The 272,582-nt window shown below is 39.8% G+C and overlaps 3 protein-coding genes and 1 non-coding gene across 6 annotated transcripts; 2 read left to right on the top strand and 2 right to left on the bottom strand.

The window, feature by feature from the left end:
* The first annotated feature begins 40,337 nt into the window (after positions 1–40,337).
* On the top strand, positions 40,338–131,339 carry LIMD1 (LIM domain containing 1). 3 transcript variants are annotated; one of them, XM_074195865.1, is made up of 9 exons: positions 68,724–76,346; positions 78,753–78,849; positions 87,392–87,493; positions 110,339–110,406; positions 114,433–114,495; positions 114,826–114,956; positions 116,238–116,289; positions 117,457–117,525; positions 119,496–131,334. In XM_074195865.1, the coding sequence occupies exons 3-9, from the start codon at positions 87,448–87,450 to the stop codon at positions 119,631–119,633; spliced, it is 567 nt and encodes a 188-aa protein (XP_074051966.1). In that variant the 5' UTR covers positions 68,724–76,346; positions 78,753–78,849; positions 87,392–87,447; the 3' UTR covers positions 119,634–131,334. The 3 variants fall into 3 exon arrangements, with proteins under 3 accessions (XP_074051964.1, XP_074051966.1, XP_074051965.1); XM_074195863.1 differs by lacking the exons at positions 68,724–76,346; positions 78,753–78,849 and adding an exon at positions 40,338–41,748 and having other exon boundaries at positions 119,496–131,339; XM_074195864.1 differs by having other exon boundaries at positions 68,724–78,849.
* Positions 131,340–131,543: 204 nt separating this feature from the next.
* On the bottom strand, positions 131,544–131,616 carry TRNAR-ACG (transfer RNA arginine (anticodon ACG)). The gene has a single exon. It is a non-coding gene; the product is annotated as a tRNA-Arg (tRNA).
* A 291-nt stretch (positions 131,617–131,907) lies between these two features.
* Positions 131,908–190,525, top strand: SACM1L (SAC1 like phosphatidylinositide phosphatase). Its single transcript, XM_074195862.1, has 20 exons — positions 131,908–132,009; positions 149,735–149,832; positions 155,725–155,799; positions 157,236–157,363; positions 163,180–163,329; positions 164,087–164,146; positions 166,739–166,772; positions 170,503–170,604; positions 172,554–172,639; positions 173,871–173,957; positions 174,796–174,864; positions 174,956–175,035; positions 180,045–180,143; positions 181,143–181,281; positions 181,630–181,699; positions 181,820–181,892; positions 182,439–182,532; positions 182,640–182,732; positions 184,985–185,042; positions 188,663–190,525. Exons 1-20 carry the CDS (start codon positions 131,981–131,983, stop codon positions 188,797–188,799), a joined length of 1,761 nt encoding a protein of 586 aa, XP_074051963.1. The 5' UTR covers positions 131,908–131,980; the 3' UTR covers positions 188,800–190,525.
* A 2,968-nt stretch (positions 190,526–193,493) lies between these two features.
* On the bottom strand, positions 193,494–251,048 carry SLC6A20 (solute carrier family 6 member 20). Its single transcript, XM_074195860.1, has 11 exons — positions 250,858–251,048; positions 236,343–236,483; positions 232,255–232,346; positions 217,732–217,959; positions 214,011–214,121; positions 211,005–211,246; positions 209,212–209,374; positions 207,882–208,086; positions 206,933–207,092; positions 204,329–204,494; positions 193,494–200,443 (listed from the first exon to the last, which is right to left on the bottom strand). Exons 1-11 carry the CDS (start codon positions 250,985–250,987, stop codon positions 200,294–200,296), a joined length of 1,788 nt encoding a protein of 595 aa, XP_074051961.1. The 5' UTR covers positions 250,988–251,048; the 3' UTR covers positions 193,494–200,293.
* Between the last annotated feature and the right edge of the window lie 21,534 nt (positions 251,049–272,582).

Here is a 272,582-nt window from a genome sequence, read left to right as displayed (position 1 = left end):
CCAAAGGGAAGACAATCAATCCCTGCCCTCCAGGAGCTTACATTCTAATAGAGGAAGATGGGCTCCAAAGGGAGTTGACCAGTGCTAGAGGAGGGATCAGATTAAGGTTCCCATGAAGGGGCATTGTTTTGAAATTTGGATAGCCAGAAACAGAGATAGGATGGGAATGAAGACTGGGCAGCCCGGGTCCCTCCACAAAATGGAGCTGGCAAGATAACAGCTTTGTGTCATGGAGGGATTGTCCACAATCCCTGTGAGAAGGGTACAGAAGTGACTGGATATTCCCAGGCAAGGATACCTCAGGCCTTGAAGGAAGTTTAGAATGAGACAGCTCTGAGGTCTGGTTTTAAAGAAGCAGAAGTAGGGTAACTCCCTTTTTTAAAGACCCATTGGATCACCAGCCCATCCTGCCCAAGGGATTGACTGGTCATCCCAAAGCACTGCCCTTAGCCCTGAGACTCACACACAAATGACTGGAAGCAAGGGGGGCAATTCTATTCTTACTCTCTTCAATCCCTGGCCATGAAAACACTTTTAACTGGTTATTTCTTTAGAACTTCACAACAGCCCTGTACAAAAGAACCACAGACATTATTATTCCCATTTCACAGGTGAGAAGTGGAGGCTGGCAATGTCATCTGACTTGCAAGGAGGATTCAACCAGTCTGTGTGGCCATTGCCTCAAACTGAGGGAGCTGTGTTCTGTTAGATACTGAATTCCTCTAATTCTATTAAACAATAAAGATTAACCCTGGGCCATGGGATTTTATCTGCAGAGGGGCCATCTGCTCCAGTACTGATCCGATTTAGACCTCAGTCTCCCATTTCAACTCATTATTGCCAGTTTGGATGGGAAGCTCCCCGAGGGCAGGAATTGTCATTTGTCTTTTTTTTTTTGGCAGCCAGATAGTGTAATACCTAGACCACCAAGCCTGAAGTCAGAAAGACTTATGTGACCTCAGACATTTACTAGCAGTGTGACCTTGGGCAAGTCTCTTCACCCTGTTTGCCTTAGTTTCCAATTCTATAAAATGAGCTGGAGAAGGAAATGGCAAACCCGTCCATCTTTGCTAAGAAAACCCCAAATGAAGTCACAAAAATCTGAAACAACTGAACAACAAACAGTACAAGACTTAGCACAATGTCTGTGACATAATTAATAAATGTTTGTTGATGGAGTTCCTACTGCTCCAGGGATGATGTACTCTTCTTGTCTTGAGCTTCTATAGAAATAAGTATAGAACGTGCAGTGCAAATCAGGAATGGTAGGATGCCCGTGCAGATGCTTCACATAAAATATGAACAAGTATCCACAGAAAGACTTATGCAAACTGAACGAACAGCAGTATTGATTATTAGTGGCCTCTGCTGAGAAAGTCAGACTTCAGTCTCCTGAGAGGAGCCAAGGAACTCTAGAATCAGCTAAATAGGCATGGCTACATATCACCTGGGCTCTGCACTGTCCCCACAAAGTCTGCCAACCATAAGGAAAGGACTGTTCAAGGAACCCACGAGAATTTATGAAAATCACCTAAGATGTGCCAACTGCTCTTCTAGGCCCTGCGAAGCCAAATGACTGAAACAGTTCCTACTGAAAAGGACTATATCCTATTGAAGGGGAGACATAAATATATTCAGAATAGACTTAAAGCGAATACATACAAATCAAGTTAAGTGCAAGGCAGTTTGAGAAGGTAGGTGCCGGGGGACCAGGGAAAGTTCACTGGAGATAGTAAGGTTTGAACTGCATCTTGGAGGAAAATTCAGAGTATGATAGAATTTGGAGATGGAAGAGCATCTAGTCCAATTCGTACCCCATCCCCAGTTTACAGATTGTGAATTTGTGATGAAGAGAAATTAATGGGATTATCTGAGGAAAAAGGACTTTTTCTCCAATCCTGGGGATCTTTTGCCTCTATCTAAGAACAGTGCCCTTTTCCCCCAATGTTCCCTCCTCTCTTCCCCACCTTAGACCTAGAATCTCCCTTGCTGCCTATCCTTCTAGTATTGATTTTGGAAGTATTTCATGACTTAAAGGTTTTCAAACATCAAGACCTCCCTACTCAAAAGAAGACAGCTCTAGGAATTCTTTTTTCTTTTAGATTTTTGCAAGACAATGGGGTTAAGTGGCTTGCCCAAGGCCACACAGCTAGGTAATTATTCAGTGTCTGAGGTCGAATTTGAACCCAGGTACTCCTGACTCCAGGACTGGTGCTCCATCCACTGCACTACTTAGCCGTCCCTAGGAATTAGTAGTTTGCACTTTAGCACAAGTAAGAGATCCAGTCATCGACTTCCTTCTTAGATATCATCTAACATCTGAGTCAACAGCCAGACCCTAGAGAAGTAAAGCTTGAAGTAGAAGGAAGGAGAGGAGGAGAAATACATTAAGATCTGGAATTGGGAGAGGTCAACCTTGGGGTCTCACAACCACAGCTAGTGCCCAGGTGGCAAATTTCTGATAGGGAAGGACTTTTCCTTCCTTGAGAGTCACAGAAGGGACATTTTCCTAGCACACAGAATCATGAATGTCAAAGCTCGAAGGACTTTATGGAATCATCTGTGGTAACCCCCTTATTTTACTGCTAACATTTCACAGCCTTCCGTTAAGGAGAGATAATGGTTCTAAGGAATAATTCATCTTAAGTGTGGTATGTGGGGAGCAAAGAGGAGCTGACAGATATATTCTAAGACAGGCTTCAAGATTTCAGATTGGATTTTAGGGGCATCGTCAAGCTGTTTCAGCTTTATATTCCCCCAAATTCCTTATTTAATGGCAGAAATAAATCCATATGCTTTACCTATGTCCCAACTGTTCTGTCCAGCTGCTAAAACTGCTAGTCATAAAACACAGATCTGACCATATTGCCAATTTTTCCTAAATTCTCTACTGGTTTCCTATTGCCACCAACTCCATTTGATGTGAGACTGTAGAACCAGTGGGTTTAGAGCTGGAAGAGAGCTTAGAAACCGATGAGTTTCCCCCTTTTATTTTACATATGAGGAAATTGAGGCTAGAAGGTTAAGAGAACCAGGGTCTCACACCTAGTAAAATATTTGCATTGGAATTTGAGTCCTGGCCTTCCTGACTCAAAGTCCTGGGCTCTAACTTCCTCTCAAAGCCCTCCCCAATTTGGCTCCAGCCTGCTTTATGGGCTCCTTCCATATTAACTCCTCTTTACAAACTATACATTCCAGCCAGCTCAACCCTTTTGTTCTTTGTCATACATGTCATTAGAATCCTCCCCCCCAAAATCACTTAGTATTCTCTCTCTCTCTCTCTGTCTCTCAGTCTGTCTCTCTGTCTCTCTGTCTCTGTCTCTGTTTCTCTGTGTGTATGTGTCTCTTTGTGTGTATCTCTCTCATCTCTCTATCTCTCTGTCTCTCTCACTGTCTGTCTCTCTGTCTCTCTCTGTTTCTCTGTGTGTGTGTGTGGGTCTCTCTATGTGTATCTCTCTCTCTCTCTGTTTCTGTCTCTCTCTTCTGTTTATCTCTCTGCCCCTCTCTCTGTCTTTCTCTCTGAATTTCCCTCTTCTCTCTTTCTCCATGTATATGTATTTATGTGTAGAATGTGTGTATATGTGTGTGTGACTTACTTATCTCTGAACCCTCCCCCAAATCAATCCACTTCTCCCTAGAAATGAGTGAGAGGCATCAGAGGCTAATGGAAGGCTCTAAGCCCATTGAAAAAGTGTTCTTTTCTTTATATCTCTAGTGATAATCAGAGTGCCGACATACAGCAGTCACTTAATAAATGCTTGCTTATTGACTCTTCTGGCTAAGCACCAAGCTCATTTGTTTCAGCAACGTGTGAAGAATAATCTAGCTCTGTTCTGCATAGAACAGTTTTGCTGCCCCCACCTCCCTTTTTAGTCCTTCCACCTCACCACCACCATCCCCTGAGTATATATAAACCACATAAAAAGAGACTCTAAGGTGGGGGTAAGGCAGATTGATCACATACACAAACACTCATTCCCTTGTTGATGCTGTTGGGGATACTGGGCTTGTTTTGAGGGTGTTGGGGGATATTTTGAAAGGTTGGACTTCTTTCAGTTCTAGCAATGAATGCCTACTCAGATGTCCTCCAGGAAACCAGGGAAATGCTTCAAATTCCTTCCACTGAAAGGGTCACATTTGTTCAGGCTCCAGTTTGAAATGGTGACATTCCCTGAGCTCTTCCTTGTGGTCTCATCCTGGAGAGTCTTCCCAGTCAGTCGGCTTCCTCTCCTGTCCACTGAGGGGGACTGAACCAGGCATCCTCGGAAAGAATCAGTGATGTCAAAACACCATGATACTCCTGAGGTCCCTCACCCATCTCTGCTCTCCAGGAAGAAATGGAATAGATTGCCAGGCAAAAGAAAATGCATTTGGAAAATCTTAGAAACTAGAGTGGGAGAATTTCCATATCTCTAAATGAGAGATGGAGACGGAGGCTTTGCTCAGTGATTTAAACTAAGGAGGACTGGGAGCAGCTAAGACTGGGTTGGAGCCCAGATCTCAAAATCTTAAGGGTTATTTGAAGATGTGAACTATTCTGGAGATCGTCCATAAGGGTCCCCAACTCACTAGAAGAATTCTCAGAGACCCCTCTATGGACCCCTTCATTTGCCAGAAATGACTAACTGCAGATTACAAGAGAGTAACCATTAGAGGTGCTATTTGAACCCAGGTCTTCCTGTTACAGAGTTGGACCAAAGAGCAATTCCAACAAAAGGCTTCTCTTAGAAACAAAGGCTCATTTTAAAAAGCAACAACAAAGAATAAGCGACAATATTCTCCCAGAGATGCCAGATGGTTGCAAGTCAAGAAATTGCAGCCTCTGAAAAATTAAAATTGAGAATCACCCAAAGGGCATTGGCGAGGCACATTACAAAAATGGGAGTAGGCAGCAACAAATTTCCTACCAAAATTTACTCAACCAGAATAAACCAAAGAGAGATCCACGACAAGAAGAATAAAAAGGCAGACCAGTTCTATGGATTAAGCAAGTTAGCAAATATTTTTTGATTGCCTACTGTGTTCCAGACATCACCCTAAGTAATATAAGGATGGAAGGAAACAATCATTTATTAAGCACCTACTATATACTAGACACTGTACTAAGTATTATAAATATTATCTCATTTGATCCTCTCAATCCTGGAAGATAGGTTCTAGCATTGTCCTCATTTTTTATAATTGGCGAAACTGAGATTAAGCGACTTGCCTGGTGCATGTGCAAATTTCTGAGTCTAGATTTAAATTCATTTTCCTTTCCTTTGTGCAAGGCTATGAGAGCTGAGTGACTTGCCCAACTACTTAGTGTCAAATGTCCGAGGCCAGATTTGACTTGTCTTCCTAACTCCAGGCTCAGTGATTTCTCCAGTGTCCCACCTAACTGTACCCTCTCAAATCACTTCCAGTCTCTCTTGTAGTTCCTTTCTTCAGTCACCTCAGCCCTGATGCAGCAGTGCCCCTCTAGCTCCCTGGCTCACAATATCTTTCATGCCAGGCCCCCTCCTTAGGCCATATTATCCATGTGGGCATAATTAGTCACATCAGCCTGGGGGCTTCAGTGTCTTTTCAAAGAACTAATATTCTGGGGGTTTTTTTGTTTTGTTTTGTTTTGGTTTTTTAGGTTTTTGCAAGGCAAATGGGGTTAAGTGGCTTGCCCAAGGCCACACAGCTAGGTCATTATTAAGTGTCTGAGACCGGATTTGAACCCAGGTACTCCTGACTCCAGGGCTGGTGCTCTATCCACTGCGCCACCTAGCCGCCCCAGAACTAACATTCTAACAAGGAATAATTCACTGATAGGATGAGTACACTAGTGTCCACACGATGTCAAGAGAGCCCTGCACATTGGTTTTACACCCCACACCCACACACATCCACATCCCCCCAACACACACACAGAGGATTTAAAAGAGTTCATAGACAAGAGGTGCACAGGTTGAATGGGTTGTGACTGCCATCATCTTAAGAGATGTCCACAAAAACAAAGTAAAGTCATTGTTTTGGACAGCTAGGTGGTGCAGTGGACCTAGCTATGTGACCTAGGCAGGTCACTTAACATCGTTGGCCTCGGTTTCCTCATCATAAAATGTTTTGCAGAAGGAAATAGCAAACTACTCCAACATCTCTGCCAAGCAAACCCCAAATGGAATCACAAAGAGTCCCATATAAGTAAAAAAGAGTCATTGTTTAGAAACATCCAAATATTTTGTTTTTAAAGCTTTTTTATAGATTTATATTTTACTTAATAATACTGCATCTCTTCAAGGATTGTTAAATGGATATTAAATTGTTCAGTCTTTTAGATAAAATGAATATTAACATATCTGATAGTATGGATATTAAATTACTTATTAAAGGACAGCACCTGTCCCCTACTATCCATTCACATTTTTCAGACCATCATCACCTCTCATCTAGACTAATGCAAAAACTCATAGTTGGGTTATCAAGAAAGGTAACATGGCACATTGACAAATATGATGTTTTTAAAATCATGGGCATGGATTTGAATTCTTATTCTACTACTCACTGACAAGGTGACATCTGAAAAATCATTTAATCTCTCTGGGTCTCTGTTTCCTAAAAATAAAGGGCCTAAATTAGACAATCTTCTGGGGTCTCTTTCAGTTCTAAAGCTAAGATGCTCTGATATCATTCTCCTCTCTATTCCTTCTTCTACTAGATTGTTATTACTCAGCTCAAGAAGCTCCAGGGACTCCCTAGTATCTTTAAGATTCAAAAACAAAAAGCAAAGAAAGTTCTCTGTTTTACTTAAAGCCCTTCACATTTTAGACCCTGATTACCTTCCCAGACTTATTACCCATCATTACTCTTCTGAATTTCAGCCAAATGGAACAAATTGCTGTTTCTTATACATGATGTATCATCTCCCATGTCTGTCCCTTTGCCCAAGCTGTCCCCATGCCTGAGATTCATTCTTTCCTCATCTCTTAGACACCCTAGCTTCCCTTAAATCTCATTTTTCTCAAGTGATACCTCCTGTGGTAAACCTTTTCCATACCTCCCACCATTGACCCCCCCCCCAAACTACTTTGCCTGTACTTTGTATTTACTTATATGTATACATAAAATTGAAGCTCACTGAGGGCAAGGATTGTCTCCCTATCACCAGTGCCTAGCCCTTTCTGGCACACAAATGCTCATTGCTAGGGGCTAGGAATTTGAAGAAATGAATAATCCTAACTCTTAAGAAACTTCTCTCCCTATTAGATATCTATAATGGCATTCTTTACAATGCTTTTCCTGTTTTCACAGATGATCTGTTGAATTTCATGCCCATGACCACTGACCCCTAAGTGCAATTCTTTGGGAAACTGGAATTCCATGACTTGGAGCCCATAACATGAGTTGGAGTTCATCATCCATCTTCAAGATCTGTTCAAAATAAATGGACAGAAAGACAAACTCTACGGGTTGTCCATTCAACTGAATTTCATCATTGGACCAATGGGCATTTTTCATCCATTTAAGGTTTTCCTTTAGTTAGTTTCCTCAAACCTAACTAAACACTGGCCTATGAAGCATCAATGTCTTTTATACATTCAAGCACATTTTAATCTTATGAATCTCTTCCCATGATTCCAGTCACTTCAAGATGGTAGCTGCTGGAAGGTAGAAGATGCTCCAACTGTTTGTGATTGGGTCATGTCAAGTCATTAATTGGAGGCCCGGCCTATTCTAAATTTCATACACTTGCCTATTTTCTTTCAGAAATGCAGAAACTAAAAGCATATCCTTAGATCGCAGCAGATTGTTACTCAAACATCTGTTGTTCACTATTGGAAATCTGCAAACAGCTTCCTTCCAAAGCCAAGTGATTTTGCAAATTGGTAAGAATTCCCACTCTGGGGACACCTTGCAGACACTTTCACTCTTCTCTGTTTCTGGTCTTAATCACTGCCTTATTTGTAACCTGAGAGGCCATGAAAGAGCCCTGAACCAGGAGTCAGGAAGACCTGGCTTCAAATTCTGCCTCCGATCCTTTTTAGCTAAGTGACCATAGACTGTTATACCTATCTGAGCCTCTATTTAAGTCTGCATGAGTTGCCACCAGCATTTGGGGAGGATGTTTCCATACCAATGGTCTCATGGATAAGTGACTTGGGCTAATTTGAGTAGAGTTCAATCTTGCATAATTAAAATACCCATGTTGGGGGGCGGGGAAGAATATGTGCTGTTTCAGTTTGTCACAGTCAGTTGTCATAATAATAGATATTTGAGCTTGATCAATTTTTTCCCTAAATTCATAACATTTTTTTCCTTAACATTCAGCCCTTCTAGTGGGGGACGGAAGGCAGCAAGAGATAGGGAAGGCAAGACTTCAAGCCATATCCAAAAGAAGGGTAATATGCCCAACATCTAGAATGTTCACAATTTTCTGGCATTAAAACAATTAACAAAGTCTCACCTCCCCCTACCTACCTCCTTCCCAAGGAAGAGTCTTCATATTGAAGCAAAGAATGCCCAAGATTATTCAGGAAAAGGCTGCATCTAGAGGCACAAAAAAGGAAGGTGGGGGCTAGAATTTCCATCATAACATGGAACCCAATTTCCACGAATTTATGCTCCTGTTCCCTTTTCCTTTTCCCTTCCCAGAAACAGGATGTCCCTTGGTGACCACAGGCAGGGAACAATGCTGCAAGGGGCCAGGAGGCCTAGTTCCCCATCTCACGTCAGCTCATACTCTGACTTGGCAGGGTTTCTGCTACAGGCTCACTTGGAAGTTGTGGTTGAGCCAAGCCATCAGGGTCTGGGTCTGGAGACCTGCATGGGGAAGATGACGATTTGTGTTTCCTCTTTTCAATGGGCAGTGGCCAATGTGACCCACATTCCTTGAGGACTTGCCAGTTGCTGGGTTTGGCTCCAAGCTAAGGTAAAAGTGTGGGTTGTGAGTGAGAGTTTGTCGGCTCTGGGGAACGCGGGTCTACTTCCTGTCTGAGCTGCGTCTTGCTGTCGTCACAGCCAACATGATGGACTGGTTACTTCTTCTCTACTTCATAAGGAAAGGTGGGGACTTTCAGTTCCATTGTCATAAAAAGCATGGCCATAAGGCATACTAGTCTAGATGGGGCTGCTCTGGGCAGAGTAAAGAGACCTCCAGCCTCCCTCAGCCTGAGCACTATTCTTTTATCAGAACAGCCTAGGAATGCATTAGTTTTTGGTTGCCCTATAGTCAAGTAAAGCCTCCAGATCTTTTTTTTTCAAATATCTTTCCAGGCTTCTTACCTGAGTTCAAATTTGATCTCAAGCCGTGTGACCTCGGACAAGTCACTTAGCCCCGACTGCCTCACGTCCAAGGCCATCTTCTATTGTCCTGATCTGCCCACTGGCCCCAGATGGCTCTGAAGAAGAAAGTAAGGCTAATGTCCTAGTGCAGCCCTGCCTCACTCAAATCCAATTCACTTGCATGTCATGGTATCATCTCCCTGATGTTATGGTCCACTTCCAGAATGACTGGTCATCACCCCACCATGTATTATTTAATCCAGTGGCACTGGTCTTCTCAGTGTCCCACAAACAAGACTCTCCATCTCTGGCCTCTGAGCATCTTCTTTGGCTGTCCCCCCAAATCTGAAATGTCCTTCTTCTTCATCTCCACCAACTATCTTTCCTAGCTTCCTTTAAGTCCCAACTAAAATTCCATCTTCTACAAAAAGCCTCTTAAGTCTAATGCCTTCCCTCTGTTGCTTATCTTCACTTTACCTTGTCTTGCTCATAACTTGTTTGTCCACAGCTGTTTTCATGTTGTCTCACATTAATAGACTGTAAGTTTCTTGAGGGCTTGCTTTTGCCTTTCTTATCCCCCAGCTCTTAGCACTATATCTGGGTTGATATTGTTGCTTGTTGTGATTCTTGTTCAGTCTTTTTAGTCATGTCCTACTCTTTTTTTTTGTCAAGGCAATGAGGTTAAGTGACTTGCCCAGGGTCACACAGTTAAGTAATTATTAAGAGTCTGAGACCAGATTTGAACTTAGGTCCTCCCAACTCCAGGACCGGTGCTCTATCCACTGTGCCTCCTAACTACCCACTCTTCTTGACCCCCTTTGGGGTTTTCTTGGCAAAGATACTGGAATGTTTTCTATTTCCTCCTTCAGCTCATTTTACAGATAAGAAACGGAGGTAAATTGGGGTAAAGTGACTTGCCCAAGATCACACAACTAATAAGTTTTTGAGGCTGGATTTGAGCTCATATCTAAGCCAAATGCTCAATCTATACACTACTCCACCTTGCTGATCCACTTGGCACATAGTACTTGCCTGATGACTTATTGCAATACTCCCGATCTTATACTTATGATACTGATTTTATTTTAAATCCAGGTATGACCTTTACATTTATCTCTATTAAATCTCAGCTCTTTCATAGATCAGAGCAGAGACTAGGGATAGAACAGAGCAAAAGAAAGTGAGAGCAAAGAGCCTAGTCATGAAGTCTGCAAAAGCATCAGTGGGGTCTTCCCCTCTTGCCCTTGATTTCCCCTATTCACTAGCCAAAAGGTTCCTGAGCACATTTTTGCTTAGGAACTTAGAAGTGGTGAGTGCAAATATTTTTAAATCACCAGGCTATCCCATTAACCTAAATTCTGACATTTCCTTCAGCCACTTCCAATGGTAGTCACACCCACAGGGGGTCTTGGAAGCTGATGCTGAGACCAGTCCAACTAAAATGTTCTCGGTGTGGATAAAATGACAAGTCAAAAAGCATCTGCCTTAGTGGAGAAGGCCCTCTCTCTGTCCATTCCTCTGTACATCAGCACCTCTCACATTGTAGGTACTCAGTGAGTGTTTGTTGGGGTGCAGTGAATTGGGAGGGTGGTCATTTGCTATGAGTTCTAATCCTTATTCTTCTAACATGTCTGAAACCTTGAACTGGTCATCTAGACCACTTCATAGATTTGGAGCCAGAAGGAAAATCAAAGTTCATCTAATCCAACCCTCTCTGTCTTCAAATGAGGAAACTGAGGCTCAAAAAGTGTCTTGTCCAAGATCATCCAGGCAATAAGTAACAGGGGCAGGTTCAAACTTGAATCCTCCTCTGACTCCAAATCCAGTGTTCTTTTCCCTGCAAAAGTTTGAGTTTCTTAGTTGGAAACTGACATTTTGCCAGTAGTACAGGGGGTCCTGGCTGAAAAGTAAAGCCTTCTGAAAATGGCTTTAAAGCATGTTATAAAAATAGACAAGTGCTGAAGATAGTGCTCAGTGACAAGCTAGGGACTTCTAGGAGCCAGGGAGCTGAGGCGGCAAGCCAAGGACCCAGTCCTTGTCAGCTCACCAGACCTCCTGCCTCTTCTCCTTTCGCTGATCTGGATAGACATGAAAGTCCCAGATCTGTTCCCTTTTCACAATACATACTCTGCTGTGGAAATGTTTATTGTTGCTAAATCCTTGAGGGGATACCCTCTGGGATGACAGCCTGTCGTAGATATATGAGGAGAGAGAAGAAAAAAGAGCCCCCACATACAAGGGCTTGGAATGGCATAGATGGATGGAAGACTGGAGAGAGCAACTGAAGGGAAGCAACATCTGGATACATCTGTGGAAGAGGGGAAAAAAAGAAGGGATTTGGTTGGGAGGCCACACGAAGGAAGGAGCACTTGGGATTTCACTTGAACCATGAAGAGGAAGCTGTGGGGAGCTGGTACTGGATGGAACCCAAGCAGCAGGGTAGATAATCACTTGGGAACCAGTCTGGGGTAGACTTGAAAGGTGAATGTCTAAGAGGGTCATCTAGTTCAGCTCCCTCATTTTAGGGTGAGGAAACTGAGGCATAAGCAGGTTCTTAGCTCCCTAAAGCTATGGAGAAAGTTAACATCATCATGAGTGAGAGTTAAACCCAGGTCCTTTGATTCTACACCAGAGGCTCTCTCTAGGGTACCAGTCTGCTACCCTATGTCATCTTCTTTGTCTTCCTGAGGAAGGGCAGCTTGGTGACTCAGTGTATAGAGCATTGACCCTGGATTCAAAAGGAAAGGAGTTCAAATTCGGCCTCCTCAGACACTTGCCACTTCCTAGCTGTGTGACCCTGGGCAAGTCACTTCACCCGGACTGCCTCCCATCCAGGGCCATCTCCAGTCATCCCGATTCATATCTGGCCACTGGACCCAGATGGCTCTGGAGGAGAAAGAGAGCTCACTCACTCAAATCAAATTAACATCACCTCCCTGATGTTGGGGTCTTTGAAAATGAAGGACAAAACCTTACCTTTCTGAGGATGGAAGTTGAGGAAGAAAGAGGGCAGTGAACAAAGAGGAAACAACACTTTCTAATCTACAATGGGGTGGTCCAGTGTGGGGATTGGGTCTTTATAGGATTTCATGGCAGTAACAAGTCTGATTGCAAGATTTTTGGGAAGAGAGCAAAGTGACCTAACTAGGGTGGGATGACTGGGATTTTGTCCCAGAATATTGAAATTTCAAAGGTAATGGTGAAATATATCTTTCAACAGATAGAAACAATTGTTTGGCATATGGACATAGCAAGAATAATTAGTTGAAATAGGAAACTTCAAAATAGTATTTTCCCTTTCCAAAGACTTGAAGTAATCCAGGGTGTCTAGTGTCCTTGTGTCTCTTCCCCTACAAGGATCTCTGACATGAGTTCTCTGCTCAAGGTCTCCTCAAGGTCTCTCTGCTCCATGCTCACTCAACGGAATTTTTCTTCAAAAACTGATCAAAGGGGACCTTTGTGCTGACCGAATTTTTAGCACTCTCTCTGGGTACTACGTTTTCTAGTTGAAGCTTTGGCTACCTAATGAATATTTGAGGAAGAAAAGATGAAAGGAGGGAAGGAGGGAAGGAAGGAAGGAAGGAAGGAAGGAAGGAAGGAAGGAAGGAAGGAAGGAAGGAGGGAAGGAAGGAGGGAAGGAGGGAAGGAGGCAGGGAGGGAGGGAGGGAAGGAAGGAAGGAGGGAAGGAAGGAAGGAAGGAGGGAAGGAAGGGAGGGAGGGAGGGAGGGAAGGAAGGAAGGAGGGAAGGAAGGAAGGGAGGGAGGGAGGGAAGGAAGGAAGGGAGGGAGGGAGGGAGGGAGGGAAGGAAGGAAGGAAGGAAGGAAGGAAGGAAGGAAGGAGAGAAGGAAGGAAGGAAGGAGGGAAGGAGGCAGGGAGGGAGGGAAGGAAGGAAGGAAGGAAGGAAGGAAGGAAGGAAGGAAGGAAGGGAGGGAGGGAGGGAGGGAAGGAAGGGAGGGAGGGAAGGAAGGAAGGAAGGGAGGAAGGAAGGAGGGAAGGAAGAAGGGAAGCAAGGAAGGAGAGAAGGAAGGAGGGAAGGAGGGAGGGAGGGAGGGAGGGAGGGAGGGAAGGAAGTAAGGAGAGAAGGAAGGAAGGAGGGAAGGAGGCAGGGAGGGAGGGAAGGAAGGAGGGAAGGAAGGAAGGAAGGAAGGAAGGAAGGAAGGAAGGAAGGAAGGAAGGAAGGAAGGAGGGAAGGAAGGAGGGAAGGAAGGAGAGAAGGAAGGAAGGAAGGAGAGAAAGAGGGAAGGAAGGAAGGTAGGAGGGAAGGAAGGAAGGAAGGGAGGGAGGGAGGGAGGGAGGGAAGGAAAGAAGGAAGGAGGGAGGGAGGGAGGGAAGGAAGGAAGGAAGGAAGGAGAGAAGGAAGAAAGGAAGGAAGGAAGGAAAGAGGGAGAGAAGGAAGGGAGAAAGGAAGGAGGAAGGGAAGGAGCGAGGAAAGGAGGAAAGAATAGAACTTAAACTTTCAATGCCTCAAACAAGTCTTTAAGAGTGTAAATTTTAGAGAAAGTGTATTAGTATTGAGGTTTTCTTCATTGGCAGCTCCAAGACAACCAAAACACTACTATGAATAATAGCCATTGACTTTGTTATTCTGAGGAATCTCAAAAATGCAAATAAACTTAATGATCCTACTATCCTCTCAGTTTTGCTCCATGTTGATCTTTCTGCCCCTTGCTTCCCCCCTTCAGCCCAATCAATATTGCCAAGTTCATCCACTGGCCTTAAATGGCCATAATGGGACCCAATGTTGGTGGAAAGGAAGTTGAAGAAGCTTCAAGGAGATGAACCTCACCCTCTGTGAGTCACCCATTTGCCCTCAAATCTTCCCTCCCATTTAGATTCAGAATCAGTAAGCAGGTGTTGGTGGAGGAGAGGGAAGCTTATTTGTTTCAGATATGTGAACAGTATTTTTAAAAAGCACAATGGAAGAAATTAATAAAGAATGACACCTTCTCCTCCCCCCCCAAAAAATCAACAGGAAAAAAAGACTAGAATGACGAAACAGGAGGGGAGAATCAGGAGACAATAAAGTACAACATAGTGAAAAAAGAGATAAAACCAAAGTAAAAAGACCTGGCTTTGAATCCAGAGTTTAACATTTCCAAGATGTAGGACCATGGGCAAGTTGCCTTACCTCTCTGGCCTACACAGTTTCTTTATCTTTAAAATAAAGAGAAATAAAAATTTTATAAAAATAAATAAATAAAATAAAAGAGTTGGACTAAATTATCTTAGAAGTTCATTCCAACTCTACCAATGTTATTGGAGCATCTGGTACAGAGCACTGACCCTGGTATGGGAACTAATATGACAGCAATAATAGACATGCATAACTATTTTCTATGTGAGATTTGAAGTCAACAACACAGAGAAATGAGTAAAGCTAAAGAAACAATGTCAGTCATTAAAATGGGAGTCAATCAAACTAAGGACATGGAATTGTCAGATGCATTTTTAAGTTTGATATCTCTTCCTCTGCCCCTGATGGGAGACTGTACACACCTAAAAATGTTGAGCTTTCCCTTTGCCTACAATCCCATGTTCTCACCTAGCAGAAAGTGCAAAGGAGACCAGAGAATAAGTGACTGTATTGAAGAATTTATCCTTTTGATGTTGGAAACCTCCCTGATCCTTCAGGTCCAACCCTTTGGAGCTGACTCAAGGTCTTCCAGCCCCATGCCACAGGCTGTACCCCACATTCAGTTCCCGTACTCTTAATTTTGTCCTTGGCTAATAATCCCTGCTCTGCCACTTCTCCTAACTGCAGTGAAGGGATTTAAGCACTACTGGCTAAGCATCTTATTTATAACCATGACTCTTCCAAGTCTCAAAACAATGAGTAGTCTGATGTCTGGCAACCTTCCCTGTTGTTGGCAATGCCTTTGGAATATGTTTGTACAGCAACAAAAAGAAAGATTCCTCTCCAATTGTTTCACAGCCATTTAAAAATGGAATTGGAATGAATCTCTGACTTTATTAAAAAGAAAATAGCCCTAGGTGTTGAAGTAGGGTAGAGAATGGGGTGCTGAACTTAGAGGTTTTAAATCCTGCCTTAAAAGCCATGTTGGTTGTTCAGTCATGTTTGACTCCTTGTGACTCCATTAGGGGTTTTCTTGGCAAAGATATGGGATGGGTTTGCCCATTTCCTTCTCTAGCTCATTTTACAGATAAGGAAACTAAGGCAAAAACATGGTAAAGTAACTTGCCCAGGGTCACACAGCTGGTGTCTGAGGCTGAATTTGAACTCACATATTCCTGACTCCAGGTCCAATGCTCCATATATTTTGCCACTTAACTGCCCTATCATGAGTAAATCACCTACCAACATCCTCCTCAGTATCCTCAACTAATCCAAAATAATACCTATCCAAAAGGATTATCGTGAAGTTTAGAACATGTATAAAAGGTTTTTGCATAAATTTTAAAATGTCTTATGTCAGCTACTTTGGGGGTTTGATGTGTGTATGTGTGTGTGGGGGGTATTGATAAGATTTTTCTTAACTAATCAAATTTGTGAAGTGTTATATATTTTTTGAAACTGCTTTCCCCAGAGTTACCAGTTCCAAAGCCAAAGGCCTTTTCTCAGTCCGAATTCTTGATCTTGATCTTCTCGATGGGGGTGGCTAGGTGGTGCAGTGGATAGAGCACCAGCCTTGGAGTCAGGAGGACCTGGGTTCAAATCCGGACTCAGACACTTAATAATGACCTAGCTGTGTGGCCTTGGGCAAGCCACTTAACCTCGTTTGCCTTGAAAAACTTAAAAAAAAATACGAAGTGTTGACCTTCTTGACGTTGAGCATGCTTTCCTCTTTTGATATCTTCTCTCTATCTGACCACTCCTTCCAAATGGAATCTTTTTAGTGCAACATTTATCCAGGCCGTGGCTGTTAATTGTGGGTATTTCCCAGGCTCTATTCTGGACCTCCTTCTCTTTTCCCTCTAGAACTAGACATCCCATAGACATCTTGAATTCAACATCTCCAAAACAGAAGTGATTATCATTCCCCCCCAAATTCTCCTTCTTCCAATATTCCCAATTATTGTCAAAGGCACCACCATCTTACTAGTCATCTAGGTGGGCAAACTGGGTATAATAATAATAATAATAATAATAATAATAATAATATTTGTCCTTCATTCTTGAAGAAGACCATGGCATCAAGGAGGTGGTGCCATGACAAGTAAGTGAATTGAATTTGAGTGAGGGGGTACTGTGCTAACTCCAGAGCCATCCTGGGAATCAAGATGACTGGAGATGGCCCTGGATGTAAGACAATAAGGATTAAGTGACTGAGGCTGGATTCAAACTCCTGTCCTCTTGACTCCGAGGTCAGTGCTCTATCCACTGCACCATCCAGCTGCCCTCCTTGGTATTTTACTCAACTCCTCACTATTGCTTACCCCCCATTTTCCTGCAATTGCCAAATCCTTCTTTTGTATATTCTCCCTTCTCTCTTAGGAGTCTACCCATGTCCTGGTACAGACCTGACTTATTACTGTGGCCTGCTGGTCAACCTCCCTGCCTCATGTCTTTCCACTTTAGTCCATTCTCCATTCAGCTACCAAAGTGATTTTCCAAAAGCAGAGGTCTGATCATGTCACCTCCCCCTAGCTAATTCAATCAATTCACCTCCCAATATCTCCATATGACTTTTATAAGATAGCACCTGGTTGCAATTTTGTTAAGACACCACTAATTTCTGGTATGCTGTCAATAGTTTGCCTTTTATATAACTACAATAGGACAATTCAGCTTCAGGACCTGTTGATATTACATTCAAGTAAAATGACTTAACATGGTTGGACAAGTTCAAAGTCCCAGAGAGGGCTTGAATTACTGTGATCTTCACAAAAGCGAAGTGTTCTTTCTGATTCAAGACACTACTGTCTAGTTTCTAGATTAAGACATGAAGAAAATTCCAAGCCAATTATAAAAAACTCTCTCTTTTTGCTGTTTCTTTTATAAAATAGGCAACTCACTCCTATTTGCCAGCATCTATACATAGAACAATACTGTGCAAGCTATAATAATTGCTAGCATTTATATGGCTCTTTTAGGTTTGCAAAGAGTTTTACAAAAAAAATTAGCTGTTAACTTGCAAAGTTCTTTAAGAATCTTAGAGAACTTTACAAATAACATTTCATTTTTATCCTCACAACAACCCTGGGAGACAGGTACTATTATTATTTCCAATTTACAGGGGAGTAGGGGCAGCTAGGTGACATAGTAGATAAAGCACCGGCCTTGGAATCAGGAGTACCTGGGTTCAAATCCGGTCTCAGACACTTAATAATTGCCTAGCTGTGTGGCCTTGAGCAAGCCACTTAACCTCGTTTGCCTTGCAAAAAAAAAACCTAAAAAAAATTTACAGGGGAGGAAACTGAGGAAAAGTTAACTTGTCCAGAGGTCACAGCTAAAAAGTTTCTGAGGCTAGATTTGAATTCAATCATTCCCGATTCTAGAGCCAATGGCTATTTACTGTGCCACCTAACTAGCTCAGTTAGGTATATATGAATCTACAAATATGTGCCTATATATTTATTTATAAATCTACACATGCATGTGTAAATACACATAACATGTAGACACATACATACATGTATGCATGCTTGAGACTATAGGTAAAAGAGTTGGCACTGGAGTCAGGAAGAAATCATGGGATTCTAGAGCCAGTTGGGATTGTAAATTTTGAACTGGTGAGGACCTGCAAGGCCATCTACCCAAAGCCTTCATTATATAGATGGAGCAAGAGAAACCCAGTTGAGTTAAATGGCTAGTCTGGGTCATAGAGGTGGCCAGTAGCAGAGTCAAGATTAAAACTCCTGTCCTGTGACTCTGAGTTGCACCCTCCTTTCACTGTCCTATGCTAACCAGTCTTCAAGGAATAGCTCTCCTACTAACCAGCTGCTGATTAAGCTAAGTCCTGGAACCTTCCAGTGCCCTCAGGCAACTCCCTAGGTTGATGAGATACAGAGGAGTTACTATTCTATATCAATGGGGGGGAATTTTCTCAACAACAGTTCTCTTTAGTAATAAAATCACAGACCTAAACCAAGAGACAAACAACGAACATATATGTCTCTGCTTCATCAATGATTATTTTACATGCACAAATGCTATTAAGGAATAGGAAAGAATTAAAGCCTTGCTATCTGGTATCACAACCAATTAGATTGGAGAAGCATCTCCTGAAGACAAAATAGATGCACAATGAATACCTCCAAAGTGTTCAGAAAATGCTATATAAAGGACAGCATGATTATGGTGGTGGGTGGTGGAAATAGATTTACCTTGCATAGGAAGGAAACTTGGGTGTGAGGACAAATGTGATAAAAAAAATAAAGCAGTTTGAACCTATCCATATTAAGCCAGGACATGATTGATATAAAATATATTGCCCAGAAGAGAGGAAAACAAATTCTTTGACTTCATTGTTTTCTTGTTAGCTACAGGCAGCTCTAAATGTTGGCTCTGGATGTGGATTTTAGGAAGAGAAATTGGCTATTTCTCAATAAACCATGCAGTAGCCCCTATTCCAGGTCTCACTTGGCAAACATTTTGAATAAGAAGCCTGGACTTGCACAAGAGTCAGATGTGGTACAAGCTTCTGTGGTAATGAACAAAGCTAGATGGATCATGTGGTCCATAGAAAGATGGCAGATGGGCCATCCATGTGCTCAATGAATGAGACCTAGGAAATGGAAAGTACCCACGTGGATTTCATGGTAGTCTGAAAGAAGAATGACCCCAACTGGTATTTGTTAAGAATAGGAAAAGGCAAATATATATATATAAATGAGACCTCTGGGTATGGGCCATCTATTTCTATTATTACTACTGCTAGCACTGCCCCCACTGCCATTACTACTATTACCAGCCCCATCACTCCTACTGCCTCTGTTGCTGCTACTACTACTACTAATGCCACCATATTATATTACTAACACTACTATTACTACCATTATTACTAGTAGTTGTAGTAATAGCTAGTTTTCCTAAATTACATTTAGTAATTTAATATAGTAGTTTTACAAATGTAATTGTATTTTATCTGTACAAAATCCCTGTTTAGGTATTTTGCAGTTAGGTAAACTGAGACAGAGGTGAAGTCACTTGCCAAGTGTCTAAATCAGAATTTGAACTCGGATCTTTCTGATTCCAAGTCCAGCAATCTGACCATGAGGCCACTCAGCTGCTACATCCATGGCATGTCTCCTTTCCTTTGAGAACTTCACTTGAAGATAGAGACAGACCTTTTGTCTCCAACATGCCATAATTCTGGAAGCCATGCCAATGGACTGATTCCCACATTCAAAAGCCTTTGTCCATTTCTCTCAATTGCCTCCTCTCACTGCTGGGGCAAAGAGAAGAGAAGGACAATGAGAAACTGGGGGCTTCCTTGCTTTTCTCCAGGCTCACTCTATTGCAGAAGGGATGTTACAGAAGTATAAAATTAGATGTTGCCCCTGAGGGACCACAGGTGTCCATCATCTGAGCTTGTTCTTCCTCTCCATGGGAAACAAGATTTCTCATTCCTTTTTTTTATTCTCAGTGGATGTATAACAAAGATGTCTCTCTCTCTCTCTCTCTCTCTCTCTCTCTCTCACACACACACACACACACACACACACACACACACACACACACACATACACACACATAAACATATATATATATATATATATATGAGCAGCTTGTGTGCAAAGATGGGACCCTAATCTATGCTACAGTCTTCATGGAAACATATTGCCAGAATCCAGAAGGATATATTTTCCCCGCTCTGTCTCCTGTAAGGAAAAATTCGATTTGGGGCTTATGAAACACTGAAGTTCACAGAGCTCTCACAGTTATACTCTGGAGTATGGAATTTCATGTTTTAGGAAATAAAAAAGTACAAAAGGTCCACCCTGCCAACTTCTGGTTTTTCTCATTTTCCTTTCAAAGTTGGAATCCAGATGTGGGACTAGGGTTTTTTTTTCCCTTTTTTTTTTAAATACAGCAATTGTGTTGCTCACAAATACATGCTGGAAAGGAGAGACAATGTCATCATACACACACCATGATTAAATCTTTTCCAGGAGAACAAGATGAGCTAATTTTGTCCAAAGGACAAGGAATTTCAGTTAAGAGACTATTGCTATGTGGCCTCATTCTGGATTATCCCTGACTTCCACTCTGCTCTTTAATCATAATATGTAGGAAATATTACCTGGAGTGAACATGAAAAAGAAAGGAGTCTCACACTTATTTGGGGACTTTGTGGTAGTGCAGAGGATGGAGCAAGGGGCATGGAGTCAGAAAGACTCATCTTTATGAGTTCAAATCTGACCTCAGACATTAGCTGTATAACCCTGGGCGAATCACTTAATCCTATTTGCCTCATTTTCCTTAACTATGAAATGGGCTGGGGAAGGAAATGGAAAATCACTCTCATATCTTTGCCAAGAAAGTCACTTAACCCTATTTGCCTCAGTTTCATTATTTGCAAAATGAGCTGGAGAAGAAAATGACATACCACTCCAATATCTTTGCCTAAAAAAATTCCAAATGGGACCATGGGGATTTGGACATGGCAGAAAAATGACTCAACAATAACAAAGACTTACATTCTTTTTTTTAAAAAAAATTCTTTTTTAAAATTTTTTAAAATTTTTTAAAGGTTTTTTTTACAAGGTAATGGGGTTAAATGACTTGCCCAAGGCCACACAATTAGGTCATTATTGAGTGTCTAAGGCTGGATTTGAACTCAGGTCCTCCTGATTCCAGGGCCAGTGCTCTATCCACTGTGCCACCTAGCTGCCCAAAGACTTATTTTCCATGGAATTGTATGTTCTAAGCATTTCCAAGGCAGTGAGTGGGCTCCATTCTCATCCTTTTTTATACCTAAAGATGCTAGTTAGGGGAGAAGGACATTATCTTCCCATACCACCATTACCCCTTTGTGGGATCAACTCTTAGGCTATATGGTGATAAAGGTATCTTAAAGGTAGAAGTGGCAGAGCAGAAATTGAAACCTTGGTCTTCTGATTCCATTCCAGTGCTCTTCCCATTGTACACTGCTGCCTTCATATATGTTGGCCTCCATTTCAGAGCTGCTCTCCCTTGAGCTCCCAAAGCAATCTCATTCTCACATCTACTATAAAGGATGGAATAAATACAAGTTTCACTAAGAATAATCATGTTTAAATGATTATTGGTGTATAATGGAATTATCTCTCCCATGAATAGGCACATTTTTATGGGGAACAAAGGAATCTGCAAAGTGAAGAGTTCAGATTCCTTGGACTCCAAGATCCATTCCAATTTGAAACCTATGTTTCCATGAATGAATCTCTCTCTCTTTTTTTTATTTTTGCTTTTTTGGGTTTTTTGCAAGGCAATGGGGTTCAGTGATTTGCCCAAGGTCACACAGCTAGGTAATTATTAAGTGTCTGAGGCCAAATTTGAACTCAGGTCATCCTGATTCCAAGGCCAGTGCTCTAACCATTGTGCAACCTAGCTGCCCCCAAGAATGAATCTCTAGCCTCTAATATAGAATTCTGGGCATTAGGGAGTCAATGAACACTGGATGAGTCTTTTCTAGGGCTCTTGAATTTATAATATGTAGCTAGATGACATCTGAGGTGTCTTCAAGCTCCATCTATGATCTAATGACCCTACAGTAAGTAAATTATCCTCCGTCTGTTTTGAGTCATACTTCTCTCTGGGACGTGAATCATGAATGGGCATAGGACATGACATTACTACTTGGCTATGTCACCTCACTGAATCATGGAATTTAAGAGTTTGTAGAGATCTCAGTGAACATCTAGACCATTCCATATGCAAAAGGAATCCCTGATATTACATAGTCAACAAATGGTCACCTAGCCTCTACCAGAAGACTTTGAAGGCTAAGGAAAACACCATCTCTCCTAGCATCAAATCCCACTTCTGGATAGTACTAATTGTTAGAAAGGGCTTTTTGGACATCAGGGACCACTTTGTACCTTCTACCCATTGTTCTTGATTATATCATCTGAAGTCGAATAATACTCACAGAAAACTATCATGTCCTTCTCAAGCTTTAATTTCTTTGGACTAATCATCACTACTTCCTTCGATCTATCTTCACATGACATTCTCAAGCATAATATATTCACCAAACTGGTTGCCCTCTTTTTGATACTCTCCAGCTTATCAGTCGATATCCTTCCTAAACTGTGGTACCCAGAATCCCATTAGGAGGGTTGGTGATAGAAAGAGGAGGCATGTCCCTCTCCACCAATGAGTTGGGGTAATATAGGATATCCTTACCTATTCTCCTGATAACCTACTGCTTCAACAACTCACCCTCACTTAAATCCAGTTCACTTGCAATGTCATGGCATCACCTCCCTGATATTATGGTCCTCTTCAAGAACAAAGGACAAACAAAAACTACAGCTTTTCCAGCATATTATAGAGCCATGGCATCATCTAAGCCATTCATCTTCACCATGTATATTTCCCCTAGAAATGCCAGATTCTGGCCCATCTTATGTGACTTGGATTCATGTCTTTCTGTAAACATTCCATGGAAGATTCATCCAATACACTGGGGACATTTCTCCATTTCTTTTCATATTGAAAAGGATACAAGTGTGCCCTTCAGAATGTCCGACCTTTGTCTCTCATTCTTGATATGAGAACTACCTACCTTCTTTTCTAATCTACATACATCTCCAGCGATGTGTCTAATGTCATTTCCTATGGTTTATCTGTCATCCCTGGAAACATGCCAAACACTCCTTCAATCTGCCACAAATCTTTCTGCCAATAATATTTCATTTAAGTCTGTGAAAATATTTAAACTTCTCAGAGGAAGGGGGCCTGTGAAAAGAGGAAACCAAACCGTGAAACAGATTTCAGCAGAAAATAGACATTTATTGTGACAAGGGGAAAAATAGAGGACTCAAATTGGACCCTCAGATGTGGCAGACTTCCCGTTGGATGACTGTTTATACTTTGTGGTTCTTCTCAAACTTTTAACTGCCTTGAGGCATCCGGCCATTCAGTTTGGAATTGCTAACTTTTTGAGAGTAAAGATTCATGGCAGTTTTTTTCCAAGCACTTTGTGGGGATTTTTATAATTTTATTTTTTTTAATGATGCAAACTGTGAGTCAGTGTCACAATCCTGCAATGTGACAGGATTGCAGAAATTTTCTAAAATACAGAATATTTAAATTATGAACAGGCTATTAACTGCAGGGTAACAGCAGTGGGGTGTTACTCAATATTTAACAACTGATTCTTTATATAACCATGATATACTTTTAGATTTAATCTATAATATTTCTATTTTTCTCCATTACTATCTTAAGTCTAAACAATCAAGAAAACTGTAAATCAAGTCCTGATTTAAGGCACTTGCTAATTTCTGAGATGTAAACAAATACTTTGAAAATTTAACAATGAGCTTATGAGCTTGTTTGAGCGAGCTGGCTCCAGTACAACCCTGACTGGCAGCTATTTCCAATTATACCTCATCACCTCAGGAGCAAAATTACTGATCTGGATTTAAGGGTGGGCAGCAGAGCTTTAAATCCAGGTGCTAATCAATCTGGGTTCTGGTTTCAACTTCATTTTCAAACAATTTCTCCAAAAGACCAATACTATTGGAAAAGGATTTGATTTCTTGTTTTCTTTCATTAAGAAGTAACCCTCTCCTTGAAATCTCTAGAACAGAGGTTCTTAACCTGGTGTGTGAACAATAAAAACAATTTTCCTAACAGTAAAATGATAATTGGCTTCCTTGAGGTTTACGATATATTTTATAAATATTTTATAAATATTATTTTATACTCATAGCAACCCTGGGAGGTACATGTGATTATCATTCCAATGAAGAAACTGAACCAAAGTGATTTGCCCAGAATCACAAAGCTAGTGAGTAGAATTTGAATTCAGATCTTCCTGACTCCATGTTCAGAGTTCTAGCCATTGTTCCATTTGAATGCCTCTAATTCTTTTTTTAAATGATGTTTTATTCTATTATTCTAATTACATTATGAAAGTTTTTCAGCATTTAATTATTTGCATATTTATAAGTTATACATTTTTCTGCTACCGTCCCTTCCGACCCCCCTTTCCTTAGTGAACATTCTGGTAAAAGTTGTAAACTGTACATTTGTGTTTTAACATGTTTTACATATTAGTCATTTTATGTATGAGGAATTAAGACCTAAGGGGGGGGGAAGAAAGCCACAGAATAGGAAGGAAGATTATAAAAGAAGTTTTTAAAAAGTGAACATATAGCCATTCAGATTCTCTGGGTTTTTGTTTGTTTTTTCCTATGAATGTGGATGGCCTATGGATTTTATTTTTTCCAATGAATATGGATTGTCCATGACAGGTCTCCCAAAGTTGCCCTAGATCTCTGAACTGTTGAGGAGTTGCATCAACTCACAAAGTTGTTGCTAATGTGTACAGTGTTCTCTTGGTTCTGCTCCATTCACTCAGCATCAGTTCATGTAATTCTTTCTATGATTCTCTAAAGTTCGACCATTCATGGTTTTTTATAGAACAATAGTACTCCATAATATTCATATATCATAACTTATTCAGTTATTCCCCTATTGATGGTCATCCCCTCAATTTCCATTTCTTTGCCATTATAAAAAAGAAGCTATAAATATATTTTGATCATTTTCCCCCATTTTTCCCCATTTTTATGATTTCTTTTAGATAGTGGCCTGGTATTTGTATTACTGGGGTCAAAGGGTATGATCAGTTTTATTGCTCTTTGGGCATAGTTCCATATGCTCTCTGGAATGGATAGATTAGATCACAACTTCATCAGCAGTGCGTTAATGTCCCAATCTTCCTAAATTCTCTCCAACATTGATTATTTTCCCTTTTTAGCATCTTAGCCAATTTGATCAGTGTGAGGTGATACCTAACAGCTGTTTTAATCTGCATTTCTCTATATGATTTGGAGCATTTTTTCTTATGATTATATATAGCTTTATTTGAAAACTGCCTATTCACATACTTTGACATTTATTAATTAAGAAATGACATAATTTTATAAAATTTGATTCAATTCTCTATATATTTTAGAGATGAGATCTTTATCAGAAACACTAGCTGTGAAAATTGTTCCCCATCTTTCTGTTTTCTGTCTAATCTTGAATGCATTGGTTTTATTAATATAAAACCTTTAGTCAAAATCATGCATTTTAAAATTTATAGTGTACTCTATTTCTTGTTTGTACCCTTTCCATAAACCCAAAAGATAGAGGATCCCTTGATCTGTTCATTGGTCTATGGTATTGCCCTTATGTCTAATTCCTATACTCATTTTGACCTTATTTTGGTTTAGGGTGTGAGATGTGGGTTTATGCCTTAATTTCTACCATACTATTTTCCATTTTTCCCAAATATTTTTGTCAAATAGAGTGTTCTTATGCCAGAAGTTAATGTCTTTGGGTTTGTCAAACAGTAGATTCCTATAGTCATTTACTGCTTTTTCTTTTATACCTTTCCTAATCTACTGGTCCATTGTTCTCTTTCTTAACTGGTACCAGGCAGTTCTAATGGCTTCCACTTGTATACTTTCAGATCTGGTATAGCTAGACTATCTTCCCTTGCATTTTTTTCATCGATTCTCTAGATATTCTTGACCCTTTGTTGCTCCAAATGATTTTTGCCCCTTTTTTTTAGCTCTGTAAAATAGTTTTTTGGTAGTTTAATTGTTATGGCACTAAGTAAGTAATTTAATTTGAGTAGAATTGTCATTGTTATTATATTAGCTTAGCCCAACCATGAGCAATTGACATTTTTCAGTTATTTAGATCTGATTTTATTTGTGTGAAAAGTACTTTGTAATTGTTCATAAAATTTCTGGGTTTGTTTTGAGCGGTGGATTCCCAAATATTATATATTGTCTACAGATACTTTAAATGGAATATCTCTTTCTATCTCCTGCTCTTGCTCTTTGTTGTTCACATATAGAAATGCTGACAACTTATGTGGATTTATTTTATATGCTGCTACTTTGGTGAAGTTGATTGTTTTAAGTAGGTTTTAGTTGATTTTCTAAGTATACCATCATATCATCTGAAAAGAGTGAAAGTTTTGCTTTCTCATCACCAATACTAATTCCTTCAATTTCTTTTCCTTCTCTTATTGCTAATGCTAACATTTCTAACACTATATCGAATAGCAGTGATGATGATTTTAGATGCCTCTAATTCAATATAGGGGCAGCTAAGTGGTTCAATGGATAGCTTGCCAGACCTGGAATCAGGAATACTCATCTTCCTGAGTTTAAATCCAGCTTCAAACATTTACTAGTTATGTGACCCTAGGCAAGTCACTTAACCCAGTTTGCCTGTTTCCTTAATTATATAATAGACTGGAGAAGGAAATAGCAAACCATTCCAGTATCTTTGCTAAGAAAGCCCCAAATGGTATCATGAAGGAGCAGATATAAGTAAATAGCAACAACAAAAACAATTCAATAGAATTGATTTCCTTTGTAATCCTGTATTTTTTTTGGGGGGGGGGGTATTTAAAGACATTATCCTGAGGCGGGGGCAGGGTACTCTAGGCTTCACAAGACTCTACCCAAGGGTTCCATGATCCAAGAAAGGTTAAGAATACCTACACTAACAGATGTATTTTGCTTAGGCCGAACATAGCAAGCCCAATTTGGATCTTCGAGTTTTACTTTCTAAGAGGTGAAGCTCCATTTAAGGAAGGGGAAGAAAAAGGGTGGAAAGACATTTGCAAATGAGAAATCAAACAGACAAAAATAAACCAGGCAGGTTTTTCTTCCCCATTTTGAAAAATCAAACGCTTAAAGAGAGCCTCACTGTATTGGGGACCAACTGGGAAATGCTTCACTTTTGGAATCACACATCATTCAAGGTCTGTTAGGTTTTCCTCAACTCCTCAAGGCTATAGATTTTTTAAACTATATTCTGATCCCCAAATTCTACCAAATGGCTGGATGAAGAAAAATTCAATTGGGGGAGAAATTTTTTGTTTACATAGGTTCCTCAGTTTGTAGTGATACAGTCACCTGTTTCATCTCCTTTCAGACTGTTGCTTTAGTAGAGTAAGTTTTAGTTTTCAACATGTTTATTAATTAATTAGCACATTAGTGGTTTTCAACTAAGATTCATATAACACCTACTGCTAGATTCTGAGCTCAATGTTTTATAAATAGTATCTCTTTTAACCCTAAAAACCACCCTGAGAGACAGGTATTATCATCATCCCCATTTTCAGAAGAAGAAATTGAGATTAATTAAACAGAGATTAATGACTTGCCCAAGGTGTCTGTGACTAAATTTAAACTCAGATCTTCCTAACTCCAGGCCCAAATTCTCTAGTTATCGCGTACTAGTTCACTATTTCCAACAAATCACCAACATTTGACACCTTTTTCTCATGACCAAGTCAAATGAATAATTTATAGAATGTTTGTAAGTATAAGATCATGAATATAAACCTCAAAGTGCTATTGAATGTTAACTGTAATTATGTTCCCTAAATTTGAGCCAACAACAAATAGGAGTCAGAACCCTATTCATAGACCTAGATCTTGAAAGTCAGCTTCTTCATTTTATAGATGAGAAAACTGAGGTTCAAAGTCATATAAGTAGCAGTTGTTGGAGGTAGCATTTGAACCTGAGTCTTCTGACTCCTAAAACAGTAATCTTTTCCAGTGCAATGAAACCTTTTAAAAACATTGTTGGGAGGAAGTGGAAGTGGAGAGACAAGGAGTAGATAAGCTTTGCTAAGGTTCCTTGTACCCAATGCTCCATCTCTCATCTCTGAACCTTGCTTTGCCCAGACTGTCTGCCAAGCCTAGAGGGCCTTGTCCCCTTACTCTGCCTTTCCACTTCCTCAACTTGGCTAGACTCAGTTCAGATCCTGCTGGTTCCTTCCTCATCTCAGATTCTTAGAAAAAAGCACATGACACAATATTAATCCCTCATAGGTAATACTAAATACAAAAAAAGAACTAAAAATGGGAAGTAGTAAAAAGAAAAATGAAATTAGGAGAGAGGAGACAGTAATAGCCAACTTTTTCTTCTCCCTCATCTCCTTCCCTGTTCAAGAGTCACCTTCTAGATGAAGTCTTTCCTGATTCCCTCAGCTCCTTGAGCTCTCTGCCCTTCCCCCCATCCCCAAATTGGGGCTTATATTTGTTTAGTACATATTTCAAATATATAAACACATGTTGCTTTTCCCCATAGAATGCAAATACCTTAGGAGTTTCCATTTTTGTCTTATAACCCCAGAGCCTAGCACCATGTCTGATATATAGAGGTGCTTAATAATTATTAATTAATTGTTTAATTGATGGACCTATAGATAATATGCAAGGGAGCAGAATGAAGGACACTTTTAATACTGTTCTTTATAAGTACAAAAGGACAACAAGGTGATGCAGTGTCAGGCCTGGAGGAAGCTGAAATCTAGCCTCAGACATTTACTAGATGTGTGACCCTGGGCAAGTCACTTAACACTGTTTGCCTCTATTTTCTTAACTGTAAATGAGCTGGAAAAGGAAATGGCAAACCACTCCCATATCTTTGACAAGAAACCCCCAAATGGGGTCACAAAAACTTGGACATGACTGAAAAAAATATGCCTTTCCACTTCCTCAACTTGGCTAGACTCAGTTCAGATCCTGCTGGTTCATTCCTCATCTCAGATTCTTAGAAATAGCACATGACACAATTTTAATCCCTAATAGGTAATACTAAATACATAAATATGCATATTTTTAATGCTAGAAAATTCTATTTTCCATGGCATAGATATTTATTTTAAGTCAAGACACATGGTGAAGGTGCAAAATCTCCTGTAGACAGTGATCTATCTAGAAGGAGCACAATTTTCAGCCATCATCCAAGATACCCCAATGCCTAACTGGTAAAAATTCATGTTAAGAGGCAGCAAGTTGGTTCAGTGGATAAAGTTCTGGATCCTGTGGTCAGGAAGACCTGCATTCAAATCTAGTCCTAAACACTTACTAGTTGGGTGAGCCTGGGCATAAGTTCTCTCTGCCTCACTTATCTCAATTGTCAAAAAATGATATTAGTAGCATCTGCCTCCCAGAGCTGATGTGAAGATCAAATGACATAATATTAACACAATGCCATATATATATATATATATATATATATATATATATATATATAAGAGCATAATGAATTCTGATTTCCTCCATTTCCTATGACCATTGAAGTCACAATTCTAGTCCCAATCCCCTGTGAAATAGACCCTGCTAGACTATTAAATCCGTGGCCTATCCAAATCAATGTAATTGGTTCCATACCATATTGGCTTCTAGCGTATAACAAAATGCCATTGGTGTGTAATATCATTTTCATGGAAATATTAGTTTCCCAAAATAAAAGTGATGGCTTTAAGTCTGGATGATATTTATACATCCTTTGTGTCTATTTTTAAATTGAGTTTAAAGAATTGGATTCATTAATAAAAGGCAAAAGGAAGGACATGAACAATTTTCAGTTTCCCATCATTATTTAAACACTAACAATGCCTCTAAAAGAAAATAGTTTGATACTACTGAAGGAGTGCCAAACTTGACCATAGAGGACCCAAGTGCAAACTATCCATGTGATCTTTGTTTTGTACTCCTTTTCCAATTTTATTTTTTTAATTATAAAGATTTTATTTATTTTGAGTTTTACAAATTTTCCCCTAATCTTACTTCCCTCCCTCTCCCCCCACAGAAGGCAATTTGCCAGTCTTTACATTGTTTCCATGGTATACACTGATCCAAATTGAATGTGATGAGAGAAATCATATCCTTAAGGAAGAAACATAAAGTATAAGAGATAGCAAGATCAAACAATAAGATATTGATTTTTTTTTTCTAAATTAAAGGTAATAGTCCTTGGTCTTTGTTCAAACTCCGCAGTTCTTTCTCTGGATACAGATGGTATTCTCCATTGCAGACAGCTACGAACTGTCCCTGATTGTTGCACTGATGGAATGAGTGAGCCCATCAAGGTTGATCATTGCCCTCATGTTGCTGTTAGGGTGTACAGTGTTTTTCTGGTTTGGCTCATCTCCCATGTGATCTTTCGACTAAAATTCAGGGTCTCACTTCCTTCATTTCTAAGATAAGGAGGTTCACCTAGATCACTTGTAAAGTCTTTCCCCATTCAGATCTATGATTCTGGGATCCTATTACATTTCTCCCTTCCTCGAATATCTCTTCTTGAGTTATTCAATAAAAATGAGACTTCAGCTCTATTTATATAGGCCCTCAAAACTATTTGTTTGGACAACTCCATTTTTAAATTTACTCTTGCCATCCTTGGTGTCAATACTCCTTTTTTTCTTAATTTGGCACTCTATTCCATGAATGAAGACCCTTACTTACCATCAACAAAGAGCAACAGAATCAAAATAACTCTTCCTCTTCCGACTAAGTACCATATTCTGCTCAGTCTGAGTAGGGGAATTCAAAGTCAAACTTTCTTCCATGTCACTTTAAGTAGTAATAGAAACAGAAGAAATCATTCCCACTGTAGATTGAACAGCCACACCAACAAGAAACAGCTTCAGTGAAGTAGGTATCCCCATTTTGAAAATGGACAAATACAATGGAAGTCCAATAGGTTTCTGAAGATATTATGCCAGATATCATTAATATTCACAAAATGCTTATATATATATATGCATATATATACATATATATATATATATCACTTGATTACTGGCCCTTTGAGGCAGATATTAATGTTTGGTAGTATATGTAGTGTTTCATATATATATATGCATATATATGTTTATAGGTATGTATATATGCATATACACATATATATTTTTATAGGTATGTGTATATATATATATATATATATAATATACAACTCATAAATATTCTTGGGATCATAGATATAGACCTGGAAGAGAACTTAGAATCTCTCAAATTCAAATCTTTCATTTTATGAATTAGGAAACTGAGGCCCAGAGAGGTTAAGTCACTTACCCCAGCCATGCAGAAAGTAAATAGGGTCTTAGACTTCAAGCTGGAAGGGACCTTAGGAGTCATCTGTCCCAATCCTGTCATGTTATAGATTAGGAAACTGAGGGCAGAGAGAGAAAATGATTTGCTCTGCTATGCAGGTTCTAAGTGGAAAAGCCAGAAGAAGAGTTGATGTCCTCTGATGCTTAATCTAGGATTCTTTCCACTACATTCCACTGCTCCTGAGACTATTTGGGGGTATGTCGAATGAAGGTTGTAAGTTTAGATTCTAGACAGCCATGAAAACATTTTACTAAGAGTGTTTTTCAGTCTGTTGCCGTGTGCATGAGTATTTGGATTAAACCTGTGATTCTGTTCTAGACTAGAGCTATGAAGGACTGTTGTAGATGCTTGAATCCAATCCCCTCCTTTTACAAATGAGAAAAATGAAACCCCAAGAAGTTAAGTGACTTGCTCAAGGTCATATAGGTAATGACAGGACCAAGACTTGGACAAAGGTCCTGTGTCTCCCAATTCAATGTCCTTCCGTTATGCTATGCTTATCATGCCTTCTTTTCAGTGATTAAATAAATAAGAACCTAGTACAGGATTTGGAATCAGAGTCACAGCATACTTTTCATCTTTAGGGCCTGGATCCATGTCTTCTTTTGGCTTCTAGGGTCTCAAAGGCAAGAGACCAAAGATCTATTTGTTTGTATTTATACCTGTGCATAGCTACAAGCCTTTTACAGCCTCCTTCTCTCCTTGCAGGCCACAAGGGATACCAAGTCAAGACTGTGTGACCAAATAAAAGTAGGAACTTCAGTTTTTCTAACTTGAGTCAGTTTTGGTGATTGACTGGCATTGAGCCTAGGCCCCAGTTGGCCTGATCAGACTGTGAAATCTGCAGAGTATTGAGTTTCAGAGGGATGGAAGGCCCAGCCTGAAATTCGAGGTCATAGCTTGGCTTCAGGCAGCCTTCCAGAGCAGAAATAGCAAAAGAAAGTCAGGAATAGGTTGAGAAGTTTCAGGCTTCAGAAAATTTTGCCTGTGTCTTCTCACCTTCTTCCTGAAACAAAAAGCCTTTCCAGAAATGGGCATCCTGATAACTTTCAAAAAATATAGCAAAAAAATATTATTGAAGCCATAAAGTCAGCACTTAATAAATGTTTGATAATGTGGCCAGAAGATGAGATAAATTGATCAGGTAGCAATAATTATTATCCTTGACATTTATATTATGTTTTAAAGTTTGAAATCATGTGAGAAAGATATTACCTCTGTCTTACAAATGAGGAAACTGAGATTCATAGAATTTAAGCAATTTGCCCATGATCATACAACCAGGAAGTGGCTAAGGCAGGATTTGAACTCAGTTCTTAGTAACTGCACATCCAGGACTCTATTCACTGACCCATGTTGTCTTTCTTTTAAGAATGAAAGATATGAGGTGGCTAGGTGTTGCAGTGGATAGAGCACTGGCCCTGGAGTCAAGAGTACCTGAGTTCAAATCCGACCTCAGACACTTAATAATTACCTGGCTGTGTGGCCTTGGGCAAGCCACTTAACCCCATTTGCCTTGCAAAATCCTAAAAAATAAAAAAATAAAAGAATAACAGATAACTGATGAATGGGCCAAATGTGGCATCAATATCTATGAAGTGGTAAAAGAAGCCAAAGATGTAGATTTATGGAATGATGTGGAAGAAAGCACAGCATATCAGAAAGTATTAAGGAGCTGTGATCTCCATAGAATAAGATCCGAGGTCTGTTAAGTATTCAAGAATAAGGTGTGGTTATACTTGTAATAAAGTTTACCAAAAGTATGATATAAGCTGCTAACCGCTGGGTCAGCATTATACAGAGCGTAAGTTATTACTGTTTTTTAGAAGGGGGAAAAAACCCTTCTAGTCTAGAATTTTCAAAAGCTCAGATTGATTTTCACAAACTTATCGTGAATAAGATTTTTTTATATGAAAGAAAAATTTTATAGAAAAAATTGAACTCTGAACTACAGATTAAAATAATATTTTACCCCCCAAAAGAAATTAGGATTCTTCTATAAACAGTCATCTTAACACTTTTTTGCAGATAACATTAATTCATTATGCATTTTCTTAAGTACCTTCTAAATGCCAGATACTTTGTTAGGCAGGGATATAAAGAACAACACAGCAAACAAGCCATTCCTACAGGGAGCTTCCATTCAACTAGAATATTATGATATTTTTGGAAGAATCTATGGAACAATAACCGTGGGGTACAGTGAATGGAGCATAGGGTTCGGAGTCAGGAAGCTCTCAGTTCAAATTCTGTCTCAGACATTCCTTCGTGCCTCACTTTCCTCATCTGTAAGATAGAGATGCTAATAATAGCCTTGTATGCTTCACAGGGCGGTTGTGAGGGCCAGATGAGTTAACATACAAAATGCTTTACAAACCGTAAGGCTCTCTTTAAACGCTAGTTATTATTGTAGTTAGTCATCACAAATTGCCTATCTGTGTTATTTTATTTAATCAACAACCCTATGAGGTAAGTATTTATATTCTGTTATGTGTGTATGTATTCTTTATAGTATGTATATATGTGTGTATACTATAGACTATATCATAACATATACAATATCGTATACATATATATACACACCCATACATCTATATACAAATATATCATATATATAGTATATGCTGTGTATACTACATAACATTTATGAATGTATACAGTATACTATATAGTAACATACTATATATTTGTGTATGTTTATAATTACATACACAAATATCTATTTTAAATAGTGTATCTATACTACATGGTACATATGTATGTATACTATATAAGATAGAGCAATATAGTCTATATTATATGGTACATATGTATGTCACACCAATATATATTCTATATATAGCAATATGTCACATATTATGGATAAATAGATATATACATATATGTAGATACAATTATGTGTTTATACACACATACATATTTGTGTGTATACTCTGGTTCTTGTCCTTTTTCATCAAAGAAGACCAAAATTACATCACAACATTAGTGACAAATTGCAGGTGTCTGACTGTGACTGATCAGACCCATGTGAACTTGGAATACCCACAGGTGGGGCACAAATAGTCCATGGGAACACCTGGTATATCATACATTTCCTCTAAGCTGCTTCAATTTGGTCACGTTCATACATCATAACACTCTCTCTGAGGAAGACATGCCATGCTAGGTGGTCCTGTGCCAGGGTGTCCCATGCTGCATGAGCAATTCTAAGATTCTTCAGAGAGACCTTCAGGGTATCCCAACATCATTTCTTCTGACCCCGTGGTGAGTGCTCGCCTTGTGTGAGTTCTCCATAAAATAGTCTTTTTTGCAAATGCATACATTCTAACAACATGGCCAGCCCATTGTAGTAGTGCTCTATGTATTAATGTTTGAATGCTTGGCAGTTTACCTCAAGAAAGACAAAAGTGTGTATGTGTGTGTGTGTGTGTGTGTGTGTGTGTGTATACATATAAAGAAAGTAATATACTATATATTATGTCTGTATACTATATATATAGCACATTTGTATGCATAAATATGTGTCTATTCTTTTTTAGGACATATAGTATATGTGTACTATATAGTATATGCAGCAATAGATTATATATATTCTTATATATACACACATAAATATGTATTCTAAGCTGTATACATACTATATAATATATAACAGTATATAATTTATAATAATAAAATATATACTATATTGTATATGTATATACACAAACTATAAATATTCTTGAGATCATAGACATAGAGTTGGAAGAAACCTTTGAAGCGTTCACATACAAACCTTTCTTTTTGTGGAGCAGAAAACTAAGACCCAATGAGGCTAAGTCTCTTGCCCTGGCCCTGTAGAAAGTAAGTAGGATCATAGGGTTCAAACTAGAAGGGACTTGAAGAGTCATTTGGGGGAACAGCTAGGGGGTGCAGTGGGTAGAGCACCAGCCCTGAAATCTGGAAGACCTGAGCTCAAATCTGAATTCAGACACTTAATAATTGCCTAGTGAGCTCGGGCAAGTCATTTTACCCCATTGCTTTAAATAAATAAAATTTTAAAAAAAAGAGTCATTTGGTTCAGCCCCCCTCTTATTACAGATGAGGAAACTGAGGCTCAGAGAGAGGAAGTGGTTTGTTTCACTATATTGGCAGTAAAAGGAATTGAACTCAGGTCCTCTGACTCCAAATCTAGGATTCTTTTCACTCTATCACAATCTCTGGTGACTACATAGTACAAAGAGTGAAGGTTGTGAGTTTAAATTCTGGACACCCATGGAAACATTTTACAAAGTGTTTCCTTTGATCTGTTGGTGTGTGCAGGGTTATTTGGGCTGCACCTGGGATTTTGCTGATGTAAGGGTCTCCTCCGGGCAAACTCCCTTTAACCACACACATCAAGATCTCCTATGTAATTTCAAGCTTAGAGAGGTGCCCAAGGCTCAGAGAGATAAGTGGCAATACAGTAATTATAGGCACAATCCATTCTAGTGTGTGTGTGTGTGTGTGTGTGTGAGTGTGTGTGTGTGTGTGCAATTTCATTTTTGCTGTTGTTGTTCATCCTTCGGTGACATTTTTAGATGTCTCTTTAACTCACCTCTGTAAAAATCAAATCTATTTGACGGTTTACTTAAAAGTAGAAACTTTAAATGACTTAATTTTTGGTAAGGTTCTTGACCAGATCAGAGGAAAAATGCTTTACCATAGGCTCAATGGGGGTGGGGTTAGGGACATATAATTTTAAAACATCAAGCTAAAGTAGGAAAGATAATATCATTATTTTCCAACTTAGAAAAACCCTCAAAAAATCCTAACAAAACCTGCATAAAACCCTAAGGAATGTTGTGTTGTTGTGGGTTTCTTTTTCAAATTTTCACTCACTAATGAGTGTGGCAGATAAGTGATTCAGTGGATACATGGAGTGCAATGCCAGAAGTCAAGAAGACTCATCTTCCTGAGTTCAAATGTGACCTCAGACACTTACTAATTGTGTGACCTTGGGCAAGCTATTGGACGCTGTTTGCTTCAGTTTCCTCTTCTGGAAAATGAGCTGGAGAAGGAAATGGCAAACCTCTTTTAGCATATTTGTTAAGAAAGTCTCAAATGCAATCATGAACAGTCAGGCATGACTGAACAATAAAAGTCATGTGCAGGGCAGAGAAACTTAGTGGTGTAGTGAATAAAGAGCTGAACTTGGAGTCAGAAAGACCTGTGTCCAAATCCAGCCTCAGATCCATACTGGCTGAATGGACCTAGGCAGGTCATTGAATCTCTTGGTGACCCAGGTAACAAGTTAGAAAACTGAGACCCACTGAGGCTAAGTCTCTCTCCCTTGGCCATGTAGAAAGTAAGTAGGATCATAGGCTTCAAACTAGAAGGGACTTGAAGAGTCATCTGGCTCAGCCCCCTCATGTTACAAATGAGAAAACTGTGGCTCCGAGAGAGGAAGTGGTCCATTTTACTACATAGGCTGTAAGAAGAATTGAACTCAGGTCTTCTGACTCCAGATCTTCAGATGGTAGCTGGTGACACAATAGATGGAGAACTGGTGCTGGACTAAGAAAGTCCTGAGTTCAAATTGAATTTAGACACTAGCTATATGACCCTGAACATTTATCTTTCTACCTCAGTTTCTTCAGCTGTAAAATGAGGATCATTTCCCCTTTCCTTCTCTCCCCTCTCTTCCCCTTCCCTTCCCTTTCCATTCCTTTCCATTCCTTTCTTTCAGTTTCCCTTCCCTTCCCTTTCTTTTCTTTCTCTTATTGTCCCTTCCCTTCCTTTTGATTACTTCCCTTCTTCCCTCCCTTCTTCCCTCCCTCCTTCCCTCCCTCCCTCCCTCCCTCCCTCCCTCCTTCCTTCCTTCCTTCCTTCCTTCCTTCCTTCCTTCCTTCCTTCCTTCCTTCCTTCCTTCCTCCCCTCCCCTCCCTTCCTTTCCGGAGTTCTTTATGCCAATCAAAACATAGGTTGAGTCCCATTCCCATATACATGTCACTGTGCAGAATGCTGGGAACATAAAACCCTGCTATCAAAAAGCTTGTAATCTAAAGAGAGTTGGAGGAGGTCACAGAGGTAACAAAGGCACCAATAACTATTTACCAGGAAGGCCTTGGTGCAAAAAGAGGTTCAGACAAAGGCCCCAAAGAAATTTAGGGAATGAAAGAATACTAGTAGCTAGAGCCATCATGGAGTAGTATTCAAGTCATGACTTGAATAGAAGGGCTTTAACAGATGAATGTCCACTTAAAAACCAGCCCATTTATTAATATATAAGAATTCAGATTTGTTATGTTAAGATTTATTTTGCTTTTAATAACTAGTTAATGAATCAGTCTTTTTTTTATAAGCTATAGTCTTTGTACATCTGGCTTACTCAGAAACCTTCATACAGTAATCTTTAATAGCACTCTATGTTCTATTATATAGAGTCCTAAAATTGCAACACTAGCTTCAATAGCCCATACTACAAGTTAAGAGAAATCAAGTCAACGAATATTTAACAAGTATTAGTAATAATAAGGAAGGAGGAAGGAAAGGAAGAAGAAAAAGGAAGGAAGGAAGGAATGGAGGGAAAGAAGGGAGGAAGAAAGGGAGGAAGGAAGGGAAAGAAAGAGAAAAGAATGAAGATTGGAAGAGAGGGATGAAGGGAAGCAGGAAGGGAGGGGGATAGGAGGGAAGGAAGGGAGGAGAGAAGGAAGCAAAGGATGGAGGGAAGACAGTCCCTGCCCTCAAGGAACTTCCATTCTAATAAAGGAGGACAATGCATAAAAAGGAACTGAAAGACCCTTGGAGTTGGGGACTACAGAGAAGGGAGAGAAGCTGTGCTACAGGGAAGGTAACCAGATAGGGCATGATAGTGAAAGTACAGGGAGTCAGAGGGGATCCTGCAGAGGTATGACATTTGGTTGGCCTACGCAGTCACCTTAAAATAGAGATTCTGGGAAGAGCCAATCAGTCAGAGAAAAGAGTCCCGGGGGCCAGGGGAAACTTGCAGTAGAAGACCATTGTCTGTGGATTCCTACGCTTGGTGGATTGTTTGAGATGATGGCCATCTTTTTGGTGGTGACTTTTGCATCTAACGGGGGTGGTCCTGTCGTGAAGTCCTTGAGCAGCTAAGCTATTGGGGGCCTCCCGGGAATGAGCTGGGTTGTTCCTCCCACAACCTGCACACTGAGATGTTTTTGTTGGTTTGCTTGTTTTTTAGTTTCTTAGTTCTCAGGTTCTGGAGAGGCGTCAGGGCCTAGTGTTCCAGACTTAGAAAACCTGGCTGCGTGGGAGCCAGGGGGAGTCATGGAACTTCTCAGGGAGCCAGGAACCTCGGGGACTAGACATTCCATTCACTTCCAATGTGCACAAGGCGCGGGAATTTCTTTTTCAGGAGTTCCCTAAGCCGAGGGAATCGTGGATCTTGAGTTCTTATATCTAGAGCTGTAGGAGATCTCAGAGAGGTGGCTCAGGGTGTGTGTGTGTGTGTGTGTGTGTGTGTGTGTGTGTGTGTGTGTGTGCGTGCGTACGTGTGTGTGCGCGTGTATATGTATGTGTGTATATATGTACGTGTGTGTACGTGTGCGTGTGTGTACGTGTGTGTGCGCGTATATGTATGTGTGGATATATGTACGTGTGTGTATGTGTGCGTGTGTGTGTGTGTGTGTGTGTGTGTGTAAACATTTCCTCTGCAGACACAATCTGGCTCCGGGGCGGCAGACTTCAGGCTGCAGCGGCTGCCCCGGGTGCTGGCCGGGAGTGACTGGTGACTTGCCCGGGACGCCACCGGCCAGGGGTGCCCCGAGGTTAGAGTGGCGGGGTGTAGCTGCGCACGTGTGTGAGTGTGAGTGTGAGTGTGTCCGCGTGGGCCTGTGTGCTTGTATGTACGGGAGCGTGTGAGTGTGTCCGCGTGGGTCTGTGTGCTTGTATGTACGGGAGCGTGTGTGTGTCCGCGTGGGCCTGTGTGCTTGTATGTACGGGAGCGTGTGTGAGTGTGTCCGCGTGGGTCTGTGTGCTTGTATGTACGGGAGCGTGTGAGTGTGTCCGCGTGGGTCTGTGTGCTTGTATGTACGGGAGCGTGTGAGTGTGTCCGCGTGGGCCTGTGTACTTGTATGTACGGGAGCGTGTGTGAGTGTGTCCGCGTGGGCCTGTGTGCTTGTATGTACGGGAGCGTGTGTGTGTCCGCGTGGGCCTGTGTGCTTGTATGTACGGGAGCGTGTGTGAGTGTGTCCGTGTGGGCCTGTGTGCTTGTATGTACGGGAGCGTGTGTGAGTGTGTCCGCGTGGGTCTGTGTGCTTGTATGTGACTGCGCGCGTGAGGCTCCCGGCCCCGCCCCGGCCCCGCCCCCGAGCTAGGCCCCCTGGCCCGCGGCCAACCAGGAAACTTTCCTGGGCCCCGGGGGCGGGGCCGGGCCGGGGGAGGCCGGGGCCCCGCCCCCTCCCAGGATCACCCCCCCCTTCCGAGAGGGCCGCGGGCCTTGTAAAAGTTTAGAAAGCCAGGTGGGGGCGGGGCCTCGGGGCGGGGCCTCGGGGCGGGGCCGGCGGCGCGGGAAGCGCGGAGAGGAGCGCGGGGGGGGCTCCCGACCACGTGGCACGTTCCCGCCCCGCCCCGCCCCGCCCCCGGGAGGGCCCCCAGCCCGGCCCCGCCGCCGTCCCAGAGCGGCCCAGGGAGGCGCGCGGAGCCGCAGCCGCAGCCGGGCCGGGCCGGGGCCGGAGGGCCCGAGCGAGGCAGCGCGCCACTTCCGCGTCTCCCGCCGGGGCCCCGCGCCCGCCCCGCGCCCGCGCCCCGCACCGGAGCCCCGTGCCCGCCCCGGAGCCCCGCGCCCCGCACCGGAGCCCCGCGCCCGCACCGGAGCCCCGCGCCCGAGCCTCGCACCGGAGCCCCGCACCCGAGCCCGCAGCGCGGGGCGCGCTCTCTGCCGGCGATCGTCCCCCTTCCCCGCCTCTGCCTCGGGGCCGCGGGGTTCGGGGCTCCCCTCCCCTCCCCCACTTGTCCCTCGGGACCCCGGGCGCGGGCCGGGCGGGGGCTCCCGGGGGGGCGCAGTGTGACCGCCCGCCCGGCCCCCCAGGCCCCCGGCGCCGCGGCCCGGCGGCATGGCCCAGTACGAGGACCTGGGCCTGGAGGCCAGCCGCTTCATCGAGGACCTCAACATGTACGAGGCCTCCAAGGACGGCCTGTTCCGCGTGGACCGCGGCGGCGGCAACAAGCCCGAGTTCGAGGAGACCCGGCGGGTGTTCGCCACCAAGATGGCCCGGATCCACCTCCAGAAGCAGCAGCAGCTGCTGCAGGGGGACCCGCTGCCGGGGGGCGCGGGGGGCGGCTCCGCCAAGCCCCCCCTTGCCGCGCCTTCGGGGGCCCCCGGGCCCGGAGCCCCGGGCGCTCAGGCGGCCCCCGCGGGCCAGGCCCCGCGGGCCCGGGCGCACCCGGAGGGCCCGCAGAGAGCCGGCCAGGACGCGAGCTACGGGAATGGCCCGGGGCGCCCCTGCGGGGCTGCCGGTGGGCTCGGCCCTCCCCAGGGGGCCTGCGCCCCCCTGCCCCACGGAGATTACTACGACAACTATCCTGTGCAGAAGTGGGCGGAGGAACCCCCCCAGTTCCCTGGCATCAGACCAAGCCCGGGGAGCCCTTGGCCAGGTTCCACACCGCCAGCCGACCCCCACCCGTCCCGGTGCCAGCCCTGCCCGAACTCTACCAGGCCTTTGGAGAGCGGGTGCGGCCGCCGGGATGGCAGCGGAAGCGAGCGCCAGCCGCTGGGCAGGGACTCGGAGCAGAACCCGCCGGGCCCCCCGCGCGCGCCCTCCTTTTCCCACTCGCTGGACTCCAGAGCTCCTCCTCCGCCCCCCGAAGTAGCGCCCCCCTCGAGTCTGCCCCAGCAGAGGCCATCCTCCTTCGCGCCCCCCTCGAGTCTGCCCCAGCAGAGGCCATCCTCCTTCTCGCCCCCCTCGAGTCTGAGGTCAGCCTCCTTCGCAGCACCATCCACCCTGGCTGCTTCAGGTACTTCACTTCAGGGAGATTCAGCCAAAAAAAGTGCCGGGGCCGAGAGGGACGTTCCTGGTGCGGTGGCCAGGCCCTCTGGGGAGTCTCAGCTCTGGTATCATGGGAACCCCAAATCTTACATTTCCAGCTCAGTGCCTGCCCCCTTGCCAGCCAGCACTGACTATCAGCCTTCTGGCGCCGCTTATCCTAAGGCCATGGACCACCTGGTTCCACCTAGCCGCAGGGACTCGGGCGCAAACCCCAAGCTGAGTTTCCCCAACCTCCCTTCGGGGCCAATGTCTGATGCTTCTGGGCCTGCTTTTCCAGAAGGTCCTAATAGTTTGCCACCCGATAATAGTCAAGGGAGTGTCCAGCCAGAGAACTCCAACCCCACCAAATTAAAATTACCCTGCCAGACCCTCCTTCCACTCCCTGAGCAAGGGTTGTCTGCAGTCGAATTAAAATTAGAAGCACTCACCCAGCGGCTGGAGCAGGAGATGGACATTCACCCGAAGGCTGATTATTTCGGTGAGTTTGTTGCTTCCTCGAGATTTTCCTAATGAATTAACCAGTATAACTCACATCATGGGATAACAGGGCCACCCTTCCCAGGGGAGTGGATCCCCACATATGAATCCTTCCTTGCCCAGAGAGGTACACGGTTCACTGGGCTGTATGAGTGTGTCCACATGTTCACATAGATGCCCCTTTGTGCATGCTCCTTCCTGACACAAAAGCAGGAAGGCTTCTCATGGGCTCAATGAACCATGCAGGTGTGATTTGTAATTAGGATATCTGAGTCCTGAATAGGAATCTGAGCCAAGATCATTTTCATTTATTTTAGAAAGAACCTCGAGGTCTGCAGTGGGTTTTATTTCCAAGAAATCTAAGCAAACATTCTTGAACTTGGATGGGTTGGGCCAGCATACTCTGTGAACCTCAGTTTTCCCCACTTATAAAATGGGAGGGTTGAATTGAGGACTTCAGTGTCTCTTGAACTTGTAAGGTCCTTTCCAGCTCTGAATCTGTTTCAGTTCTGGGTGTATTATTCCATATAAATGACTTCTAATGGACAAAGAACCCCCTGCCAGCAGCAGGAGCAATAGGCATTGCACCTGCTGAATGAGTTGTAAGTTGCTCTTACAGATGGTTGGCTTTCTGCTGATCCTTGTCTGAGTTCTGTAGAAAAGCCAAAGGGGAGGCTCAGAGATCTGTTTGCCTGGTGGAAAAGTTGAAGCATTCCCATGGAAGAATCTTAGATTTTGAACTGAACAGTTCCTCGGTTCCCACAGTTAGTAAGGGTTGGAGACAAGATTCAACTCCAGGTGTCCTGACCCCAGATCAATCACTCTGCCTTGAATTCCCTAGTGGGTACTCAGCTTGCTCTCCTGTTTTCAAATCATACCCAAAGCTGCCAAGATTGTGTTGCTCGAAATTAAGATGTGTCAGTTGGCTTGTGAATTTTTTTCTTCTTTATGTTTTGGTTTTGACTCAGAGATGCATCTGGTTTCAGTTCTCTTTTGGATAGGAAGGTGACATTTTGGAGGGGGGACAATACTTCTTTCTCCAAATCTAACTGCTTCGAGGATTCTGAGAAACTTGCTTTTTTTTGGAATTGTAGAGATAGAGGACAGTTGTGTCTTCTTTCTCTCAAATAAGATAGGACAACTCATTGCCACTGAAAGAAGCCCAATTCTCTTTAAGGAAAGTAGGTATAGGAATGGGACTGGGCCATTGGGGGTGGCTCAGCAAGAACCTTCAGGGAACTAGACTTCATTCTTCAGGCTGCTCTTATTTATAGATGATGGTGATAATGATGATGAAGATATCATTGGCATCCTCATCATTGTCATCAAACAACAGCAGCATCATCAAGAGTGGAAGTGGAGAGGAGAGCAGGCTCCCTTGATAACTAATTGAATTACACCCTTCTGGCCATAAGCTAACGCTGCCATAACCGAACAGATATACTTCTACATGTGGGGGTGGGTGTTTTTTTTTTAAAGGCCACCTAGTCTACTCTGAAATCATGATTCTTTTCCTTCGCAAATACATCTTTTCTCTATTGACAACTATATATTTTATGTTCCTCCAGTAAGCAGTTAAATACCTCCTGGGAGCCATACACTGCTAGACCAGTGACCCAATGAGTAAAAAACAAAACAAAACTTTGAAACAATTCATAGAGGGCAGGAATGTAGAGTTTGCTTTCCATTGCATTATTTTAACCTTTATTTCCTTTTTTAGGTTTTTGTAAGGCAAATGGGGTTAAGTGGCTTGCCCAAGGCCACATAGCTAGGTAATCATTAAGTGTCTGAGGTCGGATTTGAACTCAGGTACTCCTGACTCCAGGGCCAGTGCTCTATCCACTGCGCCACCTAGCCACTCCTATTTCATTTTACATTTAAGACTCCATTGATGAACCGTAGTGGTATTTTGTATTTAGCAGTCTAAACTTGCATTCTGGGTCACCAGTAGAATTTTGCTCCTCCGAAATTCCTCTTACCCTCTGCCCTGTGGGAAATATCATTAAGTACTACTGGGTTTCTTGGGCAGGAGATAGGAATAATTCTTTCAAAAATTATGAGGTTATTATAAAAATGATCTTTGAGATCTGAGTTCAGATTCTGCTTCAGTCACTTTCTAAATGACCCAGGGCAAGTCATTTAACCCTTTTCTAAAATTGTAAATTTATTAAAAAAAACCCTTTTGCAAAATGAAGTTGATGGTGTCTAAAATCCTTTCCTGGGCAGTAAGGTGATGCAGTGGAAGCTTTACATTTTTCTGAGACAGCAAGGGGAGCAACAAAGAGAACTGAGACTAAATCCAGCCTCAGACACTTACTAGTTAGTCACTTAATTCTGTTTGCCTCAGTTTCCTCCTCTGCAAAATGAGCTGGAGAAGAAAATGACAAACCATTCTAGTATCTTTGCCAAGAAACCCCAAATGGGGTCATAAAAAGTCAGACATGACTTAAAAATGACTAAACAACAACAAAAAATTCTTTCTGGCTGTAAATCTGTAATCCTGTAAAAATATACTTTTAAAGACAATTAAGGGGACAGCTAGGTGGTGGGGGGGAGGCTAGGTGGCACAGTGAATAGAGAACCGGCCCTGGAGCCAAGAGTACCTAGGTTCAAATCTGGTCTCAGACACTTAATAATTACCTAGCTGTGTGGCCTTGGGCAAGCCACTTAACCCCATTGCCTTGCAAAAACCTAAAAAAAAAAGATAATTAAGTTGTTTTCTATAAAAAAAAGTGAGAGAATCTGATTATATGTGGTATTTGTGGGGAAAAAAATTTAGCAGTTGTTCTTTGCTCATTACAAAGTATATTCCAGAATGAAATATGATATAACCACAAGCATTGCCTAAGAGATGATAATTTTAATCAATCATAAATTTTCCTCCTGAAAAGAGGAAAAAAAAGATGAGTTCTATTATTGAGAATCTCAAGTCAGTGTTTCTTATGGTATATTATCAAATGGGAGGAAATGAGGTGGTAAGGTACAAATTACTATGCTGACTCAGAGAATTTGTTTCCTTTTCTCCACATCTCCATCCCAGTGCCATTTTGGTTTCTCCTTTTTTTAAGATGTCTTCATCTGCAGAGGAAGCAAATAGGATAGAGAGCAGGATGGATTTGAAGTTAAAGGATTAGATTTGAGTGCTGACTTTGAGCTATGAGACTTTGGGTAGGCCATGTAACACTCTTAGGCCTTGATTACCCATCTGTAAAAGAGACTTGGATGAAATACCCTTTTGCAGTTTGGAATCTCTGATTCTTTGGTGTTTCTGTTAATTTCTTTAATATCCTCATTTTATACATGAAGAAACTGAAGTCTTCATTGAGAAAATTAGGGAGATCACTGATTTCTGTTTCCCCTTATCCCCGCCCTCTGTCTCTTTTACTTCTCCCTATTCCCTTCCTACAATTCTCTTCTTTCCCCTTCACACTAATCCTTTCCTCTCTCAACTTGAAAGAAAAGAGCCCTTCTCTGGGCTGCCCAGCTACAATTTCCAACAATCACTGCTTCTCTCTGGGCCTCATCAAAACAGGGGAATTGACCTTGATAATGTCAGTGCTTGCCTCTTAAGACTGAACCTAGGTTATTCTGAGTCTTGGGCTCATAAACAGTTACACACCCCATTCCCCAAATCTTCAGGGCTCTTTTGACTTCTGGGGTCACTCATTCAACTCCCTCACTTCTAGCTCCTCCAAAGGGATCCAAGTTTATGTTCTCCATTTCAAGGAACATCTGTATAACTGCTGCCTGGAAATTTACTGAGCTTGACCCAAGAAGAACATTAGGATGGAAAGGACTGGAACTGGAGGGAGGAGGTTCTGTAGAGGAGAACTATTGTGTTAGTTACTTGAAAATGTCCAGAAATCCACCCTGCCTTAGATATAGTAGCTGCTGTAAAAAACAAAACAAAGCACTTAACATCTACTAAACACCCTTGAGGTGTCTATCACACCTTAAAGCATTATGGAATATGAGTTATTATAGAAAAACAGAAGTTTGAAGCTGGAACCAGGTCTTTTCTTAGATCCAAACTCTGCCCCCTTCCTAGTTTTCTTTCTAAGCTTTAGCCATACACCCTTCTATATCTAATATAGAAACCAGGTGATGCCTGGTTATAGCAACATGAACCACCACAAACGAACCCTTCTAATTTTATACCACAGCTGGAGAGCTATACCGGTGGTTATACAGTTAACATACCACTACAAATCACATATTCACCTAACTTTTTTTTTTTAGCTTTTTGCAAGGCAGTGGGGTTAAGTGGCTTGCCCAAGGCAACACAGCTAGGTCATTATTAAATGTCTGAGGCTGGATTTGAACCTAGGTGCTCCTGACTCCAGCGCTGGTGCTTTATCCATTTTGTCACCTAGTTGAACTTCACCTAACTTTTCATTCAGAATTATCCTTCTCCTTTTTTTGTTGATTGCTCTGAACTTGTGATTTCACCAGGGTGAGGAATTCCTGGTGTGGAAAATAATTCTTGGGCAACCTAGATTGGTTAACTTACATTAATTATAGTTGTAGAGAATTGCCTGGTTCAGTGACTTGTCCAGGGTCATGCAGCCAAGATGTTTCATGATGTCTTTTTTTTAGACAATCTGTGTTAAATGACTTGCCCAATGTCTCGCAGCTGATTAGTGTTAAGTAGATTTGAACTCCAAAGCTGGATTTGAACCCATGTCATCTAGACTCAGGGCTCCATCCACTGCACTGCTACCTGCCCCTTTAGCTAAGATGTTTCAGGGGTGGAACTTGAACCCATCTCCCTGACTTCAAAACTGGCATTGTTCATTGAACTACATTGTGCTATATTGCCTTTATGCTTAGAATATGGCACCTTATCTCAGCTGGGAATGAAAAGTCAAGATGATTTTATCCCTCTTTAACTAAAAAAAAAAAAGAAACAAAAGTGACATTGTTTTCATATCCATATAACCTAGCAAAGCCTCCAGAATCCAGCATAAAGAAACATCTAATAGAATCTCATTATCTACATACCATGGAATCATTAATTTCCAGTGGCACTTGATGAAATTAGGAAGAAACTAAAGTAGGAATAAGTGACCATATTAGGACATTTTTATAGCTTTAAAAATTGCAAAGCACTTTATATACATGATTCTTCTTGAGTGTTTCAACGGCCCCTGTGATGTAATGATAATAATAGCTAACATTTTTATAATGCTAAGCATTTTACTATTATTATCTCATTTGATTCTCAGTAACTGGGAGGTAGGTCTATATTATCCCCATTTTATAGATGGGGAGATAGAGGCAAAAAAGAAGTTAAATGGCATGTGATCTATGATCATATAGCTAGTAAATATTTGTGGCTGAATTTGAACCCTACTTTTTCTGATTTCAAGCCTAGCACTCTTTTGCCACTTAAGTATTATTCCCTTTTTGTAGATAGCGTCTCAGAGAGTATAAGTGACTTGGTCCTACATGTAGTAAGTAGCTGAGGTGGAATTTCTGACTCCAGGTCTTTCTGACATCAAGTTCATCTGTTTGAGAGGGCCTTTGGTGGGGTCTAGTGTCTTCCTAGTAGATCTTGGTTTTCATTGTCACAAGATGAGAACCACTGAGTCACATGGTGGCTTTTAAGTGTTGGTCAAGGGTTAGAGGTAGAAGATCTGACTAGAGGATCTTGGCTGTTGGCTGGTTAGAAGATCACTTCCTTCTTCTACCTCATTTCTCTCACTTTTACCTTGATGGGGTTGGATTGAGGGCTCTTGCATCATCTTTACTTGCTCATATATGGAGGTTAGCACTTCTTGGAGAAAATGACTTCCAACATTTTATAAAATAAAATTCATTTTTTGTTCATATTTGTTGAGCACCAATGTGTACATGATTTTGTGATCTTGCCTTTTCTTAACATATAATGTGGAATATTTCAAATTTAACCGATTTTTTCCCCCCTCACTTCCCCTTCAAATAAATGGAGATTCCCTAGGAAATTCTACCACACTAAAACACAACAATCAAAGCAAGTCAAATTACACTATAGTGTATTCTCCAGGGACTCTCCAAATTATTTTGTAGGAAGGATATTATTCTGTTGAGTTGTCCAGTATTCAAGTTTTGGAGATCTCTTTTGTTTATTATAATAATGATGATGATGATGGCAGGATATTGGTATAGCAATTTAAAATTTGCAAAGCACTTTACATGTTATTTATTTGATCCTTTAAAAACCCTGGGAATTGGGTACTACTGTTACAGTCATTTTACAGATAAGGAAACTCAGGTAAAGCAAGGTTAAGTGACTTACCCAGGGTCATACCCAGTGTCTGAGATTGGATTTGAACTCAGCTCTTCTTGTCTCCAAATTCAGGGCTCTATCTATGATACCACCTAGCTGCCTTGTTATGTAGAGATTGTTAAAATAGCCTTTGACCTCTTATCAAGAAACAAAGTCAGGGATCTCTACTACAGGCTTGTTTTCATTGGAGAGGACTGGGGGGGGGGATGGTGAGGAGTCATGTATACTGCCTCACCCCTTCAACTCCCTCTATTTTCCTTCTATCTAGAATCCTTGGACAAGAGAATTGCTGGTCCCATTGCTGGACAGTGAATGCAGAGATTCTCCTCCTCCAGCCTGCCTGGCTGAGTCCAGCTAGCACCTTCATTTTGCAGATGAAGAAAATGAGGCCCAGAAAAGTGAAGTGACATGTCCAGGGTCATGTAGGTAGCAAGTAACTGAGCCAGGACTTGAACGCAGTTTCATCTTTCTTTCTAGGATTTCGTACTATTTTCTTAGTTCTTGTTTTATCAGAGGTGGAATTTGAACCCAGATCCAAGCCTTCTTCTGCACCACCCTCTCTCCCTTAGTATCTGTCAACCTCACTAGGCTGATTATTCATCTTGGTTAGAGCAGTGATTAGAGAGGAGATTTAGAATCAAGACCTGAGTTCAAGTGTCCAGCCTTAGACATTTAACAGCTGTATGATCCTGGGCAAGTCATTTAACCTTGGTAGCCTCAGTTTCATCATCTGTAAAATGAGCTGGAGGGGAAATGGTAAATCACTCTAGTATCTTTGCCAAGAAAACTTCAAATGAGATCATGAAGATTCAGATACTAATGAAACAACTGAACAGCAACATCCTTCAGCACCCAGGACAGTGCTTCATAGACTCAGCATATATTTGTTGAATGATTGAATGTTTTTTTTTTTTTACATTGAATTGTGATTTCATTGCAGTGGAGAGTTTCCAGTTAGCAGAGACCCTCCATCATTGCAGAAAGTCTCCTGTTAGCAACTAGGTGTTTTAGAGAATTGCCCACTGAGAGGTGAAATAATCTACCCAAGTTGCAACCCTAGCTTTAGAAATATTTCAAGGTCACTCAGCAAAAAAGGAACAAGTTCTTTAAGCCTGCAAGTACCTTTTGAACTCCTACTATCTACCCGGCATCCTGGGAGTGGGGAGCATTGAGAGTAATGCAGGAGATTTGAAGACATGGTTCCTGCCCTCAATGAACTTCCATTCACATTGGAAAACTAAGATTAACATCATAAACACATCCTCTTACAGAATCATGCAAGATAGCATGTGATTAAGTGTTTCAGAATAAATATTAAGAAGAGCAGAAAGGGAGAAAGATCGGTGTGTTCTTAAAGACTTCAGTCTCCAGTCCAATTCTAGATCTATGATCCTTGGGGATTTCAGCTTACTGAATTTCACAGAGTCCAGGGTCCTCTGGGGGCTCTGGGAATGGGTCACCCCAGGCTAGCAGCTGGTTCCCCCAGCAACTGTGATCTGCTCCTGAGCCCAGAGAGGTCAGATCTGTTTCCCACAGAAGGCCTTAGGCATTTAGCAGTTCCAGTTTTCTTGGACTTGTTCTTAGTAACCCAGAACATAAATTCCAACTGTTATCAAGACACTCCTTATTAATGAGAGCTCACATCTGTATAATACAGAAAGGTTTACAAAGTGCTTTCCTCACTTCAACCCTCCCAAATAAAAAACTCCAATTTTATTTCCCTCATTTAGCAAAGAAACTGAGACTCAGAGAGAAGTATCTATAACTACTGAGTGATAAAGTCAATACTAAAACTCAAGTATATACCTAGATGTTAATTAAAAAACTTCAGCCCTAAATTATTTCAATCCTAAATTTCAGAATAAAAATGTCTGTTGGAAATAGTCATGTATATAGAGAGTCAGAAAGCCAGAGTTCAAATCCCAGGTCTTCCACTTGCTGCCTGTGTGATCTTGGACATGTCACTTCTCTTTGTCTCAGTTTATTCATCCATAAAATGAAGGGACTGGAATAGATCTGAGTCTGTGATATTTTATGTGGATGTTTGTCATTGGATAAAATTAGGAGGTTGGATTTTAAATAACTACAGCATGTGACTGGTAAATTCTTTTATATGGTAGGAATGTCTGTATAAGAATAGAGGATGATGATCTGGTGGAATTCCAAAATTATTTATCTGGACTTGTCTTACTGCCTGGACTGAAAGCAGGGCTCAAGTGCTAGATCCTGTGAGATGACTTCTTCCCTTAGTTAGCCTGAATCTTTTGGGAGAGGTTTACAGAGCCAGGAACTTACTTGCCTGGAATAGATGCATTTCATTAAAGTGGGATTAATGAAGGATTAAACCCCATTTCAAGAAGCTGAACAACGTGTGGCTGTCGGCTCATCTTAGAAGGATTTTCAACTATTCAGGACTTGCTGCTTCTCTTATTTAATGGGGATCCTTTCACATTCTGGGACACCTAGAAATAATACTGTGGGGCCAGGGGATACATTTTTAATGGTGTTTCCCCAAGGTTCAAATCATGGGAGGAAGGTAGAAAGGAAAAGGGAGTCAGAATTTTTCCAGGATACTATGTTGGACTAGTCAGGAGAAGGACTAAGGAGGTTTATTTCTCAGTGGCATTTGGATTCAACTGCTTTTTAAATAGTCTTTCCTAATATCAAGTTGTAATACATAGATAAATAAAAAGTTGGAAGAAGTTTTTTTAAAAGATTGATATTTTTGTTTTTATATCACTTTCATTTCTGAATATACCTCTCCCCTCCCTCAAGAGCTGGCCTTTGTAACAAAGAATAAAAAAGAAAGAAGGGAGAAACACAAAGTATCAACCCAACAGTATTGATGGACCAAATCCACAGACTCTCACCTGTACAAAGAAGGGGGAAAGGACAATTTTCTAAGAGGGGGCTTTTTATGCCATTCTTTAAGATGGAGGGTGGAAGAGGATAGATAGGAGGAGACAGACAGACAGACAGACAGACAGACAGACAGAGACACAGACACAGACACACACAAGATGTGGTTTCAAAAGACCTAATTTTAAATCCCAACATAGATGGTTTCATCCCATGAAGCAACCATTTATTCAGTGCTTACTGTATGCAAGGTACTACAGATAGAAAGACAAAAAAAAAACCCAGTCCTTTTTTTCAAAGGCTTTACCTTCTACTGAGGCAAACAGGTAGAACTATAGAGTACCAGACCTGAAGTGAGGAAGATCTGAGTTCAAATCCACTTACTGGGCAAGCCATTTTTTTGTTGCTATTGTTTTGGGTTTTATTAGTGAGGTGATAGGGCTGAATGACTTGCCCAAGGTCACACAAGTACTACCTATCATGTGTATTTTGATCTGATTCCACTCTGCCACCTAGCTGCCCTAGGGGCAAGTCATTTAATGATTTTGCTTGTTTTGGTTTCCTCAACTGTAAAATGAGAATAAAAACAACACCTCTGAGTGCTGTAAGGTTTAAATGAGGTAATTTGTCCAGTGTGACCCACAGTAGGTCATTAATAAATTCTTGTTTCTTTTCTTCTTACTGGATGAACACAGCATATAGTTGGATCACTATCTCTCCCTTCACCTCTCTCAGTCTGGGTCTCCTCTTTGGTTAAATAGGGATAATGTTACCATTTACCTCACACAACTGTTTTAAGGAGAATGTTTTATAAAGCATTAAGTGTGGAGTTGTTTCTAATTATTTATTAAGAGAAAAGCATGGTCCAGTGAATAGAGAACTCTCCTCAAAAGTAGGAAGACAAGGTTAAGTTCTGACTCTTTCACAAACTGACTGTGTGACCCTGGGTAAATCACTTAACTTGCCAGTGCTCTTGGCAACTTTCTTAACAATATATTACAAAGAAGGTATCGACTTGAATTAGTGGAGGGCATTTCCTCAACTGGAATTTCCAATGAAATCACCAGGATTGGCCCCATGTCACCCAACTGTTGTTTAAGGTGATATGAATTCAGGTCTTTCTGATTCTAAGTCACCATACCAAGTTGCATCCACATGTTGGTCCGCATCAAGTCCACAACTTTTAGGAAGATAACCACACATGAGTTCATTTGAGGGGTGATTGTTATGACTTTATTTGTATGATAATCAAATAACAGTTACTTAACACTTGAAAAACTATAAAGTACTCACATATATGATCTCATTTGAACCTTGTGAGGAGGTAGGTACTATAGAAAGTATCCCTATTCTAGAGGTAGGGAAACTGAGGCTCAGAAAAGTCTTGTCCCTGGCCGCACAACTAGTTTCGGATTTGAGATTTAAATCCAGGTCTTTTTAAAACCAAGTCCAGTTCTCATTCCACTGTTCCATACTGTTTGCATATTTTATATGAATGTGTATTACAACTAAAATAGGTTAAAATCATGAAACCAGTCAGCCTAGGTGCATTTTTTTAAGCCTACTAAAACAAACTCCTAAGAACAAAGCTTAAGCAATAGATGTTTATGTCCATGTATTCACCCTCCCCTGCAGGGGAGAACAGGAGTCACATGAGAGACATGAATGAGATAAGTCCTTGCCACTTGCCCAGAGCTTTTCTGAGAAAGGAGTGCTTTGAAGTCCTCAGTTCAGTTATTTTAAGTTTCAGGAATGATTGGTTTGGCTTTTGGTTTGGCCAAAGTCCTATATTCCAGGTTTGGCGCTCTGTTCCCTGGGAGAATGATGGTAGGATTAGGCTGGCCCTCTAGGAGATTGGCTAGAAACTGAGCTGTGGTTTCTATCACCTTTCTTCTTAAAAAGAGTTCTGTGGATCCTCATGTAGACATCCTTTTAGTACCGTAGATGGAGCACTATTTGTTCTTCAGAATTACAGGATCTTGGGCTTGGAGCCAGAAGGAACATTGGCAGTCATCTGGTCCAATCCCCCTTCCATTTTAAAGAGGGGGAAACTAGGCCCACAGAAAGGAAGTGATTTTATCCAATGTCACATTCAGCAGAGTTGGGATTCTACCGAGGCCTTTGGATTCCAGATACAATACTCTCATTCCACTTCTTCACACTACCCTATCATATTGGGGCATATACTTTGCCTTGATGACTCTACTCCCTTCCACTGTAAAAATGGGAATAAAGTACCCTTGTATCAGGAATATTCTCTCATTCTCTGTCTCCTCCTGCCTGGATCCCCTTGTGACTACACTTTTAGAGGGTAGCTGAGTGTAAAGGGCTCATTTTTGGTGACCATCCAACAGATAATTTTCCTTCCTGGCCAATGCAGTGACCATTGGGGCTGTACCTCTGCCTCTGATGAGCTCATTCTCACAAACTCTAGAAGTTGTAGTAGTGAGAAACTAACACACAGATAATGAGAACAATTTAATAGATGCAAAATAGGAAAGACCTGTTTTCTCTGGAGACCAGCACTGATGCTGTCTCAATCACAAAGAGCTTTGGGTGTGGCTGGATGGAGGGATGAACCAGAGCAGGTTTGTGGACCTGGCTGGGTCACACTCAGGGGTCTCATAGACATATTATTTCTCTGTGTTATTTGTATTCATGCTCTGACCTGCCTCCCTTTAGGGATACATGTTAAGGGAGTTGTGGTATGTGCCTCATATTCTATCTTGCTTAAGACCTGGTTTGTGATTCCATTTCAGTTGTGTCTTCTTCTTCATGACCCCTTTTGGCAATCTGGTGAATCCTATCCTTTTTGGGTAATGTTTTCAATATGTAAAATAAATAAATGGAATTACAAAGGAAACAAATGAATTGAAGCAAAGTGATCAGAGTTTTTGTGGCATTTTTTTGAGGCAATTAGGGTTAGTAACTTGCTCAGGATCATACAGCCGGTGTCTGGGATAGGGATTGAACTCAGGTCCTACTGAGTCCAGAGCCAGTACTCTTATCTACTGCACCTCCTAGCTGTCCCAAAATATTTGTAAAAACAAACCACAGCTCCCAGGTTAAGATCTCTAGATGTTAGGTCTGAAAATGTATGCTTTAGGAAAGAAGAAAAGAAGGAGAGAGAGAGAAGGAAAGAAAGAAGAAAAGAGAGAAAGGGAGAAGGAAATAAAGAGGAAAAGAGGGAAAGACAGTTTATTCCTTCCTCCCCCCCCCAAAAAAAAAGAGCTTTAAGGAAGATTTGAATGTGAAGAGAAAGTGGAGTGTATTGGAAATAAATTGACAAACATTTATCAAGAGCCTTCTTTGTGCCAGATGTGAGGATACAAATACAAAGAATGAAACAATCCCTACTTGAAAAGGGTTTATATTTTGAAGAGAACAAGATTTGGAATCAGGAGACAGTGAATTTGAATTTCCCTGTGACCCTCACTAACTGTGTGGTTCAGATCCAGACACTATTTTTCATCTATAATATAAGGTCATTCATGATGAGATCACATAAATATATATTTTGCAAATCTTGAAGCTCTATATTAATGTTAGCTAACTGCTGTGTTATCCTTGTTACTGTTGGTATATGGAGGCATCAAGGAGTGCTTATTAGGTAGACTTGTCTTTGGCCAAACAGAACTTAGACATTATAGGAAGTTATTTTGTATATCATTGAGAAGATGCATGGGAAGAAGTTTTCTCCCTTGACTGAAATGATGGAGACTTTATTATAAAATTGTGGTGCCATATTTAGTTCAGTTGTCTTCTTTCTAGAGTCCCAATATGGGCTCAAAATTATGCTTTAAAAGCATATTTATTTTCCCAACTAGTGGTTCCTTAGCTATTGGAAACTGGTATGTAGTGATAAAAATAAAAAGACATCAGAATTGCCAGGTCCTTTTCTTTCTTTCTTTTAAAGAATCCTTTAATGTACTATATTTCTAAATGTAATTGTTGGCTTTTGTTTTTTTGCGACTATAGATGTTTCTCATTATTGCAATATCTGGAGTACCCCATGGAGTCCTTCTTGGTAACGACAATAACTAAAATGGCAACAGGTTAGCAAAATCAGCTTAGCTTGTTGGATAGTGTAAACATCTCTGTCCCCTAAATCAGCCAGGAAGAACAATGTGTTTTAGAATCTCTCTTCTAGTTTTTCCTTGCATTTGATCCAAGGTCAGGTGTTTTAGCATTGTTTTCATTTATTTTTGTAGTCATTGTGTAGATTGTTTGACTGGTTCTGATTTCTTCTCTCTCCTTCTGTTCATTAATGTTTTCATGTATTTCCTCGAACCCACATATTTGTTGTTAATCCTGTAAATTTCTCAAAACTATTATTTTTTGGGGTTTTTTTTTAGGTTTTTGCAAGGCAAATAGAGTTAAGTGACTTGCCCAAGGCCACAAAAACTTATTATTTTTTTAAGAATATAGTTTATAGGGCTGGCTAGGTGGCACAGTGGATAGAGTAATAATTACCTAGCTGTGTGGCCTTGGGCAAACCACTTAACCCCATTGCCTTGAAAAAAAATCTAAAAAGAATATAGTTTGTATAAAACTCAGTAGATTGCTTCAAATAGTTATAGTAACTATAATGATGATAACCTACATTGACTCTGAGTTCCCTTCCCATGGATGCATGGATTCAGTTATCATCTCCATGTAAATGATTCTTAGATCTACACATCTGTCCCTAAAGTTTCTCCAGACTTCCAACCTTATATCTCCAACATCCTTTTGGACATCTCAAATTTGATGTGCTGTTGGCATCTAATCAGCATGTCCAAAAGTGAACTCATTATCTTTTCCCCAAAATGCTTCCCTCTTCCTAACATTCCTTTTATTGTTGAGAATACCACCATCCTCCCAGTCCCAGTTCCGTAACTCCTCATTCTCTTATCTCCCTACCTTATGCTCTCTGCAGTCAGTTGCTGTCAATCCTAACTTTAAAAACATCTTTCAAGGGGCAGCTAGATGGTGTGGCCTTAGGCAAGCTACTTAACCCCATTTGCCTTGCAAAAACCTAAAAAAAAAAGTCAATGAAATTTATGGAATGAGGGTGTGTGACATGATCAGACTTTAGTTAATAAATTAATAAAATTTAATAAGGTTTAATTTGACAGTTTAGTGTAGGATGGACTGGAGTGGGGAGAGACTTCAGGCAGGGAGACTAATAAGCAGGCTATTGCAAGAGTGAGGAGGGTAGGGGTAGGATCAAAGGAAAGAAGAGATGTGTTTGAAAGATGTTTTGTTTTATTTTTTTTGCAAGGCAAATGGGGTTAAGTGGATTACCCAAGGCCACACAGCTAGGTAATTATTAAGTGTCTGAGGCGGGATTTGAACGCAGGTGCTCCTGACCCCAGGGCTGGTACTTTATCCACTGCACCACCAAGCCACCCCTCTTCATTGACTTCTAATCACCACTAGGATCAAATATAAAAATCCTCTTCAAAGTCCTTCATAATCAGGTTCCCCCACCTCATCTTTCCAGCTTCTTTATATTTTTCTCACCCCCAGGTATTCTTTGATCTACCAGTGAATTGACCATCTTTCTTTTCCTCTCACAAGACCCTATAACTCAGTACTCTCTCCATCCCCCCCATGCTTAGAACTCTTTCCTTCCTCAACTCTACTTTCTGACATTCTTCAAGTCTTAGCTAAAATCTCACCTACTCCAAGAAACCTTTTCCCATCCCTCTTAACCCCTCTTCATTTCTGCCTCTTAGAATCCCTGTTCTTTTGTGGATGAGGCATAAGCATCACCTGTGAGATGCCTCCGCCAATGTCTCTCCCCATCACCTTGTATTCTATGTACACTCATATTGCATGTGTCATTGACACTGATAGACTAGAAGCTCCATGAGAGCAGGGATTGTTTGTTCTCTTATCCCCAGCACCTTCTACATAGTAGATGTTTAATAAATGGTGGTGGATTGATTGATTGCTACCTCTAAGGCCCTGCTCTGTATTTCCTGGGCCACACTCCTCTCTTCAAAGCAAATGGAGGTTCATACCATTCAATCAGCCAGCTGTCTGAACTGTGTTCATCTGATGCCAATGCAGCTCCCATAAGCCCAGAAGAAATGAACAGAGGTTAATGTGAAGAAAGAAAAGAAGGGGAGTTTGTGTGGGACAAGCAGAACTGATGTGGTACTAGCAGCTTTCAGCTGGGACAGTTCTTGGAAGCCACCCCCCCATGGGGGGGGATGAGGCGGAGCCCTGGCATGTGGCTTCTGGGGCTGTTTTTCAGAACCAGCTGTTCTCCAAAGGTCCCATTGTCTGCAAGCTCAGCAGTGACTTAGTCTGGGGCTTTCCACATGATGAGAAGGGGAAGGCATAGAGGCCCCTTTGTTGGTCAGTGGCAAGCTATTTTAGAGGCAGTTAATGTGCTGGAGTCAACAGTCTGGGTCTGTTTCCCTCCATCCATGGATCCCATCTTGCCAAGCTTCTTCAGGATATCATTCAACTCACTGCAGTGTCAGCTTGCTGGGAGGGGTTTGATTTTAAATGTTTTTTGTGAATGCGATGATTCTCTAAACCATTTTTTTTTTTGCTCACACAGAAGAGAGGAAGAGGAAAGAATGTATGTAGGAAGGCATTGTGGTAGAAAAGAAAGAGCTGTTTTTGGAGTTGAAGGACCTGTGGTTTAAATTCTGGCTTTGCTATATACTCCCTGTGTGATCTTGGCCAAATTGCTTCATGTCTCTAGTCTTGGTTTCCTCACCTGTAAAATGAGGAGTTTGACTAGATGACCTCCCAGGAGCCTTCCAACTTCAAAGTTATATGATCCTATGAAAGTCACAGTCCCTGTCAGAGAACAGTGCATGAAAGTGGGTGACTTAATTGAGGTCAGAAGAGAAGGAAAGAAAGATTCATCTGTTTAGAAATGTAAAAGTCCACTTTTTTCTGTTGCTTCTCCCTATATACTTAGTTGACTCTCAGTGGATGCATATTTGAGGAATTAGCTAAAATTAGTTTTTTCCCAGTAGTGGAAAAAATTCAGTACTTTATTTCCCCATCCCAACAGAATGAACATTTGGGAGATTGTCTCAATGGTCCTGGGGATAGAACAAGTGAATTAACAAATGTCTTGCCCACCTTTTCCTACTTTTGTGGGGAGGCAGCCAAGTGACTTGGAGAAGATACTGGATTTGGCATCTGGGATCCCAAAGGACTCCTTCACCTCACTTTTCCAGATTAGGGCTTCCTCACTGGTAAAATGGAAGTACTTCCTTTAAGACTCAACTCATATCCCACTTTCTACAAAAGATTTTTCTGTTCCTTCCCCCCCTCCCAGTTCTTTCCTTCTGAGATTGTCTCTCATTTATATTCATACATAGTTGCTGGCATGTTGTCTCATCCATTAGAATGTGAGCTTCTTGTGGGCAGGAGCACAGTCTCTCTTTGTATTCCAGTGCTTACTATTATGTCTCACACATGGTAGGTGTTTAATTTTTGTTGCTGATTTTATAATAGCTAACATTTATAAAGGGCTTTGAGGTTTACTCTGCATTAGACATATATTATCTCCATTAGACGCTTGCTTGTCAGATAGAATTTACAGGGTTTCTTCCCCCAATGTGAGAGGTAATTTGACATTGTTTTGTTGTTGTTCAGGTATTCCAGTCATGCCCAACTTTTTTTTTTTAGCAAAGATACTGGAGTGTGTTGCCATTTCCTTCTTCAGCTCATTGTATAGATGAAGAAACTGAGATAAGCAGGGTTAAGTGATATGCCCAGGGTCATACAGTTAGTACATGCCTGAAGTCAGATTTGAACTCATGAAGATGAGTCTTCCCAGTTCTAAATACAATACTCTATTCAATATACACCCAGCTGCCTACTATGAGGCAATGTAGCTCTCAAAATCAGGAAGATCTGGATTTAAGTTCTGGGGCTCTAGAATCCTGGGCAAGTCATTTGCTCAGCCCCCTAAGCACTTTTCTAAAACTCTTAAGTTGCAGAATAGTTGCCCTTTTGCTTGATGAAGTTTTTTCATTAGAAATCTCTTATGCTAAGAAAATCCAGATGTACCCTCCCCCATCCCCCCAAATAAGTTAAGAGAACTTTGAAGTTTAAGAAAGTGAAGGGACTGGTTTATGCATTCTCATGTTAGTAAGATGTTCTCTCACTTTCAAACCCATGGTCCCATGGCACATATTTATTTAATTTTCCACTCACCCAATTGATATCATATTAGCCTGGAAGACTTGAAGACCTGGATTCAGGTTCTGCCTCTGAGAAGTACTACTGTAACCAATTCACTTAACTTCTCAAGTTCCCCAGGTGACTCTGGAATCTCTTAAGTTTTAATAAGTCACTGAAGAAGAGGCATCAGTAGAGAGAATTTGTTCCTTTATTGGGAGTTTTCCAAATAGATCACCAAATTATATCCTCTCTTTGAGGTTCCCCAGGTAGATCTTTAAACATCTCCCATTTTTATATTTGGAAATGAACAGTTTTGCTTTTCTTTACCAGGAATAGAAGAGCAATGTATCCCTCAGAAATTTACAGAAAGCTAATGCTGAAATTTCTTTGCTTTAATTGCCTTATCTATTTTCTAGCCCATTCTAACATTCAGCTCAAAGCCTGCTCCTGAATTGTAGTTTTTGTCTTGTTTCATGGAGAAATGTCTGCTCTTCTTTTTTTTTAACTGACTATAACATGCATTACGCCAGTTGAACTTGGAATAGAAGGCTGGGCCCCTGGCTCCTAGGGCATCTGTCCTTCCACACATGTTAGAGAATGGTGCATTTAATTAAGTGAGTGACTTAATCTGGTGCCAGAAGAGAAGGGAAGAAAGATTCATCTGTTTAGAAATGTGAGTGTCCAGTTTCTTCTGTTGCTTCTCATATGCACCTAATTGGCTCTCAGTGAATACATATTTGAGGAACTAACTAAAATAGCTTTTTTTTCCAGACATGGGGAAAATTCAGGAATTTATTTCCCTTTCACCCCAACAGAATGGATTTGTTTTCTCTCATTTCTCCAATCCATTCTAATAAACATTTACACTAAGTACTGGGGATATAATTAATCAGGGAAAAAAAAAGATAGTCTTTATCCTCAGGGAGTTTACATTCAAATGGAAGGGGGCGGTTAATACACAGAATACACAATATACAATACAAAAAATAGACAGGAAAGTAGGGACCTGGAGACTGTTAGGGAGTACCCAACATCTTGGCATCTTCCATGGAGATGAAAACTGAGCAAAGTAGCCGATGCAGAGGGGAGGAACTGAGAGTGAGTTCTGCCTTATAAAGGAAGGCCTTGGGAGGAATCTGTGCTCCTGTTCTCCAGTCAGAAGGGAGAGGAGGCTGCTGATAGTTTGCCTTTTATCCTCTCCAGAGTCATTTAGTCTTTCATAGATATCTTTGACACCAGTTTCAGGGATAGGTTGATTTGCTGGGAAATGTTTCTCCAGGATTTCTCCTTGCCTTTTCTCTCTTTTCTCTTTTTTCTTCTCTTCTCCTTTCTTTCATTTTCTCTTCTCTTCTCTCCTCTCCTTCCTTTCATTTTTATCTTCTCTTCTCCTTTCCTCTCCTCTTATAGTACTCTCCTTTATTCTTTTCATTCATTCCATTGCTTTAAGTATCACTCTACAGAAGACAGCCCTCAAATTGTTCTCTTCAGCCCAGATTATGTATCTTCAATTGTCTTCATCCAAGATGCCCCTTCTTTCTTCTTCAAGGGTCTCAAACCAATATATCTATAGGGGAGCTTCTTTCTCTCCTTCAGACTTCACTGTTTTTCTATCTGTGGTACCACCACTCAGCATGTCTCCAGAGTTTGAAGGCTTGGGGAAACCTCTATAGTTTATCTCCTATCTTTAATCTGCTACCATGTGCTATTGATATTGTCTCCACGTGTCTCTGGCATCCATCCTCTGTTCTCTCTTTTAAAAATTTTTTAATAGTTTATTTATTTTCCAATTACATACAATAGTAATATGTATCCATCATTTTTTCAAGGCTCTAAATTCTTCAATACCCCCCCACAGAAGACTGTCTAATGGTCGCTACATTGTTTCCATGCCATACATTGATGTAAATTGAATGTGTTATAAGAGTAAACATAAGAGTAAATATAACCCCCCCCCAAGAATAGAGAGAAAAAAATTGTACTTCAGTCTGTGTTCAGATTCCAGTGGCTCTCTCTCTGGGGTGAGTTGCTTTCTTTATCATAATTCCACCAGAGAAGTTGCTTCAATATTTTTTCCCACAGTTGCTATTACTAGCTGTAACTCTATTCCTCCCCACTCTCATTTATTCTATTCTCTCTCCTTTCATCCTGACCCTGTCCAAAAGTGTGTTGAACCTGAGTACCCTCTCCCTCAATCTTTCCTCTCTTCTATCACCTATTCCCCCATTCCCCCTTATCCCATGCCTTTTTTCTCATTTTTCTTTAGGGTAAGATAGATTTCCTCACCCTATTAAGTGTGTATGTTATTTCCTCTCTGAGCCATTTCTGATGAGAATGAAGGCTCACTCATTCCCCCTTGCCTACCCACTTTCCACTCCATTGAAAAAGCTTTTTCTTGACTCTTATGTGAAATTTCTTAGCTTCTTTTTCATCTCCTTTTCCTTCCTCCCAGTATTTTCCTTTATCACCCATTGACTCCATCTTTTTTACTCTATTATGCCATTATATTCTGCTCCTTCCTGTGTCCTGTCTACATATGCTCCTTCTAACATATCTTATAAATGAGAAAGTTCATATGAGTTATCAATATCTTCTTCCCCTGCAGGAATACAAGCAGTTCAATAACATTAAATTCCTCATAGTTAGTCCTTCTCTTCCACCCCCTCTATAGTTCACCAGAGTCCTGTACTTGGAGATCAAACTTTCTGTTCAGCTCTGGTTGTTTCAATAGGAAAGTTTGAAAGTCCATCTTTTCCCCTGAAAGAGGATATTCAGTTTTTCTGGGTAGTTGATTCTCAATTGTAAATCAAGATCTTTTGCCTTCTGGAATATCATATTCCAATCCCTATGAGCCCTTAATGTAGATGCTGCCAGATCCTGTGTAATCCTGACTATGGAGCCTCGGTAGTTGAATTGTTTGTTTTTGGCAGTGTTTAGAATTTTTTTCTTTGATTTGGGAGTTTTGGAATTTGGCTATAATATTCCTGGAAGTTTTTCTTTTAGGATCTCTTTCAAGAGGTGACTGGTGAATTCTCGATTTCTATCTTACCCTCTGCTTCTAGGATCTCAGGGCAATTTTGCTTTATTATTTCTTGAAAAATGAAGTCTAGGTTCTTCTCCTGGTTGTGGCTTTCAGATAGCCCAATAATTTTTAAATTATTTCTTCTGGATCTGTTTTCAAGGTCGGTTGTTTTTCACATTTTCTTCTAATTTTTGACTTTTTTGGAAGAGTTTTATTTCTTCCTGATTTCTTGCAAAGTCATCAGCTTCCTTTAGTTCCATTCTGCATTTGAAGGAGTTATTTTCTTCAGAGAGCTTTTTTATCTCCTTTTCCAGCTGGTCAATTCTGCTTTTTAAGGCATTCTTCTCCTCATTTGCCTTTTGTATTGCTTTTTCCATTAGGCCTAAACTGGTTTTTAACATATTATTTCCTTCAATATTTTTTTGTATATCTTTCACCAAGCTTTTGATTTGGTTTTCATGATTTTTCTGCATCACTCTCATTTCTCCTTCCAATTTTTCCTCCACCTCCCTTAATTTTTTTTCAAAGTCCTTTTTTGAGCTCATCCACAGTCTAAGCCCATTTTCTATTTCTCTTGGAGGTTTTGGATATAGAAGTTTTGATTTTGTTGTCATCTGAGTTTGTGTTTTGATCTTCCATGGGACTGAAGTAATTCTCTAGGGTCAGATTCTTCTTTTTCTGTTGTTTACTCATTTCCTCAGCCCAAGACAGCACTTCTAAGGCTTTGGATTTTTTTTGGTGGGGGGGATAACCCACTGGAACCTTTATTCCTCCAAGGTCTTATGCTCTCTTGCCTGTGCTTTGATATGTAGATGGCCTCCCATACTTCCCTCTGCCCTGGGGCTATATTGAGGGATCCTGCTGTCTTAGTATGGAAGCCCAAACTGCAATATCTGAGTGTAGGCAAACAGCAGAGTCCTACCCCAGGGAGAGCAAAGAAATCTCTGCAGACTTCCCTTACCATCTCTAGGGGATGCAGGCTGCTTTGTCCTGATTCTCACTGCAGATTCTGTGGCTGGTACTCCTCACTCTACACACATTGTAGTGGAGTAGAGCTCCCCCCCCCTGCCCTTCAAGCTGTTGTGGGTGATCTCTGGGCTGGGCTGCACTGTGGCTTTTTTCCAACCCCTGGTCCCAGTGAAACACACCTTTCCCATGGAACTTGTTTTTTTTTTTAGGTTTTTGCAAGGCAAACGGGATTAAGTAGCTTGCCCAAGGCTGCAACGCAGCTAGGTAATTATTAAGTGTCTGAGACCGGATTTGAACCCAGATACTTCTGACTTCAAGGCTGGTGCTTTATCCACTACTCCACCTAGCTGCCCCTTCCCGTGGAACTTCTAAGTTATCTTGGACTGAGAAAATATATCACTCAGTCTTTCAGTGAGTTCTGCTCCTCAAAATTTTGGCTAGTGTCACCATTTGTTTGGGTTTTTTTTTTTTTTTTTTGGAGTTTGGGGGGAAGAAATTCCCAGGAAATGCTGCCTTCACGCCGCCATCTTGGCTCTGCCCCCCCACCCTTCTCTCTTCTTAGTGCTACCACACTAGTTTAGGCCCTCAGTATCAACCATGTTTCCTTAACCTCCTTCTGCCTCTTTTTTCTCCTACCTCTATTTTGTCCAGTCATAACAATTTCCTTTATGCATAAGAATCATAGTATTTCTTTAATGTTATGGTTTAATCCTGTAAAATAGAGAACATATGTATTATTAACCCCATTTTGAGATTTGAAGAGGTCCAAAGACCCTGGACAATGTTAGAGCCAGAATTTGAACTTGTCTTCCTGGCTCAGAGTCCAGCTATATCCATGTAATTCCTTGCATCAAAAATTTTTATTACCTATTGCCCAGGAATTAAATGTTAAATGCCTATGTATAAGTCTTTAAAACCTCCACAATCTGTTAAATTCAATTTATATTATTTCCATGCAATCTATGTTCAAACTGAATTATTTTGTTTCCTAAGCAAGTTCTATTTTTTATTTATTTGAAATTAAAAATATTTAACAGTAAAAATTAATTTTTCTCCCTTTTCTACCTAACCCTTCCACTGAAGAAGAAAAGAAAAAAATAAAACCTTTATAACAAATATGCATTGTCAAAGAAGACAATTTTCCATTTTGACCATGTATAAGCAATGGATGTCTCATGCTGCACCGTATCACCTCTTGATGAGGAAGTGGAAATGAGTAGCATTCTTTTAGCATCTGACCACTGGATTCATGGTTGATTGTGATGCTGATCAGAGTTCTTAAGTCTCTCAAATTTTAAACTGTGGTTTCCCCCCTCTGTGCTTTTATTTATACCTGAAATGACTCTGAGTAGTCACCCTTTACTTGATTTTTTAATTAATATATTTTGTTTTAACTCAGTGAAACTGCACAGCACATTCTCAGACACCTCATAAAATGTATTTTCATGAAACAAAGAGAAAATTTGGTTTCTAAAATAGGGAATAATGGATGAAATGCTTGACCTGAAGTCAGGAAGAACTGAATTCAGATATTGACTCTTACCCTTACTAGCTATGTGACCATAAGCAAAACATTTTACCTGTGTGAACCTTAGTTTATTTTTAAAATGGAGATCTGTGATTAAGTGAAACCACTTAACCAGATGAAAAGATAGTCATCATGAATGTAGTTTACTAGGGAAAAAGTATATTTTATCTTTATTAATTTGGGACTAACATTGTTAGTGTTTAAATAAAAATAAAACCTTGTGAACATTGCCCTTTAATGTTATCTTTGTTTACATATTATGTTCATTCTGTATATAATTCTTATGAAATTGCTTTCTTCTATGGGCATTTGTTCATACAAATCTACCATCTTTCACAGAATTTTTTATAGTTATCATTCCTTATGACAATAATTTTCCATTTTATTTCTGTAACAAAGTTGTTCAGCCATTCCTAGTTGCTGGGCATAAATTTTATTTGTCTTTTTGTAACAAATATTGCTCCTATGCATATTTTTATACATTTAGGCCTTTTCAAACTTCCATTAAACTGTTGGATTTGTAAACCCAGTAAGGAGATCACTGGGTCAAAGATTATAAACAGTTTAATAATTTTTCTTACATAATTCAAGACTCTTTTCTTTAACCACTGGCCTAATTCACAACTTCATCTATATTGAACTAAAGATCTTTTCTCACCATAGCACCACCTACATTGACTCTCTCCATCTTTTGCCACCTTTGTCATTTTGCCTCTGTCCTTTAAAGCCCAACTTGAATTCTTGCCTTTCCATGGAACCTTTTCTGATTATGCCTGCCACTTAAAAACCTTTGTCCTTTGGAACTCACATAATGCTTTGTTGTGTTATCCCTTTAATGATCTTTCTCTCCACCCACCATTTTAATTTATGCCCTTTTATTATCATAGTCATTTCCCAATCTACTCACCCACTGTCTTTGAGTTCTTCCTTGTAACAAAGAGAAACAAAGAATGACAAAGCAATGTATGCAATATTCTACCCTCTAAGTCTCCTACTTCTTAATCATAACCTGTAAGCTTTGAAGCTTTTTAAATGCTGGAGTATTTTATATCTGATCCAGAGGTGATAGGGAACCATGGAAGTTTATGTGGGATGGAGGAAGGATGGACAGGATCAGATCTATGCTTTAGGAAAATCATCATGGAAACTGAAGGAAAGGTTAGAATTGGAAGAGATTTGAGGCAGAAAGACCAAGTAGAAGGCCATTGTAACTGTCCAAGTAAGAAGTGTTGAGGGCCTGAACAAGAGAGGTAGCCATGCAGGTGGAGGGACAGGACAAATGTGAGAGATGTTGTGGAGGTAGAAATGATTAGATTTGGGAACTGATTTGAACATATGGGTAAATGAGAGTGAGGACTCAAGGGTAGCATTGAGATTGCAAACCCGATTGACTGGGATGCTGTCCTAGATAAAGGGTAGGAAGGAAAGAAGAAAGGGGTCAGAGAGGAAGGGAGGGGAAAAAATAAGAAAGTAAGAACTTACTAATTGTTTACTGTATTTCAGGTAATCTGCTAAGCATTTTATGAATATTTCATTTGGTCTCCACAAAACCTGTATGATGTAGGTGCTATAATCCCCATTTTATAGATGTGAAACCGAAGTAGACAGAGGTGAAATGACTTGCCCAGGGTCATATAGCTAGTAAGTATTTGAGGCTGAATTTGATCGCAGGTCTTTCTGACTCTAGCCACAGTACTTGATCCATTGTGTCACCTAGTTTCCCACCTCAGAGTTGTTTTGTGTCAATCATTTAACATTTATCAAGCATCTACTATGCAGCAAACAATGTGTAAAGTGCTAGACACATGAAGAAAGGCAAAAATCAATCCCTGTTCTCAAGGATCTCATGGATTAATGTGATTATGAGGCCACTGGGCAGTAATAAGGAAGTATAGAAGAGCAAAATATTTTAGGTGACTGATAATAGGTTCAGTTTCAGGCATAAATTCTCATTATGTTTTTACTGAATTCTCCATTTTTTTATTCTCATTTTGTACAATTTTTTTTACATTAATAAAATATTCATGTTTAAGAGTAAACAAAACAGCCCCTCCCCCTCATGAATATAGACTTGCTTGAGCGATAAAGTAAAGGGGAGAGAAAAAAATTAAAATTAAAAAAAATAATAGTAATAATTGTAGGTATGGCCAGGTGGCGCAATGGACAAAACACCAGCCCTGGAGCCATGAGCACCTGAGCCCACATCCAGCCCTGTAGACCCAACAATCACCCAGCCATGTGACATGCAAGCCACCCGATCCCCACTGCCCTGCAAAAAACAAAAAGAAGGAAAAAAAAAGACCCCAAATAAAATAAAATAGTAATAATAGTAGGGGTGGCTGGGTAGCGGACAGAGCATTGGCCCTTGAGCCAGGAGCACCCGGGTCCAAATCTGGCCTCAGATACTCAAAGATCACCCTGCTATGTGGCCCCAGGCAGGCTACCCAGCCCCATTTGCCCTGCACCCCCCCCCAAATAGTAATAATAAAAAATGTGCTTCAGTCTGTGTTCCAACACCAACAACTCTGTCGTGGGTGGATCGTATTCTTTATGGTAAGTCCATTGCAAAAGTGACTTCCATATTTTTCCAACGTTGCCATTGCTGATCGCAACTCCCTCCTTTCTTATTTCTCCACTCCCATGTACTATATTTTCTCTCTCCTTTCACTCTGACTCTGCTGTAGGGTAGCTGAGTGGCACAGCAGACAGATCCCTGGTCCTGGGGCCAAGAAGCCCTGAGCCCCCATACCATCCTTTAGGCCCAGAATCCACCTGGCCCTATGGTCCTGGACAGGCCTTCCAATCTCAGCCCCTTGCAAGAAGTAAAAAAGAAAATGTTATATCTGACCACTCTCCCACCATGGTCCATCCTCTCCTCCTTTATTCACATCCCCCCTTCCCCCTGCTCCCCCCTCCTTCTTACTCCAGATGTCTATACCCCATTGAGTATATATGCTATTACCTCTCCTAGCCACCTCTGATGAGAGCAAAGGTTCCCTCATTCCCCCTTGCCTCCCCTCCTTCCATATCATTGCAATAGCTCATTGTAATAAAAAAAATCTTATTATATGAAATATCTTGGCCTATTCCCCCTCTCCTTTTTCTTTCCTCTCATTACATTTCCTTTTTTTTTTCTATTGACTCTATTTTCACACCATATTTTATCTTCAAATTCAGCTTTCTCCTGTGCTTCAACTATAAAAGCTCCCTCTACCTGCTCTGTTAACTGAGAAGGTTCATATGAGTATTATCAGTGTCATTTTTCTATGCAGGAATACATGCAGTTCATCATCAAGTCCCTCATATTTTCCCCTTTTCCTCCAATCTCTATGCTTCACCTGAGTCCTGTATCTGAAGATCAAACCTTCTGTTCAGCTCTGGCCATTCCAACAGGAACATTTGAAATTCCCCTGGTTCATTGAAAGTCCATCTTTTCCCTGGAAGAGGACTTTCAGCCTTGCTGGGTAGTTCATTCTTGGCTGCATTCTAAGCTCTTTTGCCTACCGGGATATTATATTCCAAGTCCTACGAGCTTCCAATGTAGCTGCTGCTAAGTCCTGTGTGATCCTGACTGCAGCTCCATGACATTTGAACTGTGTCCTTCTGGCTGCTTGTAATATTTTCTCTTTGACTTGGGAGTTCTGGAACTTGGCTATAATATTCCTAGGGGTTGGTTTTTTGGGATCTCTTTCTCGGGGGTATCAGTAGATTCTCTCCATTTCTATTTTGCCCTCTTCTTCTAGAATATCAGGGCAATTTTCCTGTAGTAATTCTTTGAAAATGATGTCAAGGCTCTTTTCCTGATCATGACTTTCAGGTATTCCAATAATTTTTAAATTATCTTTCCTAAGTCTGTTTTCCATATCAGTTGTTTTCTCAATGAGATATTTCACATTTTCTTCAAATTTTTCATTTTTTTTTTGGTTTTGAAGTATTGATTCTTGATTTCTGGTAAATTCATCAATCTCCCTGAATTCTATTCTTTGTCTGAATGATTTGTTCTCCTCAGAGAATTTTCTTATCTCTTTTTCCATCTGGCTAATTTTGCTTTTTAAAGCATTCTTCTCCTCAATAACTTTTTGAACTGTTTTATCCATTTGACCTAAGCTGGTTTTTAGCATGCTATTTTCTTCAGCATTTTTTTGGATTTCCTTGACTAAGCTGCTGACTTCATTTTCATGTTTTTCCTGCATCTCTCTCCTTTCTTTTCCCAGTTTTTCTTCTAACTCTCTCATTTGATTTTCAAAGTCTTTTTTGAGCTATGTCATAGCCTGATCCCCATTTCTGTTTTTCTTGGAGTCTTTAGATGCTGGAGCTTATGCATCCTCATCTTCAGACTGAGTATTTTGATCCTTCTTGGGCTCATTTGCAAAATATTTCTCAATGGTGTTCCTCTTGTTTCTCTGCTTCCTCATTTTCCCAGCCTGGGCCTGGTTCTGGGGTGCTTCCTAAGCTTTGAGGACACTCCCACAAGGGTCTAGGTGTGTGAGGCTCTGTCCTCCCTCCTGGTCTGTGAATGACCATATGTGCCCCCCCCTCTGCCATGGGGCCGAGGTGGGGGGGCCCCTGCTGTTCTATGGGGGGCCTAGACTGGGATCAGTATCTGAATGCGTTCAGAGCCCCAGAGTCCTGTTCCAGGGGCAGAGGACAGAGCTTGGCAGTCTCTCTCTCTTCACTCCCCTCCCTCAGCTCAATGGGCTCATGCCCTGGGGGCTCCTGCTTACCGGCTCCGCCTGCTTCTGTTTCCTGGATCAGGGCTGCAGAAAGACCAGGCTGCTTGCTGTGTACCCTGAGGGCTGGGCTCCATGTGCTCCCTCTGGCAGAGGTCCCCCGCTGTTCCCACACTTTGTGCCCAGTGCTCCCTGTAGATCAGGAGACTCCCCCACTGCACGGCTCCCAGAGCCCTGGGGCTGCCTCTGGGAGGCTGAAGTTCTTTGTCTCTGGCGGGCCACCCCTCTGGCGGGCCGCCCCTCCGGCCCTGGGGAGCAGAGCCTTTCAGCTCTTTTCCAGGTTACCTTGAGTAGGAGAACTGCCTCAATGGGTCCCTCTGTGGGTTCTGTCTCTCGAAAGTTTAGTTAGAGTCCTTAGTTTATGAGTTTTATCAGAGAGCTCCTAAGACTCCATCCCTTCTTGTCGTCATCTTGGCTCTGCCCCCGAATTCTCCATTTTTAACAGACTTCCCCATAGAGGTAATTTGTGTTGATGTTTGTCTTCTTATCCATTTTGCTGTCTTTTCATGTGGCAGCTTATTTGAATAGGTCAGACCAGAATGACCTCAGTGACACACTCTATCTTCTCATTTTATTCATTCTTCTAGTTTTGTATTGATTTTTGCTTTAACAGGTCAATGGTCTGACTGTACCCAGAAAGTTGATTCAGAAATGACTCCTAGTTTGGTAACTAGCTATTTCCTGTATGTTAAATAAAACATAATCATTTTATTTGAGAGTTGCTAGTGGTGGAAGACTCTGGCCATAGTCAGTCAGTCATGTTCCCTAGCTTTCAGAAAGGCAGATTTCACAATTTGTTATGATCCTCTTTCAGATACTCAAAAAAGGAATATGATTTAAGAGGATGTGATATGCTAAAAAAAAATCTGATGATCCAGGCTCAGATAATCCCATTGTAGAAGACAAAACTGAACTCCAAAGAAATCATTGTAGCCGTAGATGGTCCAGACAACTCTCGGAGCTAGGATGGAACAGGACATGGAAAAAAAAAGATGAGACAGACAGCTAGGTAGAACTTGGTGTAACCCTGGGCAAGTCACAATCTCAGTTGCTCAGGAAAGAAAGAAAGAATGAATGAATGAAAGGAAGAAAGGAAAGAAAGAAAGGAAGAAAGGAAAGAAAGGAAGAAATAAAGGAAAGAAGGAGAGAGAGAGAGAGAGAGAGAGAGAGAGAGAGAGAGAGAGAGAGAGAGAGAGAGAGAGAGAGAGAGAGAGAGATGGAAGGAGAAGGGGTCCAGAAGCAAGGAAGAATAAAGAGTGGTAGCTGAATTGAAAGTCTCAGGAAGGCTTCTGCTCAGAAGGAGCTGAGGTTTGCAAATAATTCTCTCCATGACAAAGAAACTTGTTTTTTTTTAAACCTTTGTCTGGAACATCAAAAAGGGAAGCAGCTGGGCACTCTCTTGGGGTGGAGGACAAAGGAAAAGGAGAACAACTCAAGTCTTAGTGTTGTTTCAGCTTCTTCACTGAGAACACTGATCTTCCATCTGGACAGGCTGGACTGAATATTTTTAAAGTGAGAGTTGAATTCCAGTGTGAAAGTGAGAATGAATCCTTATTTGGTTGACTGGATTGAATGGCATAGATATGTTCACTGAACTGTTGTCAATAAACTTTGAAAGATTATTGACAGTGGGGGAGATCATAGAATCATAGATTGAAAGTTGGAAGACTTTCTGTTCCAACCCCCTCATTTGATAGATGAGGTAATTGAGGCCCAGGGGAGGTAAAGCCACTTGCCCATAGTCCCCTAAGTTATGTCAAGGATTTGAAGGTAGGACCTCAGACTCCAGACTCTGCACTTGTCCCACTATATTATGCTGCCTCAAGATGCAAAAGGATAGGTACAAAGTTATGTTATTTTGATTTTCAAAGCAGGGAGAGAAGTGGATTTCTAAAATAGGGACAATGTATTCTAATGGATAGAGTGGGACTTGGAATAAGGAATTCTAATCCTGACTTTCACGCTTACTAGCTATGGGACCATAGGCAAGTCACTTAATCCAACTGAACCTCAATTTCCATAAATGTAAAATGGAGACACTTATTTCTACTTTACAGGGTTATATAAGGCTCAATGGAGATAATATAATAATAGCAGTAAAACAAAGTCCTTTACAAATAATATCTCATTTTATCCTCATAAAGGCCCTGGGAGGTTGGTGCTATTCTCTCTGTTTTGCAATGGGGATCAAAATGGAATAATATTTGTAAAATAATTAATGCAATTTCAAACATATCTCAAGCTTAATAAATGCTTATTTTCTTTACAGAATAAAAACATTGAGGCAAGTGACTTGTCTAGGGTCACACAGTCAGGAAGTATATAAAGGTGGATTTTTGAACTCATATCTTCCTGACTCCAAGCCTGGTGCTCTGTGCACTGTGTCAGCTGCCTAATGTATGGTTAAGGTGCATTGCAAATTTTGAAGCACCTTCAGAAGGTCAGCTGTTATTTACTCTTCGTAAATGAATGAGCTTGGCATTGAACTCTACCACCATTTTAGACTGAGTCATTGAGCAGGTGGTTTGTGAGCACAGCAAGATCTCAAAGAGAAGCCAGCATCGTTTTACTGTGATGAAACCTTACCAAAGTTGTCTCATTTCCTTTCTTGATTTACTTATTGGATTGCTTCTCTGTACTTCTATTTATGGTGTTCCTCTTGGTATCCAGAATAGAAATGGGAAAATCTCTTCTCATATCCATATGGACAAGATAGAAACATAAAAGCTTCAGGATTGTAACAGCAAAGGACTTTTCTATGCCAGTTTAAGGTCTGCAATCAGTCAACATTTATTAAAGCACCTACTGTTAGCCAGGCGCTGTCTTAAGTATAGTAGACACAAAAAAGAGGCAAAAGACAATCCCTGACCTGAATAATTACCAGAGAGAAGACACATGAATAAAGAGGGATTAGGAAAGACTTCTTACAAAAGATGGGATTTTAGTTGGGATTTAAAGGGAGCCAGGGAATTCAAGTAGCGTTGAGGAGGGAGAATATTCTAGGCATGGGAACAGCTAGAGTAATTTCTTAAGAGTTTTGAGATGGGGTGGCGTAGTGGCGTAGGGGATAAAGCACTGGCCTTGGAGTCAGGAGTACCTGGGTTCAAATCGGGCCTCAGACACTTAATAATTACCTAGCTGTGTGGCCTTGGGCAAGTCACTTAACCCCATCTGCCTTGCAAAAACCTAAAAAAAAAAGAGTTTTGAGATGGAGTATCTTGGAACCACCAGGAGACCAGTGTCATTGGGCTGAAGAGAATGTGGTAGGAAGTAAGATATAAGAAGACTGGAAAGGCAGGGGGGAACAAGGTCATGAAGGACTTTGAATTCCAAATAGAGCATTTTGTATTGGATTACCTGGAAGTAATAGGGAGTCACTGGACTTTATTGAGAAAGGGTGTGACATTGTTGGATCTGAGCTTTGGAAACATCATGTTGCTGAATGGAGGATGAAGTGGAGTAGACGAATTAGACAGAGCTAGCACCATTGTTATTGTAGTAATTTAGGCACGAGATGATGAGGATCTGCATTAGAATGGGGGCAGTTTCAGAGGAGAGGAAGGGGAGTATTCAAGTGATATATAGATGAAATCTATGAACCTTGGCAACAGCTTGGTTATGGGGATGAGAGATAGTGAGGAACACAGGGCAGGTTGAGAACTTGGAGGACCAGATGACTGGTGCTCTTTTTCCATTCATTGTCAGTTATTAATTAGACACTTACAATAGGCTCTCATTGGATGAAAAATTTTTCTAAAATTTTTCTAAATTTTCTAAGGTTCTGTGAGTCCCAGGAAGATCTTCTCCCAGAAGCTATGTGTACACTAAGAACAACCACAGCAAATACAAAGCAGTCCATTACTTGAAATTTAAACCTCTTTTAATTGTACATTTTATTGTGATTAAGCAATGATCATATGGGAATATCAAGGCAAATTGAAGCCAGCCTTTTGGGATCAAGGCAATTAAAATCAGGTAATAAAGAATATTTCTTTTCTCTGAAATTTGTAACCTGGTGTATGCAAACTTGTCCTCTTCCTTCAGTGTGTCCACAATTTCATTTTGGATCCCTTCTATTCTGCCAGCAAGTCTTTTTTTTTCCCTTTTGCCAGATGTAGACATTTAAAAGTTGTCCATGCAGCCCCCCCCTTTCATCTGCACCTTTCTAATCCCTCCCCCCCAAAAAAAGGCCTCTTTTGAGACTTTCAGGATGGAAAGAAGAGATGTTAAATTGTTACTGGTTCCAGGCATAGGTTTATTTTGGGCAAAACATTGCTGGGAAAACAAATTAAATTTGAGCCTTCTTAAAAGGTGGTGTCCTGTTAAGTCTGCTAATCTAAGACTGGGACATTCGGTAAAGGTTAGCCAGTCTCTTCCATTCTCTGCAGTTGTGGACAGTGCAATCTGCATCCACAGTGTTTTTGAAATTCTATTGAGGAAAACAATTGACAGTTTGTTCTCACTTGGACCACCTCTCAAGTTTACCTTTTATAGTTATTTTTTTAAATTGCCTTGTTACACACACACACACACACACACACACACACACACACACACAGTTTGTGGGGGTGTAAAGGGTGATGTAATCTCATAGGTTTGGATTTTGCAAGTCCAGTCCTTTTCCAATTTGCTTATTTCCTTCCAAGGCAGAATTCTAGCAGCTTGGGTAGGCTGATGACATCAGTTGCCCTAGTAGCTCTGGGAGGGCCTTGAATGCCTGTCTATGAGAACATTTGGTTTGTAGGTGTTAACTTGTCTTTCTTATTAGAGAAACATTCCGCCCTCCCTGGTGCTCAGACATTCTAATGTTCAATTATCCTCAAGTAATCTCTATAGTCTCTTCTCTGTGAATTGCAAAAGGACTGGACTCTTTGTCCTGAATAGTCAAAGACACATTTAGTCAAAGGAGGTAAATATGATTAAGTCACTTGACTTCACTAGGGTTAGTTTTCTCATCTGTAAATTGAAAAGACTGAACTCAATTATCTCTAAGTTTTAAGCTCTAAAACCATGTTCCAGTAACTTTTAACATTCCCTCCAATCCTAGAAATAGCTAAATTTGTAAGTACAGTTTCATTCCAAGATTCAAAACAGAACTTTCCAAAAGATGATCATAGTAGTAATATTGTAGAAAATATTCCTTGCTCAAAAGATTCTTTTACGTTATTGTTAATAATCAGAATCATAGTTCTCTCAAGTAGAAAGATCCCTCGGAATTAACTTAATACTTTAGAATCTCAGTTTCATCAGAGATGTCAAATACTCTGCCCTACTTCCCAGGAAGGTTCTAACCAGATTAAAATGTAATTCGGAAATATTTAGTAAAATAAATAAAAATGCAGTAGAACATAGATAATGTTAACATGCAGTTTTCTAAGTCAATATGTGTCCCAAAGGGATCCTTGAGTGTGGTTTTGCTTCCCCTTTCTATTTGAGTTTGACAACACACCTGCACATCATCTGCTTCCTGACTTCTAGGAAGGGGTTTCCTCATAACTCCCAGGGCAGCCCAGGGCCCTTGGGGATACCTCTCATTCTTGGAAGTTTTCTCCTTAAACAGACATTCAATTTGCCCCTCAGAAGCTTTCTGTAAGCCAGCAAACATCATTAAGCACCTACTATGTGCTGTGGATATATAAAAAATTTGGTTTTAATAGGAGAGGTAAGGATTTTGGTTTTAATAGATGGCAAGGAGAGGTAGGGATTGCTTGAAAGTTGTCAAAGGGTGTGGAATATAGAGTCATCCCTTGGAATTTCACACAAACCTCAAGATATCGGTGCCCACACACATATTTACCATGGAATGCCTATACAGATATGGTGCTTTTACTGAATTCAGTCCAGACGAAGGTTCAAATCTTAGCTCAGCTTTTTCTATCTATGATCTAGGTGACTTGGGTAAATTCCTTCTTTCTGTGTCTCAGTTTCCTCCCCTGTAAAATGGGAATTAGACTAGATGATCACTAAGGTGCTTCTTATAATAATTATAATATTATTTCTTATAATCTGCTCAGAAGAATTTTGTTTAAACTTGATATTTGGAGTGAGCAGAAGGGTTTTTATTGTTATCACATACACAAATGACCTCAAAAACTTCCTCTGTGGTCTGGGAGTGATATAAAAACACTTTAAATGTATTTTTTTAAAACCCTTTAAATAGGAGATCCTACTGCTAGGCATCTATCCCAAGGAGTCAGAGGGGAAAAGGAAAGACCCCCATTTTTAGAGAAAAATATTTAAAATAATACTTTTTGGTGTTAGCAAAGAATTGAAAACAAATGAGCTGTCTTTTGGGAAATAGTTGAACAACTTGGGGCATAAGAATATAATGGAATATAATTGTGCTATAAGAAACAATGAATATTAAGAATTCAGAGAAATACAGGAAGATTTGTATGAACTGATTCAGAGTGAAGTGAACAAAACCAGGAAAATATACACATTGACTATATTGTCTGATTATAATGTCGAATCCTGGTCCCCTTGGAGAATAATGAAGGAAATGTACTTCTCTCCTTTTCTTGAAGTAGTAGATCCTAGTTGTAGAAAATTGAATATGTTATTAACTTATGTTATAACTTTTTGTTATAAGAGAAGACACGCTGAGTTGGAGGTATAATAGGGGTATATCCTGAAATGATTGTGATGTAAAAAAAGAAAGGATAACTTTTGGATGATTTTTAAAGAAGTAGCACTTTTACATTCCTTTTATATTTTTTGATTTTGCAAGTCAGTGGGATTAGGTGACTTGTCCAGGGTCACACAATTAGGTAGCCTGAGTCTAGATTTGAACTCAGATCCTTCTGACTCCAGACCCAGTGCTGTATCCATTGAGCTATATAGCTAATCCCTCTTACATTCATTTCTGAATTGCTCTTCTTCCCTATCCAGTGAGACATCCTTTGTAACAAAGCGAGGAGAGAGAGAGAGAGAGAGAGAGAGAGAGAGAGAGAGAGAGAGAGAGACAGAAAGACAGACAGACAGACATAGAGAGAAGACAATTAAAGCAAAACTACTCCAAACAATGCTGCCAGAATGATATCCAAGATTCCATGCTTATAGTCCTTCCATCTCTGCAGTGAAGGTGAGAAGGGAGGTTCTTTTTCTAAACTAATCTTTGGGATGACTATTATTATTGCATAAAGTTCTATTTTGTTAATGTAATTTAAAAAATTGGGACATGAGGGGAAGAGAACAGAAGTGGGAGGGGTAGCATATGAGGTTAAGTTTTTCTCCAAGGGCATCATGGGAAGGGGTGGTAGATGATAGTTTTTCTCCCTGTTTGCATTGGTCAAGTGCCCAGCATCATAAGGAATAAGCATTTTTGCTAAGCCCTTTCCTGTTCATGTTATTTTTAGCATTGTGGACAAACAGGGCTAGGGCGTGGAAGGGAGGAGGAATGTCCCTTGGTGCCAAGCCATGGTGGGCCCATTTCTGCATCCAGTTGGATCTGTTCAAGACCTCTTACAGAGTTCAATTTGGCTTCTCCTTTTGAATATCAGATGTCCAGAAGAAGGCCAAACAGCATAATCCCATAGACTTGACCCTGAATGCTGAAAAAAACCCAACCCAAATCTTATTCAATTTGTCACTAATTTTATCTGTTGGAAGTGCCAGGATATTGTTAGTATCCTAAGACCTTCCCAGTGCCCCTATTCTGGCCTTATGCAATATTCCTCATTTTTATTCTTGCCCCATCAAGTTGGTCTGACCTTCTTCCTTTCCTCTGGGTCTGGAAAGTTTGCCTAGAGACTCAATTATCTTTTGTGGTCAGCAGCCCTCACCTGAGGTTAGGGAGACAGTCATGAGACAGAAGTGGGAATAAATGGTCAAAAATAACCATCTTTCCAAATTGTATGAGGCCCAGGTGACCCACAGAAAACTCATCTGGGGTTAGAGCAGGAATGGAAAACTGGCATGGGCAACATTCATTTGCTTACCAGAATTTTCCTTTTTTGTCAAACCATTCCACGCCATTGTAGTATGTTGACTCCCTGGAGAAGTCAGTGGTCCTGGGTTCAATTTCCGATATTACCTATTGAAATCTTTGGCAAATCATTTAACCCCTCAACCTCAGTTTTCTCATTTGTCAAATGAGGGGTGTGGTGGCCTAGATGACTTTCAAAGTCCCTTCTAGTTGTAACTCTATGATGCTGTGACCCTGAGTACACCCCCACACCATATTTTTGCAACAGAACTGAAAGATTCTTTATCAACTTGTTGGTTGCAGTGCCCATACCTGAAGCCTTTTCAGCTAGGTGGGATCTGTCAGCTCTTAGACTTCCCTGGCATAACCTTGAAAAGTCCTGGTTACCTTCAAAACCATACGGCACCTGACTAGGACTTCAGTGTAATATTATTGGTTTTTTAATTGGAGCTGCTTAGGTGACTTCAATGTAGAAACTGACTCTTGTTTAGTCATTTTAGTCATTTTAGTCATGTCTAACTCCTTATGATCCCTTTTGGTGTTTTCTTTGTAGAGATACTGTACTGGTTTGCCTTCTCCAGGTCATTTTACAGATAAGAAACTGAGGGTGAAGTGACTTGCCCAAGGTCACACAGTTCAGAAGTGTCTGAGACCAGATTTGGTCTCAGATTTTCCTGATTCCAGATCTAGTACTCAAACCACTGCACCACCTAAGTGTCTTAGAAACTCACTACCAAATGTAGTTGGAAGATAGAGGTCTGGGTTTCTGCCCCAGCTTCATCACTAGTTAGCGTAGAGAATCATAGTCCACGCTGTGCCTCCACTTCTTCATCTTTTAGATGGGGTGAGAGGAGAAGGATGGATTGTCCAAGGCCATAGGGAAATGCTAGGTATTTATATGTCAGATGGTTCTGAAGTCACCTATTCAACTTATTTCTTCCCCATCCCATGTTTATGGTTGAGGAAACTGAGGCCCAGAGTGCCCAAGGGTACACAGGAAGTAAGAAGCAGAACCAGGATTAAAATCTAGATCCTTAGACTCTAAACCCAGAATTCTTTCCACTGTGACCCAATCTGTCTTTAAAGCATAAAAATGAACCAGTCCTTCTTGCCCACCAATTTTGTGAATTGCAACCATTTTTTTTAAATCTCCATATTCTTGACCTCAGGAATTCCTCTGATGGAGGCTCTGGGTACAGGCAGAGGATTAGTCTGACTTCTCAATTAATGAGATAAGGTAAATAATCACCCTTTGTAGCTGTAAAATGTTATATGGGCACAAATGAGTTTTACAGCCTGTGATTTTTCCAGTGCACTCTCAGACCGAATTTTATTTGGTTTTCTGGGAGCTTCTTTTATCTTTTTTTTTTGTCCTGAGAACTCTCTTCTAGATTACGGAAAAGAGAATAGCAGGGAACTAGCTCTATTTCCTTTGTCTCTTTCTTGCTTTCTCTCATTTTCTATATATATTTATCTCTTCCTCTCTGTTTCTGTCTCTGCCTCCATTTTTCTGTCTCTCTCACATACACTCTTTCATTCCTTTATTAATTCATTCATTCCTAGGGTTGATATTGAGACCATTAATGATGAACCAATCCCAGAAAGAGGAAGGGATGGGAAACTTTGCTTGACTCAGGGCTTGCACATCTTAAAATATACCGTAAGTGAATATTATTGTTATTTTTCCTCCCCTTTCCAGTGCAATTATATACAATTTTTGTTTTAGTTTTTTTGCAAGGCAAATGGGGTTAGGTGGCTTGCCCAAGGTCACACAGCTAGGTCATATCAAGTGTCTGAGACCGGATTTGAACCCACGTGCTCCTCACTCCAGGGCCGGTGCTCTATCCACTGCGCCACCTAGCTGCCCCCAATTATAAGCAGTTCTAACCACAATGTATAGCAGAGTGGTGGACGAAATGAGCGAGCATCATAGATGGTTCATGCAGGGTGTATGAAGTCAAGGAGAGACTTGAAAATAACAGCACTCTGGTTGGAAGAAATATTTATGGGAATAAAATAGAGGAAAAAAACTATGAAAATTTAGATCTAAATAAGTAGCACAGGGGCAGCTAGGTGACACAGTGAATAGAGCACTGGCCCTGGAGTCAGGAGCACCTGAGTTCAAATCCGGCCTCAGATACTTACAAATTACCTAGCTGTGTGACCTTGGGCAAGTCACTTAACCCCACTGCTATAGCAGAGTGAACCTGTAGTCCTTATGGAATTGTCTAGAGGTAGATGGAATCTGAATGGTCATTTTGTTCAATCCCCCCTTTTTATTTTGGCAAGGCAATGGGTTTAAGTGACTTGCCCAAGGTCACATAGCTAAGTATTAATTGTCTGAGGTCAGATTGAACAGGTCCTCCTGACCCAGGGCTGGTACTCTATTCAATGTGCCACCTAGCTGCCCTTACCCCCTCGTTTTTACAAATGAGGAAACTGAGACCCATGGAGGTGACTTGTCCAGATGATTTGAGTCAGAGGATGTGGTTTTGAGTCCCAGTTCTACCATTTACTCTTTGGGTACTCTTGGGCAAATCACTTAATTTTTCTGAGCCTCAGTTTCTTCAATGGAAAATTGAGAGGGTTGGAAGGATTTCAACGATGTCCCTTCTAGTCCTAAATCTCATTACCTGAGAGTATAAAAGAAGTTATTTGAAAATTCAGATGTCCATATCAGTGTACCATCCATGTGTTTTGGTGGAAGAGTTTCATATAATTTTACTCCCACTAATGAGTAAAGCAAGCTCAGGTTTTAATTTCACACTGGTGAAATTATCTCATATTATTTATTTAAAAGCCTCTTTGGGTGAGAAATCTCAGTATAAGGCAGGAGTGGCTGCTGACTGATATTTTATCTTACTGTCTAGATCCATTCCTTTTGTTATTTTGGTCAATGAGTTAATTTAGGAAGACTGTCTCTCCTTTGACTTTGTGGAAAGAGTGACTCTCTGCTCATGTGACAAATGACTGACCTCAGTTGCTCACCTATTTGTAAAATATATTTCTACAATGGATTAAGCTTGTAATTGCATAGTTGAATAATGGGATAAATAGAGTGTATATAATGATGAATGAGTGGATATAGTGTAAAACTAGTTTCTTTCAATTTTATGTCTATTCTGGTCTGAATATAGTTTAGTAGCTGCCAACAAAGTTACCTTTATCTTCCCCCCCCCAGGACAAAAACTAAGGGAAGGGGGTTCAGGACTGAGTTGGGGTACTAGCTCTCCTATCTCATAAATCCTAAAATAGCACCCAAACTCCAACTTTACATTTTTAGAATGGGTCTGTGGCACTGAAAAAAATGAAAGGACTTACCCCAAGTCTCAGAGATAAGACTTGAACCTATGTCCTTCCATGTTGGGAGCCAGGGTCTCTAAGCTGTTTGACATAGTCGCAGCAAGAAGACTCAGGGCAGTCACACTGCCTGATGGAACAACATGGAGGGCTTCTCTCTAGCCCTTTGCCACATATTCTCTTATTTGAACCTAGAAAAACCTTTATGTTCAAGTCACCTTCTGCTTCTGATAATGTATTAGAATAGTTCCTATTCCCATTCACCCCATGCTCTGGTCTCCCTCAGGGCTAAAAGCACTAAGAATGCCAGTTGTTAAAAGTACAGATGGCTCCTCCTATGTATTATTAGTAGTATTAGCATTAGTATTATTGCATTGTGCATTTCTGGAGGCAAAAAGCTGGCCCTCAAAAAGAGGTCTAACAACAAAACTCCACTATTTCTTTAAAAAGTTTATTTATAAACATTTTCTAATGGTTTTGGGTCCCTGACTGTTAAAAATAAAGTAAAACATAAAACCCCAAATGATTATATTTCTTTGGCTCAGGATCAGTGTATATAATTCATTTTAATTCAACAAATATTTTTAAGTGTTGCCTTCTTGTATACAAGGGACTGTCCTAGGTGCTAAGGATATAATTACAAAAAGGGAATAGTTTCCTAAAGTAGCTTATTGTCTACTTCATGAGATATGATTTGTATAGAAATAAAAGTAACATTAGGAAGAAAAGAATGGGACAAAGAAGAAAAGAGAACAAAGTGCTCTAGGATTCTGAGGAGGAAGTGAGCACTTTCAGCAAAATGGGGAGGAAGACTAAAGGGTGGAAATGACATGAGCTGAGTCTAGCCTTGTAAGAAGATGGAGATTCAGGAAGGCAGAGATGAAGAGGGAAAGTATTCTATGCACAGGAACATAGCTCATATGGTTGTGTGCAAGGGGAAAATGGTGTGTTCAGTTGGTCAACCAGCTAGATGTCAAGTTTGGCCTTGAAGGATGTATGAAGGGGAAGATGGTTAAATTCATCAGGCAAGGTAAGGTATGTTGGAACAAGATTGGAATCACTACCTTCCCTCAAGTTTAGCTTAAGTGTACCTTCCTACTTTCCTGATCTGCCACCACTGTCCCAACTGCTATTATGTCCTCACCAAAACCTATCCATTTTATATGGAAGGAGGGACTGAACCTCTGATTTCATTGGTACTAGGAAGTCCAGGATGAGGAAACTCTCTCTCCCAATGCAGATTGACACCTTCTTTGAATGTCATTTTCTTTGCAATGATATATAGTCTCAGAGAATTTCCTAGTTCACGAGAAGTCACTTGTGATCACACAGTCAATATTTATTAGAGGCAGCATTTTAAACAAGGTCTTCCTGGTTGCAAGGCTAGCTCTCTACCCATTATTCCATACTACCTCACATAGGTGAGCTTTACATATTCTATACTTACTTATATGTACATAATGCTCCCCCAATAGAATATAAGCACCCTAAGAGCAGGAATTGAGTCATTATAATTACAGAGGCTGACATGACTCTTAATAAAGGTTTGTTGATTGATTATATTTTTTATTTTAAAAATGTTTTATTTTTCCCAATTATATGTGAACAATTTAACCAGCCTCCATTAATTTTTTTTCTCTGAAGATGAATAGCATTTTTCTTCATAAGTCCTTTGGAATTGTCTTGGATCGTTGGATTGTTGAGAATAGCTAAGTCATACATAGTTGATCATTATACAATATTGCTTTTACTGTGTACAATGTTCTCCCAATTCTCATTTTCTCTGATTGATTGTAGATGCCTTTTAATGCCATAATTCTCTGGCAAAAAGGAAACTATAGTACCTTTGTTCCATTTCACAGCAATGGGGAGCCTTGTGGGTGCAGGATAACACATTTCCTTCTACCAGTCTCATGGAGCTTTGTTCTACATATACACAAAAGGAGCATCTTTTGGCTATTATGAAACCAGCAGTGTGCAGAATAGTAACTCAGGAAATGCTTCTTGATTGATTTCCTTCCCACCTCCCCCCATCTATACAGTTCCATTCATTTCTTCTCCCAAACTCCTACTGGAAAACCAAATCATTGGCCATGGTAGCCAATATTTCCATCAATGGGATGAAAAGGATGAAGCATTTATTTTTTTTTCCAGTTATGTCTTTTTTTTAAAAGATTTTGTTTATTTTGAGTTTTACAATTTTTCCCCAATCTTACTTCCTCCCCCCCAGAAGGCAATTTGCCAGCCTTTGCATTGTTTCCATGGTATAATTGATCCAAATTGAATGTGAGAAATCATATCCTTAAGGAAGAAACATAAAGTATAAGGAAGAAACATAAAGTATAAGAGATAGCAAGATGAGACAATAAGATATTGATTTTTTTTTCTAAATTAAAGTTAATAAGTCCTTGGTCTTTGTTCAAACTCCACAATTCTTTCTCTGGATACAGATGGTATTCTTCATTGCAGACAGCCCCAAATTGTCCCTGATTGTTGCACTGATGGAATGAGCGAATCCATCAAGATTGATCATTCCCCCCATGTTGCTGTTAGGGTTGTACAATGTTTTTCTGGTTGTGCTCTTCTTGCTCAGCATCAGTTCATGCAAATCCCTCCAGGCTTCCCTGAATTCCCATCCTTCCTGATTTCTAAGGTTTTTTTTGTTTTTGTTTTTTGCAAGGCAATGGTGTTAAGTGGCTTGCCCAAGGCCACACAGCTAGGTAATTATTAAGTGTCTGAGGCTGGATTTGTACTCAGGTCCTCCTGACTCCAGGGCCAGTGCTCTATCCACTGCACCACCTAGCTGCCCCCCCCTTCCTGGTTTTTAATAGAACAATAGTGTTCCATGACATACATATACCACAGTTGGCTAAGCCATTCCCCAATTGAAGGACATTTACTTGATTTCCAATTCTTTGCCACCACAAACAAGGCTGCTATGAATATTTTTGTACAAGTGATGTTTTTGCCCTTTTTCATCATCTCTTCAGGGTATAGACCCAGTAGTGGTATTTCTGGATCAAAGGTATGCACATGTTTGTTGCCCTTTGCTTTCCAGAAAGGTTGGATGAGTTCACAGCTCCACCAACAATGTAGTAAGATTCCCTACAACCCTTCCAACAGTGATCATTGTCCTTTCTAGTCATATTGTCCAGTGTGAGAGGTGTGAGGTGGTACCTCAGAGAAGCTTTAATTTGCATTTCTCTAATAAGTAATGATTTAGAGGAATTTTTCTTATGACTATGGATTGCTTTGATCTCATCTGTAAATTACCTTTGCATATCCTTTGACCATTTGTCAATTGGGGAAATGGCTTTTTTTTTAAATTTGACTCAGTTCTCTGTATATTTTAGAAATGAGTCCTTTGTCAGAAATATTGGTTATAAAGATTGTTCTTTTGATCAGTGGTTTTGTCTGTGCAAAAGCTTTTTAATTTAATGTAATCAAAATCATCTAGTTTATTTTTAGTGATGTTCTCCATCTCTTCCTTAGTCATAAACTGATTCCCTTTCCATAGATCTGATAGGTAAACTGGTCCTTGATCTTTTAGTTTGCTTATAGTATTGTTTTTTATGTCTAAATCCTGTATCTGTTTGGATCTTATCTTGGTATAGGGTGTGAGGTGTTGATCTAATCTATGTTTCTTCCATACTAACTTCCAATTTTCCCAGCAGTTTTTATCAAAGAGAGAGTTTTTATCCCAATAGCTGAACTCTTTGAGTTTATCAAACAGCAAGTTACTATAATCGTTTCCTGCTATTACACCTAGTCTATTCCACTGGTCCACCACTCTATTTCTTAGCCAATACCAGACAGATTTGATGACTGATGCTTTATAATATAATTTTAGTTCTGGTAGGGCTAAGCCACCTTCTTTTGCACTTTTTTTTATTAAATCCCTGGAAATTCTTGATTTTTTATTTCTCCATATGAATTTACTTACTTTTTCTAACTCATTAAAGTAATTTTTTGGAATTTTGATTGGTAGGGCACTAAACAGGTAGATTAGTTTTGGTAGAATTATCATTTTTATTACATTAGCTTGACCTATCCATGAGCAGTTGATGTCTGCCCAGTTATTTAAGTCTAATTTAATTTGTGTGAGAAGTGTTTTGTAATTGTTTTCAAAAAGTTTCTGAGTCTGCCTTAGCAAATAGACTCCCAGGTATTTTATATTGTCTGAGGTTACTTTGAATGGGATTTATCTTTCTTGCTCTTCCTGCTGTATCTTGCTAGTCATATATAGAAAAGTTGAGGATTTATGAGGGTTTTTTATATCCTGCAACTTTGCTAAAATTGCTAATTGTTTCCAGTAGTTTTTTTGGATGATTTTTTGGGATTCTCTAGGTATACCATCATGTCTTCTGCAAAGAGTGAGAGTTTTGTCTCTTCCTTCCCAATTCTAATAACTTAAATTTCTTTTTCTTCTCTAATTGCTGAAGCTAACATTTCTAATATAATATTGAATAGTAGTAGTGATAATGGCATCCTTGTTTCACCCCTGATCTTATTGGGAATGCCTCTAGCCTCTCCCCGTTGAATATAATGCTTGTTGATGGTATTTTTATCTTAATCAACTTTATGTTTCGGAGCGCAGTAAATTTCAAAGTATCAAAGGATTGGGGCCATGATATTTCCAGAAGAAATGCAATTCTAGGAAATCATTAATTTTCTGGAAGCTCAGCACCCACATGTTCAAACAGTTGATGTTTGGCCAAGGAGAATTATCTTTCTTTGTAGATAAGCACTAAGTAATGGAAAGATATCTCCAGCACTAAGAAATGGAAAGATATCTCCAGTTACTCAGTATCAAAATGTATTCTCTTATCCCCCAGGAAAGTGTGTTCTAAGATATATCATAGCTAATTATTCTTAAAGACACAGTCTACAACACTAGTATTAAATTGGACTCAATCAAAAAGTACATATTAAGTGTCTATTATGAACCAGCATACTGTGCTAAATGACTAGAAGTGCAAAGAATAAAATAATCCCTCTTCTCAAGGAGTTTATTTAGTGGGGCGGGGAGATAAGTACATATTTAGTCAATCCTCAGCTTTCCTAGAAAATGGTAGGAAAGTGAAAAAAGTGAAAGTTTATACATTGGTCCTGTGGAAAATGGTGGGGAGAAGTCCCTCAGCCACCAAAAACTGTAATCTTATCTTAGAAATTGTTGAAAATATACTTTTCTGCATATAATTCTATGCTCAATCATTAATTCTTGATAATATGTAGTTATCTTAATACAGTAACCTTGAAATAACCCATAAAATGCAGGAGAGAGGAGAGGGAACCTCAGACAGGAAGAGGAGGGGCAGAGGACAATATCAGAAAAGCCCTAAGATAAAAAAGGGAAAGAGGTAACAACTGCCATCTCTAATCTCCCTTTTGATTCAGTGGTTGAACAGTTCCCTGATAGAAAACACATGCCCAACCCCCTATCCAAGCTTCTCTGCCTGGTCAATGGGGGCAGATCAGAGGCCCAGGCCAGAATGCTTAGGAGCCTAGAAGGATGGGCAGTGGGAAAAGTAGGACTCTCTCTCTGCCACCATGGTGACCACTTTGTTTTTCAATTCCCTCACAAGCACTTTTATGAATACCTTCCTTCTTTCTGTGGATATAAACTTCTGCATCCATCTTTTTTTCCCTCTACTATACAAAACTGAATATTTGTGGTTGCCAACTCAAAAGTTACTAATGAAATCATGAGTACACTTGAAGTTGTAAAAGTTAATTGCCCTCTTGTTGAAGATTGCACTGATACATATGTGCATAAATATTTGAATGTTTCTTTGTATTTATGTGTGTGTGTGAGTGTGTGTGTGTGTATGTAGGTATAGCTAATTTAAAATCTGTACAAAGTAATTAAATTCAAGATAGTTTGAGTGAAGAGCATTGGCAAGTAGAAGAAATCAGGTAAAACCAGCTAGACGTTACATTGAAAAAGAAGAGAGGTACTCTATGAGGCTGTTGTTGTTTGTCCTTGATTCTCAAAGAGGACTATGACACCAGGGAGGTGATTTCATGACATGAAAGTGAATTGGGTTTAATCAAAGGAGGGCTGTGCAAAGTCATCAATCTAATTTTCTCCTCCAGAGTTGTCTAGATCCGGGGGCCAGATATAAATCAGATAAAGAAAAGGAAAATATGCATTGTTGACACTAGGGATGACCAATGCAAAGGTTTGGAGATGGAAAATGGTAAAGTGATTGAAGAGTGACTGAATTGAGGAGTGATTGGTGGTGTAATATCTAATGAGGCTGGAGAGATAGTGAAACCAGGTTGTGTAGGGCTTCAAAAGCCCACCAGAATTTGCATTTTACTTTAGAGGCAATAGGGAACTATTGTAGTTGGTTAAATAAGGAAAGCAAATGGTCTGATCTACCCTTAAAAAAATTACTCTGGCAGAAGTGTGTAGACCACACTTAGAATGATGAAAGACAGCATTGTATAGTCTAGCAGTTCTCAAACCTGATATGTGGGGAAGAATGAGCAGAAGATGATGAAACCAAGGCTAAGTAATGAGTAATAAGGTTCAGATTGGAGAGGCCCTAAGATTGATTCCTAATGAACCTAGAAACGGAAACTAGGGAGTTGTTGATGGTTTTAATGAGAAAAATGTCATGGTGGTAGTTATGGAAGGATGGTTTGGAATGAGCTTGACTGGAGATAAGGAGACAAATGAGTTTGTTGCAATAATTTAGATTTCAAGTAGTGACCATTTGGATGAGACCTTGGTACCTGTGAGAAAAGAGTACAAGGAATGGATATAAAAGAATCAGCCAAACTTGGTAATAGTTGACCTATTAATGACAAAGAGAGACAGATCATGCTTATCTTATAATGATACTTCTCTTTGATTGCCCTCCGTGACAATGTCTTCTTTTCTTTTTCCCTTCTAGGAGCATGTGTGAAATGCAATAAGGGTGTCTTTGGAGCCAACCAAGCCTGCCAAGCAATGGGGAACCTCTACCATGACAGCTGCTTCACCTGTGGGGCCTGCAGTAAGTTCACCTCTGTCCATCAAAGCTGAGGTTAGGGAGGTAGAGACTGGGGGAGAACAGAAAGAAGAAGAGGAGAAATGATCCTAGTCTGTAAATAAAACTATTATCTCCATGCCCTTTCCTTTTGGTTCTTGAGTGCATAAAAGTCTTTGGGGGGTGGGGGAGTCAGAAGACAGAGGGACTAGGGCTTGAGTGAGGACTCCAGGAAGTCACAGAATCATTTCTTGTGAGAGCCAGAAAGAACCTTAGAGATCATTTAGTCCAGCCCTATATTCTACAACTCAAGTCCAAAGCGTTAATTATGATTTTTAGAATTGGGTAATAGTAGTAGTAGTAGTAGTAGTAGTCCTAGTAGCAGTAGTAGTAATAGTAGTATAGAATTAATAGTAGTAGTAGAAATAGAGTAGTTGTTGTAGTAGTAATAGTATTATTAGTAGTAGAGTAGTTGTCATAGTATTATTATTATTATTATTATTAGTAGTAGTAGTAGTAGTAGTAGTAGTAGCAGCAGCAGCAGCAGCAGCAGCAGCAGCAGTAATTTCAGTCTGAAGTTGACTCTCACAGTTGACTCGTTCAGTGGGGGTTCAACTTTGCCCAAGGGCTCCATGGAAGTAATATCACATTTGCTACAGTGCCTAGAAGTGACCTTCTGGTAGTTTAGGCAACTGATGTTCCTTTGGCCTGTCAGGATTCTCCTGGAATCAAATAGGACAAAAACTTCTCCTCTAGGAACCCAGCCTTACTCTCTTCATGCTTTGTAGAAAACTTCATTTACATTCTAGGGCTCAGGCAACATAGTGAAGGATACCAAGACCTGAGCTTGGGAAGTGCAAATCCTGGGGAATTCTGGTTAAATCACTTCACTTAAGTGATTTGGGCAACTCTCCTAAAAATTTATCTAATAAATGTCTCTCTGTCCTTTATCTGCTTTGGGGAAGAGATCCCTTTCCTACAAGGGAACTTTTTACCCAGACAATATCATGGATCTCTCTAATTTTATTATCATCTTGGGACCATAGATTTAGAGATGGAAGGGACCTTGGAGACCATCTTGTTCAACCTCCCATTTTATTCAGAAGAAACAGGAAAAGATCTCTAGGGATTAAGCGATTGTCCAATATCTCACCAAAGGCAAATGGCAGAGCACTAATTTGAGTCCTTGGCCTTCAACCTCCAAACTCAGTGTTCTGACCACTGTCTCCCTATTAGAATAATACTCATTATAGGTTTCAACTCACTGTAGAAAGACAGAACAGCTGTGACCCTAGGATCTCTTAAAAGTACCTTATTTTGCACCTTTCCAATGCATCTGTTATATAATAGTATTTTTGTTATCTCTTTGTGGATTATTCTTTTTCCTAGATTGTAAATTCCATGAGGGCCTAGCCTGAGTCATACCCTCTCTAAACTTTACATCCTTTCCTGCAGTTGAGAGTAGGACTAAAAGAACAACTCAGGTTCAATTTCTGTCTCTGATGCTTACTGCATGTGTTGTCAAGAAAACTATTTTACTTTCCTGGTTCTCTGTTTCCCCCTCTGTAAAATGAAAGACTTAAGCTAAATGGTCTCTGAGGCCTCTTTCAGCTGAAGAGTTGTGATCCTATTTGTGAGCCAAAGTAACAGGTTTCCTGTACCACTCCTAAGGCAAATGAACCAAAATGATTTAATAACCCAGTGTCAAGGAACTCCAATATTAAATTGGGAAATTATAGGATTAAAGTCATTTCCCTAAAGGCGTTAAATTGCTGGCATGGATGTAAAAGAACATATTGGTTCTTAGGGGTCTACCTCCTACCTGATTACTTTGTAGTCTGTAGCTCCAGTGTAGACTCTCTCAGCTGAGTAACTAATACATTTGTTGAACTGATAACAGTTGCCCTCCTAGAATACCAAAGTGATATTTATTGAATCCTAGCAAAATTATTCATTGGACTCCTGCTTATCACACTCCTGCTTCTAAGCTCAATTATTTACTGTGTTTGGTGCTATTACCTGTTTAACAGGCTGGTTACTTAGTCAGATTTTGGCAGAGCTGGGACAATTAGCATAATTTGACTTAGAATGACATTAAGAAGTATAAGCTTCAGGAGAGATGAATTTGGGTTCTCTTCTTTCTGTCTCTGTCCCTCTTCTCCCTCTCTCTTTCCCTTCTTTGCTCCTCCTCTCTCCATTCTCTTTTCTTCCTTCTCTCTCTTCCTTTCTCTCTCCCTCTTTGTCTCTTTCTTGTTTCTCTTTCTCTCTCCCTTCTTCCCCCTTCTCTCTCTGTACTCTCTCCTCTGTCTCCCTCTTCTCTCTTTCTCTCCTTCCTTTCTCCTTCCCCTTTCTCTCCTCTGTTCTTTTCTCTGTCCTCTCTGTCCTTCTCTCTCTTTCTCTTTCTTTCTTCTCTTTTTCCTTCCTCCATCTCTCCTCTCCTTTTTTCTTTCTCTCCTTTTTGTATCTTTCTCTCCTTCCCCCCTTTCTCTCTCTCTCTATGTTCCTCTTCCTACACACCACACACACACACACACACACACACACACACACACACACCCCAGTGATTTTTCAATTCAGTGATCAGAATCATAGCTGCCATTTTCAGGAATGATGTTGCATTGATTCCTGCTCACTTACACTTCCTGAGGTTCCTTCTTAATATTTACCTGGGATTTCAAGACAAGCAAAGAATCAAACTAAATAAATACTATGTAATTGCCCAGACAGAGCTCCTCCTTGGTTTGCTGGGGCTTGTATCCAAAGGCAATCCATGAAAGAGTCACCTAACTTCCCTCCCATCTGCCCACACTATTAGCCCAGCTTTCTTTTCTTCCTGTAATGATCTAGGATGACTCAGTCTCACACAAAAGACCTAAAAGGCAATAAAGAGGATTTGTGGCATTGTTCCTTTATTGAAAGATCTTGTAAAATTATTTAAACCGTTATTTTCCCTTTCCTGGTGATGCATGGAAATGTGAGTCCTTTGTAAGGACTTCATAAGTCCATTTGTGGTTTTTTTGTTTGTTTTTGTTTGTTTTTATTCTTTTTGTTTTTTAATTTTTTTCAATTACATGTAAAGGTAGTTTTCAACATTTATTTTTTTTCAGGTTTTTTGCAAGGCAAATGGGTTAAGTGGCTTGCCCAAGGCCACACAGCTAGGTAATTATTAAGTGTCTGAGACTGGATTTGAACCCAGGTACTCCTGACTCCATGGCCGGTGCTTTATCCACTGTGCCACCTAGCCGCCCCATTCAACATTTATTTTTGTAAGATTTTGAATTCAACATTTTTCTCTCTCCCTCCTTTCTACCATCCCTCCCCTTGATTGCAAGTAATTTGATATACATGTAGAACTATGTTAAACATTGTTTTTACTCATTCTCTAGTAGGAAAGAAAAAACCATAGACTTAGAGATGGCAGAGACTCTGGAGAGAATCTGGTCCAGCTCGTTCATTTTGTGGAGAAGATTGAGGTTCACATTGATGAAGAGACTAAGGATCACAGGATTCTAAGTCTAGAGCTAGAGGAGATATCAGAGGCCCCTCATTTTACAGAAGGAGAAACTGTGGTCAGGGAAGGTGACATGACTTACTGGAGATCACATAGGTAGTAAATTGCAGAGCCAGGATTTGAGCCAACTTCCTCTTAGAGTTTGCTGATAAATGTTTAACAATTAACTCTCAAAAAAAATATGAATATGTGACATAATTTTAAATTTAATCTGCATGATTATTATCATATTCTCCATTTTTTCTTAATTGTAGACAACCACTGAAATGTAAATCAAGTCTGATTTGGGTAATCTGCTGATTTCCAAGGTACTAATGTTTGCATGGAACATTTAAGCATTGGTTACAACCTGGTTCCGATTCCCAAGGCAGTGCATTCTCTCTGGTGCATCAGTTAGCCTTAGAGAGATTAAGTTGGTTAAACAGATGACTTGTTAACTCTTTATTTTTTTGATTGAAAAAAGTTTCACCCTCATCCTCATTTGGAACCCTTCCTTGTAAAGAAAGAAAAGCCTCTGAGTTAAATCAACAGGAAGAGCATTTGATTGTGAACCCAGCCTTCCCTATCCATAGCCCCCTATTCTCCTTGGAGAAGATTTATTTCCTTCCCAGCTCTCCAGGACTGGGATTGTTCCCCATCTTTTATTACTCACCAATAGCTAGTTTCCCTTTGTTTGAATTGACCTCCTCTTCGTCTCCTGAGATTTGGTTTTTAAAGCAAAACCATGGCAACTCTCCCTTTTGTGCTGTCCTTTGTCTTTCCGGTTCCTTCTGTGTGTGCTTTGTGATTCATTGAATCATAAAATCTTAGGGCTGGGAAAGGGCCTTCATCTCCTCCAGTTCCTCCCCTAAATTGTACAGGGGGAAGAAAATGAGGCCCAGGTTGGACTGGAGGAAAAAGCATTAGACTTCAGAATCCCCAGATTTAGCTCTGAATCATGGACTGTGTGTTCTTGGCCAAATCAAAAACAATAATCATATTTAAATTTTACAAAGCATTGTTTGCTAGAACAACTCTCTGTTGTAGTTAGTTTGAGTATTATTTTCTTAATTTTATGAGTAAGGACACTGGTGTTCAGAGAATTTCAGTGATTCACTTGTGGTCACACAGCTATTAAAGGGCAGGGTACTCAATGGGACTTAAATTCGGGACTTCAGACTTTCTTCTTACTGAAATGACTTCATTTCTATGAGCCTTGGTTTTCTCTTCTATAAAATGAGGCTAATAATATTTATCATTCACACTGCAGGTCACTCTGTAAACTATTAATGCTATGTAAATGTGAACTCTTGTTATTACTGCCCAAGATCACAAGGCTAATTTTTAGGATGATAGATTTAAAACTAGAAGGGACCTTAAAGAGCATGGAGTCTAACTTGTCCACTGAAGAAATGGTTTGTCTAAGATCACAGTGTTAAAGCCAGAATTTGAACCCAGATCACGGGACAATGGAAATAATTAAAGGGCCTTTTCCTGGTGATTACCCCCATGTTCCATAGGCAAATTATTCTCACTTTTCTGAATCTCAAGATTATTCATCTTTAAAATGAAGATGTTGGTTTTATTCTCCTGATTCTCTTCCAATTCTAAATCTGTGATCTTAAGTCACCTCTCTGAACCTCAGTTTCTTCATTTGTAAAATGAAAGGTTTGAGCTATGTGGCCTCTGAGGTCCTCTCTAGTTCTGTGTCTATGATCCTATGACTTCAAATTCAGTTACTTTACCACTCCAGCATCACATCTTCTTTAGTGGCAGAATTGGGAGAAGAACCTGTGTCCTTCCCTTTCTAGCATGGCACCTTCATTAGTGGCAGAATAGGGATCAGAAGATCCTGTGGCTTCCCACTCTGGCATGACACCTCCATTGTGTAGAACTGGGAGCAGAAACCCTGTCCTTTGACACTTGGTGCTGTGCTTTTTCTTCTCTATGAGGGTTTGTAATAGAGAGTCCATATATCTGCTTTTTAAAATGTTTCAGTCTCTGTTTCAGAATATTTGTTTTTCTTTGTAATCTTATTACTTGATACATTTAAAAACAGGATTCTGAGAAGGGACCTACAGGCATTCCCCAGACTCTGCCAGAGGAATCTGGCTCCCTTATCCTCTCTGCCCCTCTAACATTCTCCCCCTCCCCATATCTTCCTCTTGCATTTGCCCCTCCTCACTCACCTCTCTGGATTTTAGCCCTATTGAGGATGGATAAAGTGCACCCATCCAGGGTATCTGATTTGTTTTTTCCACTTTCCCTTTGTAAAGCGTCCTCATTTCTCAATTCTGTGCTCCAGCAAGCAGCCTGGCACCCGTATGCATGGGGAACGTGAGTTGTGTGTATCTGTGCACCCTTCCCAGCGTGCTGTGAGGATATCAGACTGTCACACTAGCAGACGCTAGGGCAGGAAGCTCTTGGCAAGCCCTCCAGAGCAAGAGAGGGCAGGAATTGCTCTGGCAGGAGGCCATGTACATTGTGTTTCTGGAGATCATGTGTGTGGAAGGGTGTCTCTCAAGAGAAGCTGGCGCCTTTCTTACAGCTGGGGAGAGAACAAGAAGGAGAAGTTAAACCTCACTTATTAGGTCAAGTGGAATTCTCCTAAGGCGTCATCCAAAGCAGAGACTTCCCCAGAAAGTAAATCCATCTATGGGTTTTCCCCCCCAAGTGGACATAATCCTTGTTGAGCAGTTAGTTGTTTTCAGGGCTGATAAGTAAATGCAGCTAAGGTGCCACCCATTTGCCATGCCAGTATTCATGACTCCGGAGTTTTGCTTGGCTTCAGGGGGATGGCTCTTTGTGGCTTCTCTGTTTTAACAGTTTGTAAATGGGTTTCTAGGTTCCTTGCCCCACGGATTATCATATGGGAAGCCTAATGGCAAAATGCAGGAAGAGTTTCCAAGTGAAATTGGGTCCTCTCCTTTCTAGAGGTCTTTCCCACCCTTCCCTAGGGAAGTTAGAGACAAGAACCAACCTGTATCCTGTAGCACTTACAGCCATGAGTTTAAACCAGTATCTCTGTGATGGGATAGAAATGCTCTCAGCCTGGGATTTCAGGAGCCCCACGAACTTGGATGGGGGGAAAAATTACATCTGTATTTTTTCATCTTTAACTGAAATTTAATATTTTCTTTGTTATTAATGTAGACAACAAACCACAGTAGCACATAGAGGTACACAACAACCTTTTCTAATATATATGGAAGTAAATCAAGGATGTCCATTCATTGCTTTACAGTATTGTTTGGTTTCTAGGCATGGTTCTGGAAATACTAGTAATAGCAATAAGACAAAAGAAATAAATTAAAGGCATAAAGATAGGTAGAGAGGAGATAGAATCACAGAAGTATGAGGCTTCACTAGCTTCCTAGAGGGGTCTGTGACACCACGAAATCAAGAACTCAGTTAAAGAACGAGAGAGAAGCTTCCCTAGGAATCAGAGGACTTGGGTTCATATGTTAGCAGCTGTGTGGCTTAGGTCAAGTCACTTAACTTTTCTGACTCTCTGTTCTCTCATCTGTAAAATTAACTACTAAATATTTATTAAAGGCCTACTCTATATCAGGCTCTAGATGCTAGGGATAGAAATACATAGAATGAAACAATCCCTTTTTAAAAGCTCTTTATAAGGGGGTGGCTAGGTGGTGCAGTGTATAGACTACTGACCCTGGAGTCAGGAGTACCTGTGTTCAAATCCGTTCTCAGACACTGAATAATTACCTAGCTGTGTGGCCTTGGGCAAGCCACTTAACCCCATTACTTTGCAAAAAAAACCCAAAACCCTTAAAAAGCTCTTTATATTCTGAATGAAATAATATTAGCACTGTCCTCCCTGGCTTTTTGTGAGGATCAAATGAGATAATTTACAAAGCACTTTGCCAACCACACTATGGAAATGCAAAATATTTAAGACCATAGTGCCAAAGGGCCAGTGAACAGGAAATGGGGGAAGGAGTGGCAAGGGAGAGTTTTCAAAAGGTTTAAAAAATGATCTGGGTTCAAATCTAGTTCAGATCTGTCATGGGCCTTAGATAAGTTATTTAATTTCCTGGACTCAGTTTCTTTATCCGTAAAATATTTGAGATACACTAGATAATCCCTCCCAAATCTAAACTCTGTGGTCCTAAATATCATTTTGGAGACATACTGATGTAAGTGAAACCGGCATCTGGAATCTAAATGACCTCCCCTTTATCTGCTTTTTTTTAAAAATCTAAAATCGAGTAAAGAAATTCCATTTTTTTACTGGGAGAGAGGGAAGACCTTAAAAAATATTGAATTTTAATTGTAGTGGAAGCTTGCTGAACTTACCTAACTCTGGTGAAGGCTTGTTAGAATCAGTGAAAAGTCTCAATTACCTTTTGCACATCCTTCCAATTACCCAGGTATGAAACCTCCCCCTTTTCCCCTCCCCCTATCCTATCAGGTACAAAGTTCTACAGCATCTCCTATATCCGAACCTGTCTCTTTACCTATCCTCCCTTAGTCTAGGCCCCATCCCCTCTTGCCTTTCCTATTGTAAGACTCCCTTGCTACTCCCCTTATCTCCATTCTCACTATCTACCACCCATCAATAAGGCAACTACCAATAATATCATCTTAAGCCTCAGCCCTGATGTCATTCCCTTGCTCCTAAGGGTCTTTCCTGAATCTCTCTTGGCTGTTGTATAAAATTCAAACTTCTTGACCTGGCTTTTGGGCTGCCCCTGCTGTTCAAGTCTTAGGTTCCTGAGCTCCCCTTGGCACTTAAATTCCAGCCACACTTAGCAGCTATTTCCCAGACTCGACATGCCATCTCTTGCCTCTCTGTTTGTACAAGCCACCTCCCATCACTGGTACATGTTCCCTGTTCACCTCTAGCTTTTCAGTATTCTTTCTTAAAGACTCAGGTCTCATGCAGATTCTCAGCCCTCATGACTAGAATATGGTGATAGATTTCTGGTTGATCTCCCTTCTTCAGGTCTCTCCCTGCTCCATTCCATCCTCGAAGGTTCCTTCCAACTCTAAAAAGTACAAGATTTGTATCATGTATGTGTTGTCTAGGAACCAGCCAGCTTCTCTGTTCATTTAATAAGCATTTTTAAAGGCTTATCATCAAGCTACCTATAGAGAGATAAATTTTTTTTTAGTTGTAGCAACTCATGAACAATTTTGGGCCTGGGAGTTGAGTGCTTTCATGGAGAGACTGCCCATAGCAATAGCATCTCAGATCTTTAAAGTATTTGCATACTAAAGAATAAGAGGTATAGTGGCTAGAGCATGAATTTAAATCCAGTGGTGACCCTGGGTAAGTCCTTTAACCTCTGTTTGCCTCAGTTTCCTCATCTGTAAAATAGGGGTAATCATAGCACTTCCCTCCCAGATTTTTTGTGAGGATCAAATGAAATAATAATTGTAAAGTGCTTGACACTTGGCCTGATACAAAGTAAGAACTATAGAAATATTAGCTATCAGCTATCATTGTTATTATTTAGTGTGACTTTTCTGCATCTAATTTTTCTTTTTTTCCTTTTTTTATTTTTTGCAAGGTAATGGGGTTAAATGCCTTGTCCAAGGTCACACAGCGAAGTGCCTGAGGCCGAATTTCAACTTGACTCCAGGGCCGGTGTTCTCTCCACTAGGCCACCTAGATGCCCCATTTTCTTCATTTTCAAATAAATAATTTATGAGCAAGTGTGTTAGATCATCAGGTAGCCATTACCAACTTTCTCTGGTGGGGTAGAAATACTAGCTCTCTTTTTTCTTTATAATCCAGTCATCCATTTTGCATTCAATATTTCTGGACCCCCAAGGCATCATGGAGTGGTGTCTGGAAATATTCTTTACTTTTTTCCTTGCCTCTCAGAATAAAATAATTAAAATTTTAGACCCTATATTTTTTGTGTACATCCATGTTCTAAATGTTCTAAATTTGGCATTTGCCATGAAGTTTTTGACTAGCTTGGATACTGGGTTTAAGACCAGACTTTTTCTGGAGCTCTGTGAGCCATCAAAACCTCATCAAATACTGCTTGTGGCATTTCTCCAGACCTTAGGGGAAGGCTGACATTTTTTAAAAAATGATTTGATGGTCATAGGGTAAGAGTACAGACATGAGCCTTAGGGAATTAACTTTGAATAACTTGAGCAGCTGCAGGTTTAAGAAAGAGAAGAGTGCCTCGATATTCAAAGTATCACTTCTATGGTTCTTTGATCAGGAATCCTTAATTTTTTTTTTTTATTAAATGAACACTTCAAAAAGCAAGAGACTCCATGGACTACCTACTATCCCCTTGTGTTCCATTCCATTCCACCCAGATGCCATCATGATATGGCATGGCCTGGCAGCCAAGGAAGTTCGTGTTCTTATAGGTTTCATAAAGAAAAGTGGTCAGAACAATGGTGATGATCATTTTCTTGCATAGTATCTCTGTCAGACAATAGGTGCTTAATAAATGCCTGTTGACTGATTGGTTGACACTACCTTGGTTAGACCAGAGTATTGTGTCCCATTTAAAAAAATCTTCATTTAGCTAGGTTACTTCTAGGATGGTTAGACAACTGAAGATGATTCCATATCAATTAATCAACCAACAAGCATTTATTAAGTACCTACTGTTTGTCAGGCACTCTGATAAATACTGACTATACAATTATTTAAAAATGGGACAATCTCTACTCTAAAGTAGTTGACATTCTGTCATATAAGAATCAGTTAGAAGAATGGAGAGTGTGTAATCTGGAGAAGGGAAGACTCGGGGAGGAAGACTAGGGATTTGATTTGTGGTCTCAGAGGAGAATTAGGAGTAATTACATTAGGTAGAATTGCAGGGGAGAAAGATTTTACCTTGATGTAAGACAAAATGTCCTAACAATTAGAGTTGACCAAATGGATGACCCTGTGAAATAATGGGGTCTCCCTTTCATTGGGGGGATTTTCAAGTGGAGGTTCAGTTGAGACTTGTTGAGATGGTACAAATTAATAGGTACAAGTGAGAGTAGATAAATTCTCAGTTCCCTTCCAGATCTAAAATTTGTGATTAATGATATTGACTGGCTAAGGATCTAAGCTATGCCCAGATTTAAAGGTACTTTATTGGGAGACCCTTGAGCCTCAATCCATTACTGATATGAGGTAATGTCTAGTATTCATTAATATAAGTAAATTATTGATTAATATCACTCATTTGATTAAGTATATATTAAATCTCTACTTTTTTCAGGATACCAACTGTTCTGGGAGCTGTGGTCTTTGCCTTCATTGTTCTCATAGTTTAGTACGGAATAAGAAATCCTAATTTTCCATTGCTCCATACCCTACATGGGTCTAAACTCTGTCCTACAGAGTGAAGTGTTAGTCTTTGGAGTGTTTATTCTTAGAGGGGAAATCATTTGCATATTTTCCCCATTAGAAATTATCAACAGGGTTATTTGCATTTGTAGCTTCTCAAATAACAATAGTACTTTCTTTGATCAATTTGGTGAATTTGTGACTTCTGCTTGCCCTTTGGAGTCCAGGATAATAACAGCTCTAGGAAAAAAAAATACAGGTCTTGAAGAATTGCATTTTGCATGTCAAAAAAAGTTTCTTGGAAGCCATCTAGAGCAAAAGTTCTTGGTCTTCTTGGATCACGGATCCTACAGACAGTGATTGATGAAGTTTATGGGCCCCTTTTCAGAATAATGCATTAATGTTTTTAAGTACATAAATACAATGCACAGAATTACAAATGAAATCAATCATATTGAAATATAATTATCAAGGGCCAGCTAGGTGGTGCAGTGGATAGAGCATCGGCCCTGGAGTCAGGAGGACCTGAGTTCAAATTCGTCCTCAGATACTTAATAATTACTTAGCTGTGTGACCGTGGGCAAGTCACTTAACCCCATTGCCTTGCAAAAACTAAAAAAAAAAAAAATAGAAATAGAAATACAATTATCAAAAGATTATTTTTAAAATTCTACATTAAGAAATCTTGATCTAGACCTAAACCCTCATTTTGCAAATTAGGGAACAAAGCCAGGGAGGTTGGGATGCCTCCAATGTAACACAGCTAGTAAATAGCAAAACTGAGATTCACACCCATTTCTTCTGACTGGCATACTCCCCACCCCAAATACCAGAGGAGAGTAATTGTCCTTTGGTTTCTTTTTCAATTCTGTTTGGGAAATTTAGTGTTTGCTGACTAAATATTCTTCAGCCTTCTTTGACAGTAATGAGTCAAAGACCCCATCAATCACTAAGTATTTAATAAGTGTCTATGATAGACCCAACATTGACAGGATAAATGTGAATAGGTCCATCCTGACAGGCAGATCCCAATGAATCCCATTCATTTATTCCCAGAAATTCAACATATGGGATTCACCTGTTGTCCTGTGTATGTTTATTTTACTGTCTTGATGTTGTGTGGATGCCTGAGGAGAACGTACATGGTCCATTAGTAACTCTTCAGTCTTATTAGGTCATTGGCTCATCATTTTTTCCAGTTCTTATCCATCTCTGTGATGACATTCTTGCCATGGTCTTTCCTTTAAGGTTATTTTTTACTATCCTTTTCCAAAAGGTTGCCTTGATTAAGGGAATAGGACTTGGACCTATGATGACAATGACTCATTGCAATTCCTGATAAGAAACTCCTTTCACTGTTACAAGTTGACATCTCCCCTGCAATTTATAATCTTATGGAGTTGTTCAGAGTCTTCAGAAGTTGTCTTTGCCTTGGATCACACAGTTGGACTTGATATCCCCCTGCTTTCAAGAATGGTTCTCTATCTATCAGACCATGCTACCTCAAGATGTCTTCAGTTACAGCTTTTGTTTTTGTTTTTTGTTTTTTGCAAGGCAATGGGGTTAAGTGACTTGCCCAAAGTCACACAGTTAGATAATTATTAAGTGTCTGAAGTTGTATTCGAACTTAGGTGCTCCTGACTCCAGGGCCATTGCTCTATCCACTGAGTCACCTAAGCTGCCCCCTCAGTTACAGCTTTTAAATGCAATTTGAACCTCTCTAGGAAAACATTTCAGAGGGTTGATTCTGACATGGGGAGAAAAACCTTCTGAGATTCTACAATCAGAACAATAGCTGTTGGAACAATGGAAAAAACTGAGAGAGGAGGTATAGAGCTCTGCCCTAGAGTAACATGGGATAGTTGGAAAAAAAATTGAATTTGGAGTCAGAAAAATCAAGGTTGGAATCCCAGTCCTCCCACTTACTATGTGTATGAACTTGGGGAAAGGAAGGGAAAAGAATAAGCATTTATTTAGTGGTTACTATATTCTTGTCTCATTTGAGCTTCATAACTTGGGAAGGAAGTCCAGCTGTGATCCCCATTTTACAGCTGAGGAAATTGAGACAGACAGAGATTAAGTTATGTGCCCAGGGCCACACAGCTAGTAAGTATCTGAGGCTGGATTTGAACTCAGCTTTTCTTGATTCTAAATCTAAGGCACTCTGTGCATGATGTCACCCCCTCTAGCTGACTCAGATAAATCACTTATATTTATCTGAACCTCACATTCTTAATTTAGAAAATGAGGACATTGGAGTACATTATCACTCTGGTCCTTTCAGCTCCAAATTCTATACTTCTTAGGTTCATGAAGTAAAATAGGAATGTTGATAATAGAAACCACGTGCAACTCCTGATCCCCTGCTACAGGAAAAATGGGTGGAGAGGAGGGAGGCAAGACTTCTTGGTATTTCCAGTTCCAGCCAAGAGACGGTGTGAACAGAGCTACTTCTAGTCTATACTGGGTTTTGCTTTTGTTCCTTCTAAAACAAGGAGTAAACACAGTTGTCCCCAGTCTGTCAGGACTGAATTGTCTTGGAAAAACAATGTCATCCATGTTGAGCTCTGGTTCTGCCTTTCTTTGTGGCCAGAATCCAAGAATCTTTAGGTGTCCAACTCCCTTTCACAGATAAGAGGTTACAGGGAGTCCTCAAGTAATAAAGATATGACTTCTCCTTCCCTAGATATGGAGCTAACTAGTGAAAGTGGTTCTGGTTGTCAGGAGAAAGTGAATCTTAGTCATTGCACTTTGAAGCCATACCCCAGACAGGGTTTGGGTAGGTTTGGTTTTTTTTTTCAGTTACCTGTCAGTTAAGATTCTGGATCCCAGAATACCCTGAGCCTTATGCTTTAGTCCAGCCTTCTAAACTCAGAATTGACAAGTTGCCATGGATGACACACAAACCACTGTGCATTGATGTGGTTTACAAACAAAAAGGGCATTTTTTCAAAACGAGAACTGAAAGTTAAGACTGAACTAGTAACTAAAGCATAACAAAGCAAAACAATCCCTTGCACACGTTCCTCTGATGTTCATGAGAGATACCTGTGCTCATAGCCTCTAAAATGTGGTTCTTGATGTATGGCACCTTTGAGAGGCTGAGGAAATTGATCCATCAAATACTATTTATATATTCATCAATTAATTAAGTTCATTCCTTCATCTATTTGTTTGTTTAGTTTTCCTAGCCCTAAAAAAGTGATTCCTGCTACTGACACATAACGGTTGTGACTTTTAGCATTTCACTTAATCTCTCATTGATACAAGAAACTCTCTAAGACTAAAAATTGTCAAAGAGGTGCCTGCCAACTTACAGTGGTAAAGAGTTTTCTCCTCTGGAAGTTCCTTATATAAATGAAATTGCAGGTCCAGTCACTATCCATATTCATTCATTTATTATTGAAATATGATTAATTTCTTATGCTCCTTTTAAAAATGCACATAGTAATTTGAAATTTTTTTTCATGGCTTTAAACTGTTTCTTATGAAACTGTCCATAGTCATCCTCACTGCTTCCCTGCTCCAGGACCCTCTATCTCTTATAACAAAGAAAAACAAGAAGACAAAACAAACTGAGCGAGGGAACTCCACTTGAAGGCATCTGCAGCAACATACCTGCAGTCTTCTCCTAAGAGACACAAGGTGGATTTCACTATCACTTCTACAGAACCAATATTAGACATTATGGATAACCTGAATCCTGGAGCTTTTAATTTTTTTTAATCTAGGCAGTTAAATTGGGGGGGGGGGAATCTCAAAAGAAGTATCACTTTTTTCCCCATCTTCTCTACTCCCTTATCCTCTGTCTGCAAAATCCATTTTAAGTCTTAAAGGGGCCAATTGGATATTCCCAGTTCTTTAAGAGGTTTGTTGTCTCAGAGATTCACCCAAAGTATCCAAAAGTTTAATGACTTGTCCATCTTCATAAAGACTGAGAGAGAGAGAGAGAGAGAGAGAGAGAAAGAAAGAGAGAGAAGATTTGAACTTGGGGCTTCCCATTTCCAAGGCTAGCTCCCTAGCCACAATACCCTATTTCCTTTCACCAGGAAGAGTGTGAATGATGATGATGGTGATTGATGGTGATGGTGGTGGTGGTGGTGATGATGATGATGATGGGGGGGTAATAGTGGTGGTAGTGGTGATGATAGGGGATGATGGTGATGGTGGTGAGGCTTCAAGGGAGCATCTAACAGAAAGACTTGGTATAATACCTGAGTTTTTAGTCCTGCTAAGGATCTGAATTGGAGTTTTACAGCAGTGAGGCTCATAACCTTTGTGGGCTATGGGTCCCTTTTGGCAGTCTGGCAAAAATATCACCTCAGTAACAAACAGAGAGAATCCCTAGGCCTGGTTTCCTACTCTCAGGGATGTGCTGATAAATATTTAACTACTGACTCTCCAAAAAGCTTGACACACTTTTTGTTTATTCTGCATCATTTACATTTTCTCTATGACTTTGTTAAGTCTAGACAGTCAACAAACCAGTAAATCAAACTCCAATTTATAGCATTTGCTGATTTCCAAGGTGGAACTGCTCTTGCAATCTCTCCTCGCAAGTCAGTTCACGCAGGCCTTGGTACACCCTACTCTCCTTTTGGCATAGAAATGGTTCCTGTGATTTGAAGGGTGTTTAAGAGGACCTGAAATTCCTTATCAGGTTTCATGTAATTTATGTGAAAGTGAAACTTCAAGCTGTTTCCCATCCCTGGGATCTAACCCCCTTTCTCAAGACCCTCTGCTATAAGAAGCCGTCATTTGCATTTTCCATACCCAACCTCACCCCATCCATGGCTTTTCAAGGACAGTTTTGCTAACCTATCTAATGTCCCCTCCAGACACCTTGTCTTCTGGAAGTGGATTTAGTTATCAGTCCTCTAGCAGCGTACTACTGCCAAAGGTTCCACATGAGGGTGGCTCTGGGAACCCATGTTTTCTTAAAAAAGTTTCTGGCATGTATCCCTTGACCCTTGTGATGCCATAGCCAAATCCTGAACTGACCTTGAATACTCTAAATATTTGTTGTCTGCCCCACTGCCTTCATTCCATTGCCTCCTTTCCCTTGCCTCCTCTTACAGAGGAAAACAATTACAATTATATTGACTATAATTATCAATTTAAAAAAAAGTCATGAACCTTGTGCTGTGGGTTAATAACTCTTACATTGGAGGCTTTCTGATGTTCCTTTCAGCTCAAAATCATATATTCCCTAGGGCATCTCAGCTTTGCAAATCTTAAAATGCTATATAATTGCTTGGTGTTGTGGTTGTTAATTAGGGGGAGGATCCAGACTGGGGAATCCCAGGAGAAACTTTTCTGTCTTATTTATTGAGGACTTGAAAAATCTGAGGTTTCTTAGGGAAGGGCAAAGCCTCTGGGAGTATTGAGGGGTACTGTTAGCTATCAGGCCCTTTCTCCCTTATATTTCAGGGAAAAGATCTAGATAGAACCTCAAAGGCCTAGTTCAATCCTATCACTTTGCAGAGGAAGAGACTGAGGTTCAGAGTCCCCCAGAGGGATGAAGTGGCACAACTTAGATCCTATTTAGCTTTTAGATCCAATATCCTTTTCATTGCACCACAAAACCTCCCTAGGTTTTAGAACTTTCTGTAAGTTTGGAACTTTCCCTTTTTAATTTGTTGCCCTGTGTTTCCTTCAAGTTGCAAACAGCAAACACACCTTGAAAAAACAAATTATGTTCACTTGCTATAATGGAAAATACAGTGAGTTTATCATTATGAAACTGGGCTTCCAATCCTGGGGTTACCGCTGACTTTGGTTGAATAGGTCACTTGAGGCTCTTAGCCTCCATTTTCTCTTCTCCTTCTACCCTTTGAGGGAAGACTCTGTATTTGTCTCTCTAGCTCAGTGTTTGGCCAATAGGAGGCACCTGTGGAATTGAGGTGACTCTGAGGGTGGGCTAGAGGATTCCTCAGGCCTCAACATCTTGCGAGGGTGCTAGCTACAAAGATTTGGCCTTCCAATCAGAAGGTGTCAACATACTTGGAACTTGGTTTAAAATTGATATGATTGTACCTGCATATTCCAAAGCAAATTACTCTCTGTCTTGGGGAAGGGGGAAGGGAAGGGATGGAAGGAGAAAAAGGTGGAACTCAAAATCTTACAAAAATGAATGTTAAAAACTGTCTTTACATGAAATTGGGGGAAATACAATCAAATATAAAAAATAAAGCATATGTTGTCGCTTAGAGAGGGCAATGTAAAGCCAGAAACCATTCCCCACTGGGCCCCCATTCTTTCCCTTCCCTGTGATTTTTTTTTTTTTTGCTCCCTGACCTGTTATTTGATTTTTTTCTTTTCACCTTTGGCCTTTGTCCAGTGCTTGCTGACTCAGCAGGAAGTGTCCGTGTGTCTTTCCCACAGTTTCCTATTTAGATGAGATGAACACTGGATTAGATTCAAGGTGGTGGTGACTTTTCATTCTTGATAAGGGTCAAACTTGGCATTTGTGCTTTTATCTTTGCTTTCAAAGGATACAGTCTTAAAGGAATTGATGAAAATATATTGTCTTTCCTAGAATGAGACACTAGGCTTTTTAAAAACTGCCACTTAATAATAATAAATATATATCATTAAAAAGTCATAAGATTATTTATTATATAACATATTTATGAAATATTCCTATATTATATGAATATATAGTATATAATTTATGAATGATGATAGACATTTATATAGCTGATTAAGTGGTACAAATAATTTTGTGTATAGTATCTTATCAGTTTTTGCAACAACTCTGTGACATTAGGATTATCTCATTTTAATGAATGAGGAAACTGAGGCACAGTGAGGCCACTAATTCATCAGTGTTAGAACCACCAGAGCTTTCTCCTTGGAACTGATAGAACTGTAGCCTCCCTAGTAATAGAGTATTCTAGAATGATATAATAATGAACCAATCCATAAATCCTGGATACCCATTGAATATAGGCCACTGTGTAGACAATGAAGGGAGATACAAAGATGAATAAGATCGAATTTGTAGTCTAGTTAGTGAACTGACCTTTTGGGGAAGGTTGTGGAAAAGGAAAAAAGGCCCACATTCATTTCTTAGTTTAATATTATATTATTTATTATACACAGTGAAAATTCAAGTTTCTTTTTTTCAATTGACCGATGATACTGTTCACATACCACAGAAAGAGAACTTAGACACCACTGAATCCATTTTACAAATGAGGAAACTGAGGCAGGTAGCAGCAGAATGACTTGCCCAGGATCACACAAAGCTAGTCTGAGGTCAGATCTGAACTCACATCTTCTGGCCCCAGGACCTGAACTCTGAGCATGCGAGCCCCTTCCCTCTTTCTTTCTGATCAGAGTTATAGTAGCTGTCAAAACACCACTCTCGCACTAGATGAGAACATAGGTGGTATTTAATCCAACCCCTTCATTTTCCATAAGAAGAAACTCAGATCCTGGAAGGCTTTAGGACTTGCCCAGAGTTGGACAAGTGTTAAGTAGCAGAGTCAGCATTTGAGACTGCTATTTGCTATAGTGTCTAAAGCACCAGACCCAGAGGCAGGAAGGTCTGAGTTCAAATTCAGTCTCAAATACTTACTAACCAGGACTACAAAAAAAAACCCCCACCCACAAACCACAATGTCACACTTCCCAGAAAATATATACACTAACACACATGTGCATGTACCCACACATATACACGTGTAGTTTCTAGACTTTTTTTTAATTAAAGATTTTATTTGAGTTTTTGGGTTTTACAATTTCCCCCCAATCTTACTCCCCCCTCCCCATGGAAAGCTATCTGTCAGTCTTTACTTTGTTCCCAATTTAGTTAGTTTCTAGTCTTGATGGAAGTCTGTTTATTTAAAAATATTTTAAAGACTTTCCTCGTGCAAGTGTTCTTTTCAGTCACCCTGTGGGCTTTCCGGCATCTTTCTGGGGCAGAGGGGATAGCAGAACCCCTCCCACTCCCTCCATCCTCTAGTGACATCATGCAGGATGTCTCTGGCCCCAGAAAGCTCTGTAGGGTGACCCAACATCATGGGAATTTATTTGCCCAACCTGCTGGGTAGAGATAATGTGACCCAGATTAAACAACAGGTTGCCACTTCAGATTCATCAGGGCCTGCTCCTCCTCACAGTGAGTGGGTCAGAAGGGCCATTTTCCTCCCCCCAAATCAGTCCTATTCTCAACAATGAACTTGGAAGCCAAGCCAATCTTAGATCACCAGGGTAAGGCATTCCATAACCAGGTCTCACTGCACCCTCTAGTGTTCATCTTCACAATAGAAAGATGTTTCTTGGAAATGTCCTCACTCTTTTTCCATTTATCATTTACAGGTCAGTTGGCTCTGCTATGTATAATTTATTTCTGTAGAAAGAGCTCAACAGGAGACCAACAAATGACATTCTGCATACTGACCTAGAACTGTATGGGACTCAAGAGCCTGACTCACAAAGAGGAGAATCATTTTCCTTTCTAAGTTTTTAGAATTGTTTTTCAAGGGCAAGATATTTGCTCTCCTTTTATGTTTATTAGCAGTGTTCTTGTTGTTGGTTAAAATTCACAGATAGTAATAATGATGGTAGTAATAATAGCTAAGGGAAGCTAGGTGGATAGAGCGCCAGGGCTGGAGTCAGGAAGACCGAAGTTCAAATTTAGCCGCAGGTACTTAGTTTTGTTTTTGGTTTTGTTTTTTTTTTATAAGATTTTTCAAGGCAATGGGGTTAAGCGGCTTGCCCAAGGCCACACAGCTAGGTCATTATTAAGTGTCTGAGGTCGGATTTGAACTCAGGTCCTCCTGACTCCAAGGCCAGTGCTCTATCCATTGCCCCACCTAGCCGCCCCCAGACACTGTTTTGTGTGACCCTGGTTGTAACACTTGGCCTTGTCTCTTACTACTGTGTTCCAGACTCTTAACTAGGTGCCCTTGGGCAAAACCTTAGCATTCTCTGGGTTTCTTCTCCTGTAAAATGAGGGGTTGAGCCAAGTGGTGTCTGAGGGCCCTCCTTACTCTAGATGACTTGGTGTAGGACAGAGGACAGCATGGGGGAGGGGGGTTAAGAAGAAGGGAAGAGGGAGAGATCTTGGTAAAAGGCTCTGGAACATATGATCCCAGACAAGTCACCTCGGAGCACACTTTCCTCATCTATCAATAAAAGAAAAAAAGTAGCAAGAAAGACAAGATGATTTGTAAGATCGGATGTTCTTTTTCAATCTTCTTGAGAAAAAGTCGGACCTTCTTTAAGTGATTTTTTTTTTTAAGTTCGGATATGATTATTCTCCAGTGATCTTCAAGGGAGGTCCAGATGGCTGACTTTCCCCATTGGTCACTGCATCTGCAAAATATTCTCTGCCTTATATCAAGGGTGAAGATCGCTTTTTTCTATCAATGGCCAACCCATAGGAAAAAATAAGTAAATGAAGGATTAATCCAAGTAAAAAGCAATTTACAACATTTTTTTTGAGAGTAAGAATGATTGATTCAATTGTTTTCAAAAATCAAAGGCTGCTGTGTATTAATTATAATGACAAAGTTTGTCCTCTTCCCCTCCTCTGGGGGTGGATCATCACATGTTAGACCCAGTTGAGGTATATTTTAGATTTGCTGAATGGGTTTTTTTCTCTCTTTTTTATTCTTTGTTACAGGGGGTGACTCTATGGAAAAGAGCACAAAAATAAAGATAATAAATTTGAAACAAAAAATATAAGATTTCATAATAAAATCATCAAAAGAATCATCAAAATATGTTTCAGTTTTTAAAAAGAAAAGAGTACAAAAATAAAGATATCAATAAATTTGAAACAAAAAATCATAATATTTCATAATAGAATCATATAGTCAATCAAAAGAATCATATGATTTTTATTCAGGGAAGGAAAACATCAAAGTATGTTTCAGTTTTTTAAAAAAATTATGACTAGTCAAGAGGAAGAAAGAAAAAAGGGGAAATTTGGACTTAGGGTAAGTCAAGGGGAGCAGGGAAGACCTACAAATAGAGAAGAAAAGATAGATATATAGCACAGGATACAGGAGACTGAGAGAAGGGGATTGTAGCCAAACCACTATCTCCTATCCATCCAGCCTAATGTTTCTGGAACCCTCTATAACTTTGTCTTACTTCCCTGACCTATTTTCTTTTTTTGTTCTGTTTTGTTTATGTTTTTGCAAGGCAAATGGGGTTAATGGCTTGCCCAGGTCCACACAGCTAGGCAATTATTAAGTGTCTGAGGTCGGATTTGAACTCAGGTCCTCCTGACTCCAGGGCCTGTGCTCCATCCACTGCACCACCTAACCTCCCACTTTATTTTCTTGCTAATCAAAATGCTTCCCTTGTTGGCCCAGTAGAGGCCACCAGTCTCCCCAGATTTTTTCCTTTCTCTACTTTTAACAAATGAAGCTACTTGCTAGAAACTCACATCCACCCATTGGCCAAGTGACCTTCCTCTGATCCCAGTGTAGAATACATTGTGGAGACATAGGATGCTGATATCTATATCTCTGGCCCTTTTTCCTCTTCAACCTAATTTCTTTGTAAATCATCAATTGTTTTATTTTCGATGATCACTTCTTGACATATTTGAACTTAAGGCATAGATCCTGAGAATGCTATCTTTGATCCTCTACAAATAAAAAAAAAAGTTGAACAATTCCAAACAACTTTTCTTTTTTGAGTGAGCTGCCATCTCCTAAGTTAGAATCATGTATAGCAATGTATTTCCCATTTTCTTTTCCTCACTAAAAGATAGAACCAATGGAATCATTGGTTGGATTGTTAACCCAACCGCAATCCAACTAACCAGGATACAACCCAACAACCTAAGCTGATGTTGAACCAAGGAACCAAAAAAAAAAAATACAAGCTTGAATTTGGTTCAGAATCTGAGAAAGGTTGTGTTTCAGTAGAGAATCTCTGTTCCAAGCTTCTTAAATACACTTGCTTTAAGGTTCTCACTCTAACTTAAGACAACTATTTGGTTTTTCTCATTGGTTAAAAAAAAATGAGAATGTTGGATAAAATTGCCTCTAATGCTCCCTTTCATCTCTAAGCCTACTATTTCATCAAGTTGGAGTCCTGCATGAAACTCCAGTGGTCTTTAGGAGGAAAAATTAGTAAGAAACTGCTAAATGGTATAAACCAGTGTCATTGAAAATGGAGACAGAGATAATTGATAGAACAAGGTCTTGGAAAGGGTGCAAGGGAATACAATCCTGGGCCCAGAGATACAGAGAGTTAATTAAACCTTTATCTTGAGTCAGAACTGAATTTCTCAACTATCTATACATCTGTTCTGTTTGTGTTGATAAGTGTTTGACATAACTCCTTAGAGAGCTATTTGGGGATGCCACTGTTTCATAAAAGTTCCTATGGAGTTGTCTTCTACATGAGCCATTTTTCAGTAGCTGGATGTGAACTGTAACATTCCATTTTCACCAGAGAAATTGAACACCTTTAAACCCTTTCCCCCCTTAATTTACTTCAACTTACATCAAAATACATTAAATTAAACTTAACTAACATCAGATTAAAAGAGGGGAAGCCTCTTTTTTACAGTATGTATTTTCTACAATTGAACTCCAAGAAAAAAAAATAGAATGTGGGAATGAGAAAAGCAAATTTAAAAACATTCAATTTGTGTAGTTGACTTCCCCATTCAGCACATTCCCTCAATGATTATTCCTTGGAAAAATGTGTTAAATTTTTACTCTACCACATGATGATAAGAAACTGCAAGACAGCGGCAGCTGTTTGAAAGGATATGTGTGTTTTTCTGGGCTTCCTTCATCCCTGAGTGCTTCCTTTGGCCCACACAGCTGCTAAATATTTCATCAGCTCCTTTTTAAGGGACAGGCAGGAAGTATTGGGAGGATGATATATCATGCTAGAAGGTTTGAATGACAAGGTCATTAGACCTTGGTGCCAAATTGTTTGTCTGCCTTACTCAAAGCCTCAGTTCTTGTCTGGTTACAAAACAGTGCCAAAGGTTGCAAGAATTTTAATTTGTATTTGAATCTGTCTGAGGGATATTTGATTTTGTTCTTTTTGCTGAGTTTTCTTTGTTGAACTTATCCTTCCTGTTTTTTTTTTCTTCCCCTCTGCTTCTGTGTCTTTCCCTTAGGTCGGAAGCTGAGGGGGAAAGCCTTTTATTTTGTCAATGGCAAAGTATTCTGTGAAGAAGACTTCCTGGTGAGTGATTCCTTGACTCATAATTCTCCTGCCCCACCCCAAGACTTCTCCTTTATCTTTTTCCTACAGAAACACTGTGAAAGAGGATGTTAGAAGAAAAGACAAAACAAAGAGAGCCCCTGTGACCTCATTACCTTCTTCTGTGGCCACCAGGCAATACTTAGGAGCCATAGTGACAGAGGCTCAGGCAGGAATACCTTTTTCACATCTAAGGTGATGATGATGATAGCTAAGATTTCTATAGAACTCCAAGGTTCACAAAGTGTTTAACAGATTTTTCTCTCCTGGGTCTTACAACAACCCTTTGAGGTAGGTGGGTGCTATTATTATACCCATCTTACAGATGAGGAAAACTGAGGTTCAAAGAGACAAAGTAAGAGTCACGTGGTGAGGAAATGACTGTGGCAGGATTAAAACTCAGGTTATCCTGATTCCAAGTCCATTACCTAGCTGCCTCTCTATGTCCAAAAATGAATTGTGTGATGAGTCAAAGGATGTCAGTGTTGTTTAGAACCTCATCTGGGGTATTTTGGACCTGAACAATAATTCCCTCAAGGGCTTCAGTTTTTTCATCTCTAAAATGAGGGATTTGAACTAAATGGGTGCCATAATCCATTCTTTCTCTAGATCAATGATCTCCAACAAGGGCTATCTAGCTTTTGATCAATGACCTCCAGTGATGGGAAACTTACTACTTCCCATAGCATCTCAATCCCTTTTGAATACTTTTTTATTTTTATATTGAGCTGAAATTTTCTCCACTACAACTTCTCCCTTTGGTTTGGCCTGGGAGGCCAAAGAAAATGGGTCTGGTAATTTCCCTAGATGATAGGATGAGAGCCTTTCATATACATGAAGGCAATTTTCCTGTCCCCCTCTAAATTTTTTCTCCACTAGTTCTACTATCACCACCTTAATTATTACCATTACCATAGGCACCATCACTACTACCAATACTACCGCTACCACCTCTTCTACTATCACTACCACCACTACCACCACTACCACCACCACTACCATCACTAATCTACCACCACCACCACCACCTACTACTACTACTAGCACTACCACCACCACCACTACTACTACTACTAGCACTACCACCACCACCACTACTACTACTACTAGCACTACCCCCACCACCACTACTACTGTTACTACTACTACTACTACTACTACTACTACTACAATTAACAATAATTTATAATAAAAGATAACAACAACAAGCCCTATGCTGAGCACTTTATTACTATTATCTCATTTAATCCTTCCAACAACCCTGGGAGATTGGGGGCTGTTATTATCCTCTTTATAGATAAGAAAACTAAGTTGAACAGTGACCTATCCAGAGTCACACGACTAGAAAGTATGTGGGGTTCAATTTGAACTCAGGTCTTCCTGATTGCAGGCCTAGTATTCTGTTCACCTCACTGCCCTAGATTAATCCTTCCTGGTAGCTTTAGCCAGTCCTGGTTATGAGACCCCCTCTTATCTTAGTTCCTCTCTGGATTATCTCCATCTTCTCTGTCATTTCAGCCAATAATACCCTTTAGCTCTGTTGAATTCCCCTACTGAATGTTCCAAGTGGTGGCTACAAGATGGGTGAAGTCAATGAGATCCACAGCCCAGCAAGGGGATCTTGGATTCCAGGATAAAACTGCTCTTCTGCATCATATTCCCTGAAAGAGATATCAGAATTTCAATTATTTTTAATTAGTATTAGAATTTTAATTTTGCAAGAATATTAAATATCAAAAAAATAGAGGGTTTTTGTTTTTAAAATTTGTTTTAAGTGACTATGTGTTGCATGATAGGAATGACCACTTAGAAAAATCATCAGATTTTTAAGTCAGAGGATCCAGATTCCAATTCTGATTGAGTAACATTGACAAATCCTGGGCCTCTTTTCTCACCTGTAAAATGAAGGTGCTAACCTAAGATCACTTCCAGCTTTAAATCCCTTCAACTTTTCCTTCTGCATGAAATAATTTGTCAAAGCTAGAAACCCCTAATTTAAATGAAGAATCAGAAGGATCTTTAGACATCATCTAGCCTAACTTCCTGACTTGCTGAGTCCCATGCCCAGCATTGATTAGCTGTGTAAATATGGATATATTCCTTTCACTTTTTCTAAGACTCAGTTTGCTCATGTGAAAAATGGGGATCCCAATAGTGCCTACCTTGTATGGCTGTTGAAGGATCAAATGGGACAAAGTATGAAGATGCCTTTGTCAACCTCACCTGGATCAGCTGTTGTCATTGTCTTGAGTCACCCAACAGAGTTGGGTTTAGAACCCACATCCCTATGTCCTCCTCATGTTTGGATAAAGCAAAAGCAACTTTTAATGTGCTTGTTATGTCAGATCACTAGGCAATGCTCCTTGTCCTATTACCTTTAGCTAGCAGCTTGACTTGTTTCAGATGCCATTTTCCAAACAGAAAGGAGTGTGTTACACCTTGGAACAGGTGCAGATTGGAAACACTATCTTGTGATATTCCTTTCTCCTATTAAACTTGAACTGTGTTGGCAATGGTTTGACTTACCTAGGCTCAACAAGAGATTACCCAAATGGTGTCTCTTCAGAAAAATAATTCCCTTTTCCATTAGAGTTTAGTAAAATTAGTATAACTTTTTTTCCCAAGATGGACAAGATATAATGAGTAAGCTTCTTTATTACAAAGGAAATTGTAAGTCTGAGAGGTGGTGAGGTATAATGGAAAGAATGCTGGACTTGGGACCAGGCAGATGGGTTCGAATCTTAGCTTTAATACTTATTAACTGTATGACTATGGACAAGTCATTAAAAACTCTCTAAGCCTCAGTTTCCCCATCTGTTGTATAATAATGCCAGTGGTATCAACTTCTTGGGATATATATCCAATGAAATCATGAATATAAAACAACTGTCAAACTTTAAAAAATATTATCTATGAATGCATTTTTGTTTCTTTCTTTTCACTGGTCTTGTGATTTCATTAGAAGTCCCAAGTGAGAAAACTCTTTACCAGTGTAGGTCAGTACCTACTCTTTGACCTCTGGGACTAGTAGTCTTCAGACATCATGACTCGCTCAGAGTTACCCAGTGGCTTGTCTTAGACCCCATTAGAAATGCCATGATTATCCATTGGCACAGATGTACATTCAAAATGCTAATAATATATGATAAGTATATGGCATGGGTGAGATTTGAACTCACATTTTCATGACCCCAAAACTGGCTATCTTATGCCATAACATCTCTAGATAGTATTGTTAAATTTAAACGTAGTTCTGTTGCACATTTTATGAAGGCAGACTTCCTTCACAGAGTCAAACATCCATTTTCTTTTCTTTTTTTTTAATTACATATAAAGATAGTTTTCAAAATTTTTTTTGTAAGATTTTGAGTTCTAGATTTTTCTCCTTCCAACTCCCCTTTCCCCAGTCAATCATGATATAGACTGTACATGTACAGTCATGTCAAACATATCTCCTTATTAGTCGTGTTATGAAAGACATCAGAACAAAAGGAAAAACCACAAGAAAGAAAAAAATAAAACGATTTTAAAAGTAAAAATAGTGTGCTTCAATTTGCATTCAAACTCTGTTGTTCTTTCTTTGGATGAGGGTGGCACTTTCCATCACAGATCTTTGATCACTGTTTTGCTGAGCAGAGCCAAATGTACCATCGCATAATGTTGCTGTTAATATTTATAGCACTCTCCTGGTTCTGCTCACCTCACTTAGTGTTAGTTCATGTCAATATTTCCTGGTTTTTCTGAAATCCACCTGCTCATGATTTCTTTTTTCTCAAGGCCACACAGCTAGGTAATATTAAGTGTTTGAGACCGGATTTGAACCCAGGTACTCCTGACTTCAGGGCTGGTGCTTGATCTACTGTGCCACCTAGCTGCTCCCTGCTCATGATTTCTTACAGAGTGATAAACTTGCATTACATTTATATACTACCACTCAAAAATCTATTTTCAAATGGACTACTTATTTTATTTATGTAAATTTAACTCTATTTTTCTTTTCCCTTGCAGTATTCTGGTTTCCAACAATCTGCTGATAGGTGTTTTGTATGTGGACACTTGATAATGGATATGGTGAGTAGCGATAGCCAAAAACAGACAATGATCTATGGACTGAACACATTCCCAGGGCCAAAAATACAGAAGTGAAGGAAACCACCCACTCTTGCAACTAGTTCCTTTGGAAATGCAAAAATACACATGAGATTGGTTAGCTAAAATAGAACCCTGTGTATCTGGCTTTTATTAGACACTATAAAGACAGGGTCTCCCATGGATCATTACTACTTGTTGTATCCTATTTCATTATTCTGTCTCTTCTCTTCTTGCTCCTTCTCACCTTCTCCCTAATCCTTGCAAATCCCATTGTTTTCTCTTTCTCTATCTCTCTTTTATTTTTCCTAGATCCTGCAGGCTTTAGGAAAGTCCTATCACCCAGGCTGCTTCCGCTGTGTGATCTGTAATGAGTGTCTGGATGGGGTGCCTTTCACAGTAGACACGGAGAACAAGATCTACTGTGTCCGAGATTACCACAAGTAAGGAACTAGTAGGGAACAACTCCAAGGGTAAGAGGAGTTAGTCCCAGCCAAGAGAGAGCTGGACTGCACTCTGCAATTAAAAAGCACTGTCGTATCTTTAAACATTTGGATTTTTTTTTTAATTTTTCAGTTTCAAATTCTTTTATTACCTCCTCCATTGAGGAGGTTGAGTAATTTGATATAGGTTATACATGTTCAGTATTGGCCAATTTTAGAATAAATGTTTAACCTTTTGGAGTATATAGCAAGAGTATAAAGAGCTCTATGTGAGGCATATGTGAAGTTTGTGAGAGTTGTCTTCAAATATATAAAAGATATCCCATATCAGAGGGGTTGGACTTGGGTTTTTTACCCCAGAGGGCAAAACCAGGAAAAGCGCTGATGTTTGATGTCTTCCACACAATGAAAGGCCGCCTCCAGAAGCAATGGAGGTTCTCCTCTTGTCAAAGTCTTTAAGCAGAATCTCTTATTGCATGTTATAGTGGTAATTCCTTTTGATTGGTTGATTTGAGGTCTGGGTTGGATTAGCTAGCCACTGAGGTCTCTTCCAACTCTTCAGATTTTTGTGATTAATGGTCTGACCTTCTGGCCAGGTCTTAAGCAAACTTCCACTGAGCATGGTGTGTAGTTTAGTTTTTTGCCCACATTGCTAGCAAAGAATTGTGCAATTCCTATAAAGGATGTCACCTGAGAGCTATCTAACCAGAAGAGAAGTGAGGTTACTCATTTATCTAGAACAAAGAGCAGCCAGTGTTCACAAAGAAAACTCTGATGGGCCCAAACTGAAGGCATGGACCCTCTAGAGAAAGAATTGTACCTCAGTGGGTAAGCCCTATTTGGTGGAGTTCCTGGACAATTTGGACAATAAGAAGTTTCAGTCTCTCTCAAGTAGAGGAAGGACCCATGTTGACGAGATCTTCACTCTTCACTCCTAAACAGGCAAACTGTTCATGCATTGACTTGTACCAAGAGGGCAGCCCCGTTTTATGCAAACAAAAGACAACAGTGAGGAATTTCTAGTTGCATAGGCAGGTTAGACAATTGTAGAGTAGTCCTAAGGTAATCTAAGAGCAAGAGAGAGATGGTGAAAGAGGGACAGATTTTTATCTATAGGTCAGAAGGTGTGTCTGTGTGTGTGTGTGTGTGTGTGTGTGTGTGTGTGTGTGTGCTGTTCATTTGGGCAGGTTTTAAGAAGATTTCGAGGCTTTTACCTGGAAAAAGGCCTCACCCTTTGTTCTTTGTCTGCTGTTACAAGTGTTCCGCATCTTGTATTTGTAGAGTGTTGGCGCCCAAGTGTGCAGCGTGTGGACTTCCTATTCTTCCGTCTGAGGTAAGATACTTTCAGGAAGAATAGCAGCTAGGTGGTAAAGTGAATAGAGTGCCAAGTCCTATGGTCAGAAAGACCTGAGTTCAGATACAGCCTGGACATGTCACTTCACCCCTATTTGCCTCAATTTCCTCTTCTGTAAAATGAGCTACAGAAGGAAATGGCCAACCACTCTAGGGTCTTTGCCAAGAAAATTCCTAAAGAGGTCACAAAGACTTAGACATGGCTGAAATGACCCAACAACACCTTTAGGAAGAGATAAATATAGTCCATTTTCCAGCCTTCAATTGAAGGACTTCCTAGATGTGAAGATTTCCATAAGGCTCAACTACTTCTTTACTCTCAGTCTTCTCATCATCTCTCCTGGCACAGTGGATAGAGCACTGGCCTTGGAATCAGGAGAATGGGAGTTAGTCATCCAGCTTCTGACACTTACTAGCTGGGTGACTGTGGGCAAGTTACTTAACCCTGATTGCTTCCTATCCAGGGCCATCTCCAGGCGTCCTGATTCATATCTGGCCACTGAACCCACATGGCTCTGGAGGAGAAAGTGAGGCTGTTGACTTAGCACAGTCCAATTCACTTGCTTGTCATGGCATCACCTCCCTGATGTTGTGGTCTTTTTTGAAAATGAAGGACAAACATGATTATTCTCCTTCTTAAACTAATAGAAACTATCTCTGCGATAAATATAATGGTTAGGGGCAGCTAGGTGGCACAGCGAATAGAGCACTGGCCCTGGAGTCAGGAGGACCTGAGTTCAAATTTGGTCTCAGACACTCAATAATTACCTAGCTGTGTGACCTTGGGCAAGTCACTTAACCCCATTACCTTGCAAAAAAAACCCCACAGATAAATATGTTTGTCCACCCAAGAAGCTTGAACACAGGGTCCTTTTTCCTCCTATCTTTTCTCTCCCACCCTAGACTCTTTACACCAGTTTGGGAACAAGGCCATGCTTCCTCCCCTCCCCTCTAGTCTTCAAGAGAAAGTAATGTATTTTTTTCTCTCATAAGTATGTTCACAATCTATATTTTCTATTGTGAGTCCAGGATTCCTCCCAGGAGGAAAAATGCCTCCTTTGTCCTGCTATGGTACCTTACACAGTCCATGAGCACCTCTGCTCTGATGTTCTTCCTGCCTCTGATGTTCCTTTTCTTTCTGGTGCAGGGCTCTGATGAAACCATCCGTGTTGTATCAATGGATAAAGATTACCACGTGGAATGTTATCACTGTGAGGTAGACCAGTCATTTTGGGGGAGGGTTAGGGAACCTGAAAGGGGGAGAAAAAAGTCCACCCCCTCCTTCACATCCCTACCCCCCTGAATTAACAAATTCTACATAGCATAGCCAGCAGGAAACAGAACAGAGGATTGAATGTTTGCTATTAGGAGTGGTTTGGTTTCCTCTGCCAGCTCACATATCTGAAATTCGCCATTATTCTTAGCACACCTGAGCTCTAACAGTCCCCTTGTTGTGGACACCAGGACCAGGGCTGGCTGTACAGGTGTTACCATGCTGTGCTGGCTGAGCCACAGGTTTAGGATCCGATTTCTAAGGGAGATGATTGTGAAAGCCTGAGTAATATGGAGAACCACAATCCTCTCAACCCTGCAGGCTGTGTATTCTCCTGACTGGCAGGTCGGATCTAACTGCACAATCTTGGGATCAACAAAAGAAAATAAAATGCAAACAACCAGATGGTTCCCCACCCAGTGCCTAATGCTGAGGATGTTCAGCTGGTCATTAAAATGCTTTAAAGCCTCTCTGTTACCCAGAACTCACTGATGAAAGTAACAGTGACTGAAATTCCTAGATCATTTTAAGGTCCATAGAGTGTTTGCATATATTACCTTAATAGAGTTTCACAACTACCCTGTGAGATGGGTATTTGCAAGTTTTATTTCCATTTTATAGATGTGAAAATCAAAGCTTGGGAGATATTGTCCTCATTTTGTGATTGTGAAAGCTGAAGCTTTGGCCAATGTTATTCCCATTTTATAGATGTGAAAACTGAAACTTTGGCAGCTGTGATTCCCATTTTGTAGGTGTGAAACCTGAAGAGAGATTAAATGACTTTTCCATAGTGACAGAAATAATCAAGGTATCATGTGTGGGATTTTGAACTTCCCTTTCCCTGATTCCTATTTCCAGACCCTGATCACTGCCCTCCCCTGACTATCCCAGGCATGATTTTGATAGTCTAGGTGGGCCCTTCCCAAGAGTAACAGCCCTTCAGTGATCACCCTTCCCAGCTGGAGGAAGGCATTTTGCAAAGGCCAACTGCAGAATTAGAAATGGCCAGATTCAGTCGCTGACCTACTAAGTATTATCATTTATCTTGACCCTGCTCCCAAAAGCAGCAGTGGTGCTTCTGGTTTTCTGGGGAAATAGTTTGGCAATGGCTTTTTTCAGGAGGAACAGTCATTTAGGTAGGATAGTAGATAGAGTTCTGAATGAGGAGTTGGGAAGACCCGAGCTCAAATCCTGCCTCCTATATTTACTAGATGTATAATCTTGGGTGATTTACTCTCTTTGCCTCAGTTTGCTCATCTGTAAAATGGAGATAATAGCAACACCATCTCACAGAGTGTTATCAGGATCCAAAGGGATAATATATGTGAAGTGATTTGCAAATCTCAAAGTGCTATATAAATCTTAGCTTTTTAGTAATTATATGTGTAAAGAAAAGAGATTGACTAGCCAGTCAAGAAGCTAGAAGTTCTGTAGGAAGTCTGTAGGAACATTCTTTCTCTCATTTTCTCCTCCCTTCCTTTCTTTCTCTCTTTTCCTTTCCTTTCTTTCATTCCTTCCTTCTGTCCCTCCCTCCCCTTTTCTTTTTTGTCCTTTCTCCCCTCTCTCTCTCTTCTTTCTTTCCTTTTAAATTTTTTTTCATTCTGAATTTAGTAAACATTTAGTAAACATGTAAAAATTTAGTAAACATGCGAAAAAGGGAACATACCCATATACAAAGAAGGAGAATTAACTTGCTTTGATTATTTTAAGGATATAATCAATCTCATATGTCCTGCTTATCTATTTCCTTCTGGATCCTGTTCCATTTGCTTTTGTGAAGTTTTTTAAAATCGTGCTTTGTCTTTGCCTTGGTTCTCCCACCAGACCTCCCAGGTTAGGAAGGTATGGAGGGCAAATCAATAGTTTTTAGTCTGTCCCACTCTCCAACTAAATTGGACATCTTGACTCTTTAGGATTGTGGAATGGAACTTAATGATGAAGATGGCCACCGGTGCTACCCTCTGGAAGATCACTTGCTTTGTCACGCCTGCCATCTGAAGCACATTGAGAAAGGGGCCACCTTGGGGACTACCCATCAGCATCCCTATTAGTCCACCTTGGACAGAGCCAGTTTTGGTGCCGTTTCCCTGCATCAGCAGCAGGGAGTGTCTAATCAGCGAATCATAATTTTGGGTTTCAGACACTTGGGTGTGTTTGGGTTTGGGGGAGGTGGGAGGATGATAAAGGAAAAGGATGCACGCACGTGTGTGTGTGTGTGTGTGTGTGTGTGTGTGTGTGTGTGTGTGTGGTGTTTTGTTTTCCCTTGGCCAGGAAAGTGAAACATTATTCATTCTGGTACATTTATCTTCCAAGTGCCTTCCTCCACACTCAGGAGATCTTCAGATTACTTGGGAAAATGCATCATTAAAAAGGCCCAGGGAGATTTGATCATGAAAAGCACAATTAGCCACCCTGAGACCTACCTGCTGAGGCTGCTGTGCATTCTTCTAAGTGATTCATATTGAGCCCATTTTAAGGTCACCCCCCCCCATTCCTCACTCAGGATACCAACAGGTTGATAAAGACCTTCACTGTCTTTCTTTTTCCTTAGGAAAATAACCACCCTTCAGATCTTACTTTTGTACCAGAAATGAGATTTTAGGTCTTCTTTAGCAATCTTGGAAAATGGTGGTTGTTATAAAGTTAGCCCCTATATTTTCATTGGTGACATAGGTAACATTGGTGACCCAGGTGACATTTTCATTGGTGACATAGGTGACATTGGTGACAATTTTGCTGGTAACATAGGAAGGATTTGCCAAAAGTGTAAACTAAAGCCAGGTTTTTATATGATGCCAAAGAAAGTGCTCACAGAAATATTTTGTGCTTGGAATTGTTTTTTTTTTTTGGTCTGGACCCATGTTTTGGGAGTATCTGGTAAAGAACATCCTTTACCAGTATAGCTCTGCCCCTGCTACATCTCTTATAGTCTTAGAGAGTTTCCTAGGGCACTTAGACTTTAAATGACTTGCTCAGGTTCAGACAATCAGGATATATCTGGGCATCATTGAACCCAGGTCTTCGTTATCTATCCACAATGCCATGATGGTCTCTCATTGGTTTTACTGCACCAAACCTATCACAATTATAGTAAATGCTTTGATGAATGTTTTTCTTACATTTGGCTAAATCTCTTCAGATCTCTCTTTTCCTTAACTCCTCCCCTCCCTCATCTTCCCAAGAGGCTGGGGATCCATAGGGTAGAACCTTTCTTCTTTCTATCTTGAGAATTTTCCTACCAAATCGTATGAAAGAAGAGCTTGGTATAGGCACCATTCAGCTCATGCCATGTCTATAGGACTAAATGCTGGAACTCCAAGGCTCTTATAGAAGTGGATATTGGCAGGAGGATGGTAAGGTGTTTTGTGAACACATGGACCAGTTTTTCTTTAGCTTGGCTGCCATTTTACAGTTGGGCTTACACAGGGTTCTGGAGCAAACTCAGAGCTAAAACCTGAATGTATATAAAGAAGATCCTTTCTAGAAAAACATTTTGCTGAAGAACATGCTCCCTCCATCTTCTTGGAGAAAAGATATTTAAATCAAAGTTACTTCAAACATGAAACCATTTGCTCTGATAAAGGTACCATCATTTTGTGGATTGAGTTGTACACTTGCTCCTCAATCACTCACTAGCTATGTGATCCATGGCTTGGATCCAGTCAGTTGGCCAACACCTGCCTCAGTTTCCTCATCAGTAAAATAAGAGTTGATTTTGATGACTCCCAAAGTCCCCTCCAGTTCTAACTCTAAGCTTTTAGCTTTGAAAAACCCAACATAAGGAATCAACTTTTTATATAACTGCTTCCTTAGACTATGGATGGATCCTCAAAAACTACAATATTTTCCTAATATAGCCTAACCAGATTTAAATATAAATGCCTACACCAGTGCCTCTGCTTTGGTCCTCCAAATTCTTTGTTTACATTTTATCATATCTGCTAACAAAATGATGCCTTTTCTTGCATAGGCCAAGTCAGTTTGAAATCATTGGCAATTTAACTCTTACAGAGATGAAAATTTGTGTCAGATTTAAATTCAGATATATGATATTTTATATTTCAATTACATTTCCAAAAGAGCAGCACAACCTAAGAAAACAGCTAGATGTCAGTAAAATTTCGATAACATTTACTCTACAGTAGAATGGAGCCACCCTTCAGGACCATGGAAGGAACAGGAAAAAAAAAACTATGAAAATGTCTTTAATTTTTTTTGGGGGGGGGTCCAACTTGTGGTGAGTAACCAATGCTGGTCATAAGCTATTCAATTCTCAGATGCTGCCAAGTAGGAAAAAGATGTCCTGAAATTTTAAGGACATATAATCGATCTTAGACTCTAGCACAAACAGGGCTGGGGGGTCGGGGGTACTGGAAAAATTAAGGATGTTTCAGGAGGATTGGGGTCTAGTTCACATAGTTCTGTAGAATTAAAAATGCAAAGCTCTGGTGTCCCAAAATATTGATCTGCCTATAAAACCTTCCCTGATCTTTATCACACTTCCCAGACTTGTGATGGAAGGTAGCAGATGTGTTCCAGAATTTGTACCCTGATGAATTGTGCTTTACATTTTTAGCAAAATTCACTTTCCATAGCTGTATTTTATTCAGGCTGGCCTGGTCTGTTTTTCATTTTCCTTCCTCAGTCCCCACCCCCACCCTACCCTAGCTTCTGGTCTTGTAAACCTTAGATTAATTGATGGTTCACCTAGTCAATACCCCCATTCTACAGGTGAAGAAACTGAGGCCCATAAATGTGATGTGACCTGTCCAAAGTCACATATGGAATAAGGGGCAACCCTAGAATTTGAGCCCACTCAGTCAACAAGTTGATGAAGAGGTATGCTACGCACTGGAGGGAAGCTAAAAAGGAAAAGTAAAATCAGTACCTTCCCTCAAGGAGTTTGTTCTGAGGGGCCAACAGATACACATACAGCTCTGGATGCAGATTCAGGGTTGGTTGGTTTCAATGGCACCACCAAATAGCCAGAGGAGGGGATTTGTGTCATCCCTCTCCTCTCCAGGGCCATTCAACTCAATTCTTATGAACCCTGGATCCCTGGCAACTGGAAAACTCATGGACGAGCCCTGTAAACTCTGTTCTTGCCCAGGAACACTGACTCTGCAGATTAGCCAGAAGGTTTTTGTTTCTCTTCTGATCAGAATGGAGTCTGTGTAGCTGACTCAGGGCAGTGGTCAAAAAGAAAAAGAATTTGTCCTTGAGTAGGTAATTATTCACTTAAGACAAGTGATTTTTTAAAATTAAAGATTAACTCAGTAGACAAAAGGGAGAGTCAGATAGTCAGCAATACGCACTTAATAAGCACTCACTATATCCAAGGTCCTAGGTTAAATGCTGGTGATTCGCAGAAGGGCAGAGTGTCTTTCTGTTCCCTGTCTGTAGTTCCTGGTTCCAATGCTAGCTGGTCTCTTGAGTACATGGGGAGGATTTAGAGGAAAGCCTCTGGGAGGGAGCTTCCTCGGGGTCCCCCAGGTATGAGGGAGCACCCTTGTATGACATGGTGAAGAACTCTGCTTTTGGTGCTGGACCTAGTGGGAATTCTCTCCCTCCCCTCTACACTCTCTAAAGCAGTCTTGATGATCAGTATTCAGGGCTGTTTTCAAAGTTCTGAAAATAGGCAGTATGGCCCCTTCAGCCGAATACTCTCCAGAGCATCCTGCTTGTCTGTGCTTCTTAGCTGTCTATTTTCCTGTCTCTTCTCTGCATTTAAAAAAAAATGCCTCACTGATCCTTTTTTTCTTCACTCTTTCCTTCCATTCTCCCTGCTTCCCCTTCTGATTTATTTCTCCCTTCCCCACCACCTCTTTGTCCTTTCACCATCATTCTCACTAGAATCAAAGACCCTAAGACAACTCTCAAAGACTATATAAGTTCTAGGGCAGGTATAGATTTTCTTGGGTCCAGTAGTTTTTTTCCACTCGTCATTGCCTGTCCCAATAAAACATGCATACCCATGACATTTACACACATGCACACACGTGTTGTATGCTCACAGGGCTGCATGTATGTACACACATGTAGTGTGTAGCTGCCATAGATACATGTATGGTGAGGTGCATGTGTGTGAATTTATACTCATAAGTGTGTACATGCTCACACAAAACATGTTTATATGTAGCAAATAAAAAAAGACTGCCACTGGCCATCTCTGTGGCTTTGGACAAATCACTATTTCTCTGGATCTTGGTTTCATCACCTGTACGATGAGGTTGTCAGGCTGCAGACCCCTTAAGGTCCCTCCCAGTTTTAAGTCTCTGATCCTCTGGTCTGTGACTTCATGGTCAGTGTATGTATTTTTTAAAGTGAATGAATTTTAATGGTTTCACTCATACCCTCATTCATACCTGTGCTTTCCACTTCAATTACATGGACCTTGTTAATCCCAGCTTCTTCACTTTAGGAAACTAACCTTCTTTGTTTACTTGACTTAGAGTTTCTTGTCTCCTCTCAGGCTGCTTATTTTTTAGCTTGATGCATTTAAAAATGAGACAGATGGTTCGAGTCAAATCAATTCTCTTAATGAAATTCATTAAATTGTAGCTTACTGAAGCAGAATCCTACTCTCTGATGTTGACTAACATTTTTTATTACATGCAATCTTGCTAGCATCTAAATTTTGAAACCTCGTCCTTCCAGATCATTGCTTCCCCATCATCTTGCATTTTAAATGATAACATTTCACCTTCTCTTCTGTTCCATTACTGGCTAGTCTTCTGGATGTTTTAGTATGAAGGAAATAAAAATTGAAATTAGCAGGGATGTTAGAACCTAGACAAACCGTGGATCATTACTAGTGTAACTGGGAAAACACAGTGGTCTTTTGAATGTAACTTTGTGTTTCTTTCATCCTCAAATGGGTCCACATAGAATGGACACCTGAAATCTCATGGTACCTTAGAAAGGGCAACACAGCAGAACTTGACCAGACTGATGGTCCCAATGGAGCCTCGTCCTTAACCAAAGGTCCTTTATTTTCCTCCTTTCCTTGGGCAGGACCAAATTCCAAAGTGCCACCTGTGAAATCCAAGGTTATTCTAGAACATCTGAAGTCACACTTGAATGAAATCTTTTGTTAAAAAAAAAGATAATGAAGGAAAAGCAAGGGCAAACTTTCATTAAGTGGTTGGGCATTAACACTAAGCTCTTTATATATATTATCTCAGTTGAGATGCTGTGTCTTTGACATCTTATTCTAATTTTCTGAGCCTGAACTTGGCAGAATTGGGGGAAAGAATTATTGTACTGAGTATGAAAAACTGTGAGGGGAAATATTTTCCTCCATGTTTATCTTTTATTTTTTTAATATAGCATGATCCAAACTATTTTAAATTTAATAACTAGTGTGAAGTGTAGATTCTGAAAGTACTAACTCTTGTTACTGTTTTTCTATTGTCCCATCCTGCAGAAAAATGCTTTTTGTAAGGGACTTAGGCAGACCCATCTGGGGGCTCCGTGTTCTCATAGAAACAGAGTTTCTTGAACTTGAACAGTTTGAAAGGGATCTCCCACCAATTCCACATTCACTCTCCCCAGAGCATAGGTCTCTAATGAGTCAGCTTATAAACCTTCAAATTCTCACACTAGCAATGACCCTTTCCTTGTTACTCCCTCCCTTTTTCTGAGATGATGGCCAAGACCCACAAGGGGGTGAAGCACCCCAATACCTCCACCTACAGATGCTGAGTGGGATCACTCAAAGACCACAATCATGTTCAGGAAGCTCCAAGCTCTGGTCATGTTTTAATATTTCAAACTCTGAGCCTGCCTTTGTAGGGAAGAAAAATATTTGATTCATTAGGAAGACATTCTTGGGACAGCTGAACATTTCTACAAATATATCCCTTCCCATCTCATTGATCCTTACAACAATCCTGGGAAGTGGGTGACTTAGTATCATTTCCATTTTACAGATGGGAAAGCTGAGGCTCAGAAAGATTTTTTGATGTTTCCTCCATCTCTTGCAGTTAGTAATTGGATATCAAGTCTTCTCATTCAAAGTCAGATGCCCCTTTTACTCTACTGCCCTTGGGTAGGATTCTCCATCACCCTGATGTTTGCTTTAGTGAAGGAATGGGAAAAAGGTTTTTGTTTTATTTTGTATCTTAATCCTGAAATTGTTGTTCCTTCCTTTAAATTAATCAGCATTCTTGATGCAGCAGGTCTGCTTTCTGTACATATGCTCACACTTTTCAAACCCCAGCAGCTTGAAACAAGCTGGCCAGGGCCTACAATACTGAATGGTACTCATTTTGTTTGTTTGTTTCTAGAACATTTCAGTTCTGAAAAAAAAAATTAAAGCTTGTTAGTCCATCTGATGACATAACTAATCTCAGCTAGGGGTGGATGGATACTATCCTTTTTTACAAAAAAGAAACCTGTTAAGTATTTATGATATAATAGGGCCAGAGCAATGGAAAACTTGGCTCAATTTTGAGTTATCCAAATAAATAAATAAATAAATGTAACTCAACCGAGATTGGATGGGCTTTCTTTGTCGACTTTTTTTCTTTTTGTGATTGAATTCAATTCATTTCAATTCAATATACATCAAATACCTCCCTTATGCTTTGAACTTGAAGCAGGAATATACTATTTGCAATATCATAATACTATATATAAAATATATAGCATATATTTATAGAATGTATATATATATATACTATGTATTTTATATATTATAACAAAAAATTTCAAGAGAGAATGCTTATAACTGAGGGAAAGCCTTATGTAGGAGGTGATACTTTTTTCTTTGTAAAAACATGTTTTTCTAAATTTTTATTGATGTCTTTTGTGTTTACATCACCTCTGCTTTTGTTCCTTCACTCATCTCCAGTAAAGAATTTTAAAAGGAAGATGGAGGAAAATAAAACTAAACAACATTTCAGCTTTTGTCATTGAGACATTTCTGTTGTGTCTGATTCTCTGTGACCCCATTTGGGGTTTTCTTGACGAAGATACTGGAGTGGTTTGTCATTTCTGTCTCCAACATTTCAGCTGAATTTGACCTTATCTGCAATGTTCTACACCCATAGTCCCCTGGAGAGAAGGGAAGAAGGTGTCATTTTTTATGTCTCTTCTTTGGGGTCCAAGCTTAGTCATTGATATCACAAAATGTTGGGTTTTCTCTTCTTTTCCATTTATCAATAAACATTTAACTCCTCTCTGGCAGGCACTATGTTAAATACTGGATTTGACGGGTGACACATTTAAAATGCCACCTCCTAGCAATAAGGGGAAGGGAAATCAAGTGGTATTGATAAGAGTCCTCCTGTTTGGGGAATCATGAAGTTGCACCTGGGCTCATCTTTTCCCTTTATCCTCCCATGTCCAAACTGATCATGAACTTTGGGTTCATACAGAAGCCTGTATTGACTAAAGAGGATTCTCAGAACCCTCTCTATGAGCATGGAAGAAACCAGAGGGGTCTGACACCAGGGAAGAGATACCTGTTTGAGTTGACTCAGGACTTCTCTCCAGTCTGTCCCAAAGCCCAGGGACATCTGCATTCTTCCCTGATTTCCTAGTGCCAACTGACCTGCACAGAGGAACACTAAGGATAAGACCAACCGCTTCTAAGAGATAGCTGGAAAGTCATGGGAGTCAAGTTGTAAAGATGGGCTTTTTCCAATGTGGATTTGGGGTGATTGTGTCTGTAGATCTTACCCAAACTGGAGGGGTCTCACAGCCCCATTCCATTGCAACTTCTGGCCTAGGTCAGGTCTCTCCTCGGGCACCCTTCCCCCTGACTCCCTACTCTCAAGGTGAACCAAACTAGAATGGACACCTCACTGGGAGTTGGGTTTGGGGGTTGGTCCTACAGTATTTTAGAACTGAGCTCAAATGATCCCCCAGCCTCAGCCCCCTCAGCAGCAGGGATGACATGGGCTATGCTTGGCTTCATAGTTGAATTTAAAAAAATTATACATATTCCTTCTCCAGACTATGCCTTCTTGTCTTGGAGTTTTAAATTCAAAATCGCTTGTAGCTGGTATATGTGCTCACTCTGGCAGCAGTATACACTTTGAATTGGTTCATTTCTCCTTTATCACAAGGAACACATGGCAGAAAAGGACCTTGGGAGACCTTCTCGTTGGGTCTGGGCATGATCAAAAATGTCCTCCGATTGTGGTCATTGAGTGACCATTAAGTGTGGCCTTGAAGAGTGCCCATCCCTCCAGGGCTAATTGTTCCACGTTGCGATAGTTATTATTGTGACAGCTGGGTGGTCCTTTGCTAGACCCAGAGTCAGAAAGATTCGTTTTCCCGAGTTCAGATCTGATCTTGGACATTTACTACCTGTGTGACCCTGGGTAAATCACTTCACCCTGTTTGCCTCAGGTCTTCATCTGTAAAAATAATGGATAAAGAAATGGACTTGACAGAACCATGATGAATATTCCAGAAGCAATCTGGTCTCTTTGCAGTGTCTATCCAGTGTCTCTCTAGTTCTGCCCTCTGGGGTCAAACAGATACTGGAAAACACGGTGGCCCCTCCTCCTCTTCCCCAGGCTTCCTACATAAGGGGTAAATCAGAGACCCTTCCCCATCCTGGGTGCTTTTCTCTGAACCATCAGTTTCTTAACCCCTTCCCTAAAGCAAGTCACTCCAAACTGAACAAAATACTGGATCAGGGCAGAGAACAAAGGGGTTATCCTCTTCCTACCTTTTTTTGCCTGTTTTAATGAAATTTAAAATCACACTCACTTTTAACTTTTAAAATTTTATTTTTATTCTGAATTTAATTTAGAAAAACATCAAATAAAACTGGCAATTCCATAGAAGAAGTAGAACAAAAAAAAATACATGAAACTGCAGGTCTCTCTATTATATACCTTATTTTTCTTTAAGTATATAGTAAATTCAACCTGTGGTTGTCAAAGTGGTTGTGTTTGCCTCTGCTTCTTTCTGATCTACCTTCTGCTTCAGCATCTCTATATAATAAAAATAGAAAAGTCTCAACAACCCTCTTTTAATCCCTCCTCTCTACCTTTCACCAACTTCCCCACTAGAAAAAAAGGGGGAAAAAAAGAAAAATCCCTTGTAAGAAGTAACCTAGAATAAAGCAAATTCCCACATTGGTTGTTGTTTGAAAAAGATACGTCTTATTGCTTTTCAACATGGCTAATATGGAAATATATTTTGCATGACTTCACATGTATAGTTGGGATCATATTGCTTGCCTTCTCAATGGTGGGGGAGGAACTGGAGAGAGGGAGTGACTTGGAAGAGAGAGTTATTTTTAAAAAATGCTTAAAAAATGGTCATCTATTGGCAGGAGAAGAAGAGAACAAAAAAAGAATGATCTGTCTTTCTGAGCCTCTATCGGTGGTGGAGTGGGGAGGGGATAGCTTGCTTCATCATCTACCTGGAATCGTGGTTGGCCATGGTGTTGTAATGACTTTGTTGGATGTTCAACAATTGCACCGGAGACACCAGAATCTCTCCACTTTTAGAGCCATGCTAGGGTTTAATGGCAGTGACTGTACCAGCCCTGAAGAGAGCCACTTGTCCCCATGTCCAGGGTCAGTAACCATGACTACAGAACCAGGAGAGATGAATTTGGACGCTCTGGATTTTACTAACAAAGCAAATGTGATCTGGGGTTGGTCTCCTGGCACGCTAAGCAACATGCCACACTAGGGGTTAGGTTACCCACCTTTCCAGCTAAAGGGAATAGAAGAATATCATCAGATTCATGAAGCCAGGCCCTCTTTAGGCCTCTAGGGGACAGGTGGTGCTTGGTGTTGTCTCAGTACTTGGAGGTCGGGGTCAGTCCTAGGGAGACAAGTCTGGTCACATTCAAATGCAAGTTATTCTTAAAAAATGGTTTTTTAATGTTTAAAATTTTAGGGGGAAGTTCTAAATTCTTTTCCTCTTCTCCATCCCTTGGGAAAGCGAGCAATATAATATCACTAGTACATGTGATGTCACGCAAAACATATTTCCATAGAAATGTCATTTCTTAACAACATGATGGTAAGGTTGTATGACCTGAGTGGAGTCGATGGCTATGGGATTTGGCTGATCATCAAGCGAGAGGGAAGAATGACAGTCCAATGATCCACGTCCAGAGGCACCAATCGCCTTCCCAGGTTCAAGATGGGGGACAGGAGGTGGGGGGAGGCAGAGGAGGACCTGGAGGTTTTGGTGGACCACAGATCCCTAGGAGTTAGCAGTGTGAGCCAGTTTCCAAAAACATGCATGCGACCTTGGGTTGCGTTAAGAGGAGCTGGGCTTCCAGGATCAGGGAAGCGGCAGTGCCTCTGTGACCTGCCCTGAGAATTGGCTCAGATCTGCCTTCCAAGATTTAGGAAGGGGTAGGTGAGCCGGAGAATGGCCCAAAGAGGGCAATCAGAGCAGGGAAGAGACCTGAGCCTGTGGCACAAGAGTCACTGAAGGAAGCTGGAGAAGACTCGAGGGGGAATGGCAAGTGTTTGAGGGGTCTGTCATGGACAGGCTGGATCGGACTCGCCCTCTTTGCCCTCCCCCTCCCCCAAACTGAATAGGAGCAGTGTCTGGAAGCGCAAAGGGGTCAGTCTGGGAGAGGAGAAAGAGGAGCAGGGGAGGGAAGAAAGAAGAGAGGGGAGAGCAAAGTGGAGGGATGGAAAGCAAACCATTCAATGCCATCCTCAGTGCAAAAGTATCCAGGCTGCGGCTCACTGCGTCTGCCCCCTCCCTTCCCTCTGCCTGCAGCTAGAATCTAAGGAAGGTAAGGACAGGTTTGCATTCCCATAGAAGGTGGAGTATGCAGGTATGCGGGGTCCGGGGGTGCAGTGGTTAGAGTAGTGGCCCTGGAGTTCAAGTTCACATCTAGCCTCAGGCACAACTCTGGGTAAGTCATTTACTTGGGTTTCTCTAGTTGTAAAGTGGGGATAATAGCATCTCCCTCCCAGGATTTTTGTGAGGTTCCTTTGAGCATAGTATGTGATTAATATCTTTATAATTTAAACGGCACAATAAAGAGCATTTGATCGTTTTCATTTGCCAAGAAGTAAGAGGTCCCCTCCTGTCTCTCCCCCTCCCCATCCTCGGTCTGAAGCTGAAGTTTCCCTCCACTGCACCAAACAACAGAAGGAAAATAAAAATAATATAAAAGAAAAAAAAACCTTGTTACTTAATAAGGGAGAGTCATAAAGCCTTGCTAACTCTCTTAGAGGAACCAAGTTTCTCAAATAAAAATCATTGGTTTTTTAGGAGTTGGGGCTCAAAAAAGACTCCAGACATAATCTGACCCGCTGAGCTCCTGAAGTCTCAAATGAAATTCCTTCTTTTACCTAAGGCCCTCTATATTCTTTTTCTCTGTTGAATAGTGCCTATTGATCCTGTTCAGAGTCTACATGTCTCTCCGTTAGACTGTAAGCTCCTGGCTTTTTGTCTCTTTTTATATTCCTGTAGCTTTGAACAGTTGTTGGCGCATGGTGAGTGTTTCATAAATATTTATTGATTACCTGGAGTAGAAAGTAAGCTCTTTGAGGGCAGAGACTCTTTTTTCTTTCTTCTACCTTTTTTTTCTTTTTCTTCTCTTTCATTCTTTCTTTTCTTTCTTTTATTCCTTCCTTCCTTTCTCTTTCTTTGTTTCCTTTATTCTTCTTTGCACATGGTAGATGCTTAATAAATGTTAATTGATGAATGGATGAATGTAAGTTCCTTGAGGGCAGTTGTAGGATTGGAGGGTGGATGGATGGATGGATTGAATGGAGGATGGAGGATAGATAGACGGAGGATGGGTGGATGATTAAATGGATGGTGGATGAATGATGAATGGATGGATTTAGGATAGATGGAGGATGGAAGATGGGTAAATATATGGACGGACAGGTGGGTGGAAGGACGAGCCGCCGCCGGGCGGGGGAGGGCGGCGGGGGCTTCCCTTTGCCGTCCTGGGTCCGGGGATGGCCGCTCGGCGCTCCCAAAAATAAACGGCGAAAAAAGTGTCCGCCCGAGCCAGCTAGGAGTCGAACCTAGAATCTTCTGATCCGTAGTCAGACGCGTTATCCATTGCGCCACTGGCCCTGCGCTTGCAGACGACGGGGCAGCGGCCACTTATCAGGCTGCGCGCCGCCGCGTCGCGCTCCAACCAGCCGCGGGCCGCCCCCCGGACGCTCCGCCCCCCGGCCGGCCCGCGGCCACGCAGCCAATCCCCGCCGCGCGCGGCTCGCTCCGCCCCCTCCGCCCCCTCCGCCTTCCGTTGCGTCCGCCGGGCTCTTCGCGCCCCGAGCTTCCGGCCAAGTTTGTCCCTGTGCGCGGCCCGTCGGCGCCTGCGCTGGGCGGGCCGGGGGCGGGGCCCGGGGGCGGGCCGGGGGCGGGGCCGAGCTGCGGCGGCCGCCTCGGAGGGGAGCGGCGGCGGCGGCGGCGGAGCGCGGAGCGGCGGCGCAGGATGGCGGCGGCTTACGAGGCCCTGCAGCTGTGAGTAGCCGCGGGGCCGGGGGCGGGCCGGCGCCGCGGCGGTTGGCGGGGCCGGAGGCCGCCGGGGCCCGTCCTCGCCGCCGCCGCCGCCTTCGCTTCGCGGCCCGGCCGGGCCCGGGCGGAGGCCGCGGAGGGAACGGGCCCCGGGGGCCGGGACGCTCGCCCTCCGCCCGGGGCGGCGGCGGGGGAGGCCGGGCCGGGCCGCGCTGTCAGCCCCGCCCCTGATTTCTTAACTTTCTGCTTCTTCTCCCTCCTCTCTGCCTTTCCTTTCTCCTTCCCCTTCCCCCCCTCTGTCTGTCTGTCTCTGTCCGTCCTTCCTCCGCAGCCTTTGCGCCCCTGGAAGGGAGCCTCGGGGCCACGGGCCGCGTCGCAGCCCGCAGCCCGGCCGGGCCCAGCCCCGGCTCGGGGACACTTTTAAAACACATTAAATTCTAAAGCCCAACCCGGCCGGGGGAGGCCGGAGGGGCAGGCCGCCCCTCCCCCTCCTGGACGTCCCACTTGGCCTTCTTTAGAGAGAAGAAACTGAGGCGGGGGCCCCCAGGGCACCCCCAGGGGCAGTGCCGCAGCCCCGGCCCGGGCCACCCCGGAAAGGAAACTAAGGTCACCCACGAGGACTCCAAATCCGGACTCCACTGCTCCAAATAGATGCTTTGGTTCTTGTTCCTTTGTCCCTTCGTTTTCAGCCATAAGTTTTTTTTTTGACACTTTTTTAATTACTTGGAAAATTGGACTGAAGTATATTCTTATTCTGTACAAATGATTTTTTATGCATTACTAAAATATTTTTTAACAGTCAACATAATACCCCCCCAAAATGTAGACTTGCATGAGCAATAAAGGAGAGAGAAAAAAATTAATTTTATTAATTAACACACTCATCTTAGTTTTTTAATCGCTTTTACAGGACAGGACACATTAATGATCCTTACATGACCTCAGGGGAAAAAAAACCAGAAAATTAAGTCCCATCTGTATTCCTTGGCTTTACGAAACTTCTTGGCCTGCTTCACCAAAAGGAACAATCCATAATTTCCTGACTTTTCCTAGACTTGGAGGCCCGCCTTGGACTATTTGTCTTAAGTATTCTTAATAAATCACCTCTAGAATATTTGGAAATTTCTTAAGCTTACACTGCAGACCCGGCCTGGGTCCTTGCAATACAAGATACAAGAGAGGAGTTTTGAGTGTTCATGTGCTCTGCCATATCCACACACAGATACCTTGGGAAGGTAGCATGGAATCATCAGTGATACTGTTATCATTTAGCAGAGCTGAGTCCTCAACCAGGTTCTCTGCACAATCTGCTATAGGTGAAGTCGGGGGCTGAGAATCAAAAATGGGGCTTAGTGCATCTTCTGCAAAGTTCCGGCTGTGATATGAGTGACACATTTTCTGAGCTTTGTATCATTTCTATTTTGTTAGGATTAGGGCCTTAAAACTGACTATGCCTCTCCCCCCCCCCCCCCCCTTCTACTGTAGCTTCTCACTATTTCCTTATCTGAAAGGTGAGCCCTTTAGTAGTGGAATGAGTTTAAGCTTTTTGTTTGAGTAGGACATTGCACTTAGGAAATGCAGTCATTGTTTTGGATGACAATCATTACTGAGGGATAAGAGAGTGGATGTGATCTTATACCTCCTCTCAGAAATATATAAGCCTCAGGGAAGCTTTTTCCCAATCATAAAGCTTAGCATTAAATTACAGATTCTAGTTAAATCATCATTGATGGCACTGTGAAATGTGGTTGTTTTCAAGTCTTCACTTCGATAAGTATTTGACATCAGGGAAAGGAGTTTTAAATAAAAAAGGATAGGAACATTTGACCAGTAAGTGGTAGAGGCTGTTGTTTTGGCAATTGTTTTTTCTTTTTTTTTGTTGGAGTAATTACCATAATGCTCTTGGTGTTTTTGAAAAATAAATCCCATACTCAATAAGTCTTTTTATTAGAGATTATGTGAAGTTACCAAACTGTTCTATTTTTATCAATTGAACTTCTTTCTAAATTTTATTTTTTTTCTGCTTAATTGGTTGTTATAGTCTCCCTAATCCCACTCTGACCCCTTAACTGCATAACTGTATTCACTTTATTGACAAGTTTTTCTTTCCTCAAATCATTTTTTACTATTTGGTCCCCTTTTTTTCCACTTTGCCCATAATGCCTTCTTTCATGGTCTCTCTGTAAATACAGCATGAATCTTTCCCTATTGAATGAGGCATCCTAGAAGTAAAGTATTTATGGCCCCTGAACCATAAATAGTCAGTGGACTTGGAGCATAAACATAGTGTTTGCAAAATAAATGTTTACACATATAAGACATAATATATTAAGTATAGACCTATGTCTCAAAAATTTGAATTTACAAAGTAAATCATTTAAAGGATAATTTTTGTTTTATTTTTTAAAATATCACTCTATATTTTGTTTAAATATTGAACTGATTAGCATTTTAAATAACATTTTGTTCATAGAAATTTTATGTATAAATTCATACTGTAACTGTACTGCTAAAAAATGGAATGAACCCAAACTAGCAAAAAAAAATTATAGAAAATATTTGCTATGGAAGCTATTTTTAAAAAAAAAATTAAGGCGATAGGGTTAAGTGACTTGCCCAAGGTCATACAGCTAGGCAAGTATTAAGCTTTCTGCAGTTGAATTTGAACTCAGGTCCTCCTGACTCCAGGACTAGTGCTTTAAACATTGCACCACCTAGCTGCCCCTAGAAGCTATTTCTTAAGGAATTTTGTTAAAATAATCCCTGAATTTGGGGTCTCTACTTGTCAAATGAGATAAATATGTCTGGCTCTTTGCCATCCTGAAAGCACTGTTTAACTACTTGCTGTAATAATAACTATTACTACTACATGAGGATCTTTGGAAGAATGTATTTTTGCATGCTGTTTTTTTATTTAAGTTTCTGCCCTTTTGTTAGAATACTGGGCTCTTGTTTGTGCCTGTGGGACATGCAAGGTATCCTGCAGTTCCTTCCAGAATATAATATTCAAACTGAATTTACCTTCATTGTACAACTGTCTCCCATGCTAACTTCCTTATTTCCATCATTGGCACCACTGACAAATCCTTCCCTAATTTTAAACTTGTGTCATCATGGCTATTCTTTTTAAAAAGGAGCTAAAATGGACCTCAAAGTTAAGCTTTATCTATACCTTTCATTTTTGTTCTTGTTCACTCCTGACTGACCCTTCATGTTGCCTTTTGTGGTTTCTTTAAAAAGATACTGGAATGATCTTCACCTTCTCCATCTCAATTAATGGATGAGAAAACCAAGACAAACAGAATTGCCAGGGTCACATAGGAAGTGTCTCAGACTGGATTTTAACTGGATTTAAAGATTTGGGTCTTCTTTACTTCAGGCCTGTTGCTCTATCCACTTTGCATCCTGGCTGCCTATATTTATAGATGAGGAAACTCAGGCCCAGAGATGGAAGTGAATTGACCAGACTCACACAGCAAAGCAGTTTAGTGGTACAGCAGAGCTTCCACTCACATCCATCCTGCTTTTCATTCCACAATGTGCCTCCTTCCTTGATTTCTGGTCAATCATCTTTATGATGATTTTAAAAAATCCTTCCTTTTCATTGTTCCTTCTCTATGCAGTGGCTTTCTGGCTGGTCTTCTACTCTTTCAGTTCTCCCTGGCTTTCTCATTTATCCTTTTTTACTTGCCTCTGAAAATCTTTGAATGACTTTAGTGAAAACTCAAAGTTATGATCATTAAGAGTCTACCATAGTCTACCTTATTCTACCTAACCCTAACCTTAACTTGTCTCTGATTTCATTGGTGTAAGGATCTTCATTACTTAGCACAGCGCCTGGTGCTCCAAGGTCCTTTCCTAATGTAGAGTCTTGAGAGGTTAGGAGACTTGCCTAGGGTCACCCAGGAGATGTCAGAAGAAGGGTGTGAGCCCAGGTCTGTCTGATTCCAAGGCCAGTTCTTCCACTATCTCTCATTCATATTCTCTCTCTCTCTCTCTCTCTCTCTCTATCTATCTCTCAGCAGCTCCTGTACCTTGAGCCTCACTCTCTGTGGGCTACCACCTTGTAACAATATAAAACTGTTAATAAAAAAAAGTCGACACGGATTTCATTCGACTAGGTGCCATTCCATACTCCACATCCCCTCACTCTTAGATAAAGAAGGGACATGTTTCCTCATCTAATCTTTACCATCAAGATTGGGTCACTATATTTAATCTGCTTTCTGGTGCCTTTAGAATTGTTCTTACATTTTTGTTTTGTGTATTTTATTCTCCAGATTCTGCTATTCTTCACTATGATTTTTGTGTTTCTCTAAATTTCTCTTATTGTTATTGAAAATGCAGGAATACCCTGTTCCTTACATATTCTCCATTTTATTTATTCACTCCTCAAGCAATGGATGACCCAATTTGTTTGCTACCACTATTGCACTAGGATGAATATTTTGCAACCTTTCTTTCTGTCTTTTGACTTCTTAGAATATCTATCTAGTAGTGATTTTTTTTTTTAAAGTATTTGCAAGGCAATGGGGTTAAGTGGCTTGCCCGAGGCCACACAGCTAGGTAATTATTAAGTGTCTGAGGTCGGATTTGAACTCAGGTACTCCTGACTCCAGGGCTGGTGCTCTATCCACTGCGCCACCTAGCGGCCCCATGAAATTTTTTAAAGCCAAAGGTTTTTAGTAACCATTTTAGTAACTTTTCACATAATCTTGTTCCCAGAACACTTGGAAAAATTAAAAATGGTTGAATTCACAGTTTCACAGCCAGTGATTATCTGCTTCCCGTAGACCCTCTTAACCTTGACTCTCTTTGGCTTTTATCTTCCATGCCAGTTTAATGAGTTTGAGGTGAAACTTCTGTGATAATGTCATTGGCACTTTTCTACTTAGTTTGAAGCATTTTTTCATAGGTTTGTTTATTATGTATTAATTAAAACATTCAACTCTTCATTTTGAGCTTTTGAGGAAACTTTTTCTCATTAAGTTTTTTCCTATGATTTGCATAAAAGTGAAATAAATAGACTAGATATAGGTAATGAGGTGACTTAAAGAATCCTCGTGGCTTTTGTTAAGAGGGGGAGTTGTCATGGACTGCCTGAAATAAATGTGAATATGCGCAGCAGAAAATACCTATTTTGAGGTTGATGGTATTACCAATTATGAAAAGCATGTCCTACATAAAAATAATATTTAGGGTTTGTACTGAAATGAAATGGAATGCTTTTCTCAAGCATTAGCAGTTAGTGGTTAAAAGGGGGCTACTTGGTATAGTGCAAAAAGAATTGGATTTGGAAAGCACATCTAAATTCAAGTCCTGATCCTCTTTTTACTTATTTGTATCTTGAGTAAGTCATTTCTCTGGCCTTCAGTTTCCTTGTCTGTAAAATGAAAGGATTGGAAATTTATTTACTGTCACAGGACAACTTGAACACCATTGCAAATTGGATCAGAATTATTGCATCTGTTGTTGAGCAGTGTAATATTTTAGTTTCTTTGTAACAATCTGAAATGTTTTACTATAATCTCCCTTTTTATATTTCTTATAAACAAAATAATCGAATCATTAGTATTTTTTGAAGATAATGAGTAGTTGCTTCTCACAGAGAAAGGGCCAATGATCTCCATCAGCTGCCAACAAGCTACCACCCACAGGGCAGGCAAGTCAGCCTGGGAGGGCACCGGAGGGAGAGAAAGGAAGCAGTATGTGCCAAGCAGGCCAAACCACTACCACCACCAGTTTGACCAGTCACTCTTTAGATCCTGATGGAGGCATCTCCTAGGACCCAGGGACCAAGAGCCACTTGCAGAAGACCCAGAAAAGAAAGTTCTTGTTCCAAAGTCCTTGCACAGTTGGTGGTGCAGTATCAGAAAGTGACAGGATTTTATTCCTGAAAATGACCAAAGAAAAGTCATTCCCATCGGCTTTGCCGCTGCCCCCTCAGGACCATTGGCCCTTTCCATCTGTCTTGTAGCTGAATCCTTCCTCCTTCAAATGTGTGGTCCTTGACGGCAGGGGCTGACTTACCCTTCTGTTTATATCCCCCCATGTTTAGCACAGGACTATGTCTGTTGTAAGCATTTAATAAAGGGTTTGTTCATTCATTCAAAATACTCTTCTAAAAATCATTATAGGATATGGTTGTTAATTATATGGATGAAGGATAGCTAGGTGGTTCAGTGGATAGAGCACCAGACCTGAGTTCAAATTCAGCCTCAGACACTTAATAGCTAAGACACCCCAGTGTCTCTGTCAAGAAGACACCAAGTATATTCCTGAAGAGTTGGACATGACATAAATAACAACATAGAAGTGACTGTAGTGTTTTGAAATAAATTCATAATAAAAATTCCTCAGTAGAAAATAGCATTCTAAATCAATTTTTGAATCCTTTCTTGAAAGAAACATTATGGTGGTAGTTAAGTGGCACAATGGATAGAACATCAGCCCTGAAGTCAGGAGGACCTGAGTTCAAATGTGGCGTCAGACAGTAATTGCCTCACTGTGGGACTTTGGCCAAGTCACTTAACCCCATTGCCATGAATGAATGAGTGAATGAGTGAATGAATAAACAAGCAAATAAACAAATGGCTAAATAAATAAATAAATAGATGAATGAACAAATAAATAAAAGAAGCATTGTGACATTCACTTAGTTTGGATAGTTATTACTTGGTGACTAATGCCATTGTTTTCTTTAGTATGGTATTATGGGGAAAATATTTCCCTCTGAGTTTTATGTTATAGGTATAATAATGTCTTTCAGATAACTTATCACAATGCAAAAATTCCAGTGGTAAAAACCTAGGCTTTTTTTGTGCTTAAGCATAAGTTCAAGGCTCAGAAAAATAATACTGAATCAAAATAGTGTTTGGGCAAAGATTTTATAGAGGAAAATTAATGTCAGATAGAAATCATTTTTGATATGTAATGTTTATGGCATCTTAGGGGCATAAAGGTCACATAGGCCTAGTCAGAATTACAAACTTTTGCTTCCTCAAATGTCATTAAGTTAAACGAATTTGGCCATATTAATTATTAACAAACTAAATTACAGATTTAAATGCTGAGTTTGCAAAAATCTATACATTTTAAGAATTCACAGTGAGCATTATAACCAAGGGAGATTTATGTTGTCACAAAGATAACCATAGGGTTGGAATCGGGAAGATAATTCCACAAATAAAATAACTAACCCCTCTTCTTGAAAGGTTTTAAAAATTTTATAGATGTTAAATTCCCTTCTTCATTTCTTATTTCAGAAATGGTAAAAAAAAATCTTCTGGGGCAGCTAGGTGGCTCAGTGGATAGAGCACCAGCCCTGAAGTCTGGAGGACCTGAGTTCAAATTCGACCTCAGACACTTAATAATTACCTAACTGGGTGACCTTGGGCAAGTCACTTAACCCCACTCAGACTTGTAAAAACCAAAAAAAAAGTCTTCCCTTCTTACTGTTATTTCATGAGTCAGAGTTTTAGCCAGGTGAGATTACTGTTAACAGGAGATATGCTTTAGGAAGCCAGATTTTCAGGAGAAACAGTCTTGAGCCCCAAATAATAAAATTTAATAAAAGGAAATAAGAAATTCTCAGAAAACTTGTTGTAAACTCTCACTAAATTAAATGAAGTAGCTCTCCTAACTAGTAACTTGCTTAGGTCGGGATAAGCAGAGAAACTGGGTAGGCAGTAGGAGAAGAGCAGGGAAGAGAAATAGAGGCAAAGAATTGAGAGTGTGAAAGGGAGCAAAGTACAGAAAGAGCTATTCACTTGGACTGTTTGTGGAGATAGTATAGTGGAAAGAAAAAATAAGATGACCAGAATTTGTTTTTCAGCCCTCCCATGGGTGACCTTGGACAAATCATTTCTCAGTAAAGTGAGGAGATTGATTAAATGTTCTCCTAGATCAGTGATCTTATAATTAATATAGGCTGACTCCCAGTTGTTGTTTGTCCTTTATTTTTGAAATGATCAATGACATTACGATGATGTCCTGCCTTGTGCGTAAATTTGGTTTTAAGAGATGTGGAGGGGTGGCTAGGTGGCATAGTAGATAAACCACCGGCCTTGGAGTCAGGAGTACCTGGGTTCAAATCCTGTCTTAGACACTTAATAATTACCTGGCTGTGTGGCCTTGGGCAAGCCACTTAACCCCATTTGCCTTGCCAAAAAACCTAAACAAAAAAAAAAAGAGATGTGGAGATGCATAAAGTCGCCAGCCTCTTTCTCTTCCTCAGTCACTCAAGTCCAGGGGCAGGACAAAGTCCAGATGCTGAGGATGACCTGGGATGCAGTAGGTGGCCGTGGCATCTTTGACATCTCCACTGCACCTGCTTCAGCCACCTGTGTGGCCTTTGGAACAGTTTTCATTTCCCAGTCGGCTGGGGAAAGTCTACAGATACTTGAGTGGACATCCCTAACTCATGGATGGCTTGAAGGCCTGTTGGTCATGTTCAATCTGGTTTAGCCTGTCTACTGAGACAGTTTGCCAGGGTGTGGCTGCTGCACATGCTATAGCTTCTTGGAGCCGCAGGTGAGAGCTGAGTGACAGGTAGACACTAACGATGGATGAGCAGCCCTGGCAAGGGCTACCCACGCTTCACACCTTATACCTACTAAGCCCTTAAGAAAATTTTTGTTTCTCTCTTCTGAAATGTAGATGACTGATTTTAGACCTTTATTCCCCTTTATGTTAAGTTTTTAAGATGTTTCACTTCCCAGTGACTCATTCTCCCCCTCCCATCCCCCACCCTTCAACAGAAGTCTTCCATGCAACATGAAAGCATTGCTAGGTCTCAACCTTTCCTTGAAGAGGTAGGAGCCGTGTCGCACCCTCTAGTCAGTCATAATTGGTCAAGATTCTGAGGTCTTTCAGTTTTGTTTTGTTTTTTACATATTATCTAATTGATCACAAATTGTTTTGTGAGTTCTGCTTACTTGGTTATGGAAATCATACAGACCTTCAACTGATCCACATCCCCTTCCCCTGGGCAGCTGGGTGACACAGTGAACAGAACCTGGGCCTGGAGTCAGAAAGACTCATCTCCCAGAGTTAAAATCTGACCACAGACACTTGCTAACTTTGTGACCCTGGACAAGCCCTTATAAAAGAAGCTGGAGAAAGAGATAACCAAGAAAGGCCCAAATGGGATCACAGAGAGTCAGACATGACTGAAAACTCTCAAACAATAACGCTACTTTTCTTCAGTTCTTTGCTGCTGCTGCTACTACTACTACTACTACTACTACTACTACTACTACTACTACTACTATTACTACTACAAAAACTGTTGCTATAATAATTTGTTGAATTTTCATGTGATTTTTCCCTCTGAATCTCCGTTAAGGTATTTATTTGCCTGATGTGTTAAACATGGATCTCATGTTCCTGCTTTGAAATCAAGTTCAGATCAATCTACCCATAAGCTACAGATTTCCAACCCATCATTCATTTCAGCCCTTGACTGTGGCTTCCCTTTATTCTCTTCACTGAGCATCTCATAATTCTACCAAAGGATTCTCTAAAACACACAGAGGGAGCTCGTGTTCTTGATACAAGTGTCCATACTTTTGCATCTAGTGATTCTAGATTTCATTTTATAACAGTTTTTAGAATTATCTTCACCTTCACATCATACTGACAATTCTTTTTGGTGAGGTGTTCTTTTTTTTTTAGGTTTTTGCAAGGCAAATGGGGTTAAGTGACTTGCCTAAGGCCACACGGCTAGGTAATTACTAAGTGTCTGAGGCTGGATTTGAACTCAGGTACTCCTGACTCAGGGCCGGTGCTCTATCCACTGAGCCACCTCAGTGAATTGTCTTCTTGTAAAGTGAAAATTCAACCTATTGAAGAAAAAAAAATCCATAAAGTATTGATGGAAATAATTTTGAATCACATTTCTTAAAAAACAACAGAAATAATGACACTTAAATCTATATAAAGTTTTCCCTCTCATTGTAGACTGGCACTTCTCATGTCAAATCACCTCATAAGGAGAAATTAAGCCAATCCTTCACCCTATTAGGGTTTGTAATTCAGCCTCTCATGGTGGACTGACTTAAAGAACAGTTTAATAGTGTAGCAAATATAGTGGTACATGGTCATGCAGAAATGCAGAGTTGAAAATTAAATTTAAATTAGTGTCTTTGGTTTTTGGTGCAGCAATTATAAACTTCAGTTTTATATGGGGAGGAGGTCAGTAGGGTATTATGAAAAGAGCTTGTTCTATAATTTTTAATACAAAATTAAGTATACCTTCTTAGTCCATTCTTCTTGGTCCTCTCTGCCTGGATGTATCTGTGATGTCATCAGCGTGGATATTTTCTCCATGCCTTTCTCATTGTGTAGTCTTGTCCATGTTTTCCTTTTACCTTACATAATATTAAATCACTCTTTCACATAGCATTTAGTGATCATCATTTTTTGACCTATTGTTTAAAAAAATGGTTTTTTAAAGTAAGTGAGCTTTAATATTTATGAAAATTTATGAAATGCCTACTAATAGGAATTTCCTCACCTAATCATTTAATATGGGACTTGTTAACTTTCCTTCTGTAATAAATATATTCATTCTCTTAAATTTCCTAGTGTGAGATGACCTGAGACAAGTATTGGATGGCTGATCAGGGGGCTTTTCTATATTAGAGAGAAAGAAATGGAATGGAGATCCTAGCTCTGAGGGGGGGGCAGTAGGTACTGTGAGCACAGAGCTGCAGGTGGGGAAGGGTAAGCATGATTCCAGTTGACTGACAGAGGGAAGAGAAAGGAATTAGAGAGTGGCCTGTACCCTTGAGGAGAGAAGATCCTGCAAGCAGGAAGGAGGAGGTGCAGGCTTCCCCTCCGAGAAGAAAGCATGGTGCCCTTATGGGGAAGCAAGTTTGTTAGGGGATTTTCCCCCATAATGGAAACATAGTCCTGTGTGATTTTTATTTATAATGAAAATAAATGAAAATGGTAGAATTCACCTTTCAGAAATTTACTTTTTAAGTGAACTTTGGAATGCAGTTAAGTAACCTAATGCTTGTCTTTATAAGGAAGCATAGTTTCCAGTTAATTGACTTCAAATGCCAATATATATTTAGAGCTTAAACACCTATAAGCAGCCAGCAGAATTCAAGCATCTGAAAGGATACCCGTCATCTTGCTTCAGACACTATACTGAATGTTGCTTTGTCCTGTCCTCATCCAGAAGTGTATTAGCAATTTGGGTTCTGGTTAGTTTTCAATAATCTTTACAAAGCACGCAGCACTGTGTTGAACTCTTGTTGTGCATCAGAAACACAACACAGATGCTGAAAGTAAAGCACAGCCCTGGAGACATCATGGAGCTGTGTCCTGATTTAGTTTAATTGGTGGCTGTCTCCTCACTCAGTTATTGTCTTAGAATCTCAGTGGCCTCGGAGAAGAACTGTCAGCGTCCACCTTCCGTGTAAAAACTCACCAAGACAGGGCCCTGAGGGTACCACCTGAACAGGCAAATGACGTGTTCTGTGTATGGCACTGAAGAAGGCAAGAACAAGCCATATTTAGAAGTATTTCCATCAAAAATGATTGCATGTTTTGGCATTTAGAGGGATACTTCATTTAATCTGGAAAATTTATCTCTTGATTCTAATTAAAAGAAGGATTTGTCTTATAAATTATAGAAAAGTGGTTCACGTGGAGTATAAATGCAGACCAAAGCTTACTATCTTCAATTTTTAAAAGTTTTCTTATGTATTTTTTTTCTCTATCTTTTCTGTTTGATTTGCATGTATAGCCTGTATTAGATTGCTTTCTGTCAGAGGAAATTGGGAAGGAAAGGAGAAAGGGAGATAAATGTAAAACTCAAAACCTTGCTCAAAAAAATAATTGCTGAAAACTACTATTGCATGTGGTTGGAAAAATAAACAAAATGTTTTTAAAATGTTTCATAAATAATCATCAGATTATAGTTGTTTGTACAAAAGTGATGTATAAGAACACATAAGTAATTCATCAGATTATTTGTGTCTGTGAGAGAGAGAGCTTGCAGCGTTCTTTCAGTGTAATTTTAATACTCCAAATCTTTGGTTCTCCTAAAGCTCAATTATCTAAATGTGTAGGTTATTTAGGATAAATATTACGGTAAAAAGGTATGTGATTCACTCCACATTCGAGACTCTTCCTAAATATCATCTATAGCTTTAAAGTGTTTTATACTGTTATATAATCTTCTAATCGGTATGAATCGTGTTTTTTGATCAGAATATATATTGTCCATTTATCTTGGGATATACAGAACTGCAAGTTCTTTGAAATGGACTGTTTTTCATTTTTTTCTTTGTAGCATTAACAGTTAGCACAGGCCTTTGATATGTCCCACTGATTCAGTGGAGCTGTGATTGCTGCTTTGGGCATTCCCTTCAGTGGTCGGATAACAACCATCCTACTCTGGGATGTCACCTTCAAACAATAGCATACAGGGGTCTTCTTGACCCAGAGTGAAGACCAGGGTGAATCTGGGTTGTCCCTGCCCTATCAAGCTTCATTGTGGACTCTGCCTGGGCCCTAGCCCATCTTTTTTTTTTTTTCCGGCCCTTTATTTCTCTGAGGACTTCCTTTGTAACCACATTTGCATGATTCCTCCATGGTGGTTTTTCTGCCCTGCTCATCTTCACCACGAATGTCTTTGGCTGGTAAAGAGGGGCCTGTATTTCAGGGATAAATGTGAAGTCTTTACAAACATTGCAATTTTACCAAGAGAGTCCAGTCTGTATTGCAACTCCTGCCCCAGTCTGGACCTGGCTTACTGGCCAGTGTGGCATCATGTCCCTGGATGCGTTCTATGACCCCAACCGCATAGCCTTTAGTCATTCAGCCTTTCCTCTGTGAGCAGGAGGGGCTGCCTCTGATGTGAAGAGGGAGCTCAGTCAGGACCTCCAGTTTGGTTTTTATCTCCCCTCCCAATCTGGACCCACTTGCCATCCAGCACCAGGAGACATGGTGCTCCTACCCAATGCACACAATTGTCTCTGGGTCTCACACACCTGCTGTGCTCTCCCTCCCTCACCTCTGCCTTTAAGTACAACTCAGCTCCTGCCTTCCCTGTCTTTGGCTTGTGAATATTTACATTTATTCATTTTTTGTTTATGGTGTGTGTGTGTGTGTGTGTGTGTGTGTGTGTGTGCGTGTGTGTGCGCTCATCTCTCAATAGTGTAAGCTCCTTTGAGTAGAGCTTGGTTGCTTATGATTCTCATTTAGTAATGTATCAAAGGGATTGAATTTTGACTGTTTTTTTAATATAAATACTTTATTTGTTTTCCAGTTTTATATATATACATATATATACATATACAATACTAGTTTCTACTAGTCAATTTTGCAAGGTTTTCAGTTTTATAATTTTCCCCTCCCCCAATAGAAGGTAATTTGATAGACTTTACTTTTGTTTCCATGGTATGTATATGTCAAAATTGAATGTGTTGAGAGAAAAAAAAATATAAGGAAGAAAGAAAATATTAGAGATAGCAAAATTATATACTTTATGAGACAACTTGTAAAAATTGAAGATAATAAGTTTTGGTCTTCATTTAAACCCCACAGTTCCTTCTCTGGATACAAATAGTATTCTCCATCACAGATACCCTAAAATTGTCCCTGATGATTGCACTAATGGAGTGAGCAAATCCATCAAGTTTGAACATCAACCCATGTTGTTGTTAGGGTGTACAATGCTCTTCTGGTTCAGCTCATTTCATGACAAAGTGTTTTTTTTTATTTTAAATATTTCTAAAGGTACTTGTATGTTTAAGAGGGAAGGTGATACTAAATAAAATTTTGGGGGTTTTTTGGAGAATTATTTTATGTTAAAAGGAATTGTGGGGGTGGCTAGGTGGCGCAGTGGATAAGAGCACTGGCCCTGGAGTCAGGAGTACCTGAGTTCAAATCCGGCCTCAGACACTTAATAATTACCTAGCTGTGTGACCTTGGGCAAACCACTTAACCCCATTGCCTTGCAAAAAACTAAAAAAAAAAAAAAAAAAAGGAATTGTGTCAGTGTGGGGAGGCCCTCCACTGGGTCTTTGGTTGTTTGAAGCTCTGAGAGGTTAATTAAAGAAAGTCACTTGGGCAACATACAAGGAGCAGAAAATTTTGAAATATCTAATTGCATTTTTAAACTGATAGAATTCCAAGACCATTATCCTCTTTTGAATTAAATAACTTCTTCCTAGTGCCTTAGAAAAACATTTTAATAACAATAAAAATATCTCATACTTGCTTAGCCCTTCATGATTTGTAAAACAATTTTATATCTATTTTCTCATTAATCCTCATTACTGAAACTCAGAAAGAAATAAGAATTTTTATTCCTGTTTTTGTCGATGTGAAAGCTGAGGATCTGAGGTTAAACACTTGGGCCTCAGGGTCACATAGGTGATTAATTATAGAGTGAGAGACTAGAACATAGTTATCTGGCTCTTAGATGCAAATCTTTTTCCCATTAGACTATTATAGTTGAGCCACCAGGTGACTGATGCCTAGAATACTGGACCTGGAATCAGGAGACACTTCCTAGTTGTGTGACCTTGGGCAAGTCACTTCACCTCGATTTACCTTATTCCCCATCAGTAAAATGGGAATAATAACAGTAACCTGGCAGGATTCTGAGAATCAAGTGTTGTAAAGTACTCAGCACAGTGTTGGCTTAGAACAAGTGCTACATAAATGTTAAGCCATTGTTACTTGATAATTCTTGTGGACTGGAAGCTGCGGTATTATTTTGCACAAAACACATGTGACTAGTTTTTGTTTTTCTATTTATACATTTACTAAAACCTCCTGTGCATCAGACAATATTAAAGGAACTAGAGATACAAAGAAAAAAAAGAAAGAATTCTCCTTAAAGGGTTTCTATTCTGCTAGAAAGATGGCAGGTACACAGAACAGTAAGTTCAAGGCAATTTGAGAATGGATGGGGCTTGGGGGGAACTGAACTTGGAGGGAGCAACTGTATCGCTCTGGAAGAAAGATAAGGATTCTTAAAGGCTCACATGAGTGGGATTATGTTTCAGGCATGGGACAATTTAGGTGAATGAAAGGGGCAGGAAATCTAGAATAAAAGAATCTGCTCTAGTCCTGTTGAGTTTGTTCGGAATGTAGTGGATTGGAGCTAGGAGTGAAGGGCTCCTGGGCATGCTACTTATATGTATTTGTTCATATTGGGAAAAATGCGAGTGATTTTGAAATTCAAGGAACTTGGTAGTGTGCTCAGAGGGTTTTTTTTTTTGTTTAATTCATTCTTTGAACAGACATTTTGTTAAGCACTGTTAGGGTTCAAAGATAAAAAAATGATTTTTGTAGAGAATTGTAGGTGGATAAGTGTGCAAATATGTATAGAAACTGAAATTATTTTTGTTTTTATTTGGTATAGAACAAAAAATTGATTCATACAACAGATTGGGATCATTGTACAAATTGTACAGTGCAGTGCACCAAAGTACAAATTGCTGTCTGAAAATTCCCCCATATTGCTTTTGCTGAAATCATATAGTAAGATGTTTGCTATTTTGAAATTTTTAATTTTTTTATGTTTGTGTGGGAGAGAGGGATAAATCTCATATCAAATGTACTTTAAAAAGTGAAAGCAGGGTGGCTAGGTGGCGTAGTGGATAAAGCACCGGCCTTGGAGTCAGGAGTACCTGGGTTCAAATTTGGTCTCAGACACTTAATAATGACCTAGCTGTGTGGCTTTGGGCAAGCCACTTAACCCCATTTGACTTGCAAAAAACCTAAAAAAATAAAAATAAAACAAAGTGAAAGCAGTTACAACCACACAAACATTATTTCCTTCCAAAAGGTTCTGGTTTTTTCTATGTTCTTTGTGAGTTTTTTGAGGCCATATTATTTGCATTAGTGCCTCACTCTACCTTGTGAAGTGCTTTGTATGTCTGATGTGATTGACCCAATTCAATTTATGCTTACACAACATTTGTTCTGCAAGTGAATTAACCTCTGAGCCTCAAGCAGCTGTTGAAGACCAACCTCTCAAATTGTGAATATTTGGAGGGAGATTCCACACCAACAAAATTATGTGTCCTTGGTATGCTAACCCTGTTGACCATATGTTGGCCCAGCTCAGCAGTATGCTAATTCCTGCAGTAGACTCCCAGCTGGGTCTTCTGCTGCTGCAGATCTTTCACTCGATGTGTCTGCTGCTGCCACATTCAACTTCTTAAAGTGTGTAGCTTTGATGATGCCGCTCTCTACCAGCTCCTTTCCTGCCTTCCTCACCTTCCTCTCCTATCCTGATGGCTCAGAAAACTTTCAGACTGCCATGAACAAAAATCCTAAAATCATTTATTGCTAAAGCTGGAAGGAACTGCAGACATGATGGAGACATACCTTTTCATTTTACAGATGGAAAACCTAAGGCTTAGAAGGTTTAGGTAAAATGGTCACATAGCTGGTAAGCCCCACTCTTTCACCTGTATTAAGAGCCCATCGTTTCCCACCAGTGATCTTGTTCACAATTATCTCTTGTCACCCCCTGTCCAATTTGAAATCATCTCCCAAAGCCTCCTTTGAAAGTCTTTCTTATATATCTGGAGGTAACCTTTTCTTTAAAACACTTCTTATGAGTACTCCTTTCATATTGTACTATATTAAACTTATTTGTGCAAATATCTTAGCTGTCCTAGCCTGTAAATCAGAGTTATCAAACTCACCTGCCTGTAGGGATCTGGAAAAACTCCTAAGTATTGCAGAAATAAGGTTAAAATGTAATTGGGAAGTGTTTAACAAAATAAATGAAAGCACAGTACAACATAGATAATGTGAGTTTGAGGTTTTCTCAGTCAATATGTGTAACCTTCAGGCCTCCATAGCTATTTGGGTTGGAAATCCCTGCTATATATGAACCACCAGCTGAGCAGGAACACTCTCTATTCTTTGTCTCAGCACACAATGTCTTAATGTATTTCAGGGACCCATAATATTCTTCAGTTGATAAATATTTGTTGAGTGCAAGAATGATATTACAGTTTTCATGCTGGTAGATTGAGTTGCTCTTTAGTTGTGTCCAGCTCATTTTCCAGATGAAGAAGCTGAGACAAATAAAATGAAATGGCTTACCCAGGATCATATAACTAGCAATTAGCTGGTCCAGAGTCAGGAAGACTCATCTTCCTGAGTTCAAATCTGGCAGTACACACTTACAAGCAATGTGACCCTGGGCAAGTCACTTCATCCAGTTTGCTTCAACTTGCTCATCTGAAAAATGAACTGGAAAAGGAAATGACACACTAGGGCAATATCTTTGCCAAGAAAACTCCAAATGGGGGTCACAAAGAGTTAAATATGACTGAAAACAACTGAACAACAACCAAATTGAGTTGAGTTACCCAAGAAAATTGATCCTATATTAAACTACTTTCACTTGATGCTTAAAAAAGAAATCACAGTAACCTTTTATGGAAGTATTTTATTAAAATTTTTCTAATAATAGTTCTGGTATTAAATCATGTTGGGCATTAAGGGTTTCAAGTAAAACCAGTACCTTTTCAGGAAGTGATTAAAACCTTGGTGTACCTAAGGATTGTTTTAAAGAAGTGAAAGAAAGCTGCAGCAAATTGTAAATCTTCATTTGTTTGGGATATTGGAAAAAATGAAACTATGAATAAAGAAGCTCTTATTAGCTGCTGAAGTAGTAGAAAAAACTTAAAAGCACTTTGAAATGTTCCTTTTCTTTATGAGGCTTTTAATTTTCTCTCAGGCATGTGACTCCAGAAAAATTTTATATAGAACCTTCTGATGACCGAGTAGATGACGTACTTACCATTGATCGTGTCTCCACAGAGGTGACCCTTACAGGTACGTGGAGAGCAGGGAGGGGAGGCTGAATGAAATATTACAGGCAGGAAAATTCCAAATAGCTTTGAGTTTGATGAGGATGACTTTCAGAAGATGCCTAATTATAGTTTTCCATATATGTTTTCATAATTAAACATATTTGTATTTGTACCTTACATAATTTAAGTATATATCTAAAAGAAAAATTGTTGAAAAGAATTTCAGATTGTATCTTTTTATTGAGTTGATTATTTAAAAACATAATTATTTCTGTGCTTATATGAGGAGACTGTTATAATTGACAACCATTCCTCTAGTATAATTTATGGGGAATTAGCTGATAGAATTTTAGTATGTTTTTGTTTGTTGAACATTTTTTTAATTATATGTGACTAATGATGATGCTAGTAAATGAAATTTAGTATTATTTTTTGTGAAATGCTACATTGATGTAAACCAAAGTGTTGTGTATTTGGGTTTGCTTCTCTTTTCATATTGTACCTAAAAGATGAACTTGTTTTCCTTTTCTGGCTGTCACATGTACTAAATATTTTATTGGTAGATTAACTTGAACTATTGGTAATAATTAAAAAAATTATTATGAACTTAGACACTGAAGAAAACATTTCTGTACAGAGAACAGAATGCAAAAAAGGATTCTATATCAATCTGTTAACAAATTAGAGGTGAAAGACTTAAATGTATAAATGGCAATGAAATAATCCAAATGATGCTTTTCAAACTTATTGGCCCTCTGAACACTTTTAGTATCCTCAGGATAAGTGGGCTTAGGAAAATCTTAGGAAAAAAATAGAAGAAATTGTTTATTTCCACATTGAAGAATTGCTGTATGTGAGATATATATATATATATATATATATATGTATGTAGTACATAATTTAATATGAAAAACAATGTCATTTGAACTTAAAATTTTCTTCTGGAATCCCTTCTCACATCATGTAGAATCTTAGCAGATGGAATCTTTTGTTGTGGAACGCACTTTTTTTTATTATCATTGTATTTCCTAGGTGGAAGGAATCTCAGAGACCATCTAGTCCAACCTATCTCTGAACTAAAAACACCTCTGGACAAAACCCACAAAGAGTATATACCCAGTGACCTTTCTTATTTGCTTGGTGGAGAGCCCCAGAGACAGGACACCTACTCACAGTCTTCCACTTTTAGATAGCATTTGGTGTCTGGAAGCTTTTCCTTTATTATCAAACTTAAAATCTCCCTGTTTGCAACCTCCCCTTTTGAGTAGAAAGTCATGAGACCTTTCAGAACTGTTCTTGTCATTTAATGGACACTCTCAAACTTCAAGTGGGTCCAGAACCAAAAATAGTGGCAGTTCATAGGGAAAAAAAGACTAGACTTTGCAATGGTGTGATGAGGACTTGAACTCATCGAGTCCTGTGTCCCAATAGGGGTCCTTAAAGGAATCCTGGGGTCCAAGTGCCTGGGGTCAGTTTTAAACCTAGTCAGGTCAGGCTGCAGGTGTGACATCATTTGCATGGTTGGATTAAGGTGCAGCCTCATGCCTCTTGATTGCTACTGAGCGGGGCTTGGCTTTTAGCTAAACTGATGAATAAGCCTGGCATGGAAGCAAGCCCACAAATGACTGAAGGATAACTGAAGAATTCTTGTGGTTGGCACTTTGTTCTAGACTGGAGATCACTTTCCTTTGATAGCTTTTTGGTTGTGTTTCACCCCCCAAAGATTCTGGTGCAATCTGCTTTGGGACAGGGAACTGGAGTGGGGGCCATTTCGATTTAATGAGCTTGATTTAATTCAACTAATTTGAAACCAAACTAAATCTAAATTCCAAATGCTTATGCTATAATTCTTTTGGCATTCTTTTTTTGATGGTTCTGTCCAGTCTCACTCTTCAGTCTATTGGAGTAATTTTCCTACAGCACAGGCCTGACTGTGGCTCCCAGAAATGGTCCCTTTGATGCAGTCTGGCCCCTTCTGACCTGACTGCCTCAGCTTTCTTAAATGATATTCCCTTCCACACATCCTGCAGTCCTCTGCTGGTCTTCCACTCTACACAATCTCCCATCTCCATGGCTCTTCACTGGCTCCTTGACCTCTGCTTCTAGGTGCAGCTCAGATTCCACTTGCAGGCTTTCTCTGGTTTTGCCAGCTGATAGCACCTTCCTCTCCACAGGGACCTTCCATTCACTGTTATCCATCTATTTACATGGAAGCTTCTTGAGAGCAAGGACTGGTTTTTTTGCCTGTCATTTTTTCGGTGTTTTTGTAAACATAAATTTTATTGATACCTTTTGTTTCTATATTGCCTTACCATCTCCCTATATTCGTTTACTTTCTTTCCTAAGAGCCACTCCATATAGCAAAGAATTTTTTAAAAGAAAAAAGGAAGAGGAGGGAAAAAAAATCAGGAAAACCAGTCAAGATTTTAAAATAATCTGAAAATATTTGCATTGTTCCACCCTCTATGAACTTCCCACTCTTCTTTTTTTATTATTCTTTTTTTATTTTTTTAATTTAATATTTATTTATTCTTATTATGTACAAATAATGTTTTTTATACATTAATAAAATATTCTTGTTTGAGAGCAAACAAAATACCCCCTCCCCCCAAAAATATAGACTCGCTTGAGTGATAAAGTAAAGGGCAAAGAAAAAAAATTAAAATTGAAAAAATAATAGTAATAATTGTAGGTATGGCCAGGTGGCACAGTGGATGGAGCACCGGCCCTGAAGCTATGAGCACCCGAGCCCATATCAGGCCCTGTACACCCAACAATCATCCAGCTGTGTGACATGCAAGCCACCCCAACCCCACTGCCCTGCAAAAACCAAAAGAAGAAAAATAAAGACATAAAATAAAATAGTAATAATAGTAGGGGCGGCTGGGTGGGGGACAGAGCACTGGTCCTTGAGCCAGGAGCACCTGGGTCCAAATCTGGCCTCAGACACCCAACGATCACCCTGCTATGAGGCCCCAGGCAGGCCACCCAGCCCCATTTGCCCTGCACCCTCCCCCAAATAATAATAATAAAAAATGTGCTTCAGTCTTTGTTCCAACACCAACAACTCTGTCATGGGTGGATCGCATTCTTTATGGTAAGTCCATCACAAAAGTTGCTTCCATATTTTTCCAACGTTGCCATTGCTGATTGTAACTCCCTCCTTTCGTATTTCTCCACTACCATGTACTATATTTTCTCTCTCCTTTCACTCTGACTCTGCTGTAGGGTCGCTCAGCGGTGCAGCAGACAGATCCCTGGTCCTGGGCAGGCCTTCCAATCCCAGTCCCTTGCAAGAAGTAAAAAAGAAAATGTGTTATATCTGACCACTCTCCCCCCATGGTCCATCCTCTCCTCCATCACTCACATCCCCCTGTCCCTCCCTCTCCTTCTTACTCCAGATGTCTATACCCCATTGAGTGTGTGTGTATATATATATATATATATATATATATATATATATATATATATATATGCTGTTTCCTCTCCTAACCACCTCTGATGAGAGCGAAGATTCCCTCATTCCTCCTTGCCTTCCCCCCTTCCATATCATTGCAATAGCTCATTGTAATAAAGAAAAATCTTATTATATGAAATATCTTGGCTTATTCCCCCTTCTCCTTTTTTTCCTATTACATTTCCCTTTTTTCTATTGACTCCATTTTTATACCATATTTTATCTTCAAATTCAGCTTTCTCCTGTGCTTCATCTATAGAATCTCCTTCTACCTGCTCTATTAACTGAGAAGGTTCATATGAGTATTATCAGTGTCATTTTTCTATGCAGGAATACATGCAGTTCATCATCATTAAGTCCCTCATATTTTCCCCTTCTCCTCCAATCTCCATGCTTCACTTGAGTCCTGTATCTGAAGATCAAGCCTTCTGTTCAGCTCTGGCCATTCCAAAAGGAACATTTGAAATTACCCTGGTTCATTGAAAGTCCATCTTTTTCCCTGGAAGAGGACATTCAGCCTTGCTGGGTAGTTGATTCTTGGCTGCATTCTAAGTTCTTTTGCCTTCTGGTATATTATATTCCAAGCCCTATGAGCTTCCAATGTAGTTGCTGCTAAGTCCTGTGTGATCCTGACTGCAGCTCCACGATATTTGAACTGTGTCCTTCTGTCTGCTTGTAATATTTTCTCTTTGACTTGGGAGTTCTGGAACTTGTGTATAATATTCCTGGGGCTTGGTTTTTGGGGATCTTTTTGTCAGGGGGATCGGTGGATTCTCTCCATTTCTATTTTGCCCTCTGCTTCTAGAATATCAGGGCAATTTTCCTGTAGTAATTCTTTGAAAATGATGTCAAGGCTGTTTTCCTGAACATGACTTTCAGGTATTCCAACAATTTTTAAATTATCTTTCCTAAATCTGTTTTCCACATCATTTGTTTTTTCAATGATATTTTTAACATTTTCTTTATTTTTCATTCTTTTGGCTTTGAAGTATTGAGTCCTGATTTCTCATAAATTCAGCAATCTCCCTGAGTTCTATTCTTTGTCTGAAGGATTTGTTCTCCTCAGAGAGCTTTCTATCTTTTTCCATCTGGCCAATTCTGCTTTTTAAAGCATTCTTCTCCTCAATAATTTTTTGAACTGTTTTATCTATTTGACCTAAGCTTCTTTTTAGCATGCTATTTTCTTCAGCATTTTTTTTTTTTAGATTTTTACAAGGCAATGGGGTTAAGTGGCTTGTCCAAGGCCACACAGCTAGGTAATTATTAAGTGTCTGAGACCGGATTTGAACCCAGGTACTCCTGACTCCAGGGCCAGTGCTCTATCCACTGTGCCACCTAGCTGCCCCTTCAGCATTTTTTTGAATTTCCTTGACTAAGCTGCTGACTTCATTTTCATGTTTTTCCTGCATCTCTCTCCTTTCTTTTCCCAGTTTTTCTTCCATCTCCCTCATTTGATTTTCAAAGTCTTTTTTGAGCTCTGTCATAGCCTGAGCCCAATTTCTGTTTTGCTTGGAGTCTTTAGATGCAGGAGCTTGTGCTTCTTCATTTTAAGACTGAGTATTTTGATCCTTCTTTGGCTCACAGGCAAAATATTTCTCAATAGTCTTCCTTTTGTTTCTCTGCTTGCTCATTTTCCCAGCCTGGGCCTGGTTTGGGGGTGCTTCCTGAGCTTTTGGGACACTCCCACAAGGGTCTCAGTGTGTGAGGTTCTGTCCTACCTCCTGGTCTGTGAGTGACCATAAGCGCCGCCCTCTGCCATGGGGCTGAGGTGGGGGGGCCCTGCTGTTCTATGGGGGTTCCTAGACTGGGATCAGGATCTGAATGTGGTCAGAGCCCCAGAATCCTGTTCCAGGGGCAGAGGACAGAGCTCTGCAGTCTCTCTCTCTTCACTCCCCTCCCTCAGCAAAATGGGCTCATGCCCTGGGGGCTCCTGCTTACCGGCTCTGCCTGCTTCTGTTCCTGGATCTGGGCTGTGCTGGCCACTGCTCACTGTGTGCCCTGAGGGCTGGCTCCACGTGCTCGCTCTGGCAGAGGTCCCCAGCTGTTCCCCCAATTTGTGCCTGGTGCTTCTTGGGGCATAGGTCAGGAAACTGACCCCCAGCGGCTCCCAGTGCCCTGGGGCTGCCTCCCGGAGGCTGAATTTCTTTCACTGTGGATGGCTGCCCCTCCGACCCTGGGGAGCAGAGCCTTTCTGCTCTTTTCCAGGTTACCTTGAGTAGGAGAACTGCCTCAATGGGTCCCTCTGTGGGTTCTGTCTCTCGAAAGTTTAGTTAGAGTCCTTAGTTTGGAAGTTTTATGAGAGAGCGCCTAAGAGAGGATCCTTTCTTGTTGCCATCTTGGCTCCACCCCAACTTTCCACTCTTCTAAAAGGAGTAGGAAAGGGTCTCTACTTTGGTTGATCTTTCCTTGTCATCCCAGCATTTAATAGTATTGATTAATTCTTCTCCTTCCTTCTAGCGAAGAAAGATGTTCCACCATCAGCTGTTACAAGACCAATATTTGGTATCTTGGGCACAATCCGACTGGTAGCAGGTAAGTCTGAGGATTCATAGAATTTGCTGCTAGTAGACAATAAGGTCATAGTGATGCGGCCTTTTTGTATGAGGTTTGAGTAATAATTTACTCTTTTTAGTTGAAACGTACTTTGAGGCTGAGGTCTGAAAGTAAAACCATACAGAAGATTTATGCCTGGTTTGTCAGCCTAAGCCTTCACTTTGAAACATTTTCTTTAGTTTTAATTTTTGGATTTGAATTTTATTTTAATTGGAATTGGAATTTTTGGAATTCCCAAGACATTCAACTTTAAATTCTTAGTGAATCCCAAGATTATTTTTCAGTTAAAAAAATTCTTTTTAAATTTATAGTGCTGACAGAGAGTTCATTTGACTAAAGGTTGTAGGGGCTTTACCAGCTAGATTGTCTCTCCCATCTTTGTCACATATTACTTAAGTTTACAGCTGGGGTCACTGCACCCTTATATAGCTTTCCCAGTTAGCCTTGGGAGCTTGAATTCATTTTTTAACCCCTTCCAGAAGATCAGTCACTTTTTCCTGACTTTTCATCCCACCTGAACTTGTACCTAGCTCAAATTGAAAATCTTTCTCCTAGCTAGTGGACCAAATATGTTGTCCACACTATGCTCACTGTTTCAAAAGCTTTGTAAGAGAGTCAATATGAGGGCCCACAGGTATTGGATCATCAAGCTGGAGGCATGGGTTCTTCTTTCTCAAGCTGTATTCCCATCAAACCTGTGTGCTGTGGTCATCAAATTGTGTGAAATGAGTGGTCATTTGTACTCAATTCTAGGGTGGAGGAAAAGACAGGTTTCCTCATCTCTCCTTTCCACAGAATAGTTTGCTTTGGTTATGACTTAACTGTGTTCTCTTTTGAAAGGTACTGTCACCTTTCATTTGGCATTTAAATGAACAAAATGGGTAGTTCATGTTTTGGAGTTGTTATTTTTTTTTAGGGAGAGGGATGTTTAGCTCAGTTTTTAATCAGAATACAGAACTACTGATTAAGAAACTGTCAATGCAGAACAAGTGAGTCCTCTGGAATTGAGACTTTATGGGGACCACAGAGTGACTGGAGGTGAAGTGACTCATGCAGTACCCCACAGCAGAAAGCTTTCAGGGATGTCCTCTGCCCACTCAATCTACTGTCGCTCACACCTTCATAAACATACAAGTCTTTTTTTTTTTTTTTTTTTGCAAGGCAATGGGGTAAAATGGCTTGCCCAAGGCCACACGGCTAGGTAATTATTAAGTGTCTGAGGGTGGATTTGAACTCTCCTGACTCCAGGGCCAGTGCTCTATCTACTGCGCCACCTGGCCGCTCCAACATACAAGTTTTAAGATGTTTTAGGATGACTGTTACATCTAATTTTTTTTTAAAGAACAATTAAATTGGTCATTATCCTCTGCTTTGAAATTTCTTTTTGAATGGCTCATGTGTCTTTGCTTTTCTAGGTAGTTATCTCATTGTAATTACCAAGAAGAAAAAAGTAGGCGAATTTTTCAACCATGTAATATGGAAAGCAACAGATTTTGAAATCCTTTCCTATAAGAAGACTATGCTGCATTTAACTGATATTCAGGTGAGAGCCTGTTAATTAAAAAAAAACTTTCTATCTTCTTTTAAAGGCTGGGGAAATAGAAAAAGTTATGAGAAACAACTTCTAAGACTTTTTTTTATCTAATTATCAAACATTCCCTAAAATTAAATTTAAAATATTTCACCTTTGAACATTTTAAAGATTATTTTAAAGAATTAAAGAATATTTAAAGAATAAAATTTATTTTAAAGAAACTAATTATAGTGTATTACTTTTGTGCCACACATTTGTCTTTACAGCAATAGTTTTTAAATTCTTACATTCATTTATTAAACCATGAAGGAACTTGCTTGCTGATCATCTTCATCTGAGATTTAAACTTATAGCTGTAGTTTTACTGTTTTAAACTAAAATCACATTTTGAATTAAGATTACAATGCTTTCCCCCTGTTTTCAGATATAGTTTTCTTAAAAGAGAAATCACTACTTTAAAAAAAAACACCCTGGTTTTTATGACACATTTTCTAATTTTTTTAGCTTTTGAAAAAAATTCATTTCATTGACAATGAAAATATAGGAAAAATTGAACATATCTTTGTTTCTAAATAATCTTACTTATGGCCCTCTCTGAGTGACCAAAGTTTAAGAATGAGTAAGGCAGCTGGATGACTTTATTATAGCCCAGGAAGATGTCATCATGAAATCATTTACTCTTAGAAAACCTTGTCCTTTCATTAGACTTCTAATCTTGGACCTTAAGATCTTTATATTTTCATATTTTAAAAATTAACCTCAGATATATATAAATAGATAGATATATAGATATATAGATATAGATATATATGCTCTAAATTTAGGACTTGAATCTATGAAAGAGTATTTGTTCTATGTTCATAGTGAGTGCTGGGGTTTGAGTTAGAAAAGCAGACCCAGTTTCTTCCCTAACAGTTTTTTTAGGGAGATGGCACCTGGAGGAAGAAACTTTGATGAAGGTATACTTTTTAAAAAAAAGAAAAGGAATTCATTCATATGACTGCTTAATAATATCTAATAATCAACATGATCATTAGTCAGGTAGCTTTGGATTTTTAATGTGTTGTTTAGAAAAGTATAGGGCCCTCATATTAACATATTACCTTAAATGAAACATCAAAAGACAATAATAGTTTACCAACTATAATGAGTGAAATAAAGATCTAAATGCTTGGGGTGTCATTCTTTATTTGTAGAGAGGTCAGATTACTATAGTAAAAATAGCATTGCTTTCCATTGAATAGACATGGTATAATTCCAGTTCAAATGGCCAGGGAGTTTTTTCATAAATTAGGTAAAATTATGATAAACTTGCTGTGAACAAATGAATAGACAAGACACTCCCGGGGAAGGGTGGGCAGGTTTAAGATAGTATTGCACTCTGACTTTAAATTTTAACTTTTCAGAAATGGTTATTATTAAAACTATATTGTATTGGATAAAAAATAATAGGAAAGTAAATCAATAGAATAAATATACCAGAAATGTAATCAAATGTTAAAAAGAATGTTTAAAAACTTGGAGGAAAGTTGCATTATTTAACAAGAGTAGTTGACAAAAAAAAAACCCAAAACTGTAGAAACCTAACAGTTTGGCAAGAAAAGGGTTTAGATTCGTATCTTGGACCACATATTTTAATTCCAGCTAGAGGTCTAACTTAAAGCATATGAGAGAAAAAGAAATAATGGCTTTTGTACGCTTTACTTTTCTCTTTATGCTGTGAATATTTGTTTTTGCTCTGATAGCAGATTGTAATTTGTGTTTTCTGGAGTCACTTGATGTGTAGTAAATTTTATTCTGGCCCCTCATTTTAATTCTCTGTTTATGTCTTGCTTTTTCATGTGTTTCTTATAAGAAACAGACTGTAATTTTTTTGTTTTCTTTACCAATCTGTCACTTTTTTTGTTTATGTTTAATCCATTCACCTTATGGGATTTAAGGTTTCTTCCATGTTCTCTAATGCTATTTTTTTTTTCTGAATTAGAAATTTTTTCTTCTTTCTCTGTAAACACAGTATTTTGTCTCCAGTTATTTTAGTTTAATCTATTTTAAGGCAGCCTTGTCCCCCTTGGCTCTTTTCCCTTCTTCCTCAACATGTCTCCCTCCTCAAGAATTGCTTTAGAGTTTTACTTATTAGTTCCTTTGTTTTTCTTCTTTCATCTAGTTGCTTGATTCTTCCCCTCTTTTCCCTGTTCTCTTCAGTAATCAAGTAGAATCTTCTTCTCTTCCTCCCCTTCAACTTGTTTTGTTCATTAGTTTTTGTTGGTTTTGGATTTTTGCAAGACAGTGGGGTTAAGTGACTTGCCCAATGTCACGTTGCTAGGTAATTATGAAATGTCTGAGGTTAGATTTGAACTCAAATTCTCCTGACTTCAGGGCTAGTGCTCTATCTGCTGCACCACCTAGCCATCTTTTCATCCCTTCATTAGTTTTTTAAATATAATTTCTGTACCTTTTTCTAAGGAAATGATAACTTTGTTATTTATCTTACCTTTTTATTTAGTCTATTCTAGACTTGTTTTCCCTTTGATTCATAGCTCTTATACTCAGTCATTTTTTAGTCACCATGTTCTTCATGGAGTTAAAATTCTAAAATTCCTGTTTTGGATTCCTCCTAGTTCCTTTGTTTAAATTTTGCCTTTTTTAAAAAAAATTCTGCTTTATCTTTAAAAATAACTAATTCCTAAAAGTGATAAAGAAGATAGTGTTCCATGTTAGGAATTTTTCTATATTCCTGATAGTACCAACCTTTGCCCTGTCTATGGTAATTCTACCCCCTCCCACTCACCTTTTCCCATTTACCATGAAACCTTTGCACTAGATCTCTGGCTTCTCATTCTTCTGGGTATCTGTTGCTTCTAGGAATTCTGAGGCCCCTTCTTCTGTCATGAATGAGTGGTCCCCATCTTCTTTTCTAGGATCTTTCTTCCCTCATGAAGGTCTTCATCACTCCTGAAACCAGATTTTCTTCTTTTCCCCCATTTCAATCCCTCCCTTGCCTCTTCTCTTGTACATTCTCTTCTTCCTGAGAAGCTATAGAAGTTATTGTTCCTTCATTGTTAACCTTTGATTTGATGAGTATCCATCCTCTATTTCCCTTTATCTTCTTCCTCTCTCCTTTTTTGGCATACTCTCTTAATCCCACAAAAACAGTGATTACTTGTAGGTAGAGTGTCTTAAAGGCTTAGTCCGTGGTATTTCAGATCTTTTTCTCCACTATCACTTCTGATTGACTTCTTTTGCCTTCACCCTTGTTTCCTTGAATCCTTTTTTATTGAGATATTTTGTAATGCTCTTTCTATTGTTTTTTGGTTATCCTTGGTTGCTTTATTTATTTACCTTTCTTGTATTTCTGTTGTTTGAGGGGTTTTTGAAAAGAAGATAATTTTTTTCAGATTTGGTTTTCTACATAGGAATGCTTCATGGATCTTTTTTTAAAATTTCATGTCTGATCTTTATCCTATTTGTTTTTTCTTTTGATCATCCTAATGATTAAGTTCAGGTTTGTAGAGTATATCACCTTGGACTGCATCTTGATCTCCTTTGCTCTTAAGAACACATTACTGGGTTCCCTCTTGTGGCTTATGATGGTGCACAATAACCTTGCGTTATTCAAAATTGCCTTTGGTCTTTCTTGGGGTTGTTTGTGGGCTTTGCTCTTGTCATTGAAATTGTTAAACTTAGGAGCAGCTAGGTGGCATGGTGGATAAAGCACCGGCCTTGGAGTCAGGAGTACCTGGGTTCAAATTCGGTCTCAGACACTTAATAATTACCTAGCTGTGTGGCCTTGGGCAAGCCACTTAACCCCATCTGCCTTGCAAAAACCTAAAAAAAAAAAAAAAAAAAGAGAAATTGTTAAGCTTAGTTACTTTCTGTCTTTGAGTTTTCCATCAGGATTCTTGGTGACCTGGACAGTGATGGTGGCTGAGGCTGCTGTATCTGTGCATAGTTGCTCTTTTGCAGAGATTTGAGAGGACAGAAGGATCAGATGAAATAGCTAGTCCATTTTCTTCTTGTCACATGACTTGGACATCTGTATTTGTACCAAGATGTGGAGTGGAGATGACTTTTTCATTAATAAATAGAAGAATATATTATGGGAAAGATTAATATGCTTACTTATGTTAAAATAGAAAGAAACAAATCAGTACAAGAGAAATAGGGGCAAATTTTTTTTAAATAGATCAAATTTTGATTGGTTAAAAACCTGATAGATTTGAAACTTTAAGAATTGAAAGATAATTCCTAATCCAATGGACAGTGAAAAAATATGAATGGTTAATTTTCAAAAAAAAGAGGCAATAAGTTTTGAAAATGATCTCAATTCTACAGTTCCATTCTCAGGAGAATAGTGGGGGGAAAAAAGAGTTCTTTGTTCAAAGATTTTTATAGTACTTTGCAAGCAAAACAAAATAGAAACAAACTAAATGTACAATTGAGGAATTGTTAAATATATTTGGGGTATTAGTTGATACTAAAATTAAGAACCACAAGTATCAGAAATGCTTAAAAAGGACAAAATACAAATTAGCTATTAACCCATAAAAGTGAAAATAAATGGTAAGCAGTGCTCACTCACTTGCAGGTGAAATCCTGATAGAGTCCTAGAAGAAATGACTAAAAAAAGGTTAAGACATTTGTTTACATCTAAGTTGTGGCAAAGTAATTTGGATTAGATGTGTTGATATTTATGATTACATTTATAATAAATCATTTGGTTAAAAAAAGGCTGGGGGTGACTGGTAGGGGTTCATGTTGTATTTTTCTAGCCTTTCTGTTCTGGGAGCCCTGACATCCTATGTGGACAAAGGTTTGGTGAGGATTTTGGTGCCCTGGAGTCCCTTAGAAAATTCTTTACAATTCATGAGAGGTGTCAGTGCCCCCAACAAGCCTTTACATTGCTTCTCCTCCCAAGTGTTTAGGCAGAACCCAGAAGGAGCCACATATTCTGCCCTATTATCTATTCCCACTAGAAGCTACACAGGCCTCCTTCTACACCCCTTGCCCCTAACCAAAAGAGAAAAATATGAAAGGAATGAAAAAGAGAGAGATGCCATAGTCTTGACCCCTTGCTTTCAAAAACACTAATTCTCTATCTGTGTAGTGTGTTTCTCCATCCCTGCTTTGTAGATGTATCCCCTGGTGTTCCATGGCCTGGACATGGTTGCTTCTACTTGGGTTCTACTTGGTGGGGCATAGTGGAAAAAGTATGGTACTTAGTACTTGGAGTTGATATAACCCATAAATAGAACTGGGCTTGAATTCCAACAATTTTGATAGTTAAGAGCCATAAGCAAATCTGACCCACAGTTTCTTCATATGGAAAATATGGAAAATAAAAACAGCACCTATAGTACATACTACCCCAGAAAGGATGGTTGGCATGCTCAAATGGATACTTGAAAATACTATAGAAATAGCATCTGCTGTTATTTTTGTTATCATACAAAAGTTACACTAGGAAAAATAAAATGACAGGAAATAACTAAGCAGGAAGTGGGAGTTAGTCCTTTCATTGGTGTATTTAAAGACAAAACTATTGTTATGTTAACACCAAACCAACAAGACTTTTCTTGCATTCTCAGGAAATAAGAGAGTATATTTTGATTCAGCCTTTTTGTTGTTAATAATAAAAGCACATTTGAGGACAATAAAGAAAATATTGACTATAGAAAAAGAAGCCAAGCCATCACCACAAGTTTCCTAGCAGGGGATTAATTTTAAAATAAAAATTTGTTTAATGATTCCTCCTCTTCCTGAAACATTCTTCTTTAGGCATAATGAGAGCTCTTTACCATATTCATTTTATTCATCCCTGTTTCCAGTTACAGGACAACAAAACCTTCTTTTCAATGATAAACCATGTCTTGAGCATGGATGGGTTTTACTTTTCAACAACATATGATCTGACACATACTTTACAACGATTATCCAACACCAGTCCAGAATTTCAAGAAATGAGTCTATTGGAAAGGGTAAGTTTCTTGTTGAATAGCAGTTTTCTCTTAGCATGATCAGTTTATTTGGTATAGTTAGGATGAGGATGATTGGAAGTTCAAGTTTAAAATGCATATGTAGGGAGCCAATTAGAAGAGAACCTCAGTATTTTTATTTTTACAGAAATGAACAGAGATTATCAGTATTGTATCCTTTAACCTCCTGGACCTGAAATCTAAAAATACCATTTCCAATTTTTCATTTTTAATGCCTACATAATTATATTTACATAATGACCTTACATAATATGGCTCTTTCCTTCCACCTTTACCTTTAAGTAGTTTAAACCTGTCATTTCACAGTGGAATCTGTTAAATTTACAATGTAATTTAGTTAATCTGTTTAGGGTTTTCAACTTCCACTTGGAATTCTGAATGTCAGAATATGTGGAAATTATACTATACTTGTTACCACTCAGGAACAATACTATTGAGATGAATTTTAAATTATATGTAAAACTTACTGTCTATCTTACATGTAACTAAACCAGCTTTAGAATTTGCTTTTATTTTGTAAGACTGTTCTTCATGTGATAAATTGGTATTCTAGGTAAATTTAAGGATTTTTTTTGAGGAATCAAGTGGTTCAGAGTTTTAACTGTGGAGAAGTTTTTAACACTAAATTTTTTTAAAAGCCCAATTTCCATTGTTCCATAAGATTATTGTAGAAGTTTGACATCTTCTATATTAAATGATTAACAATACTTTTCATTTTATGACTTTTATCTTCTAATAGGCAGATCAGCGATTTGTGTGGAATGGTCATCTTCTTAGAGAATTATCTGCTCAGCCAGAGGTAATGAATGCCAGAGATATTTGTTAATAATAGTTATATAGTAATATATATTTATATATTATATATGTAATATGAATACATAATAAGTAATAAATAATAATAATAAAGATAGTCAGCAGAGAAAGTATCACCTAATATGTAGATTATGGGCTACCTTAGAAACTTTGCAGTTTGACTTCGAAAATAATGAGATGCAAAAACCTTGTAATTTCTGGAAAAAGAATAATCAGTAGATAACTACTTTTTTCAGTATCAGTGAACTCAGAATCCAGATGCGAGAGCAAAAGAAAAGGGAAACTGAATCTAGCCAGTGACCCATTCAACCGAGTAAACTACTTTGACAGTGACCTGAGGCATGCTTGTTCTCTGTGCTGTTGATTTCTAAATATTATAATTTCCTTTAATATCAATATTTATGAATTTCTCTACATTCTTTTCAAAATCTAAATATATTTTGTTAACAAGTTCTTTAAATTTTCCCACTTTGCAAAATGGGAAATAAATTTGTCTTTGATTTATCTTAAAGATGCAACCACTCCCTTAAAGACTTTATATAATCTTATAAAATTAGCCCATCCCCTCTCAGTTTTAATTTTTCTTTTCTAAAGACATAACTGTTCTAACAAATTCTGCTCATTCAGAAACTTTAATTCTAAATACAAAGTTTTCTATGTGTATGTGAGGAACCTCTCTAATTGGTGGGTGTCAATAGAAGGCAAAATAAATCTTTAAATGTATTCTGAAATAAATTCTTTGGTATGAGTTGAGCTTAATTTTGCATTTTTCAGAACACAACCTGAATTTACCTACTGAAAAGTAGAAATATAACCCTGGGATGCCACCCAGAGCTTAATGAGCCCCATGAGTTGTGATCTTGTCTACATGGACATAGCAGCACAACGGACCCTTCTGTCAGAGTAGAATGTACAAATGATGATTGGTCAGTTAAATGGAGAGTTCTGGTCAGAAGGGCTCTTTAACAGTTTTGCTGTTGTGGGCACAGCTGCCCAGGGATTGATCATTTCTAAAGAAAACTGACTTGCAAATTCTGAACTATTCAGGAGAAAGACTTGACCAAATGGAACCACTGTCATTTGTCCCTTCTCTTCCCCATCCAGAACAGTAGTAGCTTCCTTTGACAAAATTATCAAACAATTTTTCAAGATTAATTTATTACTATCAGAAGTATTTGTCTAATTGTTTTTATCTTTCTAATTTAAAAAATGAATTATTCTGTTGGTACCAAATACCAGTGATGAGCATTAGCTCGTCCTGTAAGTTCATTGATTATGTGGTATAAACAGCACATCAATGGCAACAATAGATTTTTCATGAGTTGCCATGACTAAAAACTATTGCTACTGGCCAGCCTTCTTAATGATCTGGAATACCAGTGGCATTTGCCTCCCAGGACTAAGGGTAGTCTCAAATGAGATAACACATTTTGCAAGTGTTGCATTTATTGTTAAAATGTCTATTGTTGTTTTCATTATTAACTTGACAGGTTGGGGCTGTCTTGCTTGCCAGAACTCAGTTGATAATAGGAACTCGGTGACCGTAAAGGGAATATTCTTTTCTTGGGATTAGCTTTGATTCATTCCAGAATCTCTTAAAGCCTATTATTTTTATTTTATTTTATTGTAGGGGATAGGCAGAAGGTTTAAATGACTTGCCCAGGATCACAGAGCTAGTAAAGTGTCTGAGGTCAGATTTGAACTCAGGTTCTCCTGCCTCCAGGAGTGTTTATTTTTGTAATTATTTTTATTTTGGGGCGGCTAGGTGGTGTAGTGGATAAAGCACCGGCCCTGGAGTCAGGAGTACCTGGGTTCAAATCCAGTCTCAGACACTTAATAATTACCTAGCTGTGTGGCCTTGGGCAAGCCACTTAACCCCATTTGCCTTACCAAAAAAAAAATTATTTATTTTTATTTTTATGTAATTTTATTTATACTGTGATTAATATATTTAATTTATTTGGATTTTATAGTACTAATGAGAAAAAACAACAACAAACAAACCTCATTTGGTTTCCCAAGTTTATTCTGTGAATAGTTAGCTTTTACTTTACTTAATCACAACTAAAGGCACCAAGTATAACCATTCTGGTTGCTGAAAACTTACTTTTTTAGTTCAGAATTTTCTGACTCCAAGAACTGGGAAGATACTAATATAGGAAGGACTGAGAAATGAAACTGCTGAGTCTGGGCCCTCTTTTGGGTCAGCACTGACTTAGTTCTGTAATGATCTGATTCCTAAGGCCTTTCTCATATTGGTTCCAAAATTTTTCCCTTAGAGGAGATAATGAATAGTATCTTTCATTCCTTATTCTCATTAAGATAGACTCAGATATGGAAGAGGAGGCATAGTTTGGAGGAAAAGTGAAACTCTCATACCAAAAAGATAAACCTTATTGCTTAATTTATTTTTCTTTTCCTTGTTGATAAGTGATTTGATCAATAAAATTCATGTTGGGTATGTTTTCTAATACAGGGAAAGAAAAGCTAGGAATGAATATTGTACAACTTTTCTGTCTTGTTTGTATACCAATCTTTTAAAAATATGACTGAAATAACATTATTTTTAAACTTACAGGTTCATCGGTTTGCTCTCCCTGTCTTATTTGGATGTATCCTTACATGAAAGTGAGATTTTTGGCATTCTAGAGATTTTTAACCACATTGTCCATTTATAGAAAATATTTCCATTTTTCAGTATAATGTAGAATTGACCTCATAAAGTGTTGCTGAGGGTGAATGTGAGGTTACAGAACTGGAGAATAGGGTACTGAATATAGATGTGGATAGATTAGATCTTATTTTGATGGCTTATCAAAAGTATGGTGGATATTTATAGAGAAAGACCTGGAGAAAATGAGAAAAATTTTATTTCAAAGATGTTTTCCCCCAATTTCTTTAGGAAAAAGCTTATAGAGTTGTCAGAAAAAGTTACCTTTTTCTCCCTTAAAACTATTTTTCAGTCTGGCTGAACATTATTATATTCATTTATATTCATTTTATGTATTAAGACATAAGACCCAGAGAGTTTGTGTCCTGGAAAGGTCTCATGGCTAGTAAATGACTTAAATTATTGTTTTTCAGTCATTTCAGTTGCATCTGACTCATAGTAACCCTGTTTGTGGTTTTCTTGGTAAAGACAGTAGAGTGATTTGCCATTTCCTTTCCCAGCTCATTTACAGATGTGGAAACTGAGGCAACAGAGATAAGTACTAGCCCAGGGTCTCAAAGCTAGTAAGTGTCTGAGGCTAGATTTGAACTCGGGTTTCTCTCTCTCTCTCTCTCTCTCTCTCTCTCTCTCTCTCTCTCTCTCTCTCTCCCTCCCTCCCTCCCCCCCCCTTCCATGTGAGTGTGTGTCTGTGTGTATTTATATTTATGTATACACACGCGGATTATGCTTCATGTTTAACAGAACAACCTTAGGTTAGATTCCTGTTTCTCTCTAAATAGTCTTACCTGACTTAGAGCTTGCTCCATAAACTTTCATTTGCTTTGCTTTTTTTCTTATATGCACACCAGCTGTTGTAGCTGATTTCATTCTGTCCTGGAGTCTTAATAATGACCTAGTTGCTATTTTCCCTGGCTTGTAGTTAGGTATGCTGTTTTCTATTTTTAGTTTTGTCTTGGATAATCCATTTTTTCTTTCTAAAATTGCTTTCATGTTTTCCTGAATGGAGGTACTGGACTAATGGACTGGCCGCTGGATTTTCCAAGTAGGGTTCACTTCCTCGATGAATGCAATATTTTAGTCTCCTCTAGGAAATTTAAGAGATTATTAGGCAAGCTGACAGCACAGGAGAATCTTTTTTTAAAGCGTATTTATTTATTATTAAATCTCTGAATATTCTATAAATGGCACAGAATGAAAATTTTCCTTCAGTAAAATATTAGTAGTTTCCTTTCGGGGATAATGGAAGATAGCTGTTGTCAAGGCTGCTTGAGGTGTTCGGTAGAGTAATCTAGAAGGGAAACCATACATAGTTCTAGGAACACATGCAGCTCCATCAACTGATAGGGTTTAAAAATCAAACAAATATTTATCTGATGAAGACGGCAAAACAAAACAGACCCTGTTCATCCAGTTTTTCCCCAAAACTCATTAATTTACAAAGGCCATACAGAACTACTTATTCTCTTAAACAAAAACAAAAATGGAAGCGCACAATGATTTCAACTAATTTTCTAATGACTCACTTCTTGGCAATGATTTTATATATCATGTCCTCTAAAGTCATTTACAACAATAAATAAAAACAACACTAAAATAAGTGGCTACAAAGAATGAATTCTGGTGTTTTTTAAATTGCTTAATTTTAAATAACAGGAGATCACTAGGAATTATATTCAATATCTCCATTAGGTAAATTTACATGACAGAAGAGTCCCTCTCATGGAAGAACATTTTGATACAGTATTATATTAATGCACATATCATTCTAATGTATATGTAAGTACAGTAAATACCCTTTGATCCAATAATGGGGATGCTTTCATTGTACCTATAACAACATAAACCAACCACTCCCACAAATAAAATCTCTCAGGGCTGGTCAGTTTTTTGAGATCAGTAAGGTTAATCACATTTTTTTCTAATTGCCTTTTGGGCAGCACAGGAGAATCTTACATCTATGAATACTTCCCCTCCTCAAGCCTGAACCCTCAAAGCAGGCAATATATAGTAGCCATTTCACATAGATAAACTGAGATACAGATAAGGAGCCACATTTGGGGAAATGGTGATTTCTATAGGTAGAAAATTTATCTTAATTGCTGAGTTTAAAAAACAAAACTCAAAACACCACTTTCCCTAAATAATACTTTGAAATAATTCTTAGTTGTGATAGGTTCTTTATGTTAAATTTACTGGCATACTTAAAAAACACAAAGGGGCAGCTAGGTAGCTCAGTGGATGGAGCTCTGGCCCTGGAGTCAGAAGGACTTGAGTTCAAATCTGGCCTAAACACTTAATAATTACCTAGCTGTGTGTGGCCTTGGGCAAGTCACTTAACCCCATTGCCTTGTAAAAAAAAAACACAAAACCCCTGATTTTTTCTGTAGGTTGGTTCCATCCAGTGAGTATCACAGAGGAAAGCCCTTCCCTCTCACACTTAAGGTTTCTGGAGTTGCAGTGGCCAAAGTAATTCACCTGCGATGGCTGGTCATCAATTGATGGAGCTCTTCCACACTCTGTGAAGCTGGCCATTGGATTAGATAGAGTTCTATTCTTGGACCTCTTCTGGAAGTTATTGTTGTCATACCTTTAAGAATTTGCACTTTGCTTATATGACCTTGAAGAACCTGGACTCACCCTCCACCCTGGGAGGAAGGAGGCATCTAAAGGTGAAGAGCCCACCAGCTTCTCTCAAATAGGCCAGGAATGTTTATCACAAATTGGAAAAGAAAGTGTTTTGACTATTTGTTTGTTTATATATTTATTTATTTGAAAGATTTTATTTATTTTGTGTTTTACAATTTTCCCCCAATCTTGCTTCCCTCCCCCCACCCCCCACAGAAGGCAGTCTGTTGGGGTGGCTAGGTGGCACAGTGGATGAGGCGGCTAGGTGGCGCAGTGGATAAAAGTACCAGCCCTGGAGTCAGGAGTACCTGGGTTCAAATCTGGTCTCAGACACTTAATAATTACCTAGCTGTGTGGCCTTGGGCAAGCCACTTAACCCCATTGCCTTGCAAAAATCTAAAAAAAAAAAAAAAAAAAAAAAAAGAAGGCAGTCTATTAGTCTTAACATTGTTTCCATGGTATTTATTGATCTCAGTTGAATGTAATGAGAGAGAAATCATATCGTTAAGGAAGAAAAATAAAGTATAAGAGATAGCAAAATTACATAATAAGATGCAGGGTTTTTTTTCTAAGTTAAAGGTAATAGTCTTTGGTCTTTGTTCAGACTCCACAATTCTTTCTCTAGATATAGATGGCACTCTCCTTTGCAAACAGCCCAAAATTGTCCCTGATTGTTGCACTGATGGAATGAGCGAGTCCATCAAGGTTGATCATCACCCCCATGTTGCTGTTAGGGTGTACAGTGTTTTTCTGGTTCTGCTCATCTCACTAAGCATCAGTCCATGCAAATCCCTCCAGGCTTCCCTGAATTCCCATCCTTCCTGGTTTCTAATAGAACAATAGTGTTCCATGACATACATATACCACAGTTCATTAAGCCATTCTTTAAGGACATGTTGTGATTATTTATAAAGCATCACAAAGATTGCATTTTTTTAATCTGTTCAATTTTGAAAATAAGACCCTGTGATAACATCCACATTGAATGAAACCTGAGCATATTCATGTGTCATTTCTGTTTTGTGTTTTTCTTAATGCTTTTAAAGTCATCACTATGCATTCTTGTTCCATTAATGGAAAATATTTTGACTGGATTCTCATCTCAAGGAGGAGCTGCTTCCGAGCTGGAGTGCGATATTATGTGAGAGGTAAGAGTCACCATCCACAAAGAGGAAATCGTGATGAAACTTTTGGGTGGTTTGGAGGTGACTTTTCATGTTCTGCTTGTTTTCATTGTTATTTGGTATCCTCTCTAGTTATTTAGCTTGTGCTTCAGTGTCATAATTAGATAAATTCTCTAATCAAAACCCATAAACATTTATCAACTATATATCTAGGCACTGTGCTAATAAGCATTATGGATTCAATTAATAAAAAGAAAGGCAAGCAATACTTTGTTTATAATCTAAAGGGGAAAATGACCCATAAAAGGAGCCAGGAAAGCGATGAGGGTCAAGGATGGGGACCGCCAGGTAATCATGTGGCTGTTGGAGGACATCTTATTCTTTGGAGCTGAAACGAGGCAGAGCAGCAGTGCAGGGTAAAGATCAGGGTTAAGGTTAGGCCTACACCTTGATCCTCTGTGCTTGGGTAAGGCAGAATGTTTTACTGGTGGACGGTTTTATCTTTGTCTTCAGCATCGGGCTTCATTGCCTGATATGCAAGCAAGCACTTAATAAATGCTCATTTAATTTGTTTGATTATACTGCTGACTTTGATGTTTAACTATAGGCTTCCCTTCACTGTTAGAAGAGAAAATTTTTGTTTTACTGTGAGCGTGAAAGCAGAATGAGAATTAGAATTACTTCTCTTGAATTCAACCATATCCCAGAAAGAAATTGTGATAACCTTCCATCATTACCCTTGCACTGTGGGAATGTCTGGGTTTTATTACCTTTTTTGCATTTTAAGTGTCACCCTGTTTGAAAGCTAAGTTATCTCTAAGTCTCTTCATCAGTGTTTCAGTGTCTTGGAAACTCATCCCGGGGCTGCTCCCTCCAGGAATGCTGATCTCAGACCTGTCATGACTTTTCATCTTTATTGGGATATTAAATGGATGGCAGTATTTAAAATTCCAGCAAAATCTCCCTTGTGTTTTATTAAAAAGAGCTGTAGAATGTTATTTGAAAGACAAGGCCTTTGCTATCTAGGGAGGACAAACAGCCAGTCCCAAAAGATCTCATAATTATTGAGACCTGGAGCCATTTTTATGAATTAGCATTATTAATTGGCTTTTTTAACCCAATTATGGTCTTAAGTAAAAATTGTTGTGGGAAAAAATAACTAATGTTACACATTCTTGATAATAATATAAAAAAATTACTAATAATTGCTCTAACTTTAGACATATCAGAATTTAGCACCCATCTTGGACTCCCTTTTCATCAAACAGTGTGTTTTCCCACCCCAAATTTTTGTAATCTTATAAACTCTAGAGACACCAGTGATAAAATAGGATCCACCTATGCAGCTGGGGTTGTGAGAAACTCAGTTTGTCTGGAATATTGGGTGCATGGAGGAAAGGAACTTGTCTTAAAATTAGAAAGGAAGGCGATAGCCAGGTATGGAAGACCTGGAGACATGGCCTTAGGAGCCCCTGAAGGGGTCCGAGCAGAAAAGGAACACACCCAATTCTGAATGAGGAACATAGAAGGACAATACCCACCTATGCAGCTGGGCAAGGGAACAGAAGGGCTGAGGTAGGGGTTGGGAGAGAACAATCAAAGTGATTCTACATAGAAAGTATTGATGGATTAAAGGCTGCCTTGGCTTCACTGTTGCATTTTTTTTTAAAGCAGGCCATTTATAAGTGACCAGCCTGGCAGTTACGTCACGATAACCATATTCCAAATACCTTGCTTCACTGTCCCTGCTAACCAAATGACCAAAAACATCTTTGCCAGACTGTCTGGTCTTGGTTCAGAAAATATGTCCACTTTGTACTTCTTTAAGACTTAGATGAAATGAGGTTTTAAATTTAATTTCCTGCTTCTATAATGAACACTTTTCACTAATTCAGACTGATCCTCACCCCCGTTAACTTGAGTTTGCAGGGTTCTGTGGCTCTTTTCTAATTAACTCTTTTTTCCTAATGTAGGAATAGATTCTGAAGGCCATGCTGCCAACTTTGTTGAAACGGAACAAATAGTGCACTACAATGGGACCAAAGCTTCGTTTGTTCAGGTGGGGGAGAAGAAACTTTGTTATGTGTCTGTGTCTACATGTTGCTTTGTTTTCTCTCTGTTTGATATACTGTTAAGTCATTACTGAACAAAGCTACTAAAACAAGTCAAACCCTAGCTACCTGTCACTGAAATTGGATCCCTCAAAGCAGAGCAAGGCTGCAGGCACCTTAGAGATAGCAAACATTTCTGTTAGTTCAACTTGACTCTTCTAAAGCTGAAGTGGGGAAATAGCTAAGAGAAGGAAGTGGCTCAAAATTAAACTCACTTCACTTTGAATTTGTGTTTACCCTGGGTGACCCAGGGGGTCAATCCCCCAAAGTGTGGAATAAGTCACTTTATGAAAAACACTTACTTTGTCACCTTCACAAGAATCCTAATCCCAAGGGTTGCTTTAGAGCTGTAGTGAGTAAGACTGGGCTTTCATGTAAGGATGCCTAAAAACTTGCTTCCAGGCTTCTCATAGGGACTAGACTTAGCCTTTCCTTCTCTCCTTTTGAAGAAAATTGTTTATTTTAGATTATTTAGGGAACAGGTAAAACTATACATAAGCTCATCTGCAGAGGTGAGGTAAGACTTTATTTGAAAAGATATATCTAGGGGCAGCTAGGTGGCATAGTGGATAAAGCACCAGCCCTGGAGTCAGGAGTACCTGGGTTCAAATCTGGTCTCAGACACTTAATAATTACCTAGCTGTGTGGCCTTGGGCAAGCCACTTAACCCTGTTTGCCTTACCAAAAAAAAAACTAAAAAAAGAAAAGAAAAGATATATCTGACATGAAAGAAGACAATATGTTTAATTTAGGAGCAGCTCTGCTGAAATCTGTATTTTCATGGTTCTTAGGTGGTTTATTTGGCCAGGACTGTGTTAATTTAACTCCAGCATCACTATTGAATGAGAAAATCCTCTTAGGATGTTACGGCTACTAGTGACAAGGCCACACTTCAGTAGATCGTTTTTAAAAAGGGACAGGTACTTGTCCTCTGTGATCAGTCTCTTTGCCTTAGACGGACTGGTCCTTGGACCGCAGGCAATAGAGACTTCAATGAGGCTGTCACTTGAGGTCTCTCTGGTTGGGAAGGACTTGTTGACTTGACCTCTCTGACCCTGGCCTTGTCTCGTGGGTGGATATTAGGAAGGGAGAGAAATGATAGAATAAGTGGAGAGATTAGAAAGAGAAGCAGATGCCCACCCATCTACCCCATTTCTGTTTCTGTTTTTGGATTTTTAGACGAGAGGATCAATGCCTTTTTTCTGGTCCCAGAGACCAAATCTCAAGTATAAGCCAAAGCCACAGATCAACCAAGTGGCCAACCAGGTAGGTGCCTGCCTGCTCCTCTCACTATTGGGGGGGGGGGGGTTGAGGGAGGATATAATGATGGTGGTGATGGTCTTTTCCCTTTAGCCTAGAGGGGAAGATCTCTGTGTCCCCTTAATAACTCACGCAGTAGACAGAGCAATATGGAATAAGTGACTAGGCCTCAAACCCTCTTTCCTTGTAATGACCACCAGACCTTAAAACAGAGGCCTTTGCATCAACTACTGTTTTTTAAGAATTAATAATAGAACTATCAGAGTGTCATGGGAAATAACTCTGGAGATCTAGCTTCTAGACCTTGCTTGGGGATGAGAAATGTTCCAGTGAATGTGACTTCGCTTGTTTGGCCCTCAGTTTTCTCATCTGTTAATTAAGAAGATCTTCCCTGCCACCCTCCAGTTGTTGAGAAAATTCAATGAAATAATCTATGTAACAGTAGCATGACATTTCAAGGCAGTGTGCCAAAAAAAAAAAAAAAGTTATTCATAGCGGGATTGTAGTCTAGCTTTTTAAGATTCCAGAGACTAGATGGAAGCTCAGGACTGACTACTGATTACATCACTTAGTGTTTGTCATCCAAGACTGGATAGAAGACTGGAGTGATGCAGAATGCATCTTGTTTACCACTATTGATTCTCATTAACTATTTATTAACTCTTGATGAGGTGATTCTCTGAGCTTTTAGAAAATAGAATTAATTTAGCTTTAGATGACAGTTCTTTAATTAGTCAGTATAATGTAAGCAGAAAATTCAGATGTTTTTAAAACTTGATGAAATTATTTCTGTAAGGAATTCTACAACCAGATAGTAAATTTGTTATCTTCTTTTTTCCTTCAGATGGATGGTTTTCAAAGACATTTTGACTCACAAATAATTACTTATGGAAAACAAGTCATTATTAATCTGGTATGCATCTAGAAAATCTTAAAAAAAACCTTACTCATCTACTTTTAAGCAAACTTGAAAGAAAGCTATTGGTGTTTTAAATTTTTCACAGGTTAACCAGAAGGGCTCAGAGAAGCCACTTGAACAGACATTTGCAAAAATGGTAACCTCCTTGGGAAATGGAAATATCAGGTATATGTAAATTGAAACTTGATTTTATTTTGTATGTTCAGGAGTTGTTCCTAAACACATTTTTTTGAGAAAACATATATTATTACTATTACTGGTACCATTCTTCATTTCTCATTTTATGACTATCTTTTGAATGGAAGAGGAAAGATAAGCTGATCTGTTAGAAAGTTTCAGGCCTTTTCAATGACTGCCTATAGCCTTAGGTTCTGTCTGTTAAGACAGAACTAAATTATATAAATTATAATTTATATATTATCATATATTTATATATTATTTGTTGTACATTTATATATTATTATATAATTATAAATTATAATTTTTATAATTATAAGTTACTAAATTATAAAAGGCAGAGAGTTAAGAAAATCATCATCATCAACATCTTATTTACATGAAATCACAACTCACATATAATATCTGGTGGTGGGTGTTTCCTCTTATTTTCCCCGGTCACTACTTGTTACCATGGGTGTTGATAGGCAGTAATGAGCCTGCTAATCTGGCAATGGGCAAAGGCCAAAGAGCCCATCTAATTCATGGTCAGCACCTAAGAGTTAACTGTAGTCTGGATTTCCTTGGTAGTTAGTCTACTCAGGTAAAGGCAAAATTCCTCTCTTGCAATAAACTTGAAGTGTATAAGGTTTGTATTTTTTTTTTGTAAGGCTTCTATTAGCAAAATCAGTTTATTTGTTATTGTCATATTCACTATGATCAGTATGGGCCACAAAAGTACAGGAGGAGGGCATCAGACAAGCACATTCATACATGTTCAAGCGTAAGACATAGTCATATACCTGCTAGAGGTATGTGACTTGGGATGATCTTAGGAAAGGGATCAGCCAAATAACATGAATAATTTTCCACATAATTTCAAAATAGACAAGGAAGCAAATGGAGTCTGTTTTAAGCAAAAGTTAAAAGCTATTTCTTCTCCCTCCCTATCCTTTTCAGTGAGTGGAAAGGCTAGTTATATACCTGTTTATCAGTTTGCTCTTTCCCCCTGAAAGGTTTCAGGGGTGAGAATTCAGCTGATGTCTCTGTTTTGTGGTGTTTTATTCAGGCCTGCTTAACATCTGAACCCACTCAGTAAAAGCAGAAAAGGTTCTTTTTTTTCCTAGTTATTTTTGTTGATTTCTTTTCTTAATACCTTCATCCAAGGTCTCGTGGAGAACATAATGATGCAACTTAGTTTGTCTTTTTTTATTCAGAATTTAGCAGGATGGTTAGAGAAGGATGAACGAGTTTGATAGGTCAGCAGAAGTCATGAAATTGCCCATTATTTGGGGTTTTTTTGCATTGTACATACAAGTGCAGCCCTAGCAGAGTTTGGGTGACTGAATTCCCTGGGACCCTTCACATTGGTTTGTTGCCTTCATCTTGTCTCTCTTTGTGCCATTCCTACTCTTTCCTGGGCAGACAAAGCAGTCTCATTGGGGCTTAGGACAGTGGGAAGGGACTGCTTCCCTTGAGAGAACCAGGCTGCTGACAAGGGCAGAAAACTGGGGAGAGCCTTGGGATTGCATGGGCTGCCCTGGAAAAGCTTGGGACATATTTGGCATGGCAGCTCTTTTGGGAGCTATAGCAGCTCCCTTTAGGGTCTTGTGATTTGCCTCCCGCCCAGCCAGAGTCTGATGCTTTTAAGCCCAGAATGCTTCACCTCTTATGTCAGAGACCACTTTAATAGTCTGGCTGAGTCTTTGGACCCTTTCTCAGAATAATGTATTAACTAGAGGCAGCTCAGTGGTTCAATGGATAGAGCTGAGTCTGAAGTCAAGAGAAGCTGAGTCCAAATCCAGTCCTGGATACTTGCTAGTTGTGTAACCCTGGACAAGTCACATAGCAGTCTCCCTCAGTTTCCTTACCAGTAATATGGGGCTTATCTTAGAACCTGCCTCCCAGGGTGGTTGTGAAGATAAAAAATAATACTTATTAAATACTGAGGGCCTTTCACATGGTAAACACCTAATAAAACACTTCAGTTTGAAAATAAAGGGGTTCAATTGTTTTTCTCAGCCTAAGTTAAGAATTCCTCCCTTAAAGAAATTTGGAATTGGCATTTTCTGCCACCTTGTGAGAGCTTCTGAGATGAGGCACAAGGTCCTGGAGTTTGCCCTGAGTTCTGGGTGTCTCTTAGGCTTCCTTCCAGGGGTCATTTGACTAGTAGGTGCTTAGTAACTAAATGCTCAAGAGAGAGGTTTGGTCCTGAGAGTCAGAGCCCTTAGCTTTCCAAGAGCAAAGACAAGAAGAAATTTACTTAGATTAATGTGCTTATTTCCAGGAGAAAAAACTTGATGCATCTGGTTAAGTAGTTGTGTATGGTCATTTCTTTAGCCTGATAAATAAGCATTTTTGAACCGCCTTCTGTGAGCCAAACAGCAAGGTCACCAAACAACAGTACAAGAATAGGAAAACTGCTTCCTTGAAGTAGTTTCTGTTCTACTAGGAGAAAATCTCTGACATAGATAAGGACATACAGAAGAGTCTATAAACCAAGTGAAGGCAGATACCTTCCAGGAGGCCAGTTAGAGAAGGTTGGCTGATCTCTGGCAGGTCAGCAAAACCCTTCCTTACTTCAGGTAGTCCTCATTGTCTGCTACTGGTGGTTCTTTGACTTTGGTCTATATGTACCATTACCCCCTTGATCATCTTGGGCCCCAGGGGTGGATGAAGTGGGAAAAGGATCAGGTTTGGATGCCTTTTTCAACCGTGATTGAAAAAGCATTTGCTGTGAACAGTTACATTTTCATAGTTGGAAGAAGTGTCTCCCCTAGTTTCCTTACACATAGCTTCAAGAAGAGGGAAAAGAGGGAAATGTGCATGAGCCTGCTCTGCAAATGTTGAAACAGAGGCTTCCCCTCCTCATGAAGACCCTTGTAAGTCTAGGCAGGCACCTTGAATTACTCATCCTGATAAGACTGGTGCCTGTTGCTAAGGAAGCATCAGATGAACTGGGGCCTGACAATATCAGTTCACACATGAGTTTTTCAAAGTATTTGTATCATGGTGGGAGAATACACCTTGCTCCCATTTAAATTTTGAATAAATGTAACAGAAATAGAAGACCCATGACTGGAACAGTCAGGAAAGGCCTCTTGGAGGAGGGGGCAGGAAGGGTGCTCCAGGTGTGTGTCAGGCAGCCAGGGGAACTGGACTGGTGCCAGGCTGAAGGGCTTTTAATACCACAGAGTGCTTTGTGTTTTATAAGAGGGATTTTATTCTAGAGGAAGGAAGGAGCATCTCTAGAGAGGGAAAAAATGGTCAATATTGTGTTGGTGAGGGGAGAAGAGATAAAACCTGAGCCAGGGTTGTTATGGACAGATGGGTGAAATGGGAGGGAAGAAAAGATGAAAAGGCAGAGGAGGCTTAGATTACAAAATTAGTGGCATCTTCTACAGCAAGAGGAAAGTTAGGAGAAAAATGAATTTAAAGGGAAAGAGTGATCTTCCTTCTGCCCTGGAGGAGGTCCATATAGACCAAGATGAAGACTAGGAGGGAGAAAGTGAGGTTAGAGTTATCATTTTGGGTTATTAGCAGCGAAGAAAATGGAAGTATCTGATGAAATGGCGAGACCCCAGAAAAGTTGGGTAGAGGGACCAGAAGAGCCCTCAGTATTTAATAAGTATTATTTTTTTATCTTCACAACCACCCTGGGAGGCAAGTTCTAAGATAAGCCCCATATTACTGATAAGGAAACTGAGGGAGACCATGGATGAGGTCCCGCAGAGCAGACTGAGGTGGACGTGGAAGACTGGAATATGAACATTATGGAGCAGTGTCACAGAAACCCAGGGAGGAGAGGGCACCTAAACAAAGAATGTCATTTTACTGGTAGAAATTAGGAGCATTAGGCTTGTCTTGGAAGCTCTCATCAGCCCCTACAGATTTTGACATCTTAGTTAAATCAGTTAAACTAATTTCTTTTTTTTTCTTTTTATAATTGTTTTTTAGGTTTGGTTTTTTTTTTTTGCAAGGCATTGGAGTTAAGTGACTTGCCCAAGGCCACACAGCTAGGTAATTATTAAGTGTCTGAGGCCGGATTTGAACTCAGGTACTCCTGACTCCAGGGCCAGTGCTCCACTGGGCCACCTAGCCGCCCCAATTAAACATATTTCTTCTAAAAAACCTATTTAGGGCCTAGTAGACATTTGAAGATGGCAGGATTCTGTTATCATCTCATACTGGAAACAAAGACCTTCTCTTCTTCTCTCTTTAATGTAAGGACTTCTAGAAAAGAACCTAGGAAGAAAGTATATTTTCTCACATTGGCCTGCCTTCCTATCAGAAAGAACTGGACAAAAATTGACTGCCCTGAGGCAGTCCCCTCCCTTTTGGAATCCTCAGCTCCTTAGAGACTTCTTAGGCACAAACAGGAAGCTATTTATCAACACTTTTAGCTCCTTTTCACCAATTAAAACTAGTTAAATTTGTTAATAGATTTGATTTTTGTAAATATAATTCTACATATTAAAAATTCAAAAACAAATACCATTTTCTCTGTAACTTAATTTTTTTAAATAAATCTTTTAACCTTTGATCAATCCATTTGATTTGACTTTAAACTCTAAAGCACAAGAGTAATTTTTGTGCCCTCCCTACAGCACCTTACATGATACTTGAATCTGATTGGTTGTGAATATTTTAATCCACCTATTTTTTCAAATGTCCTTGGTGGGAAGAGTGTTAGCTGCTATTAATGTGTGCAGGAGGGTTAAGAGACTTCCTTTCCCCTAGGCCCAGGCCTCCCCTCTGTGCTGAGTCCTGCACATCTTGAGGCCTTGACCCAAGAAGGCTCCACTTGAGCTTTCTGCTATAGGTTCCCCAGAGTTGACCTTGCCCAGGTCTTTAGCCTGTCTGTGCCTGTGTGTGTACACAAGGAAAAGGGGAATGAACATCTCAATAGTGGTCATGAGGCTCTTTTGTTCTGGGGTGCAGATAATGTGTATTGTGATATAGAAGGGACAGGAAGAGATGTTTTATTTATTTTCTGAATATCTTAATCTTTTGCATAGATACATTGCATTTGACTTCCACAAGGAATGTAGTAAAATGAGATGGGATCGTTTGACTATTTTGTTGGATAAAGTAGCTGATCGTCAAGATGAATTTGGGTAAGCTGCCTTGCATGGAGTGACATGACCAGAGTCATAATTCCCTGTTTACCATCAGCTAGCAGACTTTTCAAAAAAGGCTTTTTTCAAAAAAGCCTTTTCAGTTTCTGATCTATAATGTTGATTATGGAATAGGGAAGTGTGCAATACAGTGTAATGAATATTATTTTGAATTTGTGGGGAGTCATGAAAACCAAGGCTCATATTCCACTGCTGACACATTATGAATTTGACTTTTAATTTCCTCATCTAGAAAATGGGGATACCAACCCTATCTCCAAGGGTTGCTGCAGTGTTCAGATAAGAAATGTACATAGGACACTTTGAAAATTATAGAAATTTCAATTTATGATTTTCTATGCATGTAATATGCAACTAGGTGGCACAGTGGAAGGAGGAAGATTCATATGTTGGCCTTTCTATAACATTTTTAGAAAAATAACAAAAATATACCCTTTGTTTTAATTTCATTATATGTTTAGTTGAAAATAATTGACAAGAAAAGTTGGACACTTGAGATGATTTTTACATGCGAATGTTACCATTTAAAATTATTTAAACCTAATTTCCTTTTAGACATTTTAATTTTTTAAAACTCTTGTGCTTACATGGCATTACTTTCTTCACAAAGAAGTAGGTAGTGCCAGTGTCCATATCATTTAGGTCAATGTGGGAGGGACTACAAATAATTACAATTTTTAAAATTGTAAATGTTTCTTAAATCTCTCCTGAAGTGGTTGCAAGAGCTTCTTTTATGCTTGGGTTCCTACCTCACTGCCAGAACAAAATGGTGAAGGCTTCTCCATCAGAGATCCCACCCCTTCTTATGACTTCTTTTTTTTTCCCCATGGGTATATCCCTTTTTCTACTCCAAAATCCATTTTAACCTAATTGAACAATTGAACTTTTCTGAAATGTGAAGGAATTTCAAAAGGCAAACCATTTTTATGCAAAGATTAATTGTTCAGGTATAAAGATGTTTATACACAAATGTTTTAGTTATTTTCTAGTGGATGCTAATGGCAAAGTGGTGTCAAATCAGGATGGAATATTCCGCAGCAACTGTATGGATTGTCTGGACAGGACCAATGTGATCCAAAGCCTGTTGGCCCGCCGTTCTCTTCAAGCCCAGCTCCAGGTAGGGTTCTCCAAGTGAATTTCCAAATCATATTAGCATTTATCATGAATATGTGTTATATATATATTCCAAATTGATCTCTGGACCAAGTAAATGACAAGTAGCAACTTAAGTTATATTAATCTGACCATCTTGTGAGTAGTAAAGGAAGGTATTTGGGGGAGAAAGTGGTGCATTTTTGGAGGCATGATCATGACTGCTCTTCTCTCCTTGTCTGGAGAGAGAGAGAGAGAGAGAGAGAGAGAGAGAGAGAGAATGAGAATGAGAATGAGAATATGAGTGTGATGTTTTATTTATTTTATTTATCTGCACTTTTTCTCTTAAATGTTTTGCTTGTATGGAATCCAGAGAATTGGTGTTCTGCATGTTGGACAGAAGATTGAAGAACAAGCTGAATTTGAGAAAATTTACAAAAATGGTAGGTAGCCTTTTTGACAGAATCAAAGATTGTTTACTTTGAAATATAGTCTTCATTGGTAGGTAGGAATTTTGCTTTCATTTGAACTTGTCTTTCTCTTTTCTTTTTTTTTGAACACAGCTTGGGCTGATAATGCAAATGCTTGTGCCAAACAATATGCCGGAACTGGTGCCTTGAAGACTGATTTTACCAGGCAAGTTAGGGCCTAAACTTCACAACTAAACACGATCTAGTCTTGGGAGGTCACATCCTTGTTCCATTTTGGAATCTCCTTTGAAGAAAGATATGAATTATTTATAACTTTGTACAACAAAATCTAGCAAAAACCATCTTTACATGGAGAATTAGGTTGTCTTCTTTCTTGCTTCATAGGCTGAGCTGGCAATTATTGATTTTACTTTGAATTTGTAACTATATTTACTTTGATTTTCAGTTTTGTGTGTTATACAAGGCAATCTGTAGTGTCCATACCCTACTTCACTACTTTACTCATGACTTAGCTAGAGCCTTATCTGCCAGTAGATTGGGTTTAGGGAACTGAATGTTTCTTCCTCTTTGGATAGGGTACGTATATGTGTGTGAATGTGTGTGTACACATGCATATAAATTCTTCATAAGTTGTGGCATTATTTGATCACTTGACCTATTTCTCATATATTTCTCCTTTCTACTTTTATGAATTAGTTCATCGCATAATGTTACATATTAAAATAATCCTCAAATCACCTTTCTTATATAGAACTGGGAAAAGAACTCAGTGGGGTTTGATATTGGATGGTTGGAACTCACTCGTGCGCTACTACAAAAACAACTTTTCAGATGGCTTTCGACAGGTAAGAAGGACTTTTGAGCTTCATGAGCAGGACTCTGAGGGATGTAGATGACCACATGATTTTGTTATGTTTATGAAGGTGTTAATCAATCCATTTCTCTCTTCTAGGATGCTATAGACTTATTTCTTGGAAACTATTCAGTGGATGAAGTAGAACATAATAATCCACTACATATACAAAAGGACTGGAAATTCTTGGCTGTAAGGAAATTAACATTTATCTTTTGGAAGTTACCTTTGTTTTTCAGTTTCTTATGTTAACTCCTACTCTGTTAAATATTGCCAAAATCTCTTGATCTACATTAAAATGAATTTGTTTATAAATTCCTTCTATGGGATGATACAGACCCCTTATTATGAATTCATTTTTTTTGCCCTCTTACATACTTTTTATTATGGCATAGAGACCTGAATGCTTAAAGAAATTTTGTGATGATTTCTTAATTTTTTTTTAAAGATTTTATTTGAGTTTTACAATTTTTCTCCCAATCTTAACCCCCCCCCCACAGAAAGCAGTCTGTTAGTCTTTATTTTGTTTCCATGTTGTACATTGATCCAATGTGATGAGAGAAAAATCACATCCTTAAGGAAGAAACAAAAAGTATAAGAGATAACAAGATCAGACAATAAGATATCTTTTTTTTTCTCTAAATTAAAGGGAATAGTCCATGAACTTCATTCAAACTCCATGGCTCTTTATCTGGATACAGATGGTATTCTCCATTGCAGACAGCCCAGAATTGTCCCTGGTTGTTGCACTGATGGAATGAGCTAGTCCATCAATGTTGCTGATAGGGTGTACAGTGTTTTTCTGGTTCTGCTCATCTCAGTCAGCATCAGTTCATGCAAATCTCTCCAGGCTTCCCTGAATTCCTGTCCCTCCTGGTTTCCTAGTAGAACAATAGTGTTCCATGACATACATATACCACAGTTTGCTAAGCCATTCCCCAGTTGAAGGACATTTACTTGATTGCCAATTCTTTGCCACCACAAACAGGGCTGCTATGAATATTTTTGTACAAGTGATGTTTTTACCCTTTTTCATCATCTCTTCAGGGTATAGACCCAGTAGTGGTATTGCTGGATCAAAGGGTATGATCATTTTTGTTGCCCTTTGGGTGTAGTTCCAAATTTCTCTCCAGAAAGGTTGAATGAGTTCACAGCTCCACCAACAGTGTAATAGTGTCCCAGATTTCCCATAATGCTTCCAACAATGATCATTATCCTTTCTGGTCTTATTGGCCAGGATTACTTCTTAATTTTGATAGCAGCCAGCAGGAGTCTATCACCTTTATCACAATTCTGTATTGCTAAGATTAAGAAAGTTTTCTCTCTCTGAGAACCACACATAACTTGTTTTTGCCCTACCTTTTCCCTTCCCCTTCTCTTCTACCTCATGAACATCTAATCTGGGTCCTCTCCTAGGAGCTTCCCATTCCAGCATGCTGTCATTCTATAAAGGCCCTGCCATAGGTATTTGCAATCTAATAGAGAACTCTTAAAAGTCAAAAACCAGATCTAAAGGAAAGAATGATGCTCTGCCAGTAGAATTTCAGTCTTCTGAACTTAGAGAGCAGCAAGAAAAATCATCTACTCACAAAACTGACTGTGTCTCTGTGTGTACAGGAGTGAGAGTCCTTCTAGATTGCTGTCAGCTAATTCAGACAGAGAATACCTAGGAGGAAGGGAGCTCTGATCTTAAAGGTTGAGGCAAACAAACTTTTATTTCAAATGTTGTTTTTTTGCGTTGTTTTATGAAAAATGGTGGCCTTGGTAAGAAAGGGAACTTGGAGGAAGCCATTTAAAAAAAAAATATTTTTAGGGTTTTTTTTTTTTTTCTGCAAGGCAATGGGGTTAAGTGGCTTGCCCAAGGCCACACAGCTAGGTAATTATAAAGTGTCTGAGGTCGGATTTGAATTCAGGTACTCCTGACTCCATGACCAGTGCTCTATCCACTGCACCACCTAGCCGCCCCTTGAGGAAGCCATTTTTTTAAAAAATCTTATTACTTGGAAGGGACACTAGGTGAGGAACCAGGAGACTTGGATTTTAGTCCCAATTTTGCCTTTAAGTCATTTAGTTTCTCTGGGTCTCTGTTTTCTTTATCTGTAGCATAAAAGGAGTAGTTAAGACTTGTCTTCCAGCATTAAACCCCATGGTTCTTTGACTTAGGTGTGACTGATACAGGAGACCAAAACAAACCTCCTCAAATTCTAATTCTTAACAAAACCAAAAAAAATTTGGGAACCAAAATTACGTATCCTATTGATAGAAGACTTCTTAAAAATGAGTTGCTAATTTACTGGTTTTAGACTTACCAAGACTGAATTTTCTTGTGATTTTTTTAAGGGGGGGGGAAGGGGAGGAAATGTCAGGCACAGCATAAAATGTATGTGGCTGATCTCACACCAGATAAGTAGAATTCTTAAATGATTGCTTTGTTTTTTCCCCAGTTGCCTATTATCATGGTTGTTGCCTTTTCAATGTGCATTATCTGTTTGCTGATGGCTGGTAAGTTTATTCTTATTCCAACCTTAAATTAAATCTTTAAATCATTATATTAATATATATGTATATATATTTACATACACATACACATACATACATGTATGTAAATATTTTGCTGCATCTTAAGAGTTAAGACCATTCTAGCTTTGACAAAGTTTAATAAAACCTAATCAGTTTGTTCTTGAGCTGTCATAATAGAGAAAAGATTCATCTGCCAAAGAAGCTTGATCAATGATACATTTTTTATTCAGGACTAATCTAGTGCTAGCATCTCATCATTTAATTTGTAGAGTTAACTATAAAAATGCCTTTTTTATTGCCTCCTTTTCCTTTTTTTAACCTTTCTTAGAAATTCCCATTGAAGCAAAATAAACATATAATAGGAAAATGGGGGAAATGCTTTTATAGCTATGATTGAATTGTATGACATAGATTATTGAATATATCTACTTAATCATTAAACTTTTATTACCTGCCTACTCTGTGCCTACTACTAGCTTAGCCCTGGGGATAATGCAGAAAACAAAAGACAATCCTTGTCCTGCAGCTCACAAGCAAGTGCATAGGACTCATGCTGACAGGGTCTCTACGGGATAGATAGGAAATAATCAATAGAATTAAGACTGGGAAAGACTTCTCATAAGGAAGCAAGATGGTGAAGATAAGGAGAGCATTGCATGCAGGAAGGATGGCCTAGAACTGAGAGAATAGCAGGAGGCCATGGTCATGGATCTGGGGTATTGGGGGGGGAGTCTGGATCCAAGGGTCTAAGTAGTTGGAAGTAAGGAGTAAGAAGACTAGACCATGTGGATTGGGGGTGAGGGGGAGCTTTGATTGCGTAACAGCCAAAAGAAGCAATGAACTGATATATATTGAGTAAGGGGGAAGAAGGTGATATTATCTGATCTGTGCTTAAAGAAAATTATTTTGGTGGCTGAATGGATGTATTGAAGTGGGAGAGATATGAAGCAGACAGACTCACCAGTGGGCTATTGCAGTAGTCCAGGTGTGAGGTGATGAAGGACTGTATTAGAGGGAGAAGTCTTAGAGGAGAGAAGGGGGTGCCATTGGAGAGATGCAGGAAAGGTGATGTCAACAGACCTTGACATCAGCCTGCATATGGGAGATGAAAGAGGGAGGGGGCCAGAATGGCCCTTAGTTTGTAAGCTCAAGGAGACAGGGAGAATGATTGGAAGCAGGTTAGGTTCATGGGAAAAAATATTGAGTTCAAGTTTGGACAAGTTGAATTTAAGATGAATTCAGGCCATCTATTTTGGAATGTTTGTCAATTGGAGGTGAAAGTGATTTGAGAATCGTTTTTTGATAACAAATCTATGGGAGTTGATGTCTCTGAGTGGAAGACAAACCATGGTTAGCAGACATGACCTAGATGAGGATCCAGCCAAGATTGGGAAGGAGTGGTCTGGGAGGTAGGAGTAGTACCCCAGAAACCTCAGTGAGGTGGAGGACAGTCAGGATAGAGAAAGGGCCCTTGAGTGTAAGGATTAAAAAATCATCAGTAACTTTGGAGAGAGCAACTTTGGTGGAATGAAGAGCTTGGAGTCTGATTGTAGAGCTTTAAAAGGAGAATTGCAGGAGAACAAGTAGAGGCACTCGTTGTAGATGCCTTCTCTAGGCAGGAGAAATAGGGGATGATCATATCATATGTCAATCAACTTGCCAAGGCACATGAAGGAATCTTTGTGGGTAAAGGAGGTTTGAATAAATAGACATAATGTTTGGGGTGTGTGTGTGTGTGTGTGTGTGTGTGTGTTTGTGTTGATTTGACTAGTGAGGTTTTATGATAGGAGTAAATGGAATAATTAACTCTTCAAAACATAGAAGCTTAGATGGCTCTTTGTCAGCTAATAGTTTTATTACCTCTGCACAGAAAGTTGATGTTACCTGTGTGGTCTGGAAGTAAAGAGTACGGGCAGGCCGACCCTCTCCTCTGCCTCGGACATACTCCTTGCTTCCTGTCATTCTTTGTTGGCATTAAAAGATAATGCCCGAGCTTCCACTAACAGGACATCTGAGCACTTTTTTGGAGCATTCAGCACATCTCTCTGAAGGCTGACCTTTAGATTAGGGTGAACCTAAGCCAGGGCCGAGCTGCCACTGAACAGTAATGACTACCTCTGAAAACAATAAGCATCCAGGCGTTGTCCAACACTGGTACCAGGGCTGGTGCAAGATAGCATGGGGGGGGGGGGTAGAGGAGACAGAACCAACCATGTTATTCTTGTTTGGAGGATGAGACTCTTATAGGAAACATTGAGAGAAAAAATTCAGGAAAGTAACTAAATGCTAAGTTCCTATAAGCATAGGATTTAGTTAAAAAGAGGGAGAGGGACATGGGCTAGAAGGACTGAAGGTTTCATTAAGAAGGAGCTGGTCACTTAGATAGACTTTGGGGAGTTTTGGGGAGAGAAGGTATTATGGAACAATTATAAAGGAAGTCATAGAATCTCCATGAAAGAGAGAAGAAATCAGTCTGGCCAGAGCGTGTCTAATGAGAAGTTGTAGGAAATGAGCTGATGCAGAGGTTTGTGAGTGCCTGGGGAGGGATTGGGACTCGGGTCAGATGGAAAAGTTAGGCTCCATGAAACCTTCTGAGACAAGGAATGACTGTCATGCAACAGTGGTTAGCAGAATTTTAGCAAAGAGAGGCAGAAACAGGGAGACCATGTAGGGGGCAGCCACAGCATTGGCATCGAGATGGAGAAGAGGGATCAGATTAGGGGAGTGGCCATAAACAGACTTGGGGAACTGGAAGTGACCCCCAGGTTTTAAACTGTGAAGTTGGTAGCTTGGTGGTGTGGTGGATGTAGGTGGAGAAGGGAAGAAGCAGAGGGAACCTTTTGAGTCTTGGAGTTACAGCCCCTCTGGGGTGTAATGACGTCCCCTAGGACTTGAGTGTATGGAGCTAGAGCTGGGAGGAAAAAAGATCCCATCATGAGGACTTCAGGCCACTGAAGTTGGCCTTGCTTTCAGTTTGATAAGTAGATAACATCGATTTTGTTAACTCTGTGAATACAGGAGCATCTTACCAGTTTTGTGCTTTATATGTGCTGTGTCTAATTGCTTGCATCCAAAGCCAGGTTTAATCAGTTGTGGGTTTTACAAAGAGCAAAATGCAAAGACTACCATATAATGGATAAGAACTCAGGATGTGCAGCTGTCCTGTCCTGACTCTTTCTGAGTAAATGTGTATTTGTTTCCTTAGTTTTGTGGACCAAGTAATGCTAGTTTTGACCTCAAATAGGAAACCAAGTAAAACAGACCTTTTTTCCCTTTGGACCTGATATGGCTATTTGGTTGTAGTTTATACATTTGATATTTTTCAGGAATACTTATATAAAGTGAGCTGCATCTGTTGAACCTTTGATATAAAATTCTTTAAATAGCTACTTATAATACTTTCCAAAAGTGATAATTATTTATTAGGTATAATAGAAATATTGTTTTAAATTTTTAAAAGACCATGTTAATTAACTATGTGATTAGTATGACTGTGCTGATTAACTTTTTTGATTGGGATGTGCTGGACTGACAGCTCTAGTACTGATGAAAAGTGACTTATTGTAATAATTTTCTTTCTTTCTTTTTGAAAACATGAACAGGTGACACATGGACAGAAACACTGGCCTATGTTCTCTTCTGGGCAATTGCAAGCATTGGAACATTTTTAATTATTATTTACAATGGCAAGGATTTTGTTGATGCTCCAAAACTGGTCCAAAAAGAAAAGATAGACTGAATTTGTATCTGTGGAAAGCGGCTTGGCCTGGAAGATTCCACAATTCAGAATTGGAGTCTTTACTGATCTGCTTTCCACACCAGCACGGTGTCTTCTTAGCTTTTTTATCTTTAGAAAAAGCAAATCCTATACTTTCTTTAGTGATGGTGACATACAGTTGCGGTCTGGTGTTACAGCCGTCTTCAGAATGATCTTTTAAATAATGCATCAGTTGGGAATGGGACCCTCCTAAGTAGAACGGTGCAGGCCCAAGCCTGGTGATGTTCTTGGCTTAGAGCCTGCCAGAATTTCAACCGGGATTCTGCTGACCTGAATGTGATTGATGGAGGAATCTATTTAGCCAACTGGTGCAGTATTGGTAATGTATAAAATAAATTGAGTTTCATTCACTATTTAAAATAGTAAAATTATTTTTCTAGCTGAGTTTCAATTCTTGTCATCTCAGAACCAATCACAGTTGACAAGCATATGTTTGTGAACTTTTGTTAAGAGCTAAAACTTGTTCAATGCTAATAACTTCTATGAAAAGGTTAATCTTGTTTTATCTAATAGTTTGATTAAAATATTCTAAGTCTTCATTTCAGGGGTCTCTGGATGTTCCGGTGAACGTTTGAATTGTGCTGCTTCCTTCCTTCCCCCACAATTCCTGGCCACACTTTTGTAATTGCAGTTAGACTGACCACGTCACTGTGGTGAGACAGTTTAGATAGAATTCTATTTTCTTTCTAACAACGTACATGAAATCAAAGAAGAATGTAAAGTCTCTTTCCTCTGTGGTGTTCTACTCTTGAGCTAAAGGCCCAAAGCATCCTGTGTTGGAGCAGTTGTCAACAAGGGGGAGACGGCCCTCAGAGAGCCCAGTTTTGGGAAGGGACCTTGCTCGCCTTTGCTTTGGGGGCTGCAGCCTCCTGGCCATGCACGCCCTGTTGACACCACTGACCAGGGGTCACATAACTTCTGCTCTTTATCAATGTGTGTCTCAATTTTAGAACTTCCAAATCAGTGTAATTCTCTTAATCAAGGACCAACTTCAACTTTGATTTATGTGCAAAAATACATAGGAAATACGCTTTCAAAGCTATGCGTAGTTCTCATTGTGAATACAGCTGCATACTCAGATTGCAATTATGAAGCCCAACATTCTAAAACTGTGTAAGATTGCCACCGTTTCAGGAGAATTCATTTCACGCACTGCTAGAGTGTCAGTGTTGTGCTTGAATATTTATGTACAGTTTCTTTGTTTCAAGAGGACTGATGCCTTTTTTCTTTCAATGTTTCTCAAACCCCCTTTGTTTCAAGGTTACCTTTTGTTAGCACTCAAAACAAGAAACTGTTGCTTTTAGAATCCGTATTGGAAATAATAGCTGAAAAATCCTGTGTAGTTTCAAATCAGTCTCAGAGTACGTAATGACTAAGCTATATGGACTACTTTTTCTTAATATGTAAATAAATGTAATTTGCTCCAAAGACCGATGGACTAGGGGATCTGCCCATGTCTATTATAGGACATAATCCAAAAGCTTTTAGCCATCTCACGCTAAAAACTCATTTTACCCACTACAACAAAGACCAAATCAGAACTACAAATCTGGCTGCTTTGAAGAGATGGATTAATTTAGGTTTATTAGTTTCTAGGGTATATCTTTCAGAATTCTACAGTGGTTTTATTTCATATATTGTATATCTGCAAATGATAATAAAACTTCACTTTCTTTCTAACTCCTGACATGGTTGTTCCTGTACTATTCATTTGAAGATCTGTATGCTTTTCCCCGCTTTAAATGACAGGTAGAATCAAGGAGAGATTAGAGAGATTGTAACAAACTGTTATTTTCCTTTCTTTCTTTCAGCTACTCATTCTGTATCACATGCTATATTTGGTTTTGTTTTTAACTGACAAGGTTCCAACTGAGAAGTTAGGATTACATTATTCCCCCTGCCCCCAGCCACCTATTCAGAGGGGATGATTTAGTGAAGGTCCTCATGTCCCCAAAAGCTCTTTTTCTGCATCAGTAAACCAGTACAGTGATTCCTGATGTCGCTAAGTTCTGTTGGTTGTGTCTCATGCAGATTCTTGCTAACTCTTTGGAAGCTTGGTTGACATTTCATGTGATTTAGCAATGTTCCCCCTCAGCTCTGCAGGACAGAACGACTCTGATGCATTGCAACACTTCTAAGTGCCAATGTACAATTCAAGGTGTACAGAGGTCAGCCCTCCCATTTTGAGAGCACTCAGCCTCCTCTTTCTGTCCTCATTTCCTCCCTCAATAATAATTTCTCTGCTTTCAAGAAGCCTCTGTCCTGCCAACTCCTTTCTCTATCAAAATAGACATGATCAGACATTAATCATTGATTGGCTGTCTGAGTGATTTATCCTCAGAGTGAATGAGTCTTAGTGTGTTATCTCAGCCAAGCTTCCCCCCCACTTTCTAAAAAATCCTCGTCACCTCGTCACTGCCTTGTCTAATGAAAAATGGCACTGCCATGTGAAATCTCAGACTTCAGCCTCCAGGCTGGAGCAGGGGAAGAATCAGCCTCCAGAACAGCCACTCCCAAGACCAGTCTGATTTCACTTTACCTGTCAGGGGCTCGCTGGAGCAGAAGGGACAGACATTTTTTTTTTACCATCTCCCCTGCCCCGGCTCAACTGGCTCCTTGTTCCTCAGGAAGAACTGGGAGCAGAAGGACTTGTGTCCTGACTTCTAGGACCTGAGCCTTGCCCTCACCTGGGTCCGTTCCCCAGGGTCCTTCTCTTTCCATCCTTCCAGAGACAAAGACCTTGTCCCCTCTAGCTGCCCTTCCTCTTGCCTAAGATGCCCAGATTCATGTTTTGTGGCTTCCAGTGTATTTGACATTTTGGTTAGTGTTTTATAAACAAAACCCTAGATTGCATTCCCTAAAGGATTGCCACTTCATAACCAAGTTTATAAATGAAAAAGCATTTCTTAAATGCTTTGTACGATCCAAGTACTGTGCTGAAAACTAGAGATACAAATATAAAAATGAGACAGTCCTTGCCCTCATGGAGTTTACGTTCCAGTAAAGAGAGACCATGACATAAAGGGGAGAAGTTGCCAAGGGAGAGTTGTGATCTAGATGGTGGGGTTGGTGAGTGAAACTTTGTGATTGACATGCTCTTTTCAAAGACCATGGTAGGTTTGATTGTAATTCTTTGAAAGATGCAAAATGGGGAGAAGGGGGCCAGATGAGCGATTGGGCCTTGTGGCCTCAGTGAATTATGGCTTCAGGGTCAGAGTTGGAATCTGGTGGCTTAATTCCTCCTTTAATGGAGGATTGGAGCAGTGAATGGCCATGGAGAATGACCTGGTGGAATTTTGGACTTTTTCCTCCATTAAAAAAGCTGTTGTGTATTGTTTCATTGAACATCACAGAGCAGGATTTAATTTACACACAAATACATATGAATTGTATGTCCTATTTAGAATGAGCAAAAGTTTGATTTAGTCAAGAAATGAATAAAATTTATTATAAAATTAGTAGTTAAGCTTTGGGCACAGTTTTCCATAGCTTAATTTTTTTCTCACTTGGGATATTTATTTTGCCTTTTTTGGTCACCCACAATTTTGACTCTTTTGAAAGAGTGGTGTTCCATGACCAATGGCCATATAGCATCATTGGAAAAATAGTGGTATATTTTTAAATGAAGGGCACTTGTTTCAGGGAGGAAATTACGGTCATGTTCCTGTTCCCAGTTGTGATCTAAACCCCATTATTCATTCAATATCTATCCATTCATCAAGAATCTTCCCATGATAGGGTAACAAATGTTTGATTAATTATTTAGATCCGCCCCCCCAAGCCACATGCATCTATTAATATTATTTGAATCTTTTTGCCATCTACCATTCTTTTGGCCCTGTTCATGCCTTTCTTAAGTTCCAAAGGGTACTGTTACTATGCATTTCTGTGACTTTACATAATTAGAGTGTTTTTTAAAATTTTATTTATTTAAGGCAATGGGGTTAAGAGTGACTTGCCCAAGGTTACACAACTAGGCAATTATTATTAAGTGTCTGAGGCCACATTTGAACTCAGGTCCTCCTGACTCCAGGGTCGGTGCTCTTTCCACTGTGCCATCTAGCTGCCCCTATAATCGTTTCTTTTAAGCATTTGAGAAAATAGCCTAGTTCTTCATCTGTGCAAAAAAAAAATTGGTAGAAAAGCATTAATTTTTTTCTTATGCCAAACACATGATTAACAGACTGTAGCTAAAGTCTTTTTCTCTTTTGCCTTATCATGTGTTATGGAGGTGACCCTGGACCCTGGACAAAGCAGAAAGCAAAACACTACCATGCCTTAGTAGAAAGCCTAGAAAGACTTAAGTTCTGGAGGTGAACTGTGTTTCTGTGGTCTGAAGACCAGCTTTGCCAAATTCATGATTGTTACCTATGTGTTTGTGGTCAGTAAAAGAAATATCAGGGCGGCTAGGTGGCACAGTGGATAAAGCACCGGCCCTGGAGTCAGGAGTCCCTGGGTTCAAATCCGGTCTCAGACACTTAATAATGACCTAGCTGTGTGGTCTTGGGCAAACCACTTAACCCCATTGCCTTGCAAAAACCTAAAAAAAAAAATAAAATATATATATATATATATATATATATATATATATATATATATATATCCCTCAGGGACTCCTATTCTTGAGGCATTGTCTTAGATACACAATCATATTAGAAGTAGTTTGGTTGTGATTGCTTCTTTAAAATGAAAATCTAAGGAGGTCAATGAAGGAACTTTAATTTTTTTAAGCAAGAATTTCATATGCAACAATGGAGCTCATGTATTTCCAGAAAATCAAGAAGTCTTTAAATGTTATATAAATACTTGGAGCTGAGATGAAATTCAAGTTGAAACAATCCCTTCACAACCTAGCCCATTCCTTGTTCCCAGCAGACATCCCAAATTGACCGCTTAGTGGGAGAGATGTGAGAGCAAGGTTCAGGAGATAAAGGGCTGGATTTGAAGCCAGAGAATCTGCTTTGAATCTCAGGTTCTACTATTTAACTTGGGAGGATGGATAGGAGACTACAGGCAGCAACCTGAAGGAGATGGAGACCAAAAAAAATAAAAATAAGTTTGGGAAAAATTCTGTGCACTACTGTTTTATAGGAAAGATGGAGGATAAAAACAAAAGCATTATGTTCTTCAGAGTAGCTTCTGGTGTCCTAAGCTTAAATGATGATAATAAAAGTTTTGTTGTTTTAGAAAAGACCATCAAAGAAGGGATACAGGCACTTCCTGTTCCAATGGGTGAGATTATATAACTCACGGTACAGTGGAGGGAGAGTTACTAGACTAATATCTGATTCCCTTACCAAAGAGAATGATCTTTGGATCAGAAAACAGCAGAAGTGTTGAATAGGAAATTGATAGCCAGGATAAGGAGAAAACTAGTGAGAGCACCCAGGCTGCCTATGAATTAGAATCATCCTGTGGAACCCAGATGAACTATCTAACCTATCAAGAACCCACTGATGTCAGCTGAAAAAAATCTTGAAGAATGGAAGAGGGACCAGAGAAGACTCAAATAAATGGTTCCTTAAAAAAAGCAAGAACTAAAACTATAGACTAGTGAGCTTGACTTTGATCTTTGCACCAATTCCAAAATCCTTTAAAGAGTAATTACTCAATAGAAAAATGATGATCACAAGGAGACAGTGTCATGGCTGCCACGAACCCAAGGATGTCAGATGAGTCTCTCAATTGCCATTAAGTTTTATTATGTCCTCATTCCTCTACTGAAGTCTTGGCATTTCAACATCATATGGAGGTGATCCCAAGGTTCTCAAAGCTTAGGCCAGTGTTATATGAGCTGCTCATTTTCCTAGCCTCCTAACCAAGTTTAGAGAGGGTCATCTCTAGAAGGCGGACTGCCAGCTTTGCCCACAGCCATGAAAGTAAAGATAATGCTCAAAAGGATTCATAGGATACAAAAGAGAAATGTGAGAAGTAAAGAGATCACTTAAATTTTATTTTATTTTTTACGAAAGCTCAATCAGCCAGCATTTATTAGTTATCTGTTAGGAGCTAAAGACAAAAGGAACTAGTCTCTGCTCCATAGGACTTTCTGTGGGAAGAGGAGACAGGATATGTAAAGAAAAGTAGATAGGAGATAATTTGTGTTAAAGGATCTCGCTAACTGGGCACCACAAAAGGCTTCTTTTAGAAGGTGGTGTTGCAGAGTTGATCATTTGTGACCCCATTTGGGATTTTCTTGGCAAAGATACTGTAGTGATGTGCCATTTCCTTCATTAGCTCATTTTACAGAAGAGGAAACAGGCAAACGGGATTAAGTGACTTGCACAGATCATGTGGTTAATAAGTGAGGCCAAATTTGAACCCAGAAAGATAAATCATGCTGACTTCAGATCCAGTTCTCTAATCCATTATATCACCCTGTACAACAACATTGAGGATTCAGTTTTGAAGGAAAGGTATTCTGAGAAGTGGAGTTGAAGGAGGGCATCCCAGTATGGGTAGGACAGCGGGGGAAGTCTGTGCAAATGTATAGTAATGGGAGATCAAGCCTTGTGTGAGGAGCATCAGGAAGTGGGACTACATAAGATGAGGAAGATAGGTTTGTGATCAAGTGTGAAGGTTTGAAAAGCCAAACCAAGGTCTTTATATTTAATTCTAACAATGATTGGAGACCATTTGGAGTTTATTGAATAGAGGAGTGAAGCACGTCTTCACTAACGAAGTCACTTTGGCTCACTCTGGATGATGGATAGTAGAGCCAAGCCAAGACAGATAACCCAACTAGAAGCTGTTCTATTAGTGCAAGTGAGAGACGATGAAAGCCTGGGTCGAGAAGAGGAACAATGGAAGTGGATCCTCCCAACAAGGTCTGTTGATGAATCAGATGTGGGACTGAGGCATGATCCCAAGTCAGTGGAAGTATAGCCAAAGGACCCGTGACCGAAATAGAGAAGTTTGGAAGAAGAATGTAATCCAGAGACTAATTTTCACTGGATCCATAATTAGGTTTAAATACCAAATTTGGTTTATTGGTTATAATAAGTAAGAATAATACCTAGCATTTATATAGCACCCACTATAACTTTATATATCATTTTACAAATACTTCATTTAGATCTCAAAAAAGCCCTGAGGGTGGGTGCTATTGTTATCTCCATTTTAGAAATTTGAGGAAACGGAGGCAATCAAGTATAGCTGTGGTCCCAACTAGCTATGGACTTACATGAGCCAAAACAATGTGCCTTTATTAAGTGCCTACTAGGTACAAGACACTATTAGAATGCTGGGAATTTAAAGCTAAAATGGGAAAGTTGCCAGTCTTGAAGCTTGCATTCTGCTGGAGGGGGTGGGAGACACCATTAAGACAAAATGTGTGTGCATACATGCACATGTGATATATAAAAATATATATATACACATATATGTATGTCCTAATGGTGTCCCTACCTCCTCCAGCAGAATATATGTGTATATGTGATTTTGTACATTTATATTTATTTATTTATGATCTTATGGGAGAGAGCATTAGCATGGCATCAAAGGTTTCCAGTAGGAGAGGAGCTGAGCCTTAGAAGAAACTGAGAATTCTGGGACTTGGAAGTGGAGGAGTGTATTTTAGACATGTTGGGGGTCAGGAATCCTGATTTCAAAGAAGGGTAAGTTAGGGAATAGTATGTAGTGGCTAGAGCCACGAGAGGCCTAGGATTTGGGTTTGAAACTTCTGAGATTTACTACCTATGAAGATCTCAGTTTCCTCGTCTGTAAAATGAGATTGAATCGCATGATCTCTGGGGTACTTCTGAGCCCTTTCTCTTTTATCATCTATGCAAACTAGTCCAGTTGTTATATCCACTTAGTGAAGGGCTTTACATAATAAAAATAACTCATAGAGTAATCTAATGTGAAATTAAACTGGAACCATCATTAAGGACTTTTAAAGTATTTAACTTAGTGGGATCTCAAAAATTAAACCCTTTGGCTCACGTCCTGGCCCAGAGTTTCAACTGAGTGAATTATCCCAAGAGTGCAATCAGAGGATGTCAGGTATTTCAAAATATTTTTATAGGATTTATTTCCAATATCCATTATTAATAAACACAAATTTAGGAAAGGTAAGGTTTCTTAGAACTAGGTTGAAAGACAGGTTGCCCCCTTACATCTGAGAAGCCAGTACTCTCTGCTATTGATTTAGGTTAGAATGTGCCTGGATCGGTAATATTCATCATATTAAAAATAGCTTAAAGCAATTTGCAAAGTATTTTAACATTTTATCTTATTGGATTCTCACAACAACCCTATGAGATGAGCACTGTAAATAATATTTATTATTCCCATTTTATGGAGAAGAAAATAGACTTAAAAGTTAAGTAACTTGCCTATGGTCACACAATAGAACTAGGAACAATGGGTGATCATTACAAAGAAATTTAAAACTTCCTAATAATGTTTATGAGCTTCCTCAGACTCTAGGCTCTTTGACCGTCTCACCATGTTATAATGTGGGTTTTTGCAGCTAGGTGGCACTTGGAGTCAAGAGGACAGGAATTTGAATCCAACCTTAGACAACCAGCACTGGCTCTGTGACCTTGGGCAAGTCACTTCACTGCCTCACATCCAGGGCCATCTCCAGGCCATATCTAGCCACTGGACCCAGATGGCTCTGGAGGAGAAAAGTGGGGCTGGGGATTTAGCACTGCACCCCCTCATTCAAAACCAATTCATGTGCTTGTCATGACATCACCTCCCTGATGTCTTCTTCGAAAATGAAGGACAAACATCAACGTTGATTCTTGAGTAATTCCAATGAATTGGAATTCAGATTGGCCTCTGAAGTCTCTTTTAAGACTGTGAACAGAGACAAGAGGGTGGGAGGAAGGAAGATGGGGAAGACAGAGAAAGAGAAAAACTGACAAGTATTAAAACTGATTTTGTTTATCCTAGAACTCCAGATTAGGAAAGCACTCTAGAGAGAATCTAAAGATTGAACCCTTTCATTTTTCAGCTGAGAAATCTGAGGGCCAAAAGGACCCCACAGCTAATGAGTAGCAAAGCCATGCTTAGAAGCCAACTTTCCTGACTTTTTTTCCCTTCTATCTCATTTTCTCCTGTGTTACTGGAAAACTCTCTGCAGGCAATTCCTAGAGGGGTTTTTAATGAGGTGACAATTTAGAGAGTAGTATTCATTTAGATTTTGAAATTTTTATGTAATTTATAAACAAAACACAATTTTTCTTTATAGTCTAAGTCTGTGTCCAATTCTTGACAGCAGCTAATGGAAGAAAAAGATCAGATTTCAGGATGAGTGGGATCCCCTCAGACAAAGCAAATTACAGGATATGTGGACAAGCTGGAAAGACTTAAGTGGATTCAGGATCAAACTGTGCTATCATGTTCAAAGTCATCCACCCTTCCACCCAACATTTGAGACTTTTTTGATGCTTGAAGTGACAGCATTGAGGAAGGATCAAGGGAAGGACCAAAAGGGAAAATCTGGTGGAAGAAAGGATTGGTTCATGCATTTTTAAAGGTAGATGTGCTTTTTATATACCATCAAGGGCCTTGGCACTGCTGAGGTGAGCATTCACAAAGCAGAAAGCTCTCAAATATTGAAAGACCAACACTTGAATTACTAATGTCTTTACCTGCTCCAGGGGAATATCCCACAAGAAGAAAAAGACACCAGCAAAACAGGCAGCCAAGCCCTAATTTCTGATGCTGGTCTTAGATGCCCTCCAGTTTTTCCCTCTGGAGTTTATCTCGCCTTTTCCCACTTCAAATAGCTTTATGCTACCACCAAACTGAACAACTCATTGCCCCTCACACAATTTTACAATTTCCAGTTCTTGTGCCTTCATTTGTTCATGAAATTCCTGGAAGGCCTTCACCTCCATCTCTCATCCTTAGCATTGAAATGCTATCATCCTTCAAGGTCCAACTCAAATCCTCCTGATTCTTGCACCCTTAAATGAACCTTGCTTTTCCTGTAATTATATTTGTACCTATCTTTTCTTTCCTACCTGAGTTTAAGCTCTTTGAGGGCAGACAGCATAGCTTATTCATATCTGAATATTCTTTGTCTCCGCACATAATAGTTTTTGTTGAATAAATATTGAATAATTTTCTCAAAAAGTTGTCATATGCACTTTGGTCTCTCCCAAATTTTCAACATCCTTTATAAAAATCTATCCATAGAAACATTTTCTAAATTCTGTGATTCTAATTCTATGGCCATTTTCTAGTTTGTGACAATTAAATGGAGCAGAAACAATGATAAGAATTTAAAAGGTGCTTAATAAATACTGGAAAAATAATTGGTTTGTTTGAGAAGCTATATGGCAGTCTTGTTTATTTGTGTTAGAGGATGTCTTATGCTACCATAACTAGCAACCTCCTCCAATACCTCCTCATGCCATGGGGGCAACCTTGAGTTCTATGGCACATCTCCACAAGTAGATAAGGAAGGCTTCCAGAGTCAGACTTGTCAGAGAAGAGGACATACTCTATCTAGGTAGAGACCAGATGCAATTACCCCACCTCTTCTCCAAAAAAAAGCCTGTGTATCTCACTAAAAGAATCTGAATTAAGATGTTCCCAGAGCATACTTTCTTGTTTTGTGTTCCATCCGGCCTCACTGTTGGCAGTAGGTGGTCAATTCAGAAGAGCAAATCCTCAAAAAGTCATTCATGGCATAATGAAGAGGGAACCAGACAAGTCATGAAGACCGAGGTCCAAATCCCGCCTTTGACACATATTGACTGTATGACCCTGGGCAAGTCACCTAACCTCTCACTACTCTAGATCTCTAAAATAAGTGTAAGTTGCAGAGGTACCAACCTAGGAAAAATGTCTTTACCTGGCAGTTTCTTCTACTATTGAAATAGTTCCAGCCTTCCTCTTAAATCTTCAAAAGAAATACTTAAAGGAGAATAGGGATGCCATATTACAGAATAGAAACTGTCCATTTGTTTGTATTCTAAAAGATGGTGTCCTTGGGACATCTGACTAGTCTTAAACCTATTAACTTAATCAGGGTCAGGATTCCTCTAGCATGCTTTCCCTAGGACAGTGCCTTTCTCCCCTTTAGGAAAAAAAAAGGACTTGAATTCAGCGGGAACCTACAAAATCAGACACCAGAGGATAGTGACTATACCTTGCCGCAGATGACAAGGAAGTCACTTTCAAATCTCTTCACAAGTGGTTTTGCTAACAAATCAGTCCTAAGCAATCTTGCTGGGAAGAGCAAATGAGAGGAAGTCATGAGTAGCCTGTAGATTTTCTTGAATGGTTGTCCTTCGGCTGTGTGGTCCTATTTTCTCCTTAAAAGTCCTGAAAGCTGAGAGACTTTCTCCAGAGTACTACTAGCATGTTTAAAAAATAAAAATATAAAGACATCCAAAGAAAGTAAATCTATAAATATAAATCTACATAAAAACGGCTGTCTGGGTACACAGTTCTTTCAATTGCTCCAAAAAGACATCTTCAGGGGTCCTGCCGCTCACACCGTAGTTGATGTGTTTCCCTTTCTCCATCTATTCATGATGAAGGTTCCCAGCGCCACCAGGGGAATGCACATGATGGAAGAGGCCACGAGAAGGCCAATCACTGCCAGGGCATAACTAGGGTAATCTTTGGTTACCAGCTGACCCTGAAAACAAGAAACAGAATGTGAGCAGGAAGAAATATGGGGAGGAGAGAAAACTGCCCCCTTTCCCCCACTTGGATGACACAGCATGCTTGGGAATTGATATCTTAACATGACCTGAGCCCTTTAGGAAGCTGGTGGCTGCATCTGAGGATTTCTGCTCAGAACTAGTGAAGTATTGAGGATCAGGATACAGGGAGAAAAGTACTGAATTTGGGGGCAAATCCTGATGGCAGCCCCTAGAGTCATTTGGCTGTTGATGGACTTTGTGATGATCGCATTGTATAATCATGGGAAATGGCTCCTTACGTCTTTCCTATCTTTTAAGCAAGGTCTCTGCAATTAATCTGACATGGGAGATTTGATTGGTCCTTGGCACAGGATCAGCAAGCTTTACTAACTGCCTCCTAGGGGCCCGGCCCAGCTGGGGAAGCAGAGAGTAAGCTCCTCAGGGAGCTTACATTCTATGGGAGGGTATGTAAAGGAAAACAGAGACAAAAAATACATGGTAAAAAAATTATGAGAGATTGTTAGAAGCTGAGGTGAAGAAGGAAGGGTTTTTGTAGAAGGTGTCATGAGTTCTGAAGGAAATGGAATTCTGAGAGGACAAGACAGTGTAGTTCATACTCTCAAGGCATGGGATATAGCCAGTAAGAAGACTCACAAATGGGCCATCAAGTGTTCTGTATTAGTAACACCAAGAATGAATATGGAGAGGGACTAAATATAATACATTTTTCAAAGACAGATTGGGGGCAGATTGTGAAGAGCTTCGAAAAACTAGTCCGAGTTCAGTTTTAAGTTTTGGGTTAATCCTCATCTGGATTCCAGAAATCTTAGGGAACCCCACTGGATTTTATTGAGGAGGGTTGTGACATGTTCAGATCTGCCCTTCAGGAAAATCACTTGGTTGATGTGTGAAGAATAAATTAGAGAGGGAAAAACTTTGAACAGAGAGGTCAATTCGGAACCATTGTAATAAATAATTCAAGTGAATGGAGATGTGGCTTGAATTAAGGTAGTAGCAAAGGAGAAGGGAACAGGACACCAGGAATGTTGTAGAGCTAGAAATGACAATAAAATGATTGATTTAATACTTGGGGAGAGGGGTCAAGGAGTAAAGAATAATGCCAACCTTGTGAATGTGAGTGGTTAAAAAGATAGTGCTGACTGAGATAAAAATGGGGAAGTCTAGAAGGGAGGTAGGATAATGAGCTCAGTTTTAGATGTGTTGCGTTTGAGATGCCTATGGGACATCCGTTTGAAATATCTACTAGATGGTTAGAGATGCATGGTTGCATCTCAGCAGAGAGACAAGGGTTTAATCTATAGATCTGGCAATCATCTGTCAATAGAGATAATAAACTCTAGGGAACTAAGGAGATACCAAGTGAGAAGGTATTGAGGGTCAATAGAACATGCCCCAGGACAGAGCTTTGGAGTGCAGCCACAATTAGGGACTATGATAGAGATGACACAACAAAGGAGACTGAGAAGGAACAGTCAGACAGGAGGACAATTAAGAGAGATCAGTGGCACAAAAATTCAGAAAGGAGAGAAATAGAAATTCATTAAGGACCTACCAGGTGCAAGGAAAATGAGCAAAGTGCTTTTGGAAGGAAGACAAATAATTAAATGCCTACCAGATGTTAGGCACGATCCCAAGGGGTTGACAAATATTATCTCCTCACAACCTTTCAGAGGTTGATGAGATTATTATCCCCATTTTACACTTGAGAAACTGAGGCAGGTGGAAGTTAAGTGACTTGCCCAAGGTCACCCAGTTAGTAACTATCTGATACTGGATTTGAATGTAGGTCTTCCTGGATCCTAGCCCAGGATTCTACCATATAGTTGCATCCTTGCAAATGTTATCTCACTTCAAGAGAGATGGATATGATTTAGAAATGTGAGCACTTTCCCAAGAGCACATATAATAAAATATTGATCTAAAGTGTGAGAGAACAGAGACAAGTAATGCTCGAATTGAGCTAAATGTCTCATGTTTTCCTAATAGAGCAAACCAGAACCTTAGATGCCTTAAACCATTGCCCTGGAGGAAAAGACTGAAATGGAAGGGACTTGAAAGGCCCTCTCATCTTCTGGTATTCATTGTCCATATTAGGAAATAGCTCATTTAGAGAGTGATTTGTTCAAAGTCTCCCAGGTAGGTAGAGTGGGTAGATCCTTGGACTCCAGTACCCCTTCCACTGTGACCATAATACCTTTGCTTGGCATCATGAGATTTTTCCAGGCCTACCTGGTTCCACAACTTAGACATGCCCTTGTTTGGAGCAGTATCTCATTTGTGAATCCTTTCCAAGGTTGGGCATTTGGACCACTGATGAATCCACTTGAAAAATTCTTGCAGAAATCTAAGTTGATCAGTAGGTGGCAGTAACTATACTGTCTTGGAAGCTCACCTTTCTCAAAGAGCCATTCAAACTTGGAAAGGCATTTAATTTTGTTAATATATTTTATTTTTCCCCTCAATAACATGTTAAAACAATTTTTAACTTAAAAAAAAGATTTTGAATTTCAAGTTCTAGCCTTCATTCCCTTCCCCTCTACAATCAGATGTAAATTATACATGTGAAATCATGTAAAACTTTTTTGAATTTATTATATATTAAAAAGAAAAAATAAATCATGCATTATAGAAACTCATGTTTTTTGCATCATCCTCATTACCCTGGTTTATATATGGAAATGCTTATTTTATTTAGTTTTTGTTAAATTCTGAATTTTTAAAAAAGTCATCTAACCAAAACCCTAAAACCAATGAAGTTACTTAGAATTCCATCTCTGTAGTGTGAACTCTAAAACTGCAAATCTTAAAATAAACATAGAGTTAACATAACAAAATGACAAAAAATATAGGTTAGATATTCTCTGGGATTTATATTTAACCTATAGGTGGGGGTCATTCTGGTAATGATCACCAATGTAAACCATTTTGGAAAGGCTATGAAGACAGAAAGGCTGTACACATAGTCCTTCCTTTATATAAATTAGCATTATACAAATTCGACTTTACATAAAAAATTCTAAAGAAATCTGCACTCCCCCCCAAAAAAGCCCCTATGTTAACTTTATAGTACAGTATAGTACAGTACTATCTGTCTCTGTCTCTTCCTATCGCTTGTCTCTCTATCCCTCTTTGTCCCTCTTTCTTCTATTTCTGTGTTTGTATCTCTCTCTCTCTCTCTCTCTCTCTCTCTCTCTCTCTCTCTGTGTGTGTGTGTCTTTGCTTCTCTCTGGGTCTCTCTCTCTCCACTCCCTCTCAACTCCATCCCTTCTTTTCTCTCTTTTCTTCCCCATATTGGGAGGCAAATTCCCATTACCAGTATAGAGGTCATTGGAACCATCTGTATTTTGCTGCAGCTACAAAGACCCTATACCCCAAGAGAGAGAGAGAGGGGCTGTTTTTCCTTGTTCCTTGAATAAAATGAGAGACTCACATGCCCTAGTAACTGAGTCATTCCCCAATCCTAGGATCAAGATAAAGATTTAAAAATGGGAAAGAACCCTTCCAGGTCTGTTGGTCCAATCCTCTATTTTCCAGATGAGAAAATAGACCCAGAGGGGTGAAGTTGACGTCTCAGATTACAAGTTTTATGGGGCAAAGTCCAGATTTGAGCCAAATTCATCCTTCTTTCTACTTTTCTACTGTGTTATGTTGCTATTTATAAAACTGCAAAGACAAGAGACCATAGTAATCTCAAAGGACACAACACTGCAATACCCAGGAGGCACTGGGTAGGGAGAATGATGCATTAGAGAACCTTTACTGACTGCCTATGCGTAACCTTGGGTCCCTTGACTTCTCCAGGATTCAATGCAGGCATTAATTCATCACCTGTACCCTCTTGGGAAGGGGAGAATTACCTGTGTTGCATCCCAGGCTTGGTATTTCAGGGTTCCCGTGAGAATATAGTCTGACAGGTAAAAAATAAACAGGCTGATGATGAGCAGGGGACTTACAAAAGCCCACATGATTTTCCAATACCAGTTTGGCTTGCACCCTGTCATGACTTGAAGATCATTTTCAAATCTATTAAAAAAAAAACGAGAATGAAAATAAGGAGTGGGAAAGAGAGAAGGTCTGAGCCACTGTAGCTAAAGGAGGGGAGACGAGTCCAATGGAACATGCAAAATTGCTCATACTTGTTTTGGAAGATACCATCAAGTGTTTCATTTATTTTTGTATCTCACAGCTTGCACAAGGATGCCCAAGTTTGTTTACTTAACTCCTTTTAGGTCCCTTTCGAGTTTGGGGGTGGGGTGGGGGTGGAGGAGAGGTGTGGTGCCCAGAATGTGGCTTGGCATTAACAACCCAAATAAGTGATGAAGAAAATCATCTGCTTGGGGATATTCACGAGGAATTTGCCTATGGAGAAAAGATGAATTCTGAATGAGGGTCCCTGGAGGAGCTCAGGTGGAAAGTCATGGCTTGGAAGGGAAACAGGGAGAAAGAACAATGGCACTCCTCAAAGTCCCCAGGCCTCATTAGACCATTGGCAGACAGCTCAAACCTTTGTTCTTTCTTCTCCCTGGTATGGACACACTCCAGCCATGTCATTGCTCATAAGCAAATTCAACAGAGGGCAGACTGAGAAGGGACCAGTTTATTACTTGAGAACAGCTCTGGCTTAGGGAGCAAGCCGGGAAAGGAACAAATAGGGAATTAAAACCATTCATGAAAAGCTCCTGAAATTGCCATCTATTAAATTCAGTTACAGGATTTTGAGCTGGAGGGGACATCGGCGGTCCTTTAGCCTGCGGTTCTTAACCTGGGAGTTAAGTACAGATTTCATCTTTATTTCAAAATCATGGTACTGGATATTTATTTACACAGACTTAATATGTGACAGACACTGTACTAATGTTTAATAATTACTTTTTTATTTGATCCTCACAACAACCCTGAGAGGTAGTGTGCCCCCCCCATTTGGCAGATGAGGAAGCTGAGGCAAATAGACATTAGATGACCTGTCCAGAGTAAGTATCTTGAGATCAAATTTGAATTCAAGGAGATGAGTTGATCTATATTTGTGTCTCAAACTCATATACAAGGATCCATGCCCAGGTTTGTTCATAAATCTCCTTTTAGGTGCAGTCCCTGTGTCCATCCCTAGTTTTGTGAGGATGGGTAGAGGAGCGGTGTTGTGCCTACTAACCATTGTGCCACCTAGCTATGGATCATTCATGATAGTTATTCTTAAAAGAAGCATAGTATCTTTCTAGAGTGACCACATAAAGTTTTTGTGTTGAAGTATAAAGAAACTCTCTGTTGGGGGGAGACTGTGGTCACAAGGGGCGTCCCTAGTGACATTGAACTTGAGAACTCCACCCTTGGCCCCAGGCCATCCTGGCCACAGACACATAATACTCAATACTCAACATAATACTTAATCCTCCACATGGAATTTATCTATATTGTGGCATGAAAGACTTCTAGTGCCTTCTACACTCCAAAAATCTCTCTTTTTTCCCCCTCTCTGTATAGATATCTATACCCAAATGATTTGTATATTTTTTAAATATACTTCTTATACAACAGATATACAACTTGTATATCTACATTTGCAGAGATAGGAGAGAGAGCGCGCACTTGAGAGAGAATACCCTCTTTAAGTAGAGAGAGGACTCATGTAGGAGTGTTCAGATCCTGCCTCCGTCACATTTTCACAGTGTGACCCCGACAAGTCACCTAACTTGTTAGTGTCCCAGATAGCCCTCCAAGATTCTAAATTGTAGAGCAGGTATCTGGAAGAGTAGAGAATTTCTCTCCAAAGCCAATGAAATCATAGATTTGATTTCTTCCCTCCCTTCCTTCCTTCCTTTCTCTTTCTTCTTCCATTTAAGTATCCCTGTAATCTCCTCTGAAAGAATGGTAACTCCTTGAGGGCAAAGACTGTTCCTCTTTTATCTTTGTCACCTAGTAATTAAAAGCTTCTTGGTTTTTGGACAATTGCAATAACAACAATAAAAATAGCTGGAATTTATACAGTACTTTATAGTTTGCGAAATGTTTTACAACTATCTAGTGTCCTCCTCCGCAACAGTCCTAGGAGGCAGGTGCTCTCTTCAGCCCCATTTTACAGAATATTTGACAATAGTTATAAGGTCAAAGTGAATGAAGGCAGAAGGGAGAGTGAGTGCAATTAAACACAGAGAGTAGGGTGAATCGTTTCCATTAGGAAATTATTCTCTTCCTTGAGATGTCAAGGAATCCTAAATCCTATTGCTTTAGGGGCAAGAAGGTTTGGAGAGGGAACTGGGGACCCGATAATAGCAGACTTGTGGTCCAAGCCTAACTGTGCTCTCTAAACTGGGTTTCCCAGGGCTTCTCTTCTCCCAGCCCCACAGGCTGTTTAGAAGAAAGAAGAGGAAGAAAACCCAACAAGTGGGTGAATCAGTTAGTCTTCTTTGTACCTCCTTTCCACCCAGATTAGCTGATTAGTCTCAGAAAAGGATTTAGAATCTTACCTTCTTAGACCATAAACATAACAAACAGCAATTGTTTCCACCAGCACAATGAGCAGTAGGGAGAGGGTGGCCCCATAGTCGTTGAATATGTCAAACCAGTAGTTTCCAGATTCCATGGTGAACAACAGCCCAATGACACAGTTAATGAAGCATATAAGACCTGGGGGAAGAAAAGTGACTTCTCAACTTTCTAGAAGTCTGCAGCTTCATGTCCACTACCTATCTCTATCTATCTAGCTTTATTAATATATTTTACAAATACATTTGTAGAAGTTACTAATTAGGACAGACCCATCAGGATTCTTCCCCTCCTGAATTAAAATTGGCCTCTTTGGTAAGGGTCCTTTGGTTACTTCAGTGATTGATAACATTCAGCTGCAAGAATTCAGTACAACATAGATCAAACTACTTTTTTCCCTGATAATTCTGGACATTGCAGATCTGGAACTGGCAGGGACCTCAAAGGGCATCTTTCCCAACTCTCTTATTCTACAGATGAAGAAACCGATCGCCAGAGAGGTGTTTTGCCAAACAACACTCCTGACCTCATAGGACTTTCTCTATTGTATCAAAAAAACTAGTGGCCTCTTCACCCTGCAAGTTTACTCCATCCCTTCCCAGCATCTTCAATGTAAGAAGAATGTCCAGACCAGTCATCTCTTCAGGCCTTTCCAACTAACTTTCCACTGAGTTTTCTTCTCTGCCGTGCCTTCATGCTGAATACCTTCATCTCCCCTCCCCCCAGTTCCCCATGATGTTTTTCCCACTAGAATGTAAGCTTCTTGAAGGCAGGGATTCCCCGTCATTCTGCTTGTATTTATAATCCCAGCCCTTGGTACACTCACTGCTTAATAAATCATTTTAGAGGGAGGGCTGTTCACCTGAACAGTGCTAACCTCACTGCTCTGCCTACCCTTAGTACATGCACTATGCCCAATGAAAGGCTAACCTGAGATCACCTCCTTGGGCAAATGCTTTGAAATAGTCTTGCTGTCTGTCAGAGGAGTGAGGATGGCAGCAGTGTTCCCCAACATGCTTCCTATCCCCAGCATTAGCAGCATAACAAAATAGAGCACCGACCACAGCTGGGATACCTCCATATTTTTAATGGCTTCGGTGTAGACAATAAATGACAATCCAGTCCCCTGGACCGCCTGCCAATAAGAAGAAACCATGTTATATCAAGAGTGCCAACTTTATTTTAGTTCCAATGGGCAGGGGTGAAGCCTCTCCTTTAATAAGTTCCCAAGCTACATGCCTATTTTGCCTTTTATCTCCAAACATGTCATTCAATGATACTGGGCCTGAGACCATCATATGAAAAATTGGAATTAATAATGCTTTGCAGAATTTTGAGATATTAAAGCTCCTCTTGAGGACTCTTAGATCGAAGCGTGGCATGATCCTAGGCATTGTTCAAATCTAATGTTAGCCTGTATTCCATTCTCCCCTGAGAATGTCAGCCTATGATACCTGAACGTAATGGAGCAATATCACACTACTACTGAATAAATATGAGTAGGATATTGTATGTGTCGAATGAATGACTATGAGAACAACTGGGAAACATTGGAAGCTTTGTATGAATTGATACAAACTCAAGGAAGCAGAATCAGGGAGACTACAACAATGTAAATAGAAAAATATCACCACCAACAAAAAAAATCTGAATGTTGAGTTATATTGGCCAGGGGTGGCCCTCAAAAATGAGATGAGAAAATGAGCTCTCAGGGGCGGCTAGGTGGCGCAGTGGAAAAAGCACCGGCCTTGGAGTCAGGAGTATCTGGGTTCAAATCTGGTCTCAGACACTTAATAATTACCTAGCTGTGTGGCCTTGGGCAAGCCACTTAACCCCATCTGCCTTGCAAAAAAACCTTAAAAAAAAAAAGAAAATGAGCTCTCCCCGCTCCTTTGCAGAGGTAGGAGTCTATGAATATGGAACATTATATATGCTGTCAGATTGACTTGCTGTGTTGGTTAGTTTTCTTCTTTTCCCTTAATATTTTGTTATTCTTTGTTAAAGAGGATATCTCCCTGGATAGGGAAGACAGAGGTGAGGAACATAGATATTAAACTGATAAAAACGAAAGATAAATTTTAAAAGAACATTAATGGGAAATGTCTAGTCTTTCTTGATCCACAAACAGAAAATCAGTCTCTTGAGCTCATGATCAGTAGATCCCACCCTTGCTCACGAGTTTCTTTTAGGTTTCCAGTTTGCCATGTGGCAGGAGACATCACGGAAACGTCGATGTAGCAGCTCTATCAGTAACACTTACAGTATTAAGTTCTGATTCCAAACTACAGTTTTTAATCTGTGGGAATAGTTCAGCATATTCCTTTGGGTATGAAGATGCTAGATGAGTTTTCATCTCCTCCAGGTTTCCTGGAGTTACAAAGCCATCTTCAAGGTCGAAGGTATTGGTCAGCAGCAAGATCACCCTGGGGAGTCAAGTTCACTGTGTTAGTGGCCACTTGCAAAACTTGTTAAAGTTCACTAAGGTGCAATAGTTTGGTTGCAGTGCCTGGGAGGATGAAAAGGACCCATTTGCTGCCATGTCACCAGCCCTTTCTATCTTTGTAAGGATTTTTTTATACCCTCCATCTCCAATTAGATTACTGACCTATTTAAATAAGAAATATCTTCAAAATGTAAGGATATTTGCATTATGTTATTTGGAGATGCATTTCCCTCCCTCCCCCATATAATAGTATGTGATCAGAGCTGTGACATAGGATTATAGAATCATGGATTTGGGACTGGAAGGACCTCAGAGACCGCCTAATCCAACCCCCTTATATTATTCATGAGGAATCTGCTGTCTAGGGAGATAAATGACTTTTCCAAGGTCACACAGGTAGTAAGTATAAGAAGTAGGATGTAATTATGAAACCCATTCATTTAAAATGGAAGGAGGTGAATGACATGGTGAGATAGAATGAAGACAGGAGGCTCAGGAAGTAGAGGAGGTAGAGGGACTGACAGACTGGGGTACTGCAGGGGGATAAAGGTTGGAATGGGAAATGGGGAGTTAGGTAGTGAAGTAATTGCAGAGCAGGGAAAGGGACCTAGAGGGTGCAAGATGTCAGCAGCGAGGATCTAGACAGATGGTTTAAATTTCAGAAGAGGGAGAGTCTGAGAGTGGTCACAGGGTATATGGAATAAGCCAACTGGTTCTATATGTCAAAGACTGAGAGAGAAGGAGTAGCCAGTTCTGACCTCTTCAGGAGAAGGCTATGATTCATTGGACCCCAGAAGATAGAAAGAATGTGAGGGGAATGAGAAGGAGACTTTGTTGATAGAATGAAAAAGTACCCTGTAGGCAGGATATTTATATCCTCAGCTAGCATAGGTCCTGACACATTAATTGAGATGAAGCCTGGGTCGGTTGTTGGGGTCCCGGATTCGGTGACAGGAAGATTGGAGTTTCAATCACTGTTGAGTCATTCAGGTGTGACACTGAGCAAATCACTTAACCTTTCTTGTTTCCTCATTTCTGAAATGAAGGGGATCCAAGGACCTCTTACCATTCCTTCTAGCTCTAAATTTCCTGGTGCTAAGAATGATTAACAATGAAGAGAGGTCCAGAGGGTTCAGTGGAAAGGTAGAGAAGGAAAGGGAAATGGAAGGCAAGAGGTGAGTTTACTATTGGCATGGGGGTTGGCAACAGCTTGGAGTTGGTACTTGAGGGCAATTGTTAGAGTTTCAAAACAGAAGAGCATAGTGGAAGGAGCACTGGATTGAGAGTCAGGGACCCTGGGTTGAAATCCAGAAACTATTACTTATTATCCATGTGACCTTGGGCAATTTAAATTCAGACACTAGACCTGTGCAAATCACTTAACCTTTCTTTGCCTTAATTTCTTCATCTTTAAAATGGATAAAGTAAATCCAATGGCCTCCAAGGTCCTTTCCATCTTTAAATTTATGATTCTATGATCCTAAATTGCTCAGTCTCTTTATGAGCCTCAGTTTACTAATCTGTAAAATAAAGGAAATAGATTAGATAGCCTTGTAAGGGTCTCTTCTTCCTTTCAACCTATGAACCTCTGACCTGCCCATCATTCTTACTTATTGATGCAGCTCTCGTAGTTGAAAGTGGCTTTGAAGCCATAGATGGAGAACGTGACGATACTGGCAAAGATGGATGTGGAACTGTTAATCAGGGACACAATGATGGCATGCTTCTGGCAATTGTTGGATGGCTCATTGTAGCTGGCAAAAGCAATCAGGCTGCCGAACCCGAGGCCAAGGGAGAAGAAGATCTGTGTGGCCGCATTGATCCAGGCTTTGGGGTTCGATAACTGCTCTAGCTGAAAAGGTGGAGGAGAAGCTGATCAGAGCATGAGGACATATTAGCTATTCTGGCACCAGGGTTTGTAACGTAGGAGTAAGGCAACAAGCAGTTAGTAAATGTTACAGGCACTATACTGCTGAGGATACCAACAGAGGCAAAAAACCAGTCCTTCCCTCAGAAAATATCTATGCCCAATTATGGATGGGCATAGACAGTTACTTAGATAGTCTGCTATCATTTTGGAAAGGTAGGGAGGAGACCAGATGTTGGAAAACTCTGAAAAAGTTTATATTTCATTCTAGAGGAAACTGGGAGCCATGGAAGATTTTTGAGCAAGGGAGTGAGTGATATGGTCAGATCAATGCTTAGGAAATTTATGTTGGCAATGTGGAGGATGGATTGACAAAAAAGAGACTGGAAATGGAAACCAATTATGAAGCTCTTCATATAGTCCAGGTGAGATTTGAATTAGGGCAGTAGTCATGTGAAAGAAGCAAAGAGGATGAATGTGAAAGATGGTGTGGAGGTAGAATAGTGGGGTTGGTCACTGGTCCCATAAATGACCAGCTCCTTCTTTAAAGCCTCCCCCAGGTACATGTCTGCTTCCCTATGGAGCTAAATTAGCAGATGAGGGACTGACAAATGGGGTTGAACAGGTTTGTGGAGTAGAAGAAGGGAGTCTTTTCCCACTCCACAGAATATTAATAGTGACGATAATAATAACTCATCCCTAAAGTAGTTTAGTCTTTATAGAATATTTATAAAATCATAACCTAATAGTTTAGTATTTGAAGAGACCATCAAGTCCAATTCCCTAATTTTGTGATGAGGAAACTGAGTCAAAGAGTGACAATATTATCCTATTTTATGTTTAAGAAAGCTAATTAAGAATGAAACATCTAGAAAGTGGCAGACCTAGAGCATACATTCAGGGCTTTTGATTTTTAAGATCCAGGCTCTTTCTACCATACTCCTATCTTCCTCTTTCAAATGAAGCCAGGAAAAAAAAGTGGAAAATTTATGCCCTAGGATGGCAGAAGACAGAGCAGAATTGGAACTATGGGGAGCTTCTTTCTCTGAAGTGCTATACTCCAAAGGGAGAATCTGCTAAGAACAGGGCAATTTGACAATGGATTTGGGGTGCCAATATCAAAGACAACTCAATGACTTCATGCCAAATATGTTATGGAATGGGTTTTACTTTGTGCAGGAGTTGAACCAGAAGACAATTTGCCAAGGATGTCGTACCTTGGAAGCTTTGAACTGGATGACCTATGAGATCTCTTCCAGATCCATGATGCTATTATCCTCACCTGATCTTTGCGCAGAGAAAAGGGGTAATAATAGCAAGACTAGCTAGTTGCAAGGGAGGGCTTTCAGATTTGTGGAGCATTTTATAGATGTTATCCTCACAACCACCATTTGAAGCAGGGGCCATTATTATCTCTATATTACAGGAACCTGAGGCTGGTGACTTCCTCAGGTTCTCACAACTGCTAAGTGTCTAAGGCAGGATTCCAACTCAGGTCTTCCTGAGTTCCACAGTCTCTCTCTGTACCACTTAGTTATTATCTAAGGAAGAGCCAGACAAAACACCTAACTGATGAGGTTTGTATTGAATGTTCTCTCATCTCCCTTCTTTGTTTCTCTTTCATTTCCTAAGTCTTATGTCTTTCAGTAATGATGTAATTATATATGTATGTATGTATGTATGTAATTATGATGATATGGGGGGAAAAAAAACCCCTGGACAGAGTCAAGAAATCTGGGTTCAAATTCTGAGCCAGTTCACTTCATTTTACTGGTCCTATTTCCTCATCATAAAACAAGAGAATTGGACTAGAATCTTTAAGGTCCACTCTGAGCTTCCAGCTCCTGAAGAAAGTAGAGAGAATGTCTCCCTACCTGGAGTCCTAATGATGGAAGCAAGCTGGTTGTTTGACCTTTGTTTATTAACCCTTTGTTCATTGGCTGACTGACTTCTCAGCATCACAGATAATATTTGATATAATAATAAGACTGGAAAGGTAAGAAGGGGCAAGGCTGTGAAGGGCGCTAAATGCCAAACAGAATATCTGATGTTGGATCTTGGAAATAATAGCCACTCTACTACATTGAGTAGGAAGGTGACAGGATCACACCGAGATTTAAATAAAAACCATTTTTATAGGTGAGTGAAGAATGGATGGGAGGAAGGAGAGATTTGAGAAAGGGAGATTGATTGGAAAATCACTGCAGTGATCCAGGCAGGAGGAATTGAGAGCCTGTAACCAGAGGGTTAAGAAAAGGACCTTTAATGAGAGACATTGTGAAGGTAGAAACAAGAAGACTTGCCAATAGTTTAGATATGTAGAGTGATTGTAAGAGAAAGGCTGAGTATAAATACCAAGGTTGTAAGCTTAAGGGACTGGAAGGATGATGGCATCTTTGAACAAAATAGGTAAATTTGGGGGTGGGGTGGGGGCATGGTCTGAGAGTAAAGGTAATGAATTCCATTTTGGACATGGTAGGTTTCAGATGCCCATGGGACATTCATTTCAAGATGCCCAAGTGGCAGCTGATGACGTGAGACTGGGGCTCAGGACAAAGTAAGGCTGAATGTATAGACCTGAAAATTACCTGTATAAAGATAATTGGGAAGACAATGCAAAAAAGAGGAATTCGATAAGAGTGTGTGTGTGTGTGTGTGTGTGTGTGTGTGTGTGTGTGTGTGTGTGTGTGTGTGTGTAGAGGGTGTGCAATATGACTAAGTATCAAGAGAAATGAAGGTTCATCCTTACCTTGGGTGTAAACATGTATATAAGGCCATTGGTGGCTCCATGCAGGGTGACACCCCGAATCAAATAGATGATGAGAACACAATAAGGCAGGGATGCAGTCACATAGACCACCTAGGAACAGGAAGATCCAAATTAGCCTCTTAGAGTTAGGAGTCTTGGCCACCTCTCTGTTACTGGCCCCCAACCCTTTTGCCATTAAAGAAGAAAGGGAAAATGAAGCCTAACTAGGCCTCCAAGGAAACTTTATCTGATCACCTAAGAGCTAGAATAAACGAGTCAGTAGAGGTCTACTTCCCCATGCAGGCCTATTTTATGTTTATTGGTGATTTTTATTTAGTAATGGTACTAATATGCATGGCATAACGGATAGGACACAACTCAGATCAGATTTCACCTCAATGTCTGAGTTCGTATTTGAACCCAGGTACTCCTGACTCCAGGACTGGGGCTCTATCCACTGCGCCACCTAGCTGCCCCCAACTTTAACATTCTAACAAATGCAATAACTTATTTGATAAATAATTCTTATAATAATAAGGGTAACATTGTTAGAAAATAAAGCCAATGTAATCATTCATAAAAATGGAGAATCTTTTGGGAATGTTAACAATGACCCAGAGTTTATCTGGACCTTTGGGTTTTCTTATATAACTTAGGGTATATCCATATTAATGTAAAAAGTAGGGTTTGTGGGTATCATGAGTTTGGCTTTGAGTTGGAATTGTTACTACCACTACTACCGCTACTACTGCTACTACTATTACTACTACTACTACTACTACTACCACCACCACTACTGCTACTACTACTACCACTACTGCTACTACTACTACCACTACTGCTACTACTACTACCACTACTACTATTACTACTACCACTACTACTACTACTACTACTACTACTACTACTACTACTACTACTACTGCTACTACTACTACCACTACTACTGCTACTACTACTACTACTATTACTACTACTACTACTATTACTACCACTACTACCGCTACTACTACTACTACCACTACTACTACTACTACTACTACTACTATTACTACTACTACCACCACTACTACTGCTACTACTACTACCACTGCTACTATTACTACTACCACTACTACTACTACTACCACTACTACTATTACTACTACTACTACCACTACTACTATTACTACTACTACTACCACTACTACTACTACTACTGCTACTACTACCGCTACTACTACTACTACCACTATTACCACTACTACTACTACTACTACCACTACTACTGCTACTACTACTATTACTACTACTATTGCTGCTGCTGCGTCTGCTATTGTTGTTGCTACTGTTCCTACTATTACTACTGCTGCTGCTAGTACTACTACTGCTCCTACTATGCAGCTACTACTACTACTACTACTGCCGTTGCTACTACTATTATTAGTAGTTTTACTACTATTACTACTGCTCCTACTGCTGCTGCTACTGTACTGCTATTCTTACTGCTGCTGCTACTATAATGAATAATTAACAATTTATAGTAAAAAAAATAACACGTACTCTTAAACTATTCCTACTACTACTGCTAGCTAGCTACCTAGCATCTATAAAGCACCTATTATTTATTTATATCTATCTACATCTATTTATATCTATACTATTTATAAAGCACCTGTCTTCTTAGCATTTTATAAATATGATCTCATTTGATGCTCTCAACAGCCCTGAGAGGTAAGATACTTTTATTACACCCATTTTACAGTTGAGGAAACCAAGGGAAGCATAGATGAAGTGACTTGCCCAAGGTCTCACAGGTAGCAAGTATCTGAAGCTGGATTTGAACTTAAGTCTTCCTGACTGCTGTCCAAGGGTTCTCTACATTTTATCGCTGTCTTTTTTAAAATTTTATTTATTTTGAATTTTACAATATTTCCCCTAATCTTGCTTCCCTCCCCCCACCCCCCACAGAAGGCAGTCTGTTAGGCTTTACATTGTTTCCATGGTTTTTATTGATCTAAGTTCAATGTGATGAGAGAGAAATCATATCCTTAAGGAAGAATACTGTTTTCAGGTGTACCCAGTACTCCTATCAAAATCTTGTCATTTGGATCCATGAATATCAGCTCTCTGAGGAGCCCGCAGTGTATCATTTCACTGGTTGCTTGCAGCATAGGAGAATGTCTACACATATTATTTACCCTTGCTTTATAGCTGAGCTTACTGAAAACCACATAAATTAATCCCACATGAAATCACACAAAGACAAGCTTAGTCCTGGATGTAAGTAGAGGGTAACGAGGACCAGATGCTATCTGCCTAAACATTTTTAAAGAATTCCAGGGTAAAATAGCAGAATTGTTGGCCAGGATATGCAATCTGTCATTTTCCATCACTACAATGCTAGAGGACAGGCATTCATAAAACAAAGGCTTCTAAGAAGGACCTTGGAGACTGCCAACCAGCCTCCCTTTCATTAAGTAACGTCACCAATCACTTAAAAAGAATCACTTGTGATTCTGTAGAGGCAATCTCGCCTGATTAGTCTAAAAGAATTCTTGGAGGTAAGGGGGATTTGTAAATCTGATTTAGAATTTTGAAAAACCTTTGAATAGATTCCACATCAATGGCAATTATAATGGAATAGCTGTGGGATTGGAGGAAATGTTTTATCAGGAATAGGGGACTGGTTTAAATCTAGGAAACAAATAGAAGGTATAAATTTTAGGTATTTTTGTAGAAAGAAGACCAGAGCGACACCTCCTATAGACTAATATTGAGATGATTTTTATTTAATGAATTTAACAATGACATGAAAGAAGATAGAACTATTAAAAACTCAGGGCAAAAAAGATGACCCGACATGGATTCATGGAATGCCATTCTGACAAAAATAAACTTCAAGGAGAGGATGCTATCAGCTCTGCATTTTCTCATTTGAACCTCATAATGGCCCTTTGAGGTAATTAATACAGTTATTATATATCTCCACTTTTACAGATGAAGAAACTGAGGCTTAAACAGGTTAAGTGACTTGCCCATGGTCACACACATCTAAGAAATATCAGAGGCAGCACATGAGCTCAGGATTTCTTGTTCCCCAACCTTGCTGGTTGCAAAGCCTTGATTTACTAGCCACAGCTAATTCACATTATGACTAAAAAACAGTTTGTTAAAGGAAGTGACTGATATTTCGTAGCTCACTTCACAGACAGCAATCATGCCATATCATAAAATTTCCAGAGACACAAAATAATGAATCGGTTAGGTCATCAGTCTGCCTTCAAATCCAACAAATCTTAAGTTCTTTCATTGTATTGGGTGAGAGAAATTTGGGATTTGTAGTTTTTAAGTGAACCTTATGATCAGACACTTCTTGCCTGCCTTACGGGACTAGTACTAAACTAGGGACCTGGGTCTTGGGTTCAAGTCAATATGATCTCAAGGCAACTCTAACTGCCTGGCACCATCTCACCCCTTGGACTTTTCTGAAGCTGATTAGAGAGATGAGCGTCACCAGTCCAGAAGATACCTTAGAAGCCATCTAGGTCAAATTATTCATGTAAGCTGAGGCTTAAAGAGGTTGGTTGACTTGCTCATGTTCACACTGGTTATGTGTCAGAGAAGAGACTTGAACCCATGTTATTTGATTCTTTCCATTGCTGGCTAGTAATCCCTCCCCTTAAGCAGGAATGAACCCATCTGAACCTTCAGTCCAGGGCCATTTTGTAATGGAACTTACCTTGCCAGTTGACTCTGTGCCTCTCAGAATGCACAGATAAACCACCAGCCATGCTAAGATGAGACACAAGGCCTGTTCCCACTGGAGGCTCCCATTCTCCTCAATGGAGGGTGAGATATTGAGGGTTTTCCGGTACCAAAAGTACTGAGTTGATGAGGCTTTCTCACATTCTTCATTGTAATCCGTGAGATTACTGTTCAATGGGCAGCTGGACCACGGCAAGGGATCCTTTGGGATCAAAACAATTATTATGCAAAGCAGTGGGTAGCCGAGGAATGAAGGACAGGCATGAAGGGAAGAAAGAAAGGGAATATATACTTCCATTACTATCTTAGTTAATTCTAACAACAACCTGGAGAGGCAGGTGCTGTTATCAACCCTAATTGGCAGTTGAGGAAACCAAGGCAAACAAAAGTTAAATGAATTCCCAGGGTCACACCGCTAGGGAGTGTCTGAAATCAGATTTGAACTTGTGTCTTTATGACACCAGGCTCTGTGTTCTAGCCACTGTACCACCTAGCTGTCTCATAGATAGGGCTGAGATCAGAAGGGAAACTTAGAGGGAACATGGACAAAGAGCTAGGGGATCTTTCTAGAAGATAATGAATAAAGACCATGCTTGGGGGTAGAGGGAGAAGAGCAGGGGACAAATTCAGTTCCTCATCTCTCTAATCAGCTTCAGAAAGAACAGGGATGGACCAAATGGAGAAGCAGCAAAGGACTCAGGTGGGAGAAAGTTAAAGGCAGAACAACAATTATGAAAGGACCAGACCAAAAAACCCAACTACAAAGAGAGGTAGAGGCAACTACAGGAGAGAAAACAATAGTGTCTACTGCCAACATTGGACAGATAAGCCCCCCACCCCCCACAGGCCCTAACTAGTTTTATCTGTAAAAGAGTAATGGGGATTAGATTTTGGACCTCTCTGGTATAGTGGACTTGAGATGTTGATACTAAAGGCTGTGGGTCACTGCTTCTCTGGGAGAAATACTTGAATTTAGCTGCCATTCCAACAATTTTCTTTCAGCCAAATATGCCTTATTCATCTTCCAGAGGGTAGGGTTCAGAATTCATTATACATGACCCAACATAGCTTGAAATCATAAGAGAAAATAAACTTGCAGGAAAGACTTTCCATAGACGTGGATTAATAAATAAATGAGCAAGCAAACAAATAAGTAAATATATATGAATTGATTAATCACTTTTCTTAAACCATTAAAAGCTGATATTCAAAATAGATTCATTACTAATTTATTGATGTACCTGTCTTCCCACATTATAAAATATTTATTCTTCCTGGGTTTGGTTTTTAATTTTTTTCATTTTGTTTCATTTTCAGATTATAGGAAATCTCAGAGTTCTAATTTGCATTTCTTTTACTTCAAATGATTTGGAACAATTTTTTCAAATAGCTATTTATAGTTTATAATTATACTTTTTTTTTTTTTTTTTTTTTTTTTTTTTTTAGGATTTTGCAAGGCAAATGGCTTAAGTGCCTTGCCCAAGGCCACACAGCTAGGTAATTATTAAGTGCCTGAGGTCGGATTTGAACTCTCAGGTACTACTGACTCCAGGGCCGGTGCTCTATCTACTGCGCCACCTGGCTGCCCCTATAATTATACTTTTGAAAACTTTTGCTTTTATCCAGGGATATGCTGTTTATATGTTTAAGTGAACCTTATGATCAGACACTTCTTGCCTGCCTTACTGGACTAGTACTAAACTAGGGACCTGGGTCTTGGGTTCAAGTCAATATGATCTCAAGGCAACTGAGTTTAACAACTAGTTCTTTCCCAAATAATACAATTGAAGTTTAATCTTCATTATTAACATTTCTCCATTACTTTCTTACAACTAGACAACCAACAAAAAACAAATCATATGCTGATTTATTGAGTCTGTGGATTTCCAAGGGTTAATGGTCACACTGAAAATTTAACAATTGTCTCTTCCAAGCTGGCTTCAAGACATCCCTACTAATATGCTTTGTTTAGAGTTAGATTGGAAATGGCTCTTGTGATACCATCAATCTCTATTTGATGAAAATGGTTTTTCCACTTGACAGTTTCTCTGTTCACTCTGTTCATTGACTTTTCCTTCTGCAAAAGCTTTTTAGTTTGATGTAATCAAAATAGTCTGTTTTCTTTCTTTCATAATATTCCCTTTATTTCCTTCATCACTTCTGTAGCTAAGGATTCTCTCTCTGCCACAGCTAGGAAAGGGACCTGCTTTTAATTTCCCCTCTCTAGTTTACTTTCCTCATGCTATAATCTGTATTCAAGCCTCATATCATTTTTTTAGGTTATTGTAATTTATGGTGTAAGATGCTGGTCTAAAACTGATATCTGCCAAATTGCTTCCCAGCTTTCCAGCAGCTCTTGTCAAATAGGAAATCATTCCCTCTCTAATCTACGTTCTTGGGTTTTTCAAACATCAGATACTTGCGTTTGGTTGTTTCTAGATTATCCAGTTGGTTCCACTAATCAACTTTGCAGTTGTTCATTTTGTTGTTGTTTTAATGCAATATCAAATAATTAATATGACTTGTTTTATAATACAGATTGATGTCTGGGAAATAATATGTCACCTTCATTCCTACTTTTAAATTTTTTCCTTGATATTTTAGACTTTGTTTCTTCTTTTAACTGAATTGTGATTGTTTTGTCTAGTTCTGAAACTATCAAATGATATTAAAGTTAATTTCTGTAGTCTCATGATTTTTATTATACTAGCACATGAGCAAACAAGTCTCTCCAATTATTTGTCTTCCTTCATTTATTTTTTTCTTGTTTTTAAAATTCTGATCTTAATACCAAAACAAAAATTTCCATATAGGAAATAAAACAAAAGAGGGAAATCCTTTCAAAATGTATAATAAAATCAACATATAACTTTCAAAACTTTCCTAAATGTTTTTGATTTTTTCTGGCCTTCATTTTGTTCTCTTCTATGAATTTTTTAAAAATGCTTTAATGACCCATTTTTCTTTCTCTTTCTTTCCTTTCTTTGTTTTTGGTGGGGAAACCTATTGTTCCTCATCTTGCTCCTTCCCCCTCTTCTAAGTTGAAAAGAAAAAAGAAAAGAAAAACAAAATTTCTATAGTAAATATATATATTTAAGCAAAACAAATGTATACATCAGCTAAGAACAACAATCTAAATCTTATTCTCTTCTTTTTTTCTTTAAGAATGACTTATAGTTGCATTCATATAAAAGACTAGAAGCTAGAGAGTCTACATTAAGACCAGGAAGATCTAAGTTCCACTCCTCCCCCTCTTAACTGTCTCCCCCATCCCAACCCTACATACATACATACATATATACATACATATATGCATATATGTTTTTTCAAGGCAAATGGGGTTAAGTAGCTTGCCCAAGGCCACACAGCTAGGTAATAATAAGTGTCTGAGGTGGGTTTTTTGAACTCAGGTACTCCCGACTCCAGGGCCAGTGCTCTATCTACTGTGTCACCTAGCCACCCCTTCTCCCATATACATATTACTGGCTGGGTAACCCTGAAGTTGGCATTGAACTTCTCAATGTTCTAGAAAACTCTCCAAGACAAGATGCAGAAAAGGTACTGAATTGCACTAGTTGAAGGAATTTGCTTAGATTTCTCTATATTAGTGAAAACATAGGATCATTCCTGGAGTGTGCTGATAAATTTAATAACTGACTCTCCACTCAAAAATGTCTGCGTGACATTTTTTAAAATTTAATCTGTATTATTAACATTTTTCCACCTCTTTAATCAACCATCTAGTCAAATCAACCAAGCTCTGATTTATAGCATTTGCCAGATTCAAAGTGTAAATTCCACAAAATTTAGCAATTACTTCTCTTTAACCATGTGAACATTTGAAGCAACGAGATGGTGCAGTGTAAAGCCTGAGCCTGGAGTCAGGGGAAGATCAAATCTGGCTTCAGATACTTATTTGCTATGTGACCCTAGACAAGTCATTTAATCCTGTTTTTCTCAGTTTCCTCATCTTCAAAATGAACTGGAGAAGGAAATGGCAAAAACCACTCCATTATCTTTGCCAGAAAAGTCCCACATGGGATCATGAAGGTTCAGACATGGCTAAAAATAACACAACACAGCAACAAAAAAACTATGTGAACTGGTTCTAACTTCCCTGATCCATTCCCTATTCCTACAGATATTTTAATGGAATTTGTGTTATTATTATTAGATATTTTTGGTTTTTTAAATGTAGAGAATAAATGTAGATTTCTTTTGTATCCTATATCCTGTCCACTGCACACACATATCCCTCTTGCTTACCTCTTTCATTGGCAATTTTAAGGCTGTGTTATAATTTAATCTTTATAAGAGGCTTGCGTTTCCACCTAGAAACTTGCATTTAAGGAAGGACAGTGATGCTCTGTTGCTGATTTTGTTGTTGTTTTAATGCAATATCAAATAATTAATATGACTTGTTTTATAGTAGAGTTTGATGTCTGGGAAATAATACGCCACTTTCATTCCTACTTTTAAATTTGGGGATGTTGTGGGATTTCGAGGATTTTGAGGGATCTTGAGATTATTGTTATTACTCCTTTATTTTCTAAGAGGACTAAGGATACTCAGGATGGTGTTTTGACTAAAGTGTGAAGTGGATTTAAGCGAGGCAGCACTGCCATCAGCCTCATCACTCTCTCTTTCAAAGCCATTGAAGAAGACTGGCGATGACTTGGGAGAAAGCGAGCTCAACTGTCTTTCATTTCACCAAAGTAAAGTTCTCAAAGACTGAATGTCTTTCGGGTGTCATCTACAGGACCTCTTTCACTTACAGTGAAATTACTGAAGTTGCCTTTCTCCCCCTGTTGCTAGTAGTTCAAGTCACCACCGACCTGTAGACTTGAGCATCCCTATCACTGAGTATTACAAGTTCGGCATTAGCTTCATTCCTAACTCACAGTCATCTAACACAGTCAATTCCTGGCCAAACCTTACCCTTCACTACATATGACGTCTGCCAGCAGCCATTTGAATCTTGTCCAGACTTGGCCCCTTCTTCCCTTTCCTCTCCAAGCACTCTATGGTCCAACTACACTGTTTCTCAAACATGAGGAACCCATCCCTCATCTCCATGTCTACACTGGCCGTCTCCTCATCTTAGTTTCCCTGCTTCCTTAAAGTTAGCTGAAAAGACACTTTCTGTAGGAGGAACCCATTCAGCTCTGCCCATCTGCTAATGCCTTCCCTTTTAGTTCTCTTCCATCGAGTCCCAACTCCTACCTCCAATTCTCAACCACTCTTAGACTTGACTGCTCTGAGGAATTATCATCATCATCATCATCATCATCATCATCATCATCATCATCATCATCCTTATCATTATTAGCTGTGGGTACTCATTTCACCAAATACAGATCACAATCTCTTTATCATTCAGTAAAATATCTTTGCATGTTTCTTTAGTTGAAAAATTCATTACAATAAGGCTCTTTGAATTTAGGCATGCTGGCTCTAAGATAATAATCAGATGGGACATTCTTGTTCCTTTTCTACTTGAAGTATTTCTAGCACGGGAAAATCCTTCAGAATTTGCACTCTGGCAGCGCTTTCAAGAAGGTCATGTCCACCCATGGGTATACTGGTAAATGTTTAACAGCTGATTCTAAGTACTATCTGCATTATTAACATTTTCTCCATTATCTTCCTAACTAGACGATATACAAAACAATAAGTCATGCCCAGATTTGCTGGTGCTGGAGGAGGCTCTCTCCCTTCCACAATAAAGAACCAGGGGAAGACTTTTGTACAGGAATAAATAGCTTCTGGTTTTTGCCAAAGTCTCAGCTCAGTCCCTGTAGATGATTGTGAAGCTACTTCCTTGGGTATGTCTTTGGATCTCTCCATAGTTTTCTTGATTTTTTTTAAGGGAGTATCATCGCCTAGTATCCCAAGACTCAATGTCTGTTGCATCTTGAAGGAGAGCACACATTCCCATAACTCCCTCTAGACAGATTGATTCTTCATGTTGCTCAGGGATGTTTGCCTCTCCCTATGTCTCAGATGTTAAAGTGTAAAACCTCCACTTTATTCTGCCAAAATTTAGAGTGAGGCAGAGATTCCAGATTCCTTTTACTTACTGCCTTCAGAGCAGATATTTAAGTAAACTCCCAGGAACACCTCAGAATATAAGATTAGCCCATGTCTAGCAAGAACTTTAAACTTTGCTGTGATTCTCAACTATCTTGGGAATCTGTAATTGTTATTCCCATTTCACAGATGAGGATAATTTGCAGGGCTAGTACCAAGTCTTCTGATTTTCAGTGCTCTCCTAAATATTTTTCTAAATATGTTTCAAAAGAATTAGTTTGCTTTGTAATCCTATGCATTTAAAAATATTATTCTGAAGAGAAATCCAACAGCTTCACCAGGGGGACATGATGCAAAAAAGGTTAGGAACCTTTGCTCTACACCATGCTGATTCTTGAAAGTTCTTGTCAAGGAAAACACAGAGACTAATTCTAATAACAATCTTGAATTAGTGATGGAATTAGCTTAAACCCACATTCATCGTCATCAAAGAATACTTCTGAAGCACCCTTTGGACAAAATAAGTAAACAGCGGCAGATCAAAGCAGATGATTCAGGAAATCAGAACAACAGGAATTTAATAAAACAACATGCCAAGGACAAACAAAGAAGGTCTCTCTGCAGCACGAGTTAATTCCTAATGAATCTCACAAAAGTGGTCACATGGATTTGGATTTCCACTAATTGAAGTTATAATTACGTAAAATATGGTCATTGGTCCCAGCCAAAAGGGAAGTAAGCAGCATGAAATCAAATAATGTTATCATTTCTCAGGATTCACTATTCACACTAATTTGGACTTAACTAATTCCTCTGCCTCCTCAACACAGCAGAAGAGACCCAACAATTCATTTACTGTATGGTATTAGAAATTGGTATGCAAATAAGGTTCTGTTTAGTCTTTCTCTGCACAGTGGCAGTTGGAGGTCACTAATTCTTGGTATGGCAACTGGACAGACACTGAAACTTCAAGGGTTTGTCATTATCATTCAGCCCCAGATACAATATTGTGGTTCAAAATACAACTGCAATGTCTTTTTGGTTTGCTTGTTAAAAATTTTTGTTCAATAAATGAATATCCACACACCTGCTCTCCTTCCCATTTCCTTTGTTTTTCCTTCTCTCCCAACTACCACAATTAGAAAGTTTAAAAAAAATCACAACACAACCCTATTACAAAGGTGTATATTCAAGAAAAACAAATTAAAACATTGGTCATTTTAAAAAATAATGTCTCTATCTGTCCTATCAGATAAGTGGCTGGGTAGCAGGTTTCATCATGAGTCTTTTGAATTGGAATTGGTAATTTCATTGATCTGAATTCCTGAATCTTTTAAGCTGTTTGTCTTTATGATATTTGGCTATTGTAAACATTATTCTCCTGCATCAATTCAAACAAGGCTCTCCAGGTTTCTTTGAACTCATCCACTATATCATTTCTTTTTTCTTTTTATTTTATTTATTAAGGTAATGGGGTTAAGTGACTTGCCCAAGGTCCTGCAACTAGACAATTATTAAGTGTCTGAGAGAAGATTTGAACTCAGGTCCACCTGACTTCAGGGCTGGTGCTATATTGTATATACTATACACTGTACTACCTAGCTGCCCCCACTGTATCATTTCTTAGCATAATAATATTCCATCATATTCACATAACATAATTTGGTCAGACATTTCTCAATGGCTGAAAGCTGATGTGTATCCCTATATTTTTATTTATTTTTAATTTTAATGTTTTGGGGTTTTTTTTTTGCAAGGCAAGGGATTAAGTGACTTGCCCAAGGTCACACAGATAAGTATTAAGTGTATGAGGCCACATTTGAACTCAGGTCCTCCTCACTTCAGGGCTGGTGTTCTATCCACTGTGCCACTTAACTGTCTCCTCTCAGTTTAAACTCTTTGCCATTGCAAAAAGAGCTGTTTAATATAGAACATTTGGATCCTTTCTTTGATCTCTGAGTTAAAGATCTGCTAGAGAAATCACTGAATCAAAGGGTATTTGTGATTTAAAAGATTGGAGGGCATAGTTCTGAATTGCTTTTCAGAATGGCTAGACTAGTTTATAGCTCAATAGTGTGTTAATGAACTTTTTTCCCTTTAAAAACCTCTCCAGAATTTATTTTCATTTTTTAAAAATCAGTTTTGCCAATTGAATATTTTGTTTAGGACTAACTTCTTCCTTAATCTAGTCTCCAGCTTATTCTCTCTGTTGCCTTTTACTCCTTGTCCTCCTGTTTTCCTGTTTAGTGAAATGCATTTCTGTACCCAACGGTATGACCATATATTTCCCCTCTTTGACCAGTTCAGATTAGAATAAGGGTCAAGTACCACCTCCTCCCCTTTCCTCTTAATCCTTGTTATATAGACTTCTACATGTACATCTCAATTTTGTGAAATAATTGTCCTCCTCATTTCACTCTTCTTCTCTTCCTCCCTTCCCTGTCCACTCTTCTTTTCAAATCATCAAAACATAATACAACCACTCTCAGCTTTCTGTTTAATTAGACATCCTATTTAGTTAGACATAATTAGATCAGGATATATAGGCCATCTCCACCTATTAAAATGTAAACAGTTTATACATGCTTTGTTCCTTATAATTTCTTATTTGTGCTTATTTTATTATGTTTCTCTTGAGTCCTGTGCTTGCACTTCCAAGTTTCTACATTACTCTGGTCTCTGTATAAAATATATTAAAGTCCCATTCTCCATCCGCTATAATCCATTAGGATTATATTCACTTTTTTCTGGGTAACTTATTCTTGGTTGGAAGTCTATATCCCTTGCCTTTTGGAATATTATTTTTCAGTTTCTCTGCATCTTTACAGTGATGACTGCTAAATTATGTATGTTTCTGACCAGTCCCTCTGTACTTAACATTTTCCTTTCTGGTTGTTTGTAGCATTTTTTCTTTTACCCAGAACCTCTAAAATTTTGGTTATAATGTTCTTAAGAAATGTGGTTTGTTTTGTTTTGTTTTCCCAAGTGACTAGTGCATTATTTCTATTCCTATTCATGGCCTCTGGTTCTAAGGATGTAAGGAGTAGGTTTATTTTTTATGATTTCTTGAAATCTGGTTGTGCCTTTCAGGTAGAACAATGTTTCTAAAATTATCTTTCTTCCATCTGTTTTCCAGGTCAATTCTTTTTGCTATAAGATATTTTGCATTTTCTTTTCTTTTTTTCCAGTCTTTTGACTCTGTTGTAATATTTCTTGTTGTTTCATGGAAGCATTAACTTTTATTTGGTCATTTCTAATTTTGAGAATTCATTGCTTGGAAGGTTTTGAACCTCTTATGCCAAGCTGCTAATTCTATTTCCAATTCTTTCTCCCATAGATTTGATTTCTTTTCCACTGTTTTATTCTATCTAGCATTCTAATTTCACTTATAAAAATCTTTAAATATCTTAATCTAAAAAAGAAACCTTTATCTCAACTCTTTTAGGAATTCTAGTTGAACTTGTGCTCAAGCTGCATTTTCCTTTGAGGCTTTATTTGTATGTGCTTGGGTATCATTCTCCTCTTCTGATTTGGTGTAGTGAGTACTCTTATCACCATAACAGTTTTTTTGTGATAGGATTTTTATTTTATTTTGCTTCTCCTTACCTCCTGATTTCAGACTACATTAAAGCTTAGCTCTCTATGTGCTTCCAATTTGAATGTCTTGGCTAGTTCTGCTGTTTAGTTCTTGGAATATTGGATTTTGTGCTATTCTAAGATTTCAGGGTCAGCTCACATGGATCACCGAAAAGTCTTCAAAGCTCCTAAAGTGGTCGGAACTGGGTTAAAGTTGAATTTCCAATCTTCTGGCCTGAGTTCTGCAAGTTGCTTGGAGCAATATGTCTTCAGGTTTGCCCTGCTTGGAGTCTCAGTAGACAACAGTCAAACTCAACCATTATCAGTCAATTGGAAAGCTCTCCTGGTTCAGAGACCAGAGAAGCAGGCTCTCCACTGACCTGGGATTTCTGACTAGATTATTTCTGTACATGCTTCAGACTGACTTGGAAATTAGAAATGATATTTTAATTCACTCCCAATGTCATAGCCACACAATGGTTGCTTCATGTTCCGTGTATAACCTAGGACCTATAACTACTTCTCACCATAGAATGCCACCCTTAGCACAGGTCCCTCCCTCAGTCCATTCTGCATTTGTGATCTGGAATTAGATTGTCAGTGACAGTTATCAGTTAGTATCTATTCCTGTGTTCCGCATAAGGTCAGACTCCTCTATGCTGGGTCTTGGTCTTCTTTCCCTGCTCCAGAGCTCTCTCAATAATTTTTCTTGGCTAGATCTTCAATGACTATAGAGATTGCTATCTGTTTTACTATGCCAACCTGGGCTGGCCATAAAATGACAATAATCCTTGTATTTCTCTATCAAGACTTGGTCTGGTGCATTTTCTAGATCTGTGCAGAAGAGAACTTGACTGTATTTCTTCCATCTACCCCACTTGCCTTATGTTCACCTCTCTCTTATTTGTATCTCCAACTACTGAAAACTGCATCATATTGATTGCACTCAAGAGACCTCCATCCTCTCTTTAAATAGGTTATCCTGAAGCTTATCTCCTCAATCAGCCTTCCATGTTGTGAACAACCTCCATGTTTTAAATCTCATTCACAGCCTTCTGAGAAATGTAGTTCAACAAAACTCCAAATATTCCAGGAACATGAAGACCCTCCAAAAACACTCTACTTATAATTCAAGTGACTCACAAAGTTCAACAATCTTTAGTACTTGTAAGGTGTGTGTGTGTGTGTGTGTGTGTGTGTGTGTGTGTGTGTGTGCTAAAGAATGCATACCAGAGTGGTAACTCATTGTCATGAGATTTCATTTTGATAGTGGATCAATGAAGAGGTTAACAACCACTCATTAGGGCTACTGAGCCTTCAGGGTAGCTAACTTCTTTTTGAGAGTCTATTCAGAGAGCTCTGTCCTTGGACTCTGGGGTTCTGACCACATTCAGATCCTGATTGCAGTCTAGGCCCCCCCAATAGAACAGCAGGGCCCCCCCACCTCAGCCCCGTGGCAGAGGGGGGCACTTATGGTCATTCACATACCAGGAGGGAGGACAGAACCTCACACACTGAGATCCTCGTGGGAGTGTCCCAAAAGCTCAGGAAGCACCCCCAAACCAGGCTCAAGATGGGAAAATGAGCAAGCAGAGAAATAAGAGGAAGACCATTGAGAAATATTTTGCTCATGAGCCCAAGAAGGATCAAAATACTCAGTCTGAAGATGAGGAGGTACAAGCTCCTGCATCTAAAAAACTCCAAGCAAAACAGAAATTGGGTTCAGGCTATGACAGAGCTCAAAAAAGACTTTGAAAATCAAATGAAAGAGTTGGAAGAAAAACTGGGAAAAGAAAGGAGAGAGAAGCAGGAAAAACATGAAAATGAAGCCAGCAGCTTAGTCAAGGAAATCCAAAAAAATGCTGAAGAAAATAGCATGCTAAAAACCAGCTTAGGTCAAATGGATAAAACACTTCAAAAAGTTATTGAGGAGAAGAATGCTTTAAAAAGCAAAATTGGCCAGATGGAAAAAGAGATAAGAAAGCTCTCTGAGGAAAACAAATCCTTCAGACAAAGAATAGAATTCAGGGAAATTGGTGAATTTACCAGAAATTAGGAATCAATACTTCAAAACCAAAAAAATGAAAAATTAGAAGAAAATGTGAAATATCTCATTGACAAAACAACTGATATGGTAAACAGACTTAAGAAAGAGAGTCTATTCAAAAGGAAGCTCCAATTGACCAAGACTCCATGTTGGAGGAGAAATAATAGTTATGCTTTATGCTTTCTAAATGATATTATCTTTGAAAAGATATATTATCTTGTTTGATCCTCATCCCAATCTGTGAGATACATAGGGCAACTATTATTCATCCTATTTTTGCTGATTAAAAAAAACTGATTTTCAAGAGAGATCCAGGAACTTGCCTATGTACTTTCTATTATATAGTGTTGTTCCAGAATTTATAGGATCACAGATCTCAAGCTAGAAGGGACTTTAGAGGTCATTTAATCTAACCTTTTCATTTTACAGGTGATAGAGCACCGGCCTTGGAGTTAGGAGTACCTGGGTTCAAATCCGACCTCAGACACTTAATAATTACCTAGCTGTGTGGCCTTGGTCAAGCCACTTAACCCCATTGCCTTGCAAAAAAAGAAAAAAGAAAAAAAAGAAAAAGCCAGTAGTCATTTTACAGATGAGAAAACTGAGGCCCAGAGAGGTGAGCCCACTTTCATAATTCATAGATTCTTCATTCAATTTCTTTTTTTTTTTGCATGACAAATGGGGTTAAGTGGCTTGCCCAAGGCCACACAGCTAGGTAATTATTAAGTGTCTGAGACTGGATTTGAACCCTTGAACCCAGATACTCCTGACTCCAGGGCCCGTGCTCTATCCACTGCGCCACCTAGCCACCCCCATTCAATTTCATTTTATCTTCAATCCTGAATTCTTCTTCTTCCTCCATCCATTGAGAAGTAAAAAACAAACAAATCCAAGACCTATTAAAAATGTGTAGTCATATAAAGCAAATTTCTCTTATTAACCATCTCTAATAAAAGAAAAAAGAAAAGGGAAAAAAAGAATATATATATATATATATATATATATATATATATATATATATATTTCAATATCCACTGTGAGTCCATTACTTCTATCTGGAAGTGGATAGTATATTTTACCTTGGGTTCTCAGGAATTGTGTTTGGTTTGACTGTCAAAGTTGGTGTCATTATAGAAATTGTCCTCCTCATTCTGCTCACTTCACTCTACATCAGTTCATATAACTCTTCACAAGTTTTTTAAATCATCCCCTTTATAATTTCTTTTTTGTGCCCTTCATAATTTCTTATAGTAAAATTGTATTCTTTCCCATTCATATGTCATAACGTATTCAGCATTCATCCCCAATTGATGAACATCCCCTCAGTTTCCAATTCTTTGCCCCACCCCCCAAAAAGAGCTATTCTAAGTATTTTTGTACACATGAAACTTAGGTGTCTTTCTCTGATCTCTTGGAGTATAGCCCTAATATTGGTATCACTTGGTCAAAGGGACAAACATATAGATTCTGAGTTTGGATTGTTTGAGTCAGGCATATGAAACTAGAAGATGCAGGACTGCACACAAAAATGCCTGGCATGAATCGATGAGTGTCCAAATCTCCCTAAATCCAAAGGCTAATCCCCTTTGCCACGTGAGCAGGCTTGAAGGAAAGGGGACCTAGCTTCCTTCCTCTCAAGTGACTGTTGACTGTGTGTTTCCTGGTCTGTTTTAACTCGGTGAGAAGAGAAAAGAAAAGGGAGGAAGACACCAAAGTGCTTTTGTACAGGTCTTAGACTCAGGAAGACCTAGGTTCAAATCCTCCTTATTACACTTTGCTAACTGTGTGACCATGTGTCAATCACATAACCCCTAAATCCTAGCTTTCTCCTCTGTAAGATCAGGATAATCATACCCATACCCCAAGGTTACTGTGAAGCTTAAGTGAGTGAATAGATATGAAACACTTCACCACCTTTAAAACACCATATAAACATACACCACTGTTATTGTTACTCTAAGAAATAATGAATGCCTTATTGAATCATGTCATCAAACTGAAGGTGTGTAATAGGTAAGGCAGAGAAAAGTCAAAAAACAGGTTCAGTCAGAGAAAGGAAAGTCTATGATAGGGATAGGGAACCTTTTTTTCTGTCAAGGGACATTTGGATATTTATGACATCATTTCTGTAGCATATTTGGGCATACATTTAATTAATTCATCTGTAAAAAGTCCTAGATTTATTGAACTTCAAGTCCTGCATGTGGTTTCCTTGGCACTGCCAGAACAGTAAGGGAGCCAGAGGTTTCTTGTCCCTGGCATATGGAGAGACCAGAGAGGAACTCACAGAAATGAAAAACATCATTCCTGAGGACAGGCTTTTTAGACTCTGGATGAGGACAGAAGAGATAAGAAGCCCATTTTAGCCAGTGTCAGAAAATAGAGACCACAAAGAGAAAACATAGGAGTGGCAGAAGTCATTACATTCTTTGATAAAAATTTCATTATATTTTCCAGATATCTTGTTTATAAGGATTCACCCCTGGTCCCCTTATTTAAAATAGTCTCTACAGAGCCATATGTAGGGATTTTACACTGGTGAGTTCCCAGAAGTTATGGAGAAAATGAAAATATAACTGGCTGGTCATCCTCAAATGGAGATACTTCTCCCAGGTCTCCTACCCCAATCCCTCCCCCTCATTTCATGGTGTTTTGCCCTCAACCTATCGCGATGTATTTTGGAGTATTCTCCCTGTACTATTACTAATATAACAATGCTGTCCAGATGAATGTTAGATGGTGCAGTTTCCTGTTCCTCCCTTTCCCCGGGAGAGACCCCAATCTTAGCCTCAGTGAGACTCCATTCCCCAGCCTTAGTGCATCTGTCAAAGTGCCCCTAGTTACCTGGAATGAATGGAAGAGGTACCAAAAGGCCCAGGCGTTAATCACATTATAGTACATGGAGAGGAAGAAGGACACGACCACGCTGGCGATACCTAAAAGCAACACAAGGACAAAGGATTGGTGAGACAGTTTTCTGCACTGCAGGCATGATAACGACTATGGCTGTGGAGCTATCCCTTTCTTGCAAGAGCTACAGAACTTGGAAGCTCAATGTAATTTGCACCAATTATGGGTTCCAGCCTAAGGGGGTCTACTCCAAACACACCTTACGGCCCAGTCTGCACGGTTCCCCTCCCCTCTCCTCTCTCCTCTCCAGCATCATTTCTATACATCCTTCAAGGTCCATCTCTAGCCTCTCCCCCTCCAAGCAACTTGACCATCTTGATTCCTGGTAATTTCTCAAAATTCAGAACCACCATGCTACTTCTTTTTTGTACCATTTATTGGGCATTTACAAAAGGCCTTATGTTCTTAGCACACTTTTTTACATGTCATATGATCTATAGGACAGCAGAGGCCATTTAATTCATTTTACAGGTTGGGGAAATTGAGGTACAATGAGATTAAATGACTTACTGAAAATCATCCAAGTGCTGAGCATCATAGGCATGATTTGAACCCAGAGCTAGTGCTCTTTCTACTGTATTGTGTCTCATCATTCTAGTGAGATCAGGAGCTTTTGCAAGATGGAAACCCTGTCTTGTATTCCTTCATATTCCCATAATACCTTTCATGCTTCCTTGTAAATAATAGCCCAGAAGATGTTTAATAAATATTTGTTTACTGAAACTGTGGCCAATTCTCCTCCTTATTCTAAAATATATTATTGAAAAAATGATTTGTGAGTTTTTAGAAAGAAAAGCAATGAACACTAAGAGTCAACATGGCTTCACCAAGAAGTAACTTCTGTGCCTCAACTTCCTCATCTGTAAAATCTGTAAAATGGGGAGAAAAATAATATTCACAGGATTGTGTTTACGTAACATATATAAAGCTCTTTGCAAACCTTAAAGCTCTATAAATGTTAGCGATCATCATCATTATTATTTTTGCTTTTTTGGTTTGTTCACTCACGCCCAAGTCTTCATACCCCATTTGAGGCTTTCTTGGTGAAGCTACTGGACTTGTTTGCCAATTCCTTCTTCAGCTCATTTTACAGATGAGGAAACTGAGGCAAACAGGATGAAATGACTAGCCTAGGGTCATATAGCCGGTATGTATCTGAGGCTAGATTTGAACTCAAGAACATGAGTCTTCCTGACTCCAAAACCAGTGCTATGTCCACTGTGCCACGTAGCTGTCTTCATTTGTTAGGGTGACTGAAATGGGAAGATAAATACTCGAGGTTTGCCAGAATTTCAGGAAAGCAAGTGACAAAGTTGCCTCTTATTCTTGTAGACAAGATGAAAAGAAAGGGGCACAGTTAGAATTAGATGGAATCCAAGGAGCAATGATTAATGGCCTTCTGTTGAGGTCTCTAGAGGAGTGCTCCAGGGATCTATCTTCAGTCTCATTCTATTCAACATTTTTACCAGTGACTCAAATGGAATCAAAAGATGGCATGCTTATTCATTTTGTGGGAGAAGGAGCAACTAATGGAACAGTCAAAAAGACAAGACAATCTGAAACTACAGTCATAAAACTAGTGACTACAATGGGGGGGGATGATTGTCCCACTGCACTCTGTCCAAAACCAACCACATCTGGAATGTTTGTTCACTTGTGAGGACCCCACATTATGTTGGAATGTGTCTAAAGGAGAGGTGACTAGGATGATGAAGGACCTGGGGTCTTGACACGTGAGGACTGGTGGAAGAAGTCACAGAGGTAGCGAAAAGCACATTTGAAGAGCATGCTAGCATTCTCCAGTTACTGGAATAGCTGCCACGTGATGGGGGGACTTGCCTTGCTCTGCTTGGCTCCAAAGGACCAACCTAGGAGTCATGGATGGAAGTTGCCACGGTAAAGCGAGAGGTTCCTGGTGGCGATTCCTATCCCAGCACTTATTTCACCGGTTTCTTTAAGTAGGCTGCTGGGTGGTACAGTGACTACAATCAGGAAGATCTGGTTCAAAGCTGACCCCAGACACATTCCCTTAGCTGGGTAATCCTTGACCAGTCATTTTACTTCTGACTGCCTCAGTTTCCTCAAATGTAAAATGGTGATACTAATGGCACCTCGCCATTCAGAATTGTTGTGATAATTAAAATGAAGCAACATTTGTAAAACTCTGCAAAATGTAAACTTTTGTATAAATGCTAGGGGATATTATTAATAATTACTCAATAAGACCTGAAAAACAACACATCCTAGGGGTTAAAAATTAACAGTCATTCACAGTAGAGTCAGTTTTATCTCCCAGGCACCAATGTCTTAGAGACAGATTTATTCTGCCGCTGACACAGCCTTCTACCTGAATATTTTATTCAAATTTTGGTGTGCATAACTGTCTGTTTTGGAGCACAGGGTGAGCAGAATATCGACTTTGACCACTGACAGTGAAATGCAGCCTCATTTCAGGAGGAATTTTGGTGGCTCCCCCCATTCCTTGGGCTAGTTCCATCAGGCTGACTTGGAAATCATCTACTTGTTTCTTTCTGATTTATGCATCCACCTGAAATATCCCTCAGCCACTTTGCCTGTGGACCACGAGCTGGTTATTCAAGATGGCAGCAGAACAGAAGAGAAGTTGGGTACAGAAGTGGTGATTCAGTGACCACCATAACAGCGGATGGCCTCGTTTTGCTTTGACGTGGAGGCAGATATCACCAGTAAAGGCTGTTAGAGCTCTTTTGCTGACCTGTTTTTATCTGCTAGCATTAGTTCCCAAGAGGGAGTTCATAGAAATGTAGGGTCCTAGGCTTAGAACTGGAAGGAAATCATGGGATTCCAAATCTAGAGTTTGACCGAACCCCAAGATCACTAGCCCAAGTGACAAGTGGCAGAGTTGGATTTGAACTCAGGCCCCCCTGATTCCAGACCCAGCACTTTTCCCACTGTAGAAATACTGCTTCCTGATTGGAAGGGGAATTCATTTAAGGGAAGGAGAACCAGAACTGTAGTCAAGAGACTGGGGTTCAAGTCACAATAGCCAGGCACACTGACTGATCTTCATGTGTAAAATCAGGCTAATAATATGTGCATTATGTCACAACACAAAAGTATCATGAGAAATGTATTTGTAAATCTTAAAGTGCTTCATAGAATATGAGTTAGCATGATTAGCAACATAGTACAGAAGTCACTGGAGGGAGCGGGGAATGGGCAGAACACCAGCCTTGGAGTCAGGGAGACCCAAGTTTGAATCCAGCCTCTGACACATATCTGTTTGACCCTGGGCAAGTCACTTCACTTCTGCCTGCCTCGGTTTCCTCAAATGTAAAATGCAGATCATAATAGCACTTATCTCTCTTGATATTTGTGAGGACAATATTTTTTGGGGGGTTTTCACAAGGCAATGGGGTTAAGTGGCTTGCCCAAGGCCACACAGCTAGGTAACTATTAAGTTTCTGAGGCCAGATTTGAACTCAGGGACTCCTGACTCCAGGGTGGATGCTCTATCCACTGTGCCATCTAGCCACCCCAGGACAATATATTTGTAAAGTGTCTTAAACATGATAGAAACTAAACAAATGCTTATTTCATTCTTTTCTAGAGGCAAGAGAACTGGCCTCAGTGTCAAGATAAATGGGTTCAAGTTTTACTTCTGCCATATGTTAGTTTTGTGAACCTGAACAAGATACTTAACTCCTTAGAGTCATAGACAATCCTCTATGGCTATAAGTTACAGACCAAGTGCATTGGGAGGTTGAGTTTACCAATTAAATCACATTATACCCTACCCCCCTACATTTTCACCTACCATCCAAATGGCAGCTTAGTTTGGCAATTCTGTTGATAACCAGCCTTCTCTTTTTCTTCTCATTCAGCCCTTCCCTTACTGTGAATTCTCAACCCTTCCTGTTCCCTTTTTTATAACTGAGTTGGTCTCTTGAGGTTTGAGGCTCAGAACCCAGTGTCCCCAGGATGGCATTGATGTTTGCCACGATGAGGTGAGCAAGACAAGAATGCAAGAATGGGAAACGTACCGACTCCTCGAAGATAGGGGCTTATCATCTTCCAAGCTCCGATACTTCCCTGCCGCATTCGCTGTCCCACCGCCAGTTCCATATAAAGAAGGGGTATCCCTTCAACAATGAGCATGATGAGATAAGGGACCAGAAACCCACCTGCAAGAGAACGTAAGCACAAAGCATCTGTCATTCAGTTAGGGAGAGACAAGGATGATGTCATGGGAAAAGTGCTTCATATGGAGGCACAGAATTTAGTTTCAAATACCAGCTTTGCTATTTTCAATGTCTCTGACCTTAGTCACCTTCCTTCTCTGGGAGATCAGCTTCCTGATCTGTCAAATGAGAGAATTCAATAATTAAGTGATGGTCGAAGGTTCCTTCCAGCTCTAAAAATGATAATATAAATTTAATTTCTGATAAATTCAGTGAACATGCATTGAGCACCAACTGCATGGGACTGAGGAAAATATGAAAATGAGGATGATGGAGTCCCTGCCTTCAGAGAGAAAGGAATATAATACAACACAAGTCATCAAAACATACAAGAGAACAGGGGACAGAGTTCAAAGCAGGAGAGATTACTCCTGACTAGAAGGGAGAGAGGCAGCTTGGGAGAGTTACTACTTGAACTGGGTAGGTTTCCAACCAGCAGAAATGTGGGGATGAGGGTCCCCCAAAGAAGCAGCAGAAACAAAGCTATAGAGGCAAGAAAGGGCAAAATGTATCTGGAAAACAAGGGGAAGAATGTCGAAATAGAATATGAATATATGAAGGGATATAAAATTCATTATGTGTAGAACTACCCAATACAAGCATAGAAAGGTAGCCCTGGTGTGAGGTACAGTTTGGGAAAGCCTATGACACTGGGCCAAGACATAAACAATTTAAAGAAATTTCCCACCGGAAAGGGTGCTTCCCACCGGGGGGTTCCTGAAGGAGGTGCTTTGAAGAAAAAGAGGGATTCTACTATGTAAAAAGGAGGCCCTAGAGGAGAATCATTTGTGCAAAGTTATGGAGGCAGGAGATCAATCACCAATTTAAAAAGAAAGGAGCTTTGATGAGCATGTTGTTTCAAACTCTGCTGTTGTTAGATCAGTAAACTAAAGTCATCTCTCGATTACTCAGGTTATTATTGGTCTAAAGCTAGTAAGGCCAGGTGGCTAGAGTGTGACGCTAATGGAATCCCCCATCGGTCATTCAGGTGCCAATTAGAGTTTGCTTAGTGTCTATAATGTGTTAGGCCCTGTAGAGGGGTGACAGGAACAATGTTAGGTCAGCCACTTAGCTCTAATGCGTTTCTTGGCCCCAGGCAAACTCGAACAACCGCAGATGTTAAGCTGCTTGATAGTATTTCAGACATGACCCCAATTAAGCCTTCCTATGTTGGCTGAATCAATGATGCACTCAAAATGCAAATGCCATTAGGAGAGATGAGGCAGTCACCATTGGCAAGAATCCAGAGCTTAGGGGCGGCGAGGTGGCGCAGTGGATAAAGCACCAGCCCTGGAGTCAGGAGTACCTGGGTTCAAATCCGGTCTCAGACACTTAATAATGACCTAGCTGTGTGGCCTTGGGCAAGCCACTTAACTCCGTTTTCCTTGTAAAAAAACTAAAAAAAAAAGATAAGAGTCCAGAACTTGGCATATGAGTTTAGGCATATTCAACTTTTCTGGGTCTTAGTTTCCTCAGGTGCAAAAAGAGGTTGGACTAGATAGTTTCTAATATTCCTTCCTGGTCCAAACCATAAGACCCAGTAGATTTTTATGAACAATTGAGTTGTTAACTTTTTCTGAAAATAGGTTTTGATTGGATGAGGGACAGTGCACAGAACCCCCGAAAAGGAAAGAGGTTCTCACTGAGTTGCCAGAGTCTCAAAAGGGAAGATTTAGATTTGGCACGAGGGTCTGAGAATTGTGTTGTCTCGTCCCCAAAGAGTGACCTGTCCATCTCCTGCCCTCCAGGACCTGCAGCCCATACCCATGTTGGGCAACGTCCTCCTCTAGTCAAACCACAGCAGCGGCACCCAGTGCCAAGTTCCAGATCCAGTTGAAGAACCAGACTGATCGGCAACAGCTTGAAGAAACCGTTCCTACTCTAAATAGTCCTTGTGTAGAAACAGTAAAATGTAGTGGCCTGTCTTACCTTGAAGGCTATTTACCTTGGTTGACTGCATATACTATCTCTTTGTGCATGGAAACACAGTATGAGAAGATTCTTTAGAACATCACCACATATAGTCAGGAACAGAATGAGAAGTTATATGTCCCCCAGACCCTCTTTCTGATGGACTCAATGGAGAAAAGACTTCATTGTTATTTATGAAGACAAAAGCATAAGTAGTAAAAGATGAACAATGGAGTCCACTGGTCAACTGCAGTGTCCTTTACCAGCTCTCCAAGCATCATTATATCTGCGTTTCTGCCACCAGAGCCACCATGCCACTTTACTCCAAGGATTAACATTCTAAAATTCTGCTTCTGCCCTGGAGTCAGGAGGACTTGAGTTCAAATTCTTTTTCAGACACTTGATACTACTTACAAGCTGTGTGACCCTGGGCAAGTCAGTTAACCCTATTGCTTTAAAATAAAATAAAATTCTGCTCCTAGAGGCACATCTACAAGCATAGCATCCACTTTGTGCTTTCAGACTCTGTAATCTTTTTAGCTATTTCTAGGAAAATATAATGAAGGACTTCACTTTTAAAATTCAAAACAATTTAAGAAAATGGACTGTATAAATCAGTCCAATCGAAAATTCATTTCTTCTCTGCCTCCAGGACTATTGATTCTGCCTAGGATTTATGCTGTCATCTCTACCAGCTTGTTTTTTTTTTTTTTTATTTCAACAAGTCATATCCAGGTTTGGTTTCATTTCCTCAGAACTGAAGAATACCTTTTTTTCCAGGAATGGTTTTTGTTGAGGGGTAAGTGATGTCTGAGCTCTGCTAACACATCTCCCAGATGTCAAGGAGCTACAGGATTGCCAGAAGACCTGTTCCTACTGTTAGTTTCTCATACCACAGCTCATCGGAAAGACCATGTTTTTTATTTCTTTATTTATTTGATACAAGACCATGTTTTTAATGTAGCACTTATTCCTAAGTCAACTAGTATCTCATATGATTTCCAGTTTTCTTGATACTTCTTGGAGAATTTTATAACATTACTGCATGAACATGGAGAGGATGCAACCGGTGTTGCCTTTCATATCTATAACAATAACATTGTCCAAATATTAATGCATTAGCAAAATTTTTCTTAAATTAAAAAAAGAATCTTTTCTCCATCCCCCTCAACACTAGTGCCTTTTTTTCCCTGAGGTTACCTCCCTCCAATCTACTCTGCATTTATCTTGTGTTGTTTACATGTTGTCTCTCCTGATGAAATGAGAACTTTTTTTTTTTTTTTTAGGTTTTTTGCGAAGTAAACGGGGTTAAGTGGCTTGCCCAAGGCCACACAGCTAGGTCATTATTAAATGTCTGAGACCGGATTTGAACCCAGGTACTCCTGACTCCAGGGCCGGTGCTTTATCCACTACGCCACCTAGCCACCCAAGAACTTCTTGAGGGCAGGAATTTTGTTTTTGCCTTTCTCTCCTCAACTCTAAGCACAGTATCTGGCAAACAGTAGGAGCTTAATAAGTGATGGTCATCAGCTGAAGAGTCTTTCTCTGACTCCAATAAAGCATTTCACAAATGGGTGTCCCTGGTCATAGAGGGGGACCTGAGGAGAGAGTAGATGAGCTAATACACATTGAGTTGGCACTGAGTTCAAATTTGACCCTGCTACTTTCTGTTTTCTCTTTCTACTTCTTTCCCAAGAGTTGGGATAGAATGGCTAGATTATTCCTTCACTGAAATACCTACTTAGAGTGCTCTCTTAGCACTTCCCACCCCTCAATTATTTTTGTCCTAGGTGAAAAACATTCTAATTTTGACGGAGGACATGTGTTACTCTGAGTACAATATTTCGATTATGTCCAGTTTTTTTAAAGGTTTTTGCAAGGCAATGGGGTTAAGTGGCTTGCCCAAGGCCACACAGTTAGGTAATTATTAAGTATCTGAGACCAGATTTGAACCCAGGTACTCCTGACTCCAGGGCTGGTGCTTTATCCACTGCACCACCTAGCCGCCCCTTATCCAGTTTTCAAAATGCGGTCCCTGAATTCCTTTCATGGGTTCTGCAAGGTTAAAGCTATTTTCATTATAACCCTAATATATCTTTACCTTCTCCCTTTTCCAACTACATATTTTCATACATTGGAAATGAAACTATATGCCACAATAGAACTGAATCCTATGGATATGATAATCCAGTTATTTCATTCATTCAAGAGACTTCTAAAGATAAATAAAAAAACACTGCTCTTCTCATCAATTATCATCATTTTAGAGAATATAGCTATTTTCATAAAAATAGTATTTGTGTTGGCATATAATTGGTTTATTGATATTTAAAATTAATTAATAAATATTTTCAAAATTATCAATTTTCATTTCAAATACAAGTTTGCCAGATATAGCCCATAGAAACACAAACTCTTGGGGTTGTTTGCTAATTCTTAAGTGATCACAAAGTGATCCAGAGACTAAAAAGTTTAAGAACCACCAAGGTATATTGTCACTGAATATTTTGCACACAATTTTACATGCTTACTGTCCACAGTGCTACTGGGCAAAATGTGGTGACTCTTAAGAGATGTGTCATTGCAACAATTAAACATCTATCTTCAGGCATGGAAATAGTGGGGGGGGGGGTTCCTCTAAAAAAAGCATTTTATTCAATTAAACATATTTATTAAAAATAAATTAACAACAGATTGGACTGACCACAAGGGAACTGTCTTTAGAATGAGAAGATTTGGGTTCAAGTTGGCTCTGACATGTGACCGTGAGCAAATTACTTAGTCTCCCAGTACCTTGGTCACCAAGGGGGTGGCACAGATGTGCATCTTTACTAGGAGGTCCTAACACAGAGGAGATCACAGATCTAGTAAAAAAAAATTATGAGATAGATTTATATTGGGTTTATTATATTATTCTCTCCCTTAAACTGGTCAATAGTTATTTATTCTATGTGCCTTTATTTGCGGTCGGGCTGGTTCTGAAGTTTTTCCACGTGTACATTAGCACAATTGTTTAAAGAGAAGTAGCAAAGTGAAAAGATGACTTTATACAGGAAATAGTACCAGAAAGTAGATGAGCCAGAGACAGGAATGGAGAGGGTGAAGGTGAATGATTTCATCTTCTGTCCTGGATCCTGCTCCATCTCTTACAAGTTCTCATTGGTGGAAAGGGCAGTGGCGTATCCTGGCCCATGAATCCACAAGGCTATGGGTAACTGGTGGTGGTTGACAAGAGGCTTGCTTCTGTGTCCACAGAAACATTTCATTTTTGATCATAACAAGCTTGATTGAACTTTTGCTCCAGGCCGGGAAAGATGGGATCGAGGAAATGAAAGTGAGAGTCTCTCAGCTAGCAACTGAGGAGGGGGAACATATGAGGAGCTGGACAATGTCCACCAAGCACATGGCTGAGTTCCAAGGCTGCCTGCCACCAGGGAGTGTCCAGGGGTTACAGGTCACTGCTACCCCATGCCGAGAGCTGCAACTAGTACTTTTTGTGCCTGGAACAAGAGGCACAAATCACGACGGGGTGGGGACACACAGCTGGGCTGTGGAGGAGCTCACGTGGGTACAGTCACTGGGGGCGACAGCTGTCAGTGGAGAAAGCTCTTAGAGTTTATGGGTTTAACTAATTCATTTTCCTAATTATACGCTAAGCTCGGTTATTTTTACATTGCTGAAACACTTTAAGGGCCCTCTTCTAAATTTTAGTGCCTTGAGTCAAAGTCCTAGTCACTCTGCCTTGGTTTTATTCTTCCTATATCCACTCCTCTAAAAGTTCCTGAGAACAGGCCATGCCAATGGTCACAAGAGAAGTACCCAATTGACTGCTGGAATTATCCAGAGCATATCCAGTCATCCAACATCTCTCCATCTCACTTTGAGAATGGTTAATACCAAGCAATCAATTAATCATTCAATCAGTATTTATTGTATTCCTTCCCATATGTCAGGGACTGAGGATTTAAATAACCAGTTATTTATCAATCCTTGCTCTCAAAGAATCTTGCATTCCTTATGGGGGATAAAATATATTTATAGATAAGGAAATAGAAGGTATATAAAAATAAAAAGTGTGTGTGGGGGTACAGTAGGAGTTCTGGATTTGAAATCCTGAACTCAAATCTTGGTGTATACTGTTACCTTAGGCAAACCATTTCCCTTTGGTCCTCAGTTTTCTTATCTGTAAAATGACAGGGTTGGACTAGATAACACCTAAGGTTCCTTTCAGGTCTGAGACTCAGTTTCCTCAACTATTTAATTCAGTTACTAATACTTACACTGCATATTTCTCAAAGGTTAGTTGGGCAAAAAGGTCTTGGTAAGCTCTAAGCATTAGAGAAGTGGGAGATATCACTGGTCACTCTCCAGAGACAGTTTTATTGAAACAGATGGAAGGGACCTGAGATTGGAGCAAGCGATCCCCCTTGAGTCCCTTAGGGAATCTTAATCTCTAGAAGGAAGGAGGGTGGTGGTTCCACCTTAATCCTGCCACACCTAACCCTTTATCTGACTTGGCTCTTTAGATAAAGGTTCAGTTCCGGTGCCATCTATTTCTGAGGACTCTTAAACATTCTTCCTGTTTTTAGTACTTGGCCTCCCTACCTCCTACCCTTCCACTCTCCAACCCTCCATCCCTGACTTTCCTTGCCCTCCCTTGCCCCAATTTACCAAATTTTTCTCAAACTTCCACCAGACAAGGAAAAACCTTAGATCTTTTCTAGTCTAATTTTGTCATTTTACCTAGGAAACGGAGAACTAAAGTGAAATGGTTTGCCTGAGATAATACAGGATAAACCAGAATTTGAATCCAAGATCAAACAGCTAGAAAGTGACAAAGGCCAGATTTGAACTGAGATCTTCTGACTTCCAAATTAATGGTTTATTGCACACACACACACACACACACACACACACACACACAAAACAGTCCCCATGTACCTCATGTTTTGGGGAACTCTCTTCCTACTATTGGGCAGCAAGCAGCTGGAGTGACATAGAAAGGTGGCAGCAGCTCCAGGAAGATGGCAGCACTTGCAGGTGGCATGGGCAAACAGGATCAATATCCTGCCCAGGGGCAGGCAGATCCCACATCCCCTTTGAGTATACCCCCAAACCGCTTATCACTCTTTTGTGACATCCTCTCCCTTCCTTGCTTCCTTGTGTCCCAGACTCTGATTGAACCCAGCCATGCACATCCCTAGTGGTGGTTCTGGGGTAGGTTTAATTATCCAGAATGGTTATAAGTGTGTGTGTGTGTGTGTGTGTGTGTGTGTGTGTGTGTATGTGTGTGTGAAGAGGATAATGTCATTGGATCAGAGATTTAAAGTTGGAAGGAATCTTGAAGTCCAATCCTATCATTTTACAATGAGGAGACTGAGGCACAGAGAGAATTTAAGTGACTTGCCCAGTCATATAGCTACTAAGTTCCTGAGGCAGGGCTCAAATTCAAGTCTTCCTCACTATAAGTCTAGCATTCTATCTAAAATACTATCTATTTAGAAGTAGTCAGCTGGTTTAGTGAGCAAAAGATTGAAACTAGAGACAGGAAAAGCTGAGTTTTTTATTAGCTGTGAATTCTGGGTAAATTGAATCAACTAGGCGGTACAGTAGATAGAGTGTTGAGTCTAAAGTCATGGAATACTCATCTTCATGAGTTTAAATTCAGTCTCAGACACTTATTAGCTTTGTGACCCTGGACAAATCACTTAGCCCTGCTGGCTCAGTTTCCTCATCTGTAAAATGAGCTGGAGAAGGAAATCACAAACCACTCCAGTATCTTTGCCAAGAAAACCCCAAATGAAGTCATGAAGAGTTCGAAACAATTTCACAACAAGATAATTCAGTGAATAGAATGTCCAAGTGACTTAAAGGTAAGAAAATCTAAGTTTTAATTGTGCCTCAAGTCCTTATTAGCTGTGTGACTGACTAAAACAATCTCTCAGCCTCAATTTCATCTATAAAATGGACATAATAGCCTCTACATCTGATTTGTACAGATCAAATGAGATGCTATGTAAAGCACCTTGTAAACTTGAACTATAATTGGCATTATCAGTATTATGATTATTTTAAAAATTAAAGCAGGAAGATATATTGTCAATTGATGAAGGAATTAAGCTTAAGTAAATAAAAACCCAATTAATTCCCTCTTGCATAATAGGTCTGTGTGTAAAGAAGTGTGTGACAATGCATCCTTCATGGTTCAAGGCAAGACTCTTCACTAGCAAGGTTTCACAAATTAACTCATGGCAAACTCTCACTTATTCTGGGTTCCCAAGTCTCAGAGGTGGAAGGGACCTCAGACAATGTCATCTTTCATGTAAGAGTCCCTTCTACAATGCACCCGACAAGCGATCATCCAGTCTTGGTTAGTAGTAAGAGAACAAGCAGTAATAATAACTTTTATTTTTTTACCATTAACGCCCATTTATATAGTGTCTACTGTATCCTGGGCCTGTGCTAAGCCCTTTGCAATTATTCTCTCCTTTGATCCCCACAACAAACCTGTAAGGTAGGTAGGTAGTTTGACTATCTCCACCTTACAGATGAGGAAAATGAAACATGCAGAGGTGAAGTGACTTATCCTGGGCCACACAATTAGTATTTGGAGACAGATTTGTGGGTCTTTCTGACTCTAAATCCAGTGTTCTACCTAGCTGCCTTATAGGAAGAGAGAAAAACAGAAACAGAAGAGTAGAGACACAGAGAGAAGAGAGAACAGGAGAAAGAAAGAGGCAGCTGGAAGGAAGGGGAGAGTGGGTGAGGCTCTAGAGGAGACCTCTGATACATCCCAGCTGTAGAACTCTGGCTAAGACACCTAGACTCTCAGTACTGGTTAGCTCTTCAAGGCCTTAAGTTCCAGAATGGTGCTGATTTGCTCAGATAGGGAGACTCCTCATCTGGAAGTTCTCTTTATTAATGAAATCACAAGTCCACTCCCTATCTCTCCATTACTATGTATTATGATATATGTCTGCTTGTGAATTAGCACAAATGCATACATACATATTATGTATGCATGTGTGTGTGTGCATCCCCAGTAAGCTACTTGAAGGTAAGGACTCATTTTAATACTGTCTTTTACCTCCCACTACTGAGTGCACAAATTCTGAATATTGATTAATTACTATATTGGAATTATATTATTAAATTGGATTGCAATTATACCTTCCCATGCCTCTCATCCTGACCTTCTCTTTCTCTGTCTATGACTGTGTATGTTTCTCTCTGTGACTCTTCCCCCTTTTCCTCCTCCTCTTCTTGCTTCTTTCTTTTCTTGTTCTCCACCTCTCTGCTTCTCTCTCTTTCTTCCTCACTATCTCTCCCTCCCTCCCTCCTCTTTCCATGTCCCCACTCTCTCTGTGTCTCCCCCCCTCTCTCCCTCTCTCTCTTATTGGTCTCTGATCTCTCTCCTCCCTTTCTTTCTCTCTCTTTGTCTTTCTACCTGTCTGTCTGTCTTACACACATACATTTTCTACTGACCATACCATGGACTACATCTTTGGAGATGGAGGATATTGCAATCACTCTTGCATGTAAAGGTAGGTTTCATAACACAGAACAGAGAGAGTTTAGGATTTGGAAACAGAAGATTTAAAATTTAAGATCCTGACTTCTTGGTGCACAAAGAATCACTTCCCATCCCTGGACCTCAGGTTCCTCATCTGTAAAAATGAAGGGGTTGGCCAAGATGAACACTCCTTGCTCTCTTCTATCTCTCAGTCTTATCATCCTTCTTCTGAGGATGTCATTGAATACCTCAATTCTCAACCCCTTTTATGTGTCATGTGTCACACTCTGGTGAATCCTATGGTCTCCTCAGAATAATGTTTTGTTGTTGTTTTTGTTGGGGTTTTTTTTGCAAGGCAAATGGGGTTAAGTGGCTTGCCCAAGGCACACAGCTAGGTAATTATGAAGTGTCTGAAACCGGATTTGAACCCAGGTACTCCTGACTCCAAGGCCAGTGCTTTATCCACTGCGCCACCTAGCTGCCCCCAGAATAATGTTTTAAGTGCATTAAATAAAATGCATCAGATTACAAAGGAAACCAGCCAGTAATACAAATAAAGATGCCATTTCCCTCCATCCAGGTTTGTGTTCAGTCATTGTCAATCATGCCCAATTTTTAGCTCATTTTATAGATGAGGAAACTGAGGCAAACAGGATTGCCCAGGATCAGAGCTAGTAAGTCTCAGTGGCAGTATTTGAACTCAGGAAGATGCATATTCTTGACTTTAGGCCCAATACTCTGCACTAAAACATGCCCCCCTCCCCCAGTTGCCCCTGAAATCTATCCACAGACCCTAGGTTCAAAACCTCTGCTCTAGAGAGACAGGGATGTCCCTCTTCTCCAGGACTTGGCAGTGCAGTAGCCAGCACCGACTCCAGCACGGACAGCTCCAATATATTTTCCTTTGGAAATAACCTTTGCCAAGACCTTGGGGCTATGTCCTGCAGACCTGCTGACATGACCAAAAAGGAATTTGATGAAGACTTGGCCAGTTGATTTTTTGAGGTCACACTGATGTTCTTTATTTGGAGTTTAAGCTTCAGAATTAACATTCCTTCCACTTGGAAGGCTTGCAAAGAGATGGAAACCCAAGGAAATGAACCCTGAGGTCTAATCCATGTTATTCTGGGAATTATGTCCTGGCTGTGTAGTTCACAAACAAACCCTCTGTTTGAGGGCAGCATAAGGCAGTGGTTCATTCTGGAAGTTAGTTGCTTGCCACGGCCTTCAAGGTTTCCCCAAACTCTTTTATGGTTCACTCGCATAAGCTTTTTTTTCTTTTGAGGGATTACAAGTTCACTGGCTTTGAAGCTTTAGTAACAATAATAATTCTAGGCAACCTGGTGTTATGGAAAGAGCAAGTCTCAGAGCTAGGATGACTTGAACTCAAGACCCACCCTGGTACCTTGTGTACTGAACCTCTTAGTGATCTAAGCAGCTTTCTAAGACTACAGAGAAGTGCTGACTTGTATTGGGAGAGAAAGTTTCTTTTCAACCACAAGTTCCTTATATCAGTGAAATCACAAGTCCAGTCCCAATCTGGGGGTTCTTCATCATTTTTTGCATCATGGATGTTGGGAGTGATTCATGAAGTCTATGGACCCCTAATGTTTTTAAATGTAGAAGGTAAAATACAAAAGAAACTAGTTCTATTGAAATGCAATGGTCATGAGGCAGCTAGGTGGCGTAGTGGATAAAGCACCGGCCCTGGAGTCAGGAGTACCTGGGTTCAAATCTGGTCTCAGACACTTAATAATTACCTAGCTGTGTGGCCTTGGGCAAGCCACTTAACCCTGTTTGCCTTGCAAAAACCTAAAAAAAAAAAAAGAAAAAAAAAGAAATGCAATGGTGAGTGGATATAGCACAAGCCCTGGAGTCAGGAGGACTTGAGTTCAAATTTGACCTCAGACACACTTAAAAATTACCTAGTTGAGTTCAAATTGTGACCTTGGACAAGTCACTATACCCCATTGCCTTACTAAAAAAAAAATAAATGCAATGGTCAATATATTTAAAAACAAATTGTTTCTTTACATTTTGTGGGGCAAGTGACTTTTCCAAGGTCACACAGCTAGTAGATATCAATTTGAATTCAGGGCCTCTTGCTGCCACCGAGTTTGATGCCCTGTTGGTAAGATTAGGTTAGGTGTTCCTGACCCCAAGCTCGATCTCTCCGTGGCTACCTCTCAAAGCAAATCACCTATTTGCATATTATTTATGAGGTAGGAGGACCCAGAATGACAAGTATGATGACACCTTTATGTGGACCTTTAAGTTTCTACTCATTTTGAGGAAAAGACAAATCTCAGGATCATAGATCCAGTCTATCTAGTCCAACCCTCTCGTTTTGCAGATGAAGAAACTGAGGCCTAGGCAGGTGAAGAAACCCAAAGTCATACAAGCATCACAGATAGGATTTGAACTCAGACCCTCTGACTCCAGAACCCCTACTCTTTTCATTCCTCCATAGATACTGTAAGTATTATTACTTTTATTTTATTAAAAAATAGAAAATGGAAGAAATTTATACACAAGGAGGGGAAAATAGGGGCATTTATGACTAGACTGATTCTTCCATAAGATTTGTAAGGAAAATGGCAATAATTTTAGATCTTACTGTGAAGTCAGAAAGCAAAGCAACTACCATATGCAGCATATTATGTTAGGAGAGACAGAGATGAATCCAGACAAGGTTTCCTTGGAGTTTTCAAGGAGGATGTAAGCAGACACAGGCCACAGAGAGGGATGAGAGCCTGGAGAGGAGGGGTCATGACTCAGGTCGGCAAAGTAGGGAGAATCAGAGAAGACTTCCTAAAGGTGATGGTGCTTGAACAGATAACAACTGCATGAATGACAGTCTCAGACTGTTGGAAAGGACAGCCCCTTTCCCATTTCCTACCTCTTCCCCTCCTCCCCAAAGGAGGAATTTTGGAGATGAACTGATACACCCCCTTCATTCTATTGCTGATTATTTTAAAAAGCGGCAGAGAGGTGAGGTGACTTGGCCCAAGATCATAAAGCGCACCTAGGTCTCCTAATCCCCTATCTAATGTCACAAGTCCATCCATTCCGTATTAATCTCTCTCCAACTTTAGCGAGAACTATTTGCTCGCTCAAAGGTCAGGTAATCTTCTTCCTTTTAATAATAGAGGTTGATCCTTGGATTATTGCCATAAACTCAAATTACCTTCACCTGCAAATCAACAAACTGTGAAATACACTGCAGGAAGTGCAAATCCTTACACTCATAAATATACATTTTATAGCACCGGCCCCAGAAAAGGGCCACGAGGTCCAAGTTTTCTTGGGAGAATTTCATTCTTTTTCAGAATTCTATTTCAATGCCTCACCGAGAAGGTCAAATAGAAGGTCATATCTCCCTGGGCTTGTTCACCCAAGGATGCCAGTAATGGAGCATTGAGAAGTGGGTAGCTGAGCACTTCCTTTTGGTTCCAGAATCTGCTTTGTGTGAACGTAAGGCATCCTGGTGATTTGGGAGATATGGAGCACAAGGGGGAATCTGATGTTTCAGACTGGATTCTAAGACCTTTTATTGTATTTGGGGGCCATGGAGACTTTAGATTTACTTCACATCATGAAGTAAACCATAGAATCATAGATTTAGACCAGAAGAGACCTCGGAGCTCATCTCATCTAGGAGTTCTCTTAATCTTAGCCCCATGAAACCCTTCGGCAGTCTGGTGTACATGGACCTTTTTTAGATTATTTTTAAGTGTATAAAATAATATACAAAGGAAACTGAAGGGAAATGAAAATAAAGATGGATTTTTTTTCCCATCCATGTTCACAGATGCCATGAAACTAAGAGACTATGGACCCCAGATTAAGAATCTCTGTTCTAATCCAAACTCATATTTTTCAGATAAGGAAACTGAGGCTCGGGGACATTTATGACTTGCCAAGCTCACACGGATGATGTGTCAGAGGCACAGCCTCTGACTTGGAATCCACCATCCTTTCCATTGTACCATAAAACTTCCTCGATATCTGCACTTATCTGTGTTTTTCAAAAACAAAAGTATGGGCTTGGGTTTTAGATTCCAAGCTTTAAATTTGGGGGCATGTTGGGGTTGAAGATGACTTTGGATGATAGGTTGTTGGATGAAATGTCAGAACATTCCAGCAGTCCCTCACGGGGGAGCTGGTGGCTCTGGTTACATACTAGGGCATGCACAAGAGGGGAGATGGGCGGAAGAAGCTTGGGAATCTGCCTGCCCAGGACTGGAGAACTCCAAAGCCCCGCCGGACTCCCCCAGTCTTTACTGAAGTTTTCAGAATTGGATTCAGATCAGTGCAATTGATTTGCCTTTTCAAAGGCGGGTAGGAGGCTCTAGTGCCCGCTGGCCAGGGTCCTGGAAGGCTGGGGGCCAAGTTTCAGAGCAGGGAAGGCTGCGGAGCAGCCAAGACTGTACTCCAGAAAGGAGCTGGTTTGCATGCAGTGTGAATTATGCCCGGTTCCTGCGGGTTCTTGCCATTGCAATAGCAGCTGTCCTCATCTGGGCCTTTCCACAAGTCCCGACTCCAGCAGCGTTCGGGAGAGCAGACCCGGGATCTGGCAGCAGCGGAGGGGAGGGCAAGTGCCAGCTGGGTGAGGAGAGCCTCACTGAGATTCCGTCCTCTTAGCTGCGCAGGAGGCGAGGTTGGGGGGCCGCGCTCTGGTCTAACTTTATTTGGGGAACTTAAAGGGGGGCAAGGGGAGAAAGACTGAGCGCTCCCTGGGGAAGGGGCATGGAGGATGGATTCCTGCCACTCTGGGCCCCCCAAAAAGAAAAAGCAAACGAGAGAAACCAAGGCAGCACATGCTCCTCAAAGATCAGAGGCGAGAACTTGTCTGGGAGCTTCCCAAAAGGAAAAGGGAAAAGTCTCACTTACCGCCTCCATACATTTGACATAAGTAGGGAAACCTCCAGACGTTGCCTAGGCCCACTGCATAGGAGATGCAGGCGAAGACGAACTGCAAGGGGTTGTCCCACTGAGGCCGGGCTTTGTCCATGTCCCCCATCGCGGCTCCCCCGGGTGCTCGGGCCGGGCTCCGGAGGCTTCTGCCCGGGTCCCTGGGCGCCCGGGTGCCTCCCTTGTTGTCCCAGGTGCAGCCCCGGCCCGGCCCAGGCCGCCGCCGGCCCAGCCCACCGCCGAGGGAGGAAAGCGCAGCCTCGCCAATTGGCGTCAAGTATTTTAATTGCTAATCTTCTTAAGGGCCCTGCACCGTGGTGGGAAGGCTGGTAAATGGATTACGGCCCCGCAGCCCGCCCAGGCCGCTCCGCCAATGCAGGGAAAGGGAGGCCGCGGGGACGGGCCAGTGCCCCCCTGCCCCCCAAACTTTGTCCGGGGGCGCCCACCCGCCGCACCTGCGGGAGGGCAGCGGCGCCTCCGCTCCAGGCCGCCCTTTCCTGGGGCATTTCAGGGGGTGCAAGGGGCTTTCTGGGAAGCGCGCCCCTTGCAGACTGTACCCACTACGGCGGCGAGGGCACCGCGGTCGCCCGGCGCCAAAGGGAAAGGCTAGCCCGGCTTCCAGCGGCCTGGCCTCCCAAGGACAGCGCAGGAGTCATGGCCGGACCTGGAAGAGACTTTTCAGAAGAGTTTGCAGCTTTTACAGACACTCAGGCTTCACCACCGCCCCATGACGCGGGTGCCGCGACTGGCGCTTCCCCATTTTACAGACCGGGAAACTGAGGCTAAGAATCATTCCAGTCATCTGCCCAAGCTTGCTCAAGTGTCGTAGGCAGGATTTGAACTCTGCTCTTGCTGGCTCTCATCCTGGTGGTTCGCACCTACCTACTGTATTATCCGGAACGGAGATGGCGCAGTGGCCGGAGGACCTGGGTTCAAATGCGGCCTCAGACACTTCCTAATGACCTAGCCGCGTGGCCTTGGCCAAGCCACTTAGCCCCACTGCCTCGAATCCGGGACTGGCTCCGGTCATCCTGATTCACATCTGGCCACTGTGGAGGAGAAAGCCAGGCTGGGGACTCAGCGCAGCCCCTCACTGCGATCCGACTCCTTTGTTGGTCATAAACCGCCTCCCTGATGCCATGGTCTTCTCCAAGAACCAAGGGCAACCTTCGTCACCCAGCTCCCGCTAACTAGCTTTATGATTCTAGCCCTTCATTTCTTAGGGGCTACACGGCTTTCCTTTCTTCCTTCTTGTCTTTTTTCTTTCTTTCCTTTCCTTCCTTCCTTCCTTCCTTCCTTCCTTCCTTCCTTCCTTCCTTCCTTCCTTCCTTCCCTTCCTCCTTCCTTCCTTCCTTTCTTCTTTCTTTCTTTCTTTCTTCCTTCCTTTTTTCTTTCCTTTCCTTCCTTCCTTCCCTTCCTTCCTTCCTTCCTTCCTTCCTTCCTTCCTTCCTTCCTTCCTTCCTTCCTTTCTTTCTTTCTTTCTTTCTTTCTTTCTTTCTTTCTTTCTTTCTTTCTTTCTTTCTTTCTTTCTTTCTTTCTTCCCTTCCTTTCTTCTTCCTTCCCTCCCTCCCTCCCTCCTTTCCTTCCTTCCTTCCTTCCTTCCTTCCTTCCTTTTCTTCTTTCTTCTCTTGCCTGTGGGCACTCTACCCAAAGGACTGGTAAGATTTCTTGGGGTTTACAGGCCCCAAATCACACTGACTCTTCTTGACTGAGCAACAAAGGGCCTCAGACTAAGCTCATTTGGACATAGTTTGGGCCTAGATTGGTTCAGAGTGAATACCAGAAACCTTGGCAATCTTCCCCTCCAAAATGGATTTTTGGGGAACTCTGTAAAACAGGCTTTTCTTGATCACTGAGAAACTCTCAGAGTCTTACCCTCCCAGGTTATTTTTTTGGGGGGAAGTGATCATTCTTGGCCTCTTCTCATCTCCCTCTTACCTAACTTTAATGACTGAATGGACATTGCCTTAGTCATACTGCAACCTGGGAAAGACCTAACTTGTAAAAGGTCAAGATCTCCCACTGCATCCCAGGTCATCTCCAGGTGTCCTGATCCATATCTGGTCTCTGGATCCAGATAGTTCTGCAGGAGAAAGGGAGGCTGATGGCTTGGTGCAGCATCCTTCCATCGCCTCCCTGATGTCATGGTCTTCTAGAAGGAAGGACAAACATCAATCAACATTTAGTAGATGTGTGACCACAGGCAACCTTCTAAGTCTCAATTTTCACACCCAGGAAGATGAGTTTTCCTAACTTGGCACTCTATCTTCAGCACTCTTTGCCTATTACAAAGTACTATCCATGGGGCAGCTAGGTGGCACAGTGGATAGAGCACCGGCCCTGGAGTCAGGAGTCCCTGAGTTCCAATCTGGCCTCAGACACTTAATAATTACCTAGCTGTGTGGCCTTGGGCAAGCCACCTAACCCCATTTGCCTTGCAAAAACCTAAAAAAACAACAACAAAAAAAGTACTATCCAAGATGTCCAAAACTTACATCAACTCTAAGACTTTTGGGATACCCTTTCAGGTGGAGAGTATGGAGGCAATAAAAGGAATTTGGTAGTAATGGAGAATATTGCATATAAATATATATTTATATGCATATATATATATATATATATAAAATAGTCAAAATTTCAACATTTCAAGGTAGAAGGGATTAGAGATTAGTGCAACTCTTGCTCTTAAAATAATTTTTTTCCCAGATACTCTCCTCTACTTAGTAATAAACCTCTTGTAATAAAGAAAAATATTTAAGGAAAACTGAATGATAATATGATGGTGACTTAATAGTACTTGGAATAGTGCCAAGTAAGCAGTAGGTACTTAAATATTTATTAATGATAAGTTATAATATCTGTATCAAATACACTCAATTCTTTATCCATGGTCCCCCACCTCTTAGACAAGAGAAGACAAAGGTCTGTTTCATTATCTGTTCTTTGGCGCCTAGATTGATCATTACAATTACTCAAAGTTCTATTTCTTTTAAGTGTCCTTTTCTCATAAAACATTCCCTTATGGATTTTCTTTCTTTTCTTCCTCATCAATCCATTATCTCTCTCCTCTTTTAAAAAAAAACTCATATTCATAATTTTTTACAAATCCTTTATTTTTCAGATTCATAAACTGAGATATCCAAGCAGGGCAAATGACTTGCCCAAGGGCAGCGAATGAATTAGTATTTTTAAGTGCCTAAATTCTCAGAATGCAAAAAGAGACAAAAACCTTCCTGGAGTTTGCAATCTACGGTGAGGTGGGAAAGACACAATACAAACAACAGAAATACAAATAGGAAGTAATCCTTAGAGGGAAGGTGTTAGAAGGGAATAATTAAGGCTTCCTGTTTGAAAGTAGATTATTAGCTAGGACTTAAAGGAAACTGGGGAAAGTCAGGTTTTTGGTGACAGAGGCAGAATTAAACCCCAGCTCCTCTGTTTCCTTCCTCTGTTCTGTGTTGTCCTGTTGAGATGAGCAACTAGTTCAGAAGAAAAGGCTCCTGCAGGGAAAGTGAGAACAATCGCTTCCCCACTGTTCATGTGGACACCAAAGGTGAGGATGAGCTATTTTGAACATCCGCTCTGGCCTTTCTGCCCACCTCAGTCTCAGAAAGTATTAAAAAAAGATCTGTGGCTATAAAAGTCAAGTTTGTCTGGATTGTCTGATTCCTATCAGAGACAGGGAAGATGAGACGTTGCCTTCTCCCCAACTATGCTGCTTATAGTTGTGGGATGTCAGTAATATATCCAGAATCTTTTTTATTTTTTTTAGCTAACATGTATACTGAGCACTAAATTTAATAATGCATTATCTAATCTAATCTAATCTGAGCTAACCCAGATTACTCTCATAATAAGCACGAATCAGAGGAGACAGTAAGTCATAAATCATTTGAATTCTATCTTAGGGTCAACGTTGATTCAGTAACAGATAAAAAATCTCTAGGAGATTTTTAAAGATTAATTCAATTAATCGATTAATTTGTTGTTCAGTCATGTCTCCCTCTTGACTCTTCATGACCCCATTGGAATTTTCTTGGCAAAGATACTGAGTGGTTTTTTATTTCCTTCTCTAGTTCATTTTATAGATGAAGGAACCGAGACAAAGAGGGTGAAGTGAACTTGCCCAGGGTCACACAGCCAGAAAGTATCTGAGATCAAATTTGAACTCAGATAGGTGAGTTTTCCTGACTCCTCACCTGAAACTCTATCTATCTAGCCTTCAAAATCAATTAGCATTTAAGTGCCTACTAGGCAGCTAGGTTTCACAGTGGGTAGATTCCTGGAGCTCAACCATGAACTGAACTTGGCAGAAACTAGAGATTCTAAGAGGTGAAGGCCAGGAGGAAGTATATTTCAGGTGTAGATATAGGATATGGAATGCTTATTCCAGAGTCATATAAGGATCAAGGTCTGGGAAGTGTTATCTAAATAAGTGGCATTATTAGCCAAGATATATCCAGTTGCTTCATCTTTCACACTCTACATAGTGTATTTGATCTTTAAAATCTGCCATTGGCTCCAATTCTCTTAAGTCTGGAAACACCAGAATATTTTCTAGGGCTGGAAAAAAACCTCAGAGGTCATCCATCTAGTCTAAAACCCTGACTTTACAAATGAGGAAACCAAGGCACAGAAAAGTGATTGACTTGTCCAAGGTCACTTAGGCAATATATGACGGGGGTAAAATTTAAGTTCAGGTGCTCACCAGGATTGTTTTTTTCCCTATATATAATGATGCCATAGGTCAAAGGATGGTGGGATATAGCTTTGTATATATTCATGCCTTTCCTTCATACTCTAATTTCAAATAATAAGAAAAAACCCCATCTTTCTCAGCACTCTTCCTCACTTATCTGTTTTTCTAGATTATACAAAATTTATTATGGCCATTTCCCTTTTTTCTGTTGAGGGCATCACCCTTCCAGTCACTCAGATTTATGACTTCTTCCTCATCACTCATATCCACTCAATTGCCATGACTTATATTCTATCTCTAGAGCATCCCTTACATTCAACCCACCCCTTCTTTCCATTCACCCATGACAATCACCACCTTAGCTTAGACCTTCAATGTCTTTCATTTGGTCTTTTCTGATAACTTCCTAACTGGTCCCCCTTCATCCAATCTCTCCAGCCAGTCTCCCACTAGCAAACTGATATTCTTTTTTAAGTAGTATTTTATTTTTTCCAATGATACGTAAAGATAATTATTAACATTCATTTTTACAAAATTTTGAATTTCAAAATTCTTAGAGTAGAAATCTGTCCATGTCACTACCCTGTTCTAGGAGTTGTCATGGATACCTGCATAATAAAATACAGAGTCCACTGCATGACATTTAAGTCCTTCATCATCTAATTCTAACAGATTTCACAATACATACATCCCCCCACAAACTCTATACTCCATCCAAACTGGGCATTCCTATTTGACCTTCCTCCTACAAAACAGTCCACCTTTTGCCTCTACAAGCTTTTCCCCATGTGGAGAATGGAGGGCAATCTATCATTCAAAGGCAGATGATAGGTAGGAAGAAGCCAAGGTCAAAGCTGGGTATTGCATGAGCCTTGGTTTGTTTTTTGTTTTGTTTTTAGGTTTTTGCAAGGCAAATGGGGTTAAGTGGCTTGTCCAAGCCCACACAGTGCATGAGCCTTGTGAGTAATCAAGATGATACATAATGAAATCTTTCTCATCTCTTGAGTACAGATGAAGTTGTTGGTTTAATTTTTCATTTGATAATATATGGGATAATAACATTTTGCCAAAAAATGGATCGTAGATGCAATTGATGCAATCAGGAAGCAAAAAGTAGAAATTCAGAACTAACCTCACTTTAAATATTCTATACCTGGTGTCTCTCTCTTGATTGGTGATATATTATCTTCTGCTACTTCTATAAACCTACCCACGGTTCACTTCTGTTTAGACTCCTATCTTCTCCAGTGCCTTACAAGTATTCTTATAAAATCTTGGGTACTCTCCCCTGCTCTCATCCTTTTCTCCTACCCTCTTTTCTGGATAATGATTGAATCAACTTTGCCACTGTTTCTGGACAGCCCTGATTAGCCCCATTCACCATCCTGGCAAACTTTCTGACCACTACATTGAGAGACACCTGGTGATTAAATGGTTAAATCCAGGGTCTTGGATGTTTCCATCATTTCCAAGCATTTGATATTAGATAATTCTAGGGATGCAAAATTCCTGCCTTTATGAAGCAGACATTTTAATGGGAGAAACAACTTTCAAATAACTAGGTATGGATATATAAATATATATATATGTGTGTATATATATATGTATATATATATATATATATATATATAGAGAGAGAGAGAGAGAGAGAGAGAGAGAGAGAATAACTGAAAGATAATCTCAAAGAAGAACTAGGCAAAGGGATGAGGGTGGGGGTGGAAGACAAAGACTGGGAAAGGCAGAAGATGAATTTGAGCTGAGTCCTGAAGGGAGGCAGAACAATTGAAACATGGAAGTAAGGGATTGGGGGGAAGAGTTTTTCAAGTACAGGGAAACAGCTGATGCAAAAAGGCAAAGCAATGGAATATGGAATGTGGTGTGAAGGACTACCAATAGGACAGTTTGGCTCCAATTAGATCAACAGACCACAGTAGAATTAGGTTTCACCAGGCGACAACCAGAGAGAAAGGCAACACAAACATGGTTACGAAGATCTTTTCTAGGGGGCAGCTAGGTGGTGGCTAGGTGATGCAGTGGATAGAGCACCGGCCCTGGAGTCAGGAGTATCTGGGTTCAAATCCGGTCTCAGACACTTAATAATGACCTAGCTGTGTGGCCTTGGGCAAGCCACTTAACCCCATTTGCCTTGCAAAAACCTAAAAAAAAAGATCTTTTCTAGATCTCATACATTCTGTAGGTGCTAGAATAGAGTTAGATTTCAACATCAAATTTGTTATGATTTCCTTCTTAATCAAATCAAAGGATGTAAGTGACTTGGAACATACAGTTGCAGCCCTGAAGAATGAATTTCAGAAGATACTGAATGGTACTATTGAAAACAAGAAGACTTTGGAGGAAAATTTAGTGTCAACAAAGCATGACCTACTTAAGATTTAGGAAAGGTCAGAGTGTAGAGTTTTCATTTTTCAGTTTTCATTTTGCCTGTTAAATAGTTTTAGAGAAATCAATATAGCTAAGACTTACTGGGATCACTTGATATTCTGAGATATTAGCCCATGTACTAAAGGTCAGAAGAGTATGCATGAACTGGCCACTTCTCACGTGAAAGTGTTTGTTAACCAAGAGCTCTTTTTACTCTGGGACAAAGCAGCTCATTTAAATTATCTTCCCATGTTTACATTAATCAGTATTTTTATTTTCCTTTCTAACAGCATGTTTCTCTGCGTTATAACTAAACAAAAGATTGGATAATGGGATTCGTCTTAAATATCAGTTCATTTCTATACGCTTGCATAATTTTTAAAGTAACCTATAGAAACCTAGCCACTTTGAAACAGAGCCAACATGGAGAAGAAAACCTCACACTCTCCTGAGCTCTTCCAAATTTCTTTTCAAGCAACCTTAAAGTAATGCTTCAAAATGAAATCTAAAACAGAACCAATAAGAGGACAACAAACATTGTCCAGTTCAAGACAACTTAGAAGGAGGGCAGAAAAGTCTATTCCAGAAGGGTGAGAGTATAAGGAAGCCCTGAGCAGACCATACCCCCAGCAAGCCAGCAACCAGCTTTAGGGACCATTGAATGGGTGTCTGGAGGTCTTAAGGACCCTTAAGGACTTTGTTGCATTACCCATACCTGATTCTGGGTAAGGAGGAGCACTAGCAGGAGTAGGTACCTTGATCACAATTCCAGGGCAGGAAATAGAGCAGAAGCCAGCAAAAACAGTGACTGTACCTCTCCTTAGATCACTTAGAATAACTGAAAATTTACTGACACCACTCCCTCCCACCCCAAACTAGCTCTGAGAATAATAGCACAGAAAACTAAAGCTTGGAATCCACCTTAACTTTACCATAAGATTAAAGGTGAAGAAATAGTCTAGAAAATGAGCAAACATCTACATTTAAAAAAAGACCATAGGAAGTTATTATGGTAACAGGGAAGATCAAAACGCAAACTCAGAAGAACACAAGTCAAAACTGCTCCCTCTAAATCTCAAAAGAAAAATGTGAACTGGTCTTTGGCCCAAAAATAATTCTGGGAAGAGCTCAAAAAGTATTTTAAAAGTAAAAAAAAAAACAGAGATAGAGGAAAAATTGGAAAAAGAAGTGTGAATGAATTAATAGTTTGATAAAGGAGTCACAAAAATATAAAGAAAATAACATTTAAAAAACAAAATAGGTCAAATGGTAAAAAAAAGCACAAAAATTCACTGAACTGCTTAAAAATAGAATTGATCAAATGAAAAGATTGATACAAAAGTTCAATAAAGAAAATATTTCCTTAAAAATTAGAAGAAAATGGAATATCTTTTTGACAGAATAATTGAAATGGAAAATAATTAAGGAGAAATAATTTAAGAATTATTAGATTACCTATAACTAAAACAGAGCTCAGACATCACATTTCAAGAAATTATCAAGAAAAAGTATCCTGATTTTTTAGAAATACAGGGAAAAATAGAAATAGAAAGAATTCATCAATCACCTCCTGAAAGAGATCCCCAAAACTTCCCAGGGATATTATCACCAAAATTCAAAGCTCCCAAGGCAAAGAGAAAATATTACAAGCAGCACAAAAGAAATGTTGTGGAACCACACTGAGAATCACACAATTTTTAACAGCAACTCTATTAAAAGATTGGAGGGCTTGGAATATGGTATTCTGGAGAGTAAAAGAGCTAGGATTACAACTAAGAATCACCTATCCAGGGCAACTAGGTGATGCAGTAGATAGAGCCCTGGTCCTGGAGTCAGGAGGATGGGGGTTCAAATCCAGTCTCAGATACTTGATACTTCCTAACTGGGTGACCTTGAACAAATCACTTAACCCTGACTGCCTTGAATCCAGGTTCAACTCCAGCATCCTGATCCATAGCTGACCACAGATGATTCTAGAGGAAAGAATGAGGCTGGTGACTTAACACAGTACCTCCTTATTCAAATCCAATTCATCTACTTGTCATAGCATCACCCACTTGATGTCATGGTCCTCTTTGAGAATGAATGACAAACATCATCATTAAAAAAAATGATTGAATATAAAGTTGAAAATCTTTTATGAACAATTTGCTCTTTCTTCTGAATATATGATAAGGTTTTCATTTAAATTTCTTTTTTTCTTCCCTCCCTCCCATGGCTGTCATTAGACAATTGGTGTATATTAGCTATTTTATCATCTATATCTATATCTATATCTATATCTATACCTATACCTATCTATATCTCTATCTCTGTATATATCTATATCTATATATGTATATATACATATATAAGCATATGCATATGTATTCTATGCAAAATCATTCTAATGTTAAACTGAGAATAAATGATCAAAGAGCCACAGAGGTTGTACAACAATTGTTTACTCTGAAAAATGAAATAAAAGAAAAGAAAATAAACCAAAGAGTCACAAAGATTAGAAGCAAAAAGCTTTCTTTTATTTTGTTGTATGTTTATCTTGTTATACCTTTCTATTTCTTAGGCGGTACCAGATAATTTTGATAATTATTGCCTTATAATGTAGTGTAAGAACTGATACTACTAAAGCTCATTCCTTTAAATGTTTTTCAACAGTTCCTTTGATATTTTTGATTTGTTGTTTTTCAAAATTAATTGTGTTATTATTTTTTTCTAATTCAGTAAAACATCTTTTTTTTGGAATTGGGATGGCATGAAATATATAAATTAGTTTAGGTAAAATTGCCATTTTCATTATATTGATCCTGTCCACCCATGAACAATTAATCTTTCTCCAATCATTTAAATGTGATTTTACTTGTAGAAAAGTTTTTTAAATATAATTTTGCTTATATTGTACCTGAGTTTATTTCAGCTGGTGTATTCCCATATAATTTATATTGTCTAGAATTATTTTAAATGAGGTGTCTCTTACTATCTCTTTTTATTGAGTTTTGTTTGTGATATATAGGAATAGTAATGATTTGTGTGAATTTACTTTATAGCTTGCTACTTTTTTTGGCAAGGCAATGGGGTTAAGTGACTTGCCCAAGGTCACACAGCTAGGTAATTATTAAGAGTCTGAGGCTGGATTTGAACTCAGGTACTCCTGACTCAAGGGTCAGTGCTCTATGCATTATGCCACCTAGCCACCCTCCTGCTACTTTTAAAAGACCTTCTCTTAATATTGCTTTTGAATTGAATTGGGTTGAAGGACACTGAAAGAGAAAAAGTAATCCCTAATTCAATTTATCAAACTCAAATACAACTGGAAACTCAATTGGTATATAAGAAACCCTGAAGCTATGCATTGACCCTCACAACTAGCTCTTTATTTGCTTTTTAAAAAAAAAGAAAGATTAAACCCTTAAACTTTATCAAATCTTTTTGACTTCACAATCTAACCTTTACTATCTCATCTTTCCTGGAGGCTTTTCAGTTTTAACCCTGGGAAAGAGCTAGGGAGAGGTTCAAATGGACAGTTTCTCATTCTCATTGCCCCTGCTTTGATACCTGAGAGTTTCATGGAGCAATTTTATTATTATTATTATTACAGTTCCCATATCATAAAAAATAGACATATTACATTTTGCATACCTTCTTATATGAAGTGATCAAAACCCTCCTTCAAATCTCTCATAACTAAACTCTAAACACCTTTAACATTTAAACCCTACTTGCTTAAGTTTTCTTTCTCTCTCTATCCCTCTAGATGACTTCAATTAAAACCCTTTAAAACTGGACCTTTCTAGTTCTCCTTTCATATTCTGATCTGATGCCCGTCCCTTATTTGTTTCTATTTGTTCACTTCCAGTATTCTTTATTTCTCATTCATATCCTAGACTATCTGTAGAATAAATCTCTCCACAATTTTTTCCCTTAACAGATTTCTTATGTATAATCAATTAATTGTTAAACTCTTTATTTCTTTGGTTGTATAGTCCATTAGCCACTATTTTACTCAAACAATTATTTCAATCTATTTTCAATTCTGTTTATTTTCTAGGAAGTGAAATCATCTCCTAAACTAGGACAATGTATTTATCAAGAAAGAGGTTTTGCTTTTAGTCCTTCTCCTGGTAGCACTCAGAGATTTAATGAATACTAGTTAGGGAAGTCTGCAGTGGCTTATCATTTCTGTTGAGACATAGGAGAGAGAGATCTAAGTTCTAACAGCCCTAGTTAATAGCTTAAAAAGACTTGGTCTATTGAAATAACAAAAAACAAATAAGAATTTTTCCAAATTCAATTTTATTTATTCTTCAGTTGCTCCCTGATTTACACAATTTTTTTGGTAAACCAGGAAAGCAAACTGCAACTTAGTTTTTCCCTTCACTTTGGAATTTCACTGATACTACTCAAACAAAACTTTAGTTTTCTTTACTGCAATCTAATTTGACAGTAATTTGCCCATGTTCATACTAGTTAGTAGCAGACAGAATTTTACTCTAAATCTCATGTTCTTAACATGAAATCTTATTATTTCATCTTAGGTACATTTAATCCTAAAGTTTCATCTTTGTTGATTGGACTGGCCTTGACTTGAGACCACATTATGAGATGGTCTTCACAATCGACAGGATTTCTGGCTTCATCACAAGAGAAAAAAATGGAAAAACATTTTTTGGACCATCTATTCAGACAAGGGTAAATTTAGTCAAGGATATTAGGCTACCACATGTCTCTTATTTCTAGTTTGTTTCCTATTCCATTCTTACAGATCAAAAGAATAATCTGCATTGGAGACCTAAAACCTCAGTTTGCCATCATGCTTCCTTCCTTTCCTTTTTGAATCCCCTCTTTGCTATCAGTCAATCAATAAACATTTATTAAGCACCTACTATATGCTAACAATTGGACTAAGCTGCAGATAGAAGAAGAATCATAGAATTAGAAAAGTGGAAAGGATCTCAGTTGAACTCATACATGAAGGGACCTAGTGATGGGTTAATCTCTATTTGAGCACATCCAAGGGAAGGCAATTCACCCAAATCAATGCATTCTACTTTTAGATAGCTAGGATTGTTAGGAAGTTTTCCTGACATGAAGTCTAAATTTGTCTCATTGGACCTTCTGGACCAAATAGAAAAAATCTAATTTCTCCTTTAGATGACAAACCATTTGAGGATGACCATCATTGCCTACTCCCCAACCACTATAGTCTTCTCTTATCTAAGTGAAATATTTCCAGGTTCTTTGGTCATTCCTCAAATGGCATGCACTCATCGTCTTTCACCATCTTTGTTGCCCTCTTCTGAACTCTATAGTTTTTTGATGACCTTTTAAAATTATGTAACTCCTGAGTTGACCACAATGTACCTGATAAGGGCACGGTACAGTGGTGCCATATCAACTTGGTTCCTATACCTCTTAATGTAGCCTAAGATCTCATGAGCATTTGGTGAGCTTCATCACACAACCGATGGATATTTTATTAACAATTCACAAACACTCCCCCACATTATCAGAACAATTGCTCTCTATCCATGCTACACTTGTAAAGTTGATTTTGATAAGAATGAAACAAGTGCTGTCCTCTAGGAACTTACATTTTATTGGGAGTAGACACTATACACACACCTAAGGGATAAATATGACTGATGGTGTGATCTAGAATTCCTAAGTAAGGAAAATCCTTCTTTCAAGGCAGATCAACTTTGAATTTTTGAGTTTTAGAGTTTCCTGAGAGGTTAAGTGATTTGTCCCAGGGGTTACATTAAATAGAAGGTATCAGAAGCAGGACTTCATTTCAGGTCTTCCTAGCTCCCAGTCCAGCCATGTTGCCACTCATACACACACACATGCATACATACATACATATGAGACACAAATAGGCAAATGTTGAATACAATGCTTGACCTGAACCCCATTTAAGATTCATCAAATTCAAAGTTCATGAGGGATAAAGACAGAACCAACAAAATATGAAAGTGAGGCCATTTCAGGTGTAAATGAATCATTCTACACTTTGGAAAGGTCTGAGACTTGAATAGCTCAACTTTTTTTTTAAATAAAAGAAAGATTTTATTTATTTTGAATTTTACAATTTTCCCCCTAATCTTGCTTCCCTTCCCACCCCCACCCTCCCCACAGAAGGCAGTCTGTTAGTCTTTACATTGTTTCCATGGTATGCATTGATCTCAGTTGAATGTGATGAGAGAGAAATCATGTCCTTAAGGAAGAAAAATAAAGTATAGAGATAGCAAAATTACAAAATAAGATAACAAGTTTTTTTTTTTTCAATTACAAGTAGTAGTCCTTGGTCTTTGTTCAAACTCCACAATTCTTTCTCTGGATACACATGGTGTTCTTCATGGCAGACAGCCCCAAATTGTCCCTGATTGTTGCACCGATGGAATGAGCGAGTCCATCAAGGTTGATCATCACCCCCATGTTGCTGGTAGGGTGTACAATGTTCTTCTGGTTCTGCTCATCTCATTTAACATCAGTTCATGCAAATCCTGCCAGGAATAGCTCAACTTTTAATGAATTAGGACAATAAAGACAATGGACCGCCCTAGGGAGCAAGTTGCTTCAATGCCCTTTTCCCTGGCTAGTGAGACCCCCAACATAAATGAGGAAAATGTGAACTGACTGATCAAAATCTGTAAAAGTATTGGCCTCCTTCACTAAGGGGATCCAGCTCTGAACCAGATGGAAGCATCAAATAAGAGAGGCCAGAATCCTTCCTAGGATGTGACAGTCCTCAGAGGTGAGGCCTGGAGGGAGTTAAACAGGAAAAGGTTCTGCCAGTCTTAGACTAGAATATTTGTCTTTTATGAAAGAACATCATAGTGGAAAGAGTATAACAACACCTTTCCTTGAACCAGAGATGATGAAGATTGCAGCTTCCCATCAATAAAAAAGTCCAGGGAGGCCAATAGATAGAAAGACTTTTCCAGAAGAGATACTGTTCTTTTCCAAGGAGAAGCCCAGTTAAGTAGCAGAGTTACTCATCCATCCTCAAAACTATTTTCCAAGTAGAAAGAAAAGATACTGAGATCCTGCTGTCTTGGAATCATGGAGTTTCCATGATTATGTGTTTCTGATATATGTAATATTTAAAATTTATTCTTATCTTCTCTCCATGGACTCAATGTATAGCCTAGCAGAGTGTGCTTCAGGTTGGAGGGAGGAGGGGAAGGAAAATATTTTGTACCTACTGTTCTTGTTATACCATTTGAGTAAATGTCTTTTTAAAGAGCTAAATGAGTATTTTGCTGTTCAGTTACTTGTCACGTCCAACCCTTCATGATCCTATTTGGGTTTTCTGGAGTGGTTTGTCCTTTCCTTCTCCAGCTCATTTTACAGAAGAGGAAACTGAGGCAAAGAGGGGGAAGCGACATGCCCAGGGGCACACAATAGTAAATATGAAGCCAGATTTAAGCTCAGAAAGATGAGTCTTTCTGATTTCAGGCCTGCATTCTATATCCATTGTGCCACCTGCCTGTCCCAGGTATACTAGATGTTTGAAATGAAATGCGCATTGATATAGCTCATGAACTATAGCATTAAAAGTAACCCTCCACAGGCTTAACCCCGAGAATCCATGGTAACACTCACCCCATGGAGCCCAAACCTGCTAAATGCAGGATAAATTGGGGGGGGGGGGGCAAGCCCAGAGGGGAAGCTCCTTTTGTAGCTAGAAATTCTAGCTACAAAACTAGCTAGAAATTAGAAATTCTGAGAGGTAGCGGTGAGGAACTAAAGCATTCCAGATATGGTAAAAGCTTAGAGATGTAAGATAGACTAGCATGACCTCAGAGTAACAAGAAGGTAAGTTGGGTTGGACCACAGAGAAAATAAAGGGGAGTAATATGTAATAAAGTTGGAAAGGTGGGTTGGAGCCAGGTTGTAAGGGCTTTAGAAGGTCATACTTGTGATCAACCAGAGTTGTTATCACACTGGGGCAGTGGGAGGCATTGGCCCATTTGAGAATGCCCATGTTGCAGCTTCAAGTCCCACATCCTACCAAGTTATTTCTTTTCTTTTCTTTTTCCTGCTCTAACAATTATATCTATGGACCCTTCCTTCGATTCAAAATTTCTCCATCTGTTCTGGGTACCATCACATTCTCTCCAGATGAGAAGCTATGTTAGAAACTGGCCACTAAGGGGAGATCACGATGAACACTGTTTTGGGGATTAATTACAGTTCTGAACTATTATTGGGATATTCTGACTCACACTCATAAGGGGGGAAAAACAAACTACCTTAGTGATATAAGCTTGTGCACATAAATCCATCTCTGTCTTTCTTTCTCTGTGTACATACACACATAATTCTTGGGATGATTTTCTTAAAAAACTTTTTTTCAATTTTCATTATTTTTCTTTTTAAATATTTCCTCATGTACTTAACTTTAACTCCTGCAGACCGCCCGCCTTTTTGTCCATGAGTTAGATGAAGGCATGCTTACTTAAAACAGCATTAGAATCCAAAAAGGGTAGGGCAGATTTGACCAACGTGTTACATCTGAAAAGATGAAATTTAATAAAGTAAATATAATTGTTGACATTTTGGTTTGGTAAACACAGTTCATTGATACAGAATAGAGAAGGACATGTCCAGGGTTGATGGCCTCTAGGATCTCAGCCGGTTCTCAATGTATACTATGACACAAGTTTATATGGAAAGGACATGGGGATTTCAGTGGACTTTAATTTCCAAATGAGTCAACAGTGAGACACAGTGCCCCACAAAGCTGATAAAATTGTAGATTGCAAAGATTATATCACTAAGAATGAATGTGACCTTAATAAATTGGGGCTCATCTACAAAAGGATCACCAGGGTGGTGACAGCACTGGAGGCAATGTCATATTAAATGCAATAAATACAATAATTACAATTTTAGGGGAGGAAATAGATTTAGTAATTTTACTAATTTACTAATAGTTACGATTTTCTCATCACAAGTCTCATTCAGTCTTATGGGAGACAAGATGTTTTATTGCAGTTACCCCATGTGGACATCCAAAAAGACTGAAACTGATGGATTTGAATTGGACTTTTAAACCAAGCTGTATTGGGTTTTTATGAACTCCCCCAAATGTAGCTCCAACATGACAGTGCCTTTCTAGGCACATAATCCTCTATAGTTGTAGTGTAACCAATTACTCTCAAATCTGCTTCATATCTACTGATCGGATGGTGTAGCCTGGAGATTGAGTTCCAGTCTGCCTGTGAAGAATTACATTCAGATAACGGGAATACTGGAGTGGAAAGAAAATAAAGTTTGTTAAAAGAAATTACAATACAAAAGAAAGTGATAGGTAGAGAGAGAGACAGAGATAAAAGAACTTTCAAGCAGAGTTGACTGGGCCAGAGTCAGAGATGACTAGCCCTGAGGGGAGGTCCAGCCCAGATTTTTATGGCCTTGCCCTTTATCTAGAGGGCAAAAGGTGAATTTCCTTCCCCCCCTACCAGACCTGGAATTAGGTAGAAGGTTGAAGCCTGAGGAGATCAAGATACATGTTTTACATTAAACCATGAAACAATGGTAGTCAATTTCTATCTCTAGAGTTGGGGGACTTCCACCCAATTTAACAATATTTAACACCCTTTAAGATTACAGATTTTAGGGGGCAGCTAGGTGGCACAGTGGATAGAGTACCAGCCCTGAAGATTACAGATTTTGAGGGGCAGCTAGGTGGTGCAGTGGATAGAGTACCAGCCCTGGAATCAGGAGTACCTGAGTTCAAATGTGGCCTCAGACACTTAATAATTACCTAGTTATGTGGCCTTGGGCAAGTCACTTAACCCCATTGCCTTGCAAAAGCCTAAAAAGATAAAAAAGATTACAGATTTTATTTCTGCAACATTCATAATTCTCTACATCTAGTCAATTTACATCTCAAGAGCAGGAAATCTCCATTTTGCAAGATTTAACAGACAGATTTTGTTTCTGCTGCATTTATAATTCTCTCTATCTTTTCCCTGCATCAATGGCATTTGTCTTTTATTCTTGAAGACCAGGACATCATCCCCCTGTGAAGTGGATTTCAGGGAGGGGAGTGAGGGATATGCTAAGTCACCAGCCTCTCTTTCTCTGCTATGCCAGACAGGGGGGAAGTGACTTGCCCAAGGTCACACAGTTAATTAGTATCTGTGAGGAATGTAGGGTGTTGGTCTTCACAGGGTGTGGAGGGGAGCCCTTAGGGAATCCATTACAAAGGGGGAATGGCCTAGCCAATCACAAGACTGGGAGAGTTTTCCTAATCCCATTCCAGGGATACCAAACCCCAAACCAATTCTCAAATAGTCAAGAATGACCTAGAGATCTTGACCTAATGCTACTGAGTTTGCTCAATTAGGTAATTGAATATTAACCCACACACCCCCTGTGGCATTGGGGTTCTTTAGCATATCACTCCTATGATGGGGGGGATCATATTAGGGGCTTGTCATGGAATGGGTGGATCTCTTAGATTGTAACTCAAACTCGGGGTCCCCCCCATGAACATCCAAGAGAGAGGGGAAAGAGTTTCTGAAGACCATAAATTACCTGAGGTTCCAAGACTAATTCTTGCCTCCTGCCTCAGGTGAGGTACCCCTATCTTGTAAGGTGTATCTTGCAAGGTTTGTGAATAAAATGCACAATTTTCTCTCACTCTAGCAGGTTTTTCTTTTCATTCATTTAAAACAGTATCTGAGGCTAAATTTGAACTCAGGTCTTCTTGACTCCAGGTCCACTCTAAACACAGCATCACTAACTGCCTATCATTTCACACTGCTTTCCACAGAATAAATGCTTCATAAATATTGTTTCATTCATTTATAATTAGATTTGTGAACATAACAATAACTGTGAGGCTAATAATGAACATTAGCATCCTTTCCAAGGAATCATGAAGAACATTATAAACCAAAATGCTCTATAAAAATAAAAGTTATTGAAGGATGACTCATCTGGATTTCCTTCTCATCAACATCTCATCAATGTGATTAATAGATGGGAGCCCAGATGCTTCTTTCAAGTGGTAAAAGGCAAATCACTAAAACCACTATCTGTGCAGAAAAGTCATTTCTTTAAAATATCTGACCCATGGAATTTGTAAGTGAACCTCCCCTGACCCCCTGTCCTCTTGCCAATGTTTTCCCTGGTAAAATAGCAGACTTCCTTATACAGCAAGATTATAAACAAGGAGAGCTCAAAGAGAAGAATATGTGGGGAAAGGAGAAACTGAGTCATTTTTGTCTCTAGTGTTGGTCATTTTTGGTTGGAATCAGTTTGATAATCAGTGCCTGATACTGCAGCTGATTTCGTTTCAAAATCCCAAAGCATCATCACTGATTGCTTAGGGATGAAGTGTCAAAGAGTAATTCATCCAATGAGGTTTTACCCACAAACAAGAAAAAGCACTCAACCATGAGACTGGATAAGATGATTCTACTCTTCAGATGAGAAAATGATCCCTTTAGTTTTGGGAATAGCCTTCAAAACTCTACATAAATGCTAGCAATTGAGGAAAGTAAAAGATGCTGAAACTGGGACAGAGTGTGGATTGGATACAGTCCCTAACCTCATTGAGTTTCCAAGCCTATGGTGACTGGATTATATCACTATTAGGATGTGGTTCCATGAGAAGTGGGTGCACTGAAGAGGCAAAACTGAAAATACAAGGTGCCTTTCTGGAGAAGGCTGTTTCTGACAGGTGAGGACAAGGGAAGGCTTCCTGAAGGAGGCAGCATTTGGGTCAGAATTCAACAACCTTCACATTTGAATGGTCATCATTTGCAAGAAGAATAAAAGGATATGTTGTTGTTTGCATTCAGCTCTAAAAAAATTTATAAGCTAATCATCTGCACGTCTCAGGGATCTTTGGGTTGAATTCTTTCCAGATTCTTGAGGATGTTGTAAATTGTTTTCAGATGTGGAGACTGTACACTAAAGAGACTGTAAAACGCACCAAATTTTAGGGACTTGAGTGATTTAGAGATCGTAAACTTGTTCCTCTCCAAGCTGTTCTTTCTTAGAAACATCCTTGCAATCTTAGAAATACACACATCAAAAATATTCTCTGCTCCTTCAACTTTAACTTCTGATTCAATAATATGCTGGTAAAACTTATTTAACAGCCAACTCTCCAGGAAAAATAAAAGCATGCAGAATACACTTTTAAGTCTAATCAGCATTTTAAAAACATATTCTCCATCATTTTCTTCAGTTTGAGCAATAAACAAAACAAGCCTAAAAATCAAGCCTAAATTTGTGGCATTTACCAAAGTCTGTGGTCTAAATATTTACATTGAAAATTTAACAATAACTTCCAGGGTGGAGCCAAGATGGTGGCATGAAGTCAACTTGCTCCTGGAGCTTTTCCCTACCAAAGATAATTGAAGCCTCCATTCTGACATTCAAGCTACTGATCCCACTGAGAAAAAGAGAAGGTTCAAAGAAGTTTTCAGCAGTAGACATTGTGGAGGATCTTCAGTGAAGGTCTGTCTCTTTGGGGAAAAAGGGGAATTAAAGTCCAGGTGGCAGGAGAGTGGGAAAGTCAACAGAGGGCTTTTAGTCACAGTGCAGGTGGTCCTGACATCAACAGAGGTCCTAACAGCTAGAGGGAGGATCCCAACCCCAAACAAAACCTGAACCTTGGGAACACCAGGGCAAAAGATGTGACAGGGTCAAGAACAAACCACTGCTAAGTCAGAACCTGGACATAAAGAAGAAAATAAAACTCTGCAAAGGCAAGGCCTGGACTGCATAGACAACATCTTGACCAACAATAAGCCAGGGATCAGACCCCAGCCCCAGCATAAAAAGCCTGGATCCGTATTCCTTATACACCAGGAGCAGAGCTAAAACAACAAAGATGAGCAAAAAAATTAAAAAGCGTTCACTATAAAAGCTACAGACAAAGATTATAACAATGCCATGTCTGAAGAAAAATCAGTGAAAATCACCATGCAAGTCTCAAAAGAGTCTATGAACTGGACTCAAATCCAAAAATTCATCAAAGAGTTTAAAAAAGAGTTTAGAAACCAAAGAAGAGAGGAAGAAGAAAAATGGAAAAAAAGAAATGAGAGTCATGTAGGAAAATTATGAAAAATTGACCAGAGAATTCAACACCTTTAAAAAGGAAATACAAAAGGTAATTGAAGAAAATAAAACCCTAAAAATTAGAATTGAACAAATAGAAACCAATGAATCTACAAGACTACAAGATTCCTTCAAACAAAATAAAAAGGCTGAAAAATTTGAAGAAAATGTAAAGTACCTTTTTGGAAAAGCAAACAACCTGGGAAATAGATCCAGGAGAGATAATCTATGAATCATCAGACTTCCAGAAAGCCTAGATTAAAAAAAAAAGAACCTGGAAAGCATCATGCAAGAAATTATCAGGGAAAACGGTTCAAATCTGCTGGTAGAGGAAAACAATATAACCTTTGAAAGAATCCACAGAACCCTCCAGAAAGAGACTCCAGGATAAAAATTCCAAGGTCTGTTATGACCAAATTCCAAACAGCAAAAAGAAAACAATTCAAAAACAAAGGAAATAAAATCAGACTCACACAGGACCTATCAACCTCAACATTTAAAGACCAGAAGACCTTGAATACCATATATTGGAGGGCAAAGGACCTGGGATTACAACCCAGAGTTTACTACCTTGCAAAATTAGCATATACTATCAGGGGTAAAGATATATGTTCCACAAAATAGAGCATTTCCAGAATTTCATGTGACTCAAAAGTTTCATAAAAAGGTAAATGAAAAGGGGAAGAAAAAAAAAACAAAACAAAAGGGAAGATATAGCAATTCTAATTATTGAGAACTTTACTTCTTTTAGGATAATTAAGGGGTCAAATATACTTGAAGAGATTGGACTTCAAGGATATGGGTATAGTTGGGTCTTGTCTCTCCACTGAAGAGATTCAAAACAACTTCACTATGTTTGAGACGAAAAGCCCTGATGAAAAGCAGAGGTGTTAACTTTAAATTTAAGTATCTCATTATTTTTGGACACAACTTTAACTCTGTTGGGCTAACAAAACTTAGCACTTTTTCTGATGAGGACATCATAAGTTGAACGATCCTGAGACAATATCTCTGTAACTTAGAACCATTTGTAAAGTTCTTGGGTAAGTTCTTCAGAGCTTTCCAGTGCTTAGAGCCCTTTAAGGTTCTAGTAGTTAATTAATCAGGGTTTGAATTAATCCTTACTTTATTTGGTTGGTTGGTCTTATCCTCTGTTATTGAAGAAGTCCAAAATGACATCACTATGTTGGAGACAAATGACAGTGTGTCCAACTATGGTCGATCGAGCTTGGAATGCTCTACTACAGGTTGGGCACAAATAGTCCATGAGAACACTTGGGATGGGTATTCTAAACTTACAGATAGCACGTTTCCTTTGGGCTGCTTCAATTCTGCCTTTCTCATAGAGTGCAGCCCCCTCACTGATGAGGACCCTCCATGCTAGGTGGTCCTGTGCCAGTGCTCCCAAGCTATATAATCAATTCTAAAGATCTTCAAAGAGACCTTCAGGATGTCTCAATATTGCTTCTTCTGACCCCCTTGTGAGAGCACATGCCCTATATGAGCACTCCATAAATTTTTTTGAATAGGCATATGTCTG

The sequence above is a fragment of the Macrotis lagotis genome, chromosome 7 (assembly GCF_037893015.1).
Source record: "Macrotis lagotis isolate mMagLag1 chromosome 7, bilby.v1.9.chrom.fasta, whole genome shotgun sequence".
NCBI classification, from domain to species: Eukaryota; Metazoa; Chordata; class Mammalia; order Peramelemorphia; family Peramelidae; genus Macrotis; species Macrotis lagotis.
The sequence above is the reverse complement of the archived record's forward strand: the minus strand, read 5'-3'. Positions and strand labels throughout refer to the sequence as shown.

Coding starts and splice junctions, on each gene's coding strand:
- LIMD1 (XM_074195863.1), top strand. CDS start 40,338: ATGGCCCAGTACGAGGACCTGGGCCTGGAGGCCAGCCGCTTCATCGAG. Junction 110,407..114,432: donor TCTGTGAAGAAGACTTCCTG/GTGAGTGATTCC, acceptor TTTCCCTTGCAG/TATTCTGGTTTCCAACAATC. Junction 117,526..119,495: donor TGGAATGTTATCACTGTGAG/GTAGACCAGTCA, acceptor TTGACTCTTTAG/GATTGTGGAATGGAACTTAA.
- SACM1L (XM_074195862.1), top strand. CDS start 131,981: ATGGCGGCGGCTTACGAGGCCCTGCAGCT. Junction 181,700..181,819: donor TGAGAAAATTTACAAAAATG/GTAGGTAGCCTT, acceptor TTTTGAACACAG/CTTGGGCTGATAATGCAAAT. Junction 181,893..182,438: donor TTGAAGACTGATTTTACCAG/GCAAGTTAGGGC, acceptor TTTCTTATATAG/AACTGGGAAAAGAACTCAGT.
- SLC6A20 (XM_074195860.1), bottom strand. CDS start 250,987: ATGGGGGACATGGACAAAGCCCGGCCTCAGTGGGACAACCCCTTGCAG. Junction 232,347..236,342: donor CCCCTATCTTCGAGGAGTCG/GTACGTTTCCCA, acceptor TGTTGCTTTTAG/GTATCGCCAGCGTGGTCGTG. Junction 204,495..206,932: donor TATGTTTATGGTCTAAGAAG/GTAAGATTCTAA, acceptor TTTTTTTAATAG/ATTTGAAAATGATCTTCAAG.